The sequence below is a fragment of the Pseudogymnoascus destructans genome (assembly GCF_001641265.1).
Source record: "Pseudogymnoascus destructans isolate 20631-21 unplaced genomic scaffold scaffold_2, whole genome shotgun sequence".
Classification (NCBI taxonomy): domain Eukaryota; kingdom Fungi; phylum Ascomycota; class Leotiomycetes; order Thelebolales; family Thelebolaceae; genus Pseudogymnoascus; species Pseudogymnoascus destructans.
In genome coordinates this window covers 538,976-803,258 of record NW_020167521.1, presented here as the reverse complement: position 1 = coordinate 803,258, position 264,283 = coordinate 538,976, and the positions used below count along the sequence as shown (strand labels likewise).

At 48.8% G+C, this 264,283-nt stretch overlaps 71 protein-coding genes across 71 annotated transcripts in view; 36 read left to right on the top strand and 35 right to left on the bottom strand.

Moving 5' to 3' along the window:
• The window catches only part of VC83_00882 (uncharacterized protein), a 2,977-nt gene extending 78 nt beyond the window's left edge, over positions 1-2,899 (bottom strand). The window contains exons 1-4 of the mRNA XM_024464569.1: positions 2,483-2,899; positions 1,758-2,333; positions 434-1,655; positions 1-342 (exon numbers count right to left, since the gene is read on the bottom strand). The exon at positions 1-342 is cut by the window's left edge and continues 78 nt beyond it. Coding sequence (XP_024327765.1) covers positions 521-1,655; positions 1,758-2,333; positions 2,483-2,559 — 1,788 coding nt within the window. The 5' untranslated portion in view covers positions 2,560-2,899 and the 3' untranslated portion in view covers positions 1-342; positions 434-520. The remainder of the gene's footprint in view (positions 343-433; positions 1,656-1,757; positions 2,334-2,482) is intronic.
• Positions 2,900-3,926: 1,027 nt separating this feature from the next.
• On the top strand, positions 3,927-4,480 carry VC83_00881 (uncharacterized protein; the record flags this gene model as incomplete). Its single annotated transcript, XM_024464568.1, has 7 exons — positions 3,927-3,929; positions 3,982-3,994; positions 4,047-4,054; positions 4,112-4,124; positions 4,177-4,184; positions 4,242-4,254; positions 4,347-4,480. 7 exons carry the CDS (start codon positions 3,927-3,929, stop codon positions 4,478-4,480), a joined length of 192 nt encoding a protein of 63 aa, XP_024327762.1.
• Positions 4,481-5,856: 1,376 nt separating this feature from the next.
• On the top strand, positions 5,857-8,389 carry VC83_00880 (uncharacterized protein). Its single transcript, XM_024464567.1, has 6 exons — positions 5,857-6,346; positions 6,401-6,499; positions 6,553-6,620; positions 6,669-7,021; positions 7,073-7,139; positions 7,189-8,389. Exons 1-6 carry the CDS (start codon positions 6,000-6,002, stop codon positions 8,013-8,015), a joined length of 1,761 nt encoding a protein of 586 aa, XP_024327763.1. The 5' UTR covers positions 5,857-5,999; the 3' UTR covers positions 8,016-8,389.
• VC83_00879 (uncharacterized protein) lies at positions 8,390-9,586 on the bottom strand. The gene has a single exon (XM_024464566.1). The coding sequence runs from the start codon at positions 9,556-9,558 to the stop codon at positions 8,695-8,697; it is 864 nt and encodes a 287-aa protein (XP_024328048.1). The 5' UTR covers positions 9,559-9,586; the 3' UTR covers positions 8,390-8,694.
• Positions 9,587-9,592: 6 nt separating this feature from the next.
• Positions 9,593-11,419, top strand: TCA9 (Succinate--CoA ligase [ADP-forming] subunit beta, mitochondrial). Its single transcript, XM_024464565.1, has 4 exons — positions 9,593-9,866; positions 9,924-10,013; positions 10,067-11,216; positions 11,268-11,419. The coding sequence occupies exons 1-4, from the start codon at positions 9,672-9,674 to the stop codon at positions 11,309-11,311; spliced, it is 1,479 nt and encodes a 492-aa protein (XP_024328047.1). The 5' UTR covers positions 9,593-9,671; the 3' UTR covers positions 11,312-11,419.
• On the bottom strand, positions 11,397-12,996 carry VC83_00877 (uncharacterized protein). Its single transcript, XM_024464564.1, has 2 exons — positions 11,737-12,996; positions 11,397-11,684 (listed from the first exon to the last, which is right to left on the bottom strand). The coding sequence occupies exons 1-2, from the start codon at positions 12,794-12,796 to the stop codon at positions 11,677-11,679; spliced, it is 1,068 nt and encodes a 355-aa protein (XP_024328056.1). The 5' UTR covers positions 12,797-12,996; the 3' UTR covers positions 11,397-11,676.
• A 202-nt stretch (positions 12,997-13,198) lies between these two features.
• On the bottom strand, positions 13,199-14,285 carry VC83_00876 (uncharacterized protein). Its single transcript, XM_024464563.1, has one exon. It carries the CDS (start codon positions 14,012-14,014, stop codon positions 13,286-13,288), a length of 729 nt encoding a protein of 242 aa, XP_024328055.1. The 5' UTR covers positions 14,015-14,285; the 3' UTR covers positions 13,199-13,285.
• A 340-nt stretch (positions 14,286-14,625) lies between these two features.
• LHS1 (lumenal Hsp70 protein) lies at positions 14,626-17,655 on the top strand (the record flags this gene model as incomplete). Its single annotated transcript, XM_024464562.1, has 1 exon — positions 14,626-17,655. One exon carries the CDS (start codon positions 14,626-14,628, stop codon positions 17,653-17,655), a length of 3,030 nt encoding a protein of 1,009 aa, XP_024328054.1.
• A 271-nt stretch (positions 17,656-17,926) lies between these two features.
• On the top strand, positions 17,927-18,289 carry VC83_00874 (uncharacterized protein; the record flags this gene model as incomplete). Its single annotated transcript, XM_024464561.1, has 1 exon — positions 17,927-18,289. The coding sequence occupies one exon, from the start codon at positions 17,927-17,929 to the stop codon at positions 18,287-18,289; it is 363 nt and encodes a 120-aa protein (XP_024328053.1).
• An 8,082-nt stretch (positions 18,290-26,371) lies between these two features.
• VC83_00873 (uncharacterized protein) lies at positions 26,372-27,103 on the bottom strand (the record flags this gene model as incomplete). Its single annotated transcript, XM_024464560.1, has 4 exons — positions 26,372-26,564; positions 26,662-26,729; positions 26,795-26,929; positions 26,987-27,103. The coding sequence occupies 4 exons, from the start codon at positions 27,101-27,103 to the stop codon at positions 26,372-26,374; spliced, it is 513 nt and encodes a 170-aa protein (XP_024328052.1).
• Positions 27,104-27,369: 266 nt separating this feature from the next.
• Positions 27,370-27,745, bottom strand: VC83_00872 (uncharacterized protein; the record flags this gene model as incomplete). Its single annotated transcript, XM_024464559.1, has 2 exons — positions 27,370-27,619; positions 27,681-27,745. 2 exons carry the CDS (start codon positions 27,743-27,745, stop codon positions 27,370-27,372), a joined length of 315 nt encoding a protein of 104 aa, XP_024328051.1.
• Positions 27,746-28,239: 494 nt separating this feature from the next.
• Positions 28,240-29,316, top strand: DOC1 (anaphase promoting complex subunit doc1; the record flags this gene model as incomplete). The annotated part of the gene is made up of 3 exons (XM_024464558.1): positions 28,240-28,591; positions 28,653-28,791; positions 28,845-29,316. The coding sequence occupies 3 exons, from the start codon at positions 28,240-28,242 to the stop codon at positions 29,314-29,316; spliced, it is 963 nt and encodes a 320-aa protein (XP_024328050.1).
• Positions 29,317-29,763: 447 nt separating this feature from the next.
• On the top strand, positions 29,764-32,149 carry SDA1 (Severe Depolymerization of Actin; the record flags this gene model as incomplete). Its single annotated transcript, XM_024464557.1, has 3 exons — positions 29,764-29,810; positions 29,867-29,902; positions 29,965-32,149. 3 exons carry the CDS (start codon positions 29,764-29,766, stop codon positions 32,147-32,149), a joined length of 2,268 nt encoding a protein of 755 aa, XP_024328049.1.
• A 341-nt stretch (positions 32,150-32,490) lies between these two features.
• On the bottom strand, positions 32,491-35,736 carry SPT20 (histone acetyltransferase SAGA complex member). The gene is made up of 3 exons (XM_024464556.1): positions 35,306-35,736; positions 35,044-35,256; positions 32,491-34,993 (listed from the first exon to the last, which is right to left on the bottom strand). Exons 1-3 carry the CDS (start codon positions 35,601-35,603, stop codon positions 32,595-32,597), a joined length of 2,910 nt encoding a protein of 969 aa, XP_024327733.1. The 5' UTR covers positions 35,604-35,736; the 3' UTR covers positions 32,491-32,594.
• A 44-nt stretch (positions 35,737-35,780) lies between these two features.
• Positions 35,781-37,511, bottom strand: VC83_00868 (uncharacterized protein). Its single transcript, XM_024464555.1, has 3 exons — positions 36,736-37,511; positions 36,481-36,674; positions 35,781-36,431 (listed from the first exon to the last, which is right to left on the bottom strand). The coding sequence occupies exons 1-3, from the start codon at positions 37,375-37,377 to the stop codon at positions 36,017-36,019; spliced, it is 1,251 nt and encodes a 416-aa protein (XP_024327734.1). The 5' UTR covers positions 37,378-37,511; the 3' UTR covers positions 35,781-36,016.
• Positions 37,512-37,706: 195 nt separating this feature from the next.
• VC83_00867 (uncharacterized protein) lies at positions 37,707-40,266 on the top strand. The gene is made up of 3 exons (XM_024464554.1): positions 37,707-38,243; positions 38,457-39,905; positions 39,989-40,266. The coding sequence occupies exons 1-3, from the start codon at positions 38,063-38,065 to the stop codon at positions 40,087-40,089; spliced, it is 1,731 nt and encodes a 576-aa protein (XP_024327735.1). The 5' UTR covers positions 37,707-38,062; the 3' UTR covers positions 40,090-40,266.
• Positions 40,267-43,314: 3,048 nt separating this feature from the next.
• On the top strand, positions 43,315-45,347 carry VC83_00866 (uncharacterized protein; the record flags this gene model as incomplete). The annotated part of the gene is made up of 3 exons (XM_024464553.1): positions 43,315-43,916; positions 44,195-44,586; positions 44,657-45,347. Exons 2-3 carry the CDS (start codon positions 44,237-44,239, stop codon positions 45,345-45,347), a joined length of 1,041 nt encoding a protein of 346 aa, XP_024327736.1. The 5' UTR covers positions 43,315-43,916; positions 44,195-44,236.
• Positions 45,348-51,704: 6,357 nt separating this feature from the next.
• VC83_00865 (uncharacterized protein) lies at positions 51,705-53,938 on the bottom strand (the record flags this gene model as incomplete). The annotated part of the gene is made up of 2 exons (XM_024464552.1): positions 51,705-53,698; positions 53,774-53,938. The coding sequence occupies 2 exons, from the start codon at positions 53,936-53,938 to the stop codon at positions 53,486-53,488; spliced, it is 378 nt and encodes a 125-aa protein (XP_024327737.1). The 3' UTR covers positions 51,705-53,485.
• A 319-nt stretch (positions 53,939-54,257) lies between these two features.
• On the top strand, positions 54,258-55,919 carry VC83_00864 (uncharacterized protein; the record flags this gene model as incomplete). The annotated part of the gene is made up of 1 exon (XM_024464551.1): positions 54,258-55,919. One exon carries the CDS (start codon positions 54,258-54,260, stop codon positions 55,917-55,919), a length of 1,662 nt encoding a protein of 553 aa, XP_024327738.1.
• A 264-nt stretch (positions 55,920-56,183) lies between these two features.
• On the bottom strand, positions 56,184-58,539 carry VC83_00863 (uncharacterized protein; the record flags this gene model as incomplete). Its single annotated transcript, XM_024464550.1, has 3 exons — positions 58,250-58,539; positions 57,841-58,199; positions 56,184-57,790 (listed from the first exon to the last, which is right to left on the bottom strand). The coding sequence occupies exons 1-3, from the start codon at positions 58,261-58,263 to the stop codon at positions 56,184-56,186; spliced, it is 1,980 nt and encodes a 659-aa protein (XP_024327739.1). The 5' UTR covers positions 58,264-58,539.
• A 402-nt stretch (positions 58,540-58,941) lies between these two features.
• Positions 58,942-59,379, bottom strand: VC83_00862 (uncharacterized protein; the record flags this gene model as incomplete). Its single annotated transcript, XM_024464549.1, has 1 exon — positions 58,942-59,379. One exon carries the CDS (start codon positions 59,377-59,379, stop codon positions 58,942-58,944), a length of 438 nt encoding a protein of 145 aa, XP_024327740.1.
• A 270-nt stretch (positions 59,380-59,649) lies between these two features.
• VC83_00861 (uncharacterized protein) lies at positions 59,650-60,156 on the bottom strand (the record flags this gene model as incomplete). The annotated part of the gene is made up of 1 exon (XM_024464548.1): positions 59,650-60,156. One exon carries the CDS (start codon positions 60,154-60,156, stop codon positions 59,650-59,652), a length of 507 nt encoding a protein of 168 aa, XP_024327741.1.
• Positions 60,157-60,556: 400 nt separating this feature from the next.
• VC83_00860 (uncharacterized protein) lies at positions 60,557-62,517 on the top strand. The gene is made up of 3 exons (XM_024464547.1): positions 60,557-61,131; positions 61,259-61,748; positions 61,819-62,517. The coding sequence occupies exons 1-3, from the start codon at positions 60,840-60,842 to the stop codon at positions 62,012-62,014; spliced, it is 978 nt and encodes a 325-aa protein (XP_024327742.1). The 5' UTR covers positions 60,557-60,839; the 3' UTR covers positions 62,015-62,517.
• A 30-nt stretch (positions 62,518-62,547) lies between these two features.
• VC83_00859 (uncharacterized protein) lies at positions 62,548-63,510 on the bottom strand (the record flags this gene model as incomplete). The annotated part of the gene is made up of 3 exons (XM_024464546.1): positions 62,548-62,628; positions 62,688-62,866; positions 62,934-63,510. The coding sequence occupies 3 exons, from the start codon at positions 63,508-63,510 to the stop codon at positions 62,548-62,550; spliced, it is 837 nt and encodes a 278-aa protein (XP_024328026.1).
• Positions 63,511-70,175: 6,665 nt separating this feature from the next.
• On the top strand, positions 70,176-72,076 carry VC83_00858 (uncharacterized protein). Its single transcript, XM_024464545.1, has one exon. It carries the CDS (start codon positions 70,303-70,305, stop codon positions 71,773-71,775), a length of 1,473 nt encoding a protein of 490 aa, XP_024328025.1. The 5' UTR covers positions 70,176-70,302; the 3' UTR covers positions 71,776-72,076.
• Positions 72,077-76,405: 4,329 nt separating this feature from the next.
• Positions 76,406-77,408, top strand: VC83_00857 (uncharacterized protein; the record flags this gene model as incomplete). The annotated part of the gene is made up of 4 exons (XM_024464544.1): positions 76,406-76,506; positions 76,566-76,820; positions 76,869-77,019; positions 77,043-77,408. The coding sequence occupies 4 exons, from the start codon at positions 76,406-76,408 to the stop codon at positions 77,406-77,408; spliced, it is 873 nt and encodes a 290-aa protein (XP_024328021.1).
• Positions 77,409-77,867: 459 nt separating this feature from the next.
• On the bottom strand, positions 77,868-81,574 carry VC83_00856 (uncharacterized protein; the record flags this gene model as incomplete). Its single annotated transcript, XM_024464543.1, has 5 exons — positions 81,133-81,574; positions 80,945-81,072; positions 80,091-80,462; positions 78,095-80,044; positions 77,868-78,010 (listed from the first exon to the last, which is right to left on the bottom strand). The coding sequence occupies exons 3-5, from the start codon at positions 80,443-80,445 to the stop codon at positions 77,868-77,870; spliced, it is 2,448 nt and encodes an 815-aa protein (XP_024328020.1). The 5' UTR covers positions 80,446-80,462; positions 80,945-81,072; positions 81,133-81,574.
• Positions 81,575-81,816: 242 nt separating this feature from the next.
• VC83_00855 (uncharacterized protein) lies at positions 81,817-82,706 on the top strand (the record flags this gene model as incomplete). The annotated part of the gene is made up of 3 exons (XM_024464542.1): positions 81,817-82,252; positions 82,327-82,419; positions 82,513-82,706. The coding sequence occupies 3 exons, from the start codon at positions 81,817-81,819 to the stop codon at positions 82,680-82,682; spliced, it is 699 nt and encodes a 232-aa protein (XP_024328023.1). The 3' UTR covers positions 82,683-82,706.
• Positions 82,707-83,667: 961 nt separating this feature from the next.
• Positions 83,668-85,201, bottom strand: VC83_00854 (uncharacterized protein). Its single transcript, XM_024464541.1, has 2 exons — positions 84,794-85,201; positions 83,668-84,747 (listed from the first exon to the last, which is right to left on the bottom strand). The coding sequence occupies exons 1-2, from the start codon at positions 84,880-84,882 to the stop codon at positions 83,988-83,990; spliced, it is 849 nt and encodes a 282-aa protein (XP_024328022.1). The 5' UTR covers positions 84,883-85,201; the 3' UTR covers positions 83,668-83,987.
• A 306-nt stretch (positions 85,202-85,507) lies between these two features.
• VC83_00853 (uncharacterized protein) lies at positions 85,508-86,113 on the top strand (the record flags this gene model as incomplete). Its single annotated transcript, XM_024464540.1, has 3 exons — positions 85,508-85,726; positions 85,768-85,882; positions 85,980-86,113. The coding sequence occupies 3 exons, from the start codon at positions 85,508-85,510 to the stop codon at positions 86,111-86,113; spliced, it is 468 nt and encodes a 155-aa protein (XP_024327558.1).
• A 269-nt stretch (positions 86,114-86,382) lies between these two features.
• On the bottom strand, positions 86,383-90,015 carry VC83_00852 (uncharacterized protein; the record flags this gene model as incomplete). The annotated part of the gene is made up of 2 exons (XM_024464539.1): positions 88,710-90,015; positions 86,383-88,637 (listed from the first exon to the last, which is right to left on the bottom strand). The coding sequence occupies exons 1-2, from the start codon at positions 88,720-88,722 to the stop codon at positions 86,383-86,385; spliced, it is 2,268 nt and encodes a 755-aa protein (XP_024328024.1). The 5' UTR covers positions 88,723-90,015.
• Positions 90,016-95,511: 5,496 nt separating this feature from the next.
• On the bottom strand, positions 95,512-96,106 carry VC83_00851 (uncharacterized protein; the record flags this gene model as incomplete). The annotated part of the gene is made up of 2 exons (XM_024464538.1): positions 95,512-95,699; positions 95,752-96,106. 2 exons carry the CDS (start codon positions 96,104-96,106, stop codon positions 95,512-95,514), a joined length of 543 nt encoding a protein of 180 aa, XP_024327560.1.
• A 1,689-nt stretch (positions 96,107-97,795) lies between these two features.
• VC83_00850 (uncharacterized protein) lies at positions 97,796-99,398 on the top strand (the record flags this gene model as incomplete). The annotated part of the gene is made up of 3 exons (XM_024464537.1): positions 97,796-98,047; positions 98,113-98,553; positions 98,605-99,398. The coding sequence occupies 3 exons, from the start codon at positions 97,796-97,798 to the stop codon at positions 99,286-99,288; spliced, it is 1,377 nt and encodes a 458-aa protein (XP_024327559.1). The 3' UTR covers positions 99,289-99,398.
• A 4,995-nt stretch (positions 99,399-104,393) lies between these two features.
• On the top strand, positions 104,394-105,906 carry VC83_00849 (uncharacterized protein). Its single transcript, XM_024464536.1, has 3 exons — positions 104,394-104,552; positions 104,618-105,649; positions 105,701-105,906. Exons 1-2 carry the CDS (start codon positions 104,515-104,517, stop codon positions 105,537-105,539), a joined length of 960 nt encoding a protein of 319 aa, XP_024327712.1. The 5' UTR covers positions 104,394-104,514; the 3' UTR covers positions 105,540-105,649; positions 105,701-105,906.
• Positions 105,907-117,166: 11,260 nt separating this feature from the next.
• VC83_00848 (uncharacterized protein) lies at positions 117,167-122,763 on the bottom strand. The gene is made up of 7 exons (XM_024464535.1): positions 122,230-122,763; positions 121,759-122,074; positions 121,566-121,586; positions 120,926-121,401; positions 120,290-120,488; positions 119,387-120,236; positions 117,167-119,332 (listed from the first exon to the last, which is right to left on the bottom strand). The coding sequence occupies exons 2-7, from the start codon at positions 122,053-122,055 to the stop codon at positions 117,942-117,944; spliced, it is 3,234 nt and encodes a 1,077-aa protein (XP_024327713.1). The 5' UTR covers positions 122,056-122,074; positions 122,230-122,763; the 3' UTR covers positions 117,167-117,941.
• On the bottom strand, positions 122,764-123,879 carry VC83_00847 (uncharacterized protein). Its single transcript, XM_024464534.1, has one exon. The coding sequence runs from the start codon at positions 123,489-123,491 to the stop codon at positions 123,219-123,221; it is 273 nt and encodes a 90-aa protein (XP_024327706.1). The 5' UTR covers positions 123,492-123,879; the 3' UTR covers positions 122,764-123,218.
• Positions 123,880-123,990: 111 nt separating this feature from the next.
• On the top strand, positions 123,991-128,797 carry RET1 (DNA-directed RNA polymerase III core subunit ret1; the record flags this gene model as incomplete). The annotated part of the gene is made up of 5 exons (XM_024464532.1): positions 123,991-124,987; positions 125,039-125,140; positions 125,221-125,289; positions 125,356-125,510; positions 125,578-128,797. The coding sequence occupies exons 1-5, from the start codon at positions 124,925-124,927 to the stop codon at positions 128,795-128,797; spliced, it is 3,609 nt and encodes a 1,202-aa protein (XP_024327704.1). The 5' UTR covers positions 123,991-124,924.
• Positions 124,071-124,439, bottom strand: VC83_00846 (uncharacterized protein; the record flags this gene model as incomplete). Its single annotated transcript, XM_024464533.1, has 1 exon — positions 124,071-124,439. One exon carries the CDS (start codon positions 124,437-124,439, stop codon positions 124,071-124,073), a length of 369 nt encoding a protein of 122 aa, XP_024327707.1.
• Positions 128,798-129,561: 764 nt separating the features above from the next.
• Positions 129,562-130,006, bottom strand: VC83_00844 (uncharacterized protein; the record flags this gene model as incomplete). The annotated part of the gene is made up of 3 exons (XM_024464531.1): positions 129,562-129,597; positions 129,651-129,785; positions 129,941-130,006. 3 exons carry the CDS (start codon positions 130,004-130,006, stop codon positions 129,562-129,564), a joined length of 237 nt encoding a protein of 78 aa, XP_024327705.1.
• A 369-nt stretch (positions 130,007-130,375) lies between these two features.
• Positions 130,376-130,714, top strand: VC83_00843 (uncharacterized protein; the record flags this gene model as incomplete). The annotated part of the gene is made up of 1 exon (XM_024464530.1): positions 130,376-130,714. One exon carries the CDS (start codon positions 130,376-130,378, stop codon positions 130,712-130,714), a length of 339 nt encoding a protein of 112 aa, XP_024327710.1.
• Positions 130,715-146,105: 15,391 nt separating this feature from the next.
• Positions 146,106-146,543, bottom strand: VC83_00842 (uncharacterized protein; the record flags this gene model as incomplete). Its single annotated transcript, XM_024464529.1, has 1 exon — positions 146,106-146,543. One exon carries the CDS (start codon positions 146,541-146,543, stop codon positions 146,106-146,108), a length of 438 nt encoding a protein of 145 aa, XP_024327711.1.
• A 55-nt stretch (positions 146,544-146,598) lies between these two features.
• On the bottom strand, positions 146,599-147,084 carry VC83_00841 (uncharacterized protein; the record flags this gene model as incomplete). Its single annotated transcript, XM_024464528.1, has 1 exon — positions 146,599-147,084. The coding sequence occupies one exon, from the start codon at positions 147,082-147,084 to the stop codon at positions 146,599-146,601; it is 486 nt and encodes a 161-aa protein (XP_024327708.1).
• A 675-nt stretch (positions 147,085-147,759) lies between these two features.
• Positions 147,760-148,818, top strand: VC83_00840 (uncharacterized protein; the record flags this gene model as incomplete). Its single annotated transcript, XM_024464527.1, has 3 exons — positions 147,760-147,795; positions 147,851-148,281; positions 148,350-148,818. The coding sequence occupies 3 exons, from the start codon at positions 147,760-147,762 to the stop codon at positions 148,816-148,818; spliced, it is 936 nt and encodes a 311-aa protein (XP_024327709.1).
• A 334-nt stretch (positions 148,819-149,152) lies between these two features.
• VC83_00839 (uncharacterized protein) lies at positions 149,153-151,428 on the bottom strand (the record flags this gene model as incomplete). The annotated part of the gene is made up of 9 exons (XM_024464526.1): positions 149,153-149,326; positions 149,383-149,449; positions 149,510-149,919; positions 149,965-150,197; positions 150,248-150,315; positions 150,380-150,464; positions 150,509-150,740; positions 150,791-151,042; positions 151,093-151,428. 9 exons carry the CDS (start codon positions 151,426-151,428, stop codon positions 149,153-149,155), a joined length of 1,857 nt encoding a protein of 618 aa, XP_024327988.1.
• A 1,850-nt stretch (positions 151,429-153,278) lies between these two features.
• Positions 153,279-154,769, bottom strand: VC83_00838 (uncharacterized protein; the record flags this gene model as incomplete). Its single annotated transcript, XM_024464525.1, has 6 exons — positions 153,279-153,381; positions 153,593-153,732; positions 153,784-153,881; positions 153,965-154,104; positions 154,154-154,202; positions 154,601-154,769. 6 exons carry the CDS (start codon positions 154,767-154,769, stop codon positions 153,279-153,281), a joined length of 699 nt encoding a protein of 232 aa, XP_024327987.1.
• Positions 154,770-158,132: 3,363 nt separating this feature from the next.
• On the bottom strand, positions 158,133-160,334 carry VC83_00837 (uncharacterized protein). Its single transcript, XM_024464524.1, has 11 exons — positions 160,169-160,334; positions 160,096-160,115; positions 159,908-160,045; positions 159,734-159,856; positions 159,362-159,680; positions 159,171-159,303; positions 158,905-159,112; positions 158,822-158,851; positions 158,548-158,776; positions 158,461-158,493; positions 158,133-158,401 (listed from the first exon to the last, which is right to left on the bottom strand). Exons 1-11 carry the CDS (start codon positions 160,291-160,293, stop codon positions 158,251-158,253), a joined length of 1,509 nt encoding a protein of 502 aa, XP_024327992.1. The 5' UTR covers positions 160,294-160,334; the 3' UTR covers positions 158,133-158,250.
• Positions 160,335-160,972: 638 nt separating this feature from the next.
• VC83_00836 (uncharacterized protein) lies at positions 160,973-162,427 on the top strand. Its single transcript, XM_024464523.1, has 3 exons — positions 160,973-161,406; positions 161,460-161,693; positions 161,743-162,427. Exons 1-3 carry the CDS (start codon positions 161,114-161,116, stop codon positions 162,260-162,262), a joined length of 1,047 nt encoding a protein of 348 aa, XP_024327991.1. The 5' UTR covers positions 160,973-161,113; the 3' UTR covers positions 162,263-162,427.
• A 612-nt stretch (positions 162,428-163,039) lies between these two features.
• Positions 163,040-163,350, top strand: VC83_00835 (uncharacterized protein; the record flags this gene model as incomplete). The annotated part of the gene is made up of 2 exons (XM_024464522.1): positions 163,040-163,126; positions 163,225-163,350. The coding sequence occupies 2 exons, from the start codon at positions 163,040-163,042 to the stop codon at positions 163,348-163,350; spliced, it is 213 nt and encodes a 70-aa protein (XP_024327990.1).
• Positions 163,351-163,489: 139 nt separating this feature from the next.
• On the top strand, positions 163,490-165,684 carry VC83_00834 (uncharacterized protein; the record flags this gene model as incomplete). Its single annotated transcript, XM_024464521.1, has 7 exons — positions 163,490-163,873; positions 163,925-164,064; positions 164,124-164,404; positions 164,500-164,519; positions 164,572-165,400; positions 165,459-165,517; positions 165,568-165,684. The coding sequence occupies 7 exons, from the start codon at positions 163,490-163,492 to the stop codon at positions 165,682-165,684; spliced, it is 1,830 nt and encodes a 609-aa protein (XP_024327989.1).
• A 267-nt stretch (positions 165,685-165,951) lies between these two features.
• Positions 165,952-167,525, top strand: VC83_00833 (uncharacterized protein). The gene is made up of 3 exons (XM_024464520.1): positions 165,952-166,275; positions 166,329-167,044; positions 167,104-167,525. The coding sequence occupies exons 1-3, from the start codon at positions 166,199-166,201 to the stop codon at positions 167,226-167,228; spliced, it is 918 nt and encodes a 305-aa protein (XP_024327996.1). The 5' UTR covers positions 165,952-166,198; the 3' UTR covers positions 167,229-167,525.
• A 2,535-nt stretch (positions 167,526-170,060) lies between these two features.
• Positions 170,061-174,713, bottom strand: VC83_00832 (uncharacterized protein). The gene is made up of 4 exons (XM_024464519.1): positions 174,444-174,713; positions 174,175-174,326; positions 170,454-174,086; positions 170,061-170,402 (listed from the first exon to the last, which is right to left on the bottom strand). The coding sequence occupies exons 1-4, from the start codon at positions 174,466-174,468 to the stop codon at positions 170,367-170,369; spliced, it is 3,846 nt and encodes a 1,281-aa protein (XP_024327995.1). The 5' UTR covers positions 174,469-174,713; the 3' UTR covers positions 170,061-170,366.
• On the bottom strand, positions 174,714-177,080 carry TUB1_1 (alpha-tubulin). Its single transcript, XM_024464518.1, has 5 exons — positions 176,778-177,080; positions 176,646-176,686; positions 176,540-176,566; positions 176,372-176,447; positions 174,714-176,301 (listed from the first exon to the last, which is right to left on the bottom strand). Exons 1-5 carry the CDS (start codon positions 176,800-176,802, stop codon positions 175,121-175,123), a joined length of 1,350 nt encoding a protein of 449 aa, XP_024327994.1. The 5' UTR covers positions 176,803-177,080; the 3' UTR covers positions 174,714-175,120.
• Positions 177,081-179,453, top strand: VC83_00830 (uncharacterized protein). Its single transcript, XM_024464517.1, has 2 exons — positions 177,081-177,425; positions 177,482-179,453. Exons 1-2 carry the CDS (start codon positions 177,132-177,134, stop codon positions 177,899-177,901), a joined length of 714 nt encoding a protein of 237 aa, XP_024327993.1. The 5' UTR covers positions 177,081-177,131; the 3' UTR covers positions 177,902-179,453.
• A 1,303-nt stretch (positions 179,454-180,756) lies between these two features.
• VC83_00829 (uncharacterized protein) lies at positions 180,757-181,893 on the bottom strand (the record flags this gene model as incomplete). Its single annotated transcript, XM_024464516.1, has 3 exons — positions 181,381-181,893; positions 181,111-181,239; positions 180,757-181,025 (listed from the first exon to the last, which is right to left on the bottom strand). The coding sequence occupies exons 1-3, from the start codon at positions 181,457-181,459 to the stop codon at positions 180,757-180,759; spliced, it is 477 nt and encodes a 158-aa protein (XP_024327680.1). The 5' UTR covers positions 181,460-181,893.
• Positions 181,894-182,711: 818 nt separating this feature from the next.
• On the top strand, positions 182,712-185,028 carry MET17 (Homocysteine synthase). Its single transcript, XM_024464515.1, has 4 exons — positions 182,712-182,899; positions 183,017-183,071; positions 183,141-183,224; positions 183,306-185,028. The coding sequence occupies exons 1-4, from the start codon at positions 182,850-182,852 to the stop codon at positions 184,494-184,496; spliced, it is 1,380 nt and encodes a 459-aa protein (XP_024327681.1). The 5' UTR covers positions 182,712-182,849; the 3' UTR covers positions 184,497-185,028.
• Positions 185,029-188,023, top strand: VC83_00827 (uncharacterized protein). Its single transcript, XM_024464514.1, has 3 exons — positions 185,029-185,188; positions 185,313-187,358; positions 187,425-188,023. The coding sequence occupies exons 2-3, from the start codon at positions 185,335-185,337 to the stop codon at positions 187,531-187,533; spliced, it is 2,133 nt and encodes a 710-aa protein (XP_024327676.1). The 5' UTR covers positions 185,029-185,188; positions 185,313-185,334; the 3' UTR covers positions 187,534-188,023.
• Positions 188,024-195,748: 7,725 nt separating this feature from the next.
• On the bottom strand, positions 195,749-200,773 carry VC83_00826 (uncharacterized protein). The gene is made up of 2 exons (XM_024464513.1): positions 196,412-200,773; positions 195,749-196,021 (listed from the first exon to the last, which is right to left on the bottom strand). The coding sequence occupies exons 1-2, from the start codon at positions 200,370-200,372 to the stop codon at positions 195,912-195,914; spliced, it is 4,071 nt and encodes a 1,356-aa protein (XP_024327677.1). The 5' UTR covers positions 200,373-200,773; the 3' UTR covers positions 195,749-195,911.
• A 4,928-nt stretch (positions 200,774-205,701) lies between these two features.
• On the bottom strand, positions 205,702-206,037 carry VC83_00825 (uncharacterized protein; the record flags this gene model as incomplete). Its single annotated transcript, XM_024464512.1, has 1 exon — positions 205,702-206,037. One exon carries the CDS (start codon positions 206,035-206,037, stop codon positions 205,702-205,704), a length of 336 nt encoding a protein of 111 aa, XP_024327678.1.
• A 3,661-nt stretch (positions 206,038-209,698) lies between these two features.
• Positions 209,699-211,512, bottom strand: CIT1 (citrate (Si)-synthase). The gene is made up of 3 exons (XM_024464511.1): positions 211,265-211,512; positions 211,143-211,207; positions 209,699-211,089 (listed from the first exon to the last, which is right to left on the bottom strand). Exons 1-3 carry the CDS (start codon positions 211,379-211,381, stop codon positions 209,853-209,855), a joined length of 1,419 nt encoding a protein of 472 aa, XP_024327679.1. The 5' UTR covers positions 211,382-211,512; the 3' UTR covers positions 209,699-209,852.
• Positions 211,513-212,134: 622 nt separating this feature from the next.
• VC83_00823 (uncharacterized protein) lies at positions 212,135-215,463 on the top strand. Its single transcript, XM_024464510.1, has 7 exons — positions 212,135-212,709; positions 212,773-213,018; positions 213,168-213,255; positions 213,331-214,260; positions 214,314-214,347; positions 214,401-214,569; positions 214,629-215,463. The coding sequence occupies exons 1-7, from the start codon at positions 212,590-212,592 to the stop codon at positions 215,124-215,126; spliced, it is 2,085 nt and encodes a 694-aa protein (XP_024327672.1). The 5' UTR covers positions 212,135-212,589; the 3' UTR covers positions 215,127-215,463.
• A 327-nt stretch (positions 215,464-215,790) lies between these two features.
• Positions 215,791-217,955, top strand: VC83_00822 (uncharacterized protein). The gene is made up of 4 exons (XM_024464509.1): positions 215,791-215,923; positions 216,250-216,567; positions 216,619-216,822; positions 217,023-217,955. The coding sequence occupies exons 1-4, from the start codon at positions 215,890-215,892 to the stop codon at positions 217,724-217,726; spliced, it is 1,260 nt and encodes a 419-aa protein (XP_024327673.1). The 5' UTR covers positions 215,791-215,889; the 3' UTR covers positions 217,727-217,955.
• Positions 217,956-219,514: 1,559 nt separating this feature from the next.
• Positions 219,515-222,599, bottom strand: VC83_00821 (uncharacterized protein). Its single transcript, XM_024464508.1, has 3 exons — positions 221,733-222,599; positions 221,283-221,660; positions 219,515-221,231 (listed from the first exon to the last, which is right to left on the bottom strand). The coding sequence occupies exons 2-3, from the start codon at positions 221,312-221,314 to the stop codon at positions 219,800-219,802; spliced, it is 1,464 nt and encodes a 487-aa protein (XP_024327674.1). The 5' UTR covers positions 221,315-221,660; positions 221,733-222,599; the 3' UTR covers positions 219,515-219,799.
• Positions 222,600-222,610: 11 nt separating this feature from the next.
• On the top strand, positions 222,611-224,188 carry NNT1 (nicotinamide n-methyltransferase). Its single transcript, XM_024464507.1, has 2 exons — positions 222,611-222,964; positions 223,152-224,188. The coding sequence occupies exons 1-2, from the start codon at positions 222,642-222,644 to the stop codon at positions 223,930-223,932; spliced, it is 1,104 nt and encodes a 367-aa protein (XP_024327675.1). The 5' UTR covers positions 222,611-222,641; the 3' UTR covers positions 223,933-224,188.
• A 179-nt stretch (positions 224,189-224,367) lies between these two features.
• Positions 224,368-225,473, top strand: VC83_00819 (uncharacterized protein). Its single transcript, XM_024464506.1, has 5 exons — positions 224,368-224,667; positions 224,719-225,020; positions 225,073-225,150; positions 225,199-225,314; positions 225,382-225,473. Exons 1-5 carry the CDS (start codon positions 224,519-224,521, stop codon positions 225,415-225,417), a joined length of 681 nt encoding a protein of 226 aa, XP_024327955.1. The 5' UTR covers positions 224,368-224,518; the 3' UTR covers positions 225,418-225,473.
• A 12,238-nt stretch (positions 225,474-237,711) lies between these two features.
• VC83_00818 (uncharacterized protein) lies at positions 237,712-238,951 on the bottom strand (the record flags this gene model as incomplete). The annotated part of the gene is made up of 3 exons (XM_024464505.1): positions 237,712-238,590; positions 238,643-238,713; positions 238,777-238,951. 3 exons carry the CDS (start codon positions 238,949-238,951, stop codon positions 237,727-237,729), a joined length of 1,110 nt encoding a protein of 369 aa, XP_024327954.1. The 3' UTR covers positions 237,712-237,726.
• Positions 238,952-239,779: 828 nt separating this feature from the next.
• On the top strand, positions 239,780-242,527 carry VC83_00817 (uncharacterized protein). The gene is made up of 3 exons (XM_024464504.1): positions 239,780-240,378; positions 240,460-241,152; positions 241,213-242,527. The coding sequence occupies exons 1-3, from the start codon at positions 240,226-240,228 to the stop codon at positions 241,990-241,992; spliced, it is 1,626 nt and encodes a 541-aa protein (XP_024327922.1). The 5' UTR covers positions 239,780-240,225; the 3' UTR covers positions 241,993-242,527.
• A 3,554-nt stretch (positions 242,528-246,081) lies between these two features.
• Positions 246,082-247,228, top strand: VC83_00816 (uncharacterized protein). The gene has a single exon (XM_024464503.1). It carries the CDS (start codon positions 246,523-246,525, stop codon positions 247,012-247,014), a length of 492 nt encoding a protein of 163 aa, XP_024327921.1. The 5' UTR covers positions 246,082-246,522; the 3' UTR covers positions 247,015-247,228.
• On the top strand, positions 247,229-248,418 carry VC83_00815 (uncharacterized protein). Its single transcript, XM_024464502.1, has 2 exons — positions 247,229-247,505; positions 247,571-248,418. Exons 1-2 carry the CDS (start codon positions 247,311-247,313, stop codon positions 248,021-248,023), a joined length of 648 nt encoding a protein of 215 aa, XP_024327958.1. The 5' UTR covers positions 247,229-247,310; the 3' UTR covers positions 248,024-248,418.
• A 611-nt stretch (positions 248,419-249,029) lies between these two features.
• VC83_00814 (uncharacterized protein) lies at positions 249,030-249,888 on the top strand. Its single transcript, XM_024464501.1, has one exon. It carries the CDS (start codon positions 249,133-249,135, stop codon positions 249,538-249,540), a length of 408 nt encoding a protein of 135 aa, XP_024327957.1. The 5' UTR covers positions 249,030-249,132; the 3' UTR covers positions 249,541-249,888.
• An 869-nt stretch (positions 249,889-250,757) lies between these two features.
• Positions 250,758-251,568, bottom strand: VC83_00813 (uncharacterized protein; the record flags this gene model as incomplete). The annotated part of the gene is made up of 2 exons (XM_024464500.1): positions 250,758-250,853; positions 251,467-251,568. The coding sequence occupies 2 exons, from the start codon at positions 251,566-251,568 to the stop codon at positions 250,758-250,760; spliced, it is 198 nt and encodes a 65-aa protein (XP_024327956.1).
• Positions 251,569-252,635: 1,067 nt separating this feature from the next.
• On the top strand, positions 252,636-253,383 carry VC83_00812 (uncharacterized protein; the record flags this gene model as incomplete). The annotated part of the gene is made up of 1 exon (XM_024464499.1): positions 252,636-253,383. One exon carries the CDS (start codon positions 252,636-252,638, stop codon positions 252,963-252,965), a length of 330 nt encoding a protein of 109 aa, XP_024327918.1. The 3' UTR covers positions 252,966-253,383.
• Positions 253,384-264,283: the final 10,900 nt, after the last annotated feature.

The following is a 264,283-nucleotide window of genomic DNA, read 5'->3' as shown; positions in this document are numbered from 1 at the left end:
CCTAGACATAAAGTTTACAATAATCCCATAAATTCATAACCTCATATCCCCGCTTGATTCCCAACCCCCTTTCCATGACATTGCACCATATACCACACAAAGCTCCACCTAGCACGGCAGTATAAGCATGGTAGGATACACCTTCAAATCCCAATCTCATTGCCCTGTAAGAAAATCCGACCCGCATTCATGGAAACACCACGTTCATCCGAGACGTCATCGTATAACGCCAATATAATCGTGCGGTCCAGCAGTTCAAGGAGAAGGCTAGGGGTAAATCTTAGGAATCTGCCAGTAGTTCGTAATCCTCTTCTACTGTGTTACTTTTTGTGTAGTGGGCTCCTGTAAGGCTGTTAGGATGATAGCGACAGACTAAACATATCAGGAGCTCATGTTTGTCGGTATAGTCACCACCGTGGATTTGGGCACTCACTGCTATTCTGCACAACTGCCGCTAAAATGGGTGATAGTCCATATCCAGACTCTTGGGCTGCACGAGTACGATCAGGCTCCTGACATGTTACTCGAACTCTGGAAGAGTAATACTTTTGTTGAAGCTCCATACGACGAAATCGTAGTCACCGAAGAGTATAAGAAACGACCCATCCCCAGTCATCTCCTTTGATCGGTCATCAGGCACGACTCTTATTCTGTCCAGTATCATTGGTTTCTGAGCTAGTTCAATAGAACCGACGAGGCAATGTGAAACTCCAAGGTCAAAGTTTGAATACCTCCCCTTTGACGTCCAGACTCTCTTCTGAGAACTCTCGGGTCCATAACCTCCCAAGAAGTTGATATCTGGTGGAGTTCCTCGTATTTGGTCGCAAGATTTGATGGCCACGAGAAGCGCGTGTTTGATAGGGATTCTCGAAGGAGAATCATGGAACAACGCTGTAGAATTTTTTATTCCGATAACTGGTAAATAGAGATTAGACGCCCAAAAGTGATAGCGGGTAGCTACCCGGTCGTTGCCGACGGTGCTATTTGGGGTAGTAAAGTTGACGTCATCAAAGTGCTTCTGTCCGCTAGGTAGGTGATAAAAGTTTGTAGAAAACTTGTCATCACAGATGTTATATGCAATCTGCATGATGAGCTGTCTCTGGTTGTCTCCTGACCGCTTCTCTTTATGCCACCGATGGTCACACCCAAGATCCGTCCAGGTTGATGGGAAATCGAGCGGAAGTTGGCAAATGTTGTAAGTGCCGTCGTCGTCGATTTCTCGGATGCTGACGTGCAAGGCGTAAGGAGCACGCTCTAACCCTTGCTGGGGAAACGATATGGGTACGGTCTTAACTAGTTTACCGTCGGAATATTTCTGCATCACCAGTTTCACGACTGAATGATTGTCTTCACCCTGCCCACTTTTGATCTTGGCCATTGTGCAGACGTAGAGCGTATCCTGGACACCAGGCGGTATGAGGATCTTAACCACAGGCTGACCTCTGTATTTTGGTATTGGAGTGACTGTATAGTCTACTTGCTTCACACGGTTGCTGGCAACATCCCAAAGAAAGATCTCGTTGCTATCTGTAACAATGCCAACACGGTCACGGTGGCCCTGAGCTGCTATTTGCCCGATTGGGCTAGGTAATGTCACACAATGGGGACAACCATCGTGTGTCCTGCAGAGATAATAGGCACATAGCTTTGGGGGGCTGTGAGTTATTAGTCTTTCCGCAGAACCGACACATGTAGAATCTAGGACAGTATTCTTTCCGCAGAACCGACACATGTGGAGTCTAGGATAGTATTCTTACCTGCCGTTCTCCATGATGATCAAGATATCATCCGACATGATCCACCTATGGATATCTGTCCGTGCGGGAGTCATATACGCCTTTATAGTTCCAGTTCTTAGGGAGTATACGTTAACAGCAGGGCCATCGGCCCAAGCAACTCTGCCATTCCTATATTGACAGTTCCTAATGCTCGTTGGGGCTTCCTCGTCGGAGCCGGCGAGATCTGAGTATTTGTAGATCTTCATTGCATGATATTGGCCAATTTTCCTGGCCCGAAGCTGTTCCGTGAGAATGACGGATGCAGAGCACTTTTCATCGTCTGAAAGTTGTTGATAGGGCCCGTTGAAAAACATGCGGAAATGTCTCTTCATCATTTTGTCGCAAACAGGCTTGAGTGTCCATAATTTTAGCCATGTCTTCGATACCATTCGCATATTTTTGAAGTCGACAAGATCCTCAATATGGTTCAAAATAAGAAGTAAAATCTCAATGGGGAAACGCGGTAATATATCAGAAACAAAGGCTGTGGCTGACAGGATACGCTTTGCGAGGCGTATTTCGTCCGGCAGCAAGGCACGAAGCAGGCCTTCTAACCTAAGTAGCAGTTAGTAAATTGTCTCCATGTAGGGACAGGAATAACATAGTGCCATCTTGCATATCTACGTGGAACCTGGAGGGCTGAGGCCCACGATTACAGCAGACGGGGGTATCTATCAGGATGGCCCTTGTTGGCATCGACTTACTCCGATCTTCTTCTTAGCACATCTAGAGACCCATCTTCACGCGTTATCTGATTAAAAACCTGTGCCAGGTTTGCCATTGTTGCTGAAGGATGCTGAGCTTCCCTGGCATGAAAGAGAAGTCCTGCATGTGGGTTGGAGGTTGGTTACAGGGCGGCTGGCCTCGCGGACTTGGTCACAAAAAGCTTGAGTTTTGTGTTGGCGACGCCTTTCTGAGTTTATTCATATGCTAGGACGTAAAGCTCGGGCGTCAGGCCTTTGGGGTTGAAGCCACGAAGGAGGAGGGAGAAAAAGGCGAGGCAGCAACACGCTATCTTACGTGTACAGCTCACTGCACATCATGTCTGGTGATGGGCCCTTCGATAAGGCACGGTTATAGGCGGCAGGCAGACAGGCAGACAGGCAGACAGGCAGACAGGCCTACTTTTTGGGCTCAGATACAACTTTCAATCAAGACTTGTATGGGGTATACAAAATCCCTATACTTATAACTAGGAGTCTACGGTGGCTGTAGCCGTGAAGAGAGACACGATGTTGTCCGACTCGACCACATTGGTCGTTAACGGCACCTGTAGTAGCATCGAGAACATTTATGTATTATGAGACTAGTAAACTTGGGATGAAAAATCAATTAACTCAATCAACTCAATGAACTCAATGAACTCAATCAACTCAATCAACTCAATCAACTCAATCAACTCAATCAACTACTGTGGGCAAAAATGTGGTGTTATATGTGTGTCTTATACCTACTTACTCCGTACATATGAACTGGATGAAATAGGTGCAGTTCTGTTGGAACGGGAAGTACCGTGGTACGGGATCACACACAAATCGTGTGGTTTCTCCAGTGGTCGGGACTTCTCACAGGCGCAACGGGGCAGGAGTTCTCACACAGTATATAGCTTACTATAGCAAAATAAGAGATTGATTAACTACACTATCTAATGGGCCTACGTGGCTATTTGTAGGCCTTTCGGAGGTTCTGCTTCGACCCCCCAAAAGCCCCCTATTCTGGTGGCTTCAGAGCTGAAACCCCAGTTGAGACTGTGGTGGTTTCCAGCACCGGTCGGAGATCCTGGGACGCCGTAGTGGGATTCTGCCATTATAGGGCCAAATACCACCGTATCCCAGCGCCCACGGCCTACTCCAACAAGTTCCCAGCCGCTGTCATGTCACATGACTTTGCATGACTTGGGTTGGTGGACCCCATGTTTCCCAAAGGTGTTTGTACTCGGACGAGCCTCCGAAGCCCATGCATGTATAGAGTACCATACATTGCAATAAGGCAGTACAACGCCCCAAGAACTGCTTACATCTTATGGATAATCTTATGGGATAATCTTATGATGACATCGTTGCACTCGTATGTGGCCTTTGTGTTGGTGAGAGTTTCTCCTATAAAGAACGAAGACGACTGTTCTAACTATCTGATAGTATACAAAGTATGGTGAGAGTTTCTCCTAAAAAGAACGACGACGACTGTTCTAACTATCTGATAGTATGCAAAGTATGGTGAGAGTTTCTCCTAAAACGAACGACGACGACTGTTCTAACTATCTGATAGTATACAAAGTATGGTGAGAGTTTCTCCTAAAAAGAACGACGAGGACTGTTCTAACTATCTGATAGTATGCAAAGTATGGTGAGAGTTTCTCCTAAAACGAACGACGACGACTGTTCTAACTATCTGATAGTATACAAAGTATGGTGAGAGTTTCTCCTAAAAAGAACGACGAGGACTGTTCTAACTATCTGATAGTATACAAAGTATGGTGAGAGTTTCTCCTAAAAAGAACGACGAGGACTGTTCTAACTATCTGATATCCTAAAAAGAACGACGAGGACTGTTCTAACTATCTGATAGGGTATACAAAGTATGATGAGCCACAGGGACCACAGGGAGCCATCAAGCATCCAAAGCTCTGTATGCAACCCGCAGCGGGTAGGGATCTCGTAATCATCCACTGCCGAGACACGATTACTGGATCAGCCGTCTAATTGCACTTGGGATACCGAGCGTACTACTCGTACTTACCGAGTAAAGGTACTGTAAGTTGTGTGTCTGTATGTTGCCTGTGTGTAAGATATGATAGATTCGATGGGAGGCACTCATCGAGTGGTACTCGTACAACAGGAGATGTTCGCCCACTGCGACTCTAGCAATACTACACGATAACACCATAGCATGGCAAGAGCTGATCGAAAAAGGGGGGACACCTACTCTAATTGACGTAGGGAAGCTTCTTCCAGACTTGTGTCACACCGGAGCTGCGGAGGAAAGGGTCTCGGCTTCCATGACTCGTAAGCTACAGTAGTGTGGACTTGTGAACCATCTCCATTTTCCGCTGCACTGCAGTCCGGAGGCTTTGCGTTACTCACGGCGAACCCAGAAGAAAGAGGCCAGTAGCACTGACTGGGGAGACAAGAGAGAAGGAGGGGGCATATGATATTCTATTTCGACTGATCGTGGCTTGCTGGCCGAGATAACACTCGAAAAGCACAGCTGGAGAATGGGCGGCAGCAGCTTGTCCTCTTGAGACATATTGGCCTCCTTTTTCTCTACATGTACCCTGCATTGGCATAGCGTGACATGATATGATAAAAAACCAGAGAGAATACAGACGGCAGCAAGGTTAAACATAGAGTATAAGGAGTAAGTAGAGTTGGAGAAGTAGAAAAGAGTAGAGTACGACAATAACAAGACCTTGTCGGACCTGCCACGGTTCGCTCTTCTTCAGCACTTAATCCCCCCCCGCAGTTTCCTCCCCTTTCTCGCTTGGCCCCAAAGTTTAAAAGTACCCTATACATCGGCATTACTGCTCCAAGATACCATTGTTGCACAGAGAAGTATGTACCACGGTACCCGGAGCGTAAAAGTAAATTTGAGGAGAAGTGCGCGCACCACCACCGCCGCCACTGTGGGACACACACACATCCATCCCCCATCCCATCCATCCCCATCCCACCAACGACTTCTCCTCAATTGTTCAATTGTAACCCTACTCGAGTACTACTTACTGTACTACAACCCCGTGCATTCTGTATTTTGTACTATACAGATGCTCTCCCCCAAAACCATCAGTACTAGAACCCCGTCTGGGATAATCTCTCGCTTCTTTCGCAACATCCCAAGATTCAAATCTTGTTGCCGTGCGTTCAAGCCGTTGCCCTCGCCCCCCATCCATTCTCCACTTAGCGGCTGGAGGGGCTTTACTATAGTGCAACTCTTTGCGCCAACCATATGCGAGGCTGAGCTTCAACCGGCGTAAGATAGGTCGAGATACCCCCGGTCGACGGTTCCCGGAACCAGCATCTCAAGCTTCAATCCGACACAGACGAGCTTTCTGCATCTCCCAACCAACGGCCTTGGGTTCCTCTGGCTCGGGAGCAATGAGGTATGTCTTCCAACACCCCGAAAATTGAAACAGAACGCACCCTCAGCCGTTGCTGCTGGTGGCGCAAAACCCCCAATCCAAACTCGAGACATACTGACACACTTCTGAAAGGTGTATGAACAATGAGCTCGCAAGATGAGAGCGCCCAACAGAGCTCGGCGATGAACAACACAGAGGTCTCGTCCGCCGAGAGAACAGTGCCGATTATACAGACTCCCGCCCAGACCTCCCCGCAATTACCTGGCGACCCTATGGTGGTAACATCTCCTGCCGCACCGACGATGGGCCCTCCACCAGCTCGCACAAGCCCTGACCGTGGCGCAAACGGTACACATGACCAGACAACAAGCGCCATGGGAGAGCAGGCGCAGAATGGAAGCGTGCAAAGCCCTGGCGCAGGAGCAGCAACCCAAGGAGGTGCGCCTCAGCCAAAGGTTCAACAGACTGCTTTTATCCATAAGCTATACAAGTGCGCTTCCACGACCCATATGCTGCATTCATAACGGGACTAACGATTACATAGCATGCTCGAGGATCCGAGCATATCACATCTCATATCGTGGTCCAATTCCGACGAGAGCTTCGTCATGTCCCCTTCTAACGACTTTTCTAAAGTTCTTTCGTACGTCTTCAACTACCTACTGTGGCGAACGAATCATATACTGACTCCCTTAGGCAATATTTCAAACATACCAATATTTCGTCTTTTGTCCGGCAATTGAACATGTACGGATTCCACAAGGGTCGGTAATGCCTTACGAAAACTGTTGTTCTTAGCTGATGATAATTAGTGAGCGATGTCTTCCATACCGGCTCGCCAGAATCACCACTATGGGAATTTAAACATGGCAATGGCAATTTCAAGCGTGGCGATCTCGTTGGCCTTCGAGAAATCAAAAGACGGGCATCACGGCATTCTCTGGTCCACCGAGACTCATACCCTTCGGTGAAGCCACCGCCTTATTCACACCCAGGAACTCCAGCCGAGCCAATACAGCCGCCAATGGATACAGAGGCAAGGCTTGGCCAATTAGAGACTGGCCTGTATGAAATGCATGCGAGACTAGTCCGAAGCGTTGAAAGTGCTCACTCACTGTATGCCAGGAATCAAGTCTTGGTGGAGGCCCTGACTCGATCACTTCAGGTATGACCGACCCCACCGCTGGGGTTGTACATGCTAACGTCATGTTTGCAGGTAAACCATGAGATATCTCGTATAGTTATGAGCACCGTGCCAAATGACGCGAACGCACACCGGAGCAGTAAGTCAATATTGCCATATGAGATAAAATCTGCTAATCAGCTACATAGTCATGGACATGCAATCTGAGATCCAGCGCCAGACAGACGTCTTGAGGAACATTGATGAGCCATTGGAACAGCCATATGCAGGTTCCAGGCAGTATCTCTCAAACCTATCCCTTGATAACGCCCCTATTTCTCCACGTCAGCTAGCGCAGGACGACCATCGGCGCCAACCCCCAATGGCACAGCCTTCAAGGCCCGGCGCGTTTAGGCCCGTCCCTTCGCACCTGTCCATCGCCCCTCGAAGGTTCGGGTCAACCGGGGCTGGAACCACTGCTTCATCACCAAGCTCTTTGCGCTACCAGGTCGCTCCACCACCGCCACCACAAGCACCGCACCCTCTAATTGCGGTTACAACTCCACCCACAGATCTCCCTCGCCGACACACCTCGGCGGACATTCGAGTCCACATGTGGCCTAACCAACCTCAATACAACCCCGAGCAGCCAGCGTCACACTGGCCATCCTCACCCAAGCGACCGCTAGCCGATCCAAGTGAGGATCAGCGCATCCGCGAGAGCTTCTCCTCGTACTCGATACAAGGAGCCACACATAACCACGCCAATGCATCACGGCCCTCAACGCCACCCTTTAGCAGCAGCGGTGGTGCCTCTGAAAGCCTAGGCGCCTGGTCATGGGGTGCATCGAGGGGAGATAAGTTTGGCGGCCCCGGATTCGGGACGTCGGGCCTCTTCAAAGATAACTCCGGGCCCCCTACACGGAGAGGAAGCATGGCGCATATCCTGAACCCCGCGGAAACAGCTGAGCGTGACGAAGAGCACGACATGGAGCTGCGAGAGGAAGAGGACCGGAAGAGAAAACGGCTGCAGTAATATTTCTTATGCCGTCTGTCTGCGCTGCGCGTAACCACGGGTAGCCTTGCACAGTCAATACATTTTGTTTACATTGGGCAGGTGTGGTGTCTCAATATCACCGCCTGCCCCCGCATCACTTACCCGGGAGGTACATATTGGAAATCGTTTTTTTGTGTGTGTGGCTTGGGTATTGGATTATCTGGATTGCATCGTTTTTTTTTGTTGATACACGAAATCATTTTGATAACCCCATTTAGCAGGATGAGAGAAAAAAATACTCATGAGTCAGATTATTATTATTGTGAATGATAGTGTAGCCTGGGAAGTTAGTATACAATCAGTGGGTGAGATATAATTGGCACATTGTCTGTTATCCCTGAATAAGCAAGCTTAAATCAGATTTCTGTGGGTTGGATAACGTTTAACGATGTTTGTCTATAAGTGCTATGTGCTATTCTTTACACTCCCCTCGATTGCCAGGACTATCCAAGCTCCAATTGTAATGATACGTTGGAACAGTCCTATTCTCGAACTGAGATATGCCGTATCCCTCTAAACAGTTGGGCAAAGCTTGGTTCAGCTCGCCCAGAATATCTCCAAATAGTCTGGCAAAGCTTGATTCAGCTTGCCTAGTATCTCTTCAAACAGTCTGGCAAAGCTTGGCCCAGCCCACCCAGCCTATCTCCAAGCCAGGAAGTTATTCTTCTTTAGCAGCATCCTTGGCAGAACCTGCTCCTGCCAGTGCTTGTTCCCTCTCTTTCCGCTTCCTCTGCTTCTGTTTCGCCTTTTTCATGCGATTCTTCTCTCTTCTCGCCTCGGCCTCAGCGGATAGTAGAGGGTTTATAGCGGCCGTAGCTGGAGTATCTGCTTTCATTGAAAGCTTCTTCTTGGCGACAGCCGGTATATTTGGAGGTTCGGAGGTGGACGTGATCGAGGAAGTCGTTTCTGTGTGCTTTGTGACCTTGGGGTTAGAGTCGGTTTGTGGTGCTTGGGAAGTAGCGCGACTATCCTCGTCGTCGCTCTCGCCAGCAGACTGAGCTTTTTGCTGGAGCGGAAGCGGCTTCGTCTGTTTCACAGCTTTGAACGCCGTAGTTTTGAGAGCAGCTGCCTTCGCAACCTCGCGTTTGGCCTTCTTCGACCTCCCTAGATTGGACCGGCCTTCCTCGTCATCACTTGTATCTTCCTTCAGCCCACGCTTCATACTGCTAGCTTTTTCTTCCGCATCGCGCAGTTTGGCGGCTTGCAGACCAGCTTTTTTCCCCATCATGAGGCTTCGCAGTTTGCTATTGCCGCTGATGTCTTTCCGGTTTATGTCGCCATTTAGGTATTCCTTGGGAATTGGGGCGCCGAGTCCCAAGTTGGAAGGCATTGGGTTGAAAAGCTCCGCATCCCAGGCCTCGATCTCTTCCTTCGTCTTCGATGGGGCACATTTGCTCGTGTCGAACTTGTCTACCCAGCTCTTGACCATTGCATCCTGCTTCGCAATAGCTAAATCAATGCGCGCCTGGATAGCCTCCAGGTTTTCAGCTACTGGGAGCTTTTCACGATTGTTGGACGCCATCTTTGCCAATGTGAGAATTGTAAATATTTTGAACCCCAGATTTTATGATTTTGGGATCGGATTGGCGTCAATTATTCCCTATCATCACGTGATCTCACACAGTTCCGCCTCGGATGGTGACTGGTAGCTGGCTATTCGGGAGCGCTAGCGTTACAGGAAGCTGTGGTCCCCAAACTGTACATGCGAAAGAATATATTGATGCTCTAAGCCTCCCATTTCTTAATTTGGCAACGTTGAGTATACCGTTTGTCAATATGTTCAGAATCGCTCGCAGAGGGCCATTGGCCTCGGCCATCAAGGCTGCCAAAGTACGAATCTCTCGCACCTATTCTGTCGTGTTTACACGTAATTGACCCAAATTTCAGTTCCCAACTCCTTACAGAGCAATTGGAGCCTCGCAACAAACGAGAGCCCTGAGCATTCATGAATACCTCTCCGCAGACCTCCTCAGACAAGTATGCATTGCCCCGAACCGCGTATTTGAATCAACGGATGCTAATGGCCGTAGTACGGCATCGGTGTCCCTCAAGGATCTGTCGCCAAAAATGCCGCAGAGGCCGAAGCTATCGCGAAGAAGATTGGCGGCGACGACATGGTCATCAAGGCACAAGTCCTCGCTGGTGGCCGTGGAAAGGGCACCTTTGACAACGGCCTGAAGGGCGGTGTTCGCGTCATCTACTCTCCCACCGAGGCCAAGATGTTCGCGGATCAGATGATCGGACACAAGCTGGTTACAAAGCAGACTGGTGCACAGGGCCGTATGTGCAACTCGGTATACATCTGCGAGCGCAAGTTCGCTCGCCGTGAGTTCTACCTGGCTATCCTTATGGACAGAGCCTCGCAAGGCCCAGTCATCGTATCCTCGTCGCAGGGAGGCATGGATATCGAGACTGTTGCCAAGGAGACCCCAGAGGCCATCACCACCACACACATTGACATCCACACCGGTGTCACTGACGAGATCGCACGCAAGATCGCCGTGGACGTTGGGTTCAGCGAGCAGTGTGTTGAGGAGGCGAGGGATACTATCCAGAAGCTCTACAAGGTCTTCATGGATAAGGATGCCACCCAGATCGAGATCAACCCCCTTTCCGAGACCAGCGACCACCAGGTTCTTGCCATGGATGCCAAGCTCGGATTTGATGACAACGCCGAGTTCCGCCAAAAGGAAATCTTCAACTGGCGCGATACCACTCAGGAGGACGCTGACGAGGTCCGTGCTGCTGAGTCTGGATTGAACTTCATCAAGCTTGGCGGTGACATCGGATGCCTTGTCAACGGTGCCGGTCTTGCCATGGCCACCATGGACATCATCAAGCTTAACGGTGGTGAGCCAGCCAACTTTCTTGACGTTGGTGGTGGTGCCACCCCTGCCGCCATCAAGGAGGCCTTCACTCTCATCACCAGCGACCCCAAGGTCTCTGCTATCTTCGTCAACATCTTCGGTGGTATTGTCAGATGCGATGCCATTGCCAAGGGCCTCATCAGCACTGCTGAGAGCATGGACCTCCGCATCCCAATTATTGCCAGGTTACAGGGCACAAACATGGAGGCTGCGCAGGCTTTGATCAACGAGTCCGGACTGAAGATCTTCTCTATCGATGATCTCCAGAACGCGGCCGAGAAGTCCGTCCAGTTCTCGAAGGTTGTAAAGATGGGTATGTCAACCCCTCCCGCCCCCTTCCATAAATATAGCTAACATGAAGCAGCACGCGACATTGATGTCGGCGTTGAGTTTTCTTTGGGCATCTGAGCGGTTTAGACATTTGGGGGTTGCCATGTACTGATTCCTAGGGTTTACTTCGGTATACGTGTACACATACGATTAATTTTTCCATCTTATATTATCTTGATGCGTGCAAACCTCCTTGTATTTGTGCAATATCTCAGGCTAACTTCCATTCATCGATCCTGTGTTCAACCCTGCGAATTTGACGATTCGAACTAACCGGCCACCTAGGGCATCCCTCTAACGTTAAATCCTATGACCCTTCGATTAGATGATAGATGCATGCGAACATATGCGGGAAAAGGCCCGCCTATTTGTCCTCCTCGTTCATGACCACTGAGACGCCGCCGAGCTTCATTTCTGGGCGAACGTAGCAGGCCAGCCTGCTATTAACGACCTATACACCGTTAATATCCGACCATAATAATTTCCATAGGAATGAAACTTACTCCATCCCTTGATTTCGGGAACTAGATAGTACGAGACCACAGTCTCGTACCTCGGCGCCGGCGCCCTCTCCACCGTCCCACCGCCGCAAAACCACACCAAGACTAGCATCCCAACGACCACGTATAGCCTCGTCCATTCCACATGACTTAGGAATTTTACGACGGTCTTCGCGGGCCTGACGGCCAGGACAAGCACCAACGCTGAAATAACCAGCTCCGCTTTCCGAGGCAGACTCTCCCAGCTCTCCTTGGCCCAGCTGACGAAGCGCTCGAAGTGATGTTCGGGTGTGACGGTGAGTGTAGACAAGATTTCTTCCATATCCGGCTGTGGGATCCCCGGGGCAGCGAGCGCCCACTGCTCGCGCATGAAAGGCGTGAGGCCATCAAGGCCTTTTTTCTCGCGAGTTGAAAATGCTGCGGCGGCGGCCCAGCAGGTGCGATGGTGGCAGACAAGAGGCCGTTGGAGCTGGTAGTAGGGAGTCGACATCTTTTGGGGTGGAGGAGATGGGCGTTTAACGAGGTGAATTCGGCATTGTGAACGAGAAGGAGGCGGTGTGAGGTAGGCGCGCAGGCGATATAGAAATTGTGACCATATCAAAAGAGTTGCAACACATGCGGCAACCTGACCTAGCGCGTGGGTGGACGAAACCGAGGTGATGCAGATGCTGCCCAAATAAGGCGACGATGAAGAAAGTTGCGTGCCAGCCGTAGATGCCGCCAAGGATGGTGGCTGCCAGAGAGAGCATGTTAAAGGCCATGGCGACGTATGGGGTGTATGTAAAGTGAACCCGAGACATGGCTCGAGTTGGACGGAGCGGAGCATAGCTTGGAATCTTTGATTGTAGTGAGCACTGTTTCTTGAGAGTGAATAAACGGGGTCAGGCAGTTTGTAACAAAGATGTGTCCTGCAGGTAATGAGAATACTAGGTGCGTCGTTGAAATGGTGAGCCTGTTTGAGAGAGAAACAAGAAGCAGTCTTTGATGTGAGAAATGTTTGACCATGAGGAAGGTTCAGCCCACAATAACCTGTGAATGGTAAATGGCCAAGCGCTAATTGCATTATCTTGGACCTGTTCTACCATTATGATGAATTTAGCGTTACTCTATCAATGCAGACGGTAAGTTTTGAAATATGCCTTAGTTGGCCGAAGCCAACGAACTCGGACAAAATTCGGAAAAGGGCGAACTCATCTCTGGACCAGCACGTAAACCAAGGGTTTCATGATCATAGACAGTACCCCGAGAGAAAGAGAGTGTTCTTTATATCCTGGATATATACCGTGATAAAAGTGGGGGGTTTATATTTGTACGCTTAGTCTTGGATTGTATCGCATCCAGGCAACCAGCCAGGCAACCGACCAGCATCAACCTTTCTCCGCTCAACACCTGAAGGTATTAAAATGTGCACGATTTATGAATGGCCAAGAAAAGAGGTAACATGATTCTATTAAATATCTCTAGTCACCCTGATGCCACCTTCCCATAATCGTATGTACTCTTATCTATTTTCATGTTAGAACGTTGCAGGCCACCCCTCATGTGACGATTCCTATGGTGCCGATGGCAAATCGACACGCATGAACATGCCAACATGAGGAATCCCAGCTTCTGTCCACCTTCCCATCTTCTCGTCCTCCTTGAACCCCCACTTCGCCCATATCTTTGCAACATACTCTTGTGCATGTATGCAGATCAAGCCCTTCCAAGCCGTCATGGCTTCTGTCAATTCCGCGCCGGATTCATCTACGGCTCCAGATACGTCAAAGGCCGTTGGGTTCTCCTTGGTCCAGGCAATGGCAGACCTAACAAGCTGACCAGCGATACCTTTTCCTCTATATTCCTCGATGACAGCCACCCGTCCAAGCTTGACGTAAGCTTCCCTTCCATCATGGAAAGTCGTTGCTCTGTCAACAATCCATGGCTTCGGCTCCGCTATCAGCTCGTTTCCGGTGACATTTTCTGGCAGGTCGAAGGATGATCCAGGTAGTGGATGGGCCTCGTGTGGGAATGGAACCAGGCGAAGATTCCCGACTCGAAAGCGAGTACCATCGTCGGCAGATGCATAGGCAACCCAGTGATAAGAACGGCAATCGTCAGAATCGCCTTCCAGAAGGAGCGGAATATTTTGCCCTTTGACGAATACCTCTTCTCTCACTGCCATGCAGTCGAGGAAGGACTTGGGGATATTGTGTGCTTGGTGAGCAGCTGGCACGCTGCGGTCGTACTTGTCCAGGTTTAGTGGCCGCTGGAGTGTGATTTGAATGTCCGACGACGACATTCTGAGAGCTATCTGCCAATAGATGAGGGTATATGGCGATGAGTGTGTCTTGGGGTCTCTGTTTATCGAAGGGCAGAGAGAGCCGATGGCTGAAAGTCCAATCACCCAAAATTAATAGTTCTAGGTGAAGATCCAAGTAAATGACAGTCGGGGACAGTAACAGTATATTCAAGAAGTGTACCAGGCCATACCTTTCAGCCTTCCAATTTATCAGACATCGACTAAACTAGAACGCTCTGCGGCACATACTCCGCAGAGCGTTTTATATGAGACTCGCTGAGAAATAACCAGCCTCACTAGCCAAGTTACGCGCCGGAGGGTGGCGGGGCCGATCAATGCAAGGCTACCGCTGTGTCGCTTACATAAATTTACCAAACGCCAACCCCCAAAGGTGACAAAATGACAAAGTGTCCTCTTTATAGACTTTATTTCCTCAACGAGGATACATATCCCGTGAGCTAGTCTACTATTAAACACCGAATAAAACTGTTAGAAGCCAGTTGTCGAAAGACCACATGTCATAGCTGGCAAAAACCTACATATACACCGCCCCGTCATTGCCACGGCAGCTTCACTCACCCACCAGTTTGCCAACACCCCCTCCAACAATCATGCCGTTAGCCTCGCGGCGGTCCTCCGGCATGGCCTTTTCGAATCTCTCTGCGATATTATGTCTGTTTTGGATTTTTGCCTCTACCGCATTGGCCGCAAATGCGGTCGTTGGCATCGACTTCGGCACTGAGTACATCAAGGCTGCGCTGGTTAAGCCCGGCATTCCTCTCGACATCGTCTTGACGAAAGACGCACGACGCAAGGAGCTCTCCGCGGTCACCTTCAAGCCTATCAAAAATGCGCCGCAAGGTTCTTACCCCGAGCGACTCTACGGATCGGATGCGAACGCATTGTCGGCTAAATTCCCTGGTGACGTCTACCCAAACCTCAAAGCCATTCTCGGTCTGCTGGTCAGCGACCCTAGAGTCGCCGAGTACTCTGCACGCTACCCAGCCCTGGTTATCGAAGAAGAGAAGACCAGAGGGACTTGCGAATTCCGAAGCGAGGCCTTTACAACCAAGCAGGATCCTTGGATGGTCGAAGAGCTACTGGCAATGGAATTGCAAAGCATAAAGAGGAACGCCGAGGAGATGGCAGGCAAGGGTAGCTCAATCAGGGATGTAGTTATTACTGTCCCAACATATTTCGATACGGAAGAGAAGAGAGCCATTGAACTTGCCGCGGATTTGGCAGGCCTGCGGATATTGTCGCTCATCAGTGATGGCCTTGCTGTTGGACTCAATTACGCAACATCTCGCACTTTCTCCAGCATCACAGACGGAGCGCAACCAGAACACCATCTGGTATTTGACATGGGAGCCGGCTCGACCAAAGCTACAATTATCAAGTTCCAGGGCCGAACAATCAAGGACGGGAGGAAATCCAACAAAACCATTCAGGAGGTTCAAGTTGTTGGGGCTGGATGGGATAGGACCCTTGGTGGTGACGCCCTTAATGCCATAATCGTGGACGACATTGTGGCCCAGTTTGTTGAGTCGAAGAAGGCAAAGGCCGCATCGATCTCGGCCGAGTCTGTACACCGCCAAGGCCGCGCCACAGCAATGTTATGGAAGCAAGCTGAGAAGCTGAGACAAGTTCTAAGCGCAAATGCAGAGAGCCAAACAAGCTTCGAGGGTCTTTATGACGATGTTGACTTCAAATACAAACTGACACGTACCGATTTTGAGAAGCTTGCCTCCAACCATGCTGATAGAGTAGCACCTACTATTAAGATGGCTCTGGAAAGGGCCAAACTCGAATTGTCCGATATTGATTCTATCATTCTGCACGGCGGTGCTACCCGCACTCCGTTCGTCCAGAAGGAATTGGAGCTTTTAGTTGGCAAGTCCGACAAGCTTAGAAGCAATGTCAATTCAGATGAATCTGCCGTTCTCGGTGCCGCATTCAGGGGCGCCGGACTTAGCCCCAGCTTCCGTGTAAAGGACATCAGAACATACGAAGCTGCAGGATACGCTGTCAGCATGCAGTGGACGAACATAAATCTCAAGCTCCAAAAGCAGCGCCTGTATACTCCCCAGTCGCAGCTTGGCGCCGAGAAAGTAGTCTCTTTCCAGAACTTGGAAGACTTCGATGTTCATTTCTATCAGCATATCGATCATGCCGGAGAAGGTACATTTTTGGGGGAGAGAGAACTCGTGAAGCTAGCAACCAAGAACCTCACAGAAACTGTTACAGAACTGAAGGAGAAGCGCGGGTGTGAAGCCACCGACATCGTTACCAAGTTTGGCGTTCGCCTGAATGTCTTTAACGGCGAAGTTGAAATTACCGGGGCTACCGCACAGTGCGAGGTCGATGAAGATCCGAATGCAGGAGGCGTCGTAGATGGTGTTAAGGGCCTATTCGGCTTTGGTGCCAAGAAGAGCGATCAGGATATTTTTGAAGACGCAGAAATCGTGTCAGATGCCGAGACGTCCACCGAGAGCTCTGCCACAACCTCTACTGGTAAAAAATCATCGACATCGTCAGCTGCATCCGCCTCTTCGGCCACCGCTGATGCTAAGCCTAAGAAGCGCTTAGTTGCAATTCCTTTGGACTTCGAGCTTGTGAAGAAGGGGTACCCTGCATTACCCACAGAGGTCCTGTTCAACAAGAAGGAGAGACTAGTTGCTTTCGACGATTCGGACCTCGTGCGGAAACAGCAGGAAGAGGCACTCAACCAACTTGAGGGCTACACCTATCGCGTTCGTGACCTGTTGACCGACGATGCTTTCATTGGAGCATCAACTGAAGCTGAGCGCAAGCCTCTGGGTGAGCTCGCTGAGGCCATCAGCGACTGGTTGTACGAAGAAGGTGCAGGAGCTACCCGTGAGGTTCTGAAAGCCAAACTGGGAGAAATGAAGGCAATTGTCAACCCAATTGAGCGTCGCAAGGACGAAGCGTCAAAACGCCCAGAGCAGGTCAAGAACCTCAAGGAGTCTTTGGAGAGCGCTCAGTCAGTGATCAACTTGGTGAAGGAGAAGATTGTCGAGCAGGCCGACTTTATGTCGTCGGTAGCATTAAGGCCAACCCCCTCCGAGACTTCAACCGAATCATCGACGACAGCTGAGCCATCGACTGAGACTGATGGAACTGAAGAAGATAACACTTCGGCCGAAGCTGAGACTAAGACTGAATCTTCCCAGGCCCCATTGACAACCGCCGTGCCACCTACGTCGTTCAGGCAGGAGGATCTCGATGTGTTGGAGTCTCTTCATAAGGCGACGTCCGATTGGTTCACAAAGAAGCTTGCCGAACAGGAGGCACTCAAGGTCACTGACGACCCCGTTCTACTCGTGAAGGAGATGGCCAAGAAGGCGAACGAGATCAGCCAAGCAGGAATGGAAATGGTCATGAAAGGCATGAAGGGTCCCGAGCCACCCAAGGTTTCGACCAGCAGGACCTCGAAAACCAAGAAGCCCAAGACTTCGAAGACGAAGAAGTCGAAGAAGACAAAGTCCACTTCTACTGAGGCAGCGGAGGGAACTGGTGAGGCTAAGGAGTTCGATATGCCAACTGAGGAGGAGATTTTGGAAGCTGTGAGGATTAAGGAGGAGAAGGAGGAGAAGGGAACATATAAGGATGAGTTATAGAAGTAGTAAATAACCCCCATGCCACGACACAGCTGCCTGGGCATGTTAGAAGTAGTAAATGTATACCATGACACAAGACTACTGTATTTGTCCCCATAGCATAAATCCAAGCACGTGACATAAACCCGGTTGTTCCGAATTTAATTCACATGTGACAGAGGATTCTAGACTCTTTAAATATCCCACAATCTCAACGGCCTGCGATTGAAAACCCTCAAAATTACTTGCCCTTAAACAACTTCGCTACCACTACCATCGCCCCTACAGCACAATGGCATCGCTGTCCTCCCTCTTAGTAGCCTTCATGGCCCTACTCCACGTCTACATCCTCGTCCTGGAGATGTTCCTCTGGACTACACCCCATGGTCTCAAAGCCTTCGGCCTCAAGCCCGACATCGCCGAAAAAACCAAAATCCTTGCCGCCAACCAGGGTCTCTACAACGGTTTCCTGGCCGCTGGACTCTTCTGGGGATTAGTGCACCCCGTGCCAGAATTTGCGACGCAGATTGAACTCTTCTTCTTGGGGCTGGTCGGTGCTGCGGGGATTTATGGGGGCTTGACTGCGATGCCGAAGATCTTCTTTATTCAGAGCGTGCCGGCTGCTATTGCGGGTTTAGCTGTGTATTTGGGGTAGATATATTGGAGGAGTTTGGCTCGCCGGCGTGTAACTGGAAAGCAGAAAGCTACTGTCTGGAGGCTCGGGCTCTGTAAGGGCCTTTAGATTGATATTTAGTATAGGGCTCGAAAGCCGCGGGTGCCGTCAATTTAGTTCGTTTCACGTTTGCGTGCATTGTCAGACTACTACACTGCCTATAGCGGACTCGGCTGTAGCGAAACGTCCTAATACCGAACCCCTTCCCACACGCGAATTTTGTATGGTAATAACGGAAACCTTCTTATACCAAAATCCCGGCCAAGACCCTCAACTTCCGGTATAGAAAATGGCACCTCCACCACCTAAAAAGCCTCGAATCTCGATTACAAATGTACAAAAGCAAGCTTTACGAGCTTGGTACCATAATCCTACAACTTAGAGCACAAAGAAGACGTTAGCAGATGCTTCAACTTGGTAGAATGATCAACATGGACATACTTTGAACTCTTTGACTACAAGTAAAATACTATCCTTAACATATGCCTTTGTCGATACTGCTACTTCTACAAAAGCATTCAATAATACCAAGAAGACAAGGAAACTAAAATGGGAAGTGTTAGAGAAAGCTCTAGCAGAATGTGCTTTACGATTTGATGCTACTCATGGCATTGTTATAGGAGATCTTCTATAGATAAAAGCAACATAATTCTAGACACGGCTACCACAATACTACAGACAAGATTGCCCTACATGGAGTGAAGGATGGCTTGAAGGGTTTAAGAAAAGACATAATCTCCACTACTGAAGAAAAGTTAGAGAGGCAAGCTCTGCGGAAATCACAATAGAAGTAACATAGCAGATGGACAGCATCCAAGTTAAAGCGAAATACCTACCTTGTGATGTTTACAACATGGATGAGACTAGATTTTATTAGAGAAAATTACCAAACTTAGGATTATCAACTTCATCGCTTAGTAAAAAGGTTGACAAAACTTGAATTACAGCTAACCTCTACTACAATGAAGATAGGAGTGATAAAATTCCAATTTGGTTTATTAGAACTGCTAAACAACTAAGGTGTTTTACTCAAAATCATATCTCAAATTCCGAAAACCTTAGAATACATTAGTGATGGAGTTCAACAGTATGGATTGTAAGGATGCCTCCGTGTCATACTGACATTCGTTGCACTCAGTTTGCTATCAAACTCAAGAGCAAACTTAGAAATCTCCTCCTCAAACCTACAAGTCAACATACATATCTTGGCTTATCACATCAACAACAGAAGCAATACTACTCAACGATTGCTGCAAACTCTTCTACTACATCTGTTTATGCTACATACATCACGGCATATCATTTGGACACTCATTGAACAAGTTATTAAGAAAATCTCCTCCTTAAGGGGGTGGGCCAATACTACCACATGGCATATCTCTACCAACTAGAGGCCTAGGAACATGAACGATAGCTCTAGAAGCTTCTACAACCCTCTATGATTCATTACACGTCATCGCTCCTTAGTTACCCACAAGATTGGTTAAGTTATGACATAATTTGTCTATAGGTACTCTGACCTTGGACCTCCTTTTCACTTCCTATAGGCTAGGAACCCAAGAGATGGTTCTATGGGATTCTCTTACATTCGCTACATGATTAGCAAGATAGTTGTGGGTCGCACTTGATTTCTAATACATTTACCAAGCCTGGTTAGTCATGGAAAGTCATGGAAAATGAGAGAACTACACTCCTTTGGCATAAATAGGATTGCCCTTTCCTTAAGAAAAGGCAAGCAGGCAATACAGTAAATCGACTATCACATACTTCCACGTCTTTTCCAAGCTTCCAAGCATTCATCTTGTTACTCCTTGTTTCTGAAAAGTCAGTGAGGTGCTAACCTCTGACTTACCCCTGAGTTCTCAGACTCAACATTTGTTGCAACTTGTCTAAACCACTTCACCACATCATACACCTGATTGCTGCGTTGTGGAATAGTCTAAGCTACAACCCTTTGGCTCTGTTTCCTAAGACAGTGTGTTGTCTTAGTAAATTCATCCCTTCCTTGGGTGGCTAGATGTAATGGTGGGTGCACCAGATATGAGAATCTAGCCACCCAAGGAAGGGATGAATTTACTAAGACAACACACTGTCTTAGAAAACAGAGCCAAAGGGTCGTAGCTTAGACTATTCCACAACGCAGCAATCAGGTGTGTGATGTAGTGAAGTGGTTCAGACAAGTTGCAACAAATGTTGAGTCTGGGAACTCAGGGGTAAGTCAGAGGTTAACACCTCACTGACTTTTCAGAAACAAGGAGTAACAAGATGAATGCTTGGAAGCTTGGAAAAGACGTGGAAGTATGTGATAGTCGATTTACTGTATTGTCTGCTTGCCCTTTCTTAAGGAAAGGGCAATCCTATTTATGCTAAAGGAGTGTAGTTCTCTCATTTTCCAAGACTTTCCATGACTTACCAGGCTTGGTAACTGTAGTCGACGTAAGAGAATCCCATAGAACCATCTCTTAGGTTCGTAGCCTATAGGAAGTAAAAGGAGGTCCAAGGTCAGAGTACCCCTATAGACAAATTATGTCATAACTTAACCAATCTTGTGGGTAACTAAGGAGCGATGACGTGTAATGAATCATAGAGGGTTGTAGAAGCTTCTAGAGCTATCGTTCATGCTCCTAGGCCTCTAGTTGGTAGAGATATGTCATGTGGTAGTATGAGTGATGTCATGTAATGAATCATAGAGGGTTGTAGAGATATGCTATGTGGTAATATCGGCCCAGTAACTAAGGAGCGATGACGTGTAATGAATCATAGATGGTTGTAGCAATCGTTGAGTAGTATTGCTCTTGTTGTTGGTGTGATAAGCCAAAATATGTATAGTGACTTGTAGGTTTGAGGAGGAGATTTCCAAGTTTGCTCTTGAGTTTGATAGCAAACTGAGTGCAACGAATGTCAGTATGACATTAAGGAGGAGATTTTCTTAATAACTTGTTCAATGAGTGTCCAAATGATATGCCGTGATGTATGTAGCATAAACAGATGTAGTAGAAGAGTTTGCAGCAATCGTTGAGTAGTATTGCTTCTGTTGTTGATGTGATAAGCCAAGATATGTATGTTGACTTGTAGGTTTGAGGAGGAGATTTCTAAGTTTGCTCTTGAGTTTGATAGCAAACTGAGTGCAACGAATGTCAGTATGACATTAGGGGTAGAGGGGACTGTCTAGCTTCCTGGTTGGCTCACGAGTCAGACAGTGGCGCTAGGCTATTAAAAGCCACTAGAGGGTTTTAGCAACCTAACTGTCGGCTTGACCAATGCCTGAAAAGGAAGGTGCCAAGCTGCTGGTGATTTAACCCTGCTGCTCTCCTACCACCCCCTGTTCTAAATGACGAAGAATCATCTGCTTTTGGCAATTAAGTGCCAAAAGCTGGTTACAGCTAGACAGATTTCTGTTTAGTAGCCAGCTTTGAATTACTGTGTATATTTGTGTATAGATTCAATGTCAATCAAGTTTACTATGCTGGCGCTAGTGACCAAAGTGATTATTTATAACAATATACTCATACAACTGAAACTAACAATTACTAGTATTCTAGCCAGGTTCCAGTCTATTGTAATGGTGGGTGCACCCACCATTACATCTAGCCACCCAAGGAAGGGATGAATTTACTAAGACAACACACTGTCTTAGGAAACAGAGCCAAAGGGTTGTAGCTTAGACTATTCCACAATGCAGCAATCAGGTGTATGATGTGGTGAAGTGGTTTAGACAAGTTGCAACAAATGTTGAGTCTGAGAACTCAGGGGTAAGTCAGAGGTTAGCACCTCACTGACTTTTCAGAAACAAGGAGTAACAAGATGAATGCTTGGAAGCTTGGAAAAGACGTGGAAGTATGTGATAGTTGATTTACTGTATTGTCTGCTTGCCCTTTCTTAAGTAAAGAGCAATCCTATTTATGCTAAAGGAGTGTAGTTCTCTCATTTTCCAAGACTTTCCATAACTAACCAGGCTTGGTAACTGTAGTCGACGTAAGAGAATCCCATAGAACCATCTCCTAGGTTCCTAGCCTATAGGAAGTGAAAGGAGGTCCAAGGTCAGAGTACCCCTATAGACAAATTATGTCATAACTTAACCAATCTTGTGGGTAACTAAGGAGCGATGACGTGTAATGAATCATAGATGGTTGTAAAAGCTTTTGGAGCTATCGTTCATGTTCCTAGGCCTCTAGTTGATAGAGATATGTCATGTGTAGTATTAGCCCAGTAACTAAGGAGTGATGTCATGTAATGAATCATAGAGGGTTGTAGAGATATGCTATGTGGTCATATCGGCCCAGTAACTAAGGAGCAATGACATGTAATGAATCATAGAGGGTTGTAGCAATCATTGAGTAGTATTGCTCTTGTTGTTGGTGTGACAAGCCAAAATATGTATAGTGACTTGTAGGTTTGAGGAGAAGATTTCTAAGTTTGCTCTTGAGTTTGATAGCAAACTGAGTGCAATGAATGTCAGTATGACATAATGTAATGTAATGAATCATAGAGGGTTGTAGAGATATGCTATGTGGTAATATCAGCCCAGTAACTAAGGAGCAATGACATGTAATGAATCATAGAGGGTTGTAGCAATCGTTGAGTAGTATTGCTCTTGTTGTTGGTGTGATAAGCCAAAATATGTATAGTGACTTGTAGGTTTGAGGAGGAGATTTCTAAGTTTACTCTTGAGTTTGATAGCAACCTGAGTGCAACGAATGTCAGTATGACAGGAAGGAGCACTAGGGTGCTATAGGGGCTAGGGGTGAGGCTTCTTTCCTCGCTTAGGCAGCAATGCTTCTTATAATGAAGGAGAAGCAGGTTATCAACCTGCTTCTCCCTCACTATAGAACCCCCTCCTAGCGCTCTAAGCGTAGCAATTAGTAAGTGGTGATAGAGTTGAAGATGCCGTTATCATTGGCAGTCTTAGCCAGACTCCATTATTATACTTACTAGTGCCTCTCCTTCGCCACACCCATCTTCTTCTTCTTCTTCTTAGCGATCCCGAAAGCGCCAATAATAGCAGTTCGTTAGTAGAATAGCAACTGCTACTGTTGGCTGCCAAAATCGGTAGAATCCGAGGCACTTAGGGGGTATTACAGTATTCTTATATTACTACTTTAGACCTAGCTAATACTATCTACTGGGGTCTACAATTACTATCGCCAACGAAGCCTAGGCTGCCATATAGTGGCTTGGCACCTTCTTCTTCCGGCCTTGGTCTTAAGCCCGATGGTCAGGTTGCTAAAACCCTCTACTATGAAGCTTCTGCTCCGTTGCCCGAAGAGACTGATTACGGTTGTCGGGGATTACCACACAAATTCGTGTGTAGTTCCCGGTATTCCGCAATTACCTCTAACAAACTACTTCATATAGCAGAAACTCTATTTACAGGAAGGCAAAACTCGAACCGACCCGTCCGTCCCCTATAGGCAGTGATTACTGTACTGTAGTTACCCCGCTCCCGCACCTCTTAGCGGCCGGGGCCTTCCTTTGTCAATGTTGCATTCGAGACCGCTGAATACCTATTCCAGTGTCAGAGTCAACTCGATAGTCTACAATGTTCTGTACACATGGTATTGGGCCTCGGCATTCTTCTGTCATCTTTCTCATATCAGTGACTAAAACTAAGTTACTCGAGTGTGGGTGTGTGTGCCTGGGCCTCCCACTATCCCCTATGTCGTCAGCCTATCCCCTTACTTTCTCCGCCACATGCTGCCCTTAAAACCCCAAAAGGCCCTTCTCACCAAGCTGCTGTGTCGTAGTAGACAAACATGGCAAGATATTTCCCAAGAAACCATCGGACTATTCCAAATCCCTTGTTCCATGTCAAATCGCATGAAGAACTTCTTGCCATGCTCTAACCCCCTTGTTCCATGTGAAGAAATCACGTTCCTGCACGCCCTGCCTATTGTTGCACGAATCCCTTCCAACTGTCCAGTCCTGCCATCGGCTGCTGCTACCACGCACGCCACAACGAGCTCGACCCTCTCTTCAGACGCTGCATTGGTTGATTTCTTAGGTCCGTAATCCGTATGAGTGATTGATCCTCTTGAAGGTCATGAAACGGAGGTCAATGCACTGCAGAATAATGCACCCCGCATGCAGGTATCTACAAGAAGGCAAAGGCTTAGCCTCCCTTTCCACAATTCACGGAGATGGGTCCGCTGTCAGGTTGTATATTAAGTCTGGGTCTGACATATCTCTTGGTCGGTATCATGTGCGTGTATTGTTTACCTTTTTCCCCCACTGCGATTCCTTTCAAATATGCCTGGCGGCTTCCATCCGACAAAGGAGGTCTTTCTGACGTGGCCGAAGCCGAATTATACCGACCCTGAAACCAAAGGCAATCAATTGCTCGTGGTTACTATAATATCCACCATTTTGGCGATAGCTTCCGTTCTTGCGCGAGTATGGGTGCGGATAGGGTATCAACAACAGTTCGGGGCGGACGATGTGATGCTGGTCCTATGCATAGTATGCGCCTTTCCTGTCACTCTGGGGATCGATGATCTGGCACGTAGAGTCTCTGGATACTGATTAAAATATTGTTAGGTTCCCACAGTTGGAATTGCAGGACTTTTAATACTTAGTAAGGCCCCAAAGCAACAATTGCGCCGAGTTTTGTTTACTGATAGGAATATAGCTGAGACCAAATTCCGTTGGTTTAGACACATCTGGGATGTGCCACTCGACGAGATAACTGGGAGACAATATGTTAGTGAATCACCCTAGATCCCCTAATACACCCTTTTTCACGCCGTGTTGATGAGATTGTTGGTGTAGCATAATTGGATTGTTCAGCTTCTGTATGTAATTGATATTTATTTTCAATGTTACCTACCCACGTTTGAAATAGTATACGAGTCTGATCTATACCTAGCTTTGTTATTTCCACCACTTTCAGCAAGCTTTCAGCTGTGCTTTTATACAAACGAGTGATTGCAGGAGTTTCAAGGCCGGCCTTCCTTTATATCATTAATGCCGCCATCGCCGCCCAAACCCTGTATGGAGTCGCCTTCGTTCTTCTGTTGGTTCTCCAGTGTCGACCGATAAGCTCATACTGGCTGCAATTCTCATATCCGGACCCCTACACAGAAAAATTCTCTTGTCTGTATGAGCGTTCAGCACCATTCAGTAACGCATGTATAAGCATGGTGACGGACTTTTTTGCCGCTATGCTGCCAATGTTTCTCTTCCTGCAACTGCAGATGCCTAAAAGAGACAAATACGGTCTCGGGGCAATCTTCGGCGTTGGATTCATGTTAGTTGCTACCCCCCTTGTTCTGTTGGAACGTGGCTCACCTACTAGTGTCTGCATCTGTGGTATTATAAGATCGGTTCTCGTGTATCATATCTTTTATCAGTCGTTTGATGTGACCTGTAAGCATCTATTCCCTACGAGAAATCTCTAGTTCAGCCCACATTTTTTTTATATACATATGCTGACTTCGAGCCAGGGCTGAGTCATGACCTTGGGCCTGGACATACGTTGAGACCAACCTTCTTGTTATCTGCGGTGCCATACCACCTATGAGAGTATTATTCAAACGCCTCGTTGGACACTCAAAACCACACAGCACTTCTAAAATACCGGTTCCAAACTCGTCCCATGGAAGGAGTCCTAGCAATCAGTCAAACCTAGCCGACATCTCAAACAGCGGAGCTTCAACGGAGGCTATTGCACTACGTGGGATGGAATCTGCCAGTCTCCTAAGGCGAAGGCTACTCGACAAGTTGACTCGGGTCATAAGGCACAAAACTCAGGGCGTTTTAGTAAGGTCTACCTCGACAAAGAGCTACCACCCATTAAACAATATAGTCCGCCTTGGGAGAGAGGGTATGATAGGGGGTGATGGCTTATTGTAGTTATGAAAGTTCTGTTAATTAGCCTTGAGGGTATTGGGGTTATTGGGTTTTCTATAATATCAGAAACACACTTTTTGAATCGCGATTACAGCCCCCCTTGCAATGCGCCATCACTCAAGGAACATTGTAGATAGCATAATGGTGACTGAATCACGCCCCACAAGAACCGCGTATGTTCAACGTGGATATATATTTTACAGCTCCCCCCACCCTGCTCTATGTCTCAAGGTTGATGCTCCGTCCAAACCTCGCATACAGCTCCACCTTCAGCTCCTGCATCCCCTCCTTGATCGTCCCCAGCTTCTCTTCTAATACCGAGACCTCCTCTTCGATTCTCATCGAAGTTGTGAATAGGAGCTCCTGCACCTCGGGGAGGGGAAGCGAGATGAACGAGTCGCCGATTTGGTAGCTATTGGGCACGTTAGTCTAGTTCGGTCTCGTACGGGGGATATGCAGGGCGGCAAGTAGAGCCCTAGCTCAGGGAAAGGAGATAGGGAGGGGCGTACGGTATCATGTCCTCCTCGTCCGCAAGCTCAAGCTCATTCGAGATATCCTCCAAATCCTCCTTCTCCTTCTGTAGCGCAACCCATATTAGCACCTCCTCCACTCCAACCCAGCTATCCGTAGGATCGCACATACGTGTTTCGCTCTCAACTCATCCTCCAGATTCAATTCCTGCTGATGCAGCCTGCTGAACTTGTTGATCTTGTCCTGATCCTCGCGGCGCACTTCGACCTCGTCGGCCCCTGTTGCCGCCTCGTCTTCCTTGGAGAGCTGGGGGTATGTTAGTAAGTAGGGATATTGACCGGGGATAGAGGGGAATGTATGTACCATGCGTCTCTGCATCATTTTGAGGTGTGTGGTGGGCTGGTAGCTTGGAGGGGTAGAGCTGGGGGGGGGATTCGAGGTGGTCTTTCTTGGGTGGTTTGGGGCAAACAGAGCAAACATGAGCTGATGGGGAAATATAAATATCCCCCCCCGCTTTCACGCACAACTTTATTGATGTGATAAATATAAGAGGTATAAGTGTTATTTTTATTAATTTTATGTCGAGATAATACTAATTTTATAAAAGCCATTAATGACGCAGGTCCAAAGGAAACTTAAGTGGTTTTGCCCAGCTGAGGGTGCCAGCTTTATTTGCTAGCCAGCATCATAATTCATTAACTCCCCCAACTAAGGTCGTTTCGTCCTTCTCATCCGAGATTATCCCGCTATAAAGCCACAGCAGTCGGAGATAAATATGGACCAGGGAGATGCCCAACTGGCAGCCCGCGATTGCCGGAAGTCCGCTGGACATATCCCGGTGGTCTATTCGATGAATATGGCGGAGACGGATGAGAGCCGACTGCATCATCATATGAAGGCGGGTGATCTCCGAATTGTTCCCATAATGCTTGATGTCCCCCTGGTGGTTCCGGCTGCGCCCCCAACTCCTTCTTCATAGCCTTGCGAGCTTTGTGCCTGGCAGACATGGTCAGTACCTGTTGCACCGCAGAGATGCCAGACTCAACGTGGGCCTTACTTCCGATATTTCTGGTAGCCCATCATTGGCAATACAACGATTGCCATAAGAACAACGGCTGCCATCCTGTGAGATTGCTGGTGACTATATCCCAAAGATGGGAAGATGATTATGCCGTGGTCAGTGGTCAGTAGAGCGGGGTTATATAAATTCGATTATGGAGAATGGCAAGTCAGATAGTATTTGTCACTACCTATAGTGAATCTAGACCAGGATGAAATGCAAATAACCAGTAACCATGCGCCCCAAGCGCGTGGTCGGCGAGGCTTAGACGGCATAATCGAAGAGGCTGATGGTAGCGGAGAATCCACACTGTCTCTCCGACTCCCCGACGTCATGGGATAGTAGAGGTCGCACCTACCACATTTATTCAGGTACAGTACAGCACGGGTATCACCAAGCACGAGGTCTGAGCAAGATTACCGCCGCTGCTAATACTCGGAGCGTGCCTGTGTTCGTGTCCACTCACACGGCCAGATCCTGAAACCTCGTGCCTTCTTCAGCCTTCTCCCCTCCAGAACGGCGGGACGCGCCAGCCTCAGCGCCGACCTCTCCCACAATGCCGGCAACGCCACCAGCTTCACTCCAGGCGTATAATACCAGACACCCAGCCACGCGCGGGACACGGCTATCCAATGTCACGCCGTCGACAGGTACGAGGACTCCGGGGCAGGATCCTCGGACGCGACATCAGGACTCGCCCAGCGTGAATCCTGCCGCGAACGAAGAAGACGAGCGGGCGAACGAAGATAGCGAGGGCGTCGAAGACCAGGATAATGGGAGTGAAGAAGGAGACGAAGAGTCTGTAGAGGAGGAGGAGGAGGGTGACGTGGAAAGCGTGGATAGCCGCGCGGAGGATGATGACGGGGAAATGGCGATTGATGTTCCTCCAGTCGCTACACATAATGGAAGTTCGTATGCTGATACACCGTTAACTGAAGACTCGAATACTGACGGCTTGCTCCTTCATAGTGCCGGTGGAAGTAGATTCCGTGTTTGACCCAACGGGCCTGAAAGAGATTGGCAACTTGGCCTCGTGGACGGTGTCGACGTGCAAACCTGGGTCGGGCGTGGAAGCCTTGCGAGACGACGACACGTCTCTATACTGGCAGTATGCACATACCTCTTCTGTCTAATAAACAACTACTAATTTGTCTTGGACAGGTCGGACGGTCCACAACCCCATCATCTCAATATTCACTTTTCCCGCCTGGTATCGATACTGTCCATACGCATCTTCCTCGACTTTGAAGCCGACGAGTCTTATACTCCAACGCGAATCACATTACTCGCTGGCACAGGATATCACGACCTAATACCGTTTTCATCGCTGGAGTTTACACAACCTAAAGGTTGGATCAACGTACCTCTGGATGGTGTTGGTGGTGGTCCTGATGGGAACACGTTGAGAGCGTTTCTCGTCCAAGTCAAAGTTGTGGAAAATCACCAGAATGGCAAAGATACACACGTTAGAGGATTAAGGATATACGCCCGTGACGAAAAGACGGGTAGAAGCCTGGCTGGCTTGGAGGAATGGGGAGTAAGGGAGAAGAAGGGAGACGCGGCAAAGCCCTTAGTTGATAGGACAGCCGCTCTAGCGGAACCCGAATGGATGGAGGAAATAGAAATCCGGTGATCCATGCATTTTATGAGGTCAAGAAGGTCCAGCGGCGGGTGCCTTGTGTACAGTAAGATTTCAAGTTGATGACGTTGTGTGATACCCATGGCTTCGGTGAGAGCTAAACTAAAATTCAGCCCATTATAGATAGATTACTATGGAATTAAACCGACGAAAGGTACAGCACACAAATTCTCGCAAATTAGTCTTCACAGTGAAAGCTCCTATCATCACTCCGTCGCAATCAATTTGTTCCATACGACAAGGCTGAAGTTTGACGGCGGGGAAATCGGCGAGGCTGACAAGGCTGGAAAATAGTTTGTGCGCTATTCCAGATAAGAGCGCGCTACTCGAGTAGTGACAAGCATAATCGATAGCAGAAATATTCTGGAGAAATGCTGAAGTCCAACCGATAGCAAATACCCAAAATCAATCGAACGGATTTCCGTTCCCACAACCCTCATTATGGTCAAAAAGAGAGTTGGCGCCTTGGAAAAGGTCGACGCAGATCTGTATGTTTTCGCACATATTTTATTAGTTTGAAACTAGCATAACTGACCATTTGTAGGCCGAGTTTACAATACAAGATTCGAAGAGACCCCAAGTAAGTGCCCGTGAACCAGCCTCGCCGCCGCCGCGCAACACTAGTAAACTAACATGCTCCAGATCATATCAAGAAGATTTCCTCAATCAATATGGCCAATATCAAACTCAGCGAGACATTTACATGGCATCGCCCACGACAGCCACATCAGCTGGAATCGTTTCCTTCCGCGACCTGATCGATTTCGTGTCGCACGTCGCCGATTGCTACCCCGAAGATACGGCCAGCTTCCCAGATGATCTCAACAACATCCTGACGACACATCATGCCGTGCTTGAAACCGAGTTGCGCGAAAAGGTGGCTGGCGCCCTCGTCCTTCTCCGCCGCAAGGATATCATCGACTCGTCTGGGCTCCTCAACATCCTCTTTCCTATCTTAGTCACCACACCCAGTAAAACTCTCAGAGCTCTACTGTTCACCAAGATTCTCTCTGAGTTACGGACTTCGAATGCGAAGACGACAAATCATAAACTGAACCGAACGATACAGACCGTTTTGTACAACCTTCTCACCTCAGACCGCACCTCTTCGAAAGGTATCTGGGCAGTCAAAATCACAAGAGAATTATGGAAACGCCAAGTATGGACCGACTCTAAAGCCGTTGAAATTATGAAGGAGGCCAGTTTAGCGGACAATGAGAAGGTTATTGGTGGTGGTGTCAGATTTTTCTTGGGCGGTGACAAGGAACGAGAGGACATGGAGGACGAGGAGAGCGACCACGAAAATATCAGCATTGGAAAGTTAAAGCATCAAGTTGGAATTAATAAAAAGTCGAAAAAGAAAGTCAAGGGATTGGAGAAAGCCGTGGATAAAGTCAGACGGCAAGAGCGCAAGAAGAATGCGCCCCATGCGCTTAATTTCTCGGCCCTCCACTTACTCCACGACCCCCAAGGGTTTGCAGAGACACTATTTTCGAAACATCTCCAAAATGGCAAGTCCAAGCTCAACTTGGAGCAGAAGCTTCTGGTCCTCCAGCTTGTTTCCCGCCTCGTTGGTCTTCACAAGCTCACGGTTATTTCCCTATACTCCTACTTCACCAAATACCTCACGCCACGACAGCCATCAGTAACGTCGTTCCTCGCATCTCTCGCTCAAGCAACCCACAGCCTGGTTCCTCCCGATGCCCTAGAGCCGCTCGTCCAGAAGATCGCCAACGAGTTCGTCTCGGAGGCTGCGGCTTCTGAGGTAGCAGCAGCTGGTCTCAATGCCATTCGCGAGATCTGTGTTCGCCAACCGCTGGCTATTAGCGACACGCTATTGCAGGATTTGGTCATGTACAGGAAGAGTAAGGACAAGGGAACTATGATGGCCGCGAAGGGACTGTTGTCGCTCTACAGAGAGGTCGGCGCTGATCTGCTCCAAAAGAGAGATAGAGGCAAAGAGGCTACGATGGGTATCCGAAGCGGCGAGCGTAAGGAGAGGAGATACGGAGAAGAGGAGGCCGGCGGTATTGAAGGCCTTGAGCTGCTCGAGGAGTGGAAGGCCAACGAGCGCAAGAGAAAGCGTGTTGAGGCTGGTCTACCAGAGGAACTAGGCACCGATGAGGAAGAAGAGGAAGAAGACGATTGGAACGCATGGGACGCCCAGTCCAACGCTAGTACCGACTCTGGCGGCTGGGTCAACGTCGAAAGCGACGTCGAGATCGAAATCAGCGACAGCGAAGACGAGGGCGGCAAGAAGCCCCCCGCAAAGAAAGTGAAATTCGCCGACACACCCGCCGACGGCGGGGAGAACGAACTCACCGATGCCGCCAAGAAAGCAGACAAAGAGCTCGAGTCTAAGATTTCGATACTGGCCACGACGAAGATCCTCACCCCCGCTGATCTGGCCAAGCTTCAGGAGCTCCGCCTCGAAGCCGAGGTCAACAAAATCACCGGGAAGAAGGGTCTAACCCAGCGGCAAAAGGAGGCGCTCGCTCGCCACGCTGATGACCCGTTGACGGCGGATCAGATTGAGGGATTCTCGAAGCTGAGGAAGAACACGCGCGATGAGAAGATTGCGATGGCGCGTGAGGGCAAGGGCGAGAGGGGCGAGCATAAGTCGACGAAGGCGCTGCGTCGGGCGAAGAATGAGGCGGAGGGCAAGAGTACGACGAATAAGGAGAAGTCGCGGAAGAAGAACTTTATGATGACGCTGGGGAAGGCGAAGTATAAGCAGAAGAGGAGTTTGGTGCAGACGAAGAGGGTGTTACAGGGACATCTTAACAGGGCTAAGAGGGGTGGTAAGAGAGGAAATATTGGTATGTAAGGGGCGTTTGGAAAGTAGTGATGAGTTATGGATGGCTGCCGTTCAGTGTCGACAACCAACGAAACGACTGTTAGAATATAAAAGAAATACCATGTTATTCACATTACAAGACTTATTTCTACAAGGGGAACCCAGAATGACTATGTCTTGAATTCTCTTATATATGATGGCCTCTGAATTCGAGTCATTTCGCTTGTCCTCATTATGCATCACTCCTAAACCCAGCCACAGACAACCAAGGTGGCAATTACACCCCATGTTTAGGCCACCACCATGGCAGCCAATATACCCCCCGCCTATTTTTTATTATTGTCATGGGTTGTAAGTCATGCTTGTGACTTACAACCCATGACAATAATAAAAAACGCCCCTCCCAACCTATACCCATGGATCTGCCTTTGAAAAAGCACCAGAAAACTCCTCCCAATGAATGCTGCTGCCAAAATTACATCCCTGACGGCCTTTGCATCCCCGACCCGTTCATATTCCCATTCATATTCCCGTTCATGTTCATATTTCCCTGCATCCCCATATTCATGCCCATATTCATCCCCTGGACCATACCAGGGTGCTGTTGGCCGGACATCATGTGCCCCTGTTGTTGCTGCTGCTGCTGCTGCTGCTGCCTCATAGCCTGCTGTTGCTGCTGTTGTATCAGAACCTGCTGCCCGATTTTTTGCCTGGCGGATAGCTGACATTGCTGCTTGAAATGGTTCAGCGCATCGGGTGGTGCTTGCCCCCCAGCGTACTGTGACATAAAGCTCGTTATCTGGGATTGATAAATCTGGCGTGCCATAGCCTGAATTCGCTGCTGGACTATGCTTGGTTGACCTTGTTGCATCTGTCCCTGCTGTTGTTGTTGCTGCTGCTGTGCTTGCAGTGCAGCTTGGTGCTGTGCCTGTTGGACCATCTGTGGAGTCATGGCACCTCCACGGCCCATAAAACCTTGTCCATTTGGTTGCATAGAGTTCTGTGCTTGAACTGCGGCCATTGCCCTCATCTGAGCGTTGTAGTTGATGGCCATTTGGTTGCCGCCCATCATTGCAGGATTGCCCTGTTGCATCTGGTGCTGTGCTATCTGCTGCTGTAAGGCCATCTGCTGAGGAGACATTTGCTGGCCATTCATAGGGGAGGAGTTCATAGCTTGCTGGGCTGCTTGCTGGCGCAGACGTTGCTGCTGTTGCTGCTGTTGCGCGATGATCTGGGCTTGCTGCATCTGCGTGTTCATCATATTTTGGTTGGGCATCATGTGAGCACCACCACCCATTTGTGGAACTTGAACCATGTGTCCTGGCATTGGGCTCGTCTGGCTCATCCGAGGAGTCTGCCTTAATGCCTCTTGAGACATATTTGGAGTTCCTTGAGAGATCCGAGGAGTCCCACCATGACTCTGCTGGCTTCCTTGAGCCCTCATAGCATGAGCCACAATCGGAGTCATCTGTGGATTCTGTGGAACGACAGATCCTGGGCGTGGGGGGCTGCCGCCCAGACTTGACGTGGAATGCCGCATCTGGACATCGATATTCCCGGCCGTCATAGGGGATGAGGTATTGTGAGGAGTAGCATTCTGAACAATTGGGGAGGATGTTGGTGCCTGAGACAACTGCTGTTGCTGCAGGAACCTTTGCTGCTGTGTTGTCATGCCATTGGCAGCATTCGGCAAACCCATGGCAGGAGCTGGATGCCCATGAGGCCCAGCGCCCTGTATCCCTTTCATGGCCTGCTGGTTTTGTGTCTGTTGGGCTGCCATTTGGCGGCGGTGGTTTTCTTGTTGGCGAAGATTTTGCTGTTGCTGTTGCTGCATACGCAACTGTGCCTGATTGCGGGCATTTTCTTCAATATCGCGCTTGTTTTGTTCTTGCTTCGCCTTTTCTCTCGCTTCTGACTCTTGCTGTTGTTTCTTGGCAGCTTCCGCTTGCAAAAGCTTCTCTCGTTTCTTGTTTTCCACCACTTGAAGCTTAATGCTTTCAATGGCCTTAAATCTTTCGAATCGAGGCTCAAAGGAAGCCCCACCCACTTTACTGTCCCCGTCAGCTGCTGTTACTACCCCAGCTGCGCCATTGCTAAACCGCTCGTCCAAAATAAGCATGTACTGCTCCTCATCAGCGGCAGCAGATTCTTCTGCGGCCATCTCCGCAACCGTCTTCTTGCGAGACTTGGGAGAAGGAACTGGGAATGAGTGATCTGGATGAGCAAGGGCTTCTAGCAACGCCGCCGAGGCTGCGGCACTCTCGACAGGCTCTAAGAACAGGGGCGCTGTAGTCGCCAGAGTTATGCTCGACTCAACTGGGTATATATTCTTTGAATCTATCTCCATCTTTTCGCGCTTTTGTCTTTTAGCAGGAGGTGGATCCATGCCTACACTAGCACTGGACGGCCCTGCCAGAATTGGAGTCTGTGGGGGAGCCATTCCGTTGACATCTTGATGCGATTCTCGGCGGCCTTGGGATTGATTTGCAAGAGGGGTGGTCGCCTTGATCGCAAGGTCAACATACGTTGACATAGGCGTCGGATGGAGAACCATGGTGGATATCTTTGCCTTTTTCGCATTGGACCTACTCCTCTGGTTATCAGACGGCTGGCCTGGCGCAGGCATGTTTTCTTTGTCTTTATCCTCAGCAGTTTTGCCTTTTTCTGATTCAGCGGGTACCCCTGGAATAGCGATGGACTTTGTCAAAGCGACTAGATTCTCCTTTGGATAAGGAACCCATGGAGACGGCGTAAGGTACGCATTGGAGTTATGTATCGACATTGGCTCCGTCTTATCACTGCTATATAGATTTTGGGAGGACTCCCGTGCGGTTGCAATGGATTTATGGTCATGGACCTCGACTATCAAACATCCTAGGAAAGTTAGCCATGGGCCAAATAATTTTGTCACCTCCGCTACGTACCTTCGTAGAAAGTGGTGTTCCACATGTTGAAATATTCCAACAAATCTTGCGGTACCGTCCCGGATCTCAGATGCTCAATGAAAATCTTCATTGGGGATTTGTAGGAGAACGTGCCATCCTGTTGGTCGAATCGGAAATGCGTCGGGTGTAGGTGGACAATGAGAGACGCGGGGCATCCGCGGTATTTCTTCAAGATATAGCTATCGGGTCGAACTAGACAATGTTAATAAAATACTCCTATACGCGTGATAGAAGTCCATACTGTAGGGCGGAGGTTGGGCGGTTTGTACGGTTTGAATGTCTGGAATCAAGCTGGACGACCTCACACCAGCGCTCGCCGTCCTCTGGCCGCGGCCCAGAATTTGCGGCGGGGCATCGCGACGAGGTCGCGCAGGAGTTCGAGATACACCATTTGCCGTGGAATTGCTCATGGCCGACGTCGGTGGAAGAATTGGCGGCGGCTTCTTTGTTGGAATTGATGGCGAGGTGGACACCGGGGTCGCGACGCCGTTTGCGCCTGAAGATGAATGCATCTTTTCGGGGCGCTTGATTTTACTCATCTTGCATTAGCAGGCCTGCGGCGACCGCTGTCGCTGTCGCTGTCGTCGTTGTCGTCGTCTATTCGATGTGTTCTTCCGTCGCGTCTACTTGATTGAGGTCATGGGGACGAGGCAGAACTTCGGGATGAGGTTGATGAACGATGTACCTTGTTGTCTGAAACGAAGGCGAGCCACAACCAAGTCCAAATGCCACGTGATATTTCATGACTATGACTATAACTACTATAATGCCATAACTACCATAACTACCCTACTTTAGTCATTTTGACTGGAGTAATTTAACTACTCTAGCCCAAAACTACTGTAAGCTATACTGTAGTTTAATAGCTTCCCATGCGCCCAAATTCCGTTATCAGAGAAATACTGCCTTGCTGTGGAAATATCATACAAAACATAACAGTTTCAGTTCAACTTCAGTCTTTGCCTTCAATCCGTCTTGACCAGTCATCTCCAACCCGGAGGTTCTCCATGACGAAGACGTGACGGCCCCTTCCAACACGCTCTTCCTTCTCCCACCACTTCTCTACCTTCTTCTCTGGGATAGCTTGCTCCGCTTCCGACTCACTATCGGCGAGGCCGCCAACACCATGGTCGCCTCCGACAACGACCACAACATCACCACGTAGCCAGGTTTGGAGGTGTGTGATCACATCCCCTTCCTTTCCGCTCAATGCCTCCTGTAAGTAGATGACATCGGGAGCCAGGTGACGGAGGATGTGGACATGCCCGCCTTGCGTTGTGAACGGGAAAATCATCGTCTTCTTCTCGACAACATCTTCGGCCTCTGTCCATAGCGCGTTGAATGCAGGTGTATCTGGGTCGAGCTCACTGGGCTGATATTAGCAAGATGTCGTGAATAGACGGGGATATAGCTTACGTAGCCTTTTCGCCCTCCTCGGCGGGTGTCAGAGCCTGGTCGGGATCAATGTTGGAGAACGAGGAACCGAGAGACCCCGCAGGCTTTGCTGCGGCAGCATCTAGAGGATGGTGCTTAAGATCAGGCGAGAAGATTAGAACGAAGAGCTGGATTCTTGAGAAGTCGGTCCTTTGTGGTAGGTAGGAGAGGATAGACTGTAATTATGTTAGATACTCGAATATATGCCATTTTAGTTCCTGGAAAGTGTATACATACTGCATGCGTTTGACTGTAGTCCAGACCATCATCGACACCGTCCAGATCCGCATCTGCAGACACGACAACAGCGACCTTGATCTTCTTTCCGTTGTTGGATGCCCCCTTTCCGGCTGCGGCGACCGATTTGGTTTGTACAGGTGAAATAGTCGGGCTGGCTCCTGCTCCCCGAGCCTCAGCTTCCTCAGACCAGGTTTTGTGGTCCTTATAAGCGTTCTTGTCCTCCTCTCTGATCGACGACAGAGCGTTTCCAACCGCCGCGCCGGCCGCGGTTATGCCGGCTGAGACAGTTCGACTGGCGCCCTCGAGGAATTGCTGAGGGCTGGGTGTACGCTTTAATGCACGAGCGACATAGCTCGACGGCTCATCGGCGTGTCTTGGAGGTGCGCCATAGCCTTGCTCTCCGGATCGTGGGTCGGTGCATGTCGGAGGAGGCCCTTGGGGATCGCGATAACCATCTCTGCGTTCATCTCTGCGCCTTCGGTAGTCATCTTTATCCCCGTCGTCATCGTCCCTTTCGCTCCAAACCCACGTCGCGAATCCAATCGTCGCGACGGCTACGGTCAAAATCAGGGGCATCCAATGTCCAACCGGGCCTCTAGTCCGCCGCGATGGGCGATCGTAACCATCGTGAGGCGGCATTTGGGTGTACCGCTTTGCTCATCTGCTTTCAAAAACCAAGATTTTACAAGAAATAATGTGTTATATGTAAGATTGGTGTTTGGCGCAACAATTGGGGATGAGAGGAGGGGGGTATTAGAGAGTGTGACTTTGTTGACATTCTCCCCAGCTTCGCTGGTTTTCAAAGCCTCGGTCGCCAGTCCAACAGCCGCATTAGTGAATCCTTTAGCCCCGCCTTACTTTATGTACACAACAATGCGATCATGAGAAGCAATAATGCTGGCTATATGGCTACAAAATTTCGTTACAACGATTAATTAATCTTTATGCTTCATTATTGATATAATACAATTTGTTGGAATAACAGTCGCTAGCACAATAAAACGGTTTGCGGTTATGATGTTGGTCCATGTCTCGTTGCTATGGACATTTGACACCAAAACGTCAAATTTGCACGTGATACAAGTAACCAAATTTTTGAAGTCCACCGATTTGATATCAGATTGACTCGCGGGCCATAACACTCTACGACCATACCACGACATAAGCTGAACTTGATTTTCGGCAGTGAAATTGATAAATTCGAAGGGTCTACCGCATTTATCTGTTCAGGCGGACATTTAAACTGTCCAAAGCAGGCCACAGGGGACCCTGCTTGTTAGCCTTCTCAACAGTAGAAGTCAACTCCTTAATAGTACCCGACACAATGCCTCATGCTCTCTCGATGCCGGCGCCTGGCTTCCAGGCCATAATCCTTTGCGGGCCGGGAGTTTCGTTCGATACCTTCACCTCCAAGCCAGAGGAATCGCCAAAGGCACTTCTGCCGATCGCGAATCGACCCATGGTCTGGTACCCCCTGGACTTCTGCTACCGCATGGGAATCACAAGTATGGGCTTCTTTTTATATGCTATTATCTCCTCTATCTTCATTTATGCTTCTATGGCTCCCTTATGCGCAATGATCTATTATTGTCGTGCGTTGCACGTGATTTAAATGGCCCTGTTGCCGTTTACTTCCCCAGTTGTTTTACTAGTTGCCAGGTTGGCATCAGATCGAGATATAATATGGAAACTATGACACTATCCTAACTGCCACATAGAAATCCACCTAGTTGCACCTCCAACGTCAGCCCCAGCAATCCAAGCAGCGTTAAATACCAACCCACACCTCACAGCATTACCTTCACCAAAGCCGGATCTAATTGCACCGGTAGACTTGGACCAGACCACCGGAACAGCACAGATCTTTCGCCTACCAGAGGTTCTTAAAGAGATAAAAGGCGACTTCATTGTCTTGCCTTGTGATCTCGTCTGTGAATTAGGCGGAGAGGCACTTCTCGAGACATGGATGATCCGGGAAGCAGGTCTAGGTGGTGCCACTGGTGGAGGAGAAGAGTTCAACGGACCTAAGATGGCAATTGGTGGTGAGAAGGGAGGAAGGAGGGGTGGACTGGGAGTCTGGTACGAAACGAAGATTGAAGTACCGAAGGGAGAACTTGGAGTGAAGGGAGAAGAAACTGATTTCCTGGCTACGGCGCCAATCGAGCAAGGCCCAGTACCCGCTCACCAAAACTCGCTTTTGCGCGATACATCAAAGGTTGTATTGTCGTTTCCAACGGATACGCTGAATGATACCGTCGAGATGAAAAATATGCTGCCTGTACGACAAAGTTTGGTCGCAAAGCATGGCAATGTCCGGATGCTCACGACGCACCGCGATGCGCACATCTACATTTTCCCAGCTTGGGTCCTTGATATGATCAACAAGAATGACGATATGGACAACCTCAGCGAAGACGTCATCGGCTGGTGGGCCAAGGCAAGCTGGCAGAATGGCTTCGCCGAGAGGCTTGGGCTGCGCGAAATCTTCCACGGCGAAGAGCCGAGTAACGACGAGGAAGCCCTCGAGAGGGACGAGGAGTCAAAGGAGGATATAGACATTGCCGCTATAAGTACTACATCAGTATCTAGAGTCGAGACTCTCAAGTCAAGCATCACCATCTCCGCCACCGAGCAAAGCCCTCAAATCGACGCCCAAGACAGCAGCACCACCGAAGCTACTACCGATCCCCTGATCGTACCGCCATTTCTCGCATTCATCCACAAATCCCAGCCCTACGGCACACCCGGAGCCCCTGTAGTGCGACGCGTGGATACCGCGCCGCTCCTGCTCATGATCTCGCTGCAACTAGCCAAGTTGGAGGCGATCGACCAAGTTGGCCGTCAAGACGCGTCACCGCTCGCCCACGCAAGCAAAGTTGCGTACCCGCAGGGTATCGCAGGTCGCTGCACGGTGACGCGCCAGGACTGTCTACTGGCGGACAACGTGACGGTCGAGGAGCGCTCGGCTGTCAAGGAGTGTGTTATTGGCGCCAACTGTAAAGTTGGGGAGGGCGCGAAGCTGTTCCGCTGTGTGCTGATGGAGGGTGCCGTGGTAGGAAAGGGGTGTAAGATCTCCGGATCTATTCTTGGACGTCGCTCGGTCGTGGGGAATGATTCAGTTCTGCAGGATTGCGAGGTAGAGGATAACATGAGGATTGAGGCTAAAAGTAAGTTCTTCCCTGCCTGTCCCTGCGATTTGGTTCTAGGGAGCTTGTGTACGTGGCTACGTTTACTAACAATCATTCCACAGCCGAGGCTAAGAACGAGAAGTTCAGGAGTTCGGAAGGTCTCGAAGCAACGGAGGAGGAAATGGCAGATGCTTTTGCGGATGAGATCGACCATGAGGCTTGATGCAAGAATAGTGTGCGGCTTTGAGTCACGGTTTCAGACCATTCCTCCCAATGGCTGGATTATTTTAACAACAATGGAAAAAGACTTGCCGGCAAATGCCCCCTCGCATGAGGACCGCTGAACATTGAATTGCCGCGGTGAAGTCTCCGCTAGAAGCAAAATAGACTAACTCTTGGGATTGTTTTTCGTCTCTTGTTGTGTCAGTGAATGTACTGCTGAAGTGTCTAGACCCCGAGTCTCAACTTAGCATTTTGAGACCTGGGGTCTCAAAATGCTAAGTCGGTGGATGCAGGGTTCTCCATGTACTAACTGAGACCATATTTTCAACCCATATGGAAGGATTCGCTAATGGCCTCTTCACCCTTTCACCATGGGACTCCTAATCTCTAGATGGTTCTCCTTGCCTGCTTAGCTTTATGAGGGAGGCGTGGGGGACATGTGCTTTGTACAGTGCCTTGGTAAATGGAGCAGATGTTTCAGGGGCGGCTGGCTAGCCATTTCAACCAACAGTGAAGGAGACACAGGAATGTGAGAAGTGAAGCACTGCGCCAGCTACTGCCTCAGTCGATAAGCAAACATGACATACTTTGTACAGTGGAACAGATCAGAATTTTCATTAGCCGCGGCCATCGAGAATAATGAACCAGTAGTGGCGTCCTTGGGATCAACCGTTGAGATCACCAGAACCGTACTGCAGCCACAGGTCAATACGGCTGTACTCCGGTGTGGAGGAACGCCATGCGTCCCCCATTCCACCTGATGAGAATGCATTGTAACACAAGAAAGCCGTGTCAGCAGACCAGACAGACGAATTATTGACAAAGAAACAGATGTGAGACAGAATGGTTGACAGGGAGGGCATGGAAACCCGTGCATGGGTCCTATGAGAACTCTGCCTTTCTGTTCCTCCAAAGTGATAACAGTGCAGACCGCAGCATACAGTATGTACGAGTTCGGGGACAGTACAGGGTTGATCAGCATTGCGTCGGGTGTATGGAGTATGGGGCCCTCTACAGGGATCAATGGGTTGATCACGGAGCCCTGCATATGGCAAGTGTGGACTCGGTTCGTGGAAGCGATGTAACCTGGGGGGGGATTTGCTGGGGTAAAGGCGCCTGAAGCAACCGCGCGGAAGGTCGGAAATCCACTCAATAACGAAGTGACAAGAAGTCGAACGCTTTTGCCGGCATTAGTACGTTGTTGTCGGCTTCCGAGTCTCTGGGTTGGGCATGTTTCCACGTCTTTTAGGGAAGCCGACAGTCCGCGCCGTGAACTCTAGTGCATAGACCAGGTCAAATGATTCGGATGGGTGTTTCTTTGCCCGATGTTAAAAACCACTACGAGGCTTCAAGGGAGTGGCGAAGTCGGAGCTCAGACAAAGGTATTGTCTGCTTGATCCTTGTGTGGAATGGATAGTCTAAGACTCTGGGCGCGTACCTTCACCGCATGGCATGGTTTGAGAGTGTTACAAGGCTGGAAGTCTCATGTTTGTTGTTGGCCAGTTCAGGAGAGCAAACACCGATGCATGTTCACACACAGAGCAGAGGCCATCTTTACCAAGTTGCGATAGAGACCCACATTATAAACAGCGGTCAAGGGCCAGGAGGGAGAAAGGCTTTGCCGCCGAAGCCGTAGCAGATGGCGAGCATGCTGCCGATCCCGAACCGAAGCATACACACTCTCTCATCTTGCCCGGTTAGAATTGACCTTCTGTTGCCTTGTCAGATCCCATTAAACGCTTGGGCTTCCGCGTCCACTTGCCTGCTAGATCTCCAGCCTTAATGGCTTAAGCGTTGCGGTTTGTGGCGATGCAAGGTGACATGTTAGTTTTGCTAGAACGGAGGTGATCTAGGTGAGAATCGTATTGTACTGCAACAAACAACACTGGTCGTAAATACACTATGAACCAAGTATGCATGGTGAGTAGCGTACCATTCATTCGCACATTTTAAACGCGCTGATTACACAGATAAGAGAATGGAGAGAAGACGGATGATTACAACCGCGGTTGCAACTATCTGATACATACTGCATATCGGAGTCCATACCAGAAAGATCAGCCAGCCATACACGCAGATGTCGGTTTTCGGGGTCCTGGCCCCACACAGATTATTTTACTTCAAAAGTATTTATTTACTTTTGAGTGTTTACTTCGTGGTGTAGGTCCAATCTCTTCCAGCACATACATTACGTCGGTGGCATCTCGACCGAGTACATGATACATACCCCCAAGTGTATTGGGAGCGAAAACGACCAGTCTCAGGGGCTAGCTTGACTCTCTGTACGAGTCCTCTGCCTCTGTATGTACAGCACCGCATTGTACTGTACAACACAAGTAACCTCATCTGTCCAGATCGTCTCACGTTTCACCACCTTCCTGTCGCACTACAAATGTGATCAAGACTGAACCATCCCGCTGGGACACCACTAGAATCGCTCTTGACCCCTACTCAACAGTCGCGCTAAGCGATCTCGATCTCACAAAATGTGACCAGATCTATAGGCCGCTCGTGGACTCGGTGTCGTTGATTTCCGGTACCTTTCTGAGGACTGGCCTCGTTCAGACTTCCCATCAGCCCCCAGCCACTCTCAGAATGCTAGCCCATTACTGGAGGAGCTCGTCCCAAGACGTGCATTGTGACTGGCGGCGGCCGTCAGATGCGATGCGGGACCCACGGTGCTAGTCTGCACATCAGATGCATCGCAAAACACAAGTCTGGCAGTTGGCCGTGTTGAAGTTAGGTCCAGCCTTGAGACACACAATACTGGTGCACAGAAATATGACAGACTGTTCCAAAACAGGCAAGACGCGGCTACACCGAACATTCGGAGACCTAGCAGATCAGTTCCAAGGCTCTATCATTCGCTGCTTAGCCTGAGACAGCGGCTATCGTAGTCTGAAAAGGTACATTCAATTATCATCCCATCCCCTCATACAGCCTTGAGGCCAGAATCCCAGCCAAACATGACGAACAGGTACCATACTCGAACCCCGGGAATGGTTGGAATTGCTGGAACGGATGTTCCTTCTCTTCTCAGCCTGCTCATGCATGCCATGCCATCCATGCCCTCGATGCAACCCAGAGTTGTCAGGGCATGGGGTGAAGGTGCTATAGAGGGAAAGGATAACTGCATAGGGGAAACATGGTATCGGTATCAACTATACGGATGCCAACGGCATATTCTCGATTTCAAAACACTCGCGGCATGCCTTTAGCCAGGTCGAAACAGCATTCCTAGGCCCATAGGAAAGCGACAGGATGCCGGGCAACATACCTAGTTGAACGTGATGCGGTCACAGCGCCATTGTGCTCTTTCCAACAACAGCCTATTCAGTCGTCTTTAGTCACACTGAAACGTTAGTTGATATATCATTCTTAATCTCCCCCAGCCCTAAGACTCCCGCTCAACTTAGACTAACCCCCGTCTTCCAACCATTGCAAGGCCCACTCTGAAAGACGCTAGAACACCTGAACCTTCGAAACTGCGTCGATGACAGTGCCGCGCCGCCGTTTTTGACGCGAGGGGCTCCATTCTGTTGCTTAAAAGATCCCCCCGCCCGCCTCCAAGGGGTTGTTGCCTCGATGCAAGGTACACTACAAGATTCAACGCTCCAAGCTTCTTGTGGAAACTAGCAGCATTCCCAAGAATTCTTAACTATCCTAACTAGACGACTAAGTTTGCATTCCTTGCTCTTTAATCCCAAAGAGGAGAGGAAGAGAAGCCTCCGCACAGTCCCCCAACCACCTCAAGAGGTTTCAGAGAAGGGCGTACAACACGCAGTGTGTTCAATTATAGCCATCAACCAGGCAAACCTGACCCAATCCGTGAGTCTGCATCTAATTTGGCTAGTTCCAGCACAACATGATTTACATGGCTCTTCCCGTCCTTCTCGCTGCAATGTATAAATGACTCTCATCTGCTCTTTCTCATTCCAAATCTTCCCCAAACGCTCTTCTTCCAACCACTATCCTTTCAAAGATATCCTTGGCGGGCCCTCTCAGGTTCCCCCTGCTGTGTCTCCTCTCAATCTCTCCGATTCGTATGTTTATCACCGAGATGCGGCGCCCATGGCGACCTACATGTTGCTGACGTGACTCCCTAGACCGTTACCAACACCCCTATACTCCCTACCGCCTCATCCATCATGGCAATCAGCCCGATGGATGACCACATGAATCAAGGAGGCCCCTATACTCACCACAACGATTCAAACCCCGCCCTCTCCAACACCGCATCCTTCGACTCTTATAGCTCTGGCGACTCGACGACGTCCTGGGACGTAGCTACTCCGTCACCGTCGCGAAGCGACTTCTTTGGCACCTACGACAGGGACGGCTTCTCGGCTTCGCCGGCTCCCATGTTCACCAACTCGCTGGGCCATCAATTCAACGTTCCCTCTACCCACGGTCTCAGCATGGGAGATTCGTCGATGATGTATGCGGAATCCTTCCATAGAAGCATTTCGGGTCAAGATCATATGACCTATGAACTCCAGCAAGTCACTACATTCCCATCGAGGGCCACGAAGTCCATCCACAACGACTCACTGCTAACTTCCCCGTAGCGCACCACTTCCATTGCCCATCGGCTCTCCAGCTTTCCTCCCAGAACAACACTACGTGAGCCCAGGTCAAACATGTTTCGACCCCTTGCGGCCAACACCCCCACCCCTAGATGGCTACTACGACGACCAACCCCGCTACTACATGTCACCCGTCCAAGCCACCTCACACCCCTCCCACTACGCCTCCTCGTCCTACAACAACTACTCCTCCGCCCCCGCCATCCCACCCCCCATCAGCATGCGCCGCCGCCGCGACCACCGCCGCGCCCGCAAACACCCCTCCCACAGCCCAACAATCGTCATGTCCGACCACGGCTACGAAGCCATCAAAGTCCCCGTCGGCCATTTCGAATGCACACAGGCCGACTGCAAAAGCAAAGGGCAAAAGTTCAAGCGCCAAGAGCACCTGAAGCGACACATGCTGACGCACACGCAACCGCGCGACGTCGGGTGTCCGTTCTGCCCGAAGCGGTTCCAGGAGAACCGAAAGGATAATCTGAAGGCACATCTGCTGCTCCATAGTAAGCCGAATGCGGATCGTAAGCGGACGGCGTATGCGCCAGGGGCGGCGGAAGCATTGGAGAGGTTGGGGGGGTTGGGGAAGAAGGGCGATTGGGAGGCGGAGAGGGGGGATGTTAAGGCCATTTGTGAGCAGGCTAGGCGGAAGGGGGAGAGGGAGAGGGGGTTGTGAGTTAGCGGGAATGAGGGTGATAGATGGGGGGATGAGGGAGTTATGATACCCAAGGACGACAGAGGATAATGATGGCATGGGATAATATATATGTGGTAATGGGAAAGATGAGGAAAACAATACTTAGAAAGGGGTTGGGTGGGGTTTGGGAAAGAAGAGGGGAATATCTGGTTTTGCTTTTTGTTTGTTTTTTTGGGGCGCGGCAAAAATAATATAGATAGAATATGCCCACATTCCGTTGGGTATTGGTCATAGGAGGGGGGCTTGCCATAATTATTACTAGAAATCGATATTTTTGTCTGTTTAATTTCTGCATTGTGCCTGGTATGTTGGTCGTGAGATGATGGCGGAGGCAGGGGACGGATGGATCTTTGGTTTGGTTTTGGTGAAGATGATCATATTTATGAACTGTCAGTAACGTGGTTTATCATACGTCGGACATATCAGTACCTCGGACACTTTTCCCGAATTTCCTACCCTCTAACTTCACAACGCGTTTTTTCCACCTTTTATTATGTCAGTGATTACCCAAGAAGCAAAAATCATTCTAGCTATCGAGGCTATCCGAACATCAAAAAATCTAAGTCGTCGGAAGGCTGCTAAGCTCTATGAAGGACCTCATTCTACACTCTGTGACAGAATGAACGGCTGAACTACTGTCTACGAACGCCGGCCTGCAATGATGAAATTAACTATACTAGAAGAGGAGGTGGTTATTCGGAATATACTTGATATGGATTCAAGAGGATTTGCACCCCGGCTTGCTGGTGTAGAAGATATGGCAAATTTTATACTCGAATCGCGTGGAGGGAGGCGTGTCGGGAAGCTCTGGGCCCACCGATTTGTACAACGACGTCCAGAATTGAAGACGCGTTTTAATCGCGTTTACGACTTCCAAAGGGCCTTGTGCGAAGATCCTAAACTAATTGGCGCATGGTTTCGACTAGTGGAAAATATGAGGGCAAAATATGGTGTTTTGGACTGCGACTTCTATAACTTTGACGAAACTGGGTTTATGATGGGTGTGATTTGCCCTGCAATGGTTTATACCCGTGCAGATCGACTTGGCAGAGGTAAGGCAGTTCAGCCAGGGAATCGGGAATGGGCTACAGCGATTGCTTGTATCAACAGTGACGGCTGGAGTATTCCTCCATTTTTGGTAGTTAAAGGCAAGAATCATCTTGCAAATTGGTATACAGATGGCGGCCTTCCACACAACTGGGTTGTTAAACCGACAAGCAATGGATGGACAAACAATGAGACGGGTCTAGAATGGTTGAAACACTTCGACAAACATACTGCTGTTCGTGCAAGGGGTCCATATCGAATGCTGGTGTTAGACGGGCACGGGAGTCATGAATCGGCCGAGTTCCAAGAGTACTGCAAGGCACACAACATTATAACTCTTGGACTACCTCCCCACTCGTCTCATTTAACTCAGCCACTTGATGTCGGGTGCTTTAGTGTGTTGAAGCGGGCATATGGTCGGCAGATTGAGACCTTCATTAAGGCTCATATCAACCACATTACCAAGGTCGAGTTCTTTCTCACCTTTAGAGCAGCATATCTGGAATCCATGACAGCCCAAAACGCCCAGTCCGGGTTCCGCGGAGCTGGCTTAGTGCCTTTCGACCCGCAAGCAGTGCTTTCAAAGCTTGACGTGAGGTTACGGACTCCAACTCCCTCTAGACCCTCTACTGCCAACACCAACCCTTGGGTCTCCCAGACCCCTTCCAACCCAACTGAAGCTCTTTCACAAACAACCCTCGTTCGAAATCGAATTGCCCGTCACCAAGGAAGCTCGCCAACTCCACTCTTCGGGACAGTTATTGCATTGGCAAAGGGTACGGAGCGACTAGCACATGAGAACACCCTTCTGTCTGCTGAGGTACGTACCCTTCGAGCAGCCAACGAAGCCCTTAGCAAACGCCGCAGGGCTAAAAAGGCTCGTGTCCGTGAAGGAGGTGCACTTATAGTAGAGGATGCACAGGCTATTATTGCACAGAAGGATGTGGATGAGCAGGTACGACGCGACGTACGTGCGGTTGGGGGTAGTCGCAAGGAGGGGCAACCGTCTAGGCGATGCTGTGGGATCTGTGGAAAAGCTGGTCATAATGCGCGAACTTGTCAAGAAGCTATAGATATGTCTAGTTCATCTGATTCCGCTTAGTTATAGTTAATTTAATATGTTATGGTTGATTTATTGATATTCAAAGTAGAATGCCAATGAAAAGTGTCCGAGGTACTGATATGTCCGACGTACTGATAAACCACGTTAACGTGCATGTATAACGAAAGTGCCAAACAAGCGAAAGTGCCAAAATCATGCGGTGACCAACCCCCCCAACTAAATGTTAAATTCCTCCACAACAAAACATGCGCCATAAAAATGATGAAAGCAAATTAGTGCTAGCTATCCAAGCTATGCAAAGCGACCCAAATTTGCGCCTTCGAGTTGCAGCTAGGATCTATTCCGTAGACCACCGCAAGCTACGTCACCATTTACAAGGTGTACCTTCACGACGCGATATCCAAGCCAACTTACAGAAATTAAGTAACCTAGAGGAATCAGTTCATGGGCGGGCAAAGGCAAAAAAGGTGCAGCCTGGCAATCGGGAATGGGTTACAGTAATCCAAGGCGTTAGTTCTCAAGGTTGGGCAGTGCCGCCATTTGTCATTGTGGCAGGTAAAATGTCATACTGACATTCGTTGCACTCAGTTTGCTATCAAACTCAAGAGCAAACTTAGAAATCTCCTCCTCAAACCTACAAGTCACCATACATATCTTGGCTTATCACATCAACAACAGAAGCAATACTACTCAACAATTGCTGCAAACTCTTCTACTACATCTGTTTATGCTACATACATCATGGCATATCATTTGGACACTCATTGAACAAGTTATTAAGAAAATCTCCTCCTTAAGGGGGTGGGCCAATACTACCACATGGCATATCTCTACCAACTAGAGGCCTAGGAACATGAACGATAGCTCTAGAAGCTTCTACAACCCTCTATGATTCATTACACGTCATCGCTCCTTAGTTACCCACAAGATTGGTTAAGTTATGACATAATTTGTCTATAGGTACTCTGACCTTGGACCTCCTTTTCACTTCCTATAGGCTAGGAACCCAAGAGATGGTTCTATGGGATTCTCTTACGTTCACTACATGATTAGCAAGCTAGTTGTGGGTCGCACTTGATTTCTAATACATTTACCAAGCCTGGTTAGTCATGGAAAGTCATGGAAAATGAGAGAACTACACTCCTTTGGCATAAATAGGATTGCCCTTTCCTTAAGAAAGGGCAAGCAGGCAATACAGTAAATCGACTAGCACATACCTCTACGTCTTTTCCAAGCTTCCAAGCATTCATCTTGTTACTCCTTGTTTCTGAAAAGTCAGTGAGGTGTTAACCTCTGACTTACCCCTGAGTTTCCAGACTCAACATTTGTTGCAACTTGTCTGAACCACTTCACTACATCACACACCTGATTGCAGCGTTGTGGAATAGTCTAAGCTACAACCCTTTGGCTCTGTTTCCTAAGACAGTGTGTTGTCTTAGTAAAATCATTCCTTCCTTGGGTGGCTAGATTCTCACATCTGGTGCACCCACCATTACATAAAAACCACCTTGCATCTTGGTATGAGAATAGCGGATTTCCAGCAGATTGGGTAATCGCTGTTACTGCAAATGGCTGGACTACAAACGAGAGAGGTATGGATTGGATTCAGCATTTTGAGAAGCACACAAAGCCCCAGAGTGTTGGTGGTTATCGCTTGTTAGTCCTTGATGGTCATGAGAGCCACCACTCAGACAAGTTTGAGGAGTACTGCAAAGAACACAACATTATTACGCTTTGTATGCCTGCTCACTCTTCCCATATACTCCAACCACTTGATGTTGGCTGTTTTGGCCCATTAAAGAGAGCTTACGGTCGGCAAATTGAAGATATGATGCGGGCTCATATTATTCACATTACTAAGGATGACTTCTTTCCTGCCTTCCACGCTGCATTTAACATTGCAATGACAGAAAGCAATATTCAGGGAGGGTTCCGAGGTGCTGGGCTTCTTCCATTTAGCCCTGAGAGTGTAATATCTACACTTGACCTTAGGTTTAAGACGCCAACACCTCCAACCTCTCGCCCAAACACCGCTCAACCATGGGTTTCTCAGACACCAAATAACCCAACTGAAGCTGTATCACAGTCTACTTTCATTAAAAACCGAATTGCGCATCATCAAAATAGCTCTCCAACCTCAATCTATGCAGCTGTTGACCAGTTTACAAAGGGTGCATCGCAAATAATGCATCAATTAGCACTGCTAAAGGGAGAGAACCAAAACCTACGACAGGCAAATGAAGTACTAAGCAAGCGCCGGAGAGCTAGGAAAACACGACTACAGCAAGGAGGATCACTTAGTCAACAAGGGGCGCAAGAGCTACAGGATGAGAGGGATGTTGTGCAGCAGGTAGAGCAGGAAATAAGGGCAAGCCGTGGTCGGAAGCCAAGGGAAGAAACCCGTGCCCGTCGCTGTGGCAAGTGTGGTGAGACTGGACACAATGCGCGCACTTGTCAGATTGTAATAGACAGGTCTGAGGAAGAGGACTCCGAGTAGTTTTAATTAATTTATATTGTTGTGGTGGATTTATCGCAATTCTTATGGGGTAGTCGCGATATTTTGGCACTTTCGCTTGTTTGGCACTTTCGTTATACATGCACGTTAGTAGACAAGTCTCTAAAGAAAGATATAACATTATAATCTGTATCAAAATTCCGGATTGCTTGTTGAATTGCATGTTGGTGCTAATGTTTATATTGTGCAAACACAGTAACATCTAGCGGTTGTAGAATATGCATAAGATGAGGCAGAAACACATGTAAGTGTATATTGTGTTGATGTGCAAGTATTATAAACTCTGGAACTTCATGTGAGACATGAGAGTCCATTATTAACAATTTTGTTCTTATAGATGGTGTATGTTGAATAAAATGCTGTAGATATTCCATTGCAAGCTCAGAGTTTGTATATCCGGAATCGGATACTGCAACTTTCTTATCACCGTGTAGATTGTCATGGTACCAACTTTCCATGTGTAATTTTCCTTGTATAATAAGGAACGGTGGAAGTGCAATGCCAGCAGCTGAAATTGTCTCTATAACTGTAAGACTTTGTCTGTTCTCTGGAGCTTGTATATAAAGCTATAAATATTAGAATATAAAGTAAGATAAGTAGAAACAACTTACCTCCTTTACTATAGATGGTACCAACACATGTTCACCAGTGCTCATTCCTACATGGAATCCCACTTCATCAAAGTTGTAGATATCACCTGCAGTAATATCTAGTTGATTACACACATCTTTAAATTCATAAAACCATTCTTTAATAGCTGATACTTCATGAGATGCATCCCGTGCTGCTTCAATTGGCCGGGTTTTTATTGTATGGAAGTTGTGTTGTTGTGTCTTAATCCATGTCTGGAACCACCGTTATGACGGTGGTGCAAACATTGGAGTTTCTGCTGCACGTAGTTGGCAGATGGCACTGAACACCATAGGCTTAGTTGCACCGTACGCATTTTCGTATGAGCGTTAGATGTATCTTTGTATAGCTGTAACTTGTACATCAGACAGTACTCTGTTCTGGCCTCCGCGTGGCACAGCGGTGCGTTGTGGTGATGCGCGTCGTTGTCGTAGTCGTATAGTCCGGAGCGTACTTGGGTTTACTCTATACATTCGTGCTACTGTAGCACTCTTCTCTGTTGGATTTTCATTTAAAAATCCAATGGCATTTAAAAGAGCTTCATTTTAATTTATTTCAAGTACCGGCATAGTTGTGGTTGTAGTTGTGCTCGTTGTCGGTCGTGTTCATGGTCGGTCGTGTCGCGTCGCAAGTCCGCTCCCGAAGTGTCCCATAATCGCTTTCGCGTCCCAGTTCGCTTTCGCCAACCGCCTCCAGGCGGTGGTTTGAGAACCAACGATTATAGAGGATGTGCATGATATTTTAGCTTAGAAGGAGGTAGATGAGCAGATTCAATGTGACAAGCGCTCTAGAAGGGTCGGTTAAAATGAGGGGCATTTGACTACACGACACTGTGGCACTTGCGGAAAGACTGGCCATTCTTTCCGCAACTGCCACAGTGTCGTATATGTCTAGTTCATCAGATTCCGAGTAGTTTTAATGAATATTATATGTTGTGGTGGTTTAATTGTATTTCAACGTAGTTGGGTAGCAGGGAAGTGATCGACTCGGTGATATGATCGACTCGGTGATAAACCACGTTATAAACAACAAAGTAATATTTATATGTGACTTATTATAGTTAATCTATTTGTTGAAGTCCCTTCTAACTGCCAGCCAGCATCATCCCACAAAGGAGTAAAATCCAAAACACCCCTCCTCGTAACCACCGGGGCGCAGCACATCCGAGCTGCGACCGCATCTACGCCCGAACCACCTGCGGCCGCATCCCAGGCCGGGCCGCGCACCTCGGGTACCGGCGAAGGGGATGATGCGCATGCTGAGGTATCCGCGGGTCTGGAGATGGGTTATGCAGGTTTGGAGATGGAGGGGTGGGGTGGATGTGTTTTGGGGGGAGTAAGAGGGTGCTTGGCCTGAAGAAGGGGGGAGCTCGGAGTGGTATGGGTGAGGCGAGTAATTATAGAGGGAAGGAACGATGAGGCTGTTCTTGGAGGAAGGAGCGATGAGAGAAGCTGTTGGGGAAGGAACGAAGAGACGGTTTATCGAGGGAAAGAGCGAAGAGGGAAAAAGGCAAGGAGGAAGGAACGAGGCTGCTCATTAAGAGGAAGGAGCGACGAGTGTGTTTATTTAAGGGAAGGAGCGATGGGTCCGTTATTGGCAGGAAGATGTGAGGGGTTGGTTATTTAAGGGAAGGAGCGATGAAGTTGTTCTTTGGAAGGAAAGAACAATGAGGCTGTCCCTTGGAAGGAAAGAGCAATGAAGCTGTTCATTAGGGAAAGAGCAATGAGGCGGTCTGTCTGGGGAAAGAGCGGTCCTCCCTTTGGGGGAGGCTGTCCCTTGGAAAATGGAGGGGGGGCCCAGAGGGAGACCGATGGGACCAAAAGGAGAGAAAAAAAGGTCGCCATCAGCCATACAAAAGGCCATGGGGAGAAGGGGGTGGCTTAGAGGTATGAGGAGATCCCGAGGGGGGATGAGAAGCAGCTGGATGGTATCACCGTCGAGGTCAACATAAACATCAACATCAACAATAACAAGCCACGAAAAATACAATGACAACAAGCTCACTACCCCGATGCCGAGTCCCGTAGCTCTCCAGCCCAGGAGCTATGGAGCAGCATGAGGGAGCTACATTCCTTGGTAAGAAACGGCGCAGCAATTCCGTCGGAGAAACGATGATATCCCTCACCGTCGAGGCCTGTGGTAGGAGCGCAGATGGAAAATGGCAGATGCTTACTCTATACGGTGAACAGCTGTCTCTTACCAAGCCTGTTCTATGCAGCTCTATGCAGACATCTGAACTGCATCTCTAGCCTCTGAGTCAGAAGCCAGAAACTTGAAGCCGAAAGACCAGCGACGACGACAATCACGAATCGAGCATAAACATGAAACACGGCTCCCGCGAAACACCCGCACCGGACTCGATCGCCACAATAAACATCTCGATCTTCTCATCCAATCATGCCATGCTCGCCCTTCCCCACGAGACTGACGCGCCGTCACCACGTCGGGAGTCACCGTCGCGTCGCCTCCCACTACCTGGCATTGGCGTGCATGTAGCCATCCAACCACGACATCGCTCCAGCATCGCGCTGTCCCAAACACGCGCCGGCCCCAACTCCAACCACTGACCCTCAGTCAACCGGCCTCGGGATGTTCAGGATGTGCTGAAGACGTGGACCACAGACATGGACACGACACACATGCTTACTGCCTGCTATGCTTACGCTTAGTTGTGCACAGCCGCCTTGGACGCGCCCAGCACTCTGAGCAATCTTGGAACACAGCGGGTCGCGGTAGAAGACCTTGCGACAGCGACAGCGACAAGACAGCGTCTCGGTTTCGCGAAGCGCCTGTGTTTATTTGTTAAAGCGCTCAGTACCTTGACACTCCACTCCACCCCACAGTCGCACACCAGTAAGGGTTCTATAAGGGTACAACGGTATTTTTACCCGCGATTGCGATAACTCCGATAAGCTGCGATAGGGCGACACGACGTCTCGCGAGGCGCGCCGCGGTCTCCTCTCCACCGTGATCACGCCGTGCCGCGAAGAAAGGGCGTTTTGCGCCGTGCAGATGAACGTGGGGGGTAGGGGTTCTAGTATGCATACTTTCGGGGTAGTCTGAGTAGTCTGCATTCTAAATATGACTCAGAGACGCTGTGGTGGGGATGCTTTTTATTGCGGAGTGGAGTCGGCGGCAGGAGACGGTTACTGAGGCCCGCCGGGTCTGCTGTTGACGACCAAGAAACCATCTGATGCCGTCTGATGCTGTGTTCGTGGTCCTCGACGCTGCTTGCCGCCGTTTCATCGTGCGCTCCTCTTCGTCATCCCTGCCTACTGGCGCGAGCGACTGGCGCTGAGCGTTCCGTCGCGGCATGAGGATAAGTAGCAGCTGGTCGCCGGCCATCCCTTTCGTTGGTTCTCTCCTTCTCACTTCTCTCCACACAGAGAATATCCTCCGACTCTTCGCTTTCCCTCTCTTTTTTATCTTTTTTCTTTGGACGAGCTGCGCTTGACGAATCTCCTTGGTCCCTTTATTTTATTTTATACCAAAAACTTATCACTTGATTGCCTTGATTTACTAGGAGCTGGCTCCAGAATCAGACGCACCTACCTACCTGTCTTAATCGACAGTGTCTAATTACGTCGCTGTCACCAACAACCCCTCCAACATCCAACCCCACGTCTCTTCCAACATGGCCGTCGATATGCCCTTCGACTACAACTTCTCTTTCGGACCTGCCACCCCTCCCGACTACTATGAGCTCGCTTTCCAAGACGCTAGCTATCAGCCGGCCTACCGCCGTGCCGACTCCCTCTCCTCGCAGATGTCCATGTACTCCAAGGAGTCCTCGCCTGACACCACCAACACCCAGCTAGCCACACCCATAAAGTCGCCCATCCGCCAGCACGGCCCGCTCCTCCTCCCCAAGATCCGCTCCCAGGACCAGGCCATCGAGTCACCTGCCAAGCGCGTCAAGAAGAATGGCACCGCCGGCACCTGGAAGCCCAGCCACGGCCGCAGCTACACCAACCCCGAGACTATCACGTACATGCCTGCTGCGCTCGCGACACCCTCGCACAGCCGCTCATCCTCTACCCTGTGCTCCCCTGTCTCCATGACCAGCAGCGTCGATGCCCAGTTCCGCCGCGCCTCGAGCTGCAGCCTTGATGGCCAGACCATTGGCAAGTATGGCTTCCCCACCTACCGTCAGATGCCAACGTACATCTCGTCCACGGCCGGTATAGAGACCTTTGTCCCAGCGCAGTACTACACCGCCCCTCCCCGCGAGCCGTCGCCAATGCGCAACTCCATCTCCTTCGACGACTTCTGCGAGGAGCTTGAGCTCGCCCCAGCCCCACCAGCTGATGAGCCCACCACGACACTTCAGGCCTTCCTCACCGCGCCTAACCCCACCCCATCGCTCGTGCGCCAGCTCAACATCCACGTGCGCGACCCAGCCAGCAAGCACTTCTGGTGGGACATCCGCCAGATCCGCCCCTGGACCTCCTTCACCAGCACAACCATAACCTCCATCCCCGGCCTCGCGGCCCTCCTCACCGTCGCCCTCCCCGCCTCCTCCCTCCCCGCCCCCTCCGCCCCGCGCACCACGCACCCCGAAACCGAAACCGAGCTCGCAGCAATCTACACCTCCTTCTACGCCGCCAAGCTCAACGCCGCCCTCGCCGTCGCCCAAGGCACCCGGCACCTCCTCATGCGCGCTCCCACCCCCTCCTCCACCCAAGACGTCAGCTTCGTCAGCAACTACACCGACGACACCTCGGCGCTCATCTTCGGCCGCGGCCTCGGCCGCGTCGTGGGGCTGGTTAAGTCCTTCGATCGCTGGAACTCCGCTATGCGCGTTGAGGGGAACAACAAGCGCGTCGCCTACCTGCGGGGCCTCGCGCACCTGCACCGCTGCATGCGCGAGCACGGGTGCCGCTACGGCTTCCTGATGACGGAGATCGAACTCGTCGTCGTGCGCAACGGCGGGGAAGCAACCCCGCACTTCGGGTACCTGGAAGTCGCCAGCATCCCCCTCGCCGAGACCGCCTCCGCCTCCGACGCGGAGGAGGGGGGAGAAGTCAAGATGACTGCCCTCCTGGCGTTGTTCTACCTCCACATGCTAGCGCGCGACGCGCCGCTGGCGGGACAGGTGGGGTGGAAGGCGGAGATTGGGGCGCCGGCTGAGGGGACGAGGAGGAAGTGTCTCCCGCGCGATGAGTGGATGCCTGCGCCGCAGTTGGCGGAGAAGAGGGAGGCGAAGCGGGTGAGGGGGTGGGTGTGGCCCGAGGAGGCGGTGGGGAGGAAGGAGATGGGGAAGAGGGGGGTGAGGTATGCGGGTGCTGCTGCGTAGTGTATGATGGGGCGCGCTGGACGTGTCGGGGGTTGATGATGTGATGCATCCTTCGTGTTTTGGTGGTATATTATAATAATTGATACGTTTATGGCGATTTGACGGTGTTTTATGGACTGAATTCGTTTGCTGTGTGGAAGATGCGACTATAGCTCCTTACCGACTAATCGAACTGGGTGTTGTTCGCTTATCATTCAATCATCTAAATCATGCACTCATAATTACCCCCGCCCCCCTCGTCTAAACCACACCCGCAACCCCAACCTACTCCCCCTCCCCACCCCTAACAACAACCTCCAACCTCCCCCCCCACCTCCTCTCCCCCCCTCCCTCCCCCTCCCTCCACCTCCTCAACTCAGCCCTAACATCCACCCTCTCCTCCTTCCCTCCCTCCCCTTTCCCATCCTTCTTCCCCCCACCCCCATCCTCAGCCCCAGGATCATCAAAAAACGAAAAATCCCGCGCCCCCGCCGCAGCAAACGCATCCGCATCCCTATCCCCCGACACACTTTCCACCCCCTCCCCCCCCAGCTCAAGTCTCAAAACCCTCAGTCCCGGGCGTACCTTCACCCCTCTACGCCCTCCCTCCCCTCCACCTGCGCGAGCGAGGGAAATAGCCCGTTCCTGTGTAGCAGCGGCTAAGAGAAAGGTTTTAAGTGATGAAAGGAGGGAGGGAGAGGAGAGGGGGGGGATGCAGGTTAGTGTTAGGGATGTGAGGTGGGGGTTTGTGTCTGCCATGTAGGAGCTGATGGGGTGGGTGACTAGTGCGTGGTGGACGCGGAGGGTTGAGAGGCGGGGGGAGAGGGAGAGGGAGAGGTGGTGTGTTGCCGTTTCCACCGGATGCGTGTGCTCGTGCTCGTCTGCCGGTTGTCCATCCGCAGTCGGTGGTGGCGGTAGCGAAGCAGAGTACCTCGTCTCCTTGAAGGGGACATCGAGATCAAGAACTTGTAACCTATCACTCGCCTTTACCAGTCTTAGGAAGGCATCGGAGGTAAATGCGTTCCCGGAGAGATAAAGCGCCGTTAGACCTGCATAGGGCATTATATCCCCCATATCAGCATGCTCCCTCGCGCGCTCCATGAAGGACTCCGGATCATCAGGCGGAGGATGGGGCGCGTCGCGGATGAACGTCTCCTGCTGCTCATCCTCCGCGCGCGGCCGCTCAGAGTACGCAGGCGGGGATTCGAGGTATCTATTCTGCTGCTCTGTAGCGCCGTAGTTCGGAGGACGAGGAGGTGGGGAGGAGGCATCAAGGCGCCAAACGAGGTGTTGTTCCAGATCGGGGATTATACCGTCGGTGAGCTTGTTATCCCTTACATCCAGACTAGCGAGTTGCAGCTGATGCGGGCTTGCAGCCAAGAGCGCGCGCAGGTCTGAGTCTAAGAGGGAGACGTGTTGGAGTTTTAGGGTGCGCAGGAAGGGGAGCATGAGGTGTGAGAGGGGATAGGTTGGGTGGCCGTAGGAGTCGCGGAGGGCGGTGTGCGAGATATCTAAGTAGATTACCTCACTTAGAAACTCCGCTGCGTCGTCTGGACTGAGTATGGTGGCGATGTTTTGGCAGTCCCGCAGGCTGAGGAGGAGTGGATGGCATGTTTCCGGCGGTGGAGAGGAGGGGGAAGGGGGGAACTCGATGTCATCGAGGAAGAGGAATCTGGCACGGGGGAAGTGAGCGGGGAGGTCGCTGAGGAGCTTGTAGACTATGCGTTGGGAGTTCCAGTACCCAGCGTCCATGGTGAGTGCGCGCTGGCTGACGTGTTTGGGGAGGGCGTACATCTTTGGGATCCATTGCTGGCGGTAGTCTATTGTTTGCACTAGGTGTTTGGTGGACTCTCTTGTGGCTGCGATGGATCTGCTGAGGAGGCGGTATTTTTCTGTAGTCTGGTTAGTAGAGGCTTGCGACTGTGGTAAGGGGAGGACGGACCTAGGTGGAAAGGGATCCGTTTGGCACCGTTGCCAATGATGCGGAGAGGATCCTCCCAGAGGTATTTTGCGAAGACGCTGTTGAAGGATTTGTTTACTAGGGAGCAGGTGAGGAGGTCATGCGTTGAGAGATAGGTGGCGACGAAGTCGAGGGGGTCGAGGGGGGTGACTGCGTCTTTGTAGGATGGGAGGGACATGTTTGCCTGTGTTGATATTGGTTCTGGGCTAGCACTGGTGTAGCCTTTGGATTTCCTTGATATCAAAGTTTTACTAGATGAATTAATATCCGGATAGCACAATGCAGGGTATATATGTGATAACGACCCGTGCCGTAACAGGAACGATGAGGCAACGTCAGGTCTATATATCAGTCAGTTCAATCCTGACCACCCTCACAAACGTGCAAATACCTTGAAATGCCCATACCATCAGATCTTTATATCTCCACCCATTACCATAAAGCGTCGCACGCACCTAGCAAACCCCCAAAGAATCGTCCCGCAGGGCTGACCTAGTCTCAGGTGATAACCGTCTGCACGACAAGATGAGATGCGGCTGAGTACCGACTCCACTGTAGGTAGCCTTGTTATTAGTAGGATTTGCATTTAAAAACCAGGAAATATGCTGTGTCTAAAGTGAAGCAAGTTTACTAACTGGTTTAAACTTTAAACACACCGAGTTGACGATGGTGGCCCAGCCGTTGTACAAGCCACTGTCGGGAAAAAATTACACCGCCTCCGGACAAGTTCATCAACGAGGACGGCAACAGACAAGATATTTATGATTGAAATAGAGAGTACATATATATAGTAAATTTGATGCTTTCCAATCATTCTCCGCTCTATATAAAATATCCAAATATACTACTTACTTACGCAGACATCCAACGTCGTTTGGTATATTCGCTCATTCGCTCAGATGCCGCTTTCTCCATCCATTTCTCATACCTATCCCAAGAACCCATAACAAGAAATAATGCGCCAGCCTATGTATACCCTAATCCCGCTCTCACATAAAAAAACGTCACCATACAATCCCACACCAAACCTCCCCCCCCTTCTCCCACTTCACTACGCACCCGTACCACCCAAAGGCTTCCGATTTATCCCCCCCGAACCCCCCCACCAACCGGCGACGGCAACCCCGCATCCCCCACCCCGCCCCCCCGGAGCACCACAGGCGTAGGCTGATGCGCATACACGATTTGCCCCCCCTCCGCCTCCTCACTCCTCGTAGCGCGACGTCTCCTCTCCCACTCTGCGCCTCCCCCAACCTCCGCCTCGGTCTCAGCAGCTTCATTTTCTAATATCGGGCTTTGGCCGCCCGGAAGGGGGGGGGTGAGGAGTTGAGACATCCCCGAGCTGGCACTGCTGCGTTTGCGGCGGTGGGCGATGAATTCGAAACTGTTGGTTTTTTTGTGGCTGTCTACGCTTGAGCGGTTCGCTGTGGTACTACCAGCAGCCGCGCCCGCAGCACCAGCAGCCGAGGACTCCCGCTCAGACATCTCCACCAGCCCACTCCTTGGATCCAACTCCGCCATCCCGATCCCCGGCCCGCGAAAGGGCACTGATATCGCTAATCTGCGACCAATGCCTATCCACCCCGGGCGACGGATTGCTGATCCGTCCAAAGCGCAGATTCTGGTCTCGCACCGCCGGATCCGGGACTGGCTCGCCCCATGAAGCAGATGTAGGGTACCCGGGGGAGTAGGGCGAGACGTTGCTGGGACTGCCTTGGCCGGAGTGGTGGCGCGTGTCGAAGTACTGCGCGTCTCCTAGGGGGACGGCTTGGTAGCCGCCTTGTGCGTTTGCTAGGGGTGAGGCGTAGGGGCTTGGAATGGGTGGGGAGAGGGCGGGAGCCTGAGTGATTTGGGTATCGTAACTCGGTTGTGTGTTGGGGTGGGGCGCGAGAGATGAGGGGTTGCAGAGCCGGAAGAGGTCATCATCAGGGGGTCGATGGACATGTTGTCAAAGTCGACGTTTGTTGGGCCTCTGAGTGGAGCCCCGATGTGGCCGCCATTGGGGCCGCGGTTCTTGGACATGGGTGTGCGGTTTGAGCCGGAGCCCGAGGTGCGTTGGCCTTCAGATTGCCTGGCTACAGCGTTGATGCGCCGCAGCAGACACCAGCATGTTGCGATGATGGCTATGAGGATTACGACTACCCCCACTACGATGCCAGCGAGAGCACCCTTTGAGAGACCAGATGATGAACCTGGTGTCGACGCTACCTTGGCGACTGGAATGGTAGTTGGAGTGAATCTGCTGACTGCCGCTGTTGCCACTGGACTGGGCCCTAATGTGGGCTGAGTTGAAGGCATATATGCGGTGTTGATGACGGCATTGACTGTTGCAACATGACCCTTTGAATCTGTCGTCGTTGTCGCGATCGTTACTTTGACTGTGGGATATGCCGTCGGGTAACAGAATCCCTGGCCGCAGGCATAGTCACTGTGGCAGCAGCCACCGAAGGCGGCGGGACAGTGAGTAGATGATGCATCGCAAGGCGTGCTTATTGCTGAGCTCGTGGTCGGAATGCAGCTATTGCTCGCACATGCGTAGCCTGCTAGACAACATCACCTGAGAGAGATTAGCCCAAGATCCTATCCCATAGAAGAAGGGGATATACATACCACCATCAACGAGTCTACTGTGTGCAAATAGATAGCGGGGCAGGTGTTGTCGCATAACAACTGCTAATCAAGCTCTATATATCCAAGACCCTCGCAAATATTCATATTTAAACTAATCACGTGATGCCAAGTCTACGTCCCCAGCGACGTTTCTTGCGAACGACCACCTCGTCATGACCAAGACGGGCCAAGTAGCGACGACAGCGACAGCGACGACAGCGACAGCGTCCATCCCACCGAACAAAGCGAAGCCCACACTCCGAGTCCCCCATCTGGACCCTATACCACTCTTCTCCCAACACCTGCACCCACCCCCCTCCTTGCATCCCCCATCCCGAGTCCCTGGAGCTTAGCTCCCACCCACGCCCAACATGCACATCCCCCACCGCCCCTCCAGCATCACAATGCCCACGCTCCTATCCCTCCTCCTCCCCCTCCTACTCCCACTCTCCGCCGCGGCGCTAGGGACGATCGACTGCTCCAAGATGCTAGCCGATAAGCATAACTTTGATCTCAGCGCGCTGGATGGGCCGCACTCGGTCATGCATGGCGTGGAGCAGCCGCCGTCATTTCTGAATACCACGTATACGATTAATATCTGTCGGCCGCTGGTGCCGGATAGCGATGTGAAGAAGGAGGAGAGGTGTCCGGGGCCTACTCGAGGTTTGTCTTCCCCCTCCCCTTTTCCCCGTCCCTACCCTCATCCCCCCATCCCCATCCCCGTCCAATCCACCCAGCCACCACTCAACCAGACACAAGAAACTTGATACTAACCCCCAACCCCCCCCAGTCTGCGCAATCGAGCGCCTAATCAACGAAAAAACCACCACCATCTCCCGCGTCATCCCCATAGCCGGCGATCTCCAAAACTTCCCCGGCGGCACCCTCCTCGACGCCTCCTACACGCGCCTCCGCACCGCCCCTTCCCCCGCCGACCAAGCGCGCGAGGGCATCCGCGTCGAGCTACACGGCGGGTCGTATAACGGGCGGAAACAGAAAGCTGTGGTGGAGTTTTTGTGTGATCCTGAGGTGGAGGGGACGGAGGAGGAGGAGGGGGAGGAGGGGGTGTTGGATGTGTACAGACGAAAGGAAGAGGGGGGGAATAGCACGACGAGGGCGACGAAGGCGTTGGTGTTTAAGAAGTATGGACCTGAGGGGGCGAAGGGGGAGGTTGATGTGCTGACGCTGGAGTGGTGGACGAAGTATGCTTGTGAGAGTGTTGAGGGGGGAGGGGGGAAGGAGAAGGGGAGTTGGGGGTTTTTTACTTGGTTTATTATTATGTTCGTCCCCCCCCCCATTTATTTCCAGCCGTCCCTATTTGGAGATAAACACCAAGCTAACATACAACAGCGCATTCCTATCCACAGCAGCCTACCTCATCTTCGGCTCCTGGCTCAACTACAACCGCTACGGCGCTCGCGGGTGGGACCTCCTCCCCCACGGCGACACCATCCGCGACGTCCCCTACCTCGTCAAAGACTGGTCCCGTCGCGTCTTCAACACCGTGCAAGACAGCGGGTCAAGGGGCGGGTATTCCGCCGTATAGATTGTTTATCCGTCTTGTATTTTGAAAAGGGGATTACCTATTCTACCGTGTCTTTTTTGGGGGGAAGGGGGTTACTTAGTATACTTACTTACCTTGCCGCCTTTTGCCAGTTTATGGCGTTTCGGGACGCAGCGCCCTGTTCACATCGGTTTTTGTAGCATATAGAAGGGTCTTGGAATGGGATTTTAATGTCCGTGGTGCCTTTTGTGAACCACTTCTTTTCTCACACACTTCATACTTCACACTTCACTTCATCTTACAATACTTGCACGCACGGCGTAGAAGTTGAAAAGACTAGTATTATTATACACGCTGGCTACATATCCAGACTTACTGTGGTTAACGTCGCGTTTACCCCCCGCAGACCTATTCATCTAACCCCCAATGGCCCTGAAAATTTCAAAGATGCCTGCCTCACTACCGAACGCCCCGTCTTTTCCCACAATGCTACCGAGACGCCGAATTATATGCACACACTCCCCCCCTCCCCCTTCCACTATCCCATCACTTCTCCCCCAGCCCCAGCCCCATCCTCACACCTCCCCCTCCCCCTCCACCTCCCGCAAAGCAACACTAACCCCCTTCCCGCCCAACCCCACCACCTTCTCCCCCAACTCCCCCATCTCATCCAGCGCCACCACATCATTCCCCCCCCAATACTCTTCCCCTTCACCAACACATTCGGCACCGTCTTGCGTCCCGTCATCGTCGCCAGCCGCGCCTGTAGGGCCGGGCCGAGAGGGTGCTTGTCGAGTTCTACGACGTAGGGGGTGGGTGTTATGACGTATTTGGTGAGGAGGATGGACTTTGCCTTGCGCGAGAAGCCGCAGTAGGATTTGGAGAAGATGATAACTGTGGGGGGTCGTGGTTAGCCGGGGGTTTTCTTTGGGGGGGGTTCTTTGGGGGGGGAAGGACGAACTAGGCGACATCTTAAGAATCCCATTCATCCCCGCCGTAACCGCCTCATCCGACTCATCCACCTTCTCCTTCTCCTGTTTCTCCACCACCTTCCCCTCCTCCGCAATGGGATACTTCTTCCTCCCCGCCACATTCCTATCTTTCGCACCCTTCGCCCCCTTCCCACTATCCTTCACTATCTCCTTCGGCGGCGTCACCACCACCTTCTGGGCACCCTCCCCACGATCTTTATCGCTCCCAGCACCACCATCATCACCCATAACGCTCTCCCTCGTCGGAGCCTTCTTATTAGCCATCTCCTTCGCCGCGACCTCTGCATCCATGAGGCGGCGACTCATTGCTTTGGCGACTTCATCGTCGTCGCTTCCAATGCTGGTCTTGCGCTGGGGGGTGATTTTGTCTAGGGAGCTACCGCTGTTGCTGCTGCTCCCCCCATTGGTCTCGAGGCGCGAGCGGGTGCGGGTGTAGAAGTCGTGGGTGGCGACGGCGCGGGAGGAGGAGGTGAGGTAGAGGATTCCTACTACGGCGAAGAGGACGAGGATGAAGAGGAGGCGGTTGCGGTTGCGGCGGGGGGCCATGGTGTGGTGGTGGTGGTGGTGTCGGTCTGGTGCATTCGCTAGCTCGGTGGTGGTGGTGGTGCTAGATTGTAGTGGCTGCTATCGTCGTCTGCCGGTCGGTCGGAGTTGCTGGAAGATGGAGAATGTCCGAAGGTGGATGGTTTATTCAGGACAGGACATGATTAAAAGTGGGAGGTTGTAGGAGGGTGGGTGTTTGCAGCAGCGGGCTGGGTGGCTCAGGCAGGAACGGCGGTGGGGATGGTGCGTAATACTAATGCAAGTATCGCTCAGGGTTGGAGGAACCGATCCGTGCGGTTTCAAAACGAGCGGAAGCGATGTGCGCGGTTTCGCGACGTGCGTCCGTTCACCGCTATTCCTCAACAAAACATTTTCCATAGATGTAGATAGTAATTTATATTGTAATCCTATACAATTCATTTAATGGAGGGGACTCGTATATCAAATGCCCATGAGTGGCTTGCAGAAAACCCTTCTGAGTCTATAATTGCTGCCTGTCACATTTTCAAAATCCCCGAATCAACACTACGGATGAGCCTCAAACGGCGTGCTAAGGCTGGTAGGAATAAGGTGTGTCTACTGCACAGTTAGAAGCCCTTAAGAAATGGATCCTTGAGCAGTATTACCTAGGGCTTGGAGCTACTAGAAGCATGATATTTTTGCTGGCCTACTAAATATATTAAGAATGAGCTTTAAGAATTCCACTTTATCACTACAAAGCCTATTGCACTACAGCGTACGAAAGCTCAAGATGAGCCTACTATTACACGGTGGTTTCGAGAGTACCATGAGTTTATACTAGAAGTATACAGCTCGAGTCAATTTGGAATATGGATGAAACAGGCTTTAGGATTGGAATTCCTGGAGGTGAGAAGGTTATGGTACCACAAATAGCAAAGGAGCTCTATACGCCTAGCCCTGAAAATCGTACGTCTATTACTATCCTAGAGGCTGTGTCCGAAGTAGGAAAAGTCATACCACCTGTACTTGTCATTCCGAGCAAAATACATATGGATTCTTGGTACTCGAGTACCATACGAACCTCAAAGGCACGGAGCTAGTACTACTCTCAAACTCTGGACTCTGGATTTTCAAATAGCCAGCTTGCTCTTTGGTGGCTAGAGCATTTTGCAAAGCATACAGATTCGGAGGATACGAAGGTTCTACTACTCGACTCTCATATGCAAAAAGATACATCGCGGTACTTCTGTGCCATAACTTACAAATATATATATATACCCTTTTGCGACCGCCACCACCTTCGCGCCCATTTCTCGCCAAAATGGCCAAGTCTAGCATAGCAGAATGGGAATGATTTAAGCGGGTCTGACAATTTTGCCTTCTGGTGATAGTTTGATCGAGTGCAAATTCTCAAATTACGACAGCACTAACACCAGTACCAACACCAGTACCAACACCAGCACCAACACCAGCGTTCTAATGGCTGTTCATAGACAGCAAATACTAATAGCTGCTATTGCTACCAGTCTACTCCTTTTACAGGTACACCGTCGCCGCCGCCAGCTTCAGTTCGAAAGATCTCAGCGTCGATACCAGCCGCTACTCGAATACGAGCATAAGACCTAGAGTCTTACATCGTAGGGACAGGATTCACCAGTTAAAGTAAAGCATTATCTTCGGTAAATATACCTTCTTATTCAATTAAATAGTATACTATACTATACTAATTACTATATAGCTTTTCAATTGAGGAAATCCGACTGCTTCTACCACTCCTTCGCCTTGATGATATCGTATATCGTAGTCAGGTTATTGCCCACCTAGAGACTGCTTTATGTGTTGTACTTGCCCGTCTAGCTTATCTAGGTCAGTGGAGTACGAGTATCTAGATCTTTGGTCGATCTAGTACTTGGTTAAGTATTGTATTTAACGATACCTACTAGTATTTAGTTGCCTGGTTTGGTTCAACTCTTGCCTAGGCGCCACATCTATCATATGATAAGATGAACGAATTCGCAGCAGCTATAGAGGATATTAGTCAATGCCATCAGATTTAGGGCTTTGTAGATGGCACTTTTCGAGGATTCTGCCGTCCTTCTGGCCCTAACGAAGCTTAACATGCTGTATACAATGGTCATAAGCGTCAGCACAGTCAACAGTGGCAAGCTATAGTAACGCCAGATGGTCTTGCGTCGTCGATCTGTGGACCCTTTCTTGGAACTACAAACGATTGGACAATGTGGCAAGAGTCTGGTTAGGCAGACTTAAGCAGATTATAGATGGGAAAGAGGGTCCTAAGTGGCTATTGTTATACGGTGATCTAGTGTATAATTGTACAACTGGTATTATGTGCCCCTTTACCCATTCAAGAGGACGCCGCCACTTATCACTAGAGAAGCAAGTGTTTAATCACGCACTCTCTACAGTATGAATTGCTGTCAAGAACTGGTCAAGTCCAACAGCTATTCTCTTATACAGCTTATAGTAAGGGTTTAAAAGCTGGCAGTTAACCAGTAGCAGCGTACTTGCAGTCGCTATTCTCGTAACAAATTGCCATACTTGTATATGTGGTAACGGAATATCACAGCGATTCAAGGTTACTCCACCATCAATTGAAGAGTATTTACATATATTAGAGTAGCTAGCTATATAGAAGTCAACCCCCTTGCCCCATACCTATCCATACTTGTGTATAAAAGAAGAGAATAGTAACTGCTGTTCTCTTCGAAGATCCCCAAGCTGCATAGCTATTGCAGCTTGAAGCCGCTCTTCTTGCACCTTAAGACGGGCTTTGTCACGGTTCACCAAGGCATAGGGCGCCAGTTGGGTATTATGAATTAAACTCAATCTAGAGAAGAAAGGAAAGAGAAGAGGAGCACTCGAGCAGTGGCTCGATCTATATACAGCTATTGTGGAGTGAATTCTCTTTAGCGAGACTAGTTCTGAGAATTCACTCTATAACTGAAAACTTCACTCTAACCCCGGAAAGCTCCCCACACCCCTGAACCCCCACTCGAGCTGCAAGGCGCACTTGATATCGTAACAGGCTTCTAACTGCTCCTGTAATACTGCTAGATCTAAATACACAGTTGAGGAAGCAGCAGTTGAAGCAGCAGTTGAAGCAGCAGTTGAAGCAGCAGTTGAAGCAGCAGTTGAAGCAGCTGCTTCTACAAGCCCTTCTACTATCAACATAAGACGATCTTCTCGTTCTTCTAGAGCAAGTAGGTGGTAATTCTTAGGACGCTAATGTAATGCTGACTTCTAAACGATAGAAGACAGAGGTTTCTTGCGTAAGGTTGACTTGACAGAGGAGGCAGGGTATTAGACACAAAGGCTTCCAAGTAACATGATACAGTATTGTAAAGAATACTATATTGAGTTGAGCACGAAGCTCCTATCTAAGGAAATACTATCTACTTATATAGTGGCGTCGTGCCAAAGGGATATCCGTGGATAACATGGATAACATAATATCCATGATATCCAATGTTATCCATCACCTGATATTCCGTGGATCGCTGTGGATAACATGGATAACATAATATCCATGATATTCAATGTTATCCATGACGTGAGGTTGCAGCTGTAAGCGCTAGCCATAGCACTAGCACTTAGCCGTAACACCTCCGCTGTAGCACCTAGCGAAGAGTACTGTGGACTTTCTCTGTCTCACTTTGCCAATCAGCAGTAACGTTATTGAAGAACGGTACTGCCTCTGTTGATCGATAGGTAGGCCGTATCTGTAGGCAGATTTTCAACAGTATGATATAGTCTTCTAGACTCACGATCCGACCCTTTCCTTGTATTGTATCCTCCTCTTCCCCTTGCCTTTGCCACTTCTTCGGTCTTCCTTGAATATTTGAATGAGCTCTCCAGTGCGATCAGGACAAACCCAAGCCCCACGAATGAGAATATCTTGGTAGCTGATATATCGATGACATTCCCGGATCAGCTGTTAACGATGAATATGGATCTCTGTCAAATGGTTTTAGAAGTGGTGGGCGAAAAGGTAGCACATCTTGCTCACGTGTTGTTTGAGATGCACCTAGAAACAAAGGACAGACTTCAATACGTTCGTTTCAGCGATCATCGCTCAAAGATTTTGCCTAACCCTAAATTTATGCTCCAAGGGTGTCACTTCGCTCCCAGTCGGAATAAGCAAGTTGTCTTGTGGGAAGCAGTAATATATAGTATAAGGTACTTCATTCAATTTAATATAAACAGAACCTCCGACTCATCACTATCTGATTCTCCATGCCCATTGCTTTCTGCCTCCACCTCTACCTCTACTTCTACCTCTGGATCAGGGATTAGAGTAAAGAGCTCAATTGGGATAAACTCTTTTGCTCGGGTAAGCCTTTTGATCTCCTTCTTTCTCTCTCTCTCTCTCTTCCGTGCCTTAATTCCAGCTTTGTGTAATTCCTTCTGGGCTTGAATAGCTTCTGACCTTGCTATCCTTGCTACTTGCTTTGCTTGCTTGTCAACTTCCTTCTTCTCCTTTAATTGAATTGCAGTATGGGCTTGTGATGCAGTTAAAGCTCCACCAACTTGTAGAGTGCAACAGCTTTTTGTTCTTTGGTTGGTATTTGTAGAAACATGTTTTTGAAGTACTGAATGATCAAACTCTTGCAATTGTGCTGTAAGTAACACCTCTTCTGCATTATCCATGAAATTAGTAAACCCTTGCCTTGATGGACTGCTTAGCAAGTCAGGAACCTTTGCTTTCCATCTTGGAATCTGTTCATCCAACCCTTTAAATGTTAGAGGGAGTTGTTCTTCAAATTGAGATTGTGTTAGAACTATTACTCCTGCATTCTCAAATGCATGAATAATAGTTCTATGCTTGAACGTATTCTCTCTAATCTTTGGTAAATCCTGAAGGAAGGAAGGAATGTTATATTCAAGGTCTAGACTTATTATAGCCTCTTGAACAGCTATCTTATGCCAGTGCTTGTAAGGTTGAAAAACCCCAACATCGAGTGGTTGTAGAATATGCGTGAGGTGAGAGGGAAATGTAAATGGGAATATGTTATGCTTCTCTGCAAGGATTGCAAATTGAGGGCAATGATGACTTGCATGAGAATCAAGCAAGAGGACCTTTGGCTCTGAATCTTGTGTCTTTTTATATGTTTAATAAAGTGTGTTAACCATTCAATTGCAAGTTCGTCGTTGATATATCCAAAGTCTGAAAGTAGAATCCTCTCTTCTTGAAGATTCTTATGGTACCAAGATTCCATATGAGTTTAGAAATGTAGTATATCTTTGAAACCATTCTTCAACTACTGTTTCATCATGTGCTGTTGTTCGCTGTCGTGATATAGGCTTTGTAGTAATTGTATGAAATTCAGAAAGCTCATGTTGGACAAATTTTCTCATCCAACTATCCGATGGCGGTGGTAATGGATCACGTATATGACAGAGAGCAGCATATATCATCTGCTTTGTAGCACCTGCTCCATTCTCGTATTGCTGATGTATCCATTGTTTGATTGCGACAACTTTAGTGTTTGGTAATAGCTTATTGTGCCCTCCATGCTGTTCTTGTTGAGCTGTTGTGTTCGTTTCTCGGAGGATTGATCGACGTAGGGTATCTGCTTTGACTTTGAAAATAGTTGCAGCAGTAGAAACTAATTCAGAAGGATTTGCAAGGAGCCATTCCTTTGCTTCATGAAGTGTAGTCTTGTGGTCAGACATGTTGTTGAATCGTTATAGAATTGTTGTGGAAATTAAATGTTGGGGCAAGACATCTTGCTTCCCACAAGACAACTTGCTTATTCCGACTGGGAGCAAAGCGACCAGGCGGATCCGCCGTCACCAGTGAGTTTCGTCCACCCAATATCGGCATAATCTACGAGCTCACGGATGCGTTCTAGCCGCGGATATGAGACGGTCAAGGAAACAAGAAAGCCATGGTTAATACAAATTAGCATCCCTAATTGCTCAAGGGCGGGGGGTACGCCGGGTCCGCTGAAGTCGCCGGCCAATCCCACCTAGTATTATCTCAGTCATCATGGGGATATTCTGTTTCAACCTGCTGACATTCTCGACTTATGTAGCTGTCGAGCGTGGCTGCTGTCTGTCGACAAGAAAAAGCGGCAGTTTCGGGAACGTGGGGAGCGGCGTCACAGACGATGGCCCAGATTCGGCGGTGCGCTGAACACTACTGGGGCGCCATTGGCGAGGATGGTTTGCGATGCATGATTAGGATTGTAGAATGCTGGTATTAGGGGGTTAGTGGTTAGTTAGTATAACACCGGTTCAAGCCATCGAATAGTGCACTGTTGAAGTCGGTGGTGGGATAGACTGTTGAGGTAAACTGTTGGACTGTTGAAGTTGAACTACGAGCTGTCCAAGTCATTTATCGACCGACCTGTATCAGTTCAATCGCAGCTGTTGCTAGTGCAATGATGTAGCCAAAGATTATAACGGGCCGTTAGCACCTTTATAAGCATCGTAGCACCAATAAGTACTTGTAAACTTAATGACATCTTTCTTATCTTTATATTTATATCAAATAAAAGGCGCCTAGAGGCCCTAAGGAAGGGGTAAAAATGGGGCGTATCGATTTCTAATAATGTGGTGATGGCCGAAGCTATTTCCGCCCCTCCACCCCACTAGAGCTTGTCCCGGTGGGGCAGAGTACCCCGCTAGGCCACATCTTTTACATCTTTTACATCTTTTACATCTTTTAAGTTACATCTTTTACATCTTATTTTTATATCAATAATTTCGTATAACGTTGTCACGTTATCTCTCTGACTTTCCTCCTCTCTTTTCTTCCTTCCTAATACTTATCTCCAAAACGAAATACAAGCGCATGCCCACACAGTAACCATGGCATTGTCAAACAGCGGGCTTAATTCATTTATTCGCATAGAGGGGTCGCCCAGCCTTGCAAACCCCCCCGCCACGGTGCGGAGAGATAAGCAAGGCATTCCAATTCCCCCCTCAGAATTCGAACTTACTGACATACGCCCATCCCCCTCTGCGCCTTTACCCTCCGCCCGCGATGTCCCCCCTAATGATGTCGAGCGGAGCACCCCGCCGACGCCCACCACCCCTACTGGCGTCGACCTCCTCCACACCTTCACCAACCCTCCCATGAACAAATACCGCATGGCAAGCTCAGCTTTCATGAACTTCGCCAACGGCGTTAATGACAGTGCTCCCGGTGCCCTCATCCCCTACCTCGAGAAGGCCTACTCCGTCAACTACGGCGTTGTCTCCCTCATCTTCATCTCCAACGCCCTCGGCTTCATCGTTGCCGCGCCCCTCACCCAAGCCATCGAGACTCGCCTCGGCCGCGCGCGCACCCACCAGGTCTCTCTCTCCACCCTGGCCGTCGCCTACGTGGCCCTCCTCTGCGCGCCCCCCTTTCCGGTCATTGTAATCTCCTTTTTCTTCCTTGGCTTCGGCATGGCCATTAGCCTCTCCCTAAACAACGTCTTCTGCGTCGGTCTCGCAAACGCTACTGCGGCCCTCGGTTTCCTACATGGCGCCTACGGCGTAGGCGGTACGATCGGACCTCTCATCGCCACAGCCCTCGCCTCCAATGGCGTGAAGTGGAGTTACTTCTACAGCATTCCTCTCTTCTTCGCCCTCTCAAACATCACCGCTGCAACTTTTGCCTACCACAACTACGAAGCCGACGCCCCCGCAGCACAACTAATGACAGCGCTCGAGCAGACCGCCTCGAGACAGCAAACCAACACACCAACGCGCATTCAGACTCTCAAGCTTGCCGCATGCAACAAAACTACCATCCTCGGTTCCCTCTTCATCTTCGCCTACCAAGGCGCTGAAGTCAGTATTGCTTCTTGGCTCGTGTCCTTCCTCATCAGTTACCGCCATGGCGAGGCCGGTCAAGTCGGGTACGTCAGCTCTGGTTTCTGGTTGGGTATTACGCTAGGCCGGATTTTCCTCTCGCCACAGGCCGCGCGACTGGGCGAGAAGACGTCCGTCGTGCTGCTAGTCGCATGCTCGCTGGTGCTGCAAGTGGTGTTCTGGTCCGTGCCAAACATCATCGGAAACGCGGTTGCGATTTCGATTGTTGGTTTATTGCTAGGGCCGGTGTATCCATGTGCTGCGGCCGTGTTTAGCAAGTTGCTGCCGCGCGACTTGCAGGTGTCGAGCTTCAGTCTGATTTCGGCGATGGGGAGCAGTGGAGGTGCGTTTGCGCCGTTTATTACGGGGTTGTTGGCACAGAAGCTGGGGACGGTGGTGTTGAATCCTGTGGCGATTATTTTGTATTGCTCGATGGTGGTGGCGTGGCTTTGTCTGCCAAGGATTGTGAAGAGGACTGAGTAAATTCGAGTTGGATTTTTTTTATAACGGCGGCTGTGACGGGACGTTGTCCCGTCAGGGAACAGGACGGTATAATGGTCTCCTTAAGATGGACACGGATGGTGGGTATATTTATTTCACCAACTGACGATAATTACGGCCATGACGATATATTTTCTAAAAAAATAACGATGATATTTATAAAAGATTGGGATAAAAATTCGAAGGGAATTGAAATGTTATAATGTGGTTTATCAGCACCTCGTGAATATCAGCACCTCGTTAATTTTTTTAGAGTTTACCACTTTATAATGCAATTAACCACAACACAAAAAATGAATTAAAACTACTCGGATTCTAATGAACAGACATATATACATGTTCTTGACAAGTTCGCGCATTGTGACCAGCCTTTCTACAAGTGCCACAACGCCGTTTAGACAGTTGCCCCTCGTTCCGATTACCCCTCTGTACCTTTTGCCAATGCAGCGACTGTTTGGAAAATAGGTGTTAGCGAGTTTCCTTAGTGGTGCGCAATACGATTTTTAACTAGAGTTGACTGCAAAAGAGCATCAGTTAGGTTGTGAGGCGTTCGAGAGACCTAAGGGTCAACATTAGTAGATGGGGGCCTAGTAGGTGTAGGAGTCTGTAACTTAACATCTAGCCTTGAAATAATCAATTGTGGATTAAAGGGTACCAAACCAGCTCTGCGGAATCCAGCCGTTGCATTTGAGTTGTTATTGACTAGTTGTAAGCTTTGTGAAAAGCTAGAAAGAACTCGACTTTGGTAATATGGTTTATATAAGCCCTAATGAAGGTCTTAATCTAACGCCCATATATGCATTTTAGAACACTAAAACACCTAACATCAAGTGGTTAGGTTAGATGGGGCGAGTGAGGAGGTAGACAAAGAGTTATAATGCTATTAGCTTTGCAATAATCTTAGAAACCAGCCGACCGTGACTCTCATGCCCATCTAGCACTAGCATTCGATACGTCCCTTTTAACTACGAGTGTGTTTGTCAAAGTGTTTTAGCCATTCTAGACCTGTCTCATTGTTGGTCCATCCATTAGAAGTAGGTTTAATAACCCAGTCTTAAGGAAGGCCGCCCTCTATGTACCAGCTAGCAAGGTGGTTTTTGCCTTAAACTACCAAAAATAGATGAATGTCTAAACCTTCACTATTAACACAACAATTGCTATAGCCTATTCTCGATTGCTAGGCTGAATAGCTTTGCCTCTGCCACGTTAATCGGCGCGTGTAACAACCATTCTAGGACAGACGATACCTACCATAAAGCCAGTCTCATCAAAGTTGTAGAAATCACAGTCTTGAATCCCATATTCAGTGTGGGTAATAGTCCAAATAGTCCGTCCAAGGCCTTAAACTGGACTGGACTGTTTAAATATTGAGCAAACTGGACTGGACTGTATATTTATGTGGTCAAACTGGACGGACTGTGAAACTGACTAATAAACTGACAGTTTGTATATAAATTACATCCAAGATTTCAAACACTCTGTAGCCTCGATAGTCTCCACCCCCAAGTTATTCCTTCTATCAGTAACTGTGAGCAACGCACCTGAAAATAGCCTTTCTGGTTCTGCTGACATAGCTGGAATTGAAAGAATATCAATGCCCATTAAAGAAAGATTAGGATACATTAGCCGCTGCGTAGGTTCTAACCACCATGCAAGTGCATCTTTGACCTCTGACAAGATGGGAGCTTGAAGATACCTAGCATACTCATCTACCTCTGTCTGTACACCGGCTTTCTTCCTTCTCCAAGCCTGATACTGATTTTCCCGCTGCTGATGCTGCACCGTTGTTGCTGTGTTTGCTCGTGGAGGAAGAACAATAGCTTTGGACTTGTATTTTTCTTCCCAGAATTCCTGCATCTTAACCTTTCCTCTAGTGATCCACACATCCTCCCAAGTAGATTCGAAGTACTCCCATTTAAACGCCGGGCACAGTACCGTTGCTGCTATATAGACCGGGGTTCTACCTGTTAGAGCATAGTACTTGTCTAGTTTAGCCCAACCAGAGTTGCAACATGGGGCCATGTATCTATCCTCTTGATATTGTATCTTTGCGGCCTCAAAATGCTCTAATAGAAAGTCCATAGTAGGTAAAACACGGTCTAATGTGCCCACGTGTCCTTCAGTTGATAGTGTGGCGTCCTCAAAATACTGAAGAAAGTCCCTAATCTTCTGCAAATAACCCCAGTCTGTTTCTGAAAGTGCGTCCTTTTCTAACTTGTCTCTAGCTGCAAAGACATCAATAGCTTCGCGTCGTAGTGGATCCAAGGCACAGTCAATCATCTTAAACCAAGAGTTCCATCTAGTAGAATTGTCCCTGATTACACTCAAGCCTCCAGTTTGTGTACGAAATCGTTGAATTCGCTGTGTGCTGCGGCGAATATAAACAATGAGGTTGTGCAGCTTTCCCAGTGGCCCCTTCTTTCTCCAACTGTCCATTTCCAGTTGAGTTGGTGTAGAATATTGACCCTCGTTGTTGTGTTCTGCTAGAGCTTCAGTTTCAGTATTGAAGAGAAAGGATTGAGCAGCTAGATTGATGATATGGCCATTGCATCGCAATCGGTAATGAAGAGGATCGTAGGTGAGATTGTGTTGTTCCTGAAGAGCTGTCCAAATAAGTATTAGCTATAACTTGGACCTTTAAGATGGAAAACAATAAAGGAAATAAAGTATACCGGCAGAGAGGTGCTCCATCATAGTATCATTGTTGTCTGCATTGTCCGTCATCATATATCCAACCTTCGAAGTAACTTGGTAGTCTTCTAAAAGGTCTATAAACACTGAAGCCATGTTCTCTCCACTGTGTTCACCCTGAAGCTCCGGAAGACCCAGAACTAAAGACCGGAGTTTCCCATGTTCATCAGTAAAATGACTGACGATACCAAGTAAGGCGTGCGAGTTTGGTGAGCTCCAGAGATCCAAGGTAAAGTGGATGGGAGACAGTGCCGATTGAAGGGCGAGTTTTGTATATTCCTTTTCTTGTTGAAAGGTCCTCATAATCCAACCGTGAATTGTGTTGTGTGTAGCAGGCAACCAGGTGTTGATATTAGGATTTAGATACTGTAGAAGGGCCCGGAATTCATCTCTTTCCACCATCCGGAAGGAGATATTGCAAGAGGTAATCCATTTCACAAAGAGTTGTTCGAGAGTTCCAGGGTCCAGCTGATCTCCAGTTCCATCATTAGAATTAAGGCGCCGGCGTGAATGTGATGCTTCTTCACCTCTTTTGAAGGCATGGCGAATAGTGGCTTCTACAGCTAGAGAATGTGTCTGTTCTTCGTAGATATTATGACCTTTTAGGTGTCGGGCAATGTTTTTGGTTCCTCCAGATTCCATATAAGTCTGAGGGCAGAACTTACACTTCCATACAGAACTGCCACTATCATTAGTCCAAATACGAGCTCGCCCTTCTTCTGTATCAGGAACGTGATCCCATACCCAGGACGTACGGGCGCGTCGTTTACGTGACCGTGAATGTGAGCGTGATTGGTGTCCAGAAGTAGGAGTAGAAGGTTTCGATTCTTCCTCGTCAAAATCATCACTCAGAAGATCAGACAATACAGCGGAAGACTGTTGAGAAGACATCTTGAATCAATGACTGTGAAACTGTGAAACTGCGAAACTGCGAAACTATTACCCACACTGCCCATATTTGGCTCGCATATTCTCTACTGGTCGGAACCACGCTCTAATGAGCTTATAATCTTCGCAAAGAGCTCTGTGGAAGTCATAAACGTGATTAAAATGCGTCTTTAACTCTAGACGCCGTTGTACAAATAGATGCGCCTAGAGCTTGCCGACGCGTTGTCCTCCACGCGATTCTAGTACATAATTCGCTATATCTTCTACACCAGCCAGCCGGGGTGCAAATCCTCTTGTATCGAGATTAAGGATATATCGAATAAACACCTCCTCTTCTACTTCAGTCAACTTGTGGCAATTAGCCTTAAGTTCGTGACGAGATGTTTGGCTAGTCATTCTATAAGAAAGCGTAGTATAAGGGACATTGTAGAGTTTTGCAGCAGAGCGACGACTAAGTTTCTTAGATAATCGGATAGCCTCAATAGCTAAGATGATTCGTGCTTCTTGGGATTGGATTTCCATTGGTGGTTGTTAAGAAAAAAGCGTGTTAAATTTGGTAGGTAGTAAACTCGGGAAAAGTGATCCGCTCGGTGATAAACCACGTTATTTAAATTTAATAGTGCGCATATATTCTCCTTTTCATCCCAGCCGGATCTGAATAATTCAATGCCACCGCCTATATATATTTATTTTGATGTGGTTCCATGATTTATGACCTTTCACATACACCATCCCGAGTTTTGGCGTCAAAGTAAGCCTCGGAGAACATTGAGCTGTGCCACAAAAGGATGCCTTGGGGATCTCTTCTCACTCCATCAAAACCAAACGGCGCTGAATAGAGCTGAACATAGTGTGCATGATCAGCACCGAAAAGAGTCAAGGCAGACCTAGACAGGGGGCGGAGGCGCCGATCCTGATATTTATATTGTCCTGGAGCCTTCCAGTCTGTGGGCGCAGTACAAGATATAAAGGCCAAAGAACCACCACCCTCAGAAAGCAACACCTTGTTGCATTACTAGTACACAAACAAACCATGGCGACATCCAACTCCCCAGACCTACCCGAGGAAGAGCTTGACGAAGATTTGCTCGACGACATCCTAAGCCGCGCCCAGGAGTGCGAGAAATCAAGACGGTAGGAGGAATGAATTTCGGCTCCAGAGCATCGAGATGTTTGCACAGCATTAACCACAGAATACCGTTGGACTACAAGATGAACCTCGCCTACAACTATCGAGCCCAAGCAAAATTCCCACAGGCCGAATCCGTCGCTCGCGATGTTGTCGAGCGGCGCCGTAGGGTACTCGGTGATCATGCAGACACAGCTAGCGCCATGAACAGCCTGTCGATTAGCATCAAGGCCCAGGAGCGAGTGGAAGAAGGACTCTATCTAGATGAGAAGACTCTGAAAATGCTGCAACGTGTTCAGGGAGACGAGGAAGATGCTACGTAGGCAACCATGCATAATCTCGCTAATAGCTATTTCAATGTCGGCAGGCACGATGAGGCGGCTGAGCTTCACCAGAAAGTCGTCGACTTCCGCGTACAGAAATTAGGAAAGAATAACCGCGAGAGCATTATCGCTATGGATATGCTCGCAAGGGACTTTACCGCACTTGGAGAGTGGGACAAGGCGCAACAGCTACAAGTGCGGTGAATGGATTGGCAAAGTCAAACTTTGGCGACGGCGATAGCACCACCATCACCTGCATCTTGAACCTATTAAAAACATACCGCCATCTGGGTGAACCAGATAAGGCACTGAAGATGATAGAAGATTTATTGGCGTCCTTTCGACAGCTGGGTCGTGATCACACCGAGCCTAGTTCGTCACTCATGAAGCAGCTTGCATTCGCGTATTCCGACCAAGACCGATTCGAGGAGGCGGAGCCGCTGTTTGGGGAGTTTTATGAGTGGATTAAGGGGGTTTTGGGGCCTGATCATGAGGTGATGGAGGAGGCGAGGTTGGATCTGAGGGATAACTTGGTGGCTCAGGGAAAGCTTGTGTGGACAAGCTCTTACCGGGCTATAGAATGAATAAGTCGATCTGGAATCTTATTACGGGCAAGCACTAGGTATGCTATATTCACAGCAGCGGAAATGATTTTAACATAGCACCTCATGCACATAACTGACCTTCTAGAAAGAAAAGGTTACTGGTACAGCCTGGGGCAGGGTGGCCAAACCACCAGCTAGATTCAGTCCTGTGTACGTGATGTAAAGGGCAAGCTAAGAACTTGTTCAGCGAGTTGAATACCAGATCATATTGTCTATTTACAACTGTTGCTAAAGACCGGCCTACATTCAAAATGCAAGATTCAACAAAATATAACCGCTAATAAACACGAATGCCATGCAAAAATCGCGAAGGGAGCGTGTATCCATCTCCAACGAAATCAAACCCACTCCAAACCTAAATCTGCTCTCGTCCGCAATGCATCCAGTATCCATCCCACGCGCTACCCATAATCTCGTGCAAAACTTCATCCCATCCATCTAATACTCACTCAACCGCAGCTTCTTCCCCACCTCCCTCCGCCTCGGTATCGCTTTCTCAACCGCAGCTAGGACCGTGTTCTCAAGACTGCCTGTGCGCGCTTGCAGCGCTTGGAGTAGCATACCCGCATCAAAGAAACCATCTAAGAATCATCAGCTGTGTGCCACAAGAAAACACTGGCAAACAAGGAACAGCAAAGAAAGAAGGAAGAAGGAAGAACACTCACATCCCCCCAAATCATCATCATCACTCCCAACCCTACTATCCACACTCGCCGCCTTCGGCACCCCCTCACTCCTAATCGGCCTCCCCCTCTTCATCTTCCCCTCCCCAACACCCCTATACCTCTCCCTCACCCGACTCGACGCCGGACTACCATCCCGACCCCCAACAGCCCTCAACATCCGGCGAATCTCGACCAGGTAGCTCTCAAGCGCATCCACGAACCTCTTCGTCTGCCTATGCTTCGAGGATGCACAAATACTGATCCCCTCGTCTTTGATGATATACCCTATCCCAAATCCGTCGCCGCTGGTGGGGCCAAAGCCAAAGTGTCGAAGGGAGGGGTTACCGCAGTTCGAGGTCGACAGGATAGTGCTATTCAACCTATCCCATCCGTGGTCCGCGAACAAGCTCGGTAGGGCGTTAAGACGCGCCGGGCTCGGGCCGGGCGAGCTACTCGAGCGAATACGTTGGGGCTTGCCATCATCGCTCTGAGCGCTCAGTGACGGGCTAGAGAGCGGATCCGGACTACTCGCTCCCCGGCTGGAATACCCATCTCCATTACTCGACGCAGCTTCAGCGCCATCCTCATCCAGGCCGCGCTGCCACACGCTGAATAGGGCGTAGAGATGTCTATCGCATCCCTGGGCCTTGGCGCACTCGCGTGTTTGAGCGGTGTGGGCCTGGCAAGCGCGGCGGAGGGCCTCGACTTTGCGTGCTGGCTTGAGCTCGCTCCAGAATTCTTGGACGAAGGCGAGGGACTCGGGGGTGACGGAGCGGATGGCCTCTGTGCGGCCGTGGAGGTATACCTTAGTCATCGCAGGCTCGTATGTGCATTCCGAGCGGCCGTAGAGGCCATAGTACGCAGCTTGAAACGCCATCTGTACGAAAGCGTCAGGGGAGAAACCCATGGAAGTCATGAAGTTCTTTCCGTATGCTGCGAAGTCGAGGGTCTGGAACTCGTTCTGCTGGATGAGGTCCGCCAGGCGAGTTTCGGCGAAGCGAACGGCGATGCTGAGTTCGGAGGTCATGACCCATTCGAGTTTGCGGGGGGTGGTGGAGACGGGGCCGAAGGATTTTGGGTCCCGCTTGGAGGGGTCGGGGGAGGTGGAGGCCCAGAGGGAGGGGGCTTGGCCGTTGATGGTTCGTGCGAAGCGGAGGATGGTGTCGGTGTAGACGTCGGAGGCGAAGCGGAGGACGGTGTGGCCGTCCACACCGGTGTGTTCGAAGTTGATACCTGCTGAGCCGTTGGCACAGACGATGATTTGTAGTTTATCGTACCAGCGGTTCGTGCAGGTTCCGATCTGGATGCCCTTCTCGATTTTAGACGTGCCGCAAAGCATGTTTCCGCAGAGATCTGGGGCGTTGGAGGGGGCGGCATAGTCGAGGCAGACGATGAACAGGGCGGAGTCTACGATGCTAAGGCAATCGGCGTTGTTGGATCCCTCGTCGCGGGTAAGAACTTCTCTCAGCCCAGCCCACACCTTGCGGTTCTCGGTGCTGAGGACGCCGATAGCGCTTTTGGCGGCTTCTTGAATTGGTGTCTGCTGAGCATCATCGACGATCGTTTGGAGGTTGATGGCAATGTCCTTCTCGCTCATCACATGATCAGAGTTCTCGTCCAGAACATCGAACCAGTAGAATTGACCGTGGCAGAGTACCACAATGTGCTGGGAGTCAGGGTCCTGGCCGATGTGACAGCCGTGATCAGTCGGAATCCGAGCTGTACCAAACAACCTCGAGTACTGGTACATGCACAAAGGCTGGCCCTTGATAGTATCTGGCGGCAGTTCTTCCCTCCTAACCGCTCTCACAAACGACAACGCTGATACAACCAACGATGCAGCTCTCGTAACCTGGTTGTTACGAGCTGGCGTCGGGTCATCCTCTAGCAAGAAGAACGGATTAAGGTTGAGCACGACCGGGTTGTCATAGTTCAGATACGAATCATACCCTGAGATATCAGCCCAGCACTAGATAAAAACAGCAAGACAACTTACAAAACTGCTCAATATAACTCGTCTTTCCATTCGCATACTTCTTCAGCTTCTCATTCAGTTCCGGCCCGTCCCCCTTCAGGAACTCCTCCGCCGCCTGCTGAGTCTCGGCATGCTCCCCTGGCGGCTGCAGCGGCTTCAGCGCAGCCAGGTACTTGGCGATTGAGTTCTCGAGCTCGGGAATCGGGAGCTTGGGTAGCGAGTCCTGCGCCGCGAATGTGATGCCCTGCTCAATATCAGGAGCGTGAGAGGCGAGCGGCTTGCGTTGCTCTTCGGTGTACTGCCTTGGAGCATCTGGTTTTGATGGTGCCGCAGCAGGTTGGCCCTCTGCCAATCTCTCGTTGAGTGGTTTAGGCATAGTGAAATGTCTGACACCTGGCGTTGCGATAGGCATTTTGTTAGTGTGGTGCGTTTAGGTATACAACGGAGAAACCGAGGTGGAGATATTGAGACCGCGCAGAGCAGTGCGGTAGAAATAGTGACAGTCTTGCAGACAGTATGGCGGCATTAGATCAATGTAAGAAGGAAGGAAGACATGTGTGTATATTCTCCCCTTGCGAGTGGGTGGTTTGCATGAGGGAGTAAAGATCGGGATGGATATGATTATATCAAGCTCGGACTCGGCAATACCCCTCCCTTATCATACATTATTTTAGCTTCGATGGCTCCATGGCAGATCTCCATAGTGTAGGCGTATGCGAGGAAACTTCCATGCTATCCGTTCCGCAACACCGAGAGGCCGTGGAGACCCACCCGGCGCGCGGGTATGCAGCGAAACAAGCAATCGGGTGCGCGCCATCTCAGGTTTTTGAGGAGACACATGGGTAAAAGTGAGAGCATAGCATATACACACATACCTAGTTACTTGCGGCAAAGCCTGAGTGGTGGCAATAGGTGAGATATGCGTAGCCCAGACCAGTGGGTGGGCGTCTGTGGATTGGTGGCACCTTGAATGGTCCGGATCTGATGGCTGTTTCGGCGCCTTCTAGCCCTCCATCAGTTACTCGGAGAATTCGACACCGGGTTGGATTAGGAAAGGACATACCTGGTGGTACTATGGGATATCACACGCCTCTTCGACCAACGAGGGCACCAACTAACCACTCGCAGACTTCGATACGGCTCCTCATGAATCCCCAACAACCGCCGCTTCACCAGCCGCTGCGTCGTTCAGCGCCCGAGACTAAATTAGCAGCACTTTCCAGTTCCTGCCAGAGTACTCGTGCCTGTAGTATGTAATGCTTCGTAACTCCCCAGGCGTTGGCACGTCCTGGCACGTCCTGGCACACTGACCCACTCCGGACCAGAGGAAGCAGAGAGGAAGCAGGGTGACTCGCCTAGTGCGTGGGGGCGTTTGGGAGGCAATGATGGTCCTATCGGAGCGTAGAGGAGTCAAGGCGCAGTTAGTTCGATGGGAGATCGCTGGATGGTATGTGCAGCGTAAATGCAACTGCAAGGTATGAGGGGATGCGACGATATAAATAATATATCACATGTGGTTGGTAGAAGTAGGCAGAGAGACGTTGCACTGAACAATCCGGACCGGCGTCCCCACCAGCCACACCTGTCAGATCCACTAGCCACACGCTAACAACCAGCTCAGCTCCAGCCACATCAACCTCACACCCTCAAATTCCCCATCCACGCATCCCCATCCACGCATCCCCATCCACGCATCCCCATCCACGCATCCCCACCACTTACCACCACACCCATCACCATCACGAAAATGCACCTCTTCCTCCCCCTCCTCCCCCTCCTCCCCCTCGCCCTCGCCCTCCACCTCCGCGTCCTCCTCCCCCCCACCCCCTCCCTCCTCACCCCCTCCCTCCTCCCCCCCTCCACCACCGCCTCCCTAACAACGCAAGGCCACGTCTACACCGCCCCGCTCGGCGCGTCTAGTACTTTTGATTTTCGGAATGTGAGCGCGGGGAGCTATCTGCTCGATGTGGTGGGGTCAACGCATGTTTTTGCGCCGCTGAGGGTTGATATTACGAAGGGGGACGGGGAGGGGTCGGAGGTGGTGAAGGCGTGGGGGACGTGGAGGGGGAATGAGTGGGAGAATAAGGGGGAAGTTGTTGAGGTGGGGGTTTGGGGACGGGAGGGGCGGGTTGTGGAGGTGAAGGCGGTGGGGGTGAAGCAGTATTTGACAGAGAGAACTGGATGTGAGTTGCCTTATTCCCGGGGACTGGCGAGTGGTGTGGTTGATTGATGGGTGCTAATTGTTGTGATGGAATAGTTTCACCATTGTCGATTCTCAAGAACCCCATGATACTCATGGCCGGTGTGGCGATGTTGATGATGTTCGGAATGCCGAAGCTTATGGAGAACAGTACGCCCCCCCCCCCCCCCCCCCCCCTCCCTTCCCACATCCTCTCACCCATCACCCCGCAAGTAGAAAACAGGATATACTAACGAACACCAGTGGACCCAGAAACCCGCGCCGAATTCGAGGAACGCCAGAAGAGCAGCCCCATGAACGGACTACTGAACGGACAGGCGGCGCAGGGGGGAGCAGCGAGCTTCGATGCTGCGGCTTGGTTGGCGGGTGCGCCGTCGAAGAAACAGGGGGTGGAGAAGGGTGTTACGAGGTGATGATGCTGTGTAGGGAGTGGGGGATGGGGGTTATAGACTGGGGAAGGGGTGTAATACAAGTGTTATATTGAGCGTGGTGCTGTGTACTTAACTGGCTGTGATTTACTACGTGTGGACTATGAGGTGATACCGGGGAGTAGGATGAATAATGAGTCCAACCCACAATCCTACGACTCTACTTCCCCTTCTACTATAAAAACCCCCAGATGTCTCAGTGCTCGGACACTCAAGGGTCAATGTCCGCCGGTAGGTTATGTATCAGTCTGGCTTGCTCCGAGCCGCGTGGCTGGAGATCCGGGGGGTAGGGAAGATTGGTGGGACGTGAACCCCAGCCTGGCGAATCGGGCAATATGGCAGTACGAGTAACTACACCCCCGTTCATGTCCCATCTTATCAACTTTGCACGCTCGTCTGAATCAGCACCACAGTTTATTTGTCAGGATAGTCCGTTTTCTAAGTGCTCCTGCATTCCGTGTCCTTCGTGGTTTATATAAAACCAACTTGTTCGCTTTTCTCGTCATACATGCTCGGAACAGCCCGACTGGAAATCGAGTGTAGAGCCCATTATTTGGATCTGTCCCGTAGCTCCGCACATTTGACGATATTCCATCACTCACTTAGGGATGAATTTCATGGGATTTCAGCGCTGGTGTTTCTAGGTAGTTAGTGTAGGGGATTAAGTTCGAGAGGGTAACAAAGTGGGAGAGAGGGAGTGAGGGGAGGGAGCTATAAAAAGGGCGAGGCTCGCGGAGGGGGGCAAGGAGCAAGCGGAAAGAAAACATTTATGCCCCAGGAGGACGATGTGCCGCCTTCGTCTTGCCGCCGTCATCTTCTCATCACCGCGCTACACTGCTGTCTCTCAGTTTTGTCACCGTCATCGTGCAAATAGTAGTAATCGGCGATCTTGTTATCCTCTCGTGCATCACAACCGCTGCCTCGCCATTTCCCGATCCACACATTTGATCACCCTGGCTATCGTGTTCATGCATGGAAACGATTTGTTTGACACCGTCAGTAGTTTATATAGGATTATCACGAGCCGCACGGCGGTTGCAAAATCTGGTTGTTGCGCTCTGGAACACTGATTAGGAAGTATGCGGATCACTTTTTGGGGAACAAGTAAGTGAAGAGATAACAGATTGCTCGTATTAATCAAGAAGTCCAAACCGGTCCCCCGTGACTATCTACGACTTCATCAGCGCAATCAGCCACAGAACCATAACGACGAAAACATCGAAATGCACGCAACCTCCCAGCCACGAATAATCCAGCCGCCCCTCCTCTCTAACCTCGCCTCAAACACACTTAATCACCACCCCCATCATCTCCACCGCCACCATCCTCATATCCCTGATTATACTGATCCTGGTCATGGTCCTGCATCGCATCAGCAATCAACATGCCTCCAATCAACCCTCCTCCCAAACCTAACGCCGCGCCGCCTGCCATCCCCATACCACCACCTCCCTGTCTCCGCTGCTGCTGCTGCGGATACCCGCCGTACCCGCCGCCGCCATACTGGCCATACATCGGCTGCTGTCCGTACCCCATCGGCGGCTGTCCGTAGCCCTGTGGTGGGTACCCCATCTGCTGCTGCTGTCCATAGCCTTGTTGGGGGTACATCTGCTGCTGGCCATACCCTTGCTGTTGCTGCGGGTATCCATGGCTGCCTCCGCCGCTGGTCTTGGAGCTCGCGGCGCCCATCAGCTTGCCGAGGAACCCGCCCTTCTTCTTCTCCCCGCGCTGCTGCTCCTCTGGAAAGGGGCTACCGCTGTTGCTGGGGTATCCGCCGCCGGGTGCGCCGCCGCCGTAGTTGGGGTTCTGGCCGCGCGTGCGTTGGTCTTCCTCAGCTTGTAGCTGGGCGGCCAGACGGGCGTCCTCGTCGACGGTGCTTTTGGTCGCGTTGGGGGTGTCGTAGGGGTTCACCTTCGCGTCGGAGGTGGGTTGGGTGGCGCCGCCGTAGGAGGGGGGTGCGCCGGTGGGGGGCGTGGAGGAGTCGGGAGGGTAGACGGGAGCGGTGGGCTTGTCCCATTGGGATTTCTTGGTGTAGATGTTGACGAAGAACCTGTGGGGGGTTAGTGATGTTGGTTTCGGGAGATGGGGTGACGCACCATTCTTTATATTGGTCGTTCCATTGGGCTTTCCATCCCTCTGGCACTTTTGGGGGTGGTGGCCCTGGTGGCGCTTCGAAATCCGCCATCTTCACTCTTTGTTGGTTGTTATCTACCCTACACTTGCATGTCGGGCTCTTGGGGTGCTCGTAGTGCGATCAAAGATCGATGGACAGTGTAGTAAGACAAAAGTTCGAGATGGATAACAAAATGTCGTCCAGAGATAGATATTTACAGTCTCAACCCGGCGTTGATGACAGATCCTGTTACCAGTTGGGCTAGCAGCCCAGATCGAAGTTACGCAACCCCGCCGTGAGTGTGGCGGGGCGGGGTCTGAATAACCGCTGCGCCACACTTTATAACATGAGTCGCATAACCTGACCCGAGATCCGATGTTCCTTCAGGCACAGCATACAGGTACGAATATATCAAATTTGAACGTCGTTTCTCACGTTAATCTACAAGTAAGGGTGGCGCTACCAAATGGCCTTAAATCGATGCCTCTAGAATATCAAATACGGAGTAGGACCATAGTTTTTCAACATAGTCTACCACAGGGATCTCTTCACCATCTCGGTGAGGTTCTACCTTCTATGTATAGTTCTAGCTATCTTCATTGGCACTGCCTTGTTGCGAGGGCCTAATAGCACTTCTGTGCTGTACAGGACCGTGGTTCTTATGACTTATATCTTGAGGCATAACGACGAAGGGGGGATGTCTGTACCAGAAATCGAAGCCATCGCAAATGCCATCATGATTGCTGGATCTGAAACCACGGCTACACTTTTGTCGGGGATGACATACCACCTTCTGAAGAATCCAGAGACATTAAAGAAGCTTGCTCGTGAGATCAGGGGCGCATTTGCGACAGAAGAAGGGATTACTCTGATCGGTGTCGGAAAGTTAAAATACCTACTTGCAGTCTTGGACGAGGTATTAGAGTGAATCAATGGGCCTCCTACCACACCGAAAAGAATTTGCGCGAGCCGAACTCCTTTATTCCAGAGCGCTGGCTAGGAGACTCACGCTTTGCATCCGATGCGAAAGATGTACTACAATCTTTCTTGGTGGGACCAAGAAATTGCATTGGTAAAAGGTATAAATTACACCTGTCATCTGAACATTTTCTTTTAAACCGTCATCGACATGTTAGCTAACTTCATATGATAGCCTGGCCTACGCTGAGATGCGCTTAATCCTCGTACGACTGTTGTGGAACTTCGACCTCCAGCTATTACTCAAAAGAGTTGGGAGGGCCAAGAAATGTACATCCTGTGGCAGAAGGACCCGCTATATATTACTCTCACAGCGAGGAAATAATGGAAGTTCAGCATATAAGGTCAGATATATCCGAATATAACAGCTTGTTTGTACTATACACTTCCATAATCTGAGGTTCAATAGTCAATATTCACTCAAGCTATGCCAATCTTCCCCTCCAAACTCTACTCTATCTCCAAACGAAAATGCCATATGCGTGGCGTCTTCTACGCCAGGCTCCAGACTTCAATATACAACTCCCCTCCCGCCCTGCATACGACACCTGACCCTCCCCCCTCCCAACAATACCAAAAAATCCAGGCAACATCTTACTCCCTCTCCTCCTCCCTCCCATCCCCAAACAACCACCCAGCCTCAAGACAATACCTCCCCCCCCCCACCGTCCCCCTCTCAATCCCCCAACACACAACCGCCCCATCCACAATCCCCGCCAACACCCCCTCCATCGCCCCCAGCACACCCCACCCAATAAACCCCGCTACCATCCCAACAACATAAGCGTACACGCTGCCCCTTACTCCATTGCTGCCCGCAACCTCCAGCTGCCGCGCCGTGGCGACCCAGCCGCCGAATCCTAGCGAAACAGCCATAATACAGCGCGTCGCGTGCAGCAGCAGCTTCGCGAGGCGATACGGCAGTAGTGGCGCGTTCCCCTGGTTCCTAGCTCCGAATGATCGTGGCGCCAGGGTGCTTGTCGGGCCCTGAAGACCGAGATATGTCATGTGGCTCAAGGCGCGCGCGGATGGCGCGAGAGGCTGCGACTGGATGCCGGCGTAGGTGAGGGTGAGCGGGTTTGTGAGGGAGGCAACGGGGGAGGGAATGAGGCTATATGCGAAGAGGGATGCGCATGCGAGGAGGCGACGGGGAAGAAGTAGAACGGGCAGACGGATAGCGAGCGCGAGGAGGGTAGCTAGGCAGATAGTGCCGAATTGGGTGGTTGAGGCGTGCGTGAGGCCCGCGAGGACGATGTCACGCGATGACGGGGCAGGCGCAGCGTTGCGGTGGAAGTACCACTGGCTTGCTGTGGCGGCGGTGGCGACACGCTGGAGTCCGCTGAGGACGGAGAGCGTCCAGAGGTACATGAGGACGAAGAAAGCACCGAGCCACCAGGTGGCGAAGTCGATGATGAAGATGGAGGAGACGAGGTGGCCGCCGAGGAAGACGCGGGTGAACATGGCGAGCCAAAGCCAGGTCCAGAGGATGACGGCGGCGAGGGTTGCGAAGCCGAGGGTGAGGAGTGCGGGGTTGGCGGCGAGGATGCGAGAGGAAAATTCGAGGATCCCGACGGCTTTGTGGAGGGAGTGTCGGCCTTGGAAGACGGTGTAGGACCAGATTATGGCAGTGAAGAGGGGGACAAAAGAGAGCCAACGCATGGCGCGGTCTTGGATAGAGGTCCCGTGCTCGACTCCTTTGTAGGAGGAGATGAGTGGGTAGAGAGAGAAGGAGAAGAGGATGACAGGAACTGCGACAACCAAAATGTAGACTAGCGGTCGTACGAACGAGCGGAGGAGTGCCAGCCAAAGTAGTGAGATGATCACCGCAACGACTGTGTCGACTGCCAATAGGTGAGATGACGCCCGAAGTGCCGTGTATATAGTATCGCCAAGCGGAACCTTAGAGCTCGGCGTCGACGTGTGCAAGAACACGAGGAAGAAGGTCGAAAACAGCGCTGCAAGTCCGATGAAGTAAAGTGATCCCCAGAAGACATCGTGTTTTGGCAATTCAGCCATTGCCATGGGTCCCATCGTCGCAGGAACCGTTGACACAACACTGGGAGGCCGGGTGCTATCCATCATGGCAGCTTCCAAATCCCTATTCCCGTGAAAGATCTTCGAATCCGGCATCCTCCCAGGGCCGCTCTCAGGCGTGCGGAATTGCTGGAAGGCCGGTGGAGAGTCATCAACAGCCTCACAGGTCAGGTCGTCCGGCGGATCGTTATCGTCGATAGCTGATTCCAGCCCGATATCCACCATATGTCCCCTCTCATTGCTGCTCGCATCGCTATTCGTCCGCCTCTGGCTTTCCTCATAACGTACTCCCTCCGGCACCTCCCTCAGAGTCTCCGGTTCCGCACCCCTCTCTCTCACGCTCCCCCTCCCTCCATGCCAACTACTCTTAATACCTCTCCCTCTCCCCACGCCCATATCCTCCTCCCTGCTGAACTCCACCGTACTCCCACCCTCCCGCTCCGTCTCCTCACTCTCCTCCATCCTCGCTCCCACCACCCTCCTCGACCTCTGCAACGCATAAAAGTCCGCTAAATCCCTCTCCCTCTCCTCCTCGTCATACTCTTCCCTGAACTCATCCAGCGCACTGTGAAACAGCGGCGCATCTGGCGCCGCCGACAGCCGCGACGCAAACGGGAACCCGCTCAGCTGTCCCCCACCTCCGCCTTGATATGGGTTCCCCAACGCTGAGCGTCCGGCGTATGCATGTCCTGTGCTGGCGAGAGGGCGGGAGGAGCGACGTGAGCGGGATGGGGCGACCGAACCGGCGTCGCTTTCGGGGGGTTGGACGAAGCTGGAGATTCGAGACTGAGACTGGGCGAGGAAACGAGAGGCGTCTGTGGGTGGATGGAGTTAGCAGGTTGTTTGTGGCGAGGAGGGAGAGGAATGGTGGGTGGCAGGCAGCTTACATTCCGAGAACATCTTGGAAGGTGTGTGTTGGTTGCGACAGTTGTTGGGTTTTGTCGACTATGGCCGCTTCAGGTCAGCCTCTTGCTGCCTGGGATGTTATCGTTGGGGCCACTGGGTCCGGAGCGTAGACGGTGTCGTCGACCTGGTGAAGTGATGATCCGTTTGTCTGATCTGACAAAGGCAGCGATTACCACGCCGGGTTTCGAGTTTCGAGGCCTCAGCGAAGGCAAATAACACAACAAGAAAGAAATTATCGATATATATGCTTCTTCTCGTCTGAGGAAGAGCAGCAGGAGTAGAGAGGGTCGTGATGTCGGTGGTGTTGGATTTGGAGAGTTGTTGGAGGGTTGGGCGGCCTTGGGTGGTGCTACGATTCCAAGAGCTAAACCCGCGATAACAGGTCCGGACATGGATTTGGTCATTCAGAGGTACGAAGGTACCTGGCTGAGGCGGTGACTGATGCGGCGTGGGGGGGCAATTTGGGCGCTAGGCGCTAGGTATAGCGCCGGCAGTAATTAGCGCCCAAGTTGGCACATGCCAAATTCAGCCGAGCTTGACGTAGTTGAGGTCATACAATGCTACAAGCAAAAGATCCAGGAACATTTAAATACGGCGTTTAAATCTTCTTGGACCTTTTGCTCTCTTATATCCTCGACACGTCCATCGCCAGTATTGCCATCAACGCGTCCATTCCCATCAAGGCGCCCATTACTAGCACTCAAACGTCGTTTGTGTCGTCTGCGCCGCCATCGCCACCAACGCCGAACCAACCAAGCTATTAGCAGAATCAGTAAGAACCCTCCCACTGGTAGACCGCTTTAAGACCAACTTGTTTGTCTGTGCTAGAGTTTTGAGGTTCAGGTGTGTCGGGTGCCGACGGTCCTCCAATATGACCCGTAGTAGAAGACAAGCTAGGGTTGCTGAATTCAGGAGTGTCAGTTGCTAATGTTGTTGATGGTCTTTCGTGCTGAGTAACAGTTGAGGACATCCCAGCATTATTAGATTCAGCCGTGTTAGGTGCCAATGTCGATGATGGTCTTTCAGTCTGCACGGGGGTAGAAGAGAGGGTGGCAGTAATGGCCAATTTAAAATAAGCAGCCTCGGACTGCTGCCCTTTGCAAGTGGCGATGGAATGCTGCGGAGCAGAAAATAGTCGGCTGTATGCCCAGAGTTGGCATTTGGCAACGAGTTGAGAGGTCCGTATGAGCCATATTATAGAAAATAATTGCGGCTCGCGGAGAGTATATGTGGAACAATATCCGTAGGATCCGTGGCAGTAGGTAGAGAATATAAACTGAAAATATAGTCATGAAGCAGTAGGGCCCGAAGTGATAATTTTGTAATGCATGTTTTTATAATTGAAGCTATTCTAAGTACTATATATACTGTTACGGGTGTGCCTATTCGTGGTTCGGATCCTAAAACCCTCCTGGTTTCGGTTCGTTCCCTGGAGCTTCAGAATCGAAGCTTTAGAATCGGAAGATCCAGGATCCGGAGGATCACGAAGCTGGCTGACACAGCTTCAGTATCAGGGCCGTGATCCCTGCTTCCGGGCCGAGGATTCAACAGTATATTATAAAGTATAGGTTGCGGCGGCCAGAAAATATAGAGGCCTGCCTCGTTTGATAGGCTGTAAAATGTGTAGAAAAAAGTGTGACTAACGAAAAGAAACTGAAGAAGACAAGTAATGTTGCAGGAATCGGGGTTCAGAGCCACGGGAGCCACTGGCGTGGCACCCACCCACATATATAGTTCTCAGTAGTTGTAACCTATATACTTGAACTAATCAACAACTTGTCTACCACCAACACTTCCAATGACCTCCAGTGACTATGTGTTACAGGTTATGAGCCCGGAAGCCTATTGTTAAGGTATTTACAAGATCAGAATTATCATTGAGTGTTGATTTGTGCAGTCCAATTCACCAATCCGTCAACAGACTCGCTGAAGTCAGTGTTTTCGTTACAGCACCACAATGTAATGGTGGGTGCACCAGATGTGAGAATCTAGCCACCCAAGGAAGGGATGAATTTACTAAGACAACACACTGTCTTAGGAAAAAGAGCCAAAGGGTCGTAGCTTAGACTATTCCACAACGCAGCAATCAGGTGTGTGATGTAGTGAAGTGGTTCAGACAAGTTGCAACAAATGTTGAGTCTGGGAACTCAGGGGTAAGTCAGAGGTTAACACCTCACTGACTTTTCAGAAACAAGGAGTAACAAGATCAATGCTTGGAAGCTTGGAAAAGACGTGGAAGTATGTGATAGTCGATTTACTGTATTGTCTGCTTGCCCTTTCTTAAGGAAAGGGCAATCCTATTTATGCTAAAGGAGTGTAGTTCTCTCATTTTCCAAGACTTTCCATGACTAACCAGGCTTGGTAACTGTAGTCAACGTAAGAGAATCCCATAGAACCATCTCCTAGGTTCCTAGCCTATAGGAAGTGAAAGGAGGTCCAAGGTCAGAGTACCCCTATAGACAAATTATGTCATAACTTAACCAATCTTGTGGGTAACTAAAGAGCGATGACATGTAATGAATCATAGAGGTTCGTAGGAGCTTTTAGAGCTATCGTTCATGCTCCTAGGCCTCTAGTTGGTAGAGATATGTCATGTGGTAGTATGAGTGATGTCATGTAATGAATCATAGAGGGTTGTAGAGATATGCTATGTGGTCATATCGGCCCAGTAACTAAGGAGCAATGACGTGTAATGAATCATAGATGGTTGTAGCAATCGTTGAGTAGTATTGCTCTTGTTGTTGGTGTGATAAGCCAAAATATGTATAGTGACTTGTAGGTTTGAGGAGGAGATTTCCAAGTTTGCTCTTGAGTTTGATAGCAAACTGAGTGCAACGAATGTCAGTATGACACACAACCTCAACCTCAAACAGTTTTGAAGTATGGTGAAGAGGATTGTGGCTCTCTTTCTTTGAGTTATATCCACACTGTTTATTTCACTTTATGTCCTCTGCGCTCGAGCCAGAAGGACTTTCTGAGATCTTTGAAGACCCAACAGATCAACTCGGAACTTCATCTCAAACTGAATTTCGAACACGACTGCGACTACACCAATAGCCAATATGTCTTCTACAACTATGGTGAGTCTGAATACGACTTCGCTGCATCTTCCAGAGCATTTGAAGCTCAAGGGTGAAGAGAATTACACCAACTGGAAGGAACTTATCGTCAACATCGCCCGAGGCAACGGACTGGCGAAATACATCAACGATAGATGCAAGAGGCCAGAATACATTAATGAATTTCATGAGGACTATGATGAGGCCAAAGATGGAGACAAGCTCAGGAAGTATGAAGCTTGGGAGAAGGGCGACGCTCAGATGCAGCTCGCGATCCAATATAACTGCAAGACGATTCCAGGAAAAGTGGCGTCTGCAAAGGACACAGCGCTTGAGATGTGGAGAGCCCTACAACAGCAATACGAAGGCTCAGGTTCAGTCCTGAAGTACAATGCAATTCAGGATTATGTTCACCTCAAGTACGAGAATTTCTCTTCGCTTGACACGTTTATTATCGCTGTCCGTGAAGCTATCGACAAACTTGAGAGTCTACAATGCCCTCCTCATGATGATTGGCTTCCTGTTATGTTTATAGCTTCTTGTGCGAACAAGTGGCCAACTTGGGCAGAACGCCAAAGATCACTCCTTCGGTCTCCAGATCACCGCATCACTCTCGACTCTCTTATCGATGACCTCACAGATGAGGCAAGATTGAAATCGACTCCTACAGGCTCGAATGCCTTGTACGGAAACAAATCTCAAGGAACGGGTAAGGGCAAAAACCCAAGCAAGGTGTTGGAAAATGATCAATGTTGGCTTCGAGCTTGAGGCGAATTTTCACAACCCAGTCTTCAAATGCTGGCTCTATCCCATCTGTGAGGATTGGAGGGTCTGGAATCCGAGCTGACAGTCGACTGTGAGAGTGGTTTCCTGGTTCATTCTTCAGAGCTTGTTGGGTTTGCTTTTCAAGATATTTCTGAATCGTTTGTTGCTCTGTGATTTGTTGCTCGTTGCTCTAGATCAGTTCCTGTAACTGGAGAATGGCATCATACTTTTCAGCCAGTATCGAATTCGAGTCCTTTGCTAGGCCAAATAGTCCTGAAGAATGTTCTTGTGCAAAGTCCATGCCATTTTTTGGTTGGTGACAGATAGTTTCTGGAATTCGTCAAAGGTTTCAACATTCCATTCAGCCTTCTCATGTCGATTTGCAAGTATAGATTCATGTCTCTCTTGAGCTGTTTTGCCCAGAATGTAAAGAAAGGTTTCAGATTTGAAATTAGGATCATGAAGTTCATCAGTTTAGTTTGCAAACATGGAATTGATGCTCCTTCTGCCAGGGATTCCTGGTCTTGTTCTGGATCATTTCGAGCTGCCATTGCAGCTTTTTCTTCAGCTGTATAAGCCATAGCGAGTTGCTATTTCAATTTCGGTTCATATCGTCAAGTGAGACACATATTGCCAATGGCCCTATTGTGCAGTTGTCAGCTGTAGGAGCCACTCGAGAGTAGCGCACTTCCCTCACAGTTATATCCTTGTTGAGGGAGCGTTGTAAAAGGTCTGACTTGCAAAGGTGGTGTGTGTGTGTCGAGCTGACTGTCGAGAGCCAGCTTTGTAGGGTTGCCTCAAGATCGTCCTGGAATCGACTTCAGGATAAGGTTTCTGGTTCTGGGTTTTCCAAAGAGTGGATTTTGATTTCGATTTCAGAAGAGGGTTCAGCTCAAAGAGCAGGAAAAGAGGTATAAGAGAGATTGAGTTTTATGTCACGGTTCACCAAGGCATAGGGCGCCAGTTGGGTATTATGAATTAAACTCAATCTAGAGAAGGAAGGAAAGAGAAGAGGAGCACTCGAGCTGTGGCTCGATCTATATACAGCTATGTTGTTGTGGAGTGAATTCTCTTTAGCGAGACTAGTTCTGAGAATTCACTCCACAACTGAAAACTTCGCTCCAACCCCGGAAAGCTCCCCACACCCCTGAACCCCCACTCGAGCTGCAAGGCGCACTTGATATCGTAACAAGGTATATGTCGAATTGCCTCCTGGATGGTGTGAGAATGGTGTCAAGCTTTCAAAGGAGGATGTGTGCAAGCTATCACGTGCACTTTACGGTCTCAAGCAGTCACCACGTCTCTGGCAGAAAAAGCTTCGCAAAGCACTCCAATCTCTTGGATTTGAACCATTCGAAACAGACCAATGCATCTTCATTAACAAGGACACAAAGATCATCATTGTCACTTATGTTGATGACTGCCTCATTATTGGCAAAGATAATGAGGACTTAAGTAAGTTGAAATATGAGTTGCAGACAAAGTTCACAATTGAAGAACTCGGTCCTGCACAATACTTCCTTGGAGTCCGCATTCATCGAGATAGAAAGAAGCGAGAGATCTACCTTGGACAGGATGCATATACTCAAAAGATCAGCCGTTTTGGAATGACGAATTGCCACACACACGGTGAAGACGCCTTGTGCCCAAGGATGGGAAATTCTCATGACTCCGTACAAAGACAAAGCTACAGCTCACGAAATCAAGCTGTATCAGTCTATGGTTGGATCTCTAATGTATCTAGCCACGAACACTCGACCGGATATCAACTATTGCACGTCCGTTCTATCTCGTTTTCTCGCAAACCCCTCGCCACAGCATATCGCAGCTGCTCGTCGCTGTCTGCAGTATCTTGCAGGCTCTATTCATCTGTGCATCTGTTATGGAGGCGATTGGAAGGATGATGAGGCTATGGCATTAAGAGGATACGTCGATGCAGACTTCGCAGGCGACAGAAGCGAGCGCAAGTCTCACACAGGATGCGTCTACCTTTTCTGTGGAGGCGTCATTGTGAGCATTTCGAAGAGACAGCCAACCGTTGCAGTTGCGACTACTGAAGCTGAATACGTGGCTATGTTTAAGGCTGCACAGGAAGGAGCATGGCTTCGACAGGTATTCAAGGAGCTTGGATATAAGAAGAAGGATGCACTCACAACGGAAATCATCGGCGACAACCAAGGAGCTCTTGCACTTGCAGAGAATCCAGAGTTTCATCAGCGAACGAAGCACATCAACATCAAATACCACTACATCCGAAATCAAGTGAAGGAAAACCTTGTTGATCTATATTATGTGTATACAAAGGAAATGGCTGCAGATGGACTGACGAAGCCACTATCAATGATGGATCATCAGAGATTCATTGAGCTGATCAAGCTTAAACAGCTTCCAAAGATGGACTGATTATAGGTTACGGATGAAGAACTAGGGGTGCTACTAACTGTTGATATGTTTTCTACAATATCACCAGAGGGGTGTGTTGCAGGAATCAGGGTTCAGAGCCACGGGAGCCACTGGCGTGGCACCCACCCACATATATATAGTTCTCAGTAGTTGTAACCTATATACTTCAACTAATCAACAACTTGTCTACCACCAACACTTCCAATGACCTCCAGTGACTATGTGTTACAGGCCTCGAAAGAGATTCGGTTCATTCATGATGGGGAAGGCAAGGTTAAGTTTGGGAACGTAATGATTCAGGAAGGACTGTTCGATGCCTGGCCAGAACAGAATGGGTGTATTAGCAGTGCAAACGGGTTATAAATAAAAAAATTTGATTTGTTCTGCTTGGTTTGGGCGCCCCTTTTATTCTTTCATAGTTTTACTAAATCAAAATTTAAAACACCGCTGATGTAAATTTTACATGTTGAACTGCATCACGACGCCCGAGCGAATCCACCAAAAAAGTTACCAATAACCTCGTGATTTTCAATCTTCGTGATCATTGAAATATCTATTACCAATAGCGCCGAGCCTTTGCAAGCACTGACATAGTCAGGAACGAAAAAAATAAAGGGGAACACCGACAATGATCTGGTCTCACAATTGCCACCGCGCCCTTGCTTGGCTCAATACCATAGAACCCATATACCTTTCCATGTCCTGAATTATAGGTCTCATCGTCAAAATATACTTTATGCAAATCTATTATACAAACATTGTCAGCTCTGCCCATTTTCGAGAGGAGGTTACAAACCTCGCATCTTCCACTTCCCAGTTATAGGCGAGAAGCAATCCAGGATCTGATCTTGCACGGTGTTGACACGCTTGCCCGAGAGAACCGCTATCGGCTCAATGAAGAAGTCGATATCTGCAGAAGCAGGCGTGTGAGATCTAATGGGACCACCGGATGAATAAAGATAGGCTCCCAACTCCACAAGTCTAGTGGCACTACCAGGTTCACTAATGTCTCCTGCCAAGATAACAACCCGCCAGAGCCCATCCGACGGCAAAGCTTTCACAAGCTGCATCGCTTTTGCATCACAGAACCTCACCACCTGCGCGCTTGGGAAGCGCATCCCTACTATGAGATTAGCTGCCAGACTCTGCATGCTGTCCTTTGCATTCGTGATCTGCGAGTCTCCGTATTTTGCAGTCAAGCCCGCTGTATACTGTCCGGCCTTAATGAAATGCTCTTTAAACTCGGTTAAGCCGTCTTCCTTTGCTGCCTTTGAGCTAAAAGCCTTACAAATGCACGGTCGAAGTCAATCAGGTCAGCAGCCACTTTCTGACGCTCCTGGACGTACGTCTCAAGAAGTTCTGGCGGGGATTGGCCTTTTAGGACCTGCGCAAGCTTCCAACCAATGTTGTATCCATCTTGTAAACTTTTGTTCATACCCTGCCCTGCTTTTGGTGAATGCGTATGGCAGGCGTCGCCAGTGAGGAAGACGCGATTGTCCTTGGCGAAGAAATCTGCCTGGCGCTGGCCAATAGCGTAGGCTGACCACCAGAAAGTTTCGGCGATTTCAACCTGGTAGGAATGGAAAATTCGCGATGCAGTAGAGTGCAGGTCAGAGAGTTGGACGTCCTTGGCTGGTTCCGGATGGCAGCTCAATGTAGAAGCGTACCATGGAGCCACCTTCGCGCGGGATTATCGAGAGATTTCCTGAGCTGGACTGGAGGGTTGCTTTTTTGCGGATATCAGGGAAGTTTGTTCGAGGAAACACGTCCATTACATCTCACACAACATCACTGCTATCGCCGACCATCTTATAACGCAGAGATCTGCGCACAGCGCTATGTGCGCCCTCACAAGCCTGCTAGGATGAGAAATAATACTGTATCAGGGCCAGACACCACTTACTAGGGCATACTTTGCCTTGAAAAATGCCATTTAAATGGCATTGTGGGGAATCATCACTACAATTTTCAGCAGCTTTCTAGCTCTCACATCATCAAATGGGGCAATCTCGAATCTAAGCATATATACAGAGACGCGCTCAGTGAGGCTGTTTTAACTCGACGACCTGCGGGAGCCTTGCGGGAGCTCTCTTCTCATTCCGGTATCCAAAGCCGCTATGCATCGTGTCTACCGGCTATTGGCGTCTCAACGCAAGGGGGCTATTGGAAGTGAAATATATATTAGACACCATGAGAGCCGTCTGCTTTGCCAGTTCCTACCATAAAGACACCCCGACCAAGGCCATTGTTCAAGTCCCAAAATTATAAATGCAGCCACAGCTGAATGAGAAACCGCACCAGCTCCCCTCCAGCCTCCACAGCCGCGCACCATCTATCCCGCACCAGGCCTGCATAGCTGAACCCTTATGCGCCATTTACACCTCCCTGCCATTGAGCTAATAGCTTCTCCCCTTGCTGCTACTTCCTCACCCGCGGCGCTATGATCAATCGTGACGTGATGCCAAACTTGGCATCCGTGGCGTAAGCGATGAGGCTGTGCACCTCCCACCACCCACGGACTCTTACGTGTGCGCCAATTAGCGCGGCTGCGACCACTCCTCCCGCTCCACCAGACAACAACCCTCACTCGCCGGATCTAGTCTAAATGGGATTTTGTGCGTTTATTTGAAGAGGAGGTTCTTTACGATTTTTTGACCTGACTTGTTTCTAGAGAATCAATCAAGAGAGTGATTTTGGGTTTCAGAACGATTGCACAGATAGACCCTGTGACGTACGACAGATAATATCAGGACCCTAACAAGACCCGAGTTCACGAAACTGTACCCCACGAACCCAACGAAACGAACAAACGAAGCCTCAATAAAAAAACACTCGCAACAATGAACGAAGGACCCTCGCACGAACCCCCGGCGCTGCCAGCGGGATGGATCGCCCAGTGGGATGCCGAGTCGGGGAAATACTACTTCGTCGAGCTCTCTACCCGGCAGACGCGCTGGGATGTGCCCACGGCCGGCTCCTCAAGCACGCCGCATGAAGAGCGCTCGAATTCGGGCTTTGGACAGCAGCAGAAGCCCGGAGAGGGCACGAGAGGCATGGGAGGAGATGGACCGGAGGGAGAGAGAGGATTGGGGGTATGTATTCCCTGGCTTCTCAACGCTGCACATCAAGCGGTGGGAGAGAAGCTAACGAATAGCAGAGCATGGCCATGAAATACGCCATGGGATCCGGGTCGGGAAAACAGAGTAGTGGTAGCAGCGGACTCGTCGGGATGGCGGGGTCTTTGCTGGGAGGTGGGAAACAAAGCAGTAGCAGCGGTAGCAGCGGACTTGTTGGCCTCGCCGGGTCGCTGCTAGGTGGCGGAAAGCAAAGCAGCAGCAGCGGCAGTGGAGGGTCAGGCGGCCTGGCTGGGATGGCCAGCAGCTTCTTGGGAGGGGGGAAGCAGAGCAGCCAGAGTCAGAGCCAGAGCCAGAGCCAGAGCCAGAGCCAGAGCCATGGACAGTATGGAGGGTCGTCGCAGCAGCAGAGCGGGAATTATAGCGGTGACCAGACTGGCAATTACAGTGGTGCTCATCAGCAACAGGGAAGCAGCAGCGGAGGAGGTCTGATGGGGAGGGTTGGTGGACTTATGGGCGGAACTGTGAGTATCTATCAATTAGATTCGAGGGGTGAGTGCTGACGATTATGGTAGCATGGACAGCAGGGACAGGGCGGGTATGGATACTCTGGCAGCGACCAGCAGGGCAGTTACCAGGGACAAGCACCGCCTCCTTCGTACACCCCTGGTGGTTCATCATCGACGCCCACATACGGCGGCGCCCAGGGACATGACTCCAAATACGGCAGCGACAACAAGTACAGCAGCGATAACAAGTACGGCAGCGACAACAAATATGGCAGCGACAACAAATACAACGGCAGCCAGCAGCAACAGCAACCTCCCTACGGCGGTCCTCCACCAAACACAAACTACAACTCCCAGCAGCAGCAACAGTACCCGCCACCACCACCACAGCAGCAGCCCTACGGCCAGGAGCAGCACCAGTACGGTGCCCCGCCCCCAGTCCCAGGCGCGTACGGCCAGCAGCCTCCGCATCAGCAGTACGGACAGCATACGCCGGGCGGCTTCCCGGGAGCGGAGCAGGGCGGGACAGTGCCAGGGAACCTGCCGAAGCCGGAGGGGAAGCATCACTTTGGGAGATCGCATGAGGGGGGGTTGTATGGCGGACAGCAGGGCGGAAAGAAACATGATGAAGGCCATCAGGGCGGACAGTATCCGCCGCAGGGGGGGTACCCTCCGCCGCCACCTGGTGGGGGTGGGTATCAACAGCAGGGAGGGTATCCGCCACCACCACAATACCCACCGCAGTATTGAGGGGGATAAGGGGCAAGGCAGAAGTGGTAGATATTGAAGATCGATTAGAATTTAGCAAATGACTATGTTGAAATTATATGGTAGCTGTAATACACCACCCTTCATTCAGCACCTTTGTGAAAGTTAAGAAGCTTCAAGTAACAGTGTCTAAATGAGACATCCAGCTGGTTTTGGCCTTTTCCAACGCCTCGACATCTCCATCTTTCCGTATCTCACAATGCATACGTCCAAAGCCTTTAAATAAGCCGTTATCGTTCGCAAAATTCCATTTGAGACCACATCCGCCATTGCATCAACATGGTACCCAGGTTGCCTGGTTTTTCAGAAGTCGGAAACGCTTTTCTCGGTCGGATCCCTTTATATCTTTCGGTCGTTTATTCATCTGAGCTTCAATATGAAGCATGTATAATATTGCCATAGTATATCCCTTTGAGGCTGACCGAGAGTATTTGTATCGCAGGGAAGACGTGTCCAGAGTTCTTCTATTTCTTCAACTTTGATTCCGTAGTCTTCTAACTCGAGCAGAAACGAAAAGACTAGACACGAGATTTATCTACTTTGCTTACGGAATTGGGGTGTTATATCACAAGGCGACGACGAAGACAGCGGCGATGATGCAGATAATGAGAGTTAGATTAGTATATATCAATTTCTATTTTATATGCGAGTACTACTCAGGGTATAATAGTACTGGTATTCGAGCTTCAATTATGAGTATTCTACTCGAGGATGCTCGAGTAGTATTCAGAGTGGTATTCGGGCAACACTGGGTAGGTTCAGTAGAATAGTAAAATAAGAAAGGCCCAATTAATCAGAAGTAAAAATGCATAGTTATCGATTAAAGTAGCTACCATAACTACTCTATATACTGTGACACCGTGCCCCTGAGCTAATTCATTGATTGCTTGTATAGCGAAGGTGGTCCTTCGCTATACAAGCAATCAATGGATATTGGTATTGCTTACTCTGCCAATACTTGAGAATATCTGTGTCCCTACCAACTGTTGGCTCCTTCATCCATCGCTTCCATTCCGGCTCAGTATCGTGATGGCTTTGTGATACATATAACTCGTCTTCTGAGTCTACATCGATATTCATAGCTTGCTCTGTATCTAGATCCTCATCTTCAATACTATTAATAACGTTTGCTGCTTGAATATCAGACTCGCGGCCTGAATATCGGTAGAAGCAGTCCTGCCACTGTGCTTTCGCCCTGTTCCTTTTGGTTGACTGTGTTACGATTACAGCTCACAGCTTGTTACGGTTGTTACGGTTGTTACGGTTGTTACGGTTGTTACGGTTGTTACAGTTGTTACGGTTGTTACAGTTGTTACGGTTGTTACGGTTGTTACGGTTATTACGGTTGTTATGGGGATTACGGTTGTTATGGGGATTACGGGTGTAGCCTTAGCCACCAAGGTTACAACCGCTAAGCAGACAACTGTATGTTATGAGGAATAGCCTCACCTTCCTTCCTTCTTCTTCTTCTTCTCTCTTTAGATTCAATCTAGATTACTTTTCCTGGACTGGCATCATGACCTCTATGACCATCGTAACATAAGATTGAATCTCATTTCTTCATTAGCTCATCCTGAGCAAGAAACCAGAAACCAGCACAAACCTTTGAGCAACAGAACCCTCAAACCAGACACCAACACAAACCTTCAAGCAACAGAACCTCCAGAACCAGAAATCGAAACTCAGACCAAGACACTGCTCTTTAGCAAAGAACTAGATCTAGATACAGAACCAGAAAACAAGCCACTCATTTTCACAGTCAGGAAGTAATACAGAACGTGCAAGGGAAGAAAGCTTCATTTATCTATTCTATTCTGTGCTCAGTTACCCCTCACTGCCAAGGGCTTGGCAGTATTCGGAGTATTCGGAGTAGTATTCGGCGAGTTCCTGAGTACCCATAAATATCATCCAAATACCAGAGTATGGGGGACTTGCCGAATACTACTCAGGGCGAGTACAACTTGGGCAACACTGAACCTACCAAGCACACTTTAACATTAGCACTAGTGATATCCCCTATGAACTTTACCTTATAGGTTCAATGTACAAGCTAAGAAAAAAAAATCATCTACAATTGATATTGTCGCTGTCGTTCCCACTTTCGACCTTGCATGACTTATATATTGCTTCGTATATCTCATAGGAAGCCATAGTCAGGTGTTGGCAGAATGGCATATAGCCAGGGGTTGAATTCGATCTATTGCACAATATCATTAGTTCTTTCTCTTTTCTTAGACAAAACTGTTATAATTTAAGAAAATCAGGTGTTTAATTACTGTGACAACAGGCTAGGAATATTCCATGCGCTCACGCGCTTTTCCCATCATGTCCGTGACCTCCCTGCACACAATGCTAAAATATTCATCTTCCGGTGTCTCAAATTTGTTCATTGCAAAATGATCTTGACTAAGAGAGTACTTATCCGTTGCATCAAGGCAGCCCAATGCCTCGCTCACTGCAGTTTCCTAGGGTAAAATCAGTAACATGCAATACATGATAGAAAAGCGTACCATTTGTTTATCACTGCCTATGACAGCTCTAACATTGCTTTTTTTCAACTTGTAGAAACAGGTGATTTTAGCACTATTTTGTAGCTTCCCAAATTGATACACGACCCCACCTTAGCGCCCTGTTGCTATCTTTCTCATCGTTCGCGTCGAGAAGTGCCTAAAGAGGAGTTGGTCGCAGAGAGAATCAATGTAGTTTAACTAACCTTTAGAACTACCAAACCACCGAAACAGTGTGCTATAAGTATCATGGGTCGATATGGAGCTTTCTAAAGAGATGTAGGTGCACCAGATGTGAGAATCTAGCCACCTGTCATACTGACATTTGTTGCACTCAGTTTGCTATCAAACTCAAGAGCAAACTTAGAAATCTCCTCCTCAAACCTTCAAGTCACTATACATATTTTGGCTTTTCATACCAACAACAAGAGCAATACTACTCAACGATTGCTACAACCCTCTATGATTCATTACACGTCATTGCTCCTTAGTTACTGGGCCGATATGACCACATAGCATATCTCTACAACCCTCTATGATTCATTACATGACATCACTCCTTAGTTACTGGGCTAATACTACACATGACATATCTCTATCAACTAGAGGCCTAGGAACATGAACGATAGCTCCAAAAGCTTTTACAACCGTCTATGATTCATTACACGTCATCGCTCCTTAGTTACCCACAAGATTGGTTAAGTTATGACATAATTTGTCTATAGGGGTACTCTGACCTTGGACCTCCTTTCACTTCCTATAGGCTAGGAACCTAGGAGATGGTTCTATGGGATTCTCTTACGTTGACTACAGTTACCAAGCCTGGTTAGTCATGGAAAGTCTTGGAAAATGAGAGAACTACACTCCTTTAGCATAAATAGGATTGCCCTTTCCTTAAGAAAGGGCAAGCAGACAATACAGTAAATCAACTATCACATACTTCCACGTCTTTTCCAAGCTTCCAAGCAGTGATCTTGTTACTCCTTGTTTCTGAAAAGTCAGTGAGGTGCTAACCTCTGACTTATCCCTGAGTTCTCAGACTCAACATTTGTTACAACTTGTCTAAACCACTCCACTATATCATACACCTGATTGCTGCGTTGTGGAATAGTCTAAGCTACGACCCTTTGGCTCTGTTTCCTAAGACAGTGTGTTGTCTTAGTAAAATCATCCCTTCCTGGGGTGGTGTAATGGTGGGTGCACCAGATGTGAGAATCTAGCCACCCAAGGAAGGGATGATTTTACTAAGACAACACACTGTCTTAGAAAAATAGCCAAAGGGTCGTAGCTTAGACTATTCCACAACGCAGCAATTAGGTGTATGATATAGTGGAGTGGTTTAGACAAGTTGTAACAAATGTTGAGTCTGAGAACTCAGGGATAAGTCAGAGGTTAGCACCTCACTGACTTTTCAGAAACAAGGAGTAACAAGATCACTGCTTGGAAGCTTGGAAAAGACGTGGAAGTATGTGATAGTTGATTTACTGTATTGTCTGCTTGCCCTTTCTTAAGGAAAGGGCAATCCTATTTATGCTAAAGGAGTGTAGTTCTCTCATTTTCCAAGACTTTCCATGACTAACCAGGCTTGGTAACTGTAGTCAACGTAAGAGAATCCCATAGAACCATCTCCTAGGTTCCTAGCCTATAGGAAGTGAAAGGAGGTCCAAGGTCAGAGTACCCCTATAGACAAATTATGTCATAACTTAACCAATCTTGTGGGTAACTAAGGAGCGATGACGTGTAATGAATCATAGACGGTTGTAAAAGCTTTTGGAGCTATCGTTCATGTTCCTAGGCCTCTAGTTGATAGAGATATGTCATGTGTAGTATTAGCCCAGTAACTAAGGAGTGATGTCATGTAATGAATCATAGAGGGTTGTAGAGATATGCTATGTGGTCATATCGGCCCAGTAACTAAGGAGCAATGACGTGTAATGAATCATAGAGGGTTGTAGCAATCGTTGAGTAGTATTGCTCTTGTTGTTGGTATGAAAAGCCAAAATATGTATAGTGACTTGTAGGTTTGAGGAGGAGATTTCTAAGTTTGCTCTTGAGTTTGATAGCAAACTGAGTGCAACGAATGTCAGTATGACAAGATGTATGAGATGTCAACTACAGAAAGCCTTACTGTAGCTAGCAGCCTACCTTCCTTAACAGGCTCGAGCCTACCAAGAATCAAGTTGCTACACGTGTCGTGTTTGCAGCGATAACTTTGTGAGTATCTCCATACCAAGTTAACTAATATCCATATCGTAGTATTCGAGCGTTTGGTGCTACAGAGGTGTAATGGTGGGTGCACCAGATGTGAGATAAAAATGCAGGGAATACAGAGGTATATACCATTGTAAAGGATTGTCTTGAAAATTTCTAATGATAGTGTTAATGATGCAGCTACACAAATAATGCTGTTAAGGGGCGTTATGGTGTAGCTGTCCTGTAATCGGCGTAGGCTTAAGTTATAGGCTAATCTTAGCGCAAGCTCCGTAACTGTAGGGATGCCTGTAGCTAGCCCTACTCGGCTAGCGGCAGGTATCCCTGCTGATGTAAAATGTTGTATTCATATCATGAGCACAACTGCGCTGCTTAAAAGCGCAAGGTCGCAAGCATCGCGTTGTGACCCATTCTGTATTGGATCCCCTCTATCCTCAATCCTCCCTACGAAGACTGTCGCAGTAGGTATCCTACCTGATTTCCAACAGCTATGAAGAGCATTCTCGAAGTTGTCCACGAGTGTGATAAGTAAATTCGCCCTCACATCGCATCTCCCTATCAACTTGGGCTTACTAGTGCTTCTCGAATCTCAGCTTCCCGTACTACGAACCATGGCATACAGATGACTGCAACAGAGAGCTAGAGTCGTTATGGCTTTTCTTCCTTCCCGACGATCCTCAACCACACGGCTTTCTCCTGGACTCCATCGTTCAACGCATGCCATGGACGTCCGATTTCCGCCTCATTACGACCCCATATAAAGAAGTCCATCTGATAAAACAGGATCTCGATGACTGGAAAGAAGCGTGTCAAAAAGCGATTGATGACCTACTCGATCTCACCCGCGAGAAGAAGGTTTTTCCTGGACTGGGGAAGAAGCGCGATGAACAATTTCCAATTGTAGGTGCAAGTTTCGATATTGGTATCGAACGGTCTGCGAGCTCGCTATTCGGTATCGTGGGAAGAGGGGCACATATGACCGTTTACACACGTACGAGCTCGGAAATGAAGTTCTGGGTCCCGCGAAGAAATGCGAAGAAATCCACCTGGCCGAACATGCTAGACAACACTGTCGCAGGAGGCGTGGCAAGGGGTGAGATGCCCTTTGAATGCCTTGTTCGTGAGGCTGGTGAAGAGGCCGCTTTATCAGAGGAGCTTGTACGACGAGACACGGTGGCTGTGGGAACTGTAACGTGGTTCAATATATCTGACGAGAAGGCTGGCGGAGAACTGGGGCTTATGAATCCGGGAATGCTGTATGTGTACGACCTGGAGGTAGGCGAGGACGTGGTTTTCAAGCCAGTCGACAACGACGTGCAGAGTTTTCACTTGCTTGGCGTTGATGAGGTAAAGGAGGCGATGAGGAATGGGGAGTTTAAGCCTAGCTGTGCAACAGTGATGATTGATTTTTTTGTAAGACACGGCTTCATCACCGCAGAGAACGAGAAGGATTATACGGAGATTGTGTCGAGGCTGCATCGAAAGTTACCCTTCAAGACAAGTCCTGGGTTTTAGACATCGTGGTTGAGGGGCCAAGCAAACATAGAATATTCATTTATTTTACAGACTTAGGGACATGCACGTTCATAATCATAGTGGTCCGTCACTTAATGATCCCTCCAATGGTCCGTCACCCAGTGATCCGTCACCCGATGATCATTTATCTAATGTTTCAGCGTCGGTACGTGGAGAGCTGCGTGAGAAGGACAGCAGAGCGAAGATTGTATCGGGATTCTGAAGAGTTTGAGCAAAGAGAGCGCCTTCGGTACATAGGTTAGGGATGCGGATGAGGGCGGGGAACGAAAGGATGGTAGTGGAAGGGAATTGAGGAGGACGGCGCACCAGCGGATGGCGAGAGACTGGACGAGGTCCAATAAGGGAGGCAACATGCCCCTGTGATATTGTTGCTCTACGAGGAAAAATTCTGTGTGTGGTGAGGCCGCCATAACACATAAATTATTAATTCTTCTCCGCATTTATTTTTCTGTCCAAATCTTAAAACCCTGGGTTATTCCCGGGCAATGTTGGACACTTACGGCTAAATCACTGCTACAGTTGAACCTGGATATAGGGATGCCCTCGGGACCGGGTGTGGCATCCCTATAGCGAGGTTATCCTTATGTGGAGGTTCACGGAAATCTCAGGAATATATGTAAAAAAAAAAAAATTGTATGCTACTTTGACACCCAGCCATCTAGTAAACGTTAGGTACTCTTCGCGACTTTCTCTTGCGAGATATCCTTGCCAATCTGTTCTAATGCCTTTATTACTGAAATCCGACCTCCATCTTTAGCGAGGGAAGCAAATAATTAAAGGGTATTTTCGAAGCTATAGTACAGAGATACACTATTACAGAGGAGGATGGGATTGCAGACAGGGACGAGGAAGGGGGAGATTGCAAGTGATGGTCGGATCTCTTCCTCTCCCCCTTCCTCGTCCCTGTCTGCAATCCCATCCTCCTCTGTAATAGTGTATCTCTGTACTATAGCTTCGAAAATATCTTCATCTCTGTCAACTATCTCTTTGCCTATAGGGTTGAGAAAATCTGCAATTGGCATGACATCTCCTAGTAGCCTCCAGTGTTCGGCGGATACATATCCGGGTAGTATCCGTGAAGCTCACGGGTAGGGTATATACCCGGCGACGATCTGACGGGTAGGGTAGGGTATATATCCGGATACATGAGGCTGAATATTGTATATAAAAATAGAATAGCGTATATAAAAAAGAATGAAGCTTTTGATAATAGTAGTAAACCCCTTTCCGCGAGCCCCCTTTCCGTGAGACCCCCCCTTTCTGCGAGTCCCTATTCAGGTGCTTCATCGTCAGCATCATCGCCGTCGCTATCAGCCTCCCGTATTTTACCCCAATTCCGTAAGCAAAGTAAATATCTAATAGTTGGCGGTGATAACCTATTCCGCTTCTTTGTAATAATATCACTACCATTACTAAATACTCGTTCCGATGCTGCAGATGTTGCTGGAATAGCTAGATGATCACGAGCAATACGGGCAATAACTGGATATTGGTATTGCTTTGCGCACCAATATTTGAGAATATCAGTATGCTCACCGGGCCGTGGTTCAAGCATCCAGCGCCTCCATTCTGGCTCTTGAAAAGCCAAGCCTTCTGACGCAAATAGATCTTCGTCAGAATCAGGTTCTTGATCTATTGTAGCAGTAGCACCTATTGCTTCTGCAAGAGCTGTTTCGTGAGTAATTCGCTCCATATCAAGGTGATACTCTCGCTTTTGGTACGTTCTACAAACGTCTTCGAACTGCGCTCTTGCTCGTAATCTTCGTGTATCGTCTATAGCATTTGGATATATCTTCTTAAATACTGTATGATTCATTCGTGGGTCGCAAATTGTAGCAACAGCTGAGTGCTTACATTGCCGATTCGTTGTAAGAGTATAATACTCATTAAGCTTTTGAAGCGCAGCTCCACAAGCTACTCCGATCGTAGAGCTTCTACCAAGCTCTTCTTGTAGTAATGTGACCTTATTTATCATCTTTAAGTAAAGAGGAATTGTAAAGTTGAGCGTTGGATATGAATCGCTTTGTAGCCGTCTTGACGGCTTTAAGAATACTAAGAATAATCGTTCAAGAGCTTCGATAATAGCCCAATCGTTGCTTGTTAACGCAATATCCTTCATACTGATATCAAGCTTCTGCGTAGAGCATACTGCAGTAATTGGTATTCGAAGCTTTATAGCTGTTTCAAGCATATAGTACGTTGAATTCCAGCGTATAGGCATATCAAGTGATAGCTGGCGTGGCTTCTGGCCTGCAGCTTGTATCTGCTTCTGTAAAGCATCCTTCCATGCTCTTCGGTTTCGAAAGACATAAATATGCCTTCGGAGCTTCTCAAGCGTAGCTGATACTTCAGTAGAAGAGTTATCAATATGCTGCGGAATCCGGGCAAGCCCTTGCTGACACCAGTACGCTTCTGTTTCTGTATCCGGGCTAGCTTTCAAGCTCTTTAGAGTAGCTTGAACTGCAAGATTGATAATATGAGCAATACACCGAACGTCCCCTTCCTTTACAGTAAACGTCCATGGCTGTTGAATAGTCGTCTGCTGCTTACTGGCTATTTTCTCATATTCTGAAAGCATCACAGTATTCGCTGAGGCATTATCCCGCGTACAAGTAAATATAGCACCTGTAATTTCGAAGCTATCTGTTACTGCAGCTAACTCTTGAGCGAGATATTCGCCGCTATGAATTGGCTCTTGAAGGTGGATTACATCAAGTAATACGCACCGGTGCTGCCACTTCTCATTAATCCAATGGCCTGTGACAGCAGCGTACTCTGTATAGTTCCGTGCAGTCCATGCATCTGTTGTAATAGATATCCGGCCGCCATAGGTAATATGAGCCTGGAGTTCTAATTGTAGCAATCCTCGGTGATATGAGAATTGCCGCTGTAGCTCTCGGTGTAGTGTTCGCGACGATATCGATAGAGTACTTGGGCTTAAGAACTGTACTAATTGATGGAACGAATAGCTCTCAATAAGTCGTAAGGAGAGGTTATTTGATACAACGAATGAGAGTAATAACTCTCGGTATTTCGCTCTACTATTTGATGCTTGAGCTTGAGCGGGCTGGACTTGCGGGTTCCGCGGCCGTGGCTCAAAAAATGACGATGCACTACTTGATGGGCTTGACGGCGTAATTGTATGACCTTTCATTGTATATGCTACTGTTGGATGCTTCTGCGTATAGTGCTTCCAAAGATTACCGGTTGAAGTCTGACTTAATAGCTGCGGAGTAGGTGAATATCCGCAGCCTGGTTGTAAGCAAGTTACTTTGACTGTAGGTGGGTTACTATCAAGTATCAATCGCGAATATAATAGCTTCGTAAATAGTACTGATGACGTTGGTGGCAGCATTCGTCCTGGAGGCTGAAGCCGGAGCGGTGTAGGATTAATATCCTGTTGAATATGAATAGGGGGCGGCAGCGTTGGCAGACTTGGCTCATTATGAGTATCATAGCTATTATAGCCCTCAGGCTCCGTTGGTATATCTGATAACGACGAGTCGCTCATTCTGAGGATAATTATCACTTTATACAGCATCAATATAGATCTCACGACGTTGGAAAAAAGAGGTCTTGGCTGCGCTTGGCTATTCTTGGCATGTATCCGGATATATACTCGAGAGTATCCGGATACGCCGGATACTCCTAAAATATCGCCGGGTAGGTATATACTCGAGGATATACCCGGATACCACGGGTATATTGGTATCCGTGCCGAACACTGGTAGCCTCGCAACTTCCATTCCTAGTTCCTCGACCTCAGCAGTATTATCTTGACGCATATCCATATTTTCTGGTTTTTTTATGAGAGTCGATCGCCACCAACACTTCTGGATTTTTGGTGCTTTAAGTGCTTCCTACGTAAGTCGACTCCACTGTATCACCTTTAGAATATTAACTGTTTTATTAGGGTTCTTATTAGCCTCGAGCAAGCGCACATGTAATTAATCCATTGTTTTCGATACCTAAGTTTGAAGCTTGCAATTATTCCCTAATCAAGAGGTTGCCAATGAGATGTTGTATTTGGTAGAAGCCAAGCAATTCGAACATTCGACAAACCTTGTAATCCACTAACAAGTTCAACTCCGACTTCATGTCTAGAGAAGTTATCAAGTAATAACAGTATCTTGCGATGCTTCATTTTCTCATTTAACCAGTCTAGGTATTCTTTCATAATTAACCCTGTCATCCATTTTGTCTCATTGTATCGATATTGAATCCGCATGCGCTTAACATTAATATTTTTAAAACATCGAGGATTCTTCGACTTTCCCACAACCCATATATAGCTTCTCAGTTCTAGTCGAATTTGTCGTAAATGCGAGAGTAATCCTATCTTTGGATTTCTTTCCCCTACTCGAAGCTTCAGTAGCTAGCGTTCGAGTTGGTGTCATCTTCTGAAAGAGCCTAGTTTCATCTATGTTGAAAATATCTTTTATCTGCATATGTTGCGTATAGTGTAATGGTGGGTGCACCAGATGTGAGAATCTAGCCACCCAAGGAAGGGATGATTTTACTAAGACAACACACTGTCTTAGGAAACAGAGCCAAAGGGTTGTAGCTTAGACTATTCCACAATGCAGCAATCAGGTGTATGATCACTGTATCCATGGAGCTGCGTATCGCCTTGCATGCCATATTCGATTCCAAGCATCTTTGTGCCTTGTAAGTAGTGAAGGATTCGATCTGCTGCTTTCATGTGAGCTGGCGAAGGATTGGTGAGGAGGACAGAACAGAGACTCCATATGAGATATCTGGTCGAGTCTGGACAGCGAGGTACATGAGCAATCCAATCTTCAATCCATAGAGTTCAATTTCTGCGTGTGAAGCCTTGCCTTCAAATGGGATCATGACTTCTACAGCTCCTGTAGCCACAGGTGTGTCCACTGCCTTGCAATTCTCCATGCCATAGCGGTGTAGAATCTTTGTGACGTATGCATCTTGACAGAGGGAAATTGTTCCTGCCTCTCTGTTGTGCGTGTGATCCTCACCCCTACAAAGTATGCTGCTGGCCCAAGGTCTTCAATTTCGAATTTTTGCATCAGCTCCTTCTTTAGCTTTTGGATTGTTGTGATTTGTTTGCCAATGATGAGCATATCATCCACATATGTGACAATTAGGATTCCAGTCTCTTGATTGCAATATACGCTATAATCACTTGCACATGCTGTGAATCTGAGTCCATAAAGTGCCTTTGCAAGCTCTCTTTGCCAAAGTCAAGGCGCTTGTTTCAATCCATAAAGTGCCTTCTGCAGTTGGCACATCCAATTTGGCGCATTTTCCAGTATGCTACCATTGACTTCCCAGTCTGGTGGAACATCCATGAAGATTTCTGTGTCCGTATCAGAATTGAGGAAGGCTCCAACCACATCCGCTTGCTCAATTTCAAGTCTGAAAAATGCTGCAAGTGCAATTGCAAGCTTCCAAGTGGTGGTTTTGCATACTCCTGCATATGTCTGATCGAAATCTATGCCTTGCTGCTGTCTGAAACCCTTTGCAACCCATCGAGCTTTTCGTTTCGTAATTAATCCATTTTTGTCTCTCTTCGTTTTAAGAACAAGCTTTCCTGGGAGCACCTTTGCATTAGCTGGTAGTTGTGATCGCTACATAAGCTTCCAAGTGCCCTTGTGTGCAAGGTTTCAATATTCCTTGTGAATTGCAGCTTGCCATTCTGACCAGTCTGCTCGTTGTTTTGCTTCTTCAATTGTATTCGGATCACCATAGATTAATGCCTGAGCCCCTGCTGTGAATGCTGCAACAAATGCAGAGCTCGAATTCTGGTTTTGTGACTGTTGAGTGAGCTTCATAGCTTGCAGTGGTGGCTGTTGTGGTTGATGCGGATGTTGTGGTCGCTCGCGGGTTTGGTTGCGGGTGACTCTGTTAAACTCAGGTTTTGGAGTGTATACATTTCGAGTTCTCCTCACTGTAACAGTGGGTAACAGCTCTGTATCTTCATCATCAGCTTCTTGGTCTGATTCATCAAGCTCTGGTTCAGGTATGATTGAGTTTTCGTTATCAGTTTCAATTTCTGAATGATGCTCTTCATCCTGGGTTTTGGAGACTCGCTGAATTAGCTGTTTATCATAATTCGTCTCACCCCTGGCTCTATAAGGCAGTGTGATAGATGCATCTTCATTATCATTTTCAATTTCGTCCTCATCTGGGAATGGCTTCGTAATGAGTCCTCCTTCATCGAATCGGACATTTTAGGATCGCACTATGCGATTTTCGAGTGGTCCCCTGCGTGTAGGCACATAGATTTTAAAGATATGTGTGCCTTCATATCCAACAAGAATTCCAACTTCTGCCCGTTCTGCAACCTTTGCACTTGTGACCCTCTTTTCCTTTGGGATTTGTACATAAGTCTTGCATCCAAGCACTCGAAAATGTGCTACAGATGGACGGTTGTCATGTCTAGGATTAAGTTCATCCGTTAGAGCTTCGTACGGCGTCTTGCCTTTAAGTTTCGAGGTTGCTGTGCGGTTAGTAATATGAACAATAGTTTCAAGTATGAGAGGCCAGAGAAATTGTGGAATAGCCATATCGATCATCGCAGTTCGCGTACGCTCGCAGATAATGCCAATTGACCGCTCTGATGTGCCATCCTGCTCTGGGTTATATGGAGTTGTCATTTCAACGATTTGCCCAAGCTCCTCTGCAAGTTTTGGAAGCTTCTTTGGACTGTATTCCTTGCCTCCATCCATTCGCCACTTCTTAATGACTCTGTTGAACTGTGTATTAACCATTTTCTGGAATTTGAGGAGTGCATTGTATGCACCGCTTTTCGAGTTGTGGAAGTAAGCCCAACGGACTGTGGTTGCCTTTTCTGTAAAAATGGTTGCATACTTCTTCCTTCCAATTCCTTCTGGCGTGATCATGACGACGTCAATGTGCACTTCATCGAATGGTTGCAAGTTCCGAGTTATAGCTTGCTTGCAGATGTGTTTCTTTGCCTTTCCTCTCTCGCATGGATCGCACAATTGGAGAGCTTCATCTTCTTGTTCTTGTGGCGTAAGGTCTTCCTCATTAGAGATCGCCATGCCTCTCACCATTTTTGAGGTCTTCTGTACATTCACAAGTCCAAGATGTCCAAATCTACAATGCCAGAGTCGAATTGAGTGTGGAGGATTCTTCTCATCTTTGTGAGTAGTTGCTGGAAATGCATATGTATGCGATGCTTCAATTATCATCATGTTCTCATCAAAGCGGAACATTGGAATACCCTCCTTGTTGAGTACAAGATTCTTATCCATGATCCGTAAATCACCCCTTCCTAAGAGCTTTCGAGCTCCAAAATGTTCATTCCACAATTTGGCAGATATTGGACTTTGGTAAGGTGTAGGGTGTGAATGCCTCCATCATCTGTTGTGCATTTCAATGTTCTTTCGCCTTGACCAAGTGGCTTGGTGATGCCACTTGCTGTGTCAATGGATGGAAGAGTCAATGAGGTTTCGTATGTGCCACTGTTAAATTCCTCGATTGAGCTGGCGATATGTGTCTCTGCTCCAGTGTCAAATAATGTGCCATTTTGAATTGGCGACCTTGAGTGGTTGAGTTGAACACAAATGTATGTGGTGGCATTCTTGCCAAATTGACGATCCTCATCTTCTTCATCTGATGAGTTGTCATTCTTTGCCTTCTTTAGCTTGTTTGATTTGTTGCTTAATGCATTGAATGGTGTGAACTTCTTTCCTATTTTATGCTCCCATTCCTGTCGAAGCTTCTTGTTTGTGACGAAGCAGTTTTCAGGTTTGTGCCTTGCATTCGGATTTTTGCAGTTCTTGCACATCTTTCCTCCTTTGCCCTTTATGTCCTTGAATTTTGACTTTGGCTTCCCTTTCTGATTTGGCTTTCCATTGTAATGTGTGCTTCCATCCTCTTTCTTGTCCTTCTTTCGGGCTTCATCTGTAATGTCCTCAATAAGTGCAGAAAGTGTAAGCTTTGTTGCTTCACTGCGTGTATTCGAGCGCTGGCGTTCTGCCCATATTGGCCATGCATCTGAGAGTGCCATGATGAAGAGGATTGGGTGCCAGACATCTGGTGGAGGGATCTCGAGGTTGGTAAGTTTCTCAATTGCCTTTTTGAAGCCAATAATGAACTGTTGGAGGTTTGCATAATCTTCGTACTTGATCTTGGTGTATGTCTCAATTGCATTAAAGTTGAGCACAGCACCAGTGCCTTCATATTGAGACTGTAAGATTACCCACATCTCGCGTGCAGATTTGCAACCTGCAAGCAGCTGTGATGGTGTTTTCTTCACATTAGTTTGGATGATGAGTTTCATCAATGTGTCTCCTGCTTTCCATGCTTTCCATGTGGCGAGTTTCTCAATGTTCATCGAACTCATCTGCTTGTGGAGGAGCTTTGCCTTTTGGGTGTATGAAACGGACAAGGTCGTTGGCATCCGCGAGGTCCTCCATCGCAGTTTTCCATTGTATGTAATTCTCCTCTCCTTGGAGTTTCATGTTCTCTGGGAGGTTATTCCGACCTCCATTGCCTTCACCCATTGTGAAAGGTCTTGTGTGTTTGTATAAGGAATTTCGAGTTTGTGAGAGTTGGATGATGGATGATGGATTCGATCTGGGGCTTCCTAGATTGTAGAATTGATCTTCTTCTTCCTCTTCTTGCTGAGTTGAATCGATCATCTGCCAGAGGCTGCAAGTTCATCTTGAGGTTTTTGTGGAGTGTATGTGCTGTATGTTAGCACTTGTCCATGAATTCAGATTGTATGTGCTGTAATGAGCACTTCTCTGAATATGATAACTTTTGGCTTTGCGATAGCCGGGCTCATAACCTGTTGAAGTGTATGATATCACTTGCAGCAGTAGTATAAGTCATCAAGTTGAGTTGAACAACAGTTCACTGGAATATGTGTTGTATTGTTGTTTTGAGTGAAGCTATCTACAGAACTATTTGTGGGTGGTCCGCAACCCGATTCGTGTGGCGAGCCACACGCCCAACCAATCAGTCTGAGCAACCTCCTCCTTCAACATCTTCTCTTTCCTTTCTTCTCTAGATTGAGTTTAATTCATAATACCCAACTGGCTCCCTATGCCTTGGTGAACCGTGACATAAAACTCAATCTCTCTTATACCTCTTTTCCTGCTCTTCGAGCTGAACCCTCTTCTGAAATCGAAATCGAAATCCACTCTTTGAAAACCCCAGAACCAGAAACCTTATCCTGAAGTCGATTCTGGGACAATCTCGAGGTAACCCCTCAAAGTTGGCTCTCAACAGTCAGCTTGACACACACACACCACCTTCACAAGTCAGACCTTTTACAACGCTCCCTCAACAAGGATATAACTGTGAGGAAAATGCGCTCCTCTTGAGTGTCTCCTACGGCTGACAACTGCACATGAGAAGTGGCTCGATCTATATACAGCTATGTTGTTGTGGAGTGAATTCTCTTTAGCGAGACCAGTTCCGAGAATTAACTCCACAACCGAAAACTTCGCTCTAACCCCAGAAAGCTCCCCACAACCCCTGAACCCTCACTCGAGCTGCAATACACACTTGATATCGTAACATTTAGATTCAATCTAGCTTACTTTACCCAGACTAGCACCATGACCTCCATGACCATCATAATAGTTACAGCTATAGTAACGTGACATTAAGGTTACAGGGCTAGCAGGGTTATGCTCTAGTAATGTGACTTATAAGTCACAAGGCTAGTGGGGCTAGGCTGTAGCGTGACCTAGCTAGTAGATAGTTAGGAAACTAGTAGATAGTTAGATATTTGGGAAAATCAGAACTATTCAAACTATCCCTAACTATCTAAACTATCTATAAGGCACGACACCACTATATAAGTAGATAGTATTTCCTTAGATAGGATCTTCATTCTTAACTTAATATAGTATTCTTTAGATACTATAGTGTGTTACTTAGAAAGCCTTCATGTCTAATCCCCTACCTCCTCTGTTAAGTTAAACCTTATGTAAGAAACCTCTATGCATTCTATTAGACAGGAAGCAGCAGTATAGCAGGCTTCTGTAAGGATGCCTCCTTACCTAGATACTCGAAGAACCTGTCTCAGAACTGTTACGGTCACTACAAGCATGAAATCTGACTCGGTGTGGTTTCGAACCAGTAGAGGAGCACATAGCGAGTTACACTATAGTGGGGGACAGTAAGGGTGTAGGGTTCAGGGTCGATGCTGACCTGTTGCGGTGGAAGGATCAGGGCTAGGGTTGGGATAACCGAGTCGGGCACAGACTCAACAGGGTTCCCCCTTCATCTTTTTTGTATCCTTCGTAGTAGACCTATAGGATAGCATCCGTTTAGCCTCCGACTCGCACTCTCATATGCTATTACTGTGAGCTGGGTGCCCTGTGTCCTTGCAGCTTCTAAACGCATTAAGCCACCCTTAACACAACTTACTACTATACTAGGGCAGAGACCTAGAGCCTTTGCAGCAGCATATGCTAATTTAAATTTTCTAGTCTGTACTCCTAAACAGCTTTAGAAAGTCGCAAATCAAGCTCATGAGCCTTAATACTCTTGCGTTGGACCATTCTGGTGTGGTTGTGATATGCTAGTAGTTAGTTATCTAGGTTTGATGGGGTGGCCACACTTACACATACTACACTCAAAACCAAACTGCCAGACATGGTTCTCTCACCATAGTTACTATACTCTATCTACCTATCTACTCTACCCTTCTCTGCACTACTCTCCCTTACTCGGCCTCCCAGCCTCCCAGCCTCTCAGCCTCTCAGCCTCTCAGCCTCTCAGCCTCTCAGCCTCTCAGCCTCTCAGCCTCTCAGCCTCTCAGCCTCTCAGCCTCTCAGCCTCTCAGCCTCTCAGCCTCTCAGCCTCTCAGCCTCTCAGCCTCTCAGCCTCTCAGCCTCTCAGCCTCTCAGCCTCTCAGCCTCTCAGCCTCTCAGCCTTCGCTTCTCATGTCCTCCTCTCCCCATCACCTCACCCCTACTATGTCGGTTACGCGACTCCGTCGGTTACACCACCACCTACGTTAGCGGTGCTAAGGATTGGTGATAAGGATTAGTCATATGTGATTGTTCTTTAGGTATTAGGGGTTATAAGGAGTTCTTTCTTCTAGGTTAGGGGTTTTGTTGACAGTGTCTTGTTTACACCTTGCAGGCTGATTAAGGAAGGATAGGAGATGGCTAAGGCATTACAGGGACTTCCTTCCACCAAACCACAAGTTCGGCAAACATTAAATCACTCACTCACCCCCAAGAAGTCTCATTTTCATAAACCCTCTCAATTCTCATTCTACGTACACTCTCCCCCTCTCCCCATCCCACGTCCCCCATCCATCATCCACCATCCACCCCCCTCCCCATCACATCATCACAGATACAACCCCCCCTAAAAAGTCGCCCCCCATTAAAAAACGCGATTGAAAAAACAACGGAGCAGGAAACAAAGAACAAAATAGAAGGAGAAAAAAAAGAGTAGTAATCCCTAATAATGCTAAAACAAGAGCTGTGAAATTTGTCTCCCCCAGTCTAAATTTCTGTCCTTCCGTCCATCGAAATCTTGGCTGTGGTGCCGCGGCGCAGCGTGGCGCGGTGACGGTGAGTGAGGTTGCTGAAGTCGAAGAGCAGGAAGCCAGAGATCCATCGCAATATCTCAAAAATTGAAAAAAAAAAAAAAGAATTCCGCAGCTTCTGCACGCCGGAAAAAAGATCTCACTAAAAAACAACAAAAATGCGAAAACCACAAGATAACAAAGAAATCGAGAACCTAGGAAATAATTTTGGGGGTAGTGTAGTGGTTGTATGGCGGTATGGTGGCAGTTTTAAAATGGTACCGCCCAATCAATCCACCAAAAAATCTCCAATCTTTAGCTCGCTGCCATCATCTTCATCGCGCGTGCTGTGCTGTCCCATATCCGTTTCTAATTTCCGTTCCCGAACCGAAAAGTAAGGGCCAAGTGTAAAGCCACCCGTTGTACAGTGAGGGTTTATTATTGTTGAGAGACCGGGTAAGGTAGGTAGGTAAAGGTTTGTCTTGCGCGCGCGCTGTCTGTGGCGGATTCTCCTCGAGGGGGGTGGGTGCGGCGGCAGAGGTTTTGGTACAGATGAATGAGGAGAAGGAGGAAGGAAGCTCGCATGAGTGCTGCTCTCGGGGCAACTTGCTGAGCTTTCCCAAGATGGGCGTGTTGTTTCGTGTGGTGGTTGTATGGTAAAGGGGAACTAGTGTAACAATGTCTTTTTCGTCCATCCGTTCGTGAAAATCGTGATAATGTAAAACCCCCCTGGTCGCCGAGAACTGAAAAAAATAGACCGAAGTCGTCGTGGCGGCGGCGGGGAGTAATGCATGCGCTCGTACCGTTACAAGTTTAGTGTTTTTTGCTGAAAAGAAGAAAATCGTCGATATCTTGATTGAGTCACCGGATCGGATCATTTAGAAGTAGTTCCCCTGCTGCTGGCCACCCTGCTGCTGCTGCTGTGCTGCCTGAACAGCCTGGGCACCCTGCGCCCCATTGCCGCGGCCGTATGGATATCCATTACCCGGCTGTTGCTGCTGCTGTGGTGGTGGTGGTGGCCCCGCATATCCCTGCGCCGAAATGCCAGCAGTAGCAATCTGCGTGCTGCTCGGGAACACCGTAACCGGCGCCCTCGTCAAGGCCGGAAAGCCCGCAGCTCCATATGCACCGCCCGCATTCCCATTCGCAAACGCCGTCGCGCTAGCGTTAGACAGAGAGCGCGCGTGTAGCTGGCGAAGCGGGAGCTGCTGCTGCTGCGCGGCCGTCTCGGTAGTCTGCGCAGCGCCCGTGGCAGAACCATTAGTTGCGATAGCTGGACGGCCCTCGGCGCCCTGGAGCTTGGCTTGGATGCGGCGGCCGTAAGGTGTGGTGCGGATCTGTGGGAGGATGGGGCGGATGGCGTCGATGAGACGGGTTTTCATGGCGGGGTTGGCGTAGTCGAGAGCGGTCTGGACGACGTAGTTGGCGAAGGAGTCACGCAGGAGGCGCTCGAGGTCGGCGGGGGTGGCGAGCATTTCCTCGATGAGCATGTCTTTGCTTGGCTCCTGGGCACAGCGGAGGCACTTCTCGATGACGTTGCTGCTGAATTTCTGGCGGGAGAGCTGGCCGACGCGGCCGGCGAACATGGCGACGAGGGGTTCGGTGAAGATGGGTTCGTTGAGGTCGAGGATGTATTGCACGACGTAGTTGCCGAAGGGGTCTTGGACGAGGGTGAACGCGTTGTTGGAGATTTGGCGGATGAGCCAGGCCTTCTGGTCGCCGCTCGCGTGGTCGATGCAGCGCTGGAGGACGCAGCAGCCGTGGCGGTGCGTGCCGACGTCGACGCAGTGGCGTCCGACGGCGTCGAAGATGAACTGCGCGTCGAGCGGGGACAGCTTGTTGAGGCACTTCTGGATGACGTGGTTGCCGTTGAGGTCCTGGATCAGCTCGACGACTTGGTAGCGCAGGGCTTCGATGATGGTCTGGATCTGGCCAGCGGTGGAGATGAACTCGATCATCTTCTGTAGGGCGCGTGTGCCGTGCTGGTTCAGCGCGATGCGCAGGAGGTCCTGGGAGGCGTTTTCGATGAGCACGGTGCGCTCTTCATCGTTGCAGAACTCCAGCAGCTTCTGGCAGAGGTAGTTGCCGAAGGGGTCAGTCATCAGCTCTACGACGTGCTGGTTGGTCTCAAGCCAGATCATGTGGATCTGCTCGGCGTTGCGCTCCTCGAGCTTCTTCTGGAGGAAGCGGCATCCATGCTGGTCCTTGCACAGGCTGTAGATCTCACCACCGAGAGACTCTAAGGCAACATTGGCGAATCTGTTCATAGCTAAAAATATTGTCAGTACATCATTTGAGATCGAGATCGGACACAAAAACTCACCCTCACCATCATTCTGGCGACGTTGCTGGATAACCCTAGCCTGGCTATCACGTGGCGCATTGTTTTGGTATGCCGGTGGGACTCCATAATCGCCATATGCACTCTGGGGGTATGCCTGCTGGCCGATCTGCATGTTCTGCATCGCCATGGCCATCATTGGCATGTTGTACTGGTTGTTGTAGTATTGCACGCCGTATGGGTTGGCTCCAGCCTGCGTGACAGCTGCTTGGTTGAGAGGCACGGAGCTATGGATGACGGAAGGTCCGAATGGAGGAGCACTGGCCTGGAGGGCAGACTGGATCGACTGGTAGCCGCCGTTTGTGGCCTCCCGAACTGGAGTAGAGTCGCCACTGTTGACCTCGCGACCCTGTCTGTTGTTGACTGCGTTGGGTGGGATGCGGCCCAGACTGGCATTGTGGTTGTGGAAGTGCTGCTGAGCGTGGGACTGTGGCTTCTGGGGGGTGCTTCCAACAGCGTTGCCTCCGTTGGACTTCATGGTTGGCACATCATTGGCAGAGTATGAGCTCTGGAGCTTCGGTGGTGTCATCTGGACCTGGCTGGTTGGCGAGGTCACATGGGACTTGTCCTGGTCGCCAAAGTACTTCAGATCCTGGGAGTAACGGTTGGGGGTGCGGACCTTCTGTGGCGACTCAAGAGGGGTCGAGTTCTGCGAGGTAGAGCCGTTCATGGTGCTGGAGTTGCCGTTCTGGCTGGAGGAGGTCTGGCTTATATGGTTGGTAGGCAAGCTCTGTTGGCCAGCGCGGTGACGTCCAAACGAAGACCAGCCAGTAGATTCCGTGGTGGTGGATTGGCCAGAAGCCAGGTCAAGGGCAGCGGATGAGGTGGATAACTGCAGGAGGCGGTGAGCACCGTTTGCAGTGGTAGATCGATCTGGGGACTTACATTCTGGGGGTGCTCTCCGCGAACTAGGATGGGGAAGTTCTCGTCAGTTGCGTGCATGTGGAGGTAGTTCTTGGAGTCCATTGGTCCTCCGGCATCCTCGTCGCCGAACAGGAAGCGAGTGGTGTTGGTCTGGTCCAGCGAGAGCATATCGTGAATGCCGTTGCGTGACTTGGTCACAGGAGTGGAATATCTGTTGAGGCTAGCCATGATGTCAGCTTCTATGATGCGATGGTATTGGTTTTTGTAACTGAAGTGTCAAGAATAAGATCAATAGCAACAAGTCAAAGAAAGATTGGCAAGATCTATAATTGTCTGTGTGAAGTTATGTAAAAGTAGCTGTCTGTTGTACTGCAGCAGAAAGCCAAAGCAATTGTGGAAAGTTGGTGTTGTGTTTAAGATCGGGCAAGTATGTGAAAAGTTGAAAGGGGGAGGGTGATATAGCTAGATCGGCGAACGACTGCCTGAGAGCCTCGAGGAAGGGGGGGCCTTCAGAACAAGCACAATGTGAACCCCTTCTCAACAAAAGAACCACAATGCTAAGGTTCCACTTCCACGCCAACAGTGAACAACACAAAGGTGCAAGTGACAAAAACACAACAACAAACAGCATTCAAAGTAAGAAGAAAGTGAACTTACTGGTTCGAAGACCTGTGGCTGCTTGGATCCTGTCTCACAGCCTGCTCTTTATCATCATCCTCGCTATTGCGTCTCGATGCCGACCCCGAGTTAGACATGATTATAGCGCTCTCGTCCATGGTGTATCGAGATGAAATCAATCCGTTGTGTGGCGAAGTAAGCTGGCTAGCTGAGCGACCGGGACGATTATAGAGTCCTCCAATTGGCGAGGTCAAGCTAGAGGTGGAGTAACGATTCGGGCGGGAGAAGACTGTCGGGAAGCCAGAGCTGGTCTCGCGGTATTCGGGGGGAGTAGTAGGTTCGGACTGGTGGCCGCCGTTGGTGTTGTGCGAGTTGTGGTGGCGCCCGAGGTCCTCTTGCATCTGTCGGAGTTCTTGTTCTTCTTGGCGCTGCTGGAGGTCCAAGATTTGCATCTCAGCCTCAAAACGGCGTTTCTGTTCGCGGAGACGCTCGTATTCTAGTTTCTTCTTCTCTAGCTACGTTGAGGGTCAGCTGGAGAGCTCAGTACGGACGTGGTGAGTTTAGATTGATGTTAGTTGCAATGTATTCAAAAGCTAATGTGTTTGTGGGGGTATGGGGGAGGATGTAGATGTCTTGTTGTGTGGGAGTTGAAGGGAAAAACGCGGTGGGTGAAGCTTACGAGCTGGACTTTATGGTAGTTCTAGATAACAGACGTTAGCAAAAAGGCGCCTCGAATCGATTCAAGCCGCGTCAGGGGTCATGACCAGCCGCAGCCATCCCCAGCCGCGGCTCCCAACCGGACAAAGAAAACACCACACAACCACGCACAACTCTTCACGCTCTCTCACGCTCAGGGGACAGAAACCACTTACCGAAGGCACATACTCCTGCCCATCCTGCACTCCTCTCTGCCCGGTAATGGAATGCAGCGTGGGCACTCTCCCCGAATCTGTCGTGAAGCGCCTCGTGAGCGTGAACCCGCGACCGTCCTGCGCCGAGGCCGACGCCGACAGTGGGGGAGGCAGACGGCTGCCGCCATTGCGCGGTGGTGACACGAGGCCCAGGAGGGGCTGCTCACTGCCGCTGACACCGCCGCTGACGCTGCCGCGCACCGATTGTCGGAAGCGCAGCTCGTCCATCCGCTCGCTCGTGCTGTTCGAAAATGCCATGCTGGGAATTGCTACAATACTGGCCAGGGGGGATCTGTCAGCTTTTCGGGTTCAGGGAGAGAGGCGCGGTGGGGCTGGGGCGCGTGGCGAGGGGAGCAGAGAATGCGCGGGAGGGAGGAGAAGACTCGCTGGTGCTGGGAAGTGCTGGTGGCTTCTGGGGAGGGGACGACTCACAGTTATACAAGAAAAGCTCCTACACTGTCTCGCCGCGAGCCCTTACAACCTGGAGAGCCAGGCGTCGCAAACGGAAGACGTCCAATCTCTCCGCAAGGAAATAAAACAACTAGAGATAGAGGTGAAGAAGGCGGGACGAGAGAGAGAGAGGTGAGAGGTGAGAGGTGAGAGGTGGAGAGGTAGAGAGAGAGAGGGGGTGATCGAGTCGGAGAGGTTGTGCGTGTGTGGACGTTGGGTGTGGTGCAGAGGTCGTTGATGGTGGACCCCTGTTTCTAGGGATCCGCCTTCGGCAAAGCTCCAGTAGTGTGCGACGGAGGGGGAAGGGGGAAGGGGGAAGGGCGGTGGGCGTCGACGCACAAATGTATGTCCTAAAGAGGAGGAATTGAGGATATATTGAGGTTTGAGGGTATGAGGGTTTGAGGGTTTGAGGGTATGAGGGTATGAGGGTATGAGGGTATGAGGGTATGATTATTATTATGGTGGGATTGGGATTGTGCAGTAAGTATGGGTAGGGTATGGCCAGTGAGTGTTGGGGAGTACGGGGGTTCCTATAATGAGGGTACTCGGGGGTGTTGTCCCGACAGTGCTGGGAGAAGCACGAAAACTACAATCCCGGAAAGTACCATGGGCGGTACCTCGAGGACCAGTTGAACATACGCTGGCCACACCTCTACCACACCCACCACACCCACCACACCCTCTACCACCCCACCTACAACACACCACCCACATGTACCACACCGTCCAAATCACGCTCCAAGTTACCTGTCTGACGGTAGTCTGGGTGTGCTGTACTCCACTAAATCCTAGTGACTCTAGTAGTAATATTTAGTATATACCCAGCGCCGTCGGGCACACTCTCCACGCCCAAAATCGGACGAGGCAGGACGGTGAGGTTAGAGTGGTAAGTTAAACACAAACCTCCCCCCGTGTCAATTCCTCTATATTATATTACCTCGACACATATATTACCTTCAAACTCCCCCCCTCTATCCATCCCCACGCTTCCTCCAGCGTTCCTCCAGCGCCCATTCCTCCAGCGCCCGTTCCTCCAGCGCCCGTTCCTCCAGCGCCCGTTCCTCCAGCGCCCCTTCCTCCAGCGCCCCTTCCTCCAGCGCCCCTTCCTCCAGCGCCCCTTCCTCCAGCGCCCCTTCCTCCAGCGCCCCTTCCTCCAGCGCCCCTTCCTTACTTACCCACCATGCTCTCGTCCGCCCCGAGCGAGCCTTGAGTAGGAATGGACTAGACGGAGCAGGACAGCCCATGTACGAGGAATGGAATTGATCCAAGGCACTAGAGGACTCTACCCTCACACTTTAGGCCCGATCATCCCCCGTCCGCCCCGTCGAAGAAGGAAAGAAGCTACGTTGCGCTGCACCCTCGGGCGCCCTGTGCGATAGATAGCGGTGCATCTGAAACGCCTCAGCAACTTTAAACGCCCTCTCCCGTACGTTTTTTTCCCCTCTCCTTGCCTGCTTACTTATCTAGGGAACCGAGTCTGTCTTGTCTGTCTCGTCTATCTCGTCTGTCTCGTCTGTCTCGTCTGTCTCGTCTGTCTCGTGCAGGACGCACCTGCGGAAAGCACCTGTGAAACCCCTCCCACCGCAAACCATACCCCGAAACGGACAGAACGTCCAATCACCAACCACCCACGCCGGAACCCCCCTACGCGACCCTTTCCGTTCCGCCACGCCGCAGCCGCCGCGCCCCTGTGAGCGACGGACGCAATCAGCGCCGCGATGATGCAAGACACACAAGATAGACTCGGTTCCCTAGATAAGTAAGCAGCAGATGTCTGATCTGATTCCCTACCTCGCCCTGTGCCTGCCCTACCCTATGTGGACTCATGCGTGCAGCACGCCGGCGCAAGACTCAGACCTGGATGGACCCCGCGGTGCGCTGTGCAGCTCCGCACCGCTCCGCACAACTGGCTTTCCTTGCTTCGCGCAAGCCCGTACAGCACGTCTGTCCGGATGGAGGGATGAGGGGGGGGGCGATCTGTAGGTGCGCGGCGGCTCTGGCTGCAGGTTGGGGCGTGGACGAGTTGGAAGCCGTGATGGATGTTGTATTACCCCCTCAGTATCACCTTCTCCTCCCTCCTCCTCTCCCCTCTCACCGAGGGCAATTCGCAGATCAATGAGACGGGTCTCATTGATCGTATCTCGTCCGATACCAACTTGGATCCCACCCTCCATCCCTCCCACCTCCCTCATCGAGCAATCATACACCCCAACGGCCAAGCCGCCGTCGACGTGGGGTCGCTCCTGTACCGTCTCTCATCCCACTTCCCACCAACCCAGACGGGGTCTCAACACAGGCGGTGAGCAAGTCTCCCAACCAATCTCATACCCGCCATTGCCTCTCCTCCCTCGATGCCCTCCATGTTAGTCTCTATCCCGTTAGACCCTCATCCCACCTCCCTGCTGCCTTACAGCCTCAGGGCGCTCTTTCCTGAACAAAGATCCTCCGTTCCGCGCACCTCGTACCTCCGTACCTCCGTACCTTTTCCCATGCCTGCACATCACCCGTATCTCTTATCTTATCTTAGCCCCGGCAAGCTTCACCTCAACTTTTCCCAATGGTGGGTGACAAAACACTCGCAGCCGTCAACTCCGCAACCACGCCTCCCAAGCCAACAACCATGCGCCGCGACGACAGGTAGCGCACACCCCCACTCAAGACGAATACATAGGCCTCTATGCCTCCGAGGAAACGCGCTGCTGCTGCGCCCGCTGCTGCTGCGGCTGTGCCAGCGCCTGAGGTGCCTGCCCCGCGCAAGGAGTCATGGGGAGGGGGGCTAACGGACGAACAGGCTGAGAAGACGACGGCGGAGTTTGATCTGAGTACAGAGGAGGGGGTTAAGCAGGCGGCGAGGAGGGCGAGGGCGGAGGCGCAACGGACGGTTGGGAATGATGTATGTTTGCACCACTCTGGGACGATGACTGGGTGCCTCGCCAGACGGAAAGGATGGATGGCTGACAATATGGAATGTAGGGATTTGAGGCGCTGCTGGAGCCATTTTATGGGGGGAAGAGCTTGACGGATCCGATTGATACGGCCAAGGTATGGGCTTCCTGCGAGAATTTGTTTTATGCGATGATGGTTGCTGATGATGGGGTGTTTTTACAGGATAAATGGAATTTGCTCCCGGCTTTTTTGAAGGTGAAGGGGTTGGTGAAGCAGCATATCGACTCGTTTAATTATTTTGTCGATCATGAGATTAAGGATATTTTGAAGGCGAATAAGTTCGTCAGGAGTGATGTGGATAATACCTTTTGGCTTGAGTACGTCTCTCCCCTCCGGCTTCCTGGGGCATACTATTGCATACCACTAACCACGATTCCCTCACAGATACACAGACATCCGCGTTGGTGCCCCAGAGCGCCTCGACTACGACGACCGCAAACCCCTCAACGATGTCACCCCGAACGAGTGTCGCCTTCGCGACCTCACCTACGCCGCCCCCATCTTCGTAGACATCAAATACGTGCGCGGAAAACGCATCGTCGCGCGCCGCGGCATCCCCATCGGGCGGATGCCCATCATGCTTAAGAGTTCCAAGTGTCGCCTAACGAGCCGCAACGATGGACAACTCGCATACATGAACGAGTGCGCCTTGGATCCAGGAGGATACTTTATTGTTAACGGGACGGAGAAGGTTATTCTGGTGCAGGAGCAGTTGAGTAAGAATCGAGTGATTGTGGAGACGGATGCGAAGAAGTCGATGGTTTCGGCGTCGGTGACGAGTTCGACGCATGAGAGGAAGTCGAAGAGTTATGTGGTTATGAAGAAGGAGAGGATATACCTCCAGCACAACGTCCTTACTGAGGCGGTGCCGATTGTTATTGCGCTAAAGGCGATGGCCGTGCAGTCTGATCACGAGATGCTGTTGCTTGTTGCGGGAACGGATGCGACATACCAGGATGACTTTGCAGTCAACTTCGAGGAGGCGGCCAAGCTGGGTATCTTCTCGCAGCAGCAGGCGCTAGAGTGGATTGGAGGGAGAGTCAAGATGGGGAAGAGCCGCTTCGGGCAACCACAACGGCGGAACTTTGCACAGGATGGGCTGGAGGCGCTGGCAAATATCGTCATCACGCACGTTCCCGTCGTGGGATTAGATTTCAGACCAAAGGCGCTATATGTGTGCTTCATGGTTCGACGTGTGCTGATGGCGATGCACGACCCAAAGCTAGTCGACGACCGCGATTACGTCGGTAACAAGCGTCTCGAGCTGGCAGGCCAACTTCTCTCTCTCCTATTTGAAGATCTGTTCAAGAAATTCAACTCGGATCTCAAGATGAACATCGACAAGGTGCTCAAGAAGCCGAACCGCACCAACGAGTTCGACGCCTACCAGCACATGCAGTCTCATGGCAACTACATCACGCAGGGCATGAACCGCGCCATCTCGACTGGTAACTGGAGTTTGAAGCGTTTCAAGATGGAGCGCGCGGGTGTCACGCATGTGCTGAGTCGGTTGAGTTATATCGCTGCACTGGGTATGATGACGCGTATTAGTTCGCAGTTCGAGAAGACACGCAAGGTGTCTGGTCCGCGTGCGCTGCAGCCCTCGCAATTTGGTATGCTGTGTCCCTCCGATACGCCTGAAGGTGAGGCTTGCGGTCTTGTTAAGAATTTGGCGCTCATGACGCATATTACAACCAACGATGACGAGGAGCCAGTGCGTAAGCTGGTCTTTGTTCTCGGTGCTGAGGATATTGTGTCTATGAGCGGAAAGGAGATCTATGACGATGGGGCATACGTTATCTTCATCAACGGTACACCGCTTGCCTTGACGAGGAAACCAAAAGCTTTCCTCGCAGGCTTCAAGACCTTCCGCCGTACGGGTCGCGTGTCCGAGTTCGTGAGTTGCTACATCAACCATCACACAAGCTCCGTTCACATCGCCACCGACGAGGGCCGCATCTGCCGCCCGCTCATCATCGTCACCAACGGCGTACCGCGGATAAAAGACCACCACCTCGCTGCCTTGCGCGACGGCACCATGGAGTTCGACGACTTCCTCTACCGCGGCCTTGTCGAGTACATCGACTGCAACGAAGAGAACGACGCCATGATCGCCCTGTACGAAAACGCCATCACACCCGCAACCACTCATCTCGAGATCGAGCCCTTCACCATCCTCGGCGCCGTCGCGGGTCTCATTCCCTACCCCCACCACAACCAATCTCCGCGTAATACGTATCAATGCGCTATGGGTAAGCAAGCCATCGGCGCAATCGCCTACAACCAATTCGCACGTATCGACACCCTCCTCTACCTTATGGTGTACCCACAGGCACCTATGGTCAAGACCCGCACCATCGAGCTCATCCGCTACGACAAACTGCCCGCCGGCCAGAACGCCATCGTGGCCGTCATGTCCTACTCCGGGTACGATATTGAGGATGCCTTAGTGCTCAACCGCGCCTCCCTCGACCGTGGCTTCGGTCGCTGCCAAGTCCTCCGAAAATACGCCACCAAACTCCTCAAATACGCAAACCGCAGCGCCGACCGCATCGGCGACCGGGACTTCGAAGTTCGCGCATCTGACGGCGCCACCGTCCCCATCGAGAAGCACCAGCTCCTCGGCGCCGACGGACTCGCGCACGTCGGCGAGATCGCCCGTAACGGCGACGTGTACGTCAAGAAGGAGACGCCGCTTAACACCTCCTCAACGGGGATCGGTTCCGATTCCGGGCGCAGCTCAGACATGAAAGATGCATCGATGTCCTACCGCCTCCCGGACCCGGCGTATATCGATAAAATCATGATCTCGCAAACCGAAAACGAAAGTACAGTGATCAAAGTACAAACCCGGCAAACCCGTCGCCCCGAGCTCGGCGACAAATTCTCCTCGCGCCACGGGCAAAAGGGCGTCGTCGGGCTCATCGCGCCCGCCCAAGATCTCCCCTTCGCAGACTCCGGCATAACCCCAGACATCATCATGAACCCCCACGGTTTCCCCTCCCGCATGACAGTCGGCAAGATGCTCGAGCTGCTCTCCGGAAAATCCGGCGTCATCCGCGGCACCCACGAGTACGGGACGTGTTTCGGCGGTTCGAAAGTCGAGGAGATGGGGCAGGGGCTCGTGGACTCGGGGTATGCTTATGCCGGGAAGGAGTTCCTGACGAGTGGGATTACGGGGGAGGCGCTGCCGGCGTATGTGTTCATGGGGCCGATCTACTACCAGAAGCTCAAGCACATGGTGCAGGATAAACTGCACTCGCGATCGCGTGGGCCCAGGGCGATATTGACGCGCCAGCCTACGGAGGGACGGTCGAGGCAGGGCGGGTTGCGGTTGGGAGAGATGGAGCGGGATTGTCTGATTGCGTATGGAGCGAGTCAGTTGCTTTTGGAGCGGTTGATGTTGAGTTCTGATGCGCATGAGGTGGATGTTTGTGAGAGGTGTGGGTTGATGGGGTATCAGGGGTGGTGTCAGACGTGTGGGAAGGGGGGGGTGGCGAGGATGGTGATGCCGTATGCGGCGAAGTTGTTGGTGCAGGAGTTGTTGAGTATGAATGTGCTGGTGAGGTTGAAGTTGGAGGATGAGTTTCCTGCGCCGACGTAGGGGTGGGAATGTGGGATGTGGAGTAAAAGGGGGGGGGGGTTCTGTACATCATCTGCATAGGTAGCAAGGAGCGTTTTGACATTTGCACTTTCCTTTATTGCTAGTACTGTTCCGTTTCGTGATAAAAGGCGTAGTTATATGTATGATACCTCCTGTGCCTTTCAACTTTCCTTCAACCCTTACTCGCCCTACAAAACAAAACGCTAAGTCAAACTCTGGATCTACAGGCCATTGAGTAAGCTTTCCGCCTGTAAAAACAAGGATAGCGGCAGCAATGCCACGCGGTACAAGAAAGCCTACGTGACGACAAGAACAGCTGTGTCGTGACAAGAAAAGTTGCGCAATAACAAGAAGCTCCGCTAGTGACAAGAAAGGCCAACTACACAGCCGTCAAAACAGCAATCGAGTATCCCAAGTGCTGCGACGGCGGCGATGATTACCAGCATTCCCCGCTCGATGGGCAGGCACCTAGTATATAGCGAAGAAGGAACTTCAAGACTGATTTCCATCCTCTTCCTCGATGGCGATGGCGGAATAAATATTGGCAACATTCGCACTCTGAAAACAACGACCCGGGATATTATGACCGGAATCCGCACATGGATTCCCTTCGGTGTGTATATAGCCACACAGTCACTACAAGCAGACAGTGCAGGAAATGAATGTGATTTAATAAAAGTGGTATCGTGAATGAAATCCCCCATCCTTCCTACTCCAACCCTCTATCCCCAATTTACCCCCCTCCTCTAACCTTCAACACTTATCTACTCCTCAGTCTCCACAACCATCTTATCCGTCGACTGCGCCAGCGACGTCTCCAACTGGTCCGCTTATACAGCGGCGGCTTGGGCACCACATCGCGGCGCATGATGTACTTGTTGAAGAACCAGGGGAGCGCCTTGGTGACCTGGTAGTGCATGTGTGTGCGTGTTGGCACGGCGAAGATGTAGTCCAGCTCCTCGAGTGTGCGTTGCTTGGTCTCGGGGACCTAGAGGAAGATCATGACGAAGGCGACGATGTTGAGGCCGGCGTAGAAGCAGAATGCGCCCTACTCGGTGTAGGTTAGCTCAAGAGTTCGCAAATCAGGGGTACTCGCGTGTCGTTTCCCAACTCCCAGACCTTCGAGAGCCAGGCTATGCTTACTACCAAGCTCGCGACTACTTCCGTATCAAACAACACCGTTGCTGGTTCCAACTCTACATCGGCCATCATTAGCCGGTCTAGCTGGGTGAAGCTTAACGCCCGTGCTGAGTTCTCCACCACGCAGGTCCAGGGTGGTGACGACTGTGGTGTATTGGCAACCAGGTGTGGTATCACCGCCGCTGACTTCACCAAATATAATAGCGACGCAAGTCTCTGCTCGTCTCTGAAACCGGGATAGCACGTCTGCTGCTCGGCAGGAACCCTTCCTGACTTCGCGCCGAAGCAAACTCTGATGGTTCCTGTAATGTGTACTATGTTGCTAAGGATGATAACTGCTCAAACATCGTTGCTGCAAACAGCCTCACCAATGATGACCTGGAGGACTTCAACAAGAATACCTGGGCTTGGAGTGGATGCGATAACCTCCAGTTCAACATGAACATCTGCTTGAGCACGAGCGACCCGCCCATGCCGCCTAGTCAAGAGGGTGTCGTCTGTGGTCCGCAAAAGCCTGGCACCAAGCAGCCAACCGATGCCACCAAGCTCGCAGACCTTAATCCCTGCGCTCTAAACACCTGCTGTGATATCTGGGGACAGTGTTGTATCACCGCAGAGTTCTGCACAGGCACCGGAACTGGCAACCCAGGAACTGCTAAGCCCGGTACCAACGGCTGCATCTCCAACTGCGGCACAAAGATGTGTTTAGTGACCGGACCTTCGGGCTTTGCGCAACAGGCAGGAAAACTCGACAGTAGACTACAGTATATACAATAAAATAGATTGAATTGAATTGAATTACTACACTACCTACGGAGCCTACGTATTATTTATGTTATTTAGAGGGCCTACCTAAACGCCCCAAGTAACAGAAGGGTTTAGGCCTAAAACCTAATGCGCTAGAGTTCCAAGGCAATCTGCTCACACTAAGCGCTAATTACAGTATTATCTCATTAAGTCAATACACGATTAGTCAATTTTCTAGATAATCAATAACTTTCTTCAGATCATTCCATTCATCATACAAATCACAATACACACGATATTAAGTCCCTTTTCCCGATTATCGACTTAAACTAATTACTAGACTACTCTTAGAATACCGTCAAAATGCCTTCAAAAAAGCTCTATTCTATGACTCTTAAACAGCGAAAAGCCCTCTAAACCTAGCATCAATCTCACCATCCGAAACCTACACAAAAGGCCACTGTATAGTGGTTCCTCAAGCAATACAATCGTCAACTTCGCTAATCTACAGCTCAGAGTCCCTTAGCTCTCAATTTTCAGACCTTGACGATACCCCTAATACTCTAGAAACAAACAGCTCTAAAGATTAGCGTCGCTATGCTGTCGCCTAGCCTAAATTAGAAGCTGCTCTTTATGACTAGCAGAGGCTTATTAAAGAGCGTGGCAGCATTACAACTACAGAAATCTTACAATCAAAGGTGAAGATTATCTAGAATCAGCTACTACAATACCGTGGACTACCTACGCTAGAATTTAGCTATGGATGGATCATAAAGTTTTGACAACAGAATATATTATATCAAACTCTACACAGCAAAGCTAGATCTATTAGTGTCACTACAGAAGAACAAATGAAGGCTATACAAACTATTACAGGGGAGTTTTTAGAGGACAATATTTACAACATAGATGAGACTGGGCTTTACTAGAGGATGAGCCCTTTAAAGAGCTTTATAACACGATTAATTCTAGGACAGAAAAAGGACAAAGCACGCATATTAATAGCCATTTGTGTTAATGCTACTAGAACAGATCGACTTCCTCTTTGGTTTATTAGAAAGGCTAAAAAGCCTCGAGCTTTACAACATGTTAATGTAAGGGTAATAGGTGGGGTTTAGAGGTGGAATGTCATACTGACATTCGTTGCACTCAGTTTGCTATCAAACTCAAGAGCAAACTTAGAAATCTCCTCCTCAAACCTACAAGTCACCATACATATCTTGGCTTATCACACCAACAACAGAAGCAATACTACTCAACGATTGCTGCAAACTCTTCTACTACATCTGTTTATGCTACATACATCACGGCATATCATTTGAACACACATTGAACAAGTTATTAAGAAAATCTCCTCCTTAAGGGGGTGGGCCAATACTACCACATGGCATATATCTACCAACTAGAGGCCTAGGAACATGAACGATAGCTCTAGAAGCTTCTACAACCCTCTATGATTCATTACACGTCATCGCTCCTTAGTTACCCACAAGATTGGTTAAGTTATGACATAATTTGTCTATAGGTACTCTGACCTTGGACCTCCTTTTCACTTCCTATAGGCTAGGAACCCAAGAGATGGTTCTATGGGATTCTCTTACGTTCACTACATGATTAGCAAGCTAGTTGTGGGTCGCACTTGATTTTTAATACATTTACCAAGCCTGGTTAGTCATGGAAAGTCATGGAAAATGAGAGAACTACACTCCTTTGGCATAAATAGGATTGCCCTTTCCTTAAGAAAGGGCAAGCAGGCAATACAGTAAATCGACTAGCACATACTTCTACGTCTTTTCCAAGCTTCCAAGCATTGATCTTGTTATTCTCTGTTTTTTGAAAGAAGAAAGGAGAAGAACCAAGACTGGCATCCAACAAGAAATTTCAACAATTACACCTCTACACCAACTGCTAAGGACTCAGCACCTAAACCTATGGACTTAGACGCCTCTATAAAGAGATCTACAGCAAATCCAGCACCTCAGCCTACAGGATACCCTCAAAAACTGAAAAGGGGTGAACTTACCCCTCAAGAAAGAAAACACAGAATGGACAACAACCTTTGTTTATACTGTGGCAAAGGGGGACACAGAATTCAGGAGTGCTATTCAGCACGAGGGAGTGCTGATTCAAAACATATAGCAGCCTCAGACACAGTCACAACTGCTATTCCTGAAAAACTTGAAAAATCCCTAGCAGGCACAACTTCAACTGAGACTATAACTTCTCCCCTAGACAACAAAGATGTGTCGATGGTGCTTTCTCAGAGTCTCACACACCTGTTAATCCCTATTCAACTCCATTTCAAACAACAGGTGTTGTCTACAAGGGCTATGATAGACTCAGGGGCAACAGGCAACTTTATATCTCAAGACCTCATCTTGACACACCAGTTACCTACAATTCCCAAACGCACTCCAGAGTTGCTCCGAGTCATTGATGGAACTCCTATCAGTTCAGGTTCCATTACCTGCAACACCCCAGTACTCAAACTTGAGATTCCCCTAGGAAAATCAACATTTTCAGACACCATCTCTTTAGATGTTATACCAATGAAGTACCCAGTTATCCTAGGTCTTCCATGGCTTCAAAGGCATGATCCAACTATCAATTGGAAGCATTTATCGCTTGGGTTTAGCTCAAATCCTGAGCTCAATACTGAAAAAACCCTTCAAGCCTCAGTTACCCCTATTCAGGTCCAAGACTCAAACTTGTCCCAGATCAAGGATTTTGACCAAACTATGGACGATATATCATCTCTGATATGGGTTAAACCTTTCCAACCTGTCCTGGAGATAGCAGCTACTTCAGATTTGGAGAAATCATCTCAGGAGGTCATTTTGCCTTTAGCATACCAAGACTACCAACATCTTTTTGACAAGGCAAAGGCATCAATTCTGCCAAAGCACCAGCCTTATGACCATGAGATACCACTCGCAGAAGGCTCAATGCCTCCCTACGGCCCTATCTACTCTCTATCTGAATTAGAGCTGAAAACTCTCAGAGAATACCTAGATGAGAACCTTAGTTCTGGCTTTATCAGACCTTCTTCCTCACCAGCAGGAGCTCCCATTCTCTTTGTCAAGAAGAAAGATGGCTCCTTGCGTCTCTGTGTTGATTATAGGGGCCTTAATGCAGTCACTGTTAAAAACAGATATGCTTTACCCCTTATCCCTGAGCTCATAGATAGGCTCTCTTCAGCAAGGATCTTTACCAAGTTAGATCTCAGGGGAGCTTATAACCTGATACGCATCAAGGAAGGTGATGAGTGGAAGACAGCATTCAGAACACGCTATGGTCATTTTGAATACCAGGTAATGCCTTTTGGGCTTGCCAATGCACCTGCTTCTTTCCAAGCTCTCATGAATGATATTCTAAGACCTTACTTGGATATCTTTGTTGTTGTCTACTTAGACGACATTCTTATATACTCTTTAGACACTCAAGAGCATGTTCTACATGTTAGACAAGTCTTAGAGAAGCTATCTCAAGCACAACTCTTTTGCAAACTTGAGAAATGTCTTTTCCATATGTCTCAAGTTGATTTCTTGGGACATAGAATTTCAACAGAAGGCATTCAGATGGACCCTGAAAAGACAAAAGCAGTACAAACGTGGCCTATTCCTTCCAGCATTAAAGAGGTTCAGTCTTTCCTTGGGTTTGCCAACTATTACAGGAGGTTTATACCAAGATATACATCCTTGGCTTTACCCCTTACTCAATTACTTCACAAGGACACTTTGTATCACTGGGATAAGACACAGCAAGATGCTTTCGATGCTCTTAAAGGAGAATTTAAAGAAGGGAAAATGTTACTACACTTTAACCCCTTGAAACCTGCCACTCTTGAGACAGATGCCTCAGATTTTGCTATTTCTGGAATCTTATACCAAGCTCCAAAAGACAAACAAGAAGAGCTACAGCCTGTGGCATTTTACTCAAGAAAGCTATCAGCAGCTGAACAAAACTATCCCATTACAGACAAGGAACTGCTTGCCATAGTATGTTCTCTAAAGCATTGGAGATGCTACCTTGAAGGGGCAAACTATCCTATCACTATTTACAGTGACCATTTAAACCTCTTGACCTTTACAACCACTAAACAGCTCAATAGACGACAAGCAAGGTGGTCTGAACAACTAGGAGGTTTTGACTTTGTTATAAAACATGTCTCAGGGGCCAAGAATCAAAGAGCAGATCTCCTCTCAAGAAGACATGACTACCAAGATTCTGCTAAAACTAGCAATACAAAGGCTCTGCTAGACTCAGCAAAGCTTATAGCAGCATCTTTAAGCAACCCTAGTACTACAGAGGACTTAGGGGTAAACTTATCCCCTCAAGACCAAGTTGCCGCCATTACCTCTTCTCAGGAACCAGAGACCTTTAAAGACTATACACCCTCAGCAACACTTCTTAAAGCATTCAAAGATGCTTACAACCATGATCCCTTTGCGAAAAGAACTTTGGAATACCTCCAGAAGAAAGGTTACTCTCTTGAGAAAGTTGGACTACAGAATTTCTCAAAAAATCAGCATGGACTTCTCTTATTCAAGAACTATATCTATGTCCCAAGGGATAAACGATTACAGCTACACCTCCTACAGCAGTTCCATGATGCTCCAGCTGCAGGGCACTTTGGCTTTGCAAAAACTTATGAACTTCTAACAAGAAAGTTCTACTGGCCTAGTCTAAGGACTACTCTTCAAAACTATATATCTTCTTGCACTACTTGCAACTTGAACAAACCTACACGGCAAAAGCCCTATGGCCTCTTGCAGCCTCTACCTATACCAGAACGCCCATGGGACTCCATATCCATTGACTTTATAGTCAAGTTGCCTCCTTCTATCCCAAAAGGGGGTGCTACCCCTTATGACTCTATCCTTGTGGTGGTAGAAAGGCTCACAAAAATGGCACACTTTGAGCCTTGCAATGAGACTATCACAGCTTCTGAACTTGCGTGGCTATTCCTCAAGGTGGTCTTTAAATATCATGGAATTCCTGGACACTGGATCTCAGATAGGGGAGCAGTTTTCACTTCAAACTTTTTTAAGGAGTTCTCTAAACTCTTAAACATGGAACAACGCTTCTCTACAGCTTATCACCCTCAAACAGATGGCCAGACAGAGAGAGTCAACTCTGTACTTGAACAATATCTAAGAATTTATACAAACTATGCTCAAGACAACTGGGCAGATCTTCTCCATCTTGCGGAATTTGCTTACAACAACACAGTCTCTAACACCACAAAAGAGACACCTTTCTATGCAAACTATGGTTATCACCCTAGGTTTGAAGTGGCAGAACTGAATTGTCCTGAAAATTTCAAAAACCCTTCTGCTACTGAAAGAATCATCTACCTTAAGGGCCTCCAGGACTATCTCAAGGTTCAAATACAGCGTGCACAAGACGAGCAGGCTCAGGCCTTTAACAGGGGGGTGGTTGCACCACAATTCAAAGTTGGTGATCAAGTCTTTTTGTCTAGAAGACATATCACAACTACTAGACCTTCAGACAAACTTGATACTAAAAGACTTGGACCTTTTAAGATCACAAGGACTATTGGCAAGAATGCTTTCGAGCTTGCATTACCACCTACTTGGACTATCCATAATGTCTTCCATGCCTCTCTCTTGTCTAAGGCACAAGAAAGTTCCTTAAGACCATTTCAGTCTCCTCCACCTCCTGTTCTGATCTTGGATCAACCAGAATATGAAGTAGAGTCTATCCTTGACAAAAAGACACTTAGAGGTCAGGACTACTTCCTCGTTAAGTGGAAAGGCTATCCTACAAGTGACAACACTTGGGAGCCTAAGAGAAATCTAAAAAATGCATCTAAGCTCATTCTAGAATTTCTTTCTAAGAAAGCCAACTGGCTAAAGGGCAAGCAGACAGCCAACAAACGTCCTTAAAAGGGGGATCATGTCATACTGACATTCGTTGCACTCAGTTTGCTATCAAACTCAAGAGCAAACTTAGAAATCTCCTCCTCAAACCTACAAGTCACCATACATATCTTGGCTTATCACACCAACAACAGAAGCAATACTACTCAACGATTGCTGCAAACTCTTCTACTACATCTGTTTATGCTACATACATCACGGCATATCATTTGAACACACATTGAACAAGTTATTAAGAAAATCTCCTCCTTAAGGGGGTGGGCCAATACTACCACATGGCATATATCTACCAACTAGAGGCCTAGGAACATGAACGATAGCTCTAGAAGCTTCTACAACCCTCTATGATTCATTACACGTCATCGCTCCTTAGTTACCCACAAGATTGGTTAAGTTATGACATAATTTGTCTATAGGTACTCTGACCTTGGACCTCCTTTTCACTTCCTATAGGCTAGGAACCCAAGAGATGGTTCTATGGGATTCTCTTACGTTCACTACATGATTAGCAAGCTAGTTGTGGGTCGCACTTGATTTTTAATACATTTACCAAGCCTGGTTAGTCATGGAAAGTCATGGAAAATGAGAGAACTACACTCCTTTGGCATAAATAGGATTGCCCTTTCCTTAAGAAAGGGCAAGCAGGCAATACAGTAAATCGACTAGCACATACTTCTACGTCTTTTCCAAGCTTCCAAGCATTGATCTTGTTATTCTCTGTTTTTTGAAAAGTCAGTGAGGTGCTAACCTCTGACTTACCCCTGAGTTCTCAGACTCAACATTTGTTGCAACTTGTCTAAACCACTTCACCACATCATACACCTGATTGCTGCGTTGTGGAATAGTCTAAGCTACAACCCTTTGGCTCTGTTTCCTAAGACAGTGTGTTGTCTTAGTAAATTCATCCCTTCCTTGGGTGGCTAGATTCTCATATCTGGTGCACCCACCATTACATGGAATAAGAAAGCTTAGATGAATCAATTTGTTACGGCAGATTGGCTAAATGCTTTCTATACTCATATTAGTACCTCATGTTCTATACTGCTTACAATAGATAACTTCTTGGCCCATATCGCTACAGTGGAATCGACGCCTCCTTCTCTAAACATATGAATTATCTAGCTTCCTCCAAATGCGACCAGTTGATATCAACCTCTTAATGAAGGTATTATAGCCACTTTAAAAAGCTATTATCGTCGGCAATGGCTTAAGTTCATGCTTGAATATTTTAGCAACAACCTAGATCTAATTACAACAATGACAATACACTTTGCAATTCACTAGCTTATTCGATCATTGTAATGGTGGGTGCACCAGATGTGAGAATCTAGCCACCCAAGGAGGATGATTTTACTAAGACAACACACTGTCTTAGGAAACAGAGCCAAAGGGTTGTAGCTTAGGCTATTCCACAACACAGCAATCAGGAGTATGATGTAGTGGAGTGGTTTAGACAAGTTGTAACAAATGTTGAGTCTGAGAACTCAGGGATAAGTCAGAGGTTAGCACCTCACTGACTTTTCAGAAACAAGGAATAACAAGATCAATGCTTGGAAGCTTGGAAAAGATGTGGAAGTATGTGATAGTCAATTTACTATATTGTCTGCTTGCCCTTTCTTAAGGAAAGGGCAATTCTATTTATGCCAAAGGAGTGTAGTTCTCTCATTTTCCAAGACTTTCCATGACTAACCAGGCTTGGTAACTGTAGTCAACGTAAGAGAATCCCATAGAACCATCTCCTAGGTTCCTAGCCTATAGGAAGTGAAAGGAGGTCCAATGTCAGAGTACCCCTATAGACAAATTATGTCATAACTTAACCAATCTTGTGGGTAACTAAGGAGCGATGATGTGTAATGAATCGTAGAGGGTTGTAGAAGCTTTTGGAGCTATCGTTCATGTTACTAGGCCTCTAGTTGGTAGAGATATGTCATGTGGTAGTATTAGCCCAGTAACTAAGGAGTGATGATGTGTAATGAATCATAGAGGGTTTAGAGATATACTATGTGGTAATATCGGCCGAGTAATTAAGGAGCGATGACGTGTAATGAATCATAGAGGGTTGTAGCAATCGTTGAGTAGTATTGCTCTTGTTGTTGGTGTAATATGTTACGATATCAAGTGTGCCTTGCAGCTCGAGTAGGGGTTCAGGGGTGTGGGGAGCTTTCCGGGGTTGGAGCGAAGTTTTCAGTTGTGGAGTGAATTCTCAGAACTAGTCTCGCTAAAGAGAATTCACTCCACAACAACATAGCTCTATATAGATCGAGCCACTGCTCGAGTGCTCCTCTTCTCTTTCCTTCCTTCTCTAGATTGAGTTTAATTCATAATACCCAACTGGCGCCCTATGCCTTGGTGAACCGTGACATAAAACTCAATCTCTCTTATACCTCTTTTCCTGCTCTTCGAGCTGAACCCTCTTCTGAAATCGAAATCGAAATCCACTCTTTGGAAAACCCAGAACCAGAAACCTTATCCTGAAGTCGATTCCAGGACCTCGAGGCAACCCTACAAAGCTGGCTCTCGACAGTCAGCTCGACACACACACACCACCTTTGCAAGTCAGACCTTTTACAACGCTCCCTCAACAATATAACTGTGAGGGAAGTGCGCTCCTCTTGAGTGGCTCCTACGGCCAACAACTGCACAATAGGGCCTTTGGCAATATGTGTCTGACTTGACGATATAAACTGAAATTGAAATAGCAACTCGCTATGGCTTATACAGCTGAAGAAAAAGCTGCAATGGCAGCTCGAAACGATCCAGAACAAGACCAGGAATCCCTGGCAGAAGGAGCATCAATTCCAAGCTCTGCAAACCAAACCAATGAACTTCATGATCCTAATTTCAAATCCGAAACCTTCCTTCAGACTCTGGGCAAAACAGCTCAAGAGAGACATAAATCTATACTTGCAAATCGACATGAAAAGGCTGAATGGAATGTTGAAACCTTTGACGAATTCCAGAAACTATCTGTCACCAACCAAAAAATGGCATGGACTTTGCACAAGAACATTCTTCAGGACTATTTGGCCTAGCAGAGGACTCGAATTCGATACTGGCTGAAAAGGATGATGCCATTCTCCAGTTACAGGAACTGATCCAGAGCAACGAGCAACAAATCACAGAGCAACAAACGATTCAGAAATATCTTGAAAAGCAAACCCAACAAGCTCTGAAGAATGAACCAGGAAACCACTCTCACAGTCGACTGTCAGCTCGGATTCCAGACCCTCCAATCCTCACAGATGGGATAGAGCCAGCATTTGAAGACTGGGTTGTGAAAATTCGCCTCAAGCTCGAAGCCAACATTGATCATTTTCCAACACAGACTTTACAAATGAGCTACATTCAGAGTCGACTGGGATGACTGGCAGTTTGACATGTTAATCCAAGGCTTCGACCAAACTCTACAAACAAACTGCAGACAGCAGAAGAAATTCTCGAACTTTTGGAAAAAGCCTTCAGTGATCCCAATCAAAGGCACACAGCTCAAACTGAGTATCGGAAGCTGTATCAGAGAAACAACACCTTTGCAGTGTTCTGGGCCGAGTTCCAAAGGCTCACGACAGAGCTTGATTACTCTGAAGAAACTTTGCTAGATGACTTGCGCTTCAAAGTCAACCAACAGATGCAGAAAGCCTTAGTGGCTGAAGTTGGAGCTACTACACTTTACTAGTTTGCAAAGAAATGCATGCTCATCAACCAGAACATCCAGCGGATCAAGGAACAAGAAGACAAAAGGAAGCCAAAGTCATTTTCGAACAACATAGGCCAAACTCAAAATCAGGGCCAGGCACTTCAAACTCCAGTCCCTCAACCTACAATGGATTCGAACATGCAAAACAAGACGCAGAAGCTGTATCGACCACCGCATCAAGATCCAGCAAAAGAAATGCTCATGAAACTTGGGAAATGCTTCATATGCCAACAAAATGGACATCGAGCTCGAGACTGTCCCCAGGAGCTCAAAGCTCAAGTGAATGAGGTATCTACAGCTGAGTCTATCATTGCTTCGGAAAAAATAGCCTCTAGACAAGTCATCACTAGAAGTAGTGCAGCCAGAATTGCAGCTTCTTCCTCGAGATCTAGTTTTGATCCGGATACCCCTTTCTTAGTTATTTGTAGAATGGGAAAATACAAAACTATTGTCCATGCATTGATCGATACTGGTGCCACAGGTGGGAACTTCATTAATGCTGCTGATGCAGAAAGAATATGTGAAATTGAAGGGATAGCCCCAGTCGAACTTGTGAAGCCAAAACAAGTGGAAGGATTCAATGGAGAGGCTGCCCCTGCTATCACACATGCTATATATCCTCGACTACAAGTGGGAGAGCATGTGGAAAGTCTATGTCCATTATTCATCACTTTGCTGGGAAAACATTCCACCATTCTTGGGAAAGCTTGGATGAAGCAACATGGAGTTGTTCTCAATATGATCAATGATCAAGTCCTCTTCACTGGAGATTATTGCAACCATTCTATACCAGATCGAGCCCTCGAAACGGAGCCTATATCGAAAAGCAAAAGACAAAGGCCAAAGAAGAAAGCCAAAGAAATGCCTCCTCCGGAACCTGCTCCGAAAGTGGAAAAACCAAAACCTTGCACCATAGCAATGATTGGCGCAGCACCATGTCAAATGCTCATGAAGCAAAAAGGAGCTCAAGTCTTTGCTATATCAATGAAGGACATAATCGAGCACAAGAACAAGACCAAAACTGAAGAAATCGACCCTCAACTGATCCTTCCGAAGGAATTTCATGAATTTTTGGATGTTTTTTTCGAAAATGGCAGCAGACAAGCTACCTCCCCATCGACCTTCAGACCATTATATTGAACTCGAAGGTGATGTAAAGCTGGGATATGCACCACTCTGGAATATGTCAAAGGAAGAACTTGATTTGGTTGAAGAATATGTCTTCGAGCACTTGCCAAAAGGGTTCATTGAAGCAAGCAAAGCCCCATACTCTTCACCCATTATGTTTGTGAGAAAGCCAGGTGGTGGTCTTTGATTCTGTGTTGACTACAGGAAGCTAAATGCCATAACGAAAAAGGATCGATATCCCATACCACTCATTGATGAAACGCTGGCCCAAGTCATAAGAGCAAAATATCTCACCAAACTGGACATTCAACATGCCTTCAATCGAATTCGAATGCAGACAGAAGAAGATGAAGACTTCACTACATTCAGAACTCGATTTGGATCATACAAATACAAGGTCATGCCCTTCGGACTCACAAATGGTCCAGCAACATTCCAGAGGTACATGAATGAAACCCTTATAGATTACCTCAACCAATTCATCATCGCATACATGGATGACATTCTTATCTACAGTGCTACTCGAGTAGAGCATACAGAGCACATAATAAAAGTCCTACAGAAGCTTCGAGAAGCTGGACTGCAAGCAGATATCTCAAAATGTGAGTTTTTCGTCCAAGAAACCAAATTCCTAGGACTCATTGTGGGAGTCAATGGCATTCACATGGACCCTGCAAAGGTTTCTACTATATTGGAATGGCGAACTCCAAAATCGCTCAGGGATATGCAAGCTTCCATTGGATTCTGCAATTTCTATCAAAGGTTCATCTGAAATTACTCCAGCATCATGAGGCTATTGGTGAACCTTACCAGAAAGGATCAGATATTCGAATGGACTCATGCATGCCAAACTGCATTCGAGCTGTTAAAACAAACAGTCACAGAAGCTCCTGTCTTGAGGCATTTTGATAGAAACAAGACAGCCTATATCGAAGCAGATTCCTCAGACTTCATCTCATCAGGAGTCTTGTCACAAAAAGATGATCAAGGGGTTCTACATCCAGTGGCATACTTCTCAAAAAAGCTAGCACCTGCAGAATGCAATTACGAGATATATGACAAGGAATTGCTTGCAATCATCAGATGTTTCGAAGCATGGAGACCAGAACTTGAAGGGACAGATTTTCCAGTCCAAGTCTTGTCTGATCACAAAAGCTTGGAATACTTCATGTCCACCAAGAAGCTCACAAGAAAACAAGCTCGATGGGCTGAATTCCTCTCTCGATACAACTTCCAGATCATCTATAGGCCTGGAAAGCAAAATGGAAAAGCAGATGCTTTGACTCAAAGGCCTGTTGACAGACCAGAAGCAATGATGAGGATGATCGACAAAAGCAACAGCTTCAGGTGTTGCTACTGTTACGATTACAGCTCACAGCTTGTCACAGCTTGTTACGGTTGTTACGGTTGTTACGGTTGTTACGGTTGTTACGGTTGTTACGGTTGTTACGGTTGTTACGGTTGTTACGGTTGTTACAGTTGTTATGGTTGTTACGGTTATTACAGTTGTATGGGGATTACGGGTGTAGCCTTAGCCACAAGGTTACAACCGCTAAGCAGACAACTGTATGTTATGTGGAATAGCCTCACCTTCCTTCCTTCTTCTTCTTCTTCTCTCTTTAGATTCAATCTAGATGACTTTTCCTGGACTGGCATCATGACCTCTATGACCATCGTAACATAAGATTGAATCTCATTTCTTCATTAGCTCATCCTGAGCAAGAAACTAGAAACCAGCACAAACCTTCGAGCAACAGAACCCTCAAACCAGAAACCAGCACAAACCTTTGTGCAACAGAACCTCCAGAACCAGAAATCGAAACTCAGACCAACCAGAGCTACACATTGAACCAGAACCAGAACCAGAACACCAGAACATCAAATCCAGAAACCACAAGTCAACTCAATACCACACTCAAGCATCAGAACCCAGAACATTATATCAGCAGAATTAGACCTTTCCGTGATGCTCCCTCAACAAGGATATAACTGTGACGGAAGTGCGCTCCTCTTGAGTGGCTCGTACGGCCGACAACTGCATAATAGGGCCTTCACCACATACGTGTCTAGTTCCTGATACCGACAAAGTCAGAAGAAGATCCTGACCTCGACAATTCCAAGGACAAGAAGTGAAGCCTGCTATAATGGCACGCGATGCACAAGGACATGTCATCCGTGACAGGAGTCAAGATCAAGGACAAGAAACCCAATCTACTACAAGCAATGAGGACTGCTTAGAAAGCCACACCTATAATAGAAGGGAAACACTACTCGAGGATCCAGAACACCAAGCTACCCTTCGCATTTGGGAGCTTAAAGACCTCTCAGTTGTGAGCACCTGGAGCCAAGCCCAGAGAGTGTAAGGATGCCAAAGCCCTCAGTGATGGAAAGCATTGGAGTCGGGCAGGTTACGGTCACGTGAGGAGCATTAGGGTAGGTTAGCCAAGTCGGACCCGTTTCGGGTACTTAAGGGGATTGACCAAACGGGGTTCCTCATCATCTTTTTTGTATCCTTCGTAGTAGACCTATAGGATAGCATCCGTTTAGCTTGTAGCTGGCTGATATTGTCATCATATGTAGCCTTCTCCTCTCGACTCTTCTGGAGGGTAGTATTGTAGAGCTGGGTGACATGATCATAATCCTCCATCATCTGCTTTTGGATTTGAGCGCAGCCTCTCTCTGTAAGGACACAGGGCACCCAGCTCACAGTAATAGCATATGAGAGTGCGAGTCGGAGGCAGTTATCCAAGCTCATGAGCAGACAATGGCAGGACAAGCTGCTGTTGTGAAATATCTTGAAAATGAGAAGTCAAAAAGCAGCACTACTCGCAATAGAGAATCACACCAGAAATCCACCATGATCCCGGACCCTCCTACTCTCACAGACGGAATAGAGCCAGCTTATGACGATTGGAGCATTAAGATAAAGATGAAGCTCGAGGCGAACCTTGACCATTTTCCTACTCCAGCCCTTCAGATGGGTTATGTGCAAAGCAGACTAGGTGGCAAAGCCTCCTCTCACATCAATCCATGCCTTCGATCTACTCAGAACAAGTTTCAAACTGTAGAGGAAATGTTTGAAGTCCTAGACAGAGTCTTCAGTGATCCAGACCGCCACTTTACTGCACAACGTGCTTATAGAAAGCTCTTCCAAAACAAGGATAACTTTGCTACCTTTTGGGCAGAGTTCCAGAGACTCACTGTTGAACTGGATTACTCAGAAGAGACCCTCATTGATGACCTCCGCCATAAGGTTAATACGAAGATGCAGACTGCTTTAATAGCAGAGATAAATCCAAGCTCTCTTCATGCCTTTGCACAAAAGTGCTTACTGATTCATCAGAATATCCAGAAACTTCAAATCCAAGATGCTCGCACTGTCCCTCGAGTTATTCAGCAAGCCTTTAAGCCACAAGACTTTCACAGTAAGGCTCAGCAGCCTACTACAAACCCACCTGCTAGCTTTAGACCACCAAGACTATATCGTGCACCACATCAGAACCCTGCAACTGAGAAGCTAATGCAGGAAGGCCGCTGCTTCCATTGCCAGCAAACTGGACACCGAGCTTATGAATGTCCTACCAAGAATGCTCAAGTCCACAAAGTTAGCACTTATGATGCTCCACTTTCAGGAAAAGAATAACCTTCAGACAAGACGTCCCTGAAGGTGTCATGACAGCCAGAATTGCAACTTCTTCCTCAAGCTTTGGATTAGATCCAGATACTCCATTCATAGTTACTTGTATGATAGAAAATCAAAAATCAAAGCACAAGCCCTTATCGATACTGGAGCTACTGGAGGAAACTTTGTGAATGCTGTTGACGCAGAATGAATTTGTGAGATAGAAGGCATATCACCACTAGAGCTTTTAAAGCCATGCCCTATTCAAGGCTTTGATGGAACAGCAGCCCCTCCCATTACTCATGCTATATACCCTCGCCTACAGGTCCAAGACCATGTTAAAAGTCTATGCCCTCTATTCATCACCACTCTTTGGAAACATTCTGTCATTCTTGGGAAGGCTTGGATGAAGCAACATGGAGTTATACTTGATATGGTAAATGACCAAGTCATATTTACTAAAGGTCATTGCCAGCACACTACACCAACGAATACTAAAAATCCGAAACCTACATTCCCCAAGTCAATAAGCAAATACAAGATGACAAATCTTGGAAGCCAGCCCTCCAACCTCCTTATAAGAACACATGCACTGTCGCAAAATTGGAGCCGCACCATTTAATATGCTTTGGAAGCAGAAGGGAGCTAAGGTTTTTGCAGTATCATTTAAAGATATACTCGCTGAACAGGCAAAGGAGGAAGCGAAGGAAATCGACCCAAAACTGATCCTCCCAAAGGAGTTCCATAAATATCTCGATGTGTTCTCAAAGCAGGCTGCAGATGAACTCCCCCCTCACCGATATGCAGACCACCACATCGTCTTAGAACAAGATTCGAAATTAGGACATGCGCCCCTTTACAACATGCAAAGGAGGAACTTGATCTTGTGAAGAAATATATTGACGACAACTTGTCGAAAGGATTTATTGAAGCTAGCAAAGCTCCCTTTGCCTCTCCTGTCCTTTTCGTCCGCAAACCAGGTGGCGGACTTCGATTCTGTGTTGATTACCGCAAGCTAAATGCCATCACAAGAAAAGACTCATACCCACTACCCCTCATCGATGAAACATTGGCTCAGATCACAGTGCCAAATATCTTACAAAGATTGACATTCGTCATGCATTTAATCGGATCCGTGGTGTAGACTTGCGGTCCAGTGGCGGAATAAGGAGAAGGATTCAGTGTCCCTGGGAGCTGACGGGATCCATAGAGCGGCTGAGGTGACTGGAATTGAGCTTGAGGATTTGGGCTCATAAAGCCGGTTGGATTCGACGGGTACACTGAGCTTGCTATACCATATTTGAGCTGGGTAGCTGGCCCAAGGTACGGGTTATTTGCCGGGAGTTGCGACGGTCTCGGAGAACGGTTGCTCCTTAGTACTTGAAGTTTTTTGTCAGACATCATATCATTTTTGACCATATAATCGAAACCTTCCGTGAGATCTGATGCCTCAGAGCTGTGTGCTTCGATGTATGCTGGTCGGTCGGAGAGGCCTACTGTTGCAGGCACCATAGTGTAACGGTGCCGCCGTTACAGTACATGTGGTATATAAAGCGTGTTACGCGTATTAAGGGCGAGCAGGGATACTGTAGTCTTTTTGGCTCAGTGGGATGTAGCGCGAGCGTAACCGTACATCATTACACATAGGAAGGAGATAGTCACCGGCTTTGGTGACATACCAAATGCGTGCCGTAGTCCCTATGGTGGTTATGCCATACATCTGTTTCCTTCCAGAGTCGACAAAATGTTCCATGCAGGCGTTGTAGGCTAGGTATTCGACTTCATTAATTTCGGCCTGAGAACAGTTTGTCTTCTTTGCCTCGAAAACTGCGATTTTTTGCCACTTGTCGTGTATCCATCTTTCGATGCAGAGATCCACCCTGCGCCTATCTCCCTGATCGTTCGTTGGGGGTTGCTGAGATGAGATTGCCCAGTCACGACCATTGAAGATATCCTCCTTGAATACATACTCCCAGAACCTCGTTGCACCCCACTCTGGCCTTGACTGCGCTTCCCATAACGATAGGGTTCGCCGGTTTCTTATCAGACTCATGTTTCCTAAGGATAGTTATAAAAGGTAAAGATATCGAGGATACGACGCTAAAGATGATTTTGCAAAGATTTTATAGTAGATATATCGAGGCAAACATACCGAGCAGAATACAGTACTATATATGCTTTTTGTATAACAGGTTCATTCCAAACATACAAGGCAGCCATATCGAGGACCAAATCCAGATCCCAGGTACTGCACGCACATGTATCATGCGAAATGAGTGCTCTGACCATACAAGTTTTTTATTTCAGTCATGGCGCCAGCCTTGTTAATATGTAGTGTTGGACGCTTTGAATTGAGTGGTTCTGGTTTAACGATCACGTTTCAGTCACCTACATCAAACAAGGTAGTAAGAGGCGGCCACGTCTATCCCGCAAACGGCATGGGTTTGAGGCGGGGTACATTGGAAAGTGGATGATAGTTTGATGATGCTTTACTTTTTTGCACCATCCACTCGCTTTTGCATGACTCATTACGGATAAACAGTGAACTGCGATTACATGTAAGTTAACGTAGATGCATAATCGTCGGTGTTCGCACCGACGATTATCAGATAGCGTCGTTTATGGCTGTGTGTCAGACAACCATAAGCGACGTTGTCCAACGACCTTGATAACATCAAACTAGAATGAACACTGAGCCATGTAGACCAGTGGCTATCAATTAGATCGCATGATGGTGGACTTCAAGAAGCCCTTCAATCGCAAGGTTTTTCTCAATGCCCGTCTAACTGATAAGCGCAGTTGTCCTGACCGAGCCACAGAATCACAAGACCGTTCGTCCGAAACGGCCAGAGTATGAAGATAAAAACGTACAGCCACGTCTGCCCAAAACTCGTGAGCGATCGTTGTCTTTGTATGAACCTGGTCAGCATACATTAGGGCTCCTGCGGAAGCTACCGATCGAGCTTCGTCGTCGCATCTACGACAAAGTCCTCAGCCATCGCAAAGTCCACTTGATGTTTGAATTCGCACCGCGCAAGTACCGTAGGGACATAACGAATAAGAAAGAGATCTTAGAGTGGCGATGGTGGCATTGCATCTGCACCTGGGACCAAACCGAGGATGATGGCTTCCGGAGCATCTGGTTTGACCGGTGCAAAGATGGAGTTAGTGATGGGAATCCAGGCCCTCCGAACGGAATGATGGGCAAACTGAAGCTGGATTTTGCGATTCTACTAACATGTCGACAAATGTAAATAATTGGCATTCTAGCTGCTCCGGCTTCTATATCTTCGTGTAGGCTGCTAACTTAAATGCAAGATACTCAGAAGCAATCGACATACTTTACTGCACCACAACATTTGATTTTGGCACTCGACAGCTCCTATGCGATTTTCCGTCTTTAGTCCTCCCACAGCGCTTTGCACTCATCGGCGCCATTGAGATGTTATGGGAATTTATCGGTCTGGGTTTATCGCCCATCGACACCAAACAGACGCAACTGTATCAGGACATGTGGGCCATGTTTGCCGCTATGCCCAGCCTCCGGCACCTCAGGGTCGCGGTCGCAGCTCATGAATGTCCTTATCCCGCACCGCCTGACTTGAAGGAAGTGTGGTTAGGGCCTCTAAAGCAGCTAGGAAAAATGGATCTTTTTGAGGTGCTGGTTCCTGTTTCGTATGCGAGAAGTTTCAATTTCAGCGTCGATGAGGGGTCGAATTTTACGCTGGATTCATTCCCGGATATATTCACGATGCAATATTGTTTTGGGACATCGGCCAATAGGTGATCGTCACCTTGACATGGGAGTAATTATGGATTATCAAAGGACGAATGGTTTGTTTTGTATAGGATAGGCATGGGATTGCAATACATTCGGGAACTCTATAAATAACGATTAGAGTTTATCATGTAAATCATCTCACGACAGTCTCATAAAGCTTATATCGCATACCCTTATCATTGAGATGTTATCAAAATAAAAAATTATTAAGTTACATTAATCAAGCTATCCCCAACTCATAATCTTTAGAGTCGCTAGGTTTTTGCCGCTGAAGAAGACGGTTCAGTACTCACCGATGCTCCTACCTTTGTTGAAGAAGCCCTAGTAGTTGCACTTGGGACTAATGTATTGGTTCTGGAAGCGTATCAGTTGTTGCCATCGGTTTTGTGGCGCCGGTATTCGAAGCACTGCCAGTTGTGCCCGTACCTGTGGCACTGGTTGCAGAGCTACCTGGTATCTCAACACAGATATAATAGTTTGGTGTCAGACCCGAGCAACCACTGCTAAGTGCCGGCTATATAGGAGTTAATGCTCCTATCTTCGAAGATTCGAATCTCGAAGTCTACTTACGTTGTAACTTTCCAGTTGAGCAGCTGTGATATTATTTTTGGTTGCAATGGAGTCACAGGTATCCACGCTGCCACTGAAGCTTTAGCAAAGGTTCTACTTGTACATAAACCAACATGCATATACATACCTTCCAACAAACCAGTAATCTGAACAAGCTTCCGGAATCCCACGCTGTTCTGGTTGTGGGCCAACTCCATTTGTGGGCAGTGGCGTAGAGATGTAGCTCGTAGTCCTTGTTGTTGGCGTTGACGGAATGGCAACGCAATAATAGTTGTTTATTTTCAAACCCGAGCAGTCTGATTTGACAGCTGGATTCCACTTCAGGAAGTCTTCGGAGCTAAATGTGCCAAACATTTTCACAATCAGGTCGCAATCCTCTCCGCTATCCGCCCGATACCATGAAACACAGTCGGGTGTAATACCTGCCTGTGTGGCTGCCGGTGCAGCTGTCGCCACAGACGGCAGCGGAAGTGTGCCATTCATAACACAGTAATAATCCCCTGCAATTAGCCCGGAGCAATCAGATCCAAGGGCGGGCTACCCTGTTAGTTGGCACAGGTATTACGATAGATTGAGACTTACATTGTACTGTTTGAGCTCATTCAATGACACATAGCCCTCTTCCTTTATAATCGACTCACAAGTATCATTGGTGGTAGCTTGATAGAAAGCCATACAGCTAGGTGGGATACCGCTCTGAGTTGGTGAAGGCACAAACGTGCTATTAGGTGTTGGGCGAACAGTTGGAGTATATGGTGGATACCATTGCGAAGTTGCAGTAGTGTTGTGTGTAGCACTTGTTTGAGATTGGATTCCTGTGTATGGTCAGCTTGTCCTGGATGGCTCCAAATATGCAGAATCTTACCAACGCAAACAAAATAGTTAGCAAAAAGGTTGGTGCAATTAGCACCCAAGGCGGGGTTCCATGATTTGCTTCGTGGCTATGTTAGCTTCTGGTAATATATGTGCTACAACCAGCAGATTGATGATTACATACAAGTCATCCAACGACATTGAGGTTGAATATGTTGCTTGTATACTGGCGCAAGTGTCGCCTGGATATACCAGCTTCCATTTGTTGCCTATACTAGTTAGCTTCGTCACATCAGTCATCAGAGTTTCTCACAGTATGGCACTTGCCCAGCCTGGGTTTGAGTTGGCGGCCAGGATGTGGCTGTGGATCTTGTGACCTGCACATAGGAGCTCGATGGTTGCGAAATTATAGAGTAAGATGAAGAGATGGTAGTAGAGTTATGAGGTTTGATTGACGTCGATGTAGGGCAAGCGCCTTCCGATGTCCCCACGCAATAGCTATTCCCAACCCAGAAGTTGGTGACGCAGTCAGACGATACCGCCGGCTTTTACAAGTTAGCACCGAGTCAAGATTGGGTTTCCAGCACAGACTCACGTTCATTTTTAGGAAGTCCGCAAGCTGTATCTTAAACGCGGTCGCAACTGTCCCGCAGTCATCGCCCTCAACGACATCATACCACTTGTTGCAATTGCAGATGGTCCCAGTCTGTGTAGGCTTATCCGGTTTCGTGTAGACAGTCGTGTGAGGAGCATCGCTCTTGGTGCTGCTAACACCTGCCTTACCAGTGCCAACGCAGTATGAGTCTCCAACCCAAAAATTGGTGCCACAGTCTGCAGAAACTGCAGGCTGCAAAACTATCAGTACAAACTTCGTTATGTCTGGCACTCAAAACCTACATTCCATGCAAGAAATTGATTTTTCGTGATTTTGAAAGCTGCCGCTACAGTCTCGCAATCATCGCCTTTAACTACATCGTAGAACTTGTTACAGTTTGTGGCAATTCCTGTCATCGTTGGCTTGTTTGCAGTTGTATGGTATGTTGTATGTGGCGCGTCTGCTCTCCGAACGACTGCGTCAGCGTTCAAGTCGACGATACCCGTCTGGCCAATCGACGCCGTCAGGGCGACTGTAAAAAAGAGCAACCTCATCGTTGTCATAGAAAGCTCCTTTGCGGTCAGAATTAGAAATGTTGTTTCGGTTGACGAATAGTTCCGACAACGATTTGGCGGCATTGGATAATGGGGCAGCTCCCCAATACATGAAAGCGATGGGACTCAATGAGATCTTCGGCAAACTTATGGCGATATGGCCTAGGGCTTGGAGTCGGAGTCGAAGGAAGGGGTAGAGAGGGAGCCAGGACAATGGCAATGGGGCTAAGGCAAACCCTTAGATCGGAGGGATTGGGATTCAGCTCATCCTGCAGGAGCCAAGGATTTGCCTTAGCCCCACTTGCAAGTAAGAATGCCTTGCGAGCAAGAATTCCTTGCAAAAAAAATGACCTTGTAAACGTACGATCATGAGCCTTTGCTCCATTGCTCGTAATCCGTATCACCAAGTTGCAGCGAGTTCCCGTTTGGACTCTGGCAGGATTCACTGTCAATTAATGCCATTTGCATCCGTGGCCCCACATCATACCCCTGCCCGAGACTAAGACCCTGTCTGACCTGATCGGCAATGCATGTCAGATTATGGGGACGCTAATGAATCCTAGTTCACATGACCGCCCCCGTCGGCAAAGACTAAAAATTACCATATTGAGCGAAATGGAGCGCTTCAGCCTTGAGTTTCTCATTGGCTTGGCTGTAACGTATGAGTATAAGAGTGAGACAGTCAGCGAAGGCCCGATACTGAGAAGGATGGTGATCCGGAAGATAGGATTGTTACATCTTACGTGAGCTCTACTTAGGCTGCGCACTACTCGCTCAATACTCGGCTCACTCGCTCAGTGGGTTACTCAGCTGGGTGAGTAGCTGAACCTTTTACTCGACTCGGTGAGTGAGGTCAATACTCAGTTACTCTGTAAAAACCCGGTGAGTACTCGGCTATCACGTGTAAGATTTATGCATCATGTGAACAGTCCCTCATACGATTAATACTGTTTTATGGTTAAGTTAAAGTATTACATCTATTAGCATCACTCTCGCCATCTCTAGTAAGCTGTGAGAATATGATCTTATTATAGGTATTAACCTACATAATTCTGGTAATAATCTGGTAATCCTTACTTGTTGAGGTTGCATTTGATTGATTCGCATTTGATAGAGACTATCCTTCCCATCTGTGACTTCTTTTTGCAAATGTCTGATGCAAGATGTGTTGCCATAGACTTTGGGCCAGCAGACTTGATTGCAGGATGCGTAAGGGCCTTCGAACAATAAGTACAAATAACACATGGTTCTCCAGAAAGCCAGTCTGCTCCTTGGTGATAACTTCTCCAGTATTGAGAACTCCAGTTGGTTGAATCCCATGCAATCTTCATAAGGAGTTTTGTAGTATGATCTGAGTGTTGTTCATACCATCGTGATAGCTTCCACCACTCAATGAATATATCGTGTGTATCCTTAGTCCATTTGACGAATTGGTTTAACTTGCCAATATATTCAAGGCCTGCAGGGACTTTGTAAGGATGCCTGTCCCTCAGTGATGGAAAGGATCTGAGTCGGGCAGGTTACGGTCACATGATAAGAGTTAAGGCAGGTTAGCTGAGTCGGACCCGTTTCAGGTACTTAAGGAGATTGACCCAACGGGGGTTCCTCTCTTCATCTTTTTTGTATCCTTCGTAGTAGACCTATAGGATAGCATCCGTTTAGCCTCTGACTCGCACTCTCATATGCTATTACTGTGAGCTGGGTGCCCTGTGTCCTTACAGACTTGATTTAATGAAGATAGTCGTTGAGAAGACGGAAAAGAGTCTGAGAATACTGTCAGAATCAAACAACTCTGAGTATTGAGATGGCATTTGGCAAATTGCTCGATTATCAGAAGGTTACCAGAAGTCTGGCTACGATGAAGTACTTAAATACCTGGTTTTCCAACGCGAAAGGTACTCCAGCGCTATAACTTTAGCAACTCAAGTTCTCCTCTACTCTAGCTCCAGGAACAACATATCCTGTGCAGCTGATACCTTAGCCCACTTTTCCTTATCAAACTTCTTAGAGTAGACAAGTAAGAACGCCTCTTTGAAGCTAGAACTATGAGTGGATATTTGCAACCATCCATTGTCGACAAGATTGTAAGACTTTGGGTACCACTGCACAGGTCCTGGTAATTAGGCCCACTTTCCAAACTGCCTGCTCGTACAAACAGAAATATTTATGTGGTGGGATAACCTCGTGAAAAGTGCTATAATAAACAATTAGTATTGCCAGAAGATTGCTAGGATGATCAGAGACGTACCCTTCCTCTACATCAATCCACGGCATATACTCAAAGAGACGCTCAGGCTTCTTTCTCAGCTTTCCAGCCTTTCTCGTATATGAGTGGATACAGCTATCCCAGAAATGTTGCCACTTGCGGAAATTGGACTCTTCATGGGCCTATCAACTATTAGTATCACCAGAAGATTACCAGATTATGAGGTAGCATACATCAATGTGCGCTTGAGTTAAGAGAGCCTGGGTGCTAGTGATCTCTTCATCGGAAAGCTCATCTGGTAGAACAGCCTCGTCATTTAAAATATCTCGCGCTGTAACATAAGCTCCAACTCCAAATCGTCTTCAACCTCAGTATCCTCCCATTCGCTGTTATGATTGTCATCGATTGGAATACTTGAGATACCCTCAAATGCAGCAAGCTCAGACAGAAGTTGTTTGGGCGGAGTAGATGGTGGGGCTTGTGGAGAAGAAGAGGCGCTAATATTCTTGACTTTCTGATTCGCAATGCAAGATGCATGGGTACCCTTCTCAGTCCTGTTTATAGTTAGATTGAGGCTACCAGAGATTACCAGAAGGAACTTACCGAACACAAATACGCTCAACCTTCAATTCATTCTGTAGACGTGTCTTGTCTTCAGTAGAGGCAGCGATATACTTTGTGTAATGACACAGGGCACCCAGCTCACAGTAATAGCATATGAGAGTGCGAGTTGGAGGCTAAAAGGATGCTATCCTATAGGTCTACTACGAAGGATACAAAAAAGATGAAGGGGGAACCCCGTTAAGTTTGTTTCCTTAAGTACCCGAAACGGGCCCGACTCGGTTATCCCAACCCTAGCCCTGAACCTTCCACCGCAACAGGTCCGCATCGACCCTGAACCCTACACCCTTACTGTCCCCCACTATAGTGTAACTCGCTATGTCCTCCTCTACTGGTCCGAAACCACACCGAGTCGGATTTCATGCTTGTGGTGACCGTAACAGCTCTGAGGCGGGTTCTTCGAGTATCTAGGTAAGGAGGCATCCTTACACTTTGCAGACTTATATAACTTCTTTAAGTAGTAGCTCAGATCAGCATGGTCAGCCTTGAGTGCTAAGTGAACAGCCTTCTCAATTTCAGTAAGGTTGGAGACGCAGTTGCGAGCTTTGATAGTATTCGCATTAGTGGAGAGTTCTTCATGTGCCTTGAGTTTCGCCATACTAACTAAACACGTGATTAGCAGAGATCTCCAGAAGTTCTGGCTATAGAATCAAGATAATAAACTTAGTTGAAGTCCTAGTGAAGAGGTAAAGGCTCAAAAGGGAAGAAGAATGTGTAGATCGGAGAGTAACCAAGGAAGGTGGTTCTAAGGTCATGGTTATTTTAAAGTTGCAAACAAAAATATTTGTGAAGGAATATTCACCTACAAAGAATTACTGTTCCAAAAACAACACCACAATGCGCACCTTCATATAAAACACATACCTTTCAACCTCTACCTCTTTACTATACTCTTCTTCTGCAATATTCTTTCTACAAACTCACTGTAAGTACACATATCTTTTGATCTACTTCTTTATCTTGTGTTTACTTTACTAACTCACCTTGATATTAGCAAATGACTCGTACCAAGCAAACTGCTAGGAGATCAACTGGCGGCATAGCACCAAGGATGCCACTTGGATTACGGGCTGGCTCTGGGCTTGGCGCAAAGGGACAGGAAAAGGCTGTGGGCACAGCAAGAAAAGCTCCAGTTTGCTCATCTCAAGCTAGCAACAATCATGCTCAGAAGGCCACGCGCTGCACAAAGTCTAGTAAGAGGATTACCAGAGGATTACCAGAGGATTACCAGAGGATTACCAGAACTCTCTAATAAACATATAGGCACCAAGGCTCTCCGCGATATCAGAAGACAGCAACTTGATACTAGCTCCCATTCCAGCGTCTTGTTAGGGAAATCACAGAAGACTTCAAGTCCAATCTTCGCTTCCAGCAATCTGCTATCCTAGCTCTTTAGGAAGCTGCTGAATGCTTCCTCATTCGAGAATTTGAGAGTATGATGTTTAAACATAGTGACAGGGACATACTAACAGTTATAGTGACAAACCTCCTCGCTATTCATGCGAAGAGAGTGACAATTCAGGCAAAGGGTATGATATTGGTTCGGCGTTTGCAGGATATGATGTTTAAGCTGTGGGCTTAATCGATGGAAATGTCTCTCACCCAGGAATGAAGGTCAGATGAGTTCTGGCAACCATCTGGTAACCTGGTACCTAAAGGCCAAAGGTTATAGTGTGGAATAGGACATCAACAATATGGGAATGGAGTTGGAGTTATGGCGTCTTGATCAATGAAGTCGCACCCCGTTTTTAACATAAGTAATGGCTAATCAAACACGTGATATAACTGAGTTGCCAAGACCCATACTAGGTACTCAGCAAGTGAGTAATCCTCATTCAACAATACTCGGGACATGAGCGAGTAACTCAGCTGGGTGAGTAAAAATTCTACTACTCGACTCGTGAGTACCCAGTGCGCAGCCTAGCTCTACTACAATTTGTTGATCTGTGACGCGCCGATCGCTACGGGATATCCTTTTTTATCCACCTGCCTGAGCTCATATAGATAGTCGGGATACGCATACACGCAGCAATGGCATGGCCGCTTAGGCGTGAGGAGAGCTTAATGTTCAATATGCGATCATTATTGGCACCTTGGGTTCGGGACACTCCGTAATAATGTTATATATGGAAATCACATCGTATAACGTACATGTATAGCGAAAGCGCCAAACAAGCGAAAGCGCCAAAATGATGCGGTGACCAAACCCCCCAACTAAATGTTAAATTCCTCAACAACAAAACATGCCCCATAAAAACGATGAAAGCCAATTAGTGCTAGCTATCCAGGCTATGCAAAGCGACCCAAAGTTACGCCTTCGAGTTGCTGCTAGGATCTATTCTGTGGACCACCGCAAGCTAGGTCGTCGTCTAGAAGGTGTACCTTCACGACGCGATATCCAAGCCAACTCACGGAAATTAACTAACCTAGAGGAGTCCGTCCTTGTTCAGTATATACTCGACCTAGCTGCCAAAGGGTTTCCTCCTCGGCTGTCTGTTGTTGAAGATATGGCAAGTCGACTACTTGCAACACGCGACGCGTCACGCGTTGGGTCGCGTTGGGCTTCAAACTTTGTTAAGCGGCGTGTAGAGCTCCAGACACGCTTTCAGCGCAAATACGACTACCAGAGGGCTAAGTGCGAAGATCCAGAAGTTATTAATGGCTGGTTTGAGCTTGTGCGTAACACAATTGCGAAATATGGTATCGATGAAGCAGATATCTACAACTTTGATGAGACTGGGTTTATGATGGGCGTTATCTCAACTGCTATGGTTGTAACAAGCTCAGACGGGCGGGCAAAAGCAAAGAAGGTACAGCCTGGTAATCGGGAATGGGTTACAGTAATCCAAGGCGTTAGTTCTCAAGGTTGGGCAGTACCACCATTTATCATTGTTGCAGGCAAAAACCACCTTACATCTTGGTATGAGAATAGTGGATTTTCAAGCGATTGGGTGATTTCTGTTACTGAAAATGGCTGGACTACAAACGAGAGAGGCATGGATTGGATTCAGCACTTTGAGAAGCATACAAAGGCCCGGAGTGTTGGTGGTTATCGCTTGTTAGTCCTTGATGGTCATGAGAGCCACCACTCAGATGAGTTTGAGGAGTACTGCAAGGAACACAACATTATTACGCTTTGTATGCCTGCTCACTCTTCTCATCTACTCCAGCCACTTGATGTTGGCTGTTTCGGCCCGTTAAAGCAGGCCTATGGTCGGCAAATTGAAGATATGATGCAGGCTCATATTTCTCATATTACAAAGGATGACTTCTTTCCTGCCTTCCACGCTGCATTTAACACTACAATGACGGAAAGTAACATTTGAGGCGGGTTCCGAGGGGCAGGGCTTCTTCCATTTGACTCTGAGAGAGTGATATCTACACTTGATCTTAAGTTAAGGACACCAACGCCTCCAAGCTCCCGCCCAGGTACTGCTCAACCTTGGGTTTCTCAGACACCAAACAACCCAATTGAAGCTATGTCACAGTCTACATTTATTAAAACTCAGATTTCACGCCATCAAAATAGCTCTCCAACCTCAATCTATGCAGCTGTTGACCAGTTTACAAAGGGTGCATCGCAAATAATGCATCAATTAGCACTGCTAAAGGGAGAGAACCAAAACCTACGACAGGCAAATGAAGTACTAAGCAAGCGCCGGAGAGCTAGGAAAACACGACTACAGCAAGGAGGATCACTTAGTCAACAAGGGGCGCAAGAGCTACAGGATGAGAGGGATGTTGTGCAGCAGGTAGAGCAGGAAATAAGGGCAAGCCGTGGTCGGAAGCCAAGGGAAGAAACCCGTGCCCGTCGCTGTGGCAAGTGTGGTGAGACTGGGCACAATGCGCGCACGTGTCAGATTGTAATAGACACCTCTGAGGAAGAGGACTCCGAGTAGTTTCAATTGATTTCTAATGTTGTGGTAGATTTATCGCAATGTTTGTCGTGAGGGTAGATAATTTTGGCGCTTTCGCTTGTTTGGCGCTTTCGCTTGTTTGGCGCTTTCGCTTGTTTGGCGCTTTCGCTATACATGTACGTTATTGTTTATCATTAAATTTAGACTAGACGACATCCAGGTTCAAACACCATATCCAGTTCCCAAATCTGTATTATTCTTGTTTGGATCCAAAAGATCCGGATCGAATGTTGGAGCTTTAGGGCGGTTAAGAACGGCCCCAAGTTCCTCTATCGTAGTTCCATCATCCAAATCTATAGCCCACGCCATTGTTCTATGAAGCACCGTTAGTTGGAGATACATGGTAACGATAGGGATAAGTAGAAAACTAACCCTCCAAGGCACCGACTATTGGCGTATTTGATCCTGTGGGATATAGTCAGCTATGTCAGGGTAAAGGTGATAATTAGCCAGACTTGCTTCATCTTCATGGTTTCGCCATCATCATAGGATACCCACTGGTCATCGTCCCAAGTAATGACCTTTACACCTGCTTCTGAATCAAGTGTGACTTTTGCTCCACCAGCCACTACCTCTCTGATCTCAGTAGCTGAAAGAATTCCTGACGTGTTTGTGCATGGTCCGGCCTTGCCGCCACCACTAAATGGGCAACCCGGCGCAATACAAGATGAGCTTTTCATTGTAAAACCTTTTATGTCAGTCTATGCAGCGATGGGTGGGGTTGTGGACTTACTACGGCCATAGAATCCAAGGCCAAGAACCACTATAACAGCTGTCAGCTTTGGCAGGAATTTTCAAAATAGTGAAGAAAGTTACCTCTCGCGGGGTCAATATGGTTTCTCCATAGTAACTGCATGCTCTGCTCAATCTCTGTTAGGTTTGTATGTGCCCGCGCCAGAGCTCCAACCGAATTGGCAGAAGAGTCCCAAGTTCCGTGAATATCGTAAGTCATAATGTTAAAAAAGTCAATGATGGGATCGATTTTGACGATGTCAAATCCGCGCATATACCAGTATGAAGACGGCTAAATAAGTTTAGAGTCGCTTCTTATGGCCTACTGTGGGGACCTTTAATTTACTTACAATTGTAATTGATAGTCCTGGACGATCTGGCATCCCACTCTGGTCCAATGCGTGCCGGAGGTTCTGGAGGAATTTAGGAAAGTTCTCTTTGTCGGCGGCTTTTCCTCCTCTATCATCCGCAACCGGGTATTCCCTAGAACCGTTGTCAGTAATTATCCCCCAGTCTTAATCTAAATATAGTAAAGACTTGCCAGTCGAGGTCAACACCATCAAATCCATTGGCCATCATAAAGGTAATGAGGGAATTGAAAAAATTCTCTTGCGCATTCTCGGACGCAGCAAGATCCGAGAACGTGGCTTGAGTTGGCCCTGGATCGTTCATAGCCCATCCTCCAATCGAGATCCAAACTTTAAGCCCTGGCTGAGCAGCTTTAAGGCCTGTGACTCTTGTATAAAGTGCCGCAACATCATCTCCCATAGGAGCGATGGTGAAGGTGTCCGGATCTATGAGCACAAATGCAAAATTGATGTGCGTGTAATATCCCAAAGGTATCTTTTCGGGGGTCATGGCTAGATATAATTACTAGTGCTACACATCGCTCCCGATTAATAAAAAAACTTACTTTGACAGCTTCGTTCCAAATTCCAGCCTTCATAGTATCCAATCGTGCGAGCATCAGAGCTGAAACCGCCGCTACATGAAGGAGAAGTTGGGATGTTGCCCTGACAGAAATCAGGGGTGGTGCCTAATCTATTCAGCCACCTCCATAGTCATATTTCGCTATTGTTGCGCTCACCACAGAAGCCGTACTCGCTGCAGCAGACGTTGAGAGGGCAATTTTCTGCTGTAGACCACATTGAGCCCCATCCAGGATCACATTCGGATTTTTCGTCGCATGTTGACGTGCAGTTGCCCTTGCCACAGAATGTAGGCCCTTGATATCAATCAGCGAAACGTTTATTAGCTCCAAATGTGATGATATACCAAGACCACAGTTTCCCGTTCTACAGAAGATTTAGCAACTTAATCATGTACCCCCGATTCGGATAGAGCTTACCCATCAGGTTCCAGCCTACAACAGCCACTCTTACATTTTTTGTCCTTCGTGCAATGATAATCTTCACAAATAATGGGGGCAACAAAGAGTAGCCCCGCCGCCAGGAGAAATGTAAATAGCTTCATGGCTGAAATATTTCCCTTTCAACAAAAATAATTGCAGAGAGTTGAACGAGAGAGCTCGACAGTAGAAGATCAAGTGCATGATTGCCGTTGACACCCGAAATGATACCCCACTGACCCCACTGACCCCACACACCATTAGAGCGTAGCTAATGTCATAACTGTATGGAGAGGGGGATTCAGGCCTTATTCGGTCATTCCGGTATGAATTACTCAAAATAATTCTCGCTTCTAAGACTGGAAGGATGCAGCACAGTCACTACTGATAGTCTCGTCCTATGAACTCACAGTCGACGAGGAACATCGACAAGGAACAGCTCGGCCTTGTTTTAAGTGGGTCGTCCATAGTGGAAACTCACACCGCATTCCGTCAACTGACATGTAAGCTTACGGTAGCACAGCACTCTAAAAGAGTTGCAGATCGTCGACAGATCCCCGGAAGAAGACCAGGGGGGTAAAGACCAGGGGGGTAAAGACAGGGGTGGTGCGAAGGATCATGAGCAAGTCCCACGGGGCAGGGCAGTGGGGCCGGCGCGAAGGATGATCACGACCAGAGAAGTAGAGCAAAGCTGAGCCAAGCGGAATCAAATGTCGATTGAGGATTAATAAACTGTGTTGGGTGTTTTTTTTGTACAGTAGTTGATGAATTACGAATTTTGTTCTGTAAAGCGATAGGCGTGTTTCTTCTCAACAGACGGTTTGTGCTTTGTCAAGCATTCCTCTTCAACACAACCTCAACGTCGCCTTTCATTGACAGCTTTCAAATTTGAATATATATATATGTGTTAGTCGTGCTATTCCTTCTCAAAGGCATTGCGGAAAGATGCAGCTGGACAAGGTCATCCGCGGTTGTCTTTGCGTTGCCCTAGCCTTCTCGACTGGAGTCATTGCCTGCCCTGACTACGATGACCTGCCATTTTATAAAGCTCTCAAGGCAAGCAATCTGACTTCAGATGAGCTGGCGAAAAGATGGTACACCGTCGAACCTAGCGACAAGCCTCAGTTTAACCCCAGTACATGGCCCAAAAGCACTCTGTCATATTGCTTCGAGGACGACAATGCGAGAACTCAACTGAAACATATCATTGAAAGTGCTTGGAAAATATGGCAAGCAGCGTTAGTGACTCATAGCCTACCGTTTTTTAGAGTTTAGCAGCTAAGGTCAACAGTGGTGTCAGTTATCGTATCAACATGGGAGAGTACAATGATTGCCCTCCAGCCGTCAATGGGTTGGTTCCAATGGGTGCAACTCATATGCTTGTCAGAGCGCTTACAAACGGCGAAATGGTGACCAGTGTTGGATATCATATATATAACCCTGGAGTTGGTCCAGTTATGAGATTTGATCCCAGTCCCGCAATTGGCATGCGAGATCCAGTCGCGAACATGGCGCACGAGATAGGGTGAACTTCTAGGCTCAAATTTTAGTAACCTATACTGACTGATAAATAGACATGCCTGGGGTTTCTTCCATGAGCAGCAACGAGGTAGCTTCTGGAAAAGACACGAATACGCAGAGGCAAAAGGGGTCACAAATCAAATCAATTTCGTATGCTCAAACTTGGCAGACTACAGTGTGGTTGGAGGACAGCTAGATGGCACCATGGATGACGCCTGTCACAGCCAGTTGAGAGCCAAAAATCGGAGGTTTTCGGCGCAGGAGTTTTTGCCCATGCCCTTGGCAGCCACTAAAGAACTTGCTAGCGGAGACTATGACTGGGACTCCATTATGCTTTATGCCTCTCCAATTGCTGGTGCGGTTAGAGATGGCGCCCCCATCAACGTCTACAGAAGGGCTTCAGACGGAAAAGTTATTACTTACAACAAGTCACCAAGTCAGAGGGACGTGAATAGGTTCAATGCGATGTATTCGGCAAAGGCACCATATCCGAACCCGTGCTTGATCAATCAGGGCTGCAGCCCAAAACAGGCGCTGTTTCTCAGGGGTAAGGCCATATGTAACTGGAAGTGATGATAGTCAATAATAAGGCTTCGACACAATTCTAGTTCCAACTCATAATAATGTTTCAATAAAGCACTGGACCTTATTGAAGTAACCATACGTGTTTAGACGAGAGGCTCTGGAGATTGCTTGGTGTGCTCCATGGCCTATTTTAACCTTAACTATTTCTCAGCCTCCAGACCACAGGATACACATACAAGTGACATTTTGGTAGCCGCGGTTGCGCCACTGACTTATTCCACTCGTCCAGTCTCAGGACACACTTTCTATGAATTGGAGATTTTAAGAACAAGTGGGATCTGCATCCGATTGAATCACAAGCACGATGCGCACTTTTTCGGTGTATACCTCTGCAAATCTAGGATGTTGACAAGTGATACCCGGACGGCATACTGAAAGAATCTGAAATTGCATGATTCCAGGTTTTAGTTGTTACAACATTGTATAAGCATTTCAGAAGCTGAGCGGCTTGATAACAGGAAGGTTTGGGATCGTAGGCCCTACCAGTTCGAGGGTTAAGCCGTGAATTTCCCTTTTCGGGCCTTTGTAGCACTCCACACCGCAAGGCCCAGAACGCCACCAAGAATAAGAACCCCGAATGTAAGCTTTGTACACCCGCATTCAGCTTTAGCCCATGCTCCATAATAGGAGTGTAGATCGCACTGTATCAGCCCGTCCACTGCCATCGAAGAATATCGAGATGCCAAGAGTAGCTTACTACGCGCATACAGAAGCGCAGCGGCCCCTAACGAGAGCTAAACTCCCCACCCATCCCTCCACTCCGCCATGGCTCCACAATCCTTCACGATCCCTGTATTCCACCCCGCCGCCAAGGTGCGCTTTAATGTTGAACTACCTGAACTGCCGAATGAGGTAGGTGATGCCGAAAAGTCAAGACTCCCACTCATCACTGCTTGTTTCCCATGACCCCTCAGCCTCTTCACATTGCTAGTGCTGATGTAAGTTTTCAGGTCATTCCGACGCCATCCTTCATCGACCGGCAATCCTTCCTCAGCTACTTCGGCGCATACGAAAATATGTCATCTGCGATGGAGATATCCACCTGTGATTCCTATTGGGCGCCGAGTCTCGTCTAGTCAGACCTGGAGAAAGCTTGTGGCTCTTTGATTCTGCTAATATTTTCTCGTTGCGATTTTGTTCACAGCTCAATCTCTCTTTACTGTTTGCGCCTATGAGCACCGTTAGTAGTGGCGTGTATTCTTGCTGCTCACCGTCATGTTGCCCATACACGAGATGGCGTTGAGTCTTGCCCTGATTTCTGCCGTATCAGCTACCACCGGCTCTATTGGCATTGCCAGAGACCTCGATGGGCCTAATGACTACTCGTGGATTAAGAAATTTGCCGCTGTGGGAGACAGCTTTACAGCGGGAATTGGATCCGGAGATCTATACAGCGAGAACGACAACTCTTACGATTGCTCACGATATTCTTACACCTATCCTGTAATTATGAACCATTTCTTCGGGCCCAGTATAGACAAATTCACATATACTGCATGCTCTGGAGCTATCTCAACCGGAATATTTGAGCAGATCAATAATTTAGACGATAACCAAGATCTTGTCATCTTGACCGCTGGTGGAAATGATCTTTGTCTTGTGAGTTAAACTTTACGGCTTGAGACTATGGCGGTTCTGACAAGGATACAGTCGAAAATCATAGACAAATGTATCGCTGGTGCAGCACCGTCAGCAGACGGATGTGACGCTGCCATAAAGCATGCCCGGGACGCACTTGGATCAGGAGGTTACTTCAAGCAGAATATCAAGGAGGTTCTCACGGCGATTGAGTAAGGACTTATCGGCCTCTCTACGTGCCCATATCGCAGTTAAATCTGACAAATTCTAGTTCCAAAATGGCAAAAGATGGGATTGTGGTCCAAGTCTTGTATGCCCAATACTTTAATGATAATACGGATGCCTGTACAAGCGAAGATTGGCAGATTGTCGATCTGAGTGCTGGAGGTCTACCGCTGAGCAAAGAAAGGCGCACGGAGTTCAACTCACTGGTAGTGGACACCAATAAAGCCATAAGAGAGGTTGTGGAAGAGGTTGCAGCCGACGCAATGACTATGACCCTTGTAGCTGCTGATTGGGATCCTTGGGCACCGCTAACTGGCGGACAATTCTGTAAGTTTCCTGCGTTCGAGCGATATTAGTATCAAAATTCCTACGTTTTGGAGCCTCGAATATGAAGTACAGATAAGAAGCTAACATGTTTGCAGGTGAGCCAGATGCAAGCCCAGTAAGTGCAGCTTCTTCAATTATAAATGACAAATGGCCTAACACTGCTGCAGGATCCTGACGACAAAAGCAACGCAGACGTAATGTTCTTTAAGCTATTTACCGGTAGAATTCCTCAGTTGGAGGGCCGCAGACTTAACACTATGCAATACGACAACGCAACATCCATCGTTGAGCCTTATCCTTCAGAGATGGCAAAGCGCGACCCCGTCGATCCTCAATGTGGGAAATCATCCCTCTCTCTCCCTGACTTTATCGGAAAAATCTTTCACCCCAACAACCTTGGCCACGAAGTCATTGCGGCATTTGCCCTTGACGCCATTGCAGATGCCCGTGCTAGTATACTCGGGCAAGGCCCCGTATGTCCCATTGTTGATGAGACAACGTGCTACTCAGGCCAGGGAAGCACGGCCTATGCTAGTGCTGAATCCCTTAATAACCAAATTGATGATTTCTGCGGCTATGTAGCCGACAATGTTCCAGAGAACGAGTCTGGTTGGATCCGCAGCAAATCTTATTACGGGGGTACTTTAGATGAGTACACGATGATCGTATCACTCTCTGACCACGCCGCCAAATTTGAAGTAGGTGCCTGCAAGAAAGCTATCGGTACTATTATCAATGGCTGTGACGTGCCTCACGGGGACGAAAATCCAATGAATTGGAAGGGTGGCGGCAAGAGAGTTGAGGGCGAGTATACTTATGCAATCAACATTTTGCGGACGAATCGCCCATGGCCCCCGCCAAAGAAGTCAACACAAGCTTGCTGGGGGTGGTACAAGTTTATATTTCAGTCCTACAATATGTATGGTGCCGGATGGGCAACATATGACTGGGGGCAGAAGTCGTTAATGAAAGAAGTAAATCCGTGCTGTGGCTCTGGTAAGATAACTATTCCAAGCAATTTATTCGAGGGTTATTGGTTCTGACATTTTCGCAGGCAGTCTTACAGGCTGGACATTTGACTACTTTGACAAACCGGATGAAAACGGATATGAGGTAAGTACAAACACTACTTTAACTCAAATATAAACTAACAGATTGGGAAGTGGCATGCCTTTTTCCATACTGCGATTGGAACTCGTCGTCGGTGCTTTGACAACAACAATGTCCAGTGCGCCGCTGGAGGCCCATGTGATGGTGGCGGCTGTCGAGGTAACGGATAAAGAACGGGAAACTCTCCATGTAAACCAACTATCTGGTCCGCATAGTTGCTGCGTATTTTTTAAACTTTGAAGGCAGCAGCTTTGAAATATATATTACCGAAAAGCAGTGTTTGCATCAATACTTCAAAGTGATAATAATAATCACATGCTGGGTGTTGTGATAAGTCACGTGATCTCATAAAGAACTCTTCCTTAGTTCTTACCAATAGCAGCACAGCAATAGAATATCGCAGGTGACTTTGAAATTACCGAGGCACGAACAACTGACGTTTATTATCACGGCCTCTACGGAGTACTAAGCAAAGCATTTCTCGGGTCCTCCTCAAAGTCGTCTCTTCATATCCCGAGATTCTATTTTGCTTCACCCTTAACTATCCCTTACGCTCCTTCAATAGTCTTCAATAACCTTCTGCCGAATTTCACTTGTATAATACCCCACACATAATCCATCATAAACTTGCTACACGTCCGCCGACGAACCCAACCTCCTGAACTCATCGAAACTATCACCACAATGGCAGCTCAGCAATCCGACAATGTAGCCCACGCCCTCTCCGGCGCAGGCGGTGGCCTCCTCTCCATGGCCCTCACGTACGCCTTCATTACCCTCCCACCGGAATCACCAACTAACCCTCCCTTTCCAGGTACCCCCTCATAACCCTCTCCACACGCGCCCAAGTCGAATCCAACCGAAAGCGCACCACCTTCCTCGAAAGCACGCGCGCCCTCCTCGCCCGCGACGGCCCCTCCGGCCTCTACGCTGGCCTCGAATCCGCCCTCGTCGGCATCACCCTCACCAACTTCGTGTACTACTACTACTACGAGTGGTCGCGCGCGGCCTTCCTCAAGGCCCGCGCAACCCCGCGCCTTTCGACCCTCGAGTCCATGCTCGCGGGCGCGCTCGCCGGCTCCGCCACGGTCATGCTCACAAACCCCATCTGGGTGATCAACACGCGCATGACGACGCGCAAGCGCGCCAACTCGGTCGGCGCGCTGCCCGGCGCCCCAGAGGCCAAGGCGCCGTCCACGATCGGCACGCTGCTGGTGCTGCTCAAGGAGGAGGGGCCGTTGGCGCTTTTCTCGGGCGTGTTGCCCGCGCTGGTGCTGGTCATCAACCCCATCCTGCAGTATACGCTGTTTGAGCAGCTGCGGAATGTGGTGGAACGGAGGCGCAAGGTCACGCCGTTCATCGCGTTCCTGTTGGGCGCGTTGGGCAAGCTGGTCGCTACCAGTGTGACTTACCCATATATCACGCTCAAGTCGCGCATGCACGTTGCTGGGCGTGGAGGAGACAAGGAGGGAATGGGACAGGTGATGAGCCGAATTATCAGGGAGGAGGGATGGGCCGGTCTGTACCGCGGTATGTACCCTCTGTCTGGCGCGTAAATTTGAAGGATTGAAACTGACTAATGACTACAGGAATCGGACCAAAGGTCACGCAGAGCGTGTTGACTGCGGCATTCCTTTTCGCCTTCAAGGACGCGTTATACGCGCAGACTGTCCTTCTGCGCCAAAAGGCCCCTCTTAAGGCTCTTGCCAAATAGAGGAGCTATAACAATGGGCTGAAGAGGATGCCACTAGCCGCGGAGTGTAAGAGATAGTCGCCATAGGGCGTGGTGAAGGATAGACTGGTTCAAGAGCACGTCAGAAAACGTATGGACGCGTTTCCAAGTACCAATGCTCAACGAAGGAGGGGTCGTAGTGCTGCCACGCCGTGTTGCACGAGATGTAGCAATTCTTCTGTAAATATTTTATTTTTCATCAAATCAATAAATATAGTACAAATACGGCATATATAGACTGGCAAACCCCAAGCCATTAAATTAAATCAAGAATTAAAGATGATAAAATTTCCATTAGAAGATGACAGTGTGCGGCACAGATACCTGATTACCTGTGGTGTTCAGGTAATTACCTGGGTAATTACCTACCTGGGCTCATTCTCAAAATACCTGAGTATCCCGGTATTTTCAGATACTTACCCAGATACATGCCAAGTATTGCCAAGTGTAGCCAAGCCGCACAAATGCTAACGTTGAAATACTCGTCTTCATGCTTGATATGGTGATAATTGCCGTGAAAATGAGTGACTCTCCGTTGTCAGACGTGCCGACGGACCTTGATGGCTATAATCCTCACGATGAGCCAGCCCTACCAGGGCTTTTTACCCCTTTTCAGCAATCAAATCCAATTCCTGTCCGTCTACACCCACCTAGCCAAATGCTACCGCCAACGCAGTCGCTGCTGTTCACGAAGGAACTATATTCAAGAATACTACTTGAGAGCAACCCGCCAACTATCAAAGTATGCTGTATGCAGCCTAATTGCGGATACTCGCCCGCAGCTCAAACCCATGCTCAAGCTGCTGCTTCAACTGGCAATCTTTGGAAACACTATAGTCTTAAGCATAAAGGAATCTATGATGCTCTTAAACACAAGAATACAGCGCCTTCAAGTCAATCTAGCAGCACATCATCATTTTTTGAGCCTCGGAGACCAGCGACCCATGAATCAAGACCAACAAACAATCCAGCCAAATATAGAGAGTTAGTGCTATCGTTTATAGTATCTAATAACCTGTCTTTACGCATTATCGAAAGCTATTCATATCGTCAATTAGTACGGTTCTTAAGTCCATCTGTGTTATCACTTTCGTCAAGAACATTGCACCGAGAACTACAACGCCAATTCTCATATCACCGAGGCATACTACAGCTTGAACTCCATTCTCATATTATACATGGAGGCCGGATATCCATAACGACAGATGCATGGTCTGCACGGAACTATACAGAGTATGCTGCTGTTACCGCTCATTGGATTAATGATAAATGGCAGCAGAAATCAAAATTGCTTGATGTGATACATCTTCAAGAGCCTATTCATAGCGGTGAATACTTAGCTCAGCAATTAGCAGCTGTAACAGATAGTATAGCTATTACAGGCGCTATCTTTACATGCACCCGAGACAACGCATCATCAAATACTGTGATGCTCTCAGAATATGAGAAATTGGCTAGCAACGCCCAAACATCAACTCAACAACCTTGGACATTTACTGTCAAAGAAGGCGATGTCCGGTGTATTGCACATATCATAAATATCGCAGTTCAAGCCGCTCTTACGAGTTTAAAAGCAGAACCAGATGTAGAGACAGAGACATACCGGTGTGAGCAAGGTGCAGCTCGGATTCCATTTAGTAGAGATAGTCATGTGGAAGTCATGAATGCTCTTGCAAAGCTACGAAGACATATCTATGTCTTTCGTAATCGACGAGCATGGAAGGATGCTTTACAACGACAAGTCAAAGCTATAGGTTTAAAACCACAGCAACTATCACTTGATATGCCAGTACGATGGAATTCAACACATCGTATGCTTGATACAGCATTAAAACTCCAAATACCAATCACAGCAGTATGCATAACACAACAGCTTGATATTAGTATGAAAGATATTGCATTAACTACAGGAGATTGGGCTGTTATTAAAGATCTTGAACGACTGTTCTTAATATTTCTCAAACCATCAAGACGGCTACAAAGTGATACATATCCGTCACTTAACTTTGCTATTCCACTTTATCTTAAAATGATAAATAAAGTTAAGAAGATGCAACAAGAAGTTGGCGAGCACTCAGCAATTGGTATTGCATGCACAGTAGCTTATCAAAAGCTTCACGCGTATTATACTCTTGCAACAAATCAGCAATGTAAGCACTCAGCTGTAGCTACAATTTGCGATCCACGGATGAACCATACAGTGTTTAAAAAGATATATCCAGATAGTACAGATCATGTACGAATCACACGGGCAAGAGCACAGTTTGAAGATGTTTGTAGAACATATAAGACACGGCAATATCATCTTGATACAGAGCGTATTGAACGTGAAACAGCTCTTGCAGATGCATTAGGAAATGCAAATACTAGAGTGCAAGAACCAGATTCTGATGAAGATTTATTTGCATCAGAGGGTATATCATTTGAAGAACCAGAATGGAAACGATGGATGCTTGAACCACGGCCTGGTGAGCATACTGATATTCTCAAATATTGGTCTGCAAAGCAATATCAATATCCAATAATTGCTCAAGTTGCTCGAGACCATCTTGCAATTCCTGCGACATCAGCACCATCAGAACGGGTATTTAGCAATGGTAGCGATATCATTACTAAGAAAAGGAATAGATTGTCGCCATCGACAATTAGATATATGCTTTGCTTACGGAATTGGGGTTATTTACCAGATGCCGACAGCGACGGTGATGATGCAGATGATGAGGCAGAAGAATAGGAATAGGGGCTGTCTATTTTATTATTATATTTGTCACGAGTTTCACTTTTCTAGTTACATATTCTAGTTACATATCATTATCTATTTCAAATATCAAAAGCGTCATTTTTGTATACGGAATTGAGGCTCAACTACCTGCTAAAGTATCTGTAAATACCTACCTTACCTGAGCAAAGTCGCTCAGATACTTACCTTACCTGGCGAGGACCCAGATACTACCTGGGTAGTATCTGCCGAACACTGGAAGATGATGGTGCTATCTCAGTATACAACTATCGACATGATATGTAGAGTGCGCATGAACAGCACATGAACAGAGACGAAGCCCTGGAAAATGCAAGGGACCAACGCGAAAAGTAGCTTCAATATGTGCACACATCCACGGTTCAAGCAGTTCCTCCACTCGCAAGGAAATCCGCAGCCTGTAATCGTTAGCATCGCTCTTCATATCAACAGGCAATGGAGCAACTTACTCTATCCAGATTATAGTCGTATTTCTCGAGCGCCGCCAACGCATCCTTGCGTGAATAGCCCATCAGGGTCAGATTCTTCAGAAGGGGATCATCGTGCTCTCCATTTTCCGTCAGAGCCCTTCCAATCTCTGGCCTCTCCTCCTTAGTCGTTGCCTTAGCTACACCATTCGCAGCTGCTGTGCCAGTCTTGATTTCGTCATCGACAGCCGTCACGGCTGGATTCGGCGCTCCGTCAAGGCCAGAGAATATGGCGTCCCAGTCTTGGTTGGCGCTGGTCGGTGCGGGCGCAGCAGCAGTCTGCGAAGTTGAGGCCGATGGGGAGTGCGCGAAGTCACCAAATCCGTTTGCGGATCCGAAGGCACTGCCGTGGCCCGTGGTCTTGAAGGCAGCGGGGCTGTCGAACATGGGGTTGAATTCGTCCATCGCGGACCGGTCGTGGACGGAGAGGTTCGCAAAGTCGTCATCTAGGTCACCTTCTTTGGCATCTTCGAGGTCATCGAAGTCGTCGAAGTCGTCGAAGGCAGTCTTAGGGGGGCGAGGGGGTTGCGCAGTGGTCGTTCCTGAGGGAGCAACGACTGTGGCTGCAGCGGGTGGGAGGTCCTGGCGAGATGGGAGCAGGCCAGAGTACTCGGCAGCTTCGGCATGGGCAATATCCTTGGGGGATACAGTCTTGTCATAAGTAGGCGGAGAAGACTGCGCAGTGGGAGCAGGAGGCTGGTTGCCAACACTCATTGCAGAGGAAGATTTCGAGACACTATGACGTCTTTCATCAGGTACCTTTAAAGAAGAAGCCTGGTCAGAACTCTCTGATCTCAACTGGGTGGCGGATACTGGGATAAAGTCGTCGTCGAATCCGCCCTCACTAGCAGACGACTCCTCATCATCGCCCATTTCCTCTAGTGGTGGGAATTCCTGGTGGAACCGGCTGGCAGGAGGCTCGACGCTCTTCTCGGAGCCTTGAGAAACGGCGCTACTACCTCCACCGAAGCTGGCGAATGCCGAGTCGAAGTCATCCTTGGATGAGGCCTGGCCTTTGCCCGAAGGGAACAGCTCGCTGGAATCCCCAAAGGCGCTACCGGCTGGCTGGGTGTCTGGGAATGCGCCGGGCATGGATTCCTTACGGCTACCTGTGGATAGAGCCTCGCTTGCAGGGGACGCAGTGATATTACGATCAAACACTGCTGATCCAGGTCGGTTCTCTTGGATATCTGCTACAGATGATCCTGTGGGCGTTGACACAACATTCTTTGGTGTTTCCGAACCCTCTCCAAATCTGCTTCCTGGCACAGAGACCTGGCGAGATGAGCTGATAGACTCATTGTCTGGCTGCGAGAAAGGCAGGAAGCTCGAACTGATCTGTCTTGACTGGGGGGGTTCTGGGGTAAGGCCTTCACGAGCTGGCATGTCTGCTGATGGGGGGGCAGACTTGTCCTGGGCGTCAACAGATTGCTTGAATGTTGTCGCCGGCATCTGGGAAGCAGCCGCTGATGCACTCACACGCGTCTCATATGTTGGTCCAAAGATGTTTTCAAATGAATTTCCTGGCTGCTGGGCTGCAGGAGGGGAAGGGAACGGAGAGAAGGCGATATCAGAGCTGCTTCCTTGCCGCCTGAAGAATGGGTTGCTTGTGCTCATCGACGATAGAGCTGGGCTTGCGGCCGCCGGGGCAGGGCTTTGTGCTTTCGAGTTGGCTGCTGAGCTCTCAGAGAGAGCCCTTGTATCTTGCTCGATGCTCTGGTTCAGCTCGCCAGCCTCGGTCTTCAGTTTATCGCGTTCCCCTTCATTAGTCAGCAGCTGCTTTTTGTTGATTGCAACCAGACCCTTTTGCTGACGGGCTTCGGACCTTAACTTCTCGAGCTGGGGCTTCAATTGAGCTATCTCTGTATTTAAAGCCTTGATACGTTCTTTCAGGCTGGCATTCTCTTGCTGATCGGCTTGCAAGGCAACTGAGACTTGGTGATGTTGGTTTTGAAGGTCTTGATGGGAACCTTCAACCATGGCGATATCTTGTTGTAGCTTCCTGGTCTCATTCCTGGATGCAGTAAGGCGCTCCTCCGATGCTCTAACATCCTTTGCCTCCTTCTCATAGAGGGTGCGAAGCTGGGAAAGTCTAGTCTCAAATTCCTTCTTCTGGGATGTTGCTTGGGTAAGCTCATTCTGCGAGGTTGAGCGCTGGCCCTGGACTTCTTGCATCTGCTTTGACAGCGTACCAACTTGGTTCGACAAGTTAGCAAGTTCACTAGTCTCATTAGTTAGCTTCCTGCTAATCTCCGGGTCGTTATCCCCCAAAAGGTCGTCCATGGTTCCAGATCGAGCCAGCGGCGTCGACGCACTGGATCCGCCAGTTGCATTATGCGATAACGACTGGCCAAAGGACGACGATGGCACAAATGGCTTGAAACCCGTATTCTGAGTCGGAATATGCTGAGGGCTGCCAGCAACAGGGCTGCTTGGCGTCATCGGGCTTCTGCTGGTTGCAAATGGGTCTCCAAAATTGGATCCGCCAGTGGACAGAGCCTGTTGTGCAGGAGCTGGTGGTGGGGTAGCGCTTGCCATCGCATCAAGTCCGAACAAGTCGTCCGCGGCGGACTTATGAATGGTCGGCGCAGCAGTTTCGAAAGCAGGCGCGGTAGGTTGTTGGGGTTGTCGGATTTGCGATCGCATGCTTGGTGGGATCAGCTCCGCCGGCAAGGTGGCAGGTAATGCATCTCTCCCGTCACGCTTGCCTCTCTGTTGGCGGATGAGATACATAGCGACGGCAAATTCGTCCCTTGTCAGATGGCCTTGGGAGTTGATATCAGCCAAGTCCCAAATCTGTGCCAACGCCTCCTCTGGCAATTTAGAGTTGCTGAAAAATGGCACGGCTTCATCGCCAGTGATGAAACCGCGATTCGTCTTGTCAATAGTAGCGTATATGCTATCAAAGCGATTCTTGTCGGCAGGAGAGATGACCCAAGTACCTGGCGACGGAGGGACTTGACCAAACGCAGGCTTGCTCAGAGGGCTGGCCGTTCTTCCCAGATTGTGGCCCGTGAATTGCCTCGGAATCAGAGATACTGCAGGTGGTCCCCCGGTGACATCGGATAGCTGCCGTAAAGGTGGGCGCCTCGCAGCAGCCTCTATAAGCCCACCTGGGAGAACATTCGGTAGTGTGCGCATAGCCCCTGACTTGGACGATGCCAACAGATGCATAGCGATGATGAACTCAGTAACCGTAAGAGCACCTCGATGCTCAGTATCCGCAAGGTACCAAATTCTCCCAAGAACCTCATTCGGAAGCCCTGCCCGTTCGAATATTTGTTTGGCCTGTTCGCCACCTAATACGCCGTCCTGGGCGCCAGACTTCTCGAATAACGCGGCATATTGCTGGACCTTATCGGGGGTCAACGGAGGGACTCTTATGGGGTTTCCACTCGTCTGCGGTTGTATTGGTCCAGGTGGTGGCCCTTGGGGAGGTGGCGGTGCGGCGCCGCCCGGCTTGCCGCCATCGAATTTAGGGATCGGTCCTGGTCGGAATGCGAGCTCTGCTGTCGGGTCTCTTCCCGCTTGTGCGTGACCGATCAATCTCAAGACGATACTGAAGCCGGTAGGAGTGAGCAGTCCTCTGTTTTCTTTGTCGGCGATGTTCCATATCTGTGTAAACAGCAGTCAGCTCAGCCGTCCAATGAGTGACATTGCCATCCCTCAATGGATGACGGGATCTCTCGGATCATGAACTTACCACGCCCAGCACCTGTGGATCAAGCCTTGTCTTCTCAAAGAATGTCACGGCCACCTCGCCAGTAACAACGCCGATGTTCTCAGAGTCCGCCTCGCGGAACAGCTGCCCAAACACTCGTACCTCCTCTGGTGTCAGATTCAAGTTCAGGGCAACTGTCTATCATCAGCCTGCATCCAGTAGAACACACGTATTGCCTTCGTAATGTCGATACAAGGTCGTGATGAAAGGACTTGAGGATTGCGTCCTGAAAGAGCATTCAAGGGTCTTACCAGAGTCGACGTTGGTGTCCGCCATCGCGCTCGCACTGATCCACCAGCGCACAGGGCCCTAACTGTTGATTTTCTTGAATGAGAAGCTGTAACTGCTCGTGCCAATGCTAGCTCGGGTTGGAGTCGATTCCGGAAGGCTAAAAACAAAGAGGGGTTTGGGTGTGATGGGGAGCTTGAACCACTTCGCCAACGGTGGTTGCGGTAGATTGTCAAGCGGCAACCGCGGCAATTGCCGCCGCGTCATCACCCAATCTGAGGTAATTGGTATCACCTAATTTAAATTGCATTGTGTCAAATACGAGACTGTCTAGATTCCTACATTTAGCTGCATTTGGGAAATTTTCACGGCGTGCGACATTCAGACTCGTGTCCTTATTTACGGAATTGTTCTCCAACCATTCTGGTACACCATATCTACACGGTATCACGTCACCATGGGTACAAAATGGGAGCTACATTGATGCATTCGAAAGCAATTATCATTCATTCTGTTGAGAAAAGGAAGGCGCTTCGCTATTTTGCAAAGACCGCCGAGCAAACATTCTAGACACCAAACTGACCATGAATAAAAAGCCGTAAAACGCTCCCTAGAGAACATCGTCCAGCTCCATTCCACAGCCAAAGTGTAGTCCTTAGATTATAACCTGCACAAAACAATTATTCTTGCCAGAGAGAATCTAGTACTCGGCCTCGATCTCCTCACCCTCGAGGGAGTCGGCGGCAACCTCCTCGTAATCGCGCTCGAGAGCGGCCAAATCCTCACGGGCCTCAGAGAATTCACCCTCCTCCATACCCTCACCAACGTACCAGTGGACGAAGGCACGCTTGGAGTACATGAGGTCGAACTTGTGGGAGAGAGCGGACCAGGCCTCGGCGATGGCGGTGGTGTTGGACAACATGCAGACGGCACGGTTGACCTTGGCGAGGTCACCGTTGGGGACCATCTGCGGTGGCTGGTAGCAGATACCAAGCTTGAAACCAGTTGGGCACCAGTCGACGAACTGGATGGTGCGCTTGGTCTTGAGGGTGGCAACAGCGCTGTGGGCGTCCTTGGGGACAACGTCACCACGGTACAGGAGGCAGGTGGCCATGTACTTTCCGTTGCGGGGGTCGCACTTGACCATCTGGTTGTGGGGCTCGAAGCAGGACATGGAGATCTCCTGGACGGAGTTGGCCTCGTGGGATGCCTTGGCTGCGGAGACAACTGGGGCGTAGGCGACGAGAGGGAAGTGGATACGGGGGTAAGGCACCAAGTTGGTCTGGAACTCGTTGAGATCGACGTTGAGGGAGCCGTCGAAGCGGAGGGAGGCGGTGATGGAGGAGACAACCTGAGCGATCAGGCGGTTCAGGTTCTCGTAGTTGGGTCTCTCGAGTCCAAGGTTGCGTCTGCAGATGTCGTAGATGGCCTCGTTGTCGACCATGAAGGAGCAGTCAGAGTGCTCGAGGGTGGTGTGGGTGGTGAGGATGGAGTTGTATGGCTCGACGACCGAGGTGGCGGTTTGTGGGGCTGGGTAGACGCAGAACTCGAGCTTGCACTTCTTGCCGTAGTCGACTGACAGACGCTCCATGAGGAGAGCTCCGAAACCAGATCCGGTTCCACCACCGAAGGAGTGGAAGACGAGGAAACCCTGGAGACCAGAGCAGTTGTCGGCAACGCGGCGGACGGTGTCGAGGACCTGGTCGATCAGCTCCTTTCCGACGGTGTAGTGACCACGAGCGTAGTTGTTGGACGCATCCTCCTTGCCGGTAATCATGTGCTCCGGGTGAAAAAGGCTGCGGTAGGTACCGGTGCGGACCTCATCGACCACGTTGGGCTCGAGATCGCAGTAGATGGTGCGGGGAACGTACTTGCCCTGGCCTATAAGGTATCGTGTCAGTTAACAGTCCGTTATCGATGAAGTTGTCGTGGATCGAAGGTGAATATTTACCAGTCTCGGAGAAGAAGGTGCTGAACCCCTGATCAGGCTCGGCGGCCTTGCGCTCTTCGGTCAAGTATCCATCTGGCTATAGAAGTATCACGCGTCAGCAGGTGAGTCAAAGGTAAAAGGATGTTCTGTTTCCGGGGTCTCGGAAAGTTTAGGGGGTCGATAACGTACCTGGATACCGTGCTCAAGGCAGTAAAGCTACACAGAAGGCATCAGTATTCAATGTCCATCCGAACAGGATCATATCTCGAGCTTTTGAGCTCAGGGTGAAGCTCACCTCCCAGCACGAGTTGGCAATCTGGCAACCAGCCTGGCCGACTGTAGGAAAATGTTGTCAGCAAGGATATATTTCGAGGCCTAATGTTGACTCTATCAGGAGCGGTGAACGTCGCGTCAGGGGCTAACGAACCGTTGATGCTGATGATTTCTCTCATTTTGAAAGAGGATACGAGCGTAGCAAGTTTGTGTGTAGTTGCGATGGAGTGAAGATTCGAGGATTAACTCTCGAAAAGATTGCAGCGGTGCTGGTCTGTTGAGGTATGGGAAGAGCAGAAGCGTTGGTGGGGAAGGAGTTGTTGTCGCTTCAGCACTTTGTGGGTTTGTTTATGAATTGGGATAGCGCGCAAAACAGGCAGGGGTCCCACGGCTAGCGCGACTTGCTTCAGGGAAGCGCGCGACTTTTGGCGAGGAGCTATCATATTTCGAACGTCAAAGCTTCATTTCACAGGGTCCACGGTCATACAGCTATACAATCTATATCAAGATGAGGCTCTATAGTATTATTTCTGTGTTTTTGGCAGTTTGTACGCAGACTGTCATTGCAAATGTGGAAAAGACGATATTCATAGCTCCTAGTGCCCTTACAATTCCTCTAGACCACCCCACCTTCGAGAATCTACACCTCCAGACTCTATCTCCAGAGCACTCGACAATTCGGACGCAGCTGCACTCCGAGTTCCCTTCCGACGCTTTGCCTCGTGGTCCAGCATCATGGTTCATCCTCAGCGACTTGACTGAAGGGCAGAGATACGAGGTTCGCATCTGCTGGCCAGCCACGGTAAGTAACCAGCTCTCTTCTCCCCATCACTACTTCAGCTAACAGCAACACTCCAGAAACCGACATCTTTCCACCTCGAAACATACGAAGTAGCTGATGTCTTCAAAAACCCGAGATTGACCATGTCTCTGGCGGAGTACTCCGAGACGCAGCAGAGCAAGCCAGAGTCTGGTGGGGATTCGCTGAAGTCCGCTATTCGACCAGCGACTCGAACGACCGATGAGTCGCTGTTGCTTCTGAGCATCTCTACTGCGGCGGACTATTACACCACGGATGTACATCTGATGAAAAATCCTTCCCCGGTATTCGTCGACATCATCCTGGACCCGTTCATACTCGATGTGTTCCCGAGATCGCTTGTTCCGACAGCAGGATACATCACAATTGTCGCCATTGGAAGCTTCTTCGTGGCGCGGTTCATGAGCAGGTTTTTGGCGGGGGTTGCGAAGACGGATGTTCAGAAGAAGGATAAATAAGCTGTCTAAATGCACTGTCTATGGATATACAGGACTGAGAAGAGGGGACAGTTTAAGGCAGAAGATTGCACCAAGGGATACGTCGAGTCGCTCATTCTCCGAGGCATGGTCAAAGACAGTCTATTTACGGCCGTCATACCAGTTGAATAATACAGGCCAGTCATACTCAGCCATCCATACCATTCCAGGGAGGATATCCTGAGAGATACAGCAGAAACCGAGAACATCACGCCCGGTTCCAATACCAACCAACCAGCTCCCAAATAAGCAACGCACCGCTCCAGAATAGCTCTCATTCTCAACCAGCGTCAGTCACTCGTTCCACCCACACTACCAACCTCCATCAGGCTATTGTGCCAGCCTATAACTGGGAAAAAAGGCATTGTGCCCACCCGACGTAACGGGTTTCACCACGTCTCAGCCCCCACCACGGAACCACGACTCCCAATCAAGTTATACCAAGGATTTTCAAATATAGAGTCAATGACGAGTCCAGCCATCACCAGAACTCTCTCTAATTCCAAATTTATATAGGAAAAAATATATATAACGTGGTTTATCAGTACGTCGGACATATCAGTACCTCGGACACTTTTCCCGAATTTCCTACCCTCTAACTTCACAACGCGTTTTTTCCACCTTTTATTATGTCAGTGATTACCCAAGAAGCAAAAATCATTCTAGCTATCGAGGCTATCCGAACATCAAAAAATCTAAGTCGTCGGAAGGCTGCTAAGCTCTATGAAGTACCTCATTCTACACTCTGCGACAGAATGAACGGCCGAACTACTGTCTACGAACGCCGGCCTGCAATGATGAAATTAACTATACTAGAAGAGGAGGTGGTTATTCGGAATATACTTGATATGGATTCAAGAGGATTTGCACCCCGGCTTGCTGGTGTAGAAGATATGGCAAATTTTATACTCGAGTCGCGTGGAGGGAGGCGCGTCGGGAAGCTCTGGGCCCACCGATTTGTACAACGACGTCCAGAATTAAAGACGCGTTTTAATCGCGTTTACGACTTCCAAAGGGCCTTGTGCGAAGATCCTGAACTAATTGGCGCGTGGTTTCGACTAGTGGAAAATATGAGGGCAAAATATGGTGTTTTGGACTGCGACTTCTATAACTTTGACGAAACTGGGTTTATGATGGGTGTGATTTGCCCTGCAATGGTTGTTACCTGTGCAGATCGACTTGGCAGAGGTAAGGCAGTTCAGCCAGGGAATCGGGAATGGGCTACAGCGATTGCTTGTATCAACAGTGACGGCTGGAGTATTCCTCCATTTTTGGTAGTTAAAGGCAAGAATCATCTTGCAAATTGGTATACAGACGGCGGCCTTCCACACAACTGGGTTGTTAAACCGACAAGCAATGGATGGACAAACAATGAGACGGGTCTAGAATGGTTGAAACACTTCGACAAACATACTGCTGTTCGTGCAAGGGGTCCATATCGAATGCTGGTGTTAGACGGGCACGAGAGTCATGAATCGGCCGAGTTCCAAGAGTACTGCAAGGCACACAACATTATAACTCTTGGACTACCTCCCCACTCGTCTCATTTAACTCAGCCACTTGATGTCGGGTGCTTTAGTGTGTTGAAGCGGGCATATGGTCGGCAGATTGAGACCTTCATTAAGGCTCATATCAACCACATTACCAAGGTCGAGTTCTTTCTCGCCTTTAGAGCAGCATATCTGGAATCCATGACAGCCCAAAACGCCCAGTCCGGGTTCCGCGGAGCTGGCTTAGTGCCTTTCGACCCGCAAGCAGTGCTTTCAAAGCTTGACGTGAGGTTACGGACTCCAACTCCCTCTAGACCCTCTACTGCCAACACCAACCCTTGGGTCTCCCAGACCCCTTCCAACCCAACTGAAGCTCTTTCACAAACAACCCTCGTTCGAAATCGAATTGCCCATCACCAAGGAAGCTCGCCAACTCCACTCTTCGGGACAGTTATTGCATTGGCAAAGGGTACGGAGCGACTAGCACATGAGAACACCCTTCTGTCTGCTGAGGTACGTACCCTTCGAGCAGCCAACGAAGCCCTTAGCAAACGCCGCAGGGCTAAAAAGGCTCGTGTCCGTGAAGGAGGTGCACTTATAGTAGAGGATGCACAGGCTATTATCGCACAGAAGGATGTGGATGAGCAGGTATGACGCGACGTACGTGCGGTTGGGGGTAGTCGCAAGGAGGGGCAACCGTCTAGGCGATGCTGTGGGATCTGTGGAAAAGCTGGTCATAATGCGCGAACTTGTCAAGAAGCTATAGATATGTCTAGTTCATCTGATTCCGCTTAGTTATAGTTAATTTAATATGTTATGGTTGATTTATTGATATTCAAAGTAGAATGCCAATGAAAAGTGTCCGAGGTACTGATATGTCCGACGTACTGATAAACCACGTTAAGTTAACTTATATATAATTCTTAAAAACAATATCTAGATATACAGTTCTTATTCCCGAAAATCCTTCCCTCAAAATCGCTCAAGAACCCCCCCCCGAACCCATGCTATGTAATCCCCTCCCTTCCATCCTTCCCTCCATGTATAGAAAGCGACAAAAAGCGCCTCAGGTATATGAATCCTACAAAATTCTTATATAACCACCCATAAAAGTCCCCCCACGCCGTTTCGCGCCATGCCGCGTCGTTGTTTGTACATGCATCCATCTGTCTCTGGCGCTCTCCCGGTTCGTATAGTATGCACACCGGGGAATGTCGTCGTCGCCGCCCCCTCCATCTTGGCCGTGTCTGTGTGCCGCCCTCGCGGGTATCAAAAAAATCATCGTCCCCCTGCGTCTATATATCGCCCTTTCACCAATCCACCCCCCCTCCTCCCCATCAATATAAGCTACGCCGTCCCCACCCCCCTCATCTCGACCTTCCCCCCACCCTGTCTCCTAAAGCCCCCCTTAAAGATCTCCACCCCCACCATCACGGTCGAGATAACCCATAACACGAAGCCGAAGGAGGCGGCGCCCACGTCGGCGCGGGCGGCGTTGCAGACGGAGCCGCGGCAGAAGAGGAGCTTGGAGAGGAAGACGGCGAGGGCGATGAAGCCGGAGAGGTGGAATATGGTTGTTAGGGATTCGAGGGCAAATGCTGCGTAGGGGTGGGAGCCTGTAGGAACAACCAATCGTTAATTTCTTGTTCCCTAGCGGAGGAGGGGGAAATGATGGGGCAGGTTGGGGGGGGGAAGGCATACCTCTAGGCCACCTCCTCGGCACAACCTCCAAATAGAAAATACCCAGCAAACTCCACACCCCCGTAAAGATCAAGAAGTTAAACTGTGACGGCGATGCGGTCAATGTATCTGCATCGTACCAATGCGCCACTACCTCTCGTTAGCCTCCCGTCCCCCTATCTATATCACACCACTCTCCCGATACCACTACCGCCAGCAGTCCACGCCGAACTAGCACCCGCCCGCGCCAAACTCGGGGTCGCGCGCAAAAGGGGGGGGAAGGGGGCGTACCATATGAAGAGAGGATGAGCACAGCGCTCGCGGTGACGAGCTGCAAGACGCGGAGGGGGGAGAGGAATGCGCAGCCCATCGTCGTCGTGGTGTTTGTCGATTGCGGGCTCCGGTCGTGGTGGGAGATTAGGAAGATGAGGTGGTGGTCGTTGGGGAAGTGGTGGTTTTTTTTGGGGGGCAGGTAGGATTGATGGATCAATGATCAATAATGATCAATGGGTAGGGAGGCGGGTGGAGAGAGGCTGGGAGGGTATTGTGGGTACCTGGGGTGGTGATAAGTGGATGAATTCATTCGTTTCTGGTATTAGCGACGGTGATGGTGAAGGCGGTTCCGGAGACGTGGTGTTGGCAGCGGCGGAGATGAGGGTCTCAGTGGTGGTGATGCGGGTGATGCAGAATTAATTATGTTCGTTATTAATGTGTCCATCTATACGTATATACATTAATAATAAGCTGTCGATATTGTTAATAACATCTCTCCTTCTTCTCCATCAACTTCACCACCAACAAAACGCTGAAATGACTTCTCACCTCTTGGCAACTTGTCTCCCTCCAACTTACTTACCATCTTACTACCATCTTCCCTCCCAAGCTACTTACTTACTTACTACTACCACCCATCTTCCCTTCTACTTACTTACTATCTTCCTACCATCTTCCCTACCAATCTACTTACTTACTATCTTCCCTCCCAGTCTACTTACTTACTGTCTTGCTTACTATCTTACTTACTATCTTATATCTTACTACCATCTTCCCTCCCAAGCTACTTACTTTACTACTACCACCCATCTTCCCTTAGTCTACTTACTTACTATCTTACTACCATCTTCCCTACCAATCTACTTACTTACTATCTTCCCTCCCAATCTACTTACTTACTATCTTACTTACTTCTTCCCTCCCAGTCTACTTACTTACTGTCTTACTTACTATCTTATATCTTACTACCATCTTCCCTCCCAAGCTACTTACTTACTACTACCACCCATCTTCCCTCCCAGTCTACTTACTTACTATCTTATTTCTTCAACATCTTTCTAGTGTCGTCATTCAGGGGACGGGTGGGCGCCTTTTTTTTTTTTTTTTTTTTTTTCTTTTTTCTGACACTCTCTGTCTATCCCGTTCTTGGGTTTTTGCATGTTTAGGAGTCCTCATATTTTTGTTCCATTGGTGGTGATGTTGGGGTGTTTGAGATTGAGGGGGGAGGTTGGAGGGAGCTAGAGCCACTCAACTCGGTTTTCTGTTGGGTGGCCTGGAGGGTGGTGACCCTTATTGCGTGATCGACGGGACGCAGCCGCGTTGCGTGCCGCCGACATCGCCTTTAGCCCTTTCATCTTCAATCATAAACCTCCTTCCCTGCCCCAGCCCTACAAAAAGCTTCCCAGACCTTGCAAGACTACTCTAATACCTCGAGTATATTACATACCTTTTATATAGCTTTTTACGACAAGTTATAGACAGCAATCATGGCAGAGGGACTCAGCAAGAACTTTGAGACGTTACAGTTACATGCGGGGTAAGTCGTCTTATCGTGGTGGGATTATCGTGGTGGGAGGGCGATTACTGAACCAACGCTCCCCTCCATTCCCAAGAAATGGAGGCAGGGACTTGAGAAGCTGACTAGATGATTTAGCCAGGAGCCAGACCCAACGACGAATGCGCGCGCGGTGCCAATTTATGCGACTACGGTAAGGAAATACCTGGGATCCGGGGGACGAGGACTTCTGATGGTGATAAAGTGCTGACGGGTCGTACAGAGCTTTACCTTCAATGACTCGGCCCACGGCGCGAGGCTGTTCGCCCTGAAAGAGTCCGGGAACATCTACAGCCGTATCGGTAACGTATGTCACCGCCCTGCTTGTTAGCTGTCACTGCTACCAGCATCTCCACACCCCCAACAACCCCCCGCTAACCCCCCCCAGCCAACCGTCGATGTCTTCGAGAAGCGCATCGCCGCCCTCGAAGGCGGCGTCGCAGCCGTCGCCTCCTCCTCCGGCGCCGCCGCACAATTCATGGCCTTCGCCGCCCTCGCCAAGTCCGGCGACAACATCGTGTCCACCTCCGCCCTCTACGGCGGTACCTACAACCAGCTCAAGGTCCTCCTCCCGCGCCTAGGCATAACCACTAAATTCGTGGCCGGCAACGACCCCGCCAACTTCGCCGCCGCCATTGATGAGAAGACGAAGGCTGTCTTCATCGAGAGCATCGGTAACCCAAAGTACAGCGTCCCTGACTTCGAGGCCCTGGCTAAGGTCGCGCACGATGCGGGGATCCCGTTGGTGGTTGATAACACCTTTGGCGCTGGGGGTTACTTCTGCCGCCCCATCGACCACGGTGCCGATATCGTGGTCCACAGCGCTACGAAATGGATTGGCGGCCACGGCACCACCATCGGTGGCGTGATCGTTGACAGTGGAAAATTCGACTGGGGCAAGGCCGCGGCCAAGTTCCCCGAGATGGTGGAGCCGGCCCCCGGCTTCCACGGCCTCAAGTTCTGGGAGACGTTTGGCCCGATCACCTTCGCGATCCGCACGCGCGTCGATGTCCTCCGCGATGTTGGAGCTTGCCTAAGCCCCTTCGCGGCATTCCAGCTCATCCAGGGCGTTGAGACGCTCTCCCTGCGCGCCGAGCGCCACGGCCAGAACGCGCTGGCGCTCGCGCGCTGGTTGGAGAAGAACGCGCATGTGTCCTGGGTCTCGTACCCCGGGCTGGAGAGCCACCCCACCCACGAGAACGCGAAGAAGTACCTCGCGCGCGGCTTCGGCGGCATGCTGAGCTTCGGTGTTAAGGGCGGCGGCGCGGCGGGGAGCCAGGTGGTGGATGGGTTTAAGTTGATTTCCAACTTGGCGAATGTGGGGGACTCGAAGACGTTGGCGATTCATCCGTGGTCGACGACGCATGAGCAGTTGAGCGATGAGGAGAAGATTGCGTCGGGGGCGACGGAGGATTTGATTAGGATCTCGGTGGGGACGGAGCATATTGATGATATTATTGGGGATTTTGAGCAGTCGTTTGCTGCTGCGGCGGCGGCGAGGACCGAGGGGGGGAAAGAGGGGAATAAAGATGTTGCTGCCGAGGGGGTGAAGGAGGCGGAGGTTGTGGTTGCTGTTTGAGCGGGTTGGGGGGTTATCTGATGAGATGGATGTAAGTCGTCGCGATAGCGAATGAATGAAAGATTTTATGGGTGTATGTGTACACGGCGCCCCTCACCCATCCATCCTATTCGCCACCAACACGTACATCTGTATTCCCAGCTGAAGAACCATTTCACCACCGGAGCGCATCACACATCCCATCCCATACGGAGATATACTCGGTAGGTACAGACAATTTCTTACAGTACAGTCTTCTTTAGGATACAACCAACCTGCCTACTGGAATTTGTTACCCCACACCAAAAATCCCCAACCCTCGCTTTCACATGAATGCCACGAGCTAACACTCTCCACACTCTGCACAATTCGTGAGTGGTGACGTTCATTATTGGGTGGAGAACAAACTTCTAGTCCAATTAGCGCTCCATAAATCCTCAGCAAATCGGCCGAGCCTCGGTCCCTGCGATAAGTTCGAAATGGTCGGAGGTCCGGCCGCACACCCCCAAAAAGCAAAGCGTGCGGACGACGAGAGTTTCATACTACTCTTCATAGTTATACTATCTCATCTCCTCCTGCACATATCCCTCCTCCTTCTCCTTTTTCAAATACCTACGCTCTCTCGAGATCTATTCTCTCTTTTCGTGTTTCTTCTTTGTCGAAGCCTGTCTCACTTTTTTGGCATTGCGACTTCCTGTGATACACTTCGCTCTGTAAGTCCCGCCATCCCCGCAATTGGAGAAGAACGAAAGAAAGAAAGAAGCCATGAAGAAGGGCAACCCTTCTTCCAAACCAATAACAAACAGCCCCCCAGCTAACCACTCCTCATCCTCACAGGCTACCCAACTAAACCGCCACAATGTCGACCGCCTTCCACCTCACCAAAGACCAGGATGCCAACTACAAGCAGCTGGCCTCCCCCCCACCAGGCCTGAAGCCCTACTCCGTCGCCCTCCCCGGCACCGCCATCGAAGGCCGCAGCGCCGTGTACCGGCACTGGAAGTTCCAGAGCGGCCCGCTCTTCTCGACCATTGACCCGTCGCTGCACACCGCGCACGACGTCTTCGAGGCCTCGGCCAAGAAGTACGCGGGCCGTCGCTGTCTGGGGCAGCGCGGCTACGACGCCGCCAAGAAGACGTGGGGCAAGTATACGTGGGAGACGTATGCGCAGGTTGCGGAGAGGCGTCGCAACTTCGGCGCTGGCGTCGTCGAGCTGCATAAGGGGGTTGGGGTTACGGGGGATAAGTATGGTGTTGGGCTGTGGTGCCAGAACAGGCCGGAGTGGCAGATTGCGGATCTGGGGTGCATGTCGCAGTCCCTCTTCACCGTGTCCATCTACGATACCCTGGGCCCGGAGACGACGGAGTATATCATCAACCACGCGGGGCTGGCGTGTGTGGTTACCAGCTTGCCGCATATCCCGCTGCTGCTGAAGCTCGCGCCGAGAGTGCCGTCCATGAAGCTGATTATCTGCCTGGACCCACTCAATGGTGCGGATAAGCCAGGTAACTCCATGGCCGAGCTGCTCAACACCCTCGGCAAGGAGGTCGGTGTTGCTATCCACTACATCGGCGATGTCGAGGAGCTCGGTGCCAAATCATCTATCCCAATGAACCCACCCCAGCCTGACGATATCATCACCATCAACTACACCTCCGGCACGACCGGCAATCCCAAGGGTGTCGTCCTCACCCAGGCCAACGCCCTGGCCGCCGTCTCGACCGGCAGGTTTGTGTCCCACGGCACCCCCAACGACATCGTCATGTCCTACCTCCCGCTCGCCCACATCTACGAGCGCGTCACCGAGGGCGGCGCCCTGCTCTGCGGCTCCTCCATTGGGTACTTTTGCGGCGACATCGTCGGCCTCGTCGACGACATGAAAGAGCTCAAGCCCACTGGCTTCGTCTCCGTGCCGCGCTTGTACAACCGCTTCGGCGGTGCCATCCGCTCCCAGGCTCTCGAGGCTGAGGGTCTCAAGGGCGTCATGGGCCGCCACGTCGTCAACACCAAGCTGGCGAACCTGCGTAAGCCTGAGGGCGAGGCTACTGTCTTCCACGCCGTCTACGATCGCCTGTACACCCCTAAGCTGCGCTCGGCTTTCGGCCTGCAGAACTCCAAACGCATGGTCTCCGGATCGGCGCCCATTGACCCCCAGCTTCACACGCTGCTGCGCGCGGCGTTCGGAAACCCAATTAAGCAGGGCTACGGCATGACTGAGACGTACGCCATCGGCTCGTGCCAGATGGACTCGGACACTTCCACCGGTAACTCCGGCGGTGTCCTTCCCTCCGTCGAGGTCTGCCTCTCCTCCGTCCCCGACATGGAGTACCTGGTGACCGACAAGCCCAACCCCCGCGGCGAGCTTCTCGTCAAGACCACCGCCCTCTTCCGCGAGTACTACCGCGACCCCGCCGAGACCGCCAAGGCCATGACATCCGACGGCTGGTTCAAGACCGGCGACATCGCCGAGATCGACAGCCGCGGCCGCATCAAGATCGTCGACCGCGTCAAGAACCTCCTCAAGCTCGCGCAGGGCGAGTACGTCTCCCCCGAGCGCCTCGAGAACGTGTACCTCGCCAACACGAACCTGGCCAACATCGCGTTCGTGCACGGCGACAGCACCGAGGCGTTCCTGGTGTCGGTGTTCGGCGTGGATCCGATGGCGTTTGCGCCGTTCGCGAGCGCGATCTTGAAGAAGAGCATTGATCCCCTGGATGCGGCGGCGGTCCGGGAGGCGTGTAAGGATCAGAGGGTTACTAGGGCGTTTTTGGTGGAGCTGGAGAAGATTGGGAAGAAGGCCCAGTTTAACAACTGGGAGAGGGTTAGGAAGGTGCATTTGGCGCTTGAGCCGTTCTCGATTGATAATGAGACTTTGACGCCTACGTGAGTTTTATCCCCCCCCTCCACCTCTGTGAGGACTGGACAGTTCGCTAACTTTTTTTGATGCAGTCTTAAGATGAAGAGACCGAAGGTAGCCAAGATGTTCAGGGATGAGCTGGACAGGATGTACGCCGAGGCGCTGGAGGAGGAGAAGTCCAAGAGCAAGCCGAGACTGTAGAGCAGCCCGTGGTGGAGAGGTTATTGGAGTTGTATAGTTGGAAATGTGCCCATACATACATTGCTTATACGCGCGCGCTTGGCGGTCTTGATGATGCATAGAGACGTGCTGTACATGATGTGCTGTACATGATGCCATTTTGTTCGATTAGAAAGTCATTCTGTATACATTGTAGAAAAGATGAGGTGTACCTGTCTGTTTGTTTTGGCGAGATTGATGTGAGGTCGTGTGCAATCGTTAGGAAGAATGCCTGGGGTGTGTATTACAAATTACATGTCGTGTAGCACACCAAGCTGTCTCAGTGCAGCAGTAGTGGCTGTAATCTTTCAAAGGGTCACATTCTGCCTCATGGACAGGGGATTTATAGTCAACCCTAGCAATTGACCTGATTCCATTCTCTTATTAATCGTTGGTTCTCAAACCACCGCCTGGAGGCGGTTGGCGAAAGCGAACTAGGACGCGAAAGCGATTATGGGACACTTCGGGAGCGGACTCCGACGACCATGAACACGACCGACAACGAGCACAACTACAACCACAACTATGCCGGTAGTTGAAATAAATAAAAATGAAGCTCTTTTAAATGCCATTGAATTTTTAAATGAAAACCCAACAGAGAAGAGTGCTACAGTAGCACGGATGTACAGAGTAAACCCAAGTACGCTCCGGACTATACGACTACGACAACGACGCGCATCACCACAACGCACCGCTGTGCCACGCGGAGGCCAGAACAGAGTACTGTCTGATGTACAAGTTACAGCTATACAAAGATACATCTAACGCTCATACGAAAATGCGTACGGTGCAACTAAGCCTATGGTGTTCAGTGCCATCTGCCAACTACGTGCAGCAGAAACTCCAACGTTTGCACCACCGTCATAACGGTGGTTCCAGACATGGATTAAGACACAACAACACAACTTCCATACAATAAAAACCCAGCCAATTGAAGCAGCACGGGTTGCATCTCATGAAGTATCAGCTATTAAAGAATGGTTTTATGAATTTAAAGATGTGTGTAATCAACTAGATATTACTGCAGGTGATATCTACAACTTTGATGAAGTGGGATTCCATGTAGGAATGAGCACTGGTGAACATGTGTTGGTACCATCTATAGTAAAGGAGGTAAGTTGTTTCTACTTATCTTACTTTATATTCTAATATTTATAGCTTTATATACAAGCTCCAGGGAACAGACAAAGACTTACAGTTATAGAGACAATTTCAGCTGCTGGCATTGCACTTCCACTGTTCTTTATTATACAAGGAAAATTACACATCTTATCCTCAATGGCCATAGAAGTCATTCAACTCTAGACTTCGACCTATTCTGTTTAGAGCACTTGTTCGATGGCGTATCGGTGATCTCTTCGTAGTCGGAAATTATCACTTTCATTTCCATCGAGCGTCCGCCTGCACAAACTAAAGCAGACTAGTAGGGCCCTCACATACACTACAGAATTCCAAGATATGGCAACTAAACCAATTAGGATACCCACACGCTCATTAGCCACTATTGTTGTGGACTAAAGAGACATGTCCATATGGATCTTGCGTGTATAGAACATCAACCAAAAGACATGGTCTTGCTCATCGAACATACAGTCCAGATTGACATCCAGCTGTATGGGTTCTAGAAGGAACAACAAACTTACGACAACCCAAAGAAGAGTTACAAGTATCGAGGTAACGAAGGTCGAAAGAGAGACAACCATTCTCGAGACAACTGATGGTTAGACCCTATGGAACTCAATGCCACCTTCAAGGAAGGCAACCGCCTACACAGCCCTAACAAGGAGCAACAGCTTAAGGAACGGCTCTACTTCAATTGCAACAAGCCTAGATACATGGTGCGAAAGTGCAAGCAATCAAAGAAAGGGAACTATAGACAAAAGTATGGCAACAGCTCAATGCCACTTAGCAAGAAAGGCAGACAACTTAACACCACATTTATCAGAATGCCTAATTAGAACATGAACAGTGAAGACACTGAAGAGGAGGCAATGCAAGCAAACAATCAGAACCAGAATCGCTTACCCCCTTAGAACAAGAGGCTTTTGACGAATTAGCGCCAAAACCATCTCTATCACCACAATATACGAAGATCATGCGAACTATGACTAAGTTTGCAAACGAAAAAATCAAGGAGAGCAAGAGCAGAGCAAATCTAGAAAGAATTGAGGTTTTATACAAAAACTCGCTTTAGAAGCTTCTATGCTAGATTATATTTGAAGATCGAAGGGAAGACTTGTGCAACTACTACAAGTGCTTAAACAGCACTCATGAGACGTTCGGTAGTTGCGAAGCAGTTATGGAGTTAGAGAACCAACAAACAGAACAGATTAAGACAAGCATTACGAAGATGGCAAATCTTAAGAATTCAACTACAGTCAAGAACTACTACTAGGAATGCATAGGAGACCTAGAGAAGTATAACGACAAAGCATGGGAGTGTAACACTGACTTCTAAATGATAGAAGACACAGAGGTTTCTTGCATAAGGTTGACTTGACAGAGGAGGCAGGGGATTAAACACAAAGGCTTTCCAAGTAACACGTTACAGTATTGTAAAGAATACTATATTGAGTTGAGCACAAAGCTCCTATCTAAGAAATAACTATCTACTTATATAGTGGCATCGTGCCAAAGGGAACTGTAAGGAACTGTACAAGTTCTAACAGTTCTTGTAGTTCCACCCTAAGGAACTATAGGAACTGTAGGAACTGTATGAGTTCTAACAGTTCTTACAGTTCCATCCTACAGGGCGTCATTGTTACAGCTAAGTGCTAGTGCTATGGCTAGCGCTTACGGCTGCAACCTCACGTGATGGATAACATTGGATATAATGGATATTATGTTATCCATGTTATCCACAGCGATCCACAGAATGTCATGTGATGGATAACATTGGATATCTTGGATATTATGTTATCCATGTTATCCATGGGGATCCACAGAATATCAGGTGATGGATAACATTGGATATCATGGATATTATGTTATCCATGTTATCCACAGATATCCCTTTGGCACGACGCCACTATATAAGTAGATAGTATTTCCTTAGATAGGAGCTTCGTGCTCAACTCAATATAGTATTCTTTACAATACTGTAACGTGTTACTTGGAAAGTCTTTGTGTCTAATCCCCTGCCTCCTCTGTCAAGCCAACCTTATGCAAGAAACCTCTGTGTCTTCTATCATTTAGAAGTCAGCATTACAGTCATAGGGTCCTATAGCGTGACCCACTCGGCACTGTAGGAACTGTAGGAACTGTATGAGTTCTAACAGTTCTTACAGTTCCATCCTGTAGGGTGTCGTGGGGTCCTATCTCGTGACCTACTCGGCTAATAGCTCTGCTGATAGCCGTAACAATGGATGGCATAGAAATCGCCCCCCTCATTATCTTAAGGGCTAGAATGTCCTATAGAGCTGGATTCTAAAGGAGGTTATAAGCAAATGGCACTTCTCTACAAACACAAAAGGATGGACATGGACAAGCAATCTTCATGGATTAGAGTGGCTAAAACACATTTTTAAGCCCTCTATAAGGGAAAAAGCAACACTTTCAAATGGACAACTACAACAAAGGCTCCTTATCTGCAACGGATATGACAGCCATATTAGCAGAAGCTTCATATCACACTGTATACAGAATCGAATTTCACTCCTTATACTACCTCTACATACCTCACATATACTCCAACCACTTGATGTTGCAATTTTTGGACCTTTGAAAAAACACCTCACAACAGCTCTCTCTCTCCTTAATGAGGCGCAACTCCTATGCATACATAAGTTAGAATGGATGGAGGCATATATACAAGCAAGAGAAGCTGGATTTTCAAACAAGGTTCAATTGTCCATCTTTACGAGGCGTCTCTATGTTGCATTGTAGAGAAAAATGCAATTAAAAGTGAGAGTTTAGATAGGCGAAGAAAAGTGGCTAGCTTAGGGGTGTGGCCAGCTCAGTAGTGAAGTACGTTATATCTTAGCTTTTTTAATGGCATCAAGTTGGCCACTAATGGCTGCTGTTGCTTTGTGATTGTTAGGCGCGCTTTCACCTAAGCTGAGGCATGGAGGAGGTGCAGTATTGGTACTAAGTGTCCTCTGCTGTCTCTTAGAAGTGCGGTTGAGTTTGGATAGTGATTGTGGTTCTTAGGGGTGAGTAAAAGTGCTATCTTAGGGGCCTATATCCGGCTGTTAGGGAGTTGAGGCCTCCATCACCTCCTAGGGATGCTCGAAAGGATCAGGAATGGATAGAGATGGGAGTTATAATGTGTAATTGACTAAAAGTAGAGCCCTGAGGGTCTAGGGGAAAAAGTTGTGAGCAATTTGTCAATTTGAGAAAATAGTTGTAGGTGTAGGGGGTCTCTGGCTACTCTGTCATACTGACATTCGTTGCACTCAATTTGCTATCAAACTCAAGAGCAAACTTAGAAATCTCCTCCTCAAACCTACAAGTCACCATACATATCTTGGCTTATCACACCAACAACAAGAGCAATACTACTCAATGATTAATGCAAACTCTTCTACTACATCTGTTTATGCTACATACATCACGGCATACCATTTGGACATTTATTGAACAAGTTATTAAGAAAGTCTCCTCCTTAAGGGGGTGGGCCAATACTACCACATGGCATATCTCTACCAACTAGAGGCCTAGGAACATGAACGATAGCTCTAGAAGCTTCTACAACCCTCTATTATTCATTACACGTCATCGCTCCTTAGTTACCCACAAGATTGGTTAAGTTATGACATAATTTGTCTATAGGTACTCTGACCTTGGACCTCCTTTTCACTTCCTATAGGCTAGGAACCCAAGAGATGGTTCTATGGGATTCTCTTACGTTCGCTATATGATTAGCAAGCTAGTTGTGGGTCGCACTTGATTTCTAATACATTTACCAAGCCTGGTTAGTCATGGAAAGTCTTGGAAAATGAGAGAACTACACTCCTTTGGCATAAATAGGATTCCCTTTCCTTAAGAAAGGGCAAGCAGACAATACAGTAAATCGACTAGCACATGCTTCTACATCTTTTACAAGCTTCCAAGCATTGATCTTGTTATTCTTTGTTTCTGAAAAGTCAGTGAGGTGCTAACCTCTGACTTACCCCTGAGTTCTCAGACTCAACATTTGTACAACTTGTCTAAACCACTCCACTACATCATACATTTGATTGCTGCATTGTGGAATAGTCAATAGTCTAAGCTACAACCCTTTGGCTCTGTTTCCTAAGACAGTGTGTTGTTCTTAGTAAATATCATCCCCTTCCTTGGGTGGCTAGATTCTCACATCTGGTGCACCCACCATTACATACTCATGGTTGGCGCAATTAGAAAGTAATTGTCAGTGTTCGCACCGACCACCTTACAGGTGGTCGGCAAAAGCGAAGTGCATCCGGAAAGCAAAATTGCATCCTGCCAGCCAGATATCATTAGTATGTAGAATCTAATATAAGCACTATCTAAACAACTAAGTTATACAACCAATTAAGTGATTAAATTATTAAATAAAATTGAATGCTATTCTTACTTTAAAACAACCCTGAATCCAAATTCTCTTCTGTCCTGTCTGTAAATACGTCCTCATCCAAAACCACTAAATCTTATAAATTCAGTCTCATCATCATCATCTACCTGTGATCCTGACCACCCTATTGTTGAAATCAATTGAATATTGGCTTCTTCTTGAATCTCTGACTCCTGTGCAATTTTTTCAGGATCAGGAATTGGATTAAGTAAATCAGGAGGCACCTCCTGCTTTGCTTTTAACAACTGGGTAACCTGCCACTTTCTTAAAAGCTCAGCTTTGCAGGCCTCAACACCATGAATACGAAGCTCCTTTTTGACCTTATTCAAGGCTATTTGTGCTCTGAATTTTGACTTCCGCTCTTGAGTTTCCTTCTCCTTTTTAGCCTTGTCAGCTATTTTTTTTCCAAGCATCTTTAGCTGTTAATGGACCACACGTTGCTTGAACAACATTGCGGCTTTTGACCTTTGCCTTTTGCTGGTTCGCAACCTTTGTAGATAGTAAATCATACTGTACAACAGCTAACTCTCCTTGAGCAAGGACATTTTCAGTACCGCGCGCCCAAGAATCCCATTCTCGTGCCGATGGACTTGACAAAAGGTATGGTATCTTTGCCTGCCAATGCTGTAATTTGAGCTCTGAATGTACAAATTTTGTCAGAGTCTGTGGAATTTGCGGTAGGTCTAGAGCCTTTTCAGACAGTGTATATACCTTCAATTTTTTCAAGGCTTCTTTAGGGTTTATTGGCCACATTCCAGCTTCATGAAATGGTCCTATAATTGTGCCTTTCTTGAATGTTTCCTGGCAGATTTTGCCTAAGTCTCGAAAAAAATGAAGCAATATTGTAATCAATATCAAGATTTCGCATTGCATATTAAATTGCCTTCTTGTGCCAGTGTTTGTAAGGCTGAAAAACACCCATATCAAGCGGCTGCATAATATGTGTAAGATGTGACGGGAGCGGATATGGATGAATATTCATCGCTGTTGCTCGTATGACAAACTCGGGTATTGTATGACTGATATGGCTATCCATAAGGACTTTTAATGGTTTATTAGGCCCAGCATCAGAATGTGTAATGAAATGCTCCAAATAAAGCATTGCCAGTTCGCCATTTGTATACCCAGAATCAGAGAGCAATATAAGCTCATCGCCGCTTAGCTTTTCATGATACCAGGACTCCATATGTTGTCGTCCTTGTATAATAATCACTGGTGGAATCACTTGTCCAATTGCACAGATTGACTCGATTATCGGCCATTGGAACATATATCTTAGTAGGGTCAGTTCAATTATATTTCAATCAATTATATTTCAATGACGATAACTAAATAGGAGGCGATATTGGGTCTTCGGCGGCTTTCAACTTCGCTCGTCGAGTATAGGAATTAAGCGTCTTCGTATTAACCTTATAAATTCGAGCGGCGGTGATTGGCTTTTCGGAAGGGTTCTTGCGGAGGAATTCGAAGGCTTGGTCCATTATACAGAGCAAAATTATCGCAGGTGCATAGTTGAGAGTGGGAAACGTATATATTTGGGTGTAAACCTCGACTCGGCTATGACGGGATGCAATTTCGCTTTCCGGATGCACTTCGCTTTCGCCGACCACCTTACAGGTGGTCGGTGCGAACACCGACGATTATATCACACAGCTCATGGACATTTCTAGTGGAGGAATTTACAAAAAAAAACATCACTCGTCCTTCGGACCGGCTCCTAGCCATAGAGTCTGTCATGAAGTGCATTGAAAACCTAACAAATTGGTCGCCTCTTTTGGGGTCTGTGGAAAAATACGCTCGCAGAAGGTCTGGGTTGGGAACCACAGCCATCTAGACACTAGGGAAGGCATGACTGCCGCATGAACCCTGGGCATTACGCCCCAACTTGGAGCTGGGCAAGCGTCGATGGCGCTATTTCCTACATCCATGCTGGACCTTTGGACATCATCTATCAATTGATCCCTTTAGTGTCGAAAAGTCAATGCTACTTCGGGTTCGATTACAGTGGCTGGCTACCTCGTTCCCGTCGAGCTCAATGTTACTGTTAAGCGCGAAGAGCTTGAAACTCGGTCGAACGGGAAGAATATACCTTCGATTATAAGGTAAAAATCACAAATAGTGAAGGAGTGGTGAGGTCGGTAGACAGCTGATATCAACTGTTGTACGAGTTGCATATGGTGAATCTCCTCCAAAGACATCTTGGGCCGGTAGCTGCCACTGCTTATTAATCGGTAAGACGAGGAGGCGATGCCTTGTCCTCTACCTAGGCCGTTCGTTACGGGTGCCAGGTGCCTGGGAGCGGATTGGAATGGTTGATGGGATGTCACCCACAGTATTCTCAATGTCCCAAAGGGAGATAATTGACATTGTTTAATTTATGGCTAATATTAGAGCTCCATCCTATTTTAGAAGATAATCTATTTAAACAATGTAGAGATTAGGAAATGGCAACTATGTCTTCGTAAATTCAGTACAATCCTCAGAAGTGGTTTTATTATATAAAAAAATAAATAGGAAAAAAAAACTAAATAATAGGTATGATAATAAAGGCATATGTCCTCATTATAGTATAGAATATGCATATAGTTACTCTTTCTTGCCTTATTTATTTATATTTTACAACAAAAAAGGGGCAAAACACTTTAGAAGTTGCAGAAAAGGGGGCCCCTTTTATTTTCTAGTTTCTCATTTATAAAAACTAAGAAAATGAGAGTTTTTATCTCTTTCCATTGCCTCTCCCCCCCCATATCCTCTAGCCACCATTATATTGCTGTTTATTTCTACAAAGACCATTACAGGTTCTCTTAGTTACCCCTGTTGCATTATACACTCATTTCCCATCATTTATAGCCTCTTCCACCTGTTGTAGGGCTTCATATGCTTTCAACTCATTTTGAATGAAGCTTTTAAGATGCTGGAATCCGGCTTTTTCATCTACACCTACATTAAAAATATGATGTTAGCAGATTATTCTCTTAAATACATGGGCAATTCCCCATTTCCATAGTGTAATAGAAATGGAAACCCCTCCATTCATTATAAGAGCATATATTATGCAATATGAAGCAAAACATAGACTGTAAGACCATAAGTAAGATCTGTAATTACTTCTTGTGAGATTATATATACTACAGCCTATAAACAAGACCATAGCATACACCGTCAAACAGGAAGCAATTACAGATCGCAAGACCATAAACAAGACCATTCTGTCTAAAGTCAAGCAGCTACAATGTATACCCCTCTACCACTGTCATAAAAAGCAGGTAAAAGCAGGTAAAAGCAGGTAAAAGCAGGCAAAAACAGATGAAAAAGGAGACAGAGACTTACTGAGAAACACTCCTTTCTCGCCATGTGGAGAGACATCTACCATGTCCACAACATCATCCCAATCTTCATTTTCTTGCTCCACGGCACCAAGATCAGGCTCATATGCGAATTCATGATTATCGTTGAAAGAGAAATCTGCTCCTGATGCCTGGAGCTCAATTGCTGCTTCCAGACTCAGCTGCCCTAGGTGCAGGTCCAGCGCGTAATTCTTCTGATGCTCGGACTCGAGACAAGGTGCAGCATCTCGTGTGGTGGATAAGACAAGCTGTTTCCCCTTATACCTCTTATTCTGCTGCATCACAACCTCCTCCAGAGGCTCTGCATGCGGATCTCCACCCTGGTGAAGCTGGCGACAGAACAATCCCGTGCCCACGTAATTTTCTCCCTGCACCGCGCCAACATAGGGATCGGGATGGATAATAACCTGCCCAGCATCCACATACCGCTGCGCCATCTCCCTCGCAGTTGGCTCTGGGCTCGGCTCCACAAGATCCCCACCCCCATAATCTGCAGACCTCGGAGCCTCGTAATGTGGAATAATCGGCTGTTGGCGGCGCCTCGCGGGGAACTCTTCATCCTCATCCAAGTCTCCGCACCTCAAGACATTCAGTTTCCCCGTCGCATCACCGACGAGGAGACGAGAATGGTCGCTCGAGAAAACCCCAGCTGAGATGCCGCCGGATAATGTAATCACATCCGCAACATGCACTTCAGCGGGGGGAGCACGCACATTCCATGCTTTTACAACGCCGTCCGAAGACCCGGTGTAGAAACGGTCGGGAGTACGTCCCCACGCGGCGAATTTCACACCGCTGTCTACCCGCTCGTGGTCATTGTCTTTGGTCCCGCCGTCATCCTGCGACTGATCATCAATTGACTTGCCATGGCCTAGAACATGGATGGGTTTCTCCTCTTGCGCACTGTCCCAGACATATGTATTCCCGTCCGTACAGCTAGCAGTGAGGTAGCAGTGCAATGGGCTATTCAACATCAACGTGATCTCATTGATATCCACTGCGCGACAATCGAATCTCTTGGTATGGCTGAAGGTGCCAATCTCCGTCTGGCAAAAAATCCGCAGCTGCGTTCGCACCCCATCCTCATGCTCCCCCGTCGCTGACGTCGCGGCTACGAAAACAGGCAAAGTCGGGTGCCACACCACCTCAAACACGTTCTGAGTGCGCGCTGAAGTTATGAGCACGCGCGTCCCGTTGTTGGTATCCCAGAGGCAGAGCTCGCCCGTATCTTCGACTATTTTAGGCACTTCGTCATGCACATCGAACGAGCGCGGCGAGTATCCGGTAAGAAGGAGATGGGCTACACTCGGAGCCTTGCCCCACTGCAACGTTGACGGGTAGTATAGCCAGGATTGCCGGCTTCGGAGTTGTTCAGCTGACTGCTCATCGGCGCGGGATCCAGAATACGACACGAATGGGGAATTGGAGACATCGTCCTCGTTCAAGTCGTAAACGCGGATGGCGTCGCTGAAGACGTCGGCGGCGGTGGCGATTTTGCTGTGATGCGGTGAAGTGACGACAAAGTTTATAACACCGCCATGGTGCCAAGTCCCACATAGGGTCAACCCAGATCCGTCCGAGTTGATATCCCAGACCTTCACGGTCTTGTCAAAGCTCCCTGTCAGCGCTTTCTCAGAGCCTTCATGGAACGCTGTAGCTGTCACCGAACAGTATAGGTAAGGGTCTTGCGTTTCGCGCATGGACTCCAACGCGTTACTGCCCTTCTCGACAATGGGCCGTATGATTCGGTGTCCAGAGACCGACCTCAGAAAGCTCTTCTGGACTGATCCCAGAGCCAAATTGCCGGGCTTGTTATATTGCTGATTCGATTCATCAGAATGCGTAATCGCACCACACACAAACTTATCACCAGACAGCCAAGTGATCGTAGCAATATCTCCAGAACAACCAGTAAACTCAATCTCCCGCACAATCGCATCATCCATAGATGTGAGAATGCGGGCTTTGGTCGATATACGGGCCCGTCCGAACGTCCCACGAGACAGCTCTCGCTCACGCATGATGGCTGATATCGAGGTATGGTTATTGCGTCTTGTGCCCGTGCCCGTGCCCAATTCTCTGGATTTCGGTGCGACGCGCAATACAGCAGTTGTTCCCGTTGCGAACTTGGAGCCATTAGACATGTAGCCTTGCCATATATCCTTGCCAAAATCGTCAAGGAAATTTCTTAGGCCATCCTCGCCCCGTTGCTTTATAAGTCGTGCGCCTTCATCACTTCCCGAAGACTCTTGCCGAGACTTCACTATCATTTGAAGAAGGCTTGGATAAATCTTGACGCTCCCATTGATAATCCCGAGCCGCTGCCCCGGGGGCTTCGATTCGACATGATTTCTGTGCCACACACCCATAACATTGCGCACATACTGCACTTCTTCGCCTGTGAAGTCCACATGCACGATAAGACCATGGATCACATGCTTCTCCGGCGGAGTTAAGCATTGTTCCGAAAGACCCCTAGCGATGTCTTTGCGCGCCGATAGACTGATGTAAGGCCTTGGGGCTGCATTGGCGGCTAATCGCAAGGTTTCAACCTCTCGAAGGAGAGATTGCTTCGCCGCCCCTTCCCGCGTGTCCGAGCGAAGTGCCCGTGCTTGTTTTTGTTTCTGGATGCGATTGCCCTCCCCACGCTTTCCGAGAGTGTGAGCGTTTGCTGGCTTTCCAAGAGCAGGTGCACGCGACGCTAAATCAAGTTTCCCATGCCGATATGTTTTCCCCTTCTGCCTCTGCTGGGGCGTTGGATCAAGCGGTTCTTTCGCGGGAGACTCGACGGTATAAGACGTGCTTGGGGACGAAGAGTCGCGCTTCTGCCCAGTAGTTTCCCCTGCCCCGAGCCTTTCAACAGCATCCTTAAAATCATCCTTCTCGGACTCGCTGGAGCTGCCAGAAATCAATATTGGCTCAGGCGGTACGGCCTGTTTCATCTGCAGACGAGCTGTTTGCCTGCGTGCTACTGGAGGTGCCTGCAGTCTGCTTTTTGGGCCTTTTCCCAATTTGTGGACGTAAATCTCGACCAGCAAGGCACACTTATCAACGAGCCTTTTCCTCATCGTCTCAGATAATACGCCCTTATTAGAAACCAGATGCGTTTGTAGATGAATATCGCAAAGATTAGTGGCAACCTGCCGCCCGATATTCTTCTTCGTAGCCTCGTCAAGGCCAGCCCCCAATCTCTCAAGGCACAAGTGTATTCCCGGGAAGATAACCCGCTGCAGCACATCCTTCGCCCCCTTCGGCGCAGGGCCAGGGTTGGGTGTCCCTAGGCCTCCATTTGAAACTGCCGGGAACTGTGCATTGAAACCTTGTTGTGCCCGTCCTGCACTCGGAACCCCCGGCAGCTGCGGCTCGGAATCCGAATACGATATCTTCAGCGGCCTCGCCTGCGTCTGCAGCATCTCATACACATCGACCTGGCCCTCTCTCGCTGTCGATGGAGTGGGCGGTTTGCTCCTTCTCCTAGCCGTGTATGGTGCCACTTGTGCTGCCGCTGGCGGCAGTATGCGTGTTTCCGCCCTGTCCGCAGTAGGACTCGATGACGTGCCAGTGCCATTCCGCCCCCCCGCAGCGACTTTCCTTCTCTTCGCCGAGCTCTCAGCGGACCTCGACGCATTCGGCGACAATCTCAGCCCTCTCAAATGTGTTTTCCTCCCCGCAATCACAGGTGTATGTAACTTCGGCGGCGGTAGCGCGCCCGGAATATCGATTGGCGACGGCAACGCCCCCGGCAGCAATATGCCACTATGTGACTGGATCACAAAGTCGTTCTGAGGTTTATGTGGTGACGGCAAGTGATATGGCAGTGTAGTCGTCCCTGTGAACTCCGGACCGGCAGCATTAGGCGCCCTTATCTGTGTTGAAGTGGCGGCGGGCAATCCATCGTCGCTGTCGAGGGTGAGGTCGACGAAGGGGATGTGCGCATGCGCCATGTTTGATCTGTGGGAGGGAGAGGAGAAGTTGGCGCTTGTCCACTTTGTCTCCCTGGATTCTCCTTGAATTCAGTAGGGGGGACGGGGTAAAATGAGCCTGGGAAGAGGGGAGGGGAAGTGGGGTGTCGCGTGAACTTCCTCCTCGTACCTTCTGCTCGACAACTAGATCGCGCCGTGACGATCTGCTGCTAGAAGGCGATTCTTGTGGCGGGTCATGGCATGAAGGTGGGGTGGGAGTGAAAAGTGGTATGAGTGTTTCTTTGCAAAGAGGAGCGGCAAGGCAGCAGGCTCATTGCCTTTGGAATGTAGTGCTTTGTTTGTGAGGCTGTGAATGGGGCGCGGCCTTGACGATCGCGGTTGCGGTGGAGGGTATAAAGAGATGTCGGTTCAATGATGTTCCGTGTAGATGGGATGGATAACGCTGAGAGAAAAGGCTACCAAATGAGTTACGGAGAGGTCACGGGGACACGTACCACGTGACCCGACCCATTAGAGGCTGTTGAACTAGCAAAAGTGAATACAGTCAACTTCAGTTAAGTCGATACAATTGGTAACACGTGTAAATATCGTAAAAGTGAAAATATCGTTAGATTGAAATGCCACGTATTATGTAATCCACCTATCTAATGTCTCCTAAACCAAGGAATTAAGCTGGATTGCCTCAATTTCACCCTCTAAACACTCTAATGCCCTGAGGTGATAGGCTTAGAGAGCATCCTAACACTCCATATACTCAACCAGAACTTTAAGGGCATTGCGAGCATTAGAGGCTGAATAAACAGCCTCTTTAGTCTTAGGCTCCTCTTCTTGCTCATCATTTTGAGTAGGATCACTAAGATGCTCATTGTCATACTGACATTCGTTGCACTCAGTTTGCTATCAAACTCAAGAGCAAACTTAGAAATCTCCTCCTCAAACCTACAAGTCACTATACATATTTTGGCTTATCACACCAACAACAAGTGCAATACTACTCAATGATTGCTATAACCCTCTATGATTCATTACACGTCATCGCTCCTTAGTTACTGGGCCAATATTTGCTTAGCGGTTGTAACCTTGGTGGCTAAGGCTACACCCGTAATCCCCATAACAACCGTAATAACCGTAATAACCATAACAACCATAACAACCATAACAACCATAACAACCATAACAACCATAACAACCATAACAACCATAACAACCATAACAACCATAACAACCATAACAACCATAACAACCATAACAACCATAACAACCATAACAACCATAACAACTATAACAACCATAACAACCATAACAACCATAACAACTGTAACAAGCTGTGATAAGCTGTGAGCTGTAATCGTAACAGTAGCAACACCTGAAGCTGTTGCTTTTGGTAGCAGGGTTTGAAGTTGTTGTTTTTGGCAGTCATCTTCTTCGTTCCTTCTGGTCTATCTCCTGGTCTATCTCCTGGTCTTCGAGTTAATGCATCTGCTTTTCTGTTCTGTTTCCCAGGTCGATATATTTTTGAAAGTTAAACCTTGACAGAAACTCAGCCCATCGAGCTTCCTTCGAGTAAGCTTCTTTGTTGTCATGACTAGCAAATCAATAATACAGAAGTTACAACAGATGAGGAGGGTATACTACGGGAGATTTTGGATGAGTGTAATGGTGGGTGCACCAGATGTGAGAATCTAGCCACCCAGGGGAAGGGATGATTTTACTAAGACAACACACTGTCTTAGGAAAAAGAGCCAAAGGGTCGTAGCTTAGACTATTCCACAACGCAGCAATCAGGTGTATGATGTAGTGGAGTGGTTTAGACAAGTTGTAACAAATGTTGAGTCTGAGAACTCAGGGATAAGTCAGAGGTTAGCACCTCACTGACTTTTCAGAAACAAGGAGTAACAAGATCAATGCTTGGAAGCTTGAAAAAGACGTGGAAGTATGTGATAGTCGATTTACTGTATTGTCTGCTTGCCCTTTCTTAAGGAAAGGGCAATCCTATTTATGCTAAAGGAGTGTAGTTCTCTCATTTTCCAAGACTTTCCATGACTAACCAGGCTTTGTAACTGTAGTCAACGTAAGAGAATCCCATAGAACCATCTCCTAGGTTCCTAGCCTATAGGAAGTGAAAGAGGTCCAAGGTCAGAGTACCCCTATAGACAAATTATGTCATAACTTAACCAATCTTGTGGGTAACTAAGGAGCGATGACGTGTAATGAATCATAGAGGGTTGTAGAAGCTTTTGGAGCTATCGTTCATGTTCCTAGACCTCTAGTTGATAGAGATATGTCATGTGGTAGTATTAGCCCAGTAACTAAGGAGTGATGTCATGTAATAAATCATAGGGGGTTGTAGAGATATGCTATGTGGTAAGACAACTGTATGTTATGAGGAATAGCCTCACCTTTCTTCCTTCTTCTTCTTCTTCTCTCTTTAGATTCAATCTAGATTACTTTTCCTGGACTGGCATCATGACCTTTATGACCATCGTAACATAAGATTGAATCCCATTTCTTCATTAGCTCATCCTGAGCAAGAAACTAGAAACCAGCACAAACCTTCGAGCAACAGAACCCTCAAACCAGAAACCAGCACAAACCTTTGAGCAACAGAATCTCCAGAACCAGAAATCGAAACTCAGACCAACCAGAGCTACACATTGAACCAGAACCAGAACCAGAACACAAGAACATCAAATCCAGAAACCACAAGTCAACTCAATACCACACTCAAGCATCAGAACCCAGAACATTATATCAGCAGAATTAGACCTTTCCGTGATGCTCCCTCAACAAGGATATAACTGTGACAGAAGTGCGCTCCTCTTGAGTGGCTCGTACGGCCGACAACTGCATAATAGGGCCTTCACCACATACGTGTCTAGTTCCTGATACCGACAAAGTCAGAAGAAGATCCTGACCTCGACAATTCCAAGGACAAGAAGTGAAGCCTGCTATAATGGCATGCGAGGCACAAGGACATGTCATCCGTGACAGGAGTCAAGATCAAGGACAAGAAACCCAATCTACTACAAGCAATGAGGACTGCTTAGAAAGCCACACCTACAATAGAAGGGAAACACTACTCGAGGATCCAGAACACCAAGCTACCCTTCGCATTTGGGAGCTTAAAGACCTCTCAGTTGTGAGCACCTGGAGCCCACCCCAGAGAGAGGCTGCGCTTCAAATACAAAAGCAGATGATGGAGGATTATGATCATGTCACCCAGCTCTACAATACTACCCTCCAGAAGAGTCGAGAGGAGAAGGCTACATATGATGACAATATCAGCCAGCTACAAGAGGTTATCCAAGCTCATGAGCAGACAATGGCAGGACAAGCTGCTGTTGTGAAATATCTTGAAAATGAGAAGTCACAAAGCAGCACTACTCGCAATAGAGAATCACACCAGAAATCCACCATGATCCCGGACCCTCCTACTCTCACAGACGGAATAGAGCCAGCTTATGACGATTGGAGCATTAAGATAAAGATGAAGCTCGAGGCGAACCTTGACCATTTTCCTACTCCAGCCCTTCAGATGGGTTATGTGCAAAGCAGACTAGGTGGCAAAGCCTCCTCTCACATCAATCCACGCCTTCGATCTACTCAGAACAAGTTTCAAACTGTAGAGGAAATGTTTGAAGTCCTAGACAGAGTCTTCAGTGATCCAGACTGCCACTTTACTGCACAACGTGCTTATAGAAAGAGTTGCAAAGAATGTGTTTTCTGGATGGTCTAACTATCGTATTTCAGGAGAAGAGCTACTGTTATATGCATGATTGTATTGTTCCAGGCTCTTCCAGAAATCTCCAAGCAGACAAAGACCAAAGACCTGTCACAGCTCACCACTGAACAAAGCCAGCGAAAGTGAGAGAAGCGTGAGAGAAGCTTCTCAAAAACAACAGAAAGCTCTTCCAAAACAAGGATAACTTTGCTACCTTTTGGGCAGAGTTCCAGAGACTCACTGTTGAACTGGATTACTCAGAAGAGACCCTCATTGATGACCTCCACCATAAGGTTAATACGAAGATGCAGACTGCTTTAATAGCAGAGATAAATCCAAGCTCTCTTCATGCCTTTGCACAAAAGTGCTTACTGATTCATCAGAATATCCAGAAACTTCAAATCCAAGACGCTCGCACTGTCCCTCGAGTTATTCAGCAAGCCTTTAAGCCACAAGACTTTCACAGTAAGGCTCAGCAGCCTACTACAAACCCACCTGCTAGCTTTAGACCACCAAGACTATATCGTGCACCACATCAGAACCCTGCAACTGAGAAGCTAATGCAGGAAGGCCGCTGCTTCCATTGCCAGCAAACTGGACACCGAGCTTATGAATGTCCTACCAAGAATGCTCAAGTCCACAAAGTTAGCACTTATGATGCTCCACTTTCAGGAAAAGAATAACCTTCAGACAAGACGTCCCTGAAGGTGTCATGACAGCCAGAATTGAACCTTCTTCCTCAAGCTTTGGATTAGATCCAGATACTCCATTCATAGTTACTTGTATGATAGAAAATCAAAAATCAAAGCACAAGCCCTTATCGATACTGGAGCTACTGGAGGAAACTTTGTGAATGCTGTTGACGCAGAACGAATTTGTGAGATAGAAGGCATATCACCAGTAGAGCTTTTAAAGCCATGCCCTATTCAAGGCTTTGATGGAACAGCAGCCCCTCCCATCACTCATGCTATATACCCTCGCCTACAGGTCCAAGACCATGTTAAAAGTCTATGCCCTCTATTCATCACCACTCTTTGGAAACATTCTGTCATTCTTGGGAAGGCTTGGATGAAGCAACATGGAGTTATACTTGATATGGTAAATGACCAAGTCATATTTACTAAAGGTCATTGCCAGCACACTACACCAACGAATACTCAAAATCCGAAACCTACATTGCCCCAAGTCAATAAGCAAATACAAGATGACAAATCTTGGAAGCCAGCCCTCCAACCTCCTAAGAAGTTGCAATTCTGGCTGTCATGACACCTTCAGGGACGTCTTGTCTGAAGGTTATTCTTTTCCCGAAAGTGGAGCATCATAAGTGCTAACTTCGTGGACTTGAGCATTCTTGGTAGGACATTCATAAGCTCGGTGTGGTTGAAAAAGTGATATTTTGTTTTAGGGGGGGGAAGTATGAGTATGAGTAATGGTGCATACTCTTAGTTTTAAGATTGGTATTCCGTTTTATCGCTTTAGTGCCATTTCTATAATAACCCCATCCCATCAAGCTCTGTTCTTCTGCCTTTTATAGCCAACACAACAAGCAGGTAATCCACACGAGTCAAATACCTGCCATCTATCCAGACCGACAGCCATATCACGATTCCTCTCAACCCGGCCTCAGCACTACTTGCACCCATATCTCTTCTCACTCCAGTAAAGCGTCTGGTGCCCCCCCCCAACAACCTGCTTGAACGAGTACGCATTCGTCGGGTTCTTGTACCACCCCATCGTCCCATCCTTGGTGACGGCATACACGAACCCAGGCTTGCACGTCAGCGATATGTGCCCATCCTGGTCAATCCGGTGGCCCCAGGCGCTGTCGCAGACCAAGACGCCGTTATCAATGGCGGTGATTCTTTCGACGTGGCCGGCCAAGTCGATGCTTCCGTTGGTCTCGAGGCAGGCGAGGGTGGGAGCGGCTGCGATCAGGGCGGCGGGAAGGAGGGCCGAGAGCTTCATGGTTGCTGTGAGGGGGTTTGTGGGGTTTTGTAGTATTAAAGGTGTTTCTTTAGATTGGTAAATGTATTGAGATACGTTTGAATGATGAATCGAAATGGCAGACTTAATTGCCCTTTATATACCCTCACCATACGCATATTCCCATCATATCCCCCTCATATCCCCGAGATCGACGGCTGTTCCACCTTACACTTGATATACTATGAATTAGATTTGGAAATAGTCATCAGGCAACATTGTTCTCCTTGGACCCCAACTGAGCCCCATTGAGGCATATGATGTTCCGCCCCTAGATTGCGGCGACGTCTATCATTATTAGGGAGTAAGTAAGCTTACGTGCATGAGGCGCAGTGGTGACCAAGATCGGGCTTTAGTGTCGATCTGCCCCTGATTTCTAGAATGCGTTGGATATGATATGTTTTGTGAGAAACGGTAGGAGCTAGCAGGTGCGGCCCTCCGATTCCGCTCCAATATATCTTTTCCCTTTATATCATTTATTTATAGGCGGTTCGCATATGTCCAGTGTTCAGCACGGATACCAATATACCCATGGTATCCGGGTATATCCTCGAGTATATACCTACCCGGCGATATTTTAGGAGTATCCGGCGTATCCAGATACTCTCGAGTATATATCCGGATACATGCCAAGAATAGCCAAGTGCAGCCAAGACCTCTTTTTTCCAACGTCGTGAGATCTATATTGATGCTGTATAAAGTGATAATTATCCTCAGAATGAGCGACTCATCGTTATCAGATATACCAATGGAGCCTGAGGGCTATAATAGCTATGATACTCATAATGAGCCAAGTCTGCCAACGCTGCCGCCCCCTATTCATATTCAACAGGATATTAATCCTACACCGCTCCGGCTTCAGCCTCCAGGACGAATGCTGCCACCAACGTCGTCGGTACTATTTACGAAGCTATTATATTCGCGATTGATACTTGATAGTAACCCACCTACAGTCAAAGTAACTTGCTTACAACCAGGCTGCGGATATTCACCTACTCCGCAGCTATTAAGTCAGACTTCAACCGGTAATCTTTGGAAGCACTATACGCAGAAGCATCCAACAGTAGCATATACAATGAAAGGTCATACAATTACGCCGTCAAGCCCATCAAGTAGTGCATCGTCATTTTTTGAGCCACGGCCGCGGAACCCGCAAGTCCAGCCCGCTCAAGCTCAAGCATCAAATAGTAGAGCGAAATACCGAGAGTTATTACTTTCATTCGTTGTATCAAATAACCTCTCCTTACGACTTATTGAGAGCTATTCGTTCCATCAATTAGTACAGTTCTTAAGCCCAAGTACTCTATCGATATCGTCGCGAACACTACACCGAGAGCTACAGCGGCAATTCTCATATCACCGAGGATTGCTACAATTAGAACTCCAGGCTCATATTACCTATGGCGGCCGGATATCTATTACAACAGATGCATGGACTGCACGGAACTATACAGAGTACGCTGCTGTCACAGGCCATTGGATTAATGAGAAGTGGCAGCACCGGTGCGTATTACTTGATGTAATCCACCTTCAAGAGCCAATTCATAGCGGCGAATATCTCGCTCAAGAGTTAGCTGCAGTAACAGATAGCTTCGAAATTACAGGTGCTATATTTACTTGTACGCGGGATAATGCCTCAGCGAATACTGTGATGCTTTCAGAATATGAGAAAATAGCCAGTAAGCAGCAGACGACTATTCAACAGCCATGGACGTTTACTGTAAAGGAAGGGGACGTTCGGTGTATTGCTCATATTATCAATCTTGCAGTTCAAGCTACTCTAAAGAGCTTGAAAGCTAGCCCGGATACAGAAACAGAAGCGTACTGGTGTCAGCAAGGGCTTGCCCGGATTCCGCAGCGTATTGATAGCTCTTCTACTGAAGTATCAGCTACGCTTGAGAAGCTCCGAAGGCATATTTATGTCTTTCGAAACTGAAGAGCATGGAAGGATGCTTTACAGAAGCAGATACAAGCTGCAGGCCAGAAGCCACGCCAGCTATCACTTGATATGCCTATACGCTGGAATTCAACGTACTATATGCTTGAAACAGCTATAAAGCTTCGAATACCAATTACTGCAGTATGCTCTACGCAGAAGCTTGATATCAGTATGAAGGATATTGCGTTAACAAGCAACGATTGGGCTATTATCGAAGCTCTTGAACGATTATTCTTAGTATTCTTAAAGCCGTCAAGACGGCTACAAAGCGATTCATATCCAACGCTCAACTTTACAATTCCTCTTTACTTAAAGATGATAAATAAGGTCACATTACTACAAGAAGAGCTTGGTAGAAGCTCTACGATCGGAGTAGCTTGTGGAGCTGCGCTTCAAAAGCTTAATGAGTATTATACTCTTACAACGAATCGGCAATGTAAGCACTCAGCTGTTGCTACAATTTGCGACCCACGAATGAATCATACAGTATTTAAGAAGATATATCCAAATGCTATAGACGATACACGAAGATTACGAGCAAGAGCGCAGTTCGAAGACGTTTGTAGAACGTACCAAAAGCGAGAGTATCACCTTGATACGGAGCGAATTACTCACGAAACAGCTCTTGCAGAAGCAATAGGTGCTACTGCTACAATAGATCAGGAACCTAATTCTGACGAAGATCTATTTGCGTCAGAAGGCTTGGCTTTTCAAGAGCCAGAATGGAGGCGCTGGATGCTTGAACCACGGCCCGGTGAGCATACTGATATTCTCAAATATTGGTGCGCAAAGCAATACCAATATCCAGTTATTGCCCGTATTGCTCGTGATCATCTAGCTATTCCAGCAACATCTGCAGCATCGGAACGAGTATTTAGTAATGGTAGTGATATTATTACAAAGAAGCGGAATAGGTTATCACCGCCAACTATTAGATATTTACTTTGCTTACGGAATTGGGGTAAAATACGGGAGGCTGATAGCGACGGCGATGATGCTGACGATGAAGCACCTGAATAGGGACTCGCAGAAAGGGGGGGGTCTCACGGAAAGGGGGCTCGCGGAAAGGGGTTTACTACTATTATCAAAAGCTTCATTCTTTTTTATATACGCTATTCTATTTTTATATACAATATTCAGCCTCATGTATCCGGATATATACCCTACCCTACCCGTCAGATCGTCGCCGGGTATATACCCTACCCGTGAGCTTCACGGATACTACCCGGATATGTATCCGCCGAACACTGCATATGTCCTTCTAAAACTCGTGGATTATATGGTTTTTTATACCACCTGCCCCTCCTGCCTAGGTTACGTTACAACACAAGGTAAATGACTGCTCTGTAGTCTTACAACACATAAGCCTTGTCTTCAACAGCAGTGCAATTGTTGTAAGACTCCAAAGCAAACACTGGGCGGCTTAGTTACTGCGTAAGACCTCGAAGGAAACTTTCAGCCAAGTTAGTTACCAGCTGTCGGTAGCCGTATGTCGGGTACACTGCAGTCTATTTGAAACCACAGTGGCTCACAAACAGGCTTACCTCAGTAAACGGCTGTTTTGTAGCTAACTGGCAATAACGGTGACTGTGGTAGAACCAATGCAGGCGTTAACAAACAAACCATGGCCTACACTACAATTGAAAGCAAAAAAACGGACAACACAAGATCCACACATCCTCTAAACGTAGACATCAAAGGTAAGACAGACACCCATGCAATTCAACAACGGCTACAGGCACTCATAGTCTAATCCTTATCTATTATTCTATAAATACAGCCAAAGCCAACCCCCCATTCCTAGATATAGACTCCATTTCCATTTTTGCTACACAAACCGCTTAGGCAAAAATCAAATTTAAAGCTTGGCCACGATCTGGGCCCACTTCTCCGTGCTGAAGGACTTGGGGCGCTCGATGGGGGCGCCGACCGCGCGGTCGATGATGAGTTGAGGGAGGACACCAATAGCGCGGGAGACACCGAAGAGGACGGTGTAGTAGCTGGACTCGGTGAGGCCGTAGTGCTGGAGGAGGACACCGGAGTGGGCATCGACGTTGGGGAAGGGGTTCTTGGTCTTGCCGTGCTCGGTGAGGACACCTGGGGCGATCTTGTAGACCTGGCTGACGAGCTTGAACATGGGGTCGTCTGGGAGGTGCTTCTGGGCGAACTCGCGCTGGGCCATGTAGCGGGGGTCGGTCTTGCGGAGAACGGCGTGGCCGTAACCGGGGACGACCTGGCCGGCGTTGAGGGTGGTCCAGAGGTAGTCGGTGATGGCCTTGTCGGACAGATCGTTGCCGACGGCAGCCTTCATCTTGGTGAGCCAGTTGAGGACCTCCTGGTTGGCGAGACCGTGGAGTGGGCCAGCGAGACCGTTGAGGCCGGCGGCGACGGAGAGGAAGGGGGAGGAGAGGGCAGAGCCGACGAGGTGAGTGGCGTGGGCGCTGACGTTGCCACCCTCGTGGTCAGTGTGGATGGTGAGGTAGAGTCTCATCAACTCAACGAAGGCCTTGTTGTCGCCGAAGCCGAGCTGGTTGGCGAAGTTGAAGGAGTAATCCTTGTCCTTCTGGACTGGGGCAACCTTTCCATCCTTGTAGACGTTCTGGTAGATTCTGGCGGCGATGGTTGGGAGCTTCGCAATCAGGTCCATGGAGTCCTCGTATGTGTGTCCCCAGTACTCCTTTTTGTTGATACCCTTGGCGTATGCCTTGGCGAACGAAGACTCGTGCTCGAGAGCGTTGACGGCAATCGAGAGCTGAGCCATTGGGTGGAGGGAGGTTGGGCAGCGGTCGATGAGCTCCTCAACAAACTTGGGGACGTCGGAGCGGGCAGCCCACTCGGCAGACAGGTCGCGGACCTGCTGCTCGCTTGGGACCTCACCGGTCAGGAGCAGCCAGAAGAGACCTTCTGGAAGGGGCTCCTTGCCGCCTGGGGCCTTAGGAAGGGCCTCCTGGCACTCTGGGATGGTCAAGCCTCTGAAGCGGATACCCTCCTCGGAGTCGAGAACGGATCCTTCCCAGACGAGGGACTTGATGCCACGGGCACCACCATACACCTGGTCGAGGGTAACCTCGCCGATGACCTTGTGGCCGTGGTCCCTGAAAACGGGTCAATGGTCTGTTATGAGCGACAGGACAATGGGAATACTGACTTGCGGAGCTTCTTGATCTCCTCGATCTTCTCAGGAAGCTGCTCGGCGAAGCGCTCCTTCAGAGTCTATCACGATTGCTATCAGCGGATGCTTCTCATATTATTGTTGGGAAATTGTTTTACCTGGGCCTTGGCGGAGTAGCAACGCGCGCCATTGAAGGCTGCGATGCGAGCATTGAATGCTGGGGCGGCCAGAGACGACCTGAGGGCGGAAGAGCCAAAACGAACTGCTGATGCCATTTTGAATTGTGTATGTGGTGATGGAGAGAAAGAAGGGGTTGTTGGAGACGGAGGGTCGGGAAGAAAGTTGACGAAAAGTGATGATCTCGTCTGTCAGGGGATTCAAGAACCAGCGACTGGCCTTCGGTCCTACCGTAGCGTGGGCCGGAGTGAAATGTAATTGGATAGAATTATGCCACATCTCCTGACGTAATCCCTGGATTTTCACAAGACAGGTGTGCCAAGGCATTTCCGGTATTTGTTATGCCGTGGAGCTCGGTGCAATTTGTGATTTTTGTATGGATACTCCAAATTTACTCCAATTACCCCATTTTCACGTTCATACTCCGTAGTTTTACTCCAATTACCCCATTCTCACGTTCATAGTTTTACTCCAAAACCACCAAGGGATAGACGGGACAATGTGCTGTATTTCGGAAAAATCAAAAGGCCTCACCACCCACCATACATCTAATTTATTCGTGCTCCACAGGAACCTTTGGTCTCTTCCTAATTTTGCTCGTGCTCCCTTAATCCATAAATAAATTCCATAAATTCCATAAATTCCACAAGTCCCCGAACCACCCGTGCCGCCCATTCCATAAATCCCCGAATCCACCCTAACACGCCCAACAAACAAAATCTCTTTTTCATGACGAATGTTTCACGTGACACCCAATTAGGGGCTTATCAGCTACGGCTGAGCTTATCGGCGTAAGCGAGTGTATGAGAGGTAATGCATCGGGAGTTTCCAGTGGCAAAACGTCCATTTTCTTCTTTCTCCTCTTTCAACCTCGCCGAACCCATCTTCTCTCATCTTTCTCCCCCCAACAAAACCCCGTCGACAACTCTCCCTTAGTCGATAAAAATCCATCAAATTATTGTCGCCGCCATCGCGATAGGTGTATCGCAAACTAACCAGCTTTTTTCGTACATTGCAGTCTATCGGGGCAGATCCAGGCAGTTGGAGAATACTGTGATTCACCTCCAGCCATCTTCTTTCATCATCGGCCGGAGGCTGTAGTCGCCATAGTACTCTGCTCTCAAACTCACCGTAACATCTGATCGGGATAAAAACAAGAACACAAAGTGAATACACGACATAGATCGACATAGATCGTAGTCCTGCGAAGAACCATCTTGGTCTTTTGTCACAACACCCTTTTCAGGGCTTAAAAACTCAACTCTATACTCTTTCTCTCATCACATCCATCAACACTTTATCCGCCATGTCATCCGCAGTAGCAGAACTTGAAGCTGCTCTGCAGGCCATGTTGTCTTTGAAACCTCCTGGAGTATCTGGATCGCGCATAGCCACCCTCACAGCCCTCTGTTTGGCAAATGTCCAGGTACGACATCACCGCCGTAACTCCCAACCCTCGTTTGCAGTGGATGCTAACCCCTTCTCACAGTCAGAGTCTGTCCTCGTCCAGAAACTGTACACTCACTTGAGGAAAGCTCCCTCAACCCACAAGCTCGGCGTTCTATACGTTCTAGATTCTGTAACTCGAAAGTGGATTGAACAGGCCAAAGCCAACGGCCAACCCATAACTGTTTCTGCCCAAGATGGCACATATGCTGCAGGGGTCCATAGAGTAACGGAACTATTACCAGTATTGATGAACGACATAATTGCATCGGCACCCGATGATCAAAAGGTACGCATATAAACTTGATATCAGAACTGTACTGTATTGCCGTGTTCTATGGATCTCGGGCCAGACACGAGGCGTATTTGAAGATGCACCAGAGCAAAAACTGTTTGAACATATGAGTACACCCACTTACCTTTTCATTCTCATTGTAGGACAAGATCAAGAAGCTCGTTGAGATCTGGGTAAAGGGAGAGACATTCCCCGCAGACATGCTCAATTCATTCAAGGAGAAACTGAACAGTAAGTTGGCCGATGGGGTTATGATATCTTCCACTTTTCTTTTGCAATTTCTAACCACACCTGGAATTCTTGTAGAGTCCACAACCCCCGAAGGATCACCACCAGCAGATGTAGGGAGGTCCTTCCCTGGAGCCCCACCACCAGCGACAAACGCGCCAAATACCTCGTCCATTTTGGAAGCCCTGGCCAACATGGCCCGACAGAATACTACCGCAGCTGCAGCACCCCAGGCCATTCCAGCTCCTGCTCCCGTCCAAGATAATGCCTACAGTATGCCACAGGCACAGAGTAATGGTGCAAGCCATGTGTCAGCTCTGAATCCTACGTATCCGTTTCCACCTAGTACGCAATCTGTAAATGTGCCAGCACCTGCAGCGGCTAATTATGGATCGATACCCCAGGGGCAAAACAATGGAGCTCCGAACTACCCAAGTAACCCAAATCTACCACTTGGAGCGGGCGCTCCTGCGCCTGCTGCGGCTGGCCTTAACCCAGACCTGCAGCGCCAGATTATGCTCATAAAGACATTGTCCGATGCGGGAGTTCCACAGGATCAATGGGGGGGAATAATTGCTGCTCTTACTCAGACTCAAGCTGCAGCCCCAGTTGGAAGCGGCGTAAATGTTGGCGGTGCACCTACAGCATCTTATGGCGTAGCACCTCCAAATACCTGGAACCCCAATGAATCACGTGATCATGGTGGTCCCAACGAGGCTGTCAGATCTCCACAAGGACGTTACCGCAGACGCTCTCGTTCGCAGTCTCCTGCGCGTGGATGGAATGCTCCTCGTGATTCTCCAAACTCGCGTCGTCGTGATGACAACCTTGGTGACTATGGTAGAAATTCTCCAGCGTATGGCCGAGATCGGCACAACGAGTACCGCCAGCGCAGCCCAGCTCGCCGGGGTCGTAGCCCATCTCCACCACGAGGCTTCTATGATGGCCGTTCCGGAGGCACCAAATGGGTCGAGTTTGACCATTCAATTCCGAAAGGAAGCATCAAAGGTATGTTTTTTTTTTGCTGTATGCATGAGAGTTCACAAACTAACCGTTTTCAGTTCTCAGCCGCACCCTATTTGTTGGTGGCGTAACGTAAGGATTCCCATTGTTCAAATTATATACCGCAAGGCTCTAACACATCCCAGATGTTCTGACCAGGAACTGAGGCGCATTTTCGACCAATTCGGTCGCGTGCAAACCTGTATCGTCAACAAAGACAAGCGCCACGCGTTTGTGAAGATGGTCAGCCGTCAAGACGCCATCACCGCCAAGGAAGCCATGGAAGGCAGCAGGAACCCCGACTCATCCCTGAGGGTACGTTCGGTAAATTCACACCCCCAGACCCAAGTTTACCATTACTAACACCTTTCAAGACCAGATGGGGCGTCGGCTTCGGGCCACGTGATTGCAGCGATTACCAGACGGGCGTCAGCATCATCCCGATTAGCAAGCTCACCGACGCGGACAGGAAGTGGATGCTTAGCGCCGAGTACGGTGGCAGCGGAGGAAAGCCCATCGAGAGCGGGATGGTTGTCGAGGAGCCCGATATCGAGATCGGCCAGGGCGTCTCGTCCAAGGCTATCAGCCGCCGCATGCAGACCGACAAGGGCGGACAGTCGGGTCCCAAGTCCGGTCGCGACTTCGACGAAGACGAACACCGCCGTGACCGTCGTCGTGACGATGATCGCAAGGATCGCGGCCACGGTGGTTCAGCCCCATTCAACCTCCCCAACATCTCGGGTATCCCAAGCTATCCGTATGGGATGCCCCAGGGGATGCCGCAGCTGGTCAACGGGATTCCGATGTTCCCTCCTGGATTCGTATTCCCGGGCAGCCAGCCACAGCAGCCACCGCCACCAGGCAGAGGCTGAGCGGTTAGTTAGGTCGACTGGGTATTCATCATAGGTGCACGGCGCAGGGTATATCATCGGAGAGAACATGGCTCGTATATTGACTGCACGGCTCGGCGTTTTATGGCGTGTTTATAGGGGAGGAGGTTGCGGAAGTGCTGCGCATGTGAAATGTACTATTTACAGCGTTTTTGCTTTGGTTCGCTTCGGCCTTTCGTCGATTTTTATACTATGGAAGCGAACTACAGGGCCAATGAGAGGCTTAATAGCATCAAGTCAACTGCCAGGGATTCGATGGCTAGTTAGAGGGGAAGATTCATTCAGAATCAGAAGTGTAGTAATAAGTATCATTTTCGCAGAAACTTGTGCCAGACGTATCTTTACCACGTGAAATGTTGTATTCTTGTATTCTCCACAAGCGCGCCGTAGTCAGACTCTCCTGAAATAATCATGCCACTATCCTGGATGATAAACTTCAACAATAATAAACATTTAATACACTAACCCCTCTCTACATAAATACTAACAAGAGCCAAAGTGTCAGTGGTTGCTGTGAATGATTAGCTTGGTTGTGATGGATGGGTTGAGGGTTTGGACACCTTGAGGGCCGATAACGATAAGGATCAAATGAATAATGTTAAAATAACTTAAGTTAGTTGTTCGCTGGGTCCATGTACAAACGTCACATTTTCACTCACCATACCACTACCACATATCATTCACCCGTCAGGACGGCACAGGAACTGGACGCAGTGCTTGGAAGGACGACGAATATGTAGCGAAGATGGCGGGGAGGGATATTCCAGGGTATTATTTTGGTGAGTCTGCATCTCAAGCCCTGACAAGCGCAAGACATCGTTCAAGGAGATCGGTCGATGGGGCGCTTCTGCCTGCCAAAGTTGTGAAGAGGGACTATGGATTACAGCAGTGTTTACAGCGACTATGGTTGAAATATAGGCCCCAAGAATTAATTTCCTTGGTTCCATGTTTGAGTATCAGGCTTGTCGATTATGGACGAGTGATTGGGCGTCGATATTTTAATCATAGTTGCTGTAAACACCAGCTGCTGCGGACAGTCCCTCTCCCGACTTTAAGGCAGCACGAGTTCTACAAACCTCAAATTTACTCCTGCTAACTTACCTAGATGCCGAGAAGAATAAGTACTTCAAGGTCGTCGCCGACCCATCGGCACTGTACTCCAAGACCGCGGTGCGGAAGCGCAAGGCCGATGAAGCTATCGCCACAGAAGCTGCGAGAGTTGAGAAGGCTAACAGAGAGCGCGTGACGCGGCCTGCGGCTATGGGGAAGTTGGACAGGGAGATTGGGAGGGGGGATGGGAGGCTGAACGCGCTGAAAGAGTTTATAGGGGGCTGGACCAAGAGTATTCCTGTAGGAAGGTTGAGTGGGACGCCGAGATGGAGGGTGTTCGACGTTGATGTACGATCCGGACACTTGGCTTACTGTGAGTTTCCCCTGCCACTTTCCGTGAAGAAGTTCCCTGATTGCTAGGCAGCGCATGATGTCGAGGTGGAGTTTGACCGTTTGCCCAGGCCGGGAGAGCATATATCCCCTAGCTTAAATAATCTAAGTTACGGCAGCGATGCGGCCGTCAACTCAATTACCTTCTCGGCTTGTAAGGAAATTGTCCTCGCAACGTGGGTGGATCCACCGCGCGGTCATAATATGTCCCTGAACCGTGTCTCCCCAGTCACCAGAAGTGCGTACAACCCCTTCCCCTATTCGCGGGGCCCAAAAGTCAGGATGAAGACTATGCACAACAGCTACTGTTACAGCAACTATGATCAAAACATAAGCGCTCGATCCTCCTCCAGACTCTTGGGCCGCACGAGTATCCTCCTCCCAACCTCGACCACCGCAGCTGCTTGATGGTCAAAATCCCTGCTAACCCCTTCTTAGTCATCAGCACCCACCACTTAACATCCAGCAAAGCAGGTGAGGACACAACGGTCCGCTGCGCATGCGCCGCTCCTCTCGGATCACCATACATGTTCGCCGTGGCCTGCGACGATCGCCCCATCTTCCTGCTCGACGCGTCGCTGGACGAGGCGCCTTCACCCCCCAGCAGCGGCGAATCCTCCACCCTCGCGCTCACATTCCTCGCGGAATCACCGCATGTTCTCCTCGCTGGAAAGCGGTCTGGGAAGGTCCCTCTCGTCGATCTGCGTGTGGAGGGCGGTGGCAGGGGGGGGATCAGACATGCCTCGAGTGTTGCGAGGGTGGCGCAGGTGGGGGAGAATTCGCTGGTTGTGGGGGGGCTGCAGGATAAGATGTGCGTGTATGACCTTCGTTTCTTGAAGGAGAAATGGAAGAATGAGGCGACGCGGCCGGTAGTGAGGATGTGGGGACATAGGAATGAGACGAGACATGATGTTGATCTGGCGGTTGATCGCTGTACGGGGCTGGTTGCTGCGGCGCAGGTGGAGGGGGGAGGGGGGGTGAGGGTCTTTGATGTGCAGAGTGGGACTGAGGTTGGGTATGTGGCGGATGGGCAGCCGGAGGGGGAGTATATGAGGCAGGTTAGGTTTGTGGAGAGGGAGAGGGGAGTGGGGTTGTGGGTTAGTAGGGGGGATAAGATTGTTGAGTTTGGGTTTGGGTTCTGAGGTTTTCGGTAGCTGCTGTGGGTAATTTGCTGGGATAGGTCTGGGTTTGGGAGACTTTGCGGCTTGAGATATGGTTTAGAGCATGGGAGTGGGGGCGTTATGGTAGAATCACTATATGAGAACTTTTGATGTTAGAATACCCGAGTAATGGGAATCGATCTCGGGTCCCAAAGAGCGCTATGTCTGTTATATTTTGGAGATAGCTTCTAATATAAGCCTGTTTTGTCCATGTTTAGAATATCAGAAGGGTTGTATGTCAAAGCAAGAATACAAAGCTCGTCCATCTGTTTGATATTATCTAAATTGTTGATTGCTACGGATCCTCCTTCACCGTGACGTACAAATTTATTTGATACCTCCAGGACGTATTTACTAAAATGAAGTTCTCATACGCAACACTCATGATCCTCCTCCTCCCCACCCTCTCTCCCTTGCCTCCCCCCTCGTGACCGAAAAACACACCTCCGACTCCCTCTCCAATCGCTCAGACCAATACAGTAGAACCCAGATATAAGAATCCCCGATAGAAGAATACCCCACCGTGTAAGAATATACCGTGATCCCCAAAGTATTTTGGTAGGCGCGTAGGAATATTCTCGCTACAAGAATATTCTTATATATCACGGTCCGGATTTCTGATTCTCACGTAATTTCACCCTGCCAAATTCTTACAACATGGAAGCCTCGAGCTCAAAGAAGCGAAAAGCTTTGAGTGATGCTGACCGTCTAATGATACGAAAGCGTAATCGAGAGTATCCATCAGCGCAACAAAATGAACTTGTCGTATGGTTTTATGAAGAAACCAGCCACCGTATCAATCAGTCGATGGTATCAAAAGTACTTTCCTCGAAGTACAATCATCTTGACCACTTAGATATAAAGAAAGACAAAAAGCAACTAGGTTCGAAGAGATCTTGTGTTGGAGAATGGCTAGACCTCGAGGCAGCATTGTTCAAATGGCAAAAACGAATGGAAAATACAGCAGCTATTATTACTAGAGATATTCTCAAGGCGCAGCAAAACTCTAGGAGAATCTACTGTAATACGCTGATATCGAACAACCTAAATGGTCAAATGGATGGCTGAATCGATTTAAAATACAGTTTAAATCAAAGAAATTAAACCCCGAGTAGGTGATTGACATGATAACTTCAAAAAAATCAGAGGAAGAGAGAGAGGCAGCTATTAACCCCCCCCCAGCTCACTCATATTCTCGCTGCCTACAAAGAATCCGATAAATGTGAAGGGTGCATAAGACAGCGGGAGAGAGACACACCGACCTCACCAAGTACGGAGAAAAACACCACCACCACCCACCGCGCATCAGGGCGCAAGCGCGGTGTCATCAAGAATTGCCAAGTTATGCACCTATAAACCCTTTATCCTCCGCCAATTCACGACAATTCTCATCTCACGCCAAGGAGTCCAGAAGTGAATAGCGCGCGTGCGCACAGCCACTCTAATCCCACCGCATCTCACAGCGCCAGGTCGAGTTCGCCTCCCTCCCCACGCGCACCAGAACTGCGAACGCTCCCAGTATGAATATGCGTGTCTTTTTTTTTTGGGGGGGGGGGGTTTATAGAAGGGTAACACGACATCTACGAAACGGTAAGCTTAGATGTCGTGTTACCCTGCTGTACAGTTCGCAAATGGTGGGGCACTGGTAGCAGATAACTAGGATTCGATAGGAGCACAGTACGAGTATCACATTGTATCACATCCGCGCCTTCATTTTGATAAAATCAGTAGTAGGGAAGTAGTAACTCAAAAGTGAAGATTCTTTTTGAATTTCCCCCCTCGGCGGTATCTTCTATCAAGACACCCTTCCCCTCCCCCCAAAAAAACAAGCCGCGAGAACGGGCCAAGACACTGAGCCGTGCCAGAGATAGTATGTCTATGTACAATGTGCTCCCCAACCCCTTGCGCGTGCGTGCCTTGGCAAATTCGCCGTTTTACTCATATAGAGGGTATATTCCTTCTCCTCTCTTTCTCGTAGTCGTATCCCATCTTGGACAATTTACCCACAACAACAACTCTTCTTCTCCCCCTTGCTAGCCTGCGCAGCAGGCACCTCTAGCGTCTCCTTCTCCACCACCGGCACAGGTACAGGTACAGGTACCACCTCTCCCCCCTGCAGCATCCCCACCCCCCCCCAACCTCATCAAACCCATGAATCGTACAACCGAGACACTGACACCCATCTCCACACGGACAACTCGTCGTGTCCCCCCCACACCCCTCCCCACTAAGAGGATAACTCACAAAGAAGAAATCACTCGGCGACAGCGCCTGCTCCTCCGCCATCGAGCCGCCCTCACTCGGGCTCTCCTTCGCGCCCACGCCGTGCTCCAGCACCGCCGCGCTATCACCAGCGGGGAAGACTAGCGGGTAGACGACGCCGTATGCGTCGGGGGAAACAGGCTCGGCGTAGGCGGAGCGCACGTACTCCTGCGTCGCATCGTTGTAAGGGTGTGCAGCGCATCCGACGCATTGGCATGTTGGGCCGCAGCCGCAGCTGTGGAAGGCCATGTTGAGGTCGGGCTGGAGGGGGTATAACGGGATGTCGGGGTCCGCGGCGTAGATGTTTTGGCGCCAGGAGGCGGGTTGGAGGGGGTTGTTGTGCGAGCCGTAGGAGGGGGGGTAGGCGAAGAGGGTTGGTTGGGGGTAGGGGTAGAGAGGGGAGGAGAGGGGGTAGGTGGGGACGCAGGTGTAGTTTGGCATTGTGGGGAGGGGGTTGCCGTTGGCGAAGATCATGCCGTCGAGGGGGGCGGAGGTGGCGGGTTTCAAGCAACAGCTGCTCTGGGGTATTTCGGATTCGTGCGTGTCGTAGTCGAGTTTGACGCCGTTTGCTGGGGTGCCGTAGGACGAGCCGGTCGAATTTGAACGGGAGCTGAGAATAGTGCCTGGCAGTTGGTCGAGGGGTACGAATGGGTGGTTCACGCCGTTGCCGTTCGAACCTGGGTAGACTCCGTTCCCGTTAACTGGTACATATGGCGAGTCTGTGCTGTAAGGTAGAGGAGGTTGCGTCTGTTGGTATGTATGGTTCTGGTTTACGTTGGTGTAAGGCGCGAGCGACACCGCTGGTTTCGCTTCGTTTGGAAGTGCCGGTGCAATAAGTTGTTGAGGTCTCGGTGTGAACGGGACGACATTGACACTGTTCGGCTCCACCCTGTTGAGCACGGCGGCATCATAGGACTGTTTCCGATTCTTCGTTTTCGACGTCTTCTTGATCTTGAAGTCGCGCGCAACCGGTGATGGCGATTCAGTTATCGGCGAATCGACAGGTTGCGGTTCCGTCTTGACCGTGTTGGCCGTCTTGCTCGCCGGTCCACATCCGCACTGCGATTTCCGAGGAATGGCGGCGGTGACGCTCGAGCATCCGCAGCTCGATGGTTGTAAATGCGGACATGCTGTCAGTGGTCGGCCAGGCTTCTTGACCGGCACCATCAGGCGTTCGCTCGCGTGCGCACATTTCGTAGAGCGATGGCCTCGAATGCATGGCTCACTAAATGGACGTCAGCTTCCGTGTGCGCCGGGGATCAGGTATATATCATACCAGGCCATCTTCATGCCGTTTATGATCGGCATTTTGAGGGTATTATATGCAAAATGGCCCTATGCGGCCGCGAAAACCCGTCAGGTGTTGGCGCTTCGTATGCGCGGTACCACTCTGCGGAGCAGCGTCTATCTCTCGTCTCCAGGCCTGTTGCGGAACAGCGCGGCGGCAGCCGCACCGCCTTTCGTTGAGGGTTGATTGCGACTTAGGTTTAGCTTTTCAGTGCCAGGGATTTAGATGTAGTAGTCTGATCGTTCTTCGGAAGTAGCTATCGGTGAGGATTGAGGCCTATTGATCGCGCTTGATTGGAGGTCCGTTGCTAGAGTCGCTATCGTTAGGGTCAAGTAACGAGCGTGCGGGAGATTGAGCGGATTATGTCTTTTTCACCAATTAGTTATGAGTGAAGGGATGGGGTAAGCGGCAGGGTCGGCCTGAAGAATGCTGACCTACCTGAGCTGCCATACGTTCCAGGCACCAAGGCTTGTGGTGTTTGAGAACCCTCGCCGAGGACGTGGGTAGGTGGGGGTTCGAGGTTGCAAAGGAAAGGAGACGTCAAAGAGGCGTCTGCACCCGGGTTTGGAGAAGGTGTCGTGATACTTAGTGAGTGGGGTGGTGGGGAAGATGAATATCGTAGTAGACTCCCGCGGGATCCCTAGGGCGTATATTCAAAGTCAGAGGAGCTATATCAGATTCGCAGCCCCCGGTTTCATGCGGTGACAAAGATTTCAGGTGAATGCAGCTCCTTTCCCGAGTATGCGAAGGTATGTAACCTTGAGGGCCTTCCTGTGGCTAGCCCTTGTTTGTATTCCCCGCCGAACGTAGGGATGTCTGCGCCTGGCCGGCGTATGGGATTCCTCTCTCGTCGTCTTCCAATTGCGCGCTGTCAATAACGTGGGATAATCGACGGTCGTCAGCGCCTCTGTCTGTCTCTCTTGTGGTCGTATAGTCGTCAGGTCTTCAGGTCTGTCTGACTCCGCTCTTCCTCCTTCTGTTCCTCCCGGTCTCTCATGGCGTTCAGTAACTTAGTCGTCACTCCCTTTGATAGCGCAGCCGTGACGTTTAGGCTTTGAAACTTTGAGCAGGTTTTTTTTGATTGGTTGGGTGGAGGAATTTAGGTTAAGGAACAAGGGCCGAGTGGGTGGCAAGAAGGGACGAGGAGGGAGACTGGATGTACCTCGTAGATATAACCGAGCTGGTGGGTACGTTGATTGGAATATGAAGATATAAAATCGCAGTATTTACCAACGAAAGCTGGATACTATAGGGGGAGGAGCCTGTTAATATGGATAAAATGCAAGGAGGAGAGAGAAAGCCGAGTTTGAGGAAGGATCGCACAGTGCCCGAGGTGCAGCTGTGTAGATGGTCCAATACTCCAGTGGCTGTGGGTGGTGGTCGGAAGTACCTATACGTACAGTTATGTATGTACAGGTACAAGGGACCGATACCCCTCCTTCCAACAAACAACCTTTGGCCTTGTCAATTACCGAAGCTGCACGTGACATCACATCACATCGACAGATTCTTGCTTACCTCTTGCAAAAAAACAGTGCCAGGATCGGAAAAAGGACTGCCATATATACGCCTATACGGAATATATACAGGCAAATATCGAATTCGAGAAGGAGGGGCTCATATTCCCCCTCAGAACTGACACGAGTATACCGCAAACCCGTCCCGCCGACGTACGTGCAAAATATTTTCTACCCCTCCAAAGTCACGTGTTTCCCCCTCCTCGCCAGGGGCATACCCCGCCATGAGAGATCAGTGGCATATTACAGTCCTGCGCAGACATAGCAGGCTGCAAACCTTCCCCCAGACAGCACCCGCATCTCCTATCTCCCCCAAAGATACCCATCTAACACCTCCGAGACCCCCCCTCCGCCACCATCATGCCCTCCTCCGACTCAGGCGACGACACCCACGATCTCTTCGCCGACCCCCCCGACTTCTACCCCCCTCTCCCCCTCCCACCACCCTCAGCTACCCTACCCCCGCCGGTGACCTCACCCTCCGCCTCGTCGGTCACAACCCACTCTGGGGCCACCACCTCTGGAACGGCGCGCGCGTAGTGTCCACCTACCTCGAAACCACACCCTCTCTCGTAGCAGGGAAAACTGTTCTCGAGCTCGGTGCCGGGGCGGGGTTGCCTAGTCTTGTTGCCGGGCGGCTTGGGGCGAAAAGGGTGGTGGTGACGGATTATCCTGATAATAGCCTTATTGAGAATTTACGGTGGAATATCGAGCATTGCGATGGCGCGGGGGAGGTTGTGGCAGAGGGGTACCTTTGGGGTGCTGATTCTAGCCCGTTAGTCGCGCATCTACCGGTGGAGGAAGGGGAGAAGTTCGATATCTTGATCCTAGCGGATTTACTGTTCAACCACAGCGAGCACGCTAAGTTGATAGCGAGCGTTGTGGAGATGTTGAAGCGAGACGGGAAGGCGCTGGTGTTTTTTACACCGTATAGACCGTGGTTGTTTGAGGCGGATATGGCGTTTTTTGAGGGGGCGAGGGGGGCGGGGCTGAGGGTGGAGAAGGTGTCGGAGGAGAAGATGGAGAGGGTGATGTTTGAGGAGGATAGGGGGGATGAGGATGTTAGGAAGACGGTTTTTGGGTATGTGTTGACATGGCCGGAGGAGGGGAAGGCGGAGTAGGTGGGGAGGATGGATGGATGGTGCAACTCTAGATAATTCTGGTTTGCTGGGAAATAGAATCGTTGAAACTCTGCCTGTCCATATGTAACTCGGCACATATACAGTGCCCTCTTGTCGAGTCCCTTTCAGCCGTCCGAAAAGAGAACTTCGTTTTGACAGCCCAGTCATCAAGGGCCCGGACGAGAGCATCTAAATCGTCAAACTCCGCACAGCAAGGCGATAAGATGGCTTTCGAGCCTTCAGAGCCAGTATGGTGTTAGTCGAATTGGTGGAGGAAGGGGGATCGGGGAAAGTGGGCTGAATAGGGGGGGCTTCCTATTACGGTTTAGCACAGTAGAAAAATTAAAAAATAGTATCACAGGGGTAAGCGATTCTTTTTTACTAATCCGTAAGTTAGTTTACATGGTATATGATTCTTTTACCCATAAATTAAGGCAGATACAAGGGTAGAGCTACTCTACCCGTCGCATGGAGCAAACCCTCACTAAGTTGAGGGGCCGCGAATCCAGGAATCCACTATTTTGGTAGCGCGATTCTTGTGCTTTCTCGTATATCGTCGGTTTTGTAGCTGCCCGCCCATCTTGCCATGTCAAAGCTGCCAGTCACCGTTGGCCAGATTCTGAAAGGGAGGAATGGTCTACACGAAATTATCGAGGCCCTGAAAACGAATACGGTGTTTAAAGCCGCAATTCTTAGAAGTACTTCCGAAGAAATACCTCTAGGCGCCCAACAACTGTTTGTCTATCATGAGAGCCCTTGTTGGATAGCTCGTTGACTTATTTCTAGTGCTGTGATCAAGACAGAGACAGATGAGTCTATGAAGTATGTCTTCAACCGTGAGCGAAACAATTACGAACTCCCGCACATGGCTTCATGTAAAACAATAAGAGCGCTCCGCGATGTTATTAGCTTTGACCCCCAAAAACCATTAGAGCCGCAATGCATGGTCTTCGAGTGGATGGATCAGGATCTTCGCAAAGTGCCATACTCTAGGTTTCGTTCAAAGCCTGAGCTCCCACGTGTGATCGCAAGGTCAGTCCTAGAAACACTTGCCTTTCTAAAAGAAACGTACGGTGCTTTCCATTCAGGTATTTCCCCAAACCTTACCCACACAGGCAAAGATTCTTACTGATTTTAAAGATATTAATCCGAATAATATTCTCTTATCAAATGTCGACAGCGCATGCCCTGTTGTTAAGGTGGGCGATTTAGGGAGCAGTAAGATAGCATTTATCTACCTACCAAACGAGACTAAAAGAAATATAGTGCTCAGAGAAGGCTACGATGATACACGGATCCAAAGCCTACCGACCCGTGCCCCCGAAGTCTGGCGTGGCCTTGGGTGCTTTCACAGCTCCGACGTCTGGTCCCTCGGCGCTACGGTAATCTCCCTACCAACCAAACCCTACTAATAGATATGGAATCTAACAACTACTGGCTTGCACAAAGGCTCGTCTTCGGCGCCTGCGACAAGATCATAGATAACAACACTGAGGCATGGTGCATAGCCAAAATCATCCGCCTCGTAGGGTCGATATTGCCTCCTGTGTGTAAAGTCGTAGGACCCAGGGTCACACGGGAGCTCAGGGAACCAGATCAGTAGGTAGGAAGTAGGATTCAATGCGTAACAATAGGTCTACGTATATACAGCGACTATTGACTGGAGGCCTCACTCCGAGCCTCCAGCCCCTTATATACAGGAACCCGTAGGCCCTAATTTACCGAGCCCGCCAGGTCCACTGTAAGAGCGTGACACCTCACGTGCCCTCACGTGAGGGCCGCCTTACAATTACCTCCCCCTTCTAGGGAATTGCCCCCAATTCCAGGCATAGAGATCAGGGCTGATTGCGCCCTTGTTTGGGCTTGTTTGGCTTGTTTGCTCGCGCGTAGGGTGGGTTGTTGTTATCGAACTCGCGCCTGTCAGGGGGGTCCCGTGACCCCCCTTGTTGTTGTGCCGCGGCCACCCCCAGTTGTTGTGGGCATCGCGCTTAACTCCCACTTCCTACCCAACTTCCTACTTTCCTCACACAACCTCACACCAAGTGCCCGCTCTTCTGGGTTCTTGGGTTCTTCCTTTTGATCCTCTTCCAAGGTTTGCTTCAAGGATTACTCCCTCTTCGCAAGGTATTTACCTCCCTTCCGTCCTTCGTCTTCAGGGACTGATCTGTGGATTAGTTCCGTCAATCATGGCTCCGCGCAAGCAGCCCAAGAAGACAGTGGCGCCTGTCACCACCCCTCTCAAGCGCTCTTCCGCCCAGATGTCTGGGTCTCCCGAGTTGGAGTCACCTGCCACCCCTACTCCCTTCGGTCCTGCTTCCGTTGCGTCCACCTCTCGCCCTCGCACCGTGCGTCCCTACCGATCACCTTCGGTTGAGGACGCTCCAGAGGAGGAGGAGGAGGTCGCTGCTCAGTTGGCCGCCAAGGAGATGCGTACGGCGCTGGGGTGGAAGCTTTCTGCGCGCCGCCCAGTTCCAGAGTCTGTTGGTCCCCTTCGCGCAGGCTCCCGCGACTGCTGCGTCAAGTGTTCAGTCACCTATTACAACTATCCTGGACAGATCTGCTGGGTCCCTGTTGGCTTGGACAAGTGCGGCGACTGTCTCCAAGGAAACCACCACTGCGTTCCGGTAGGCCTCCTTTTCCTTCTTAGTGGGATATGCTGACAACCAGGCAGGTCGGTCCTGATCAGAAGGATGCCCTCACTGCCCTGAAGCTCAAGTCCGACGCCTATTTGAACTGTTGCGCTGACGACGAGGACGCTGGGCTGGAACATAATTCGGTCGCCACCCGTGAGGCTCTGGCCTCCCTCCTCTTTGCCCAACGCGAGTTCACTACCGCTGATAAGGGCAAGGAGCCTCGCACCCTGAAGGTCAAGAATAAGGGTAAGAGAGCTGCTACGTCCTTCCACGAGGAACCTGTTGCGCCTCTCCCTGAGGCTGGGGGCCCCGTCGTCCGCAACCTCAACGACCCACGCCAAGCCCTTCTTCACCACGCTGAGACCCTTGCTGAGCTGGATCAGGCCAAAACCGAGGCTCTCAAGGCTGCTGCTGCTATGTTCCACGCCGCTACTGATGCGGCTCTAGACGCCTACCAGGTTGGCCTCAACGCCCACGTCGCCGCCCTGAAGTTTGTCGTAGGTTTGTGATTCCCATCCTTCCTGGACGTTTTGCTGACCCTGTGGGTAGCTCGAGTGAGGCCTGTCCTGCCCTCCACGCCCTTGTCGGTAGGACCTATTCTCCTGCCTACGCCTGCGGATTACGATCGTGCTCTTTTTGAGCGTTTGTTTGTGCGTCCAGACCAGTGGCGCTTCAATCCACGCCCTGCCCCTGTCGTCGCCCCCTTGTCTGACGCGCGCATTTCTTCTAGGTCTGGGTCGGGGTCTGCTTCTGGGTCTGTGAGCCCTTCTCCTTCGGAACTTGACGCGTTGTTTTTTCCCTTAGTTTAGGACAATACACTACATTGCCTTCTGCGTCTGTTCCTTGTGATATGCCTTGATTAACGGTAGTCCTACGTCAAGCTTTGGAACCCACTGATCGTCAGCTGCAGTGTAGCCTGCCCACCTAATCAGGTATTCCTCTCGGATTCCTCTACCCCTCCGCACAGTCCTGTGGTCTAGGACTGCCTCGACCTTGTATTCTTCTTCCCCATCCACGATCTCTGGATCTGGTGGAGGATCGGCCTTCTCAACGCCTTCCCGATACCTCTCGAGTAGGGAGACGTGGAACACGTCGTGAATCGCCTTATACCGTGGGGGAAGCCTCAATCGATACGCCTGTTTACCTATCCGCCCGGTGATCTCATACGGTCCGAGCCACCGGTGACCTAGCTTCCTACTTGGCTGGGTGGTTCTGATATTCTTGGCAGAAAGCCACACCCGTTCGCCGACCATGAACTGCATTGGCTTGTGGATCTTGTTATATCCTCGGACTTGGGCTTCCTTCGATCTCGCCCAGGCCTCTTCAAGCTCCTTTCGTAGGTCGAGGATCTTCTGGACTCGGTCTCTTGCAACCGGCACCTCCCTTCTCATGGGGTCGTCCTCGATCCCTTGCCGCAGGTCGATGTTGATACCGTATCGAGCCTGATTTGGCGACATCTGGATGGAATCGTGGAAGGCATTATTGTAGGTAAGCTCCGCGAAGTGAAGAAGTTCTACCCAATTGTCCTGGTGCTGATTGCAGTGTAGGCGTAGGTAGGCCTCAATATTCTGGTTCTGCCTTTCCGTCTGGCCGTCAGATTGAGGGTGGAAGGCAGTCGATAGGTTCCGCCGTACTTTGAGGTGGAAACAGAAGGCCGACCAGAAGTGGCACATAAATACGCTGCCGCGGTCTGTAATTATTTCAGCAGGAATTCCAAAGTCCTTAACCCAATACTCAAGGAAGACCCGCCCCAACTCGGTGGCAGTAATGGTCTTCCGGCAGGGTATATATTTGGATACCTTGGTGTATCGGTCTACGATTACCAAAATGGAGTCTGAAGCCTTAGCTTGGTCTGCTCCTATACTAGGCGGCAGATCTGTGATGAAGTCCATACTTATGGACTCAAAGGGCTTAGTAGGCATTCTGAGGCCTTGCATTTCGCCGTAGGGTCTATGCCGTACCGGCTTGATCCGCTGGCACCGATCGCAGCCACGTACGTACTCCCTGGCTTCCTGGTCTAATCCAGGCCAGTAGTATTTCCGTCGGATCAGTTCCTGGGTCTTCTTATATCCGAAGTGCCCAGCCAAAGGGTCGTCGTGGCAAATCTTGAAGATTTCCATACGTACTGCCTGATTGGGAGGCACGTAGGCCGCTCCCTTGAAGCGTAGGATGCCTGCATCGTCTACTCTCCAACCTGAAGAGCCCTTCGCCCACGCCGACCCTGCTTCTCTGGCCCTGTGAACAGCGAGCTCGTCAGCCGCTTGAAGGGTTTTGATCAGATCCGCTAAGGGTTCGGCCGTGGCACTGTAGGCGCTCTCTCCCTGAGCCATGGCTGCCACCATAACTCGAGGGACAACGAGACCTGGACTCTTGGTGTCCTTACTCTGGTCTTCGCCCAGTGTGGTGCCTACTTCTTGTAAGTCAGCCACTACCCGCCTCATCTGCAGGGCTTCTTCTCCTGCCTGTATGGCTTTCTGGAGCTTGTTTCGAAGGGTAGGAAGCATCACGTTCTGGCTACCCTTCTCTTCCTCATAGTCTGGTCTCCTAGACGGCCCATCTGCGGGGTTGGTCTTGCCAGCTCGATAGGATATTTGGAAGTCGTAGGCTGACAACGCCTGCGCCCACCGCGCCTGCCTTCTTGTGAGGGCGGTGGTTTCCATGAAGTATTTCAGGTTGTTGTGATCCGTCAGGACCTCGATTGTGTCATACTGACATTCGTTGCACTCAGTTTGCTATCAAACTCAAGAGCAAACTTAGAAATCTCCTCCTCAAACCTACAAGTCACCATACATATCTTGGCTTATCACACCAACAACAGAAGCAATACTACTGAACGATTGCTGCAAACTCTTCTACTACATCTGTTTATGCTACATACATCACGGCATATCATTTGGACACTCATTGAACAAGTTATTAAGAAAATCTCCTCCTTAAGGGGGTGGGCCAATACTACCACATGGCATATCTCTACCAACTAGAGGCCTAGGAACATGAACGATAGCTCTAGAAGCTTCTACAATCCTCTATGATTCATTACACGTCATCGCTCCTTAGTTACCCACAAGATTGGTTAAGTTATGACATAATTTGTCTATAGGTACTCTGACCTTGGACCTCCTTTTCACTTCCTATAGGCTAGGAACCCAAGAGATGGTTCTATGGGATTCTCTTACGTTCACTACATGATTAGCAAGCTAGTTGTGGGTCGCACTTGATTTCTAATACATTTACCAAGCCTGGTTAGTCATGGAAAGTCATGGAAAATGAGAGAACTACACTCCTTTGGCATAAATAGGATTGCCCTTTCCTTAAGAAAGGGCAAGCAGGCAATACAGTAAATCGACTATCACATACTTCCACGTCTTTTACAAGCTTCCAAGCATTGATCTTGTTATTCTCTGTTTTTGAAAAGTCAGTGAGGTGCTAACCTCTGACTTACCCCTGAGTTCTCAGACTCAACATTTGTTGCAACTTGTCTAAACCACTTCACCACATCATACACCTGATTGCTGCGTTGTGGAATAGTCTAAGCTACAACCCTTTGGCTCTGTTTCCTAAGACAGTGTGTTGTCTTAGTAAATTCATCCCTTCCTTGGGTGGCTAGATTCTCATATCTGGTGCACCCACCATTACACCTTGCCTGCTTCAAGCTTCAACTATTCCTATAGCAGCACTTCGATACTACAATGGAGGACGACCAAGCTCCTACAACTACTGCTGAACAGCAGATGCAACAACTGTTTGCCTTTATACAAACTATAGCAAACAAACTTGAGAATTTGGAAAACACCTTTCAAGCCAACACTTCAGCAACACAATCTTCAACTCAGACACATCATACAGAGCTTCCCACAGCTCCTCTGGCTATTTCGAGTACCCCAGGTGCACTTCCTAAAGTGCAAACACCAGATTTATACCATGGAGACAGGAGGAAGTTGAAGGGATTTCTTATGCAACTGGACATCTACTTCACCCTCAGGCCTCATCAGTTCACCTCAGACATTCAGAAGATCTATTTCGCTGCCAGCTACCTCCGTGGATCTGCATTCAACTTCTTTGAGCCATATCTTAGAAGACTTAGTGGCAACAACCAAAATACCACTACACCTTTGATTACCTCTTATGACCAGTTTCAAGAGGAACTTACCAGGACCTTTGGAGACATCAACGAAACTGCTACAGCAGAAAGAGAGCTACAGAAGCTATGTCAAAAGACCTCTGCTGCTCAGTATACAACAGAATTTAGGAGAATCACTTCTCACTTGACTTGGAATGAAGAAGCCTTAGTCTTCACTTACTACCAAGGGCTCAAGAGCTCTATTAAGGATGAACTCAGCAAAGAAGAACGCCCTACAACACTTCAAACGCTTATAGAGAAAGCTGTCAGACTTGATGATAGGCTTTTTGAAAGAAGAAAGGAGAAGAACCAAGACTGGCATCCAACAAGAAATTTCAACAATTACACCTCTACACCAACTGCTAAGGACTCAGCACCTGAACCTATGGACTTAGACGCCTCTATAAAGAGATCTACAGCAAATCCAGCACCTCAGCCTACAGGATACCCTCAAAAACTGAAAAGGGGTAAACTTACCCCTCAAGAAAGAAAACACAGAATGGACAACAACCTTTGTTTATACTGTGGCAAAGGGGGACACAGAATTCAGGAGTGCTATTCAGCACGAGGGAGTGCTGATTCAAAACATATAGCAGCCTCAGACACAGTCACAACTGCTATTCCTGAAAAACTTGAAAAATCCCTAGCAGGCACAACTTCAACTGAGACTATAACTTCTCCCCTAGACAACAAAGATGTGTCGATGGTGCTTTCTCAGAGTCTCACACACCTGTTAATCCCTATTCAACTCCATTTCAAACAACAGGTGTTGTCTACAAGGGCTATGATAGACTCAGGGGCAACAGGCAACTTTATATCTCAAGACCTCATCTTGACACACCAGTTACCTACAATTCCCAAACGCACTCCAGAGTTGCTCCGAGTCATTGATGGAACTCCTATCAGTTCAGGTTCCATTACCTGCAACACCCTAGTACTCAAACTTGAGATTCCCCTAGGAAAATCAACATTTTCAGACACCATCTCTTTAGATGTTATACCAATGAAGTACCCAGTTATCCTAGGTCTTCCATGGCTTCAAAGGCATGATCCAACTATCAATTGGAAGCATTTATCGCTTGGGTTTAGCTCAAATCCTGAGCTCAATACTGAAAAAACCCTTCAAGCCTCAGTTACCCCTATTCAGGTCCAAGACTCAAACTTGTCCCAGATCAAGGATTTTGACCAAACTATGGACGATATATCATCTCTGATATGGGTTAAACCTTTCCAACCTGTCCTGGAGATAGCAGCTACTTCAGATTTGGAGAAATCATCTCAGGAGGTCATTTTGCCTTTAGCATACCAAGACTACCAACATCTTTTTGACAAGGCAAAGGCATCAATTCTGCCAAAGCACCAGCCTTATGACCATGAGATACCACTCGCAGAAGGCTCAATGCCTCCCTACGGCCCTATCTACTCTCTATCTGAATTAGAGCTGAAAACTCTCAGAGGATACCTAGATGAGAACCTTAGTTCTGGCTTTATCAGACCTTCTTCCTCACCAGCAGGAGCTCCCATTCTCTTTGTCAAGAAGAAAGATGGCTCCTTGCGTCTCTGTGTTGATTATAGGGGCCTTAATGCAGTCACTGTTAAAAACAGATATGCTTTACCCCTTATCCCTGAGCTCATAGATAGGCTCTCTTCAGCAAGGATCTTTACCAAGTTAGATCTCAGGGGAGCTTATAACCTGATACGCATCAAGGAAGGTGATGAGTGGAAGACAGCATTCAGAACACGCTATGGTCATTTTGAATACCAGGTAATGCCTTTTGGGCTTGCCAATGCACCTGCTTCTTTCCAAGCTCTCATGAATGATATTCTAAGACCTTACTTGGATATCTTTGTTGTTGTCTACTTAGACGACATTCTTATATACTCTTTAGACACTCAAGAGCATGTTCTACATGTTAGACAAGTCTTAGAGAAGCTATCTCAAGCACAACTCTTTTGCAAACTTGAGAAATGTCTTTTCCATATGTCTCAAGTTGATTTCTTAGGACATAGAATTTCAACAGAAGGCATTCAGATGGACCCTGAAAAGACAAAAGCAGTACAAACGTGGCCTATTCCTTCCAGCATTAAAGAGGTTCAGTCTTTCCTTGGGTTTGCCAACTATTACAGGAGGTTTATACCAAGATATACATCCTTGGCTTTACCCCTTACTCAATTACTTCACAAGGACACTTTGTATCACTGGGATAAGACACAGCAAGATGCTTTCGATGCTCTTAAAGAAGAATTTAAAGAAGGGAAAATGTTACTACACTTTAACCCCTTGAAACCTGCCACTCTTGAGACAGATGCCTCAGATTTTGCCATTTCTGGAATCTTATACCAAGCTCCAAAAGACAAACAAGAAGAGCTACAGCCTGTGGCATTTTACTCAAGAAAGCTATCAGCAGCTGAACAAAACTATCCCATTACAGACAAGGAACTGCTTGCCATAGTATGTTCTCTAAAGCATTGGAGATGCTACCTTGAAGGGGCAAACTATCCTATCACTATTTACAGTGACCATTCAAATCTCTTGACCTTTACAACCACTAAACAGCTCAATCGACGACAAGCAAGGTGGTCTGAACAACTAGGAGGTTTTGACTTTGTTATAAAACATGTCTCAGGGGCCAAGAATCAAAGAGCAGATCTCCTCTCAAGAAGACATGACTACCAAGATTCTGCTAAAACTAGCAATACAAAGGCTCTGCTAGACTCAGCAAAGCTTATAGCAGCATCTTTAAGCAACCCTAGTACTACAGAGGACTTAGGGGTAAACTTATCCCCTCAAGACCAAGTTGCCCCCATTACCTCTTCTCAGGAACCAGAGACCTTTAAAGACTATACACCCTCAGCAACACTTCTTAAAGCATTCAAAGATGCTTACAACCATGATCCCTTTGCGAAAAGAACTTTGGAATACCTCCAGAAGAAAGGTTCCTCTCTTGAGAAAGTTGGACTACAGAATTTCTCAAAAAATCAGCATGGACTTCTCTTATTCAAGAACTATATCTATGTCCCAAGGGATAAACGATTACAGCTACACCTCCTACAGCAGTTCCATGATGCTCCAGCTGCAGGACACTTTGGCTTTGCAAAAACTTATGAACTTCTAACAAGAAAGTTCTACTGGCCTAGTCTAAGGACTACTCTTCAAGACTATATATCTTCTTGCACTACTTGCAACTTGAACAAACCTACACGGCAAAAGCCCTATGGCCTCTTGCAGCCTCTACCTATACCAGAACGCCCATGGGACTCCATATCCATTGACTTTATAGTCAAGTTGCCTCCTTCTATCCCAAAAGGGGGTGCTACCCCTTATGACTCTATCCTTGTGGTGGTAGAAAGGCTCACAAAAATGGCACACTTTGAGCCTTGCAATGAGACTATCACAGCTTCTGAACTTGCGTGGCTATTCCTCAAGGTGGTCTTTAAATATCATGGAATTCCTGGACACTGGATCTCAGATAGGGGAGCAGTTTTCACTTCAAACTTTTTTAAGGAGTTCTCTAAACTCTTAAACATGGAACAACGCTTTTCTACAGCTTATCACCCTCAAACAGATGGCCAGACAGAGAGAGTCAACTCTGTACTTGAACAATATCTAAGAATTTATACAAACTATGCTCAAGACAACTGGGCAGATCTTCTCCATCTTGCAGAATTTGCTTACAACAACACAGTCTCTAACACCACAAAAGAGACACCTTTCTATGCAAACTATGGTTATCACCCTAGGTTTGAAGTGGCAGAACTGAATTGTCCTGAAAATTTCAAAAACCCTTCTGCTACTGAAAGAATCATCTACCTTAAGGGCCTCCAGGACTATCTCAAGGTTCAAATACAGCGTGCACAAGACGAGCAGGCTCAGGCCTTTAACAGGGGGGTGGTTGCACCACAATTCAAAGTTGGTGATCAAGTCTTTTTGTCTAGAAGACATATCACAACTACTAGACCTTCAGACAAACTTGATACTAAAAGACTTGGACCTTTTAAGATCACAAGGACTATTGGCAAGAATGCTTTCGAGCTTGCATTACCACCTACTTGGACTATCCATAATGTCTTCCATGCATCTCTCTTGTCTAAGGCACAAGAAAGTTCCTTAAGACCACTTCAGTCTCCTCCACCTCCTGTTCTGATCTTGGATCAACCAGAATATGAAGTAGAGTCTATCCTTGACAAAAAGACACTTAGAGGTCAGGACTACTTCCTCGTTAAGTGGAAAGGCTATCCTACAAGTGACAACACTTGGGAGCCTAAGAGAAATCTAAAAAATGCATCTAAGCTCATTCTAGAATTTCTTTCTAAGAAAGCCAACTGACTAAAGGGCAAGCAGACAGCCAACAAACGTCCTTAAAAGGGGGATCATGTCATACTGACATTCGTTGCACTCAGTTTGCTATCAAACTCAAGAGCAAACTTAGAAATCTCCTCCTCAAACCTACAAGTCACCATACATATCTTGGCTTATCACACCAACAACAGAAGCAATACTACTGAACGATTGCTGCAAACTCTTCTACTACATCTGTTTATGCTACATACATCACGGCATATCATTTGGACACTCATTGAACAAGTTATTAAGAAAATCTCCTCCTTAAGGGGGTGGGCCAATACTACCACATGGCATATCTCTACCAACTAGAGGCCTAGGAACATGAACGATAGCTCTAGAAGCTTCTACAATCCTCTATGATTCATTACACGTCATCGCTCCTTAGTTACCCACAAGATTGGTTAAGTTATGACATAATTTGTCTATAGGTACTCTGACCTTGGACCTCCTTTTCACTTCCTATAGGCTAGGAACCCAAGAGATGGTTCTATGGGATTCTCTTACGTTCACTACATGATTAGCAAGCTAGTTGTGGGTCGCACTTGATTTCTAATACATTTACCAAGCCTGGTTAGTCATGGAAAGTCATGGAAAATGAGAGAACTACACTCCTTTGGCATAAATAGGATTGCCCTTTCCTTAAGAAAGGGCAAGCAGGCAATACAGTAAATCGACTATCACATACTTCCACGTCTTTTACAAGCTTCCAAGCATTGATCTTGTTATTCTCTGTTTTTGAAAAGTCAGTGAGGTGCTAACCTCTGACTTACCCCTGAGTTCTCAGACTCAACATTTGTTGCAACTTGTCTAAACCACTTCACCACATCATACACCTGATTGCTGCGTTGTGGAATAGTCTAAGCTACAACCCTTTGGCTCTGTTTCCTAAGACAGTGTGTTGTCTTAGTAAATTCATCCCTTCCCTGGGTGGCTAGATTCTCATATCTGGTGCACCCACCATTACAGATTGGGTGTTGGCTACCCTCTAGGTAATGCCTCCACTGTTCGAAAGATCTCACGATCGCCAAGAGCTCTTGGTCGTGGACCTCATAGTTCAGCTCTGCTGGCTCCAGCTTTTTGCTGAAGAAGGCGACTGGGTGCCACCCACCCCTTCGTTCTGGGGTTTCTTCTACATATTGGGAAAGATTCCCTGCCAACCCGAAGCCGGAGGAGTCTGTCTCAAGTCTAATCTTACAACTTGGATCGAAATGGACTAACATGGGAGCTGTGGTGAAGGCCTCCTTGAGGCGATCGAACGCGCCCTGCTGCATTGCTCCCCACATAAAGGGCCCGGTCTGTTTACCGGCCTTGGCCCCCTTCATAAGGCCAGTCAAGGGTGCCACAACAGAGGAGTACTGCTCTATGAAGCGTCGGTAAAAGTTGGCGAAGCCGAGAAACACCTGGACCTCTCGGTAGGTCTTGGGTGTAGGCCACTCAGCTATCGCAGCAACCCGGTCGCCTTCCATAGCCACTCCTTCTGTTGTGACGGTATATCCAAGGAAGCCTACCTGTTTGGTATTGAACTCGCACTTTGAGAGCTTTACATATAGGTTCGCCTCTCGTAGGCGACCTAGGACCTCCTGTACGTGGTGGGTATGTTCCTCCTCTTTAGAGGAATAAATAAGGATATCGTCGAGGTATACAACGCATATCGTATCAACGAGCCCTTCGAGGGTCTCGTTCATATAGGCCTGAAACGTGGCTGGCGCGTTGGCCAAGCCAAAAGGCATCACTTTGTACTCAAAGTGGCCGTAACGAGTGCGGAAGGCGGTCTTCCACTCGTCGCCTGGGCGGATCCGGATCCTGTGGTAGGCGTTCCTAATATCAAGCTTTGTGAAGACCTTTGCTCCTTGGAGCCGATCCAAGGTCTCTGTGATCAGCGGCAAGGGGTGCCTATTCTTTACGGTGATCTTATTCAGACCCCTATAATCCACGCAGAGGCGTAGACTGCCGTCCTTCTTCTGTACGAACAGTATGGGCGCGCCCGCTGGGCTTATGCTCCTCTGGATCCAACCCTTCCTTTCGCTTGATTGAAGGTATTCCCGGAGTGTGGCCAACTCCGTCTCAGATAGGTTGTATACCGGGCCGTAAGGCGGCTCTTGCATGCTGGTATCGATACCGTGGGTCTTCCTACCCAGCTCGGGTAGGTCTTCTGCCCGCTCCTTAGAGAAGACGTCGGCGAATTCAGCGTACTCCCTTGGGCATTGGGGTTCCAATGCTCCTTCCGAGGTCAACGCCAGGACAAAGGCAGTATCGCCTTTGTCTAGCTCTTCAATACCCACCTCCATCGCCTTCGATATATCGAAGGGGTAGCGCCATATCTGGGTCTGCCAATCGATCTGGGGGTTGACCTGTACGATTCAGTCCATTCCAAGGATAACATCCACACCAGGGGTATCCATGGAAAGGAATGTCTGGTCTACGGTCGTCTCCCTTCGAAAGTGGTCCCAGGCCTTGATCTGTACGGTCGCCGCTCCGTATATGGCAATCTCCTTGCCGTCCACAGCCCTCGCTCGAGGTGGGCCCTTGTCTCGGCACTCTAGGCCCTTATCTTTTGCGAAGAGGGGGTGGATAGTTGACACGTCCGACCCCGAATCGAGTAGAGCCTTGGCCTTGTGCCAGGTAGGCCCTACTTTGATTTCAATGTCGATCTCCATCCTCTTCGCCTGCGTAGGGCGTAGGGCTTCGGTAGGGAGTCACTCCCGCTTGAGGAGTTGGGTATCCAGCTTCCGGACTCCCGGCCCAGTGTGCTGGCTACGGCAGTCCTTTGCAAAGTGGCCTGGTCTGCCACAGTTGTAACAGGCGTTCCCTACTTGGGTAGGCCTTGCGCCTTGGGTGTCGGCTGGCTTGCGCGCAGGTTGTTGGTCCGATCGACGGCGATCCTGGAAGGGCGTTCGCTCCCGGTGATTGCCCGACTTGTGGCTATTGAAGTGGCCCTTCCGAGCTGGAAAGCCACCCTGCAGGGTTCCCTTATTCTCCCTTGTGTTGGGCCTATCCGTAGAAGGATTCTTCTCGGTTACCCACCGGTTGTTCATTTCCAGCATGGCTAGGATATTGACAACAGCCTCCCTGTGGGTCGTGGAACGCTCGGCGTAGCCACCCTCAAGGAGGCGCTGCCTCATTTCTGGGTGTAACTTCGTCAGGAGGTGGGTGGTCCTCTGGGACTCGGTGTAGGGCTCCATTTCCCGCTCCAATTCCTCGAGGTACGCAACGAATTTGCGGATACCCTGCCCCTTACGCTGGTGGGCGCCGTTGTATTTGAGGGCTGCAATGCGTTGCCGGTTGGCTGGGTCGACGTTGAAGGTCTGGTTGACGATGAAGTACGTGGTGCCATCGATGCACACGGCGTCGACGGACTTGTCCCAGTAGCCGCGGAGGGGCCGACACTGGAGCGCGCAGGTGAGGAAGATGGCGGCGGCCCAGAGGCCGATGAGCCAGTTTATGAGGGCGGAGATGCGGTGGAAGGTCGCGCCCGAGAAAATGCAACGGCAGAAGCAGATGATGGAGATTTTGAGGACGGGGCAGAGAGCAAAGTAGGTGAATTGGTTCGCGATGAAGATCTGGGAAGGGTTAGTTGCTGAGATGGGTGTGGGTGGAGGCGGGTTGTTGGACCTTGCCGAATATAATGAGAGTTTCAGGAGAGAGCTCTGAAAAATGAGTTCCGTTACCACCGATGGCACACCCTTGGTTTTGATGTTAGCTGCTAGCTGAGTTTGCACGGGGACATGATCTCACAGAAAATCAACTGCACGAGCATCCATATAGGAGAAACAGCGCCGTAAAGCAGAGGTAGTCATTCATCTCAATCGTGACCCGGCGCTTGAGCCTAGCGAAAACGCGTAGGACGGTAGCGATTGTGGCAAGACCGACCAGCACCGTGACGATAATGATCATCTTCCATCCCCTCTCACTGGGCGCCATTGTGGCGGGCAGTCCGGGCAGTCAGGGCAAATAGGACGATTTGATCGTTCGATCTGGCCCGGCAGCGTGGCACAGTTGAGGGCGCCATAAAAGTGATGGCGGCCGGGGGCCATGGATGTACATACATAGTGTTTGCTGTAGACATATCGAGTGCATGTGAGCTGCATCGTAGCATATGCTGGGATTGGTGAAGCAATGTAACTCATATATCTAGTCTAAGGGTATCATATTATTTTGGATATGTAACACATATTTTTGCACCGCAGCGAGAATTAGCGTAGGATCAGCGTAGGATCAGCGTAGTTAGGGCGGAAGAAGGTGTCTACCTTGTGGATGAGTCCATGGACAAGCAGTTCCATACGCTGCTTTATATGCTGGATCACCATAGACACGGAGTAGGGTTTCGTGACCGTCCATCACCTACGTAGAGTATATAGTTAGTATGATATCGCTCTATACCAGCGTTAGAATCCATAGTTATAAGTTATATATATAAATTAATATAGAAGAAGCGTTACTATATCCTAGCTTCATATACTGTATATTTAAAGGGGTAGCTAATGTTATATCTACTTTCCCATCGATCAAATAGTGGGACATTAAAGAGTACTTCAGGGGGGTTGGGCTCTACCAGCTAATTTGTATGGTAATAAGAATCCGGGGTAAGTACCTACCCTGGATTTTCACCATGTCGATGGGGATATGGGAATAGTTACAGTATTACAGCAGCTACAGTATTATAACAGTTACTCACGACGATTAGAAGGCGTAGATATCACAATCCAATGGTTTTTATATTGCCTAATACGGCTACTCTATTCTATACTACTGGTCTATTCCTAATCCGTACCTAGTAGGGTATGGGTCCCATGCTGCATCATTTCGGAGCAGCTTCTGAAGTGGCCTAGTCCCCCCGGCTTCTCCCCTGACCCTCAGCAAGGATGATAGCCAAACGCCACCGAAGAATCCACCATTTAGTGTGGCGTGAGTGGTGTGAGTGGTGTACACAGACTCTACATGGCATGTTGGATCCTACTAACCAAGGGCCCAGCTGCCTCATTACCAATCCCTTCTCTCGAACACTCTCACTGCACCCTATCTGTATCGCTTCCGGGCATATCCAACAGCCACGATGCATGCGACGCCGAGACTGGCCTTACAAGTTACAGCACGGGCGGTAGGGATGAGAAATTAATCCCAATCGCTACCCTGAAACCGTTCCCCCCGTCCCGTGGCGTCGGTCCTCGGGCCGTTGCAAGTTGAGTTGAACCACCATGTCTTCTCTCACACAGGACAACTTCTCTGCGTCAGACGACAACATGCCGTCGCCAGAGAAGCTTCACGCGTCCCCCGATACTATGCAGAAGAGGAGCAGCAAAAACGTTGTTCTCATCCCGCAGCCAAGCGACGATGAGGATGACCCGCTGGTAAGTGAGATCCAGCTCGCGGACTTCCAATCGTCTGCGCGCGTGAAGCATTGAGAGTGTGTATATTGAACTCGGACACAGAACTGGCCTATACGGAAGAAGATCATTATTTTCGCATGCATCTGCCTCGCCGGCTTCGCGGGCCAGATGTCGCCCAACTCCAACCAGCTCACCTTCGTCCTCCAGATCCCGACATACGGAAAGACGCAGGCCGACCTGCTCAACACCGTCGCCGCCGCGCTCGCTGGCTGGATGGCTGGTCCGTTCTTGTTTACGCCATTTGCCGGCGTCGTCGGCCGCAGTTCAGTCATCCTCTGGAGTCTCGCCAGCACCTTTGCGTGCCAGATCTGGGCAGCGAACATGACGGGCCCAGATGACTTCATCCCGTTCACCATCTCGCGCCTCATCTGTGGCTTGTTCGGCGTCATCCCCGCTATCATGGGGACGGGATACATCATGGACATGTTCTTTCTGCACCAGCGCGGCAAGGCCTTTGCCATCTTCGAGGTGCTGATCATCTTTGCCGTCGTCGGTGGCGGCACTCTTGGTGGGTTTATCGCCGAGTCCAAACCGTGGGAATACGTCTTCTGGTGGACCCTAGGGCCTGTTGGGGGAGCCATTATCCTGGTCTTCCTCTTCGTCGAGGACACTACCTTCAGCCGCGACCCCAGCGTCCCAAGGCGCGCCCCAATGCCTAAGTCCTGGTTCCCTAACCGCGTCGCGACCTTCTTCCCCGGCTCAGCCACCCAGCCTACCGGAAGATTCGCTGAATTCGTATGTCCCCTCCTCAACCCCTCAACTTCCCCCCCCCCGCACCCACTTACAGTCCCTTAGAAACGCCGCGCCATCGTCCCCCTCCAAATCACAATCGCCCCCATCACCCTCGCGGTCGGAACCTTTGTCTTCGTTGCCCTCGGCCTGCCCATCATGCAAGCCTCCACCCTCGCCATCTACCTCATGCCCCCCGTCGTCGCCGGCGGCTACGGCTTCTCCTCGCTCCAGCTCGCCTTCTTCACCATGACGGCCTGGATCGGAATCCTCGGCGCTCAAGCCTACGGGTACTTCTTCAACGACGCCATCCCCCTCTGGGTCGCGCGCCGCCGCGGCGGCGTCTGGCACCCCGAGTACCGCCTCGCCAACGCCGTGCTCCCAGGCCTACTACTCCCCATCGGCCTCGGGATCTACGGCGCGGGTTTACAGCTACACCTCCACATCATGGTTCTTGCGCTCGCGAGCTTCCTGATTTGGTTCGCTGCACTGCTTGTCCTGCCCGTGTGCTACAACTACATTGTGGAGTGCTTCCTGCGCACGCCCGTCGAGGCCAGCGTCGCGCTCAACTCGTACCGCATTGCGTTTGGGCTCATGAGCGTCTTCATCATCACGCAGTGGCAGATGGCGGTGGGCGTCGGCTGGATGTGGGGCATGGGTGCGTTTTTTGTACTGGCGGTGGATGTGCTGATGGTCTTGGTGATCCTGAAGGGGCACTCGGTGAGGAAGCTCACGGTGCATATTAGTGAGACAATTGCGGCGACCGAGGATGGTGAGAGGATTATGGAGAAGGAAGATGGTGGTCCGTGGAGCGCTGTTGGGTCTGTAGACGTAGCGACATTATAAAAATTGCTTAGAAGAAGGATCTACGAATGGTCCACGTGAAAGACTATAGTATATACACTGGCTTTAGTATATACTATTTAACCTCCGTTGCAAATAAAGCCAAAGTCTTCATACATAAATAATGCAGCTCGACGCAATACTACTCTATACCCCTCATACTCGCACCTCACCAAGAATATATGCTGATAAGTGCACCCCTTTATTACGCTGTATATATGCAAGCCCCATGCCTCTTACTTATGTAGCCATACCTGCCATACCTGCTACCAAGCTACAGAGCTGCAACTCCGCAGCAAGGCCGCAGGGCACACTACACACCAGACTCGCAGTGGCTCATAACATCAGACCAACCGGTCCCGCATATACCCCCTTTCGGGAGAACCTCCGAGGCACCGCCCTCTACTAGCAAACCTAACCCCTGTCTCCCATCCATCCACCATCCCATCACACCTCCTCCCCTCTCCTGAGCCCCGCTGCGAACCAAGACAAGCCGCCTGTTAGCTTTAGGTAGCGGAGACGTGGTGAGATTAGACACAAGTTTTGTCAGTGGATCCGGCCAGGGCCCCACTGCGTAGGCTGGCTTGGCAATTCTGGCCGAAGTACCGATTCTCATACGACGCGGTGACTCGAGAATGAGAGTGATGAATTCTGTAGAATAAAGAGTATAATAGCTACCTAATTAACTATATAAATCTATACTAAATGCCTAGTACTCCATGTGCATACCATTTGCAGCATTTACTGCTGCCATACGGGTAGGCATACTGTTAATGAGAGCATCAAGCTCTGCGTGCCCATGTGCTCTAGATAATTATCTTGTAGATAATTATCTAGAGCACATGGGCACGCATGGTCGTAGGACATGTGCTCTAGATAATTATCTTGTAGATAATTCTTCATAATATGCCATACCCGTTCAATCGGGTTGAGATCCGGTGAGTACGGGGGCCATTCAATAGGGTAAATGCCACGGCTTCTCAACCTTAATCGTAGCACCCGCTCGGTGACCTGGAGCTCCATCTTACATTAATGTAAGGCCTGGATACATACGTAGCCAGCCGTGAATCAGAGGGATAGTATGAGCCATATAGGTAAAATCTTCCCAAATTCCTTCTCCTAGAAGAGCGTAGGACCCTTCCCGAGAGCATCTAAGAAACAGCCCTAGAACATCCAACCTCTAGAGATATATAAGTAAATACCATAGTAAATAGGGGGTTTTCTCACTTCCTCCATTGTACTCTGTCTACAACACACGTATCATCCCACGTTTCCCCTGCTTTCTGGGTTACCCACGTATGAATATGACGCCCACCCGTCACCCACGTCTCGTCGGTCTAAAGGATTCTGTCCTAGTCATTCCGTATCTAGCTTCTATGGGTAATGGCCCACTTAAGTCACTTTCGTCAATTTATCTCTGAAATAATTGGCTTTTGCATAGCAATCCCTAGATCTTTTTAGTATTTATAGTAGTAGATAGATGGGAATACTCACTTCTATTATACTCTCTTACTAAGAGAGCCAGGTTAAGCCGCGAGCATGGAATTTCTAGAAGCTCTATAACCTTCGTATATGGCACATGCCTATTCTGACAAGGAGAGCTTATAAACTCAATAACCTCGTCAACTTGATTGTTAGATAGGATAAGTAGCCTACCCGACCTCTTTTTTGGAGTTAGAGGCCTATGGCAGGCATGCCGCTCTGTACAGCCTAGGTTCTCTGCTATTTGCTAGAACTCCTAATTTAGAGTTAGAGAGTGGACAGAGCACTAGAGCCGCTCATCGCAAGTAAGGTGATGCATTGTAGTTATAGAAGAGTATGAATTTCCTACATACAAAATACTATAGGAAGAATTTCAATGCAGCCTACACGTACCCATGTCCTAATACTTGCCTTACCCCCTACCATCTCTGGATCCACTAACAAAACTTTTAAACAACACCTCTATATAGAACCCGTTCTCGCCAGTCCGACCCTTATTATACATACCTATGTGAGGCATGGGGCTACTGATTTTAATCCTGATTTTAATCAGGTACAAGGCCCCTTGAAGCATGCCACATGGCTGGGTTGAGCCAATCTCCATATAAGTTAAGTTATGTAAAATTGCTAGTATTCTTGCTAAATGGCTTATAGGGGACGAATGTCATGGTTCACCAAGGCATAGGGCGCCAGTTGGGTATTATGAATTAAACTCAATCTAGAGAAGAAAGGAAAGAGAAGAGGAGCACTCTAGCAGTGGCTCAATCTATATACAGCTATGTTGTTGTGGAGTGAATTCTCTTTAGCGAGACTAGTTCTGAGAATTCACTCCACAACTGAAAACTTCGCTCCAACCCCGGAAAGCTCCCCACACCCCTGAACCCCCACTCGAGCTGCAAGGCGCACTTGATATTGTAACAACGAAGGCCTATACTGGTCTTAGGGCCAATCCTACCACCAAGTACCACTCTACGTACACCTAAGCTTTGAACCTCCTTTTTTTTTCACATGACACTACAGTATTATCTCGTTAAGTCAATGTAATTGGTCATGTATAAATATATCAATTATAGTAATATTGAGTTAGAAAGTGATCTGAAGTAGACCTAAAGTAGCCCCCTAGCTAAACCATCCATCTATCTAACGTGCCTTAAACTAAGTCATTAGCCTGTTTGGCTACTAATTGCCTCTCTACATGCTCTAAAGAGCGCAAAAATGATACTAGATCCATGATGCCACTATTCTCAGATTCTAAGAACTTAATCAGAACTTAGAGGGCTTGTACAGTGTTCTTTGTAGTGAGCATAGGACGCTAGGGCTCCTCATCATCATCATCTTAAGCATTAGAAACCTGTATATATATAGAGCCATCACCTCCTGTAGAATTGTGTCCTCATCTAAGCCTCCCTCTACCTCTTATATTCCCTCTACCTCTTGTATTCCCTCCTCTACTAGATTCAAAAAGTTTGAAAGGTCTATAGCGTCTAATATATAACCAGCTTGTTGTCCTTGAGTATATAAGTCATTTAGAACAGGAAGTGGGTGTATAGGAAGCTGTATTAGACATAAAAGAATCGTGTTTTTTCAAAAGCAATTGTAAATAGTTGTATTTGTAACATCATGATGCCATGATCGAATAAGCTAGCGAATTGCAAAGTGTATTGTTATTGTTTTGATTAGATCTAGGTTGTTGCTAAAAGATTTAAGCATGAACTCGAGCCATTGCTAACGATAATAGCTTTTTAAAGAGGCTATAATACCTTGATTAAGAGGTTGATAGCAACTGGTCGCATTTGGAGGAAGCTAGATAAGTCATATGTTTAGAGGAGGAGGCGTCGATTCTACTGTAGCAATATAGGCTGAGAAGTTATCTATTATAAGCAGTATAGAACATGGCGTACTAATATGAGTATAGAAAGCATTTAGCTAATCTACCATAACAAATTGATTCATGTAAGCCTTCTTATTCCACCTCTAAACCCTACCTATTGCCCCTATATTAACGTATAGTAAAGCTTAAAGCTTTTTAGCCTTTCTAATAAACCAAAGAGGAAGTCAATCAATCTGTTCTAGTAGCATTAACACAAATGGCTACTAATATGCGTGCTTTGTCCTTCTTCTGTCCTAGAATTAATCGTGTTATAAAGCCCTTTAAAGGGCTCATCCTCTAGTAAAGCCTAGTCTTATCTATGTTATAAATATTGTCCTCTAAAAACTCCCCTATAATAGTTTGTATAGCCTTCATTTGTTCTTCTATAGTGACACTAATAGATCTAGCTTTGCTATATAGAGTTCGATATAATATATTATGCTGTTGTCGAAACTTTACGATCCATCCGTAGCTAAATTCTAGCATAGGTAGTCTACGGTATTATAGTAGCTGATTCTAGATAATCTTCGCCTTTGATTATAAGATTTCTATAGTTGTAATGCCGCTACGCTCTTTAATAAGCCTTTGCTAGTGGTAAAGAGCAGCTTCTAATTCAGGCTAGGCAATAGCGTAGCGACGCTAAGCTTTAGAGCTGTTTGTTTCCAGAGTATTAGGAGTATCATCAAGGTCTGAAAATCGAGAGCTAAGGGATTCTAAGACTGTAGATTGGCTTAAGTCAATGATTGTATTGCTTAAGGAACCACTGTATAGTGGCCTTTTGTGTAGGTTTCGGATGGTGAGATCGATGCTAGGTTCGGAGGGCTTTTCGCTGTTCGAGAGTCATAGAATAGAGCTTTTTCGAAGGCATTTTGAAGGTATTCTAAAAGTAGTCTAGTAATTAGTTTAAGTCCATAATCGGAAAAGGGACTTAATATTGTGTGTATTGTGATTTGTATGACGAATGGAAGGATCCCAAGAAAGTTATCGAGTTATCTAGAAAACCGACTAATCGTGTATCGACTTAACGAGATAATACTGTATGACAGCTGCGGAGACGTTACACGTAGTCTTGTGTACCATAGTGCACTATTGTTTTGAAAGTGGACCTTGATGGCAACTTGGCATCAAAGGATGCCAAAACACAATACTTGGGAGATACCTGTGAGAACGAAACCGACGCCATGCTACAAAACGGTACCGAGATGGCATCAAATGACACTAACGGCGATGCACCTTCGCAAATCGCCGTCCCCTCCTGGATCAACGGCATCGAGGAGACCGGCCCCTCAACCTTCGACGTAATAAGCCCCTACACCAACACCACCTTCTGGACCAGCACCTCCGCCACCCCCTCCGACGCCCTGCGCGCCGTCGACGCCGCATCTGCCGCCTTCCCCGCCTGGTCAGCGACTAAGCCCACCGCGCGGCGCGACATCCTCCTCCGCGCAGCCGACCTCCTCGAGGAGCGCACCGAGGCCAATGCCGAAATCATGCGGACGGAGATGGGTGCCGACGTGGGCGCCTCGCAGTTCTTCGTCGTGCCCCTCGCTATCAAGATGCTCCGCGACGTCGCAGGTCGCATTACCTCCGTCTGCGGCAGCGTGCCCACTGTGGAAGAGGAGGGCCAGAGCGCCATCGGTATAAGGAGCCCATGGGTGTCATCCTCGGGATAGTTCCTTGGTTAGTTAGATCCCCGCTTCCTTTCCCGCGTTTGACGCCCCCCAACACCGCTGCTCGCTATCGATCCTATGCTTTCCCCCCCGTCTCCAGGAACGCGCCCTACGTCTTTGGCATCCGCTCCGCCGCCACCGCCCTCGCCGGCGGTAACACCACAGTGCTGAAATCGTCCCACCTCTCCCCGCGCTGCTACTGGGCCATTGGATGCGCATTCGCCGATGCGGGCCTCCCTGCCGGCTGCCTGAACATCGTCTCCTGCCGCCCTGCCGACGCGCCCGCTGTCGTCAACGCTATGATTGCGCATCCTGCTGTACGCAAGATCAACTTCACAGGCAGCATCTCGGTCGGGCGTCGCATCGCAAAGGAAGCGGGGATGCAGCTAAAGCCCTGCCTGATGGAGCTAGGCGGGAAGAACAGCGCCATTGTATGCGAAGATGCTAACCTCGACATCGCCGTGCAATCCGTCATCGCAGGGGCCTTCTTAAACGTAACAACCCCCGCCTCCCGGTTAACTAATCAAGTGAAACTATTGCTAACCACCACCACTTACAGTCCGGTCAAATCTGCATGTCCACCGACCGCATAATCCTCCACTCCGCCATCGCCCCCGCGTTCCTCGCAGCCCTCAAATCAGCGCTCTCCTCCGCCCCGCCATCTGACGCCCCCACCCTCGTCTCCGCGGCCTCAAAAGCACGCGTCCAAGCCCTTGTCACGTCCTCCCTCGCCGCCGGCGCGCACCTCATCCACGGCTCCGTCGACGCCGCCGAATCGGACGAAAAGGCATCGAGCATACGCCTCGCACCTGTCGTCGTCGGCGGCGCAGGTGACGAGGATCCCCTCTGGCTAGAGGAATTGTTCGCGTCGCTCGCGGCGTGCAGAGTGGTGTCGTCTGACGAGGAGGCGGTGGAGGTCGCGAACAGTGGGGGCTATGGGCTTTCGGCTGCTGTGTTCACTGAGGACTTGAGGAGGGGGTTTAAGCTTGCGAAGAAGCTGGAATCGGGGTGAGTATTGTCCTTGGGGAGGTGTGAGTGAGTGGGTGGGTGTATACTGTGCATATTAATAGCATGACGGTGCATGATGAGCCGGTGTTGCCGCATGGGGGCGTGAGGAATAGCGGATGGGGCAGGTTCAATGCGGCGCAGGGGCTGGAGGAGTTTCTGCTTACCAAGACTGTGACGTGGAAGGATTAGGGGTGTGCATAACGCGCAGCGTTAGCTGGGGCTGGCTGTAGCTGGCCTGAGGATGTAGGAGTGATGTGTATGGACAAGACTTAGAGGTGTAGGCCTATGCTTTATAAAATAAAGCATATGCCTACACCTCTAAGTCTTCAAAACATCGCGGATATAAAACCAACCCTGAATCTGTTCGTCTCTACTTAAAAGAAGATGTTTCAAAACTAGCCACAATTAGTTCACTGTCCTAGTAAAATAAAATTGATGTATAGTACAGAGACTCTTTGGCGTAGGTCATATTCTCCGCCTACAGATAAATGAGGGATCTGTTGATATTTCTGTGCCAAGAGTTGTCGGGTATTTTGAAGGATCTATAAAGTCGTCAGACGACATCTACTTGTAAAGGGCTAGTGTTGTTTTAAGAAAACAGGACTTACCTCAACATAGCTCTGATTCGGGTTCTCTAGTCGCCACAGCACTAGCACGGCAGGCGGGCGCTTCCTTAACAGACTCGATGATCCGACCACACGTTAACGAACCTGTTGCAGCCCCCGCAATGCTTGTATCGGCCGACGTCTGATTATCAGCGCATCCACTAAACATCCAAATATCCTTCCCCTCATTCTTTCAATCCTCGACAAAGGTTTCCTCGCCCAGGCCATTCTAGTTGGTGGGACCTCCACCACCTTGATGGTGCAGAGAAGCAAAGAAAGATTGTGCTCCTCCAAAGAGGGCCTGGGCACCTTGGATCTTTTTAGCACAGGAGATTAAAAGCCGATGCAGCAAGGCTAATACCCTGCTTTACGTTGTCGACGAAGTTAACCTGTCCTGCCGAATTCGGTCGATAGACAAAGGGAAGTTCGATCGCAGAACCACTATGGCAACAGTCAAAAAGAACTGTTAGACGAGCCCGGGGGTTCATCGGTGACACAATGGACGCATATGCTGTGTTTTGCCGCCAGTGAACAGACTGGGGAAGCTCACGCCCTTGCCAGCTGCGCGGATCGAGTCGAGGATGACAGCCTTCTGCGCCTGGACCTCGGGGTGATGAGTGTCCTTGCCATGGAGGGAGGCGAGCACACTTTCGCCCTCCTCGTATCTCTCACGGCTGAGAAGCCATCTAGGAGATTCTGGAAGGAACACTATGACAACAGAGAGGAAGAGACCAAATACAATCTGGAAAGCGATGGGCCATCTCTAGTGAACACTCTCGTTATCGGAGAACTGAGAACCGTAGTTGATCCAATAAGCAATGATAGTTCCGAACGCGATCGTAGCGCCCCTCGATACAGATCAAGAGACCACGGTTCGATGATTGGAGCATTCGGCCTGATATGTGGGAATAGTTGATGTGTTGATGCCGTTCCGACACCGGTAATCGTTCGTCCAACCATGAATTGCAGAAAGGGCATATGTCCAGTAAACGAGGCCACCTAGATGATGACCCCGAGAATCATAACCCATCCACCTGTGATACAGGCTCGGCTACGGCCAAGCCACTCGCCGAAAATGAGAATGAAGATAGCGCCAAGAAGGCAGCCGATCTCGTAAATTCCAGTCGTGATGCCTTGTACCGTAGAATTATCTTTTGTCGTTAGGAAATAAACGTTGAAGACCGGTCCGTAATGATCCCACCCATTACACCTTGGTCGAATTTGAAAAGCAGAAATCCATTTGTCGCAACGACGGAGATTGCAATGTTGAGTTTTCGGCCAGAAAGTCCCATGTATGTTTTCATGTGCTTTTTAGTGACAGGCTCAGTAGACTCGTCGCCTGCTGTTGTCGGCGTTGGGTTGTGGGCTCATTGTCGGCCCTGAGACCCTTCTCGCCGCTGTTGTCAGCATAGCATTTGCATTGCCATCGTACCTCTCTATGGCGTCTGTGTTTGACTTTCCGCTCATGAACCCCATTTTGATGTCTAGTGTTTAATGATTATTTCTATTATGGAATATGTGAAATTTTTTGAGAAATGTGTGGCAAGGCGCCACATTTTCTGTCCACAAAAATGACATCAGAATGGAAGTAGTGTTGTTCCTGATTGTACGTATCACTCAAGATCTCCGAAACAACCCAATCAACTGTCTTGTGAAAGTATCTAATCAATCAGGTGTAATAATCTGCAACTATTGTGACGGCGGGGTTTTTACAGGATGCGAAAAGGGAAAAGGGACGAGGTTCGACGGCTGAGCACTGTCACGACAGGGATAGTGGTTAAAGCGACAGGAATGGCGACGGGAGACGGCAAGGCTGCTAACGGCGCAGTAATTTTGAAAGGCAGTGTTGGACTGCCGCTGGGATAAGCATTGAAAAAACCGTTGGACCCATCCGAGATCGTTTAGGGCTGGTTTTTGGATCGTGAGAGTCTCCCATTGAGAATTAATTATGGGTCTGGCGTCGTCGCGCATCGCCGGTGAGGGAGATCGCGGCAGATCTACTACACCCAAGCATCTCGGCAGATTTATTGGCGATTCAATGAATCAGCCGTAAAGTTATAGTGCACTGCGGCTTTCGCCTTATATTGTAGTATACATAATGGGTTATTATACTACCTGATGGGCTGAGATATATTATGGGATGCGGGATGCGGCATGCGGGATGCGATGCGGGATGCGGCATGCGGCATGCGGCGAGGAGATGTGGGAGGAAGTTGAGGGAGCGGGATGCTAGTTCGTGGTTAGTTGACCATACGTTGAAAGTGTGGTAACGACGCAAGATATGACCACTAAGGATGAAGTTACAGAATGTCACTATCACCACTATTGCCCATGGGGACCCCCATGCTAATGATTCAGTCATACGGAGTAGAGCCTAATTATCGCCACTCGCAACGCCTAATCCTATGACGGCTATCAAGTGTCAGTCCCCTTATCATATCTCGCGCTAGTCTAACGACTGCCAACTCCTAGAGTGCTCCTAACTAGCTGTCCGTAGTTAGTAAGGATTGATAAGGGGTTAGGCCTCCCTTGGGATCGGCTTAGGAGTAACCAGAAATGGAGCACAGATATCCGAAGCATATACTAAGAACAGGCCATAGGACCAGCACCGCCGACAAGTCGCTCAAGACCCTCATGGAAACAGTCAAGCCTAACATCGCAACTGAGGCACTTCTGGGGACATCGTCATAACAACCGCTTTAACCCTAGTGCATCCTCGACCTTGCCACGATCCTCATCGAACGACGTTTTGCCTAGTCGCGCGCAGCATTAAGAAAGTAAAAAACCACCAGACGCCAAGGAAGGCACTGCCCCGGCGATAAACGAGTTCTACTCCTGTTACCTTTCCCTCCTTTGCCTCTCCATCAATGAGCACTCTGTCGCCATCCTTCTCGCCTGCGGTACTAGCGACATCGTTAAGAGTCTCGTATAGATGAGAGTCCATGGCGACAGATGCGGAATAACTGCGTGAGGGAGGCATCACTTTACGTCCTGCTCTAGAGAGGTACATATTGGCGCATCAGTGTTGGTGGCTGTGGATGGATGCATAGCCAGGGTCGTGGCTGAGTCGTTGCAAGGTGTACATGTAATTCTTACAAACAATGAAGTTCAGAAAGTGGCACCATGGCGAGTGGAATGGTCGTTATTCCTTATGACGCAGTCTAAACACGCCGAGCGAGGGTAAGGGGTTCGCTCGATCTGCCTCATAGCGTCCACATAATTAATTAGCTACACCGAGACAGATATTGGCCATTTCAGCTTTACCTATCATAATCTATCCCTCGATATTGATGCTAATCTTCCGGATTTTTAGACTCAGTTGATCCCCCATATTCTGTGAGAGTTGGCAGTCAACCTCCTTTTCCCTTTTCAAAATCTGCTCCGGAGTGTACAGCTTGGTCATAGATACCTTGAGATGGCCCTCTAATTGTTCTAAGAATTTACCTTTTGCTTGCTTAAACGTAGCATCCAAACCTATCAATATGGTGTTCAGCTTGCCTCCATGCTCCTGAGCCCATGAAGAAATCTTGTCTTGGGGCCTGACATAGGAAGTGCGAAATTGCAAAATTTCTAAGTCTGAAAACCCAAACCCCATGGGGCGTGAAATGCTACTGCCAAAAGACCGTAAACCAGGCCTAATCGTGCGATCACATCGGGCTCATTGCAGTCGATAGATGAGTCGCTATCATCATCAGATTGAAACGCCAATTCAATTCAATTCCTATAAACCCCCCTGCCACTTAACCGTCGCCCCCTTTATCCCCCCTTCACCCCTTAACTCCCCTACTACACCGATTTCCCAATCCCAATCCCCTTCGCTCCCTTCCTACTTACTCGCTCCTTGTCTCTCCCCTTGATATGCCCCTGAGTGTGCCTCTAAATAACCCTCCACCATTCCTGTTTTGTCTTCGTCAACAATCCGATATCAAACATTATAATACCCATACCATGACTGGTACCAAATGTGCTCTGCCGCACCCCCCCCCCAATACCATGGTCTAGACTATTGCAATGATACTCAACATCCGACATGTACCAACCGCAATGCCTACAACGAAACGCTTCTTTTATCGCCTCTTTGATGGAGGCTCAACCGACAAGTCGTCAGAGTGTCACTTTCATTTCCATGCATCCCATTCCACGACACTTCCATATACATCATCCACTTCATCACCGCCGTCGTCGTTCCCATTATTGTGTAGACCGCTTCGCGCCCCGCTCTATCTGCAGCCAACGCCCGCAGATAGCTGGATGCAGGACCCTCTAGGGCAAGTCTTTTCACCCAAGCCATACGGTGCTGTGCACAGCTTCAAGATTGGAACCCAAGATAGCTCTTTTTGACACTCCGACTCGGCTTTCACACTTTTCCGCGCCTGCCGTTCAAACTGTCTCAGCTCTAGTTTTTTATCTTCGCATACAGCTCTCTTCCTCGTGCAAATCAACCTCCGGTTCTCTTCGTTCACCAAAAAACATTTCATCTTCAACTGAATCTTCGCTTCTCTCAACTAATTCCCGTCATCCTGCACTGCCTGGCACTGTCGCATGAACTATGCCATGTCTAATTGTATCGGAATATATACCCTTCTCAACCCCCTTGTTTTCACCCACCCCGCCACCCTCCGTGTCTCACCATCATATTGGCGTTCCCTCGCAGGCCGTAAAATAAATATCTATCCTTTGAAATACCAAGTAACTCTAAGTTATCTCGTATTATTATTAACAATTTTTTAATTTGTTTTTGCTTTAAAAATATGTTCCGACCCAATCGTGAACTGAGCTGGTTCATGAACTGGCCGGTCTAACCACGATTTTTCTAGTTCACGGTTGGGCCGGCCCGCTCATGAATTGGACGACTTTGGGTTGGGCTGACTTTGGGTTGGGCTGAGTTTACGGTTGGGCCGGCCAACCCAAAGTCAGCCCAACCCAAAGTCAGCCTAATAAGTACGGAGGTGTTGTTCATAAGTTTTGTGAGTGGGTCATGAGATGACCGGGGGTTGGGCATGGGTTGGAGCATGGGTACGCGTAGGCTTGTTTGTACCTTTTTAACGCGTCAAAATTCCTACTATTGTATTTTATATGTAGGAAATTCATACTCTTTCAATAACTACAATGCCTCATCTTACTCGCGATGAGCGGCTTCGTTGCGCACTACTACGCTCCCTAGATTGGGAGTTCCAAAAAATTGCAGCCTATATTGGCTGCACGGAACGGCAGGCTTGGTATGCTTGCCAGGGCCCTCCAACTCTGAAGAAGCGTTCGGGTAGGCCACTTATCCTATCCGATGAGCAAGTTCAAGAGGTTATTGAGTTTATAGCCTCATCTCGCACGAATAGGCGTATGCCATATACAAATATAATACGCATTCTTAATATTCCATGCTCACGGCTTGTCCTAACCCGCGCTCTGTCTGTGAGAGGCTATAATCGACGTAAGTATCCCTCTCTACTTTACTACTATATAGACTAATAATTATTAAGGGATTGCTATGCGGAAGCCTATTATCTCAGAGACAAATCGACAAAAGCGACTTTCATGGGCTATTGAACATAAGGATTGGGTACGGAATGATTGGAATAGGATACTTTGGACTGACGAGACGTGGGTAACGGGAGGCCGCCATACTCGTACATGGGTTACTCGAAAAGCAGGGGAAATGTGGGATGATACATGTGTTGTAGATAGAGTACAACGGAGAAGGTAAGAGACTCCTATTTACTATAGGATTTACTAACAATCCCTAGAGGTTGGATGTTCTGGGGCTGCTTCTCAGGTGGTCTTGGAAAGGGTCCTATACTATTTTGGGAGAAGGAATATGGGAAAATAGGAGCTGAGTCCTATATGGCTCATACTGTCCCTCTAATCCACGGCTGGCTACGCCTATACCCAGGCCTTACATTGATGCAAGATGGAGCTCCAGGTCATAGAGCAGGTGCAACATATGAAGAGTTGAGATCCCGTGGTATTTGCCCTATAGAATGGCCCCCGTATTCACCAGATCTCAACCCAATTGAACGGGTGTGGCATATTATGAAGAATTATCTACAAGATAATCATCCAGAACATATGTCCTACGACCAGCTCCGTGTAGCTGTTAAGGAAGCATGGGAGCAAGTTGGAGAAGCTGAGCTTAATGCTCTCCTTAATAGTATGCCTACACGTATGGCAGCAGTAATTGCTGCAAATGGTATGCACACAGAGTACTAGGCTTATAGTATAGTTTTATATAGGGGTTTAGGTATCTACTCTACTCATTATTCTACAGAATTGATTGCTCTCACACTCAAGTGTTCGTGACGCGTGAGAATCGGTACTTTGGCCAGAATTGCCAAACCAGCCTACGCAGGGGGCCCTAGCCCGACCCACTCACAAAACTTATGAACAACACCTCCGTAGTGTAGATTGTTTATAGCTTACAGCTTGTTACGGTTGTTATGGTTGTTACGGGTGCAGCCTTAGCCACCAAGGCTACAACCGCTAAGCGGACAACTGTATATTACGAGGAATAGCCTCACCTTCCTTCCTTCTTCTTCTTCTTCTCTCTTTAGATTCAATCTAGCTTATTATTCTCCGGACTGGCTTCTTGACCTCCGTGACCATCGTAACATAAGATTGAATCTCACCTTTCTTTTGCTCTCTGAGCCTGAACCTTGATACTGAAATTTGAATTCCCTTCTTTGGAAACCCTACAACCATATCCTAAAGTTGATTCCAGAACACCACAGAACACACCAGAAATACCAGAACACCACAGACTTCATAGATCAGACCTTTCACAATGCTCCCTCAACAAGGAATATAGCTGTGAGGGAAGTGCACTCCTCTCGAGTGGCTCCTACAGTCAACAAACTGCGCAATAGGGCCTTTGGCGATACGAGTCTGATCTACTGAATACGAAAACTGAAAGAATAGCAAAGCTGCTATGGCACACACAGCCAAAGAAAAAGCCAAGATGGCTGACCGAAACCCAGAAGACTATGACTCTATAAATGAGAAAACAACCTTGGCAGATGAGTCTGAGAAGAGAGATGAACTTCAAGATGACTTCCTCGAAGCCCAAGAAGATTTCAAGAGGATGGGCAAAACAGCTCAAGAAAGACACCAGTCTATACTATCAAACGGCCACCAGATGAGGAATTGGAATGTCAACACCTACACTGAATTCCAAAAGCTGTCACCTAGCAGCCAAGAGTACGCCTGGCCAATGTTGAAAGCCATTATGAAGTACTACCTCATCGTCGGTCAAGCTTCTGATGCTATTCTACAGCTCCAAGAAGAAATTCAAGACAAGGATGAAAAGATTACTGAACTGCAAGGCATTCAAAAATATCTTGAGAATACAGCTCCTATTTGCAATGCAGCACCTCGCCAGTCTGCTCGCATTCCGGATCCTCCTATTCTTACGGATGGGATTGAACCAGCTTTTGAAGACTGGGTTGTGAAGATCCGACTCAAGCTGGAAGCCAACATCGACCACTTCCCAAATGACAAGATGCAGATGAGTTATCTCCAAAGCAGACTAAGAGGACTCGCAGTTCGCCATGTGAACCCAAGGCTTCGCATTACCTCACCAAACATGCTTCAGTCAGCAGAAGAAATCCTCCAACTCCTCGAGAAAGTGTTTAGCGACCCTGATAGGAGACACACTGCACAAACTGAGTATCACAAGTTATACCAAGGCAAGAATACCTTCACAACATTCTGGGCTGAATTCCAGAGACTCACTGCAGAGCTGGACTACTCAGAAGAGACCTTGCTTGACGATCTCTGATTTAAAATCAACCAAGGTGTTACGACGGAACAAGAAGGCTGGCCAACTACAGGACAGGAAGGAGGGAGGTCGCATGAGACCGGCCCTGGTACCTGGAGGGGCAGCGGGGAATAGTAGTTCCGAAAGTATCACGTGACGGACTCGCAGGATGATGAGAAGAGTCCTAAGAGTCCAGGACTCCGAGGACTCGAGTGAGTTCCCAGGAGTCCACTAGGCACGTGATGGACTCGCAGGATGATGAGAAGAGTCCTAAGAGTCCAGGACTCTGAGGACTCGAGTGAGTTCCCAAGAGTCCACTAGGCACGACGCCACTATATAAGTAAATAGTATTTCCTTAGATAGGAGCTTCGTGCTCAACTCAATACAGTATTTGTTATATACTAGTAACGTGTTACTTGAAGCCTTTGTGTCTGATCCCCTGCCTCCTCTGATAAGTAAACCTTTACGCAAGAGAACCTCTGTGTCTTCTATCGTTTAGAAGTCAGCGTTACACTTTGAGCACCACTTCTACGAGGTACCGGCTTACACACAAAGCAACATGTCTGTCGTCAGTTCGAAGGGGAAAACCCCCACCACGCCAACTTCGTCTCAGAGGTCTAAGCCTGAGAATGAAGAGATGCCCGATGCACCCACCGTCAACGAACTCAAGGAAACTCTACGCGTCAAGTTGCCCGACACTTACTCCGGCAACCGAAAGGAACTTGAGGTGTTTTTGCTACAGGTCGAACTGTACCAGCACTTCAATGATGAGAAGTTTCCCACCCAGGAGAGCTATGCCCTGTGGACTGCGTCCTACCTTAGGGGGGAAGCCCTGCGATGGATCGAACCATTCCTCAAGGACTATTTCAAATATGAAAGTACCAATGGAAGCATGACAACTACGCAGACTATGTTTGGCAGCTGGAATGGATTCTGTAAGGAAATCCGACGCATGTTCGGAGACATCGATGAGATTAAGACCGCAGAAGACCATCTGTTTGCACTTAAGCAGACTGGCAGCGCCCTCACATACTCCACAGAATTCCAGAGATACGGCAATCAGACAGGATGGGACGCCAGCGCACTCATCAGCCACTACCGACGTGGGCTGAAGAGCCATATACGTATGGAACTTGCCCGTTTGGAACAACAACCAACGGACATGGTAGCGCTAATCGAACATACGGTCCGAATCGACAATCGACTATACGAATTCCAGAAGGAACGTCGGACCTATGACAAGCCCAAGAAAAGTTACCCCTACCGGGGAAACGAGGGCAGATGACGGGATCAACACCCGCGAGACAACCGTTGGGCGGACCCAATGGAACTCGATGCCACGTTCAAACCTGGACGACCCCGTGACCCTAAGAAAGACAGACAATTCAAGGAACGACTCTGTTTTAACTGCGACAAGCCAGGCCACATGGCCCGAGACTGCAGACAGCCAAAGAAAGGGAACGGTGGACGCAAAGTCGGCAAACAACTCAATGCCACCTGGACAGGACAGTTGAACGCAACGTTTGTGAGCAAACAGGACTGGGGAATAAACGGCGAAAGCACCCCAGAAGACGAGAGCTCAGATGAAGGGTCGGAGGCGGAATCGTTCACCGTCTCGGAACAGGAGACCTTCGATGAACTCGCACCTACGGAACCAATGAGTCCACGGTGCAAGAACGTAGTAAGACGCATGGCAAAACACGCCCACGCGAAGATTAGGGCCGAACGAGACAAGCCCAATGGCCAGAGGAGAATCCCCACGCTTAAGGGCATCTACGGGAACCTGTTACAGGGACTTCCATTAGAGTGCAAGGTGGACGACTGCAAGGATGACCTCTGGAGATACTACGACCAACTAACGAATACCCGCAGGCTGCTTGGCACGTCCCAAGACGTAGCTAAGTTGGAAGCCCAAGAAGCGGAAGAACTGGAGAAGGATGTCGAGCATATGGCTAAACTGAAGTATATGAAAAGCGTCGAACTTTACTACCAGGACCGCAGGAGAGCCCTGAAGAAGTACGACGAGAAAGCCAGAGATATGCTCCGACGGGAAAATGCGAGACCCACTCCACGCATCGAAAGGAGAGCCATGGAGCAACTAGACACGTTCTCCACGCCTCCGAGGGAAGATAGTGCATGGGTGAGAGGACAGCGGGAACTATCAACGACAGACGCAACAGAGACTGATCATCCCTGGCACGCGTATGTCTACTGGGAGTATTGCAGCGAAGATGACTGCAAGCTCCACTGGAAAAAGAAACACCAGAATCAGTTGTTTCCCCGATCCTCGCCCAGGATACACTTCAGAGACGCAGAGCAAGTTCACGCCCTCAGGCGAAGCCAGTCTGAAGGAGACTTGCCTATCAAAAGCGAACAGGTATACGAAAGATATCCACACCTGCTGAACGACGCAGCAGAGACAGGGAGACGATCTCCCCAAGGACCACCATTGGAAGCGGATGAATACTATCCTTCCTCGGACGAGTCAAAAAACTAGGAGTCCTCGACGGTAGGCCACCGGCGAGCGACATGAAGAGGCCTAGTACAGACCAGCTATGCGCCACGACGGGCAGCATGCAACTATATGTGGTCGCTAAGATACAACAGCGACACCTCCGAGCAATGATTGACTCAGGAGCGACGGGCAACTTTATGACAAAGAAAGTAGCAGACACGCAAGGCTTCAAAACAACAATGAAAGCCGAACCATACCCATTAATGGTCGTAGATGGAGAGCCCATCTCGACTAATGAAGGAATGGTGACCCACGAAACGGTCCCATTGGAAATGGTCATGCTACACGGGCACAAGGAAACGATTCAGTTTGACATCGTGCACATGGACAACCATGCGTGCATCCTTGGTATGCCATGGCTCAAGAAACACAACCCCCAGATCGACTGGTGGAACGAGAAAGTTGTGATGAGCCAGTGCGCGTGTGAACAACGGACGGACACGCGACAACGGGAGAAACCCTCCCAGGGCCGGAAGGAGTTATGTGCAACCTCCGAGCTCGATGACCTAGCCCAGGCATCCTCACCGATGAGTATACCGGTGGAGTACAAGGAATACGAGCAATTATTCCAGGAAGGCCCTAAGAATGAGGCGCTTCCTAAGCACCAACCATGGGATCACGAGATACCTTTGGAAAAAGACAAGAGTCCACCGTTCGGACCAATATATCAGCTATCGGAAAAGGAGCTGAAGGTACTTAAGGAGTACATCGATGATAACCTAGCGAAAGGATTCATCAGACCATCCACATCACCAGCAGGAAGTCCGGTGCTTTTCGTACCAAAGAAAGACGGCTCCCTACGGTTATGTGTGGACTATCGAGCGTTGAACAACATCACAATCAAGGACAGGTATGCCCTGCCGTTAATCAACGAACTACACGATAGATTTCAAGGAGCAAAGATCTTCAGTAAGCTAGATCTGCGAGGAGCATACAACCTGATCCGAATCAAGGCTGGGGAAGAGTGGAAAACAGCATTCCGCACCCGCTATGGCCTATTCGAGTATCAAGTCATGCCCTTTGGGCTAACAAACGCACCCGCATCTATGCAACGACTGATGAATGATGCTTTGCACGAATACTTAGACATCTTTACCATTGTCTACTTAGACGATGTCCTGGTGTATTCAGCAACCAAGGAGGAGCATGTCAAGCATGTCAAACTCGTCCTGAAGAAACTAAAGGAGTACAGCTTACTCCTCAAACCAGAGAAGTGCGAGTTCCATAAAAACCAAGTCGAATTCTTGGGTTACATTATTGGAACGCACGGCATCAAGATGGACCAAGCAAAAGTAACGGCAGTGTTGGAATGGCCAACACCGACCACGGTCAAGGAAGTGCAAGCCTTCCTAGGCTTCGCCAACTTCTACCGAAGATTCATCTCGGGAGATTCCAAGGTAGCTCAACCACTCACGGAGCTTACCAGAAAGGATCTCGAATTCAAATGGACGGACAAGGCAGAGGCTGCTTTCCAGGAACTTAAGACGAAGTTCACGGAAGCACCTATCCTTGCTACATTTGACCCTGCAAAGAAGATCATCCTCGAAACGGACTCTTCTGACTTCGCAATTGGAGCATGTCTGAATCAACCAGACGAGAACGGTAAGTTCAAACCAATCGCGTACTACTCTAGGAAACTGTCACCCGCGGAACTTAATTACGACATCCACGACAAGGAGCTACTGGCTATTGTCGTTGCCTTTGAGCAGTGGCGAGTATATCTTGAGGGATCCACCTACCCTGTGCAGGTATGGACGGATCACAAGAACCTCATATACTTCACCACGACCAAGGTTTTAAACCGCAGACAAGTCCGCTGGGCAGAAACCCTCGCAGCCTACAACTTCACGATAACCTATCGCAAGGGCTCCGAGAATGCAAGAGCAGACGCTCTCAGCAGACGGACCGACTACACCGGCCCAAAGGAAAAAAGACCTAGAGCAATTCTGAAGAAAACAGATGCAGGAATACAGTACAACGAGTTACTAGCGACGATCTCAGTCATCGAAGATACAGAACTCGAGGAAAGACTCAAGAAAGCTTACGCAACAGACGAATGCGCCAAGCGAGTCTTGTCCAAAGTCGAAGGCGACTTCGCCATCGACGAACAAGGATTGATTCGATACAAAGGCTTAGTGTATGTCCCAAGTCAAATGAGACGCCCGCTGGTGCAAGAACAACACTCGTTACCAGCACACGGTCATCAGGGAGTAACGCGAACCTTCGAACGAATCACTCGACACTACTACTTCCCAGGTATGAGGAAGCAGGTAGAGACAGTGGTAAGAGAGTGCGACATTTGCAGCAAGTCAAAATCCAATAGGCACCTGCCATACGGACAACTCAAGTCGACACCAGTACCAAAAGGAGCGTGGAAATCAATAGCTTTGGACTTCATCGTCAAGCTTCCACCCTCCAAGGACCCGTTAACAGGAATAGAATATGACTCTATCCTCGTCATCACGGAAAGACTCACGAAATATGGGAAGTTTATACCATATCTAGAAGCTAGCGACGCCGAGGCGCTCGCATATACCTTCATTCGAGTCATATTAGCCGATCATGGGATGCCAGAAGAAATCATCTCAGATAGAGACAAGCTCTTTACTTCGAAATTCTGGAAATCATTGATGGCGCTACTGGGAACAAATCATAAGCTGTCAACAGCTTTTCATCCCCAGACAGACGGCCAAACAGAAAGATTAAATCAGACCCTTGAACAGTACCTGCGAAGCTATGTCAATCATCAACAGGATAACTGGGTTCAGATCTTACCCATCGCACAGTTTGCATATAACAGCGCGATGACAGAAGCAACGAAAGTCTCACCGTTCTTTGCCAATTATGGCTACCAGCCAGAAGCATATAGGCAACCAAGACCGGATGAATCACGAGCTGAACAAGCCCTGATCGTGGTGGAACAACTGAAATCGTTCCACGAACAACTTGCGATGGACATCCAATTCTTAAATGAACGATCCGCCGCATACGCAAACAAGAAGCGCAGTATGGAACCTGCCTTCAAGGAGGGGGATAAAGTATACCTACTCCGGAAACATATCAAAACGAAACGACCAAGCACAAAGTTGGACTTCAAGAAATTGGGACCATTCAAAATATTGAACAAAGTCAGCTCAGTTAATTACAGACTGCAGCTACCCAGGAAGTCTAGACTACACCCGGTATTTCATGTCTCACTACTGGAACCAGCAAGAGGAAATACCCCAATTGCGACCGACACTGAACTCCAACCCGAGAATGAGATAATCGAATATGAGGTCGAAGCGATCCTAGACAGAAGGTTAGTAGGACGTCGAGAAGAGTTTTTGATAAAATGGGAAAATTACGAACCTACGGATAATTCGTGGGAACCAACAAGGAACATCAGCAAAGAACTGCTGGAGGAATATCGACGCCGCCATCCGCCAGCCATTGATCCCAAGATGCAGGGGAATAGGCCAGTGGATCGGAGGAAGCGGGGGTCCCGGTCACAGACGAGGAGGCAGCGCTAACTGCCTGTTCCTCGGCCTCAACAGCGTCACGCTTCTCAGCAGCCACACGTTCGGCCTCCTCTGCCGCATCAAGCTCGTCGAGGGTTTTCAAACCTCGCCGGAGCATATCTTTACCACGGGTTCGGATGAGGCGTTTCTGCTTCCGCAGACGAAGTAACTTCGAAAGGGTTTCTTCCTCTTCGCGATCCAGGCGATCCTCCTCCCGTTCGAGCTTCACCCAGTCGGGATGCTCAGGACCCATACAGTCACACTTTTCTTTCAAGTTGCGACGAACACACTCGGCGCACCGCCGTGAATCATTTGGAGACGACACGCAAGTAATGTTTCGCCTCACGCAGTTCGAGCAAGAATCCATTTTGGGTAGTTCGTATCCGTGGTTCTTTATTCGACGGACAAGATCGTTGCGTTCCTGGAGTTTGCGGGCAGTGTCAGTAGGCATGTTGCATGTTGAAGGACTCGCTGAGGAGCAGCAGAGTCCCGGGGACATGGACGTACTTATAGGATTCGAGACGAATGCCCAGGGGAAGGGAGCGAGTGTTACGACGGAACAAGAAGGCTGGCCAACTACAGGACAGGAAGGAGGGAGGTCGCATGAGACCGGCCCTGGTACCTGGAGGGGCAGCGGGGAATAGTAGTTCCGAAAGTATCACGTGACGGACTCGCAGGATGATGAGAAGAGTCCTAAGAGTCCAGGACTCCGAGGACTCGAGTGAGTTCCCAGGAGTCCACTAGGCACGTGATGGACTCGCAGGATGATGAGAAGAGTCCTAAGAGTCCAGGACTCTGAGGACTCGAGTGAGTTCCCAAGAGTCCACTAGGCACGACGCCACTATATAAGTAAATAGTATTTCCTTAGATAGGAGCTTCGTGCTCAACTCAATACAGTATTTGTTATATACTAGTAACGTGTTACTTGAAGCCTTTGTGTCTGATCCCCTGCCTCCTCTGATAAGTAAACCTTTACGCAAGAGAACCTCTGTGTCTTCTATCGTTTAGAAGTCAGCGTTACACAAGGCATGCAGAAAGCCCTTGTTGCAGAAGTGGGAGCTACCACCCTACATGAATTTGCGAAGAAATGCATGCTTGTGGACCAAAACCTACAGAGAATTCAAGAAAAGGAGAAGAGAATGAAGCCAACACCATTCGCCTACCAGAAGCAGAGTGGCCAGAGCCCTACTGCTAGTACTGCTGTTGAAATAGTGGCACCACAGAAGAAGCTCTACCGCTCTCCCCACCAAGATCCTGAGAAAGAATCGCTCATGAAGCTTGGCAAATGCTTCCATTGCCACGAAAGCGGCCATCATGCTCATGACTGCCCTCAGAAACAGAAAGGCAGACTCAATGAGATCTCTGATATGGATCCTACCCAGTATGAGTCGGGAAAAGAATAGCCTCTAGAAAAGATGTCGCTAGAGGTTCTACAGCAAGAATTGCCTCCTCTGCCTCATCATTATCCCATTTCGACTATGACACTCCATTCTTAGCTACCTGCAGAATAGGAAGGAATCAAATTGTCATGCAAGCCTTAATGGATAGCGGTGCAGCAGGTGGAAGCTTTGTGAATGCTGTTGATGCAAAATGAATTTGTGAAATTGAAAACATCTCTCCTATCCAACTTATAAAACCAAAGAACATCAAAGGATTTAATGGAGTTGCAGCACCTACAGTTACACATGCTATATACCCTCAACTATAAATTGGAGATCATGTTGAAAGTCTATGCCCTCTATTCATTACTACTCTTGGGAAACATTCTATCATTCTTGGGAAAGCTTGGATGAAGCAGCATGGAGTCACACTCAATATGGTAAAGACCAAGTCATCTTTACAAAGGGTCACTGCCAGCACACTACACCAACAGACACTTTAAAAGTGAAAACTACAA

Excerpts from the sequence above, each read along its gene's own strand:
- CIT1 (XM_024464511.1), bottom strand. The coding sequence starts at position 211,381 with ATGGCATCAGCAGTTCGTTTTGGCTCTTCCGCCCTCAGGTCGTCTCTG. Across the intron at positions 211,208-211,264 it reads GCTACTCCGCCAAGGCCCAG|ACTCTGAAGGAGCGCTTCGC; the intron begins GTAAAACAATTT and ends CAATCGTGATAG. Across the intron at positions 211,090-211,142 it reads GAGATCAAGAAGCTCCGCAA|GGACCACGGCCACAAGGTCA; the intron begins GTCAGTATTCCC and ends ACCCGTTTTCAG.
- VC83_00880 (XM_024464567.1), top strand. The coding sequence starts at position 6,000 with ATGAGCTCGCAAGATGAGAGCGCCCAACAGAGCTCGGCGATGAACAAC. Across the intron at positions 6,347-6,400 it reads TTTATCCATAAGCTATACAA|CATGCTCGAGGATCCGAGCA; the intron begins GTGCGCTTCCAC and ends ACGATTACATAG. Across the intron at positions 7,022-7,072 it reads CCCTGACTCGATCACTTCAG|GTAAACCATGAGATATCTCG; the intron begins GTATGACCGACC and ends TCATGTTTGCAG.
- VC83_00854 (XM_024464541.1), bottom strand. The coding sequence starts at position 84,882 with ATGGCGGATTTCGAAGCGCCACCAGGGCCACCACCCCCAAAAGTGCCA. Across the intron at positions 84,748-84,793 it reads AACGACCAATATAAAGAATG|GTTCTTCGTCAACATCTACA; the intron begins GTGCGTCACCCC and ends AACCCCCCACAG.
- VC83_00817 (XM_024464504.1), top strand. The coding sequence starts at position 240,226 with ATGTCTTCTCTCACACAGGACAACTTCTCTGCGTCAGACGACAACATG. Across the intron at positions 240,379-240,459 it reads ACGATGAGGATGACCCGCTG|AACTGGCCTATACGGAAGAA; the intron begins GTAAGTGAGATC and ends ACTCGGACACAG. Across the intron at positions 241,153-241,212 it reads CCGGAAGATTCGCTGAATTC|AAACGCCGCGCCATCGTCCC; the intron begins GTATGTCCCCTC and ends ACAGTCCCTTAG.
- VC83_00837 (XM_024464524.1), bottom strand. The coding sequence starts at position 160,293 with ATGAAGCTATTTACATTTCTCCTGGCGGCGGGGCTACTCTTTGTTGCC. Across the intron at positions 159,681-159,733 it reads TTTGGAACGAAGCTGTCAAA|CCATGACCCCCGAAAAGATA; the intron begins GTAAGTTTTTTT and ends AATTATATCTAG. Across the intron at positions 158,402-158,460 it reads AATAGTCGGTGCCTTGGAGG|AACAATGGCGTGGGCTATAG; the intron begins GTTAGTTTTCTA and ends GGTGCTTCATAG.
- TUB1_1 (XM_024464518.1), bottom strand. The coding sequence starts at position 176,802 with ATGAGAGAAATCATCAGCATCAACG. Across the intron at positions 176,687-176,777 it reads AGAAATCATCAGCATCAACG|TCGGCCAGGCTGGTTGCCAG; the intron begins GTTCGTTAGCCC and ends ATTTTCCTACAG. Across the intron at positions 176,302-176,371 it reads CACCTTCTTCTCCGAGACTG|GCCAGGGCAAGTACGTTCCC; the intron begins GTAAATATTCAC and ends GATACCTTATAG.
- VC83_00849 (XM_024464536.1), top strand. The coding sequence starts at position 104,515 with ATGAAGAGCATTCTCGAAGTTGTCCACGAGTGTGATAA. Across the intron at positions 104,553-104,617 it reads GTTGTCCACGAGTGTGATAA|CTTCCCGTACTACGAACCAT; the intron begins GTAAATTCGCCC and ends CTCGAATCTCAG.
- VC83_00821 (XM_024464508.1), bottom strand. The coding sequence starts at position 221,314 with ATGCCGATCATAAACGGCATGAAGATGGCCTG. Across the intron at positions 221,232-221,282 it reads AACGGCATGAAGATGGCCTG|TGAGCCATGCATTCGAGGCC; the intron begins GTATGATATATA and ends ACGTCCATTTAG.
- VC83_00826 (XM_024464513.1), bottom strand. The coding sequence starts at position 200,372 with ATGGCGCATGCGCACATCCCCTTCGTCGACCTCACCCTCGACAGCGAC. Across the intron at positions 196,022-196,411 it reads CGAGAAAGGAGTGTTTCTCA|GTGTAGATGAAAAAGCCGGA; the intron begins GTAAGTCTCTGT and ends TTTTTAATGTAG.
- MET17 (XM_024464515.1), top strand. The coding sequence starts at position 182,850 with ATGGCAGAGGGACTCAGCAAGAACTTTGAGACGTTACAGTTACATGCG. Across the intron at positions 182,900-183,016 it reads ACGTTACAGTTACATGCGGG|CCAGGAGCCAGACCCAACGA; the intron begins GTAAGTCGTCTT and ends TAGATGATTTAG. Across the intron at positions 183,072-183,140 it reads TGCCAATTTATGCGACTACG|AGCTTTACCTTCAATGACTC; the intron begins GTAAGGAAATAC and ends CGGGTCGTACAG.
- VC83_00877 (XM_024464564.1), bottom strand. The coding sequence starts at position 12,796 with ATGCAATTAGCGCTTGGCCATTTACCATTCACAGGTTATTGTGGGCTG.
- VC83_00827 (XM_024464514.1), top strand. The coding sequence starts at position 185,335 with ATGTCGACCGCCTTCCACCTCACCAAAGACCAGGATGCCAACTACAAG. Across the intron at positions 187,359-187,424 it reads AATGAGACTTTGACGCCTAC|TCTTAAGATGAAGAGACCGA; the intron begins GTGAGTTTTATC and ends TTTTTGATGCAG.
- VC83_00876 (XM_024464563.1), bottom strand. The coding sequence starts at position 14,014 with ATGTCGTCGTCGGACATTCAAATCACACTCCAGCGGCCACTAAACCTG.
- SPT20 (XM_024464556.1), bottom strand. The coding sequence starts at position 35,603 with ATGAGTAAAATCAAGCGCCCCGAAAAGATGCATTCATCTTCAGGCGCA. Across the intron at positions 35,257-35,305 it reads CGCCCAACCTCCGCCCTACA|TTCGACCCGATAGCTATATC; the intron begins GTATGGACTTCT and ends AACATTGTCTAG. Across the intron at positions 34,994-35,043 it reads GAACACCACTTTCTACGAAG|GATGTTTGATAGTCGAGGTC; the intron begins GTACGTAGCGGA and ends TAACTTTCCTAG.
- VC83_00822 (XM_024464509.1), top strand. The coding sequence starts at position 215,890 with ATGGCGGGGAGGGATATTCCAGGGTATTATTTTG. Across the intron at positions 216,568-216,618 it reads ATCCGGACACTTGGCTTACT|CGCATGATGTCGAGGTGGAG; the intron begins GTGAGTTTCCCC and ends ATTGCTAGGCAG. Across the intron at positions 216,823-217,022 it reads TGTCTCCCCAGTCACCAGAA|TCATCAGCACCCACCACTTA; the intron begins GTGCGTACAACC and ends ACCCCTTCTTAG.
- VC83_00867 (XM_024464554.1), top strand. The coding sequence starts at position 38,063 with ATGCCTCATGCTCTCTCGATGCCGGCGCCTGGCTTCCAGGCCATAATC. Across the intron at positions 38,244-38,456 it reads CTACCGCATGGGAATCACAA|AAATCCACCTAGTTGCACCT; the intron begins GTATGGGCTTCT and ends ACTGCCACATAG. Across the intron at positions 39,906-39,988 it reads CATGAGGATTGAGGCTAAAA|CCGAGGCTAAGAACGAGAAG; the intron begins GTAAGTTCTTCC and ends ATCATTCCACAG.
- VC83_00868 (XM_024464555.1), bottom strand. The coding sequence starts at position 37,377 with ATGCCGCCTCACGATGGTTACGATCGCCCATCGCGGCGGACTAGAGGC. Across the intron at positions 36,675-36,735 it reads ACTACAGTCAAACGCATGCA|TCTATCCTCTCCTACCTACC; the intron begins GTATGTATACAC and ends ACATAATTACAG. Across the intron at positions 36,432-36,480 it reads GAGGAGGGCGAAAAGGCTAC|TGAGCTCGACCCAGATACAC; the intron begins GTAAGCTATATC and ends ATATCAGCCCAG.
- VC83_00816 (XM_024464503.1), top strand. The coding sequence starts at position 246,523 with ATGCTACAAAACGGTACCGAGATGGCATCAAATGACACTAACGGCGAT.
- VC83_00879 (XM_024464566.1), bottom strand. The coding sequence starts at position 9,558 with ATGGCGTCCAACAATCGTGAAAAGCTCCCAGTAGCTGAAAACCTGGAG.
- VC83_00847 (XM_024464534.1), bottom strand. The coding sequence starts at position 123,491 with ATGGGCTGTCCTGCTCCGTCTAGTCCATTCCTACTCAAGGCTCGCTCG.
- TCA9 (XM_024464565.1), top strand. The coding sequence starts at position 9,672 with ATGGTGACTGGTAGCTGGCTATTCGGGAGCGCTAGCGTTACAGGAAGC. Across the intron at positions 10,014-10,066 it reads CCGCAGACCTCCTCAGACAA|TACGGCATCGGTGTCCCTCA; the intron begins GTATGCATTGCC and ends TAATGGCCGTAG. Across the intron at positions 11,217-11,267 it reads CTCGAAGGTTGTAAAGATGG|CACGCGACATTGATGTCGGC; the intron begins GTATGTCAACCC and ends AACATGAAGCAG.
- VC83_00830 (XM_024464517.1), top strand. The coding sequence starts at position 177,132 with ATGAGGCTCTATAGTATTATTTCTGTGTTTTTGGCAGTTTGTACGCAG. Across the intron at positions 177,426-177,481 it reads GCATCTGCTGGCCAGCCACG|AAACCGACATCTTTCCACCT; the intron begins GTAAGTAACCAG and ends GCAACACTCCAG.
- NNT1 (XM_024464507.1), top strand. The coding sequence starts at position 222,642 with ATGGTCCAATACTCCAGTGGCTGTGGGTGGTGGTCGGAAGTACCTATA. Across the intron at positions 222,965-223,151 it reads CGCAAACCCGTCCCGCCGAC|ACCCCCCCTCCGCCACCATC; the intron begins GTACGTGCAAAA and ends AACACCTCCGAG.
- VC83_00860 (XM_024464547.1), top strand. The coding sequence starts at position 60,840 with ATGCACATCCCCCACCGCCCCTCCAGCATCACAATGCCCACGCTCCTA. Across the intron at positions 61,132-61,258 it reads GTGTCCGGGGCCTACTCGAG|TCTGCGCAATCGAGCGCCTA; the intron begins GTTTGTCTTCCC and ends AACCCCCCCCAG. Across the intron at positions 61,749-61,818 it reads TTTACTTGGTTTATTATTAT|CGCATTCCTATCCACAGCAG; the intron begins GTTCGTCCCCCC and ends AACATACAACAG.
- VC83_00823 (XM_024464510.1), top strand. The coding sequence starts at position 212,590 with ATGTCATCCGCAGTAGCAGAACTTGAAGCTGCTCTGCAGGCCATGTTG. Across the intron at positions 213,019-213,167 it reads CGGCACCCGATGATCAAAAG|GACAAGATCAAGAAGCTCGT; the intron begins GTACGCATATAA and ends TTCTCATTGTAG. Across the intron at positions 214,261-214,313 it reads TCCGAAAGGAAGCATCAAAG|TTCTCAGCCGCACCCTATTT; the intron begins GTATGTTTTTTT and ends AACCGTTTTCAG.
- VC83_00858 (XM_024464545.1), top strand. The coding sequence starts at position 70,303 with ATGGCATTGTCAAACAGCGGGCTTAATTCATTTATTCGCATAGAGGGG.
- VC83_00814 (XM_024464501.1), top strand. The coding sequence starts at position 249,133 with ATGCTGTGTTTTGCCGCCAGTGAACAGACTGGGGAAGCTCACGCCCTT.
- VC83_00848 (XM_024464535.1), bottom strand. The coding sequence starts at position 122,055 with ATGGCATTTTCGAACAGCACGAGCGAGCGGATGGACGAGCTGCGCTTC. Across the intron at positions 121,402-121,565 it reads ACTACCATAAAGTCCAGCTC|CTAGAGAAGAAGAAACTAGA; the intron begins GTAAGCTTCACC and ends CCCTCAACGTAG. Across the intron at positions 120,237-120,289 it reads GCGGAGAGCACCCCCAGAAT|TTATCCACCTCATCCGCTGC; the intron begins GTAAGTCCCCAG and ends CGCCTCCTGCAG.
- VC83_00833 (XM_024464520.1), top strand. The coding sequence starts at position 166,199 with ATGGCAGCTCAGCAATCCGACAATGTAGCCCACGCCCTCTCCGGCGCA. Across the intron at positions 166,276-166,328 it reads CTCCTCTCCATGGCCCTCAC|GTACCCCCTCATAACCCTCT; the intron begins GTACGCCTTCAT and ends CTCCCTTTCCAG. Across the intron at positions 167,045-167,103 it reads ATGGGCCGGTCTGTACCGCG|GAATCGGACCAAAGGTCACG; the intron begins GTATGTACCCTC and ends TAATGACTACAG.
- VC83_00815 (XM_024464502.1), top strand. The coding sequence starts at position 247,311 with ATGATTGCGCATCCTGCTGTACGCAAGATCAACTTCACAGGCAGCATC. Across the intron at positions 247,506-247,570 it reads TCGCAGGGGCCTTCTTAAAC|TCCGGTCAAATCTGCATGTC; the intron begins GTAACAACCCCC and ends CACCACTTACAG.
- VC83_00836 (XM_024464523.1), top strand. The coding sequence starts at position 161,114 with ATGCAGCTGGACAAGGTCATCCGCGGTTGTCTTTGCGTTGCCCTAGCC. Across the intron at positions 161,407-161,459 it reads TGGAAAATATGGCAAGCAGC|TGGTGTCAGTTATCGTATCA; the intron begins GTTAGTGACTCA and ends TAAGGTCAACAG. Across the intron at positions 161,694-161,742 it reads AACATGGCGCACGAGATAGG|ACATGCCTGGGGTTTCTTCC; the intron begins GTGAACTTCTAG and ends ACTGATAAATAG.
- VC83_00832 (XM_024464519.1), bottom strand. The coding sequence starts at position 174,468 with ATGGCGGACACCAACGTCGACTCTG. Across the intron at positions 174,327-174,443 it reads GGACACCAACGTCGACTCTG|TTGCCCTGAACTTGAATCTG; the intron begins GTAAGACCCTTG and ends GATGATAGACAG. Across the intron at positions 170,403-170,453 it reads ACGACTATAATCTGGATAGA|GCTGCGGATTTCCTTGCGAG; the intron begins GTAAGTTGCTCC and ends TAACGATTACAG.
- VC83_00819 (XM_024464506.1), top strand. The coding sequence starts at position 224,519 with ATGTCAAAGCTGCCAGTCACCGTTGGCCAGATTCTGAAAGGGAGGAAT. Across the intron at positions 225,021-225,072 it reads GTACGGTGCTTTCCATTCAG|ATATTAATCCGAATAATATT; the intron begins GTATTTCCCCAA and ends CTGATTTTAAAG. Across the intron at positions 225,315-225,381 it reads TCTGGTCCCTCGGCGCTACG|GCTCGTCTTCGGCGCCTGCG; the intron begins GTAATCTCCCTA and ends GCTTGCACAAAG.